The sequence below is a fragment of the Antedon bifida genome, chromosome 3 (genome assembly GCF_963402885.1).
Source record: "Antedon bifida chromosome 3, ecAntBifi1.1, whole genome shotgun sequence".
Lineage (NCBI taxonomy): Eukaryota > Metazoa > Echinodermata > Crinoidea > Comatulida > Antedonidae > Antedon > Antedon bifida.
This window is the reverse complement of record NC_136228.1, coordinates 22,606,414-22,894,771: the sequence shown is the minus strand read 5'-3', so window position 1 is coordinate 22,894,771 and position 288,358 is coordinate 22,606,414. Positions and strand designations below refer to the sequence as shown.

The window sequence follows — 288,358 nt, the reverse complement described above, 5'->3', positions numbered from 1 at the left end:
TGATAAAAATGATCACATATAATTCGTCAAAGTGACAAATTAAATTCTAGTTATTACTTAGGTTTGTGGTGGTTTTTTTTTCAGAATGACTTCAGATCAATTTGAAGTTCTTTTCGGTCTCGTTAAAGATTACATCACAAAACAAAACACAATTCTCTCAAAGACTTCTCTCTTCTCTTTCTGTTTTCTTCACGCAGTTAAAGCAACATTTTATTGATTCTTAATACGTATCCAGTGTGCAATTATTTTATTTTACCAGTTTTAAAGATGTATTGTCCCCCAAAAGAAATTTTTGGTGGACAATACATCTTTAAAATGTATATAAATATGTAATTCTATGAATTGCTGTGTGCATGTATTTTGCTTAATTTTATTCGCAAGACCAGTGTAATCAACATTCAGACAGATCCTGTCGGCGATTCACATCCCTTACAAAAAAGTTCTATAGAATTCTATAGAGTTCTATAGAACATTTTATAGAGCTCTATGGTATTCTATAGAAGTACAAAATTTCTATAGAAACATATTTCAATTTCTATAGAATTTATTTTGTGTCTATAGAATGTTTCTTTTTTTCTATAGAACCTATAATTTTATAGAATTTCTATAGAATTTATTTATGAATTTATATATGTGATTAATACATTGTCTCACCATTATTGAAAGATCATGGAATGAAGTGGATTGATAATTACATTTTTATTTTGCCAATAACAATTTTTTTTTCATCGCTTTACAAAAAATTATATGATAAGCAATTTTGCATGTAAAAGAATAGGATTTTTCTTTACCAGTTTATAGATTGTTGAAAATAAAATTAAAACCTGGACAAAATACAGAAAAACAATATAACACTTTTCTGTAGAAACTCTATGAAATCTCTATAGAATTTTGATAGAGATTTTATTCAATCATTCTATAGAAAATCTATAAACGAATTCTATAGAATATTTGATATAAATTCTATAAAATTATATTTATTTGATTTGACAAAATTTGAACAAATTTGTAAGGGATATTAACATGAACCAATTATCATTGTGTACTTGAATTATATAAACTTTTGCTTACTGTATATCATCAATTATTATAATTTTTATTGTTTAATGGGGGTTACATTTTGATTTTGCCAATAGCAATACAATAATACCTTTTACAATTTTGCATGTAAAGGAATATGATTTTTCTTTATAGACTGTTGAAAATCTAATTAACTTGGACAAAATATAGAAAAACAATACAATGCTTTTCTATATAAACTCTATGAAATCTCTATAGAATTTTAATAGAGATTTGATAGAATCATTCTATAGAAATTCTATAGAATAGTTGATATAAATTCTATAAAAACATTTTTATTTAATTCTATAGAACACATTTTTAATATTAACATGAACTAATTATTAATACTGTGTATTTGAATTATATCAACTTTTGCTTACTGTATATCATCAATTATTATCATTTTTCATTGTTTAATTAATGGGAGTCGTTAATTAACACCTCCCTGGTTTTAACAAACACTACTCCAAGCCATAATGGATTGGTCCATGCATGCAGTGCCTCATGGGATAGCTTGGTGCAACTGCAAGAAGAAAATCGGCGGGAGGATTTTAATTGTGTAGCAGCCAAGCAAGCTAGCCTCTAATTTTATTTAAAGAAAGATGAATACTTTGAATCATGTACACTCAGTCTTAGCCAAAGGTTGGTTAATTAGTATTGTATTATTAACCTAGCTTACACATACCATATATGAGTTACATAATATAAGAATCTATGCTTTTTGGCCTAAATAGTAGTAGGCCTATGAGAATCAGGCCAACAAGCCCAAAGTAAGGCCTACTACTACTAGGCCTACATATGGTGACTTGGGATTGGTTAAAGAAGCTAGGCCTAGCTAATTAAGAATTTAATTCGTTTTGTGCCTTCAAAAGAAAAGCCTATATCATGATATAAACAATTCTGTCCTTATTCTATTGTTTTATAGATCTCACCATCTCGTTACCAGATTATACTGTACTGTAAAGCTGTTTTTTTGCTGCGACAGTCATTGGCCAACAAAGTAAAAGAGATGAACAAAACACAGAAGGTTAGCGCACAGGAGTCACAGCAGGACGAAGATACTGAATAGTTTTTATGTTTTGTATATTTTGTTGCACCTTGTTATTAATTCTTTTATTCATTACTCCAACTCATAACTGACCGGTAAAGTGTATGCTGATGTGTAATTATTAGTTTTATATTTTTAATTCTAAATTAGTTATTTAATTTATCCAAAACCTTGATCTTTTTACAGTGATATTATCCCTATTTTCCACAAGGTACAACCAAAACAATCCAGAATATATGTATAAAAGACACCGAACTAACTACTAGTTATTTAACTGCAAAAACAATATTTAATAGTGTATAATAGTATATTTTTATGTGTATGTATACATGTGTAATTTCGTTTTTATATTGTTATCCTAAATATTTTATTGATATTTCAATAAATTGCAGTACGCACTGAAACAGATGAAAAATTGACTTTAGATTTTATTACAGTACTCTTTTCGCCTAGGCCTAACAAACGATTTGCTGTCGCATGAAAGAAGGTCTAATAGCGGACTTGTATTTAAGCTGAAGATCTCAACCACCCATAGAAAATAAACATTGTTTGGCTACTCATTTTCTATAGAAAGTTGTTGGGTTTCTATAGAAAAGTGAAACTTTTTCATGGAAGTTCTATAGAAAATGTTATAGAATTTGTATACAGCTCTATATAATTTCTATAGAGTTTCTATGGAGCTTTATATAATTTCTATAAAGTTTCTATAGACCTATTATAGTTTTTACAGAGTTTCTATAGAATTTCTTTAGAGTCTCCATAGAATTTCTATAGAGCTTTATATAATTTCTATAGAGTTTCTATAGACCTATTATAATTTTTACAGAGTTTCTATAGAATCTCTATAGAGTTTCCAAAGAATTTCTATAGAATTTCCATAGAATTTCTATAGTTTCCATAGAATTTTTATAGAGTTTCCATAGAATTTTTATAGAGTTTCCGTAGAATTTTTATAGAGTTTCCATAGAAATTCTATAGAATTTTTATAGAGTTTCCATAGAATTTTTATAGAGTTTCCATAGAATTTTTATAGAGTTTCCATAGAAATTCTATAGAATTTTTATAGAGTTTCCATAGAATTTTTATAGAGTTTCCATAGAGTTTTCATAGAATTTTCATAGAGTTTCCATAGAAATATCTATAGAATTTCCATAGAGTTTTCATAGAGTTTCCATAGAATTTCTATAGATTGTTTCTATAAAAAACTTTATAGAAAATCTATAGAAAATTCTATAGATCTTCTATAGAATTTTTTTTTATAGAATTCTATAGAAAATTTTTGTAAGGGATGATAAGCCAAAACTAATTAATCTGGAACATACTGGACACCATAGTAGTGGAGAGGCCATTGGAGTTCGAAGCTGGAAAAGTTACATGGCAAGACAATGTTTGTTTTGGCCATGCAGATTAAACTGACAAAATGAACATTTCATATAACACTAATTATTTTAATCACTTTCTGAAATAATTTATTCTGAATAACATATTGATCATTTTCAAGAATGATATTCAAATACATTTCTTTTTAAAAGATTATTCTTGTTTGAAGGTTTGCATGGTAAAGAATACATATTAAACTAGAAAGCCACTCCGAGAGTGCATACCTCCGCCTACTGTAAAATTCTCCTACATAAGATTTCTCCGGGAAAAAATATATATATGTATTTGTGTGTGTCTTAATGCTGTTTGTGATTTAGGCTAATTTCACTACAAGCATGTGTATGAGAGTTTGGTGTAATGGTTATGTAACAAGCCTTTGGAACGTATCCGGATATTCACCCCCTGGACATTTACCCCCCGGAAAACTACCCCCCGGACAACCACCACCTGGACAACTACCCCCTTAGGACAACTACCCGTTTAGGACAACTACCCCCTGGACAAATACCCCCCGGACAACTACCCCCTTAGGACAACAACCCCCTTAGGACAACTACCCCTGGACAACTACCCCCCGGACAATTACCCCCTAGGAACAACCTGACTCTGCAACAGTGTATAATAGGTAGTTATCCTAAGGGGGTAGTTATCCTAAGGGGGTAGTTGTCCTAAGGGGGTAGTTGTCCGGGTGGTAAACATCCGGGGGGTAACTGACTAGGGGGTAGGTGTCCTAGAACCCTTTCAGCAATTAACAATAGCTTCAGTTGACTAACAATAGAACAGCAACGCGAAAATCAAACGAGTGAATTTAAAAAGAAATAGGTTTTTTTAAACTACTCGCATCAAAAAAGGTGCACATTAAATCAATTTATGTTTTAAAATTACAAATCACAAATTACAACTCTTGCCTCTTGCACAAAAATTAAGTTTTTTGGACAAGTAGTTCTCGAGAAAATGCAATTTCAGCTTACTTGTTACTTAAGACTGCTCGCCGGCTTTTGAAAAATTCTGTCCTATCTTTTAACACTAGCAGGTCTGAAAAGTATACTAAAAAGTGGTCCAGAATTGGGACCATGGTCCCAAATGGTCCCAAAATTTAATGTAATGGTCCTTGACCACATATCTATCTGCATATTCATTTTCGTAAAGATCTTGTAATTACTTTTTGAGTAATCCTGCAAACAAACAAACAGACAGACAAACAGACAAACAAACAGACAGACAAACAAACAAACACATGCGACCGATTACATATACCTGTTTGGCGGAGGCAAATAAATGCTTGCGGTAACACTACATAAAAGTTCAATAAAGAACTGAGAAAATCTCAGTTCTAATTGAACATTTATTTAGTACATCGAGAATACTTCAATAAGAAATTTTGTATGTACTGAGTATTCAGTACAACATACGTCAGAGTTAGGCAAAACATCTTCCTATTATTATTTTTACTATTATTTACCTCCGCCAAGGAGGTATATGTAATCATACACAAACGCATATGGACCTAAAGTGTCTCAAGATTATGATCACATACCGGACATACTTGGAGTTAGTAATGAAGAGATAGGCACAGATGAACCGAATGCCAATAGTTACCCCAATACTATCACACTTCGAAATGTGGCATCTGCAAGGGAAACCAGACAAAAAGTCGGAATTTTAAAAATTGAGATTTCCACAAATACTGAAACTATATAATCCAAGATTTAAAATGCTGAAAAAAATATCTTGATACCATGTCTACTTCCAGAGATATCTCAGTCTAAAGTTTTGGTTGTTACAATCAGTGTTTTAAGAAAAATGCTTTTAAAGTTAAGTAACAGGAAATTACAACAACAACAAAATAAACAGGGCATCTAAGTTTACGCCTTAGCAAAAGGGTATTCTAATTGTTTTATTTCAATGAAACTTCGCACCTTCCTTAATTAACTATTGTTCTATTATTATGCAAAATTTCATCAAAATCAACTCAATGGAACACTTTCATTTTAAGCATAAAACATGATAGGTTTTATGAAAATCATACATAATTTACACCATCTTTTTAACCAACATACTACAAAAAATGTTAAAATGTATCTATTTATTTGTCTCAAAATAGAAAAACCAAGGTAATGTAAATAAATATTGTTTCAGCTATCATTTTCTGTAAAAATAAAAAAATGTAATTTTTCAGCCTTTTAATGTTTTTGGCTGTTTCTACAAATCTACAAATGCGACTTATGTCCGATTTCGCTTGCATGTGCCACAAATGGTCATTGGAGTGATGAAAAAACGACGTAAACAATGTATCATCAGGTAAAAAAGCTATTTATAATTCAATTGCATCACATAGGTCAAAACAATAATACTTGTATTAAATAGAAAGTATAAATATATCAATCCAAATTCAACTAATAACCCCTCCCCACATCTCCTCTCTATTCATTTCAGGTTTCACAAGGAGAAAAACGAGGGTGAGGAAAAATATCGAAATCTTCTTATGCTTTATTTCCCATGGCGAGATGAGGACCTCGATCTTCAGGGACATTTTGAATCGTTTGAAGATCACTTTTTGCATGTTCATGCAGTTGTTAGAGCAAACGAAAGTAAATTCACACAAAACGCCGATGCTGTGGACCAAGCACTGGTTGATCTGCAACAAATTGGACCTCCTGAGCACGCCTGGGACAAAACCAGGCAGACCAGGTTGCTGAAGGCATAATTGAAGAACGAGCCCTGCATATAGAAGACAGCAACAGCAACTTTGACATGGATCACACCCCATCCACTGCCCGATCGGAGCTTCATGTAAAATTTTCAGCAGAACTAGGTAAACAGTTCATGACGCCACCACAGTATAGAGAAATGATGCGAGCTCTAAATACTAAGTAACAACAAGTGATCGCAATGCATCGTAAGTGGTGCAAAGACACTATTATCGCTCTCAAAGGTGACCTGCCTCCTCCAGAGTACATAATTTTTCTCCAGCGGTCCAGGAGGTGTAGGCAAAAGCCACATGATCAAAATGATACATTATGAGACTATGAAGCTCTTAAAGCCTCTGTCAGGACATTTTGAGCCAGATGATCTTCCAGTACTGTTGACTGCCTTCACTGGAACAGCTTTCAATGTGGCCCCAGGGCCAAGAAGGAGTACCTTCCAGCAAGCAGTGAGAGACTTAACACCCTCAGGTCAAGGTTAGAGAAGTTAAAGTTACTCATCATTGATGAGATATCCATGGTAGGTGCTGACCTTCTTTACCACATTCACCGACGGTTAGGAGACATTACAGAAAGATGTGACCCAGAAACCTGATTTGGTGGCGTCCTGGCTGTTGGCGACTTGTATCAACTCCAGCCTGTTGGCCAAAATCATGTGTTTGGTCTTCCAGGAGACAAGTAAGTACAGTACAATGTCACTACAATGTCACTACAATGCCAACATCTTAGTATAGTAAAGTTTATGTTCGAAATAATCACAAATATCCAAAATTGTGCCTCCCAAAAATAATCACTTCTTGTGGTCTAATGCTTATCTTTCTTGATTCATTGCAGCTATGCCAGGCTACATGGATCACTATGGCAAGAAAACTTCAAATGATGCAGCTTACTGAGAGCATGAGACAAAAGGAAGATCAAGATTTTGCACAGCTGCTGATGCGAGTCAGAACAAGTAACTGTACCGAAGATGACATTATCATTTTGAAATCACGACAAATCTCCAAGTTTAGCCCACTTTACGCAACGGATGCGCTTCACGTTTTCAAAACAAATAAAGAAGTGGATGTGTATAACCAAAGTCATTTACAGAAACTGGCATACCAGGTATTCAACAAGAGGAAGGATGTCCACACTGGCCAAATTAATGTTGACATTTCAGCGAAGGCTTCTAACACTGGTGGGCTTCGAGAAGTTGTGTCAGTTGCCGTAGGAGCTAGAGTCATGGTTACTGTAAATATTAATGTTGCAGACGGACTGGCAAATGGTGTATGTGGCACCATCACTGGGATAGACAGAAATGGTGATCAGGTACATGTTGTCTTCGTGACGTTTGACAGTGAGCGAGTGGGAAAAAAAGCAATTGCAACTAGCGAATACAAACAGATGCACCCTGGAGCTGTCCCAATCAAAAGGCAGGAAGTTCAGTTTTTTACTGGACGAGGAAGGCATTCAGTTGAAGCCAGACGTTCACAATTTCCCTTGACACTTACTTGGGGATGCACAATTCACAAAGTACCTGTACAAGGGAAAACACTTGAACAAATTGTAGTGTCAATGGAAGGGAAAGGAAAATTCATGCCAGGTCAAGCGTACGTTGCTCTAAGTAGAGTCAAGACCTTACAAGGTTTATACCTGCTTGGGTTTAACGCATGCGCAATCCGTGTCAATCCATCTGTACAACAGGAAATGGCCCGTCTCATTGATGTTGAAATAGCACATGACTTACAAACAGATGAAAGGAATTACAATCTGGTGATCAAGTTTTTGAACATCAGGTCATACCTAGAGCATGTAAAGGACATGCAGGTAGATGCAGCATTTAATGATGGAGATGTCCTGTCCTTTGTGGAAACATATTTACGTGATGGCCAGAAGCTTGGTGAAAGTACTCAGATACTTCCTAGCATGATCTCTTTCCGAAACGACAAATGCTCAACACCAGGACGGGAGGTATCATGATGATGGCTTCAAGTGCAGTTAGACCACAACAATTGCCAACGGCTGTGAGTGGAATAGAGTACACAGCCGTGTCCGTGGCCAAATGTGACAGGAAAATCAACATTGTGACCGTCTACAGGCCACCGTCGATGAACTCCATAATCTTCTTGGACCGACTGCAAGCTTTGGTCCAGTCATTGCCAAGAAATGTATTGACAGTTATCTTGGGCGACTTTAACTACAACCTTTTGGATAAGTCAGATCATAAAGTTGTAAAACGTATGGCACAATTTGGTTTCCATCAACAAATCAACGCGCCTACCACAGACTACGGATCAATTTTGGACCATGTCTATGTAAACAGATCATGACATGATTTCTGTGCGCTTAATACTAACAATGTAGAAACATAAATATGATGTCTAAGGCTATTTTAATGAACACTTACAATTACAAAAGTCACAGAGAAAATGTGAAGAGATCTATGGTGTGTGGTTTTCATGCATATATATAATGTTGACCGACAGGCAAATTCCAAACCACAAAACTTGATGAACATTGTATTTTTCTACAGAAAATATACTTCTTCAGAACCTTCAGCTTCATCAGAGCCTTGTTATTTATAACATTCCAATCCACATATATTTAAATTATTAAAACCGGTATTTCATAAAATTGTTTAGCACTTTTCACATTTTCCAGCAAACCTGTAACTACCTTGTTCCAAGTTGTAACCAGGTTATAAACAGGTTTGCTGTGAAAAGTGCTAAACAATAAAAGTTATATCCAATTTTATTTTCTTTCCTTTATTGCCTACCAAGAATGACAAGAACAAATAAAAAAAAAGGCTGAACACACGATTTCAATTTGAAAAAGATACTATATTTTTTTTATCATTATTTATCATTATAAGCCTACTCTTTTAGAATTAATGGTGAATCTAACACCAACAGCAAATCCTCATCACTCTCACTTGGCTTTAAAAAGGTTGCTTCGGAGAGACCCACACTAATATCACATTTAGGCTCTGCAGTTGCTTGACTGCTCGAAGCTTCTTGAGCAAATTTACGTTTTTTTGATTCGGCTGTTTGAAGTCGAAGCTGCCTCTTTAGGCCCTCAATTTCGACAGCTTGCGATTTAATTCTTGAAGCCGCAGTCTGCCAAAGTCTGCTCTATCACTCTCCCTGTCCTCTCTGCTGTATTCCTTAACTTCCTGTCGGAAATTTGGACTTGGAAACAGTCGAAATAGAGTGATGCCGTTACAGATGCAGCTTCTATTTGTTTTAGCAGATCCTCGTTCATTTTGATCAATCTATTGAAAGCGAATTGAACAGTGAACTAACACAAATATAAGACACACAGTCAAATACATTTCGTAGGCCTACCATAATTACTAAGATTAAACCTAACATCCAATTAAACACTAAATTTACCTTAAACTTGTGTACACAAACTCCGTAGAACTTCAAAGATGGAAGATTTTATACTAATCTCAAAATATTCGTAAACGCTTCTTTTATACTATTTCAGTGAAACCATTCACCAACGAAAAGTCGACATCTGCTAATTTTATTGTTCTAGACCATGAATTGATACAAAGCAACAGGTGACACTGCTTATTTTGACTACTTAATATGTTATTTATTCAGTATTTAGAATATACATGTGCATTAAAAAAAAAAAGCGTATTTGAACCCGGTTGTTAAAAATGATTATGCTGACAATATTTTAAAGAACAATCCTCAGCAGTATTTAAACAAGATGCAATCAATAACATCAAAAATGATATATTTGGATGAAAATCGTATTACGAGAATTTCTATATACAGTAATATAAAGGATTTATATTAATTATCAAAAAAAAAATGATCACCTGTAAAAAAAAAAATTATATATATTACTTTTTATTTATTAAAAAAATATACTCTGCAGGAACTGAACCAGTGATCTCAACTACAAGGCTGCATACATAACCGTTACACCAAACTTGCATTTACAAGGTTCTAGTGCAATTTGTATGATTTATCCCCAAATTGTACAGGATCAAATTATTTTGGACCTCCATAATAAGTTGTTCCATCATAGAGTCATCCATTTTTTCTAAAATAAACAAAATAAACCTTATTAAAACTACATTAGCCTTCCTACTAATTAATAATAGGATCTAGCTAGTAGATGAACCTTCAAAATACCATGGAAGTAAGAAATAGACCTTCATGATGCAACTGGGTCGCTGTCATTCATGAAGCATAACAGTACCTAAATGTGCCAGGACAGGTAGGCCCTCCCCTACCTCACATACCTTCTCCGACGTCGTCTTCAAAAAATCTCCTTTCCATTCCGACTTTTAACACTAAAATGTATGGCCTAAACACTCTTTTTCTTTCAAATTGAGCTCTCTCATACACCGCGCATTTGATCAGTTACTGCTGGAATTACAAATTCGTATTAATATTATTATTACCCAGTTAGGACCTAATAAATATAATAATATGAATAATAATTTAATAATAATAATGGGGCCTATAGGCTAGTCAATCTAGCATTTTGAGTGAAACAAATTGCAAACAGAGATTTTTTTTTTTTAAATGGTTACATATGATAAGGTGATTATTTTTTGAGCATCACACCTCTGACACTCATCCCGAAGGTATGCAAATTAGCTTAAATATGCAAATTAGGGTGAAATTACAGGGTTACCATATCTTCAAAACTACTAATCCTAGAGAGTTCGTTTTTGCACAGTCTGGTTCAGAATATATATATTTATATTTGCTCTAATGAGACATTTTACAAAAAAATGTCCGGAAGTACCAGATTTTGACCCTTGACCCCGTTTCTCAATATTTACATAAATATGTGATTAAAATGTCTGTAGAGACATTTTTTTAGACTCAATGACTTGGATATTGTTTTTCAATACCCACCATAGAACTGTATTATAATTCCTAAAATCACACCTTCGTCATGCACCTCGAAAGTATGCAAATTAGTAGTACAAGTAATATTAAATATGCAAATTAGGGAGTGAAATTACAGCGTTGCCATATCTCGAAAACCGCTAATGCTAGAGTGTTGATTTTTTCTCTAAAATATTTAAAATATGTATATTTATATTTGCTGTAATGAGACATTTTACAAAAAAATTCCCGGAAGTATGACATTTGACCCTCGACCCCATTTCTCAATATTGCATATATATAATTTATTTATAATGAAACTAAAATGTCTGTAGAGACTTTGTTTTGCCCTCGAATGACTCAGATACAGGTTTCTAATCACTCACCTTCAAAGTATGCAAATTATTAGTACAAGTTACATGAAATATGCAAATTAGGGGGTGAAATTACAGGTTCCTATATGTATCGAAAACCGCTAAGGTAGAGAGTTGATTTTTTCAAAAACTTGATCGGAAATACAACAATTGACCCTTGACCCTATTTATCAATGTTTGCATACATAATGCGACTAAAATGTCTGTAGATAATTTGTTTTTACTAAAATGACTCGGATACAGTTTTCCTATCGTCAGCATAGGACCGCTTTGTAATTCCCAAAATCACAATTTTGTCACACAAAAAGAAAGTATGCAAATTATTAGTACAAGTTACATGAAATATGCAAATTAGGGGTGAAATTACCGTCTTCCCATATCTCAAAACCATTAATGCTAGAGAGTTGATTTGAATTCAGAGTTGATTCAGAATGTACATATTTATATTCGCTCTAATGAAACATTTTACGCAAAAATTGTTGGAATTATGACATTTGACCCTCAAATCTATTTCTCAATATTTTCATATAATGCAACTAAAATGTCTGTACAGACTTTGTTTTGGCCTCAAATGACCCAGAGACAGGTTTTCTATAGCCAGCATAGAACTGTTTAGTAATTCTCAAAATCACACCTCTGATACTTCGCTTGAAAGTATGCAAATTAGTAGTACAAGAAAGTTTCCATATCTCTATCGGTCATTAGCGTTTTCGACATACATAAGGCAATTCACTGTAATTTGCGTATTTCATATAGCTTGTACTACTAATTTGCATACTTTCGGGGTGCTTGACTTATACTGGCTATATAAAACCTGTATCTGAGTCATTTGAGGCCAAAACAAAGTCTGTACATACATTTTAGTTGCATTATATGCAAATATTGAGAAATAATAATAATAATATTAATATCCTGGATTTATATAGCGCCTAATGTTGTGAAACCTCTAAGCGCTGTACAACTAAAACTAATATGAAAAAAGGGAATTCCAACCATGCCAAAAAAAACCCAAACCGAAGTAAAGAGATACTCCTTCGTCGCTAACCAGGGATCGGTTTAATTGAACCCCGGTCAGCACCAGTTGTGTCGAGGGTCAAATGTCATACTTCCGGTCAATTTTTTGTAAAATGTTTCATTGGAGCAAATAGAAATATGTACATGTACGTACGGCTGTGATCAACTCTCTAGCATTAATCGTTTTCGAGATATGGGAAGACTGTAATTTATTTATTTATTCACCCCCTTATTTGCATATTTCATGTAATTTGTTCTACTAATTAGCATAATTTTGAGGTGCATGACGAAGGCGTGATTTTGGGAATTACAAAGCGGTCCTATGCTGACTATAGGAAACATGTATCAGAGTTATTTGAGTCCAAAACAAAGTCTCTACAGACATTTTAGTCGCATTATGTATGCAAACATTGATAAATGGGGTCGAGGGTCAATTGTTGTATTTCCGGTCATTTTTTCGTAAAATGTTTTATTAGAGCGAATATAAATATGTACATTTTGAACAAGTTATTGAAAAAATCAACTCTCTAGTCTTAGTAGTTTTCGATATATAGGAACCTGTAATTTCACCCCCTAATTTGCATATTTTATGTAACTTGTACTAATAATTTGCATACTTTGGAGGTGAGTGATACAGGTGTGATTTTGAGATTTACTAAACAGTTCTATGTTGCCTATTATAAACCTGTATCTGAGTCATTTGAGGGCAAAACAAAGTCTCTACAGACATTTTAGTTTCATTATATATGCAATATTGAGAAATGGGGTCGAGGGTCAAATGTCATACTTCCGGTCAATTTTTTGTAAAATGTTTCATTGGAGCAAATAGAAATATGTACATTCTGAATACGGCTGTGAAAAAATCAACTCTCTAGCATTAGTGGTTTTCGAGATATAGGACAACTGTAATTTTTTCCCTTATTTGCATATTTTATTTAAATTGTACTACTAATTTGCATACTTTCGAGGTGTGTGACAAAGGTGTAATTTTGGGAATTACAAAGTGGTCCTATGCATGCTATTAGGAACCTATGTCTGGGTCATTTGAGGGCAAAATATAGTCTCTACAGACATTTTAGTCACATTGTATATGCAAACATTGAGAAATGGGGTCGAAGGTCAAATGTTGTACTTCCGGTCATTTTTTCGTAAAATGTTTCATTAGAGTAAATATAAATATATACATTTTGAATAAATCAGTGAAAAAATCAACTCTCTCGGACTAGTAGTTTTTGAGATATGGTTACCCTGTAATTTCATCCTAATTTGCATATTTAAGCTAATTTGCATACCTTCGGGATGAGTGACAGAGGTGTGATGCTCAATTTTTCATCTCCTCATCATATATGACCATTTAAAAAAAAAAAATCTCTGTTTGCAATTTGTTTCACTTTGGGCTGTTTTTTTTGCTAGATTGACTAGCCTACTAGGCCTTTTTAGAATATTTATTAATAATAATAATAATAAATTTACAATGCAGGCAGTCATAGTACTCAACGCTGATTGGTAAGAAGAAAAAATCTGTACGATTTTACAAATGAAATGACTTCCATATCCATCATTCCAAATCCGTCCACCGGAGGAAATTTGTACGAAATCCGGAGGAAATTTGTACGAAATCCGGAGGAAATTTCTACGAAATCCGGACGGATTTGATGTGAACGCTTCTATTCTTTAACACTATACCCATTTTCCAAAAGGTTTTCTCCGGCCACCGGACCGGATCCAGGCTTGGTGTGAATGTAGCTTTAGTCGTTCTCCATCTTTCAAACATTCAGGCCTTTATTCATTTTGCACAACACTATATATAGAGGGCACTAGACCCTATTACAATTAATAAGTACAGTATATGACATTTTTTTTTTCCCGTACAGGAGTTCCTCCATCAGTTTGATTTGGTCCTGCCCATCGATGCGTGACTACGTATACAGTACACAATTCCTACGCCGCGAGAGGAGAGGCGAGCTCTTATTTAACACAACAGCCAGCAGTCTACACCAAATACGAGCTTGTGCTAGATTAATTTTGAAAATTAATAAACTGTATTACAGTAAAAACATAATTCTAGCTAGGCTTAGCATTTTCAAGATGTTTTATCATCAGTCATGGGCGGACCCAGGGGTGTTGCCCTAGTGGCCCGGGCAACACCCTTAATTTCGTACTAAAAGTTCTTTCTGCCACTAAAATAAAATTTAAAGATGTATTGTCCCTTTGTCAAATTCCAAAAAAATAAAAAATAAAAGATTTCGAAAAAAAGTGGGTCATTTTGAAGTATCATAATAGTTATTAACTTTCACCAAAAATTAGTCGAAAAAAAAATCATTTAACTGAAGTACAGACGTTTTTTGGTTCAAAAAATAACTTTGACTTCCAGTCAAAGTTTTCAATCAAAACATATCTCATAATGCAACGCGCTTATTTGGCTACTCTGTATGCATAATCATAAAACTTCCTCGCGATCTGTGTGAAAACACCTTCTCAACCGTGATGAGTTGTAAACAATCCTAATTAGCATCATGCATAATGTATAATCATGGTTTGAAATCTTTGTTTACTTTCGCTCACGATGATTTTCCAGAAGAAATGTAATCAAGTTAATTTACCTGTTAATTACGTAAAATTGTTGTTTTTGGCTCGAATTTTCGACTTAAAGTGAATAACTTTAATATTACTTTGATATGGCCAATTTAAATTTAGAATATTCTGACCTTCATTTTTTTGTGTTTCAAGGGACAATACATCTTTAAGTCCCATTTCATCGTATACAATATCCATATAAAGTCCAGTCTGGAAGGGAATATTTGTAAATTGGCAGAATGCACAGCAGGTATACTATTATACCGCGCACAAATTATATCAGCGATCGACGTATTTTTTTGTAGATAAGTTTCTGAGCATGCGCAGAATGAATTTCTGACTGACTAGTTGATTGTGGTGCGTGCGTTATGAGAGCAGGGAGATGTATCTCTCCTCAGATGAGAGGTGCGAGAGGAGGCCAACACACACTGTGTTCGGGAAAAACCTGTCATATGGGTCGTCAATGTGTTCATAATTATTGCGTTTTGCCAGTTTTCCATAATTTAAGGCCAAATCATAATCTTGCGAATAGTTTTATTTTTCCGTGTAGTATCTTCATTTTCATATACGTCCGTAATATTTCCTTAGTAAAACAGAGAATTATACCGGTAGCAAAGCAAAGTTTGCTTCTTTCTGCAAATTTCCTATCTTTGATTTATTATTTATTGTACAGTTTATAGTGGATAAATGAAAATGAATTTTGGAAATTGTGGTTTTAATTAACTGCTGACTTATTTAGCATTTAATTCAAAATAATACAATTTAACGTTTTCCTCAATATTTATAGCAGCAGCTTCATATTTTTGTTGTCTATGCATTTGTTGCCTTCTTTTATTATAAGTTCAAAATATTGTCAATTTACGATACAAGTGGGATATTGCATCATTGACGCACTCGTTTATCATTGCAGCTGCAAGAACCTACAATTCAGATATTGCATTTAAAGCGGCTGCAGAAAATAATTCTACCAAACTTCCACGTTCATTATTTAGTTCAAGGCGGTACAACCATACCTGCAGATTATCCAAGCTTCCTGTAAGTTTTTTTAACATTTTTATTTTGAAAGGTTGAAGAGACAAGTGACTGCGAAGAATTTGCTAGCATCTTACTATTAATTACTTTTCATAGTATACATAAAAAGAATAATAAAAACTAGAATTTAATTCGTCACTTTGACGAATTATAGGTGATCATTTTTATCATTTTACTGAAATTAATTTTTTTTAAACATGCACGTACGTTAACATACGATCGGAAAATGTTGATGTATGCCATCCTATTATAAACTTATAGTGCTGAGTTGTGCCTATATGCCATATACAATATGTACAGTATATACTGTATATCTATATACAGTGTAGCATAGGTGAAGTTACGGGACACACATGTTCTAATTTTTTGGCATGATGACGTTATCAAACTAAACTTTAAGATGGCAATTTCGAAAGATAATTAATTGAGCAAAAAAATATAAGATTTGGAAACAAATTTGGCACGTAGAAGCGCAGTGCGCTCTTTGAAATGTGTATAACTTTGACGAAAAATATGAAAAAACTACTTTTTCACTTCAACTGGCCATATGTTAACGTCACAACATCCGATAGGCTTAATTTTTATATGAATTAATATCTACATTTCATCAGCTTTCATAATAAATTATAATCATCAAGGTAACCTTCAATTCTGAAGAGCTGTAAGATATTCAAATTTACTGCGAAGGTGAAATTACACGGCCTACGTTATTCAAGTATTTACGCATGATGACGTCATTAAAATGAAAATAGTGTCAACTCATGATAAAGATAATTAATTGAGCAAGCACATACTGAAATTTGTGCGAAATTCGAGAACGCATAACCAAGATGCGCTCTGTTGAATGTGATAATCTACACAAAAAGATAACAAATCCTAATTTTTAAAGTGGCCATTTGATGACGTCAAAACATTTTGTACGTAAAATGTGTACATGAATTCATATCTACAACTCAATGGCTTCCAGAATAAGTTAAAAAAATCGGGGGTCATCTTGCATTCTGAAGAATTATTTTCATTTTAAAAAAGACCTATTTTTCACCATTTTCAGAACTTTTGTAAAATTAATGTGCGCATTTTGTAATTTTTAACGTGCTCGTATAGCGTTATTTTAAGTCGGAACTGACTCAAATTTGGTGAATGTACTAAGGATGGTGAGTAGAATGAGATTTGTAAAAAAATTTCATATTTTTTACGCTTTTTAAGTATCGCGCGCGAAAAATTTGTTTTTGCGCAGTAATTTTTTGAAACACGCAAATGGCCTAATTCATGCTCTAAATTGATCAAAACTTAATTTTGAGTATTTTAAATTTTATTCTAATTGATCACCTAACTAGCATTCTTTTCTGTGGTTGATAGTGGACCAGGATGAGGAAGTATTGGATATCGCCTGCTTAGAGGTAAAATATAAGATTTGACATCCTTGAGGGAATGATATTTTGCTCGAGGGAAAGTATCATTTCCCGAGGGGATGTCAAATTGTGTATTTTATTGATTTAAAGGGCGATATCTGTTATATTACATAGCCAACAACAAGTAGAATATCTACTGGGTTGGATAGCTAGGCCTCCTTTGTAATAAGCCTACCTAGTTAGGCGTTGCATTCACTTTACCTTGCGAAGAATAATATACAGATAATTACTAATTAATGATTCCTTGGCAATAAAATATTCACTTAGGCCTAGGTCGTTTAAATTAACAGAAGAATATCAATAAGCCTACATTAATAATATTATTATCAGGTAGGCCGAATAAATAATAATTCGTCTTCTTCAAGCCGAATCACTGGATGTTCAGCGCGCCGCTGATGCAGTTTTAACCAATCACGTTCACGTATTTACATAGGCTATGTACTATAATGTAATAAAACCTCTTTATTTCCTGCCTCACTTTTCAGGTTTATAAACAAACCATAAAAGAGGATTTTATCAAATCTATTTAAGGCCTTAACATATTTGTAGACCTAGTATTTGATGGTGATAATTAGTAAATTATCAATGGGCAATTAAAGCGTACTGAAATACTTTCAGCAAAGAATAATTATGCGCGCGTGCACACAAATTAAAAAATTCGATTAATTGAATTATTTTAGAACAGTTTGTCACATTAGTACTGTTAATATATGAAACTTAAGCCCAAGAAGTGCAAAACCATGAATTTTGCCTTCTCTAAGATTATCCCAAATTTTCAACCATTAGCATTAATGATTCAGAGTTAGAAACAGTCTCTCAATTTAAGCTACTAGGTGTAACCCTGCAAAACATGGACTGCCCATGTTGAGGGAATGATTTCAAGAGCCTGTCGTACACTTTTTATGCTAAGTCTCTTAAAATAATTTGGATTCACCTTGCCCAAGCTTATTAACATTTATTGCTTATATATACACTCTATTGTTGAATATGCATGTCCTGTTGTTTTTTATAATGACATTTTAATGTTTTTAACATAAATTATTGTTGTACAGTTGTTACTTCTGTTTGTTCTAATTCTAATGTTTGTACATTTCTATGCAATTCAGTTCTTGACTGCAATATCAAGATGTTTTATATATACCAGAATAAAATAAAATAAAATGTGCTGCATATCAAGAATCATTAGTGTGCGGAATATGAGCATGTTCCATTTTGTGAGGAGATTTGTCAAATTACATGAGAAATTTACCAGCATTTATTTATAGATTATAGTATATAATAATATATATATATGTAACTATAAAAAAAGTAATTATGTAAACTAGTTTTTGCTTATTATAGGAAAATCATCATATATTCAAAAGAGATATTCTTCCACCATTTCATCAAATGTATTACCAAGTCTGTGATCTTAAAGATGATGAACTTCAGAAATTTGTACATGCCAATGATGGATATGAGCAAAGTTGCGATGAACGTGATGGATGGTTACTACCAGATACATTTCAAAAAATGAGAGACCTGATACACACACTGATCACATTGAAAATACAAGAAAGTGAGTTTAATAAAACATCATAACTACTTGAACCTAACCATAATTATATAATTATGTTGAAATAAATTCTGGTTCTAATGGAAATTTGAGAATTTCAATGGAACTGCACATGAGAATGACAGTAAGTTTCACCAAATTTGACCTTGTTTAACAAGAAAAATTCTCCAAAAAAATAAACCATAAATAGTTGCTATGACATGACATACTGTAAGCTGAAGACATTGTCCCTACAATTGTTGACGTTTGTAAAAATAATGCATTTATATTATTATTATTACTTTTGTCTTAAATGTTATGTTTTATGGTTAAATATTATAAAAAGAGAGAAACAATGCACTACCTAAGTAGCTTGTGTCAAATGTCCTGTCATGGATGGTTAAGGCCTACCCATGCTATTTGCCGACAAAATTAGTGTCATTACCTGTACATGGTGGTGATCAATATATGTTCTAGGATTGCATAATAGTCATGTTGTCTTATAGGGATAACGATGCAAAATTAAAACCAAATTAAACATTATCTGTTAGTATTTTGTATTAATATTACAATAAAGAAAGAAATTGCGGCCTCACAGTCGACAATTGTATACTACGCCATTTTTGGTTAAAATAATTATATATAATTACGTTTTTAGTAATTTATTTTATATATCACCATTGGAAATATCAATAAAACATGTTATTAAAGGCTCAACTACAAAAACAAGGTTGAATATTGTAAGGTCACCGTTCGAAGACTTTTGAGTAAACAATCTAGCGCGTACGGCCGTACGTGTGAGATCATAAGATATTTTAACCACATTTTTTACGTGTTTAGGTAGATGTAATGAAAATAAAAAATAGTTGATCTGAATGGAATGATATGTAAATAAACAAACACTCAAAAGAATTATGTTTACAGTTCAATTATTGTCAGAATAATAGTTTATTCTGACATTAATTGCCTAACTTTATTTTTTTCCCGGCATCTTTGTTTGCCGACGGACTGCGATGATGTGCCGACGGAGGTAAATTATAGTGTACTAGCAAACACAAGGATATAAGATAGTTCTTAAAGCTCAGGTACAGGCATGAATTTTAATTATAATATCTGGTTAATTGTAAATAAATCAAATATTTGTAATAGAAATCAAGACAAAAAAACATACATTTCCCTTAAAATACAAAATTAGGCAAAATTCTGCTATAAAAACCAGGAAAACTTTTTTCAGTAGTTAGGTAGGTTTACCTAGTGTAATAACAAGGTGGAAAAAAATTGTGGATATATGGTAGATAATTTTTGTTATAATAAAACTAGAAACGTAAAATTCAAGTTATATTACTTATATTTAGTCATCTGATAACATTTTTTACCACACCGTTTATTTTACACAGTTTTTTAAATATATGCCTCTCTATTTACAAGATTGTGTACGAAAGAATAGAGATTTTACTGTGTAATTTGAACTATCCCAACTATTATGAAACATAGTGGAAACTATAGATCGATAATTATTGGAATGTATGATCAATAGAAATGTTTTGCCTGCACCTGGCCTTTCAAACTCTCTCTTGTATATAGTGTATATAGTAGTGAATAAAGTTCCATATCTTTTACTTGAATCTGTTGTCTGTGTGTTATATTAGATTACATAAGGATAAAATAATTCAACCAAAAATTCAATTTGACTGTTTTTCATTAAATTACATTTTTTTTCAGGTAAATAATTGTTTAACCCAATTTTTGGTCAAAGTGAAATTAAAATGGTATATTAAAAAAAAACATTTAAAAAAAATCTCTTTCAGGAGGATAAATCTTTGAAGCTGTTGACCTTTCACTATTACACCTGCTGCCATTAAAAATAAACTGTTTTTTTTGCAGTATCAGATAAAGAAACTCAGGAAATTGAAAGAAATGAGGACGAGGATGGAGAAGGGGATGAAGATGAAGAAGGGGACGAAGAAATTGATGATGAAATGGTAAACGAAATTATGGAATACTTCCAGCCAACACTTCAAAATACATAAAAATAAATGTATCACTATCATGTATCAGGTATTAATTACATTGGTATGCCAAACTGTTAAATTCAGCCTATTTAGAATAGCAGGGCAGAGCTGTGTATGCAAATTAAGTATTTGTAACAATGTAAAAGAGGATGAAAGGAAAAAATGGACAATGCACATTTGCTAGAACCAGAGATATACATCCTGCAGTCAGATTCTTGAAGTGTGAATATTTCATAGTTACCAAACATTTGTGACAGACTCCGCCATTGGTTTGGACTAACTTATACAGGTTGTCTTTCCAAACAAATTTTAAATATTTAGTGTCCAACTCTGCTATGGGTACAGTAAAATATGCATCTTTGAGATCGACTGACGTCATATATACACCTGGTGATTTCCATTTTGAAATGTTTGTATGTCACATATTCATTTAATTTAGAGAGGTCTAATATCATTCTGAACCCTCCATCTTTCTTTGGCCTTGTAAAAATATTTGATACAAACTGGTCATGTTTAAACATGGCTGGTTTGACCACCCCTTTTGATATCAATTTTACTATTTGATCATCAGTAGCCTCCATATCCATGTTGCTGAGTTTGTATGGATGAGGCATTTTTCCTTTTAGGTGGTAGGGTATAGGTTTATCAAACTCTATTTTATATCCTGAAACCGCATTTAGGATGTATGCATCCGAAGTATATTTTTTCCACCTATGTATATATGACCTGAGTCGACCTCCTACTATGTCAAGGTTATTATGTTTGTTAACCTTATTGTTAGGAGAAATACTTATATATTATCAATCGACTTACCACTGCCAAGGAAATTAATGAAGATTTGCCACACATGGTGACAGATGCACTGAACATATTAGTAACTGATGACATTCACCATGCATCATGGTCCAAGTGTGGTTCAGGTGTGATCTCAATTGCAAAATCAATATTACGGAATCAATCTGAAATAAATATGAAGAAATTATGGATAGTCTGCTGCAGCCCACAGCTGCAGATATCCTAAAAGCTGTTTTCCAGCTGAGGATAAACAGAAAGTTTATTAATGATTTTTTGAATAAGATAATCACTAATATTAATAATACAGAAACTGAAAAAGAGGCTTTTGTTCAAAGATTTTTGACCTGCATAACTACATCATTTTTTAAACGACAAAATGAAAAAATTGAAGTAAGAAATAATATGGAAATAGAGTTAGTAACTACAGCAGACAAGCAAATCATCCATCATATTATAACATATGATATATACTTGACAAACAAAATCATACCCTCTGCGTATATCTTGTCCTTATCTGCATCCGCAAAAAAATGAATAAAGAAATAAACAAATAAATAAATAAAACTGTAGAGTAACCGGTAATCTAACATCTCTACCACATCTTGTGGTTTCAGGAACAGAGCGATGCATTTGTTTGGTATCCTGTTGAATATGAGGTAAATTCTCTTCTTGTGATGGTTGGATGTATGGTTTAAGCCGGTTAAAATGGACTCGTCTGGCATACTCTTTACCAGCTTGATCTTGCAATTTATATACCACACCATCGTTGTTGACCTGTATGACTGTATAGGGACCTTTCCATCGTGGGCTTAACTTATTTCGACTGTTGACTGGATCGTCTAACCAAACCTTGTCACCAGTAATGTATGGTTGAAACCTTTGTTTGTGATCATAATATTGTTTTTGTTTGTCCTTTTGTGTTGATATTTTGTCATTTGCTATTTTAGATGCTTTTCTAATACGTTGAACTAAATTTGCTACGTACGTATTCCTGAGTGGTCGGCGTAGTAGTAGATTCATTTGTCTCATATAAGACACTGCTCGCCAATCGAGGTTCTCGTCCATGAACAAGGTAAAATGGGCTATATCCAGTAGTTTCGTGAATAATAGCATTGTAGTGCAATTCAATTTGACTAAGTAAGTTGTCCCAATCACTGCCTTCATTATATAGTTGCTTGGCCAACTGGTCTTTCATGGTTCTATTGAATCTTTCTATCATCCCATCGGATTGTGGGTGGTACAGGGTGGTCTTAGTTTTGGTAATACCAAGGAATTTGCAGATTTCTTTTAACAGATTAGATTCAAACTGCGCACCCTGATCGGTGTGAAGTGATACAGGAACACCATGACGCTTTATAAAATCTTCACATATACACTTTGCAACAGTGGCTGCTGTCTGATTGGGAATAGCATAAAGTGATATATACTTTGTGAAATAATCACCGATGACTAGGACGTATCTATTACCTCTATTTGACATTGGTAGTTCTGTAATGTCAGCAGCAATTCTCTCAAATGGCCGACTTGCTGACACAGTACTCATTGGAGCACGTAAACCAGGGACTGGTTTACGCCTTGCCTGGCAAGCAAGACACTGTAAGCAAACTTCTTTACATCTCGTGCCATATAAGGCCAATAATAGTTTGTAGAGATAAGGTCTAAAGTTTTGTAAGAATTATAATGACCTGAATTCGGACCATGATGTAATGTTAACACTTCTTGTTGTAAGGAACTGGGAATAACAGATTGTACAATAGGTTAGGTCTGCGAGATAATGAGTCAGCGTTTTGATGTATTTTTCCTGGTTTATATACAATGTTCCAATCGAACATATCAAGTTCACCAATCCATCTTGTGCGACGACCTGTAATGTCATCTTCAATATGTAATCCATGCAAACCGACTAGAGGCTTATGGTCTGTGACAATAAGAAAATGGTTACCTTTCAGATAGTGCCTGAAGTGACGTACGCTCCAGACAATGGCGTATAACTCTCTATCAAAAGTTGACCATTTGCGTTCATTCTTGCTCAATGCATGGCTAGCACATGCTATGACTCGTTCTTTGCCCTCTTGAACCTGTGTTAAAACAGAACCAACTGAAAACTTGGATGCATCTGTGAAAAGTTGAAATTGTAGGTCAAAATTTGGATAACCAACTATAGGAGGGTTAATCAACATTTGTCGTAATGTGTGAAAAGCATTCTCACACTCGTCACACCAGAGGAATTTGACACCTTTATGAGTAAGTTTTTGTAATGGATGAACAATGATGGCAAAGTTTTTAATAAATCTTCTGTAGTATGAACAAAGACCAATGAATCCTCTAATTTGGGTAACATTTCTGGGAGTGGGCCAGTTCTTTACTTTTTCAAGGTTAGTAGGATCTGGCTCAACACCATCTTTCGAAACGACATGACCTAAAAAGGTAACACGATCTTGAAAAGAATTACACTTGTTAGGACGTAACTTTAATCCAGCTGTTCTAATTCTCTCGAAAACTTCCTTTATAAGTTAGCCAATTTCTGCTCAAAGGTGCGACCAAAAACAATTATGTCGTCTAAGTACACTAAAACTCTGCTCCATTGCAAACCATGGAGAACATATTCCATTAGGCGTTGGAATGCGGACGGTGCATTTGGCATTGGCATGACTTTAAATTGGTACAGCGAGTCGCCAGTTGTAAATGCTGTTTTCTGTTTATCATTCTGATCCATAGGTATTTGCCAATATCCTGAGGATAAATCCATAGTGCTAAAATATACATTTCCTGCTAAAGCATCAATAGTGTCATCAATTCGGGGCAAAGGATGAGAATCAGATATAGTTTTCATATTTAGCTTTCTATAGTCGACACAGAACCTGAAAGTGTTATCTTTCTTCCAAACCATAACAATACGAGAACTCCATGGACTTTGGCTTCTCTCAATAATATCTTGTTCCAGTAACTCGTCGCAGTGTCGTCTGATCTCTTCTCTCATCTTAGGAGATGTTCTATATGCACGTTGTCTACTAGGTCTCTCGTTTTCAGTATTTATAGTATGTTGTATTAGATCAGTGCGACCATAGTCTTGCTTAGTTGTACTAAAGATATCATGGTAGTTATCAAGTAGTTGATGGACTTCATCAGCTTCTTTCTTGCTTAAATTTTTGGAAAGAATTTCAAAAGAGAATGTTTTAGATGATGAAGGTAGATTACTTGATTGATTAGAATGAAATGTCTGGATATCACTAATATAAAACTCATCCTGCTTTCTATCACAAACTGAATAAAACTGACCAAGTGGCGTATTTCTGGTCAATTTAATATCATCATGAGTAGGGTCCATTACCAAAATCGGTATTGTTCCATTATCAACAACTGCAACAGTTCTACCACAAATTATGGGAATATGTATATCGGGTTCCATCACACCCTCATACCCATGTGGTGTAGAAGAATATTCTGGAGATGTGACTTTCGCATTAACTGTCATTTCAACACCTGCTGGAACAATTAAATCTCTTGGTAAAAGAACATTACAAGTATGCAAAGCGATTTGACTATGAGTGTTAAATGGTACAGTACAATTAGAAATCTCAATTATTCCATGTTGTAGATCAATTCTTGCGCCATTAGCAATAAGAAAATCCCATCCTAAGATTAGCGGTCTGTCCATGCTATTTGTGACATGAAAATCATGGTATAATGGGGTTTCTCCAATGCAAAAATTAATACGAACACGGCCTAAAATATCTAATGGACTTCCATCAACTGTTTTTGCTTGTTTAAGTACCTTTTCTATACTTCTTGATTTCAGAAACTTGTTAGAAATTAATGAAATATGAGCGCCGGTATCAATGAATGCACTGACTTTGTGACCTTCTATATGTACCATAATTTGAGAATTAAAACCTTTTGGAAGACTAGTAGAAACATTATCAGGAAAACTACCATTAATATCGTCTACTGCAGACATCTGTGAGGTCTTCATAAAATCAAAAGCGATATTAGCACCTTCAGAAGCTGAAAAGCGACCTTCATTTCCAGCTAGTTCTATAGTTTTCCGGATTATGTTGAGGTGTATTATTAAAGGTTACATGTTTAGGCTCTGGCTGCGTCCTCGTATGCTACTACGGTATGGACTCTGGTGTCGTGGATTAGAAGTATTGGTATAATTTGAAGATTCATACCTGTTTTGTCTCCGTTCAGTTCTCTCTGTACTCTGGTTATAAAGCTGACCACCAGGTGAAGATCATCTGGCGTAATCATGCTGCCTTACAGGAGTATTATCTCTATAATATCTGTCACGTCCCTTTTCACGGTCACCACTACCCCGTGAGTGATCTCTGTATCTACTGTATCCACCAGATCGAAAGTTTGGAGATTTGCTGTGGTATCTCGAGTACTGATAATTATGTTCTCTGTCACGACGTCTGCCTTCACGTTCACTACTAATACTATCCATTTTGTTTTGCATGGCAGAAACCATATCTTTTAACTCTACGACAACAGCTCGCAAATCTGTTACTTCTTTAACTGTCACCGCGTCTACTTTTGGTTCGATGGATAAATCATATATTTTACTAGAGAGTGAACTTACATCTACTTGCTGAGGATACCACATATTATTATGATTAGTGTTCTGAGTTAATAAGTTGAGTTGAGCCTCATTCGCACTCTCGATTTGTTGTGCAATTTTCAATGCACTGTCCAAGGTTTGTGCACCATGTTCATAACATTTCAGTTGCAATGCTGGTTGCAATCCAGCAAGAAATCGACGACAAGCTTCACCCCCTTGCGCAACAAATCCGTAATCAGGAAATGCCTCGCGAACCAAACGTCTTAAATCTGCAGCGTACACTTGTAAGGATTCATTTGGTTGACGTGGTCTAGCATTCATTATACGTTTGAATGCATCAATTTTATTTGTGTCAGCTCTAAATACCTTTGTCAACTGCTCTTTAAAGATGTATTGTCCCCCAAAATCATGAAAAATAAAGATTTTTAAAATCGGACTTTGAATAGGCCATTTTGCAGTTTTAATGAAGTTCTTCACTTCCATAAGAAAAAAAACGGGGGAAAAAATTATTTCACCTATAAAAAGACAAAAGAAACAGTTAAATTACCCAAAAACTCATTGTCTTCCAGACAATTTGACCATTTTTTGCTTTAAATTACATTTTTCTCAGGTAAATAAATTTTTTTCAGACCCAATTTTTTGTGAGAGTGAATAACTATTATGTGACATTAAAATAACATATTCAACAAAAAAATTTAAAAAAATATTTTTTTAGGGGGACAATATATCTTTAACCTCTTGGTAATTATTTTTAACAAGTGCAGGCAAATTATCCCAGTAATTAAAAGCTGGTCCAGAAAGCCTAGATGGTAATAATTTAGTCATATCAATCGGAGTGTGGACAGGAAAAGCATCCAATGCTACCTCTAATCTTCGCGCCCACACACTAAAATCTTCCTTTCCATTCCCCGTAAAAAAGGTGGCAATTCAACCTTCATAGGACTGGAAATGATAGCCTGGGCCTGTGGTGGATCATGTCGTGAACTATCATTATCATCATTGACCTTAGTATTACTACTAGGCGAAGTTGCCTTTGACCTAGTACCTGTTGCCATTGTGAAACAATCGGAAATAAATAAAATGAAATTCTGACAAGAGACCCGTATCGGAACGGCTCCACAGACGGCGAACGTACGGCATAGTCCGTGCTGTGTTGTGTGGCGTGAATGTTTGGAGTCGGGCTACAGCGATTCGATGTAGTCTTGCCGATGTAATTTACAAGAAGACTGGCACGGCACCAATATAACATATGATATATACTTTTTTATATTATGTTATGTTCCGGACTCCAATAATAATGAAAATACACACTTCAAATATAGTGGTTTTGGATGTTTTTATTCTCACTGATTTATCTCTACACATCACATGTGCTCGGTCTTATTCTTCCTTTCTTTCTCTGCGCTCTATCGAACGTTATGTCTTTTATATTTGGAGGGTTACAATATTACAGGTTCTATTATAAGAAAATTGAAAAAAAGGTACATGAACAAGCCAGATGAAATAGAGATGCTTAGCAATCTGACAACTGATATAATGGTGTAGACAGTAGATGTTCATGGACACAAAGTTTGGACAGAGGCGGTTTGATTTACCCCTCAACAAAATTTCCTAATTTAATTATTTTAATTGAGCGTTGGATTAGGGAGTTAATAAACAGTGATAGTTTACAACATGATTCTTTAATTAACATAAAATCTACAATACTAAAGTATAAACTGGTAACACATATATGGAGTAACCTTATAACCTCACCAAATACACAGAAATGGATAGTGTTGGACAATGTTGTTGAGTTATTTTTTTAAATTAGAGGGTTTGCTTTAACTGAACAACTTAAAAGCAAAATGCAAAAGAAACGAAAGCAACAAAAACTTGCTGCTGGAACTAAAAAAGCATTAAGAAAAGAACTAAAAGAATTAAACAAGTAAAATAAAAAATAAGCTATATGCTGTAATTTATTAACTGGAGTACTGTAAATGTTTTGTGCAAAATAAAAAAAAAGTCAAATTTACTATTATAAAATGCTATTAAGACTTTTTTACTCTGCGTTTAAGTGGAATGTTTAAATTTTCTTTGTCCAATTCAGACATAATTCGTGTAATAATAGTGTTGCCTCTTATGGGTGCAACTGCTGCTGACCCAACAACCCTAAGTGTATTTAATGTATGTCGAACATTATCAATTGTTGGATTGTCACCTGCTCCCTGTTTGTGTCTATAATGTCCAAAGTGCTGTTCGAGTACATCTTGATTAAACACACACGTATTTACAAATTTGGCTCCTTTTCCCAACAGATAACGAACACATGCTACAATAGAATTAATGGTGATATGAAAGCCATGTATGGTTTGCTGACTTGGTAACATACGCTTTCTTTTCCTACTCGTTCTTTTACATCATTTTCCCATTGCTCAAGGTATCCTAAAAACTCTGTCGCTAAATATGAAAGTCTTGGATAATGGATGTCTTTGTAGCGATTCATGTGAGTTATGAAGGTGATTGTTTCTCTTCTTGCACTGTCACCATATACTTCTTTCATGTGCTGTGCAACTCTGTTACTGAAAACTTGAGCAGCTAAATTGACTTTCATCACACTGAAAGGGGTGAGGTCAATATGTGCTCTTGTTAGTTTTGTTTTTCTGTTTTTTTGTAGAGTACACAACCTATGTACTTACTTCAAGGAGTGGTTCATTGTGTACACTATGAACAACACAATCACAATTTGCAAAATTTCCAGTGAAGTCACAATGCTTAACTTGCTCAATTGGCTGACGAGTGAGTGGTTTTCGTTGAGATGGAAGACCATTAACACAATACTTGTATCGTCTACCAATTAATGCTTTTCTTTTTTTTCTTGTCATGATCTGTTATAAATAAAAGAAAACATTGATCATTGGTTTGCACTGGTTTCTGTACATGCATTTCAGGCACTTACTTCTAGGCAAGAAACACTAAAGCCCCACTAAGCAATATAATCCCTCTCACGTCCCTCACACCCTCCCCCCTCCCCAACCAACTTTGTTTGACCCCACCCAACTACCATTCCATACTACTGCACACCAAATAGAGCAGTAAAAACAAGTTTGGAAATAGGATCAATTTGATTTGACAAGGTAAAAGCTAGCCTAGCCTAGACTTAATTTAGGCAAAATTACGCTAATGAATGCATATGAATCCCTGTGACTAGCCCTGGCTAAATAAGGCCATGCGATGACATTGGGCCTACTCTAAGGAAAATATATTGAATAAATACATAGTGTATTTCTTTTTCAAATGATTAAAAAATACACGCATACCAACATTTATATATTTAACTATCGTTAAAAGGTAAGTAAGTGATACAATATCATAAATAAGATAAAGATTTTTTTGTTCCAAATGTGACACAATTACGATTGTGTATTTAGCGTATTTAGCGAAAACTTTAAAAAACCAGTAAAATCATCATACTTAATTAAATATTAAACATTACTTTTTCCTAATAAATTGTACATCATACCACAGAAAAATAGTTATTCTATCATAATAAAACTCATTAATTACACAAGAGTGTCTTTTAGTAAAATTGCAATGCTCTCAAAAACTGGTGTTTTTAGTAGCCGTTACGACAACGACACACTAACCCAGTCTAGATGGGGTTGTCCATCTACGGTTGTCTACGAGTCTAGAACTACCCTACTTTGCAGATCAAGTTCTACTAAAACAAGATTAATTTTTCTTTAAAAAAACAGTTAAATACCAAACATTATTTAAAACTCTTACCTTTTAATATCCTAAGTTCAAATTAAGTGTAATTTGCTGAAGGAAATCTGGTAAACTGTTATTGTCTCGTATATTGCGAAGCGATCGCGACGCGTTCTCCGTCGAGTGGATTTTTCTCGAGCGCACACTTAATTTGCATAACAATGAAAATACTAAGACGAAATAAGTAGATCAAAGGGAACCGACAAGCGTTTCCAATCTCTTTGATTGTTGTCTCAGGTATAGGATAGCTTTTGACAGCTCGGTCATTACACCCTCACTCATATGCGAGTGCAATAAGTATGTTAGCGTGTCGGCTGTCGTGTTCTGTATGCTGACGTTAATACAAGAACCATTAATAAACACTAAACAACATTAGTTAAAGATGTATTGTCCCTTGAAGCACAAAAAATGAAAAAAAAAGTATTCTAAATTTAAATTGGCCACATCAAAGTAATATTAAAGTTATTCACTTTAAGTCGAAAATTCGAGCCAAAATCAACAAGTAAACATGTAATTAACAGGTAAATTAATTTGATTACATTTCGTCTGGAAAATTGTCACAAGCGAAAGTAAACAAAGATTTCAAACCACGAGTATGCATTATGCATGATGCTAATTGGGATTGTTTACAACTCGTCACGGTTGAGAAGGTGTTTTCACACAGATCGCGAGGAAGTTTTATGATTATGCATACAGAGTAGCCAAACAAACTCGTTGCATTATGAGACATTTTTTGATCGAAAACTTTGACTGGAAGTCAAAGTTATTTTTTGAACAAAACAACGTCTGTATTTCGGTTAAATTATTTTTTTTTTGACTAATTTTTGGTGAAAGTTAATAACTATTATGATACTTCAAAATGACCTACTTTTTTTCGAAATATTAAAACAAATTTTTTTTTGGAATTCGTCAAAGGGACAATACATCTTTAATACTCTGTGTCTTTATTCTTATTCTGTCTCAATGTCCATTGTAATATTGTATGTATCCCGTTCTCTACATCTACTGCCCTCTAGCGTTTACTATAATTATGGTTTGTCACAATACTACATCTCTTTCCACTTTAGTTAGAATTATTATACAGTATTTCATATTGTAAATAATTGTTTTCCATACATACAGTATTTCTTTGTTTAACTAAATTAACTCAAAACTCTTGTTAACACTATATAACTCAAAACATATTTTATAACACATAACAATATCTGTTCATTTACTGATTACAGATCAAATCTATTGGGTGCTTTCACCACTCTTCTTGGTCTATTATTGACAGTTGTAAGAATCCCTATAATGATTCGTATGTATTTACGTAACTGTAACTGTATTCCGAACGATCTCCTAATTTAAATAACTATTGCACGCACAGGTGGACAACGGTATATAGCCTGTTGTTTGCCGTGAAGGCGGTTTTTAGTTACGTTATGTTCTTTAGCTAACATGTTTAATTGTAGAAGGACTACTTTGAATTACCAGGCAGATTGCTGGATAAATGTGGTTCAGTATACTATTGTGAGAAATAAATGGAAAGACAACTTGCAACTTATGTTTTCTGCGTAATTCTTAATCCTTGTTTTTAACTCGAAGGAGTGTGGTCTCCTGTCCTATTAACGTAGCGTTGGCTCCGTTACAGTAATTCAAACGTATTGCTTCTATAGCAAAAGCAATTGAGGTGAAGTGTATTCTACGTACTGTATATATATATATAAATATTGTGTATGCTGTGGTATGGTTGAGCGAAGAAGAAGAAATAATTCAACAGTGTGTTGAAATTTGCCTATTACAAAGAGGAGTTCATTATCCATGTTTAAAGTCTAGTTTGGTGGATGTTCGTTTTTTGCAAATAATTTGTTGTTATTGATTATAATCGTTGTGTGTACGAGTCTACGTTCTAGTTTATTAAATCATTACGGAGGAAAGGTACAATTTGCGGGAAGCCCGGAAACCAACAGAAAAGGGTATGGCTTATCAGGTGGAATGTAAACGAACTGTTTTTGAATCGGAACGTCTGCAATTTGAAGGCAAGTTAAAAGCGGTTAGCATTGCATTGCCTTATAAAAGAGGTCACTGTATAAAGGATCTGATAAAGCAAGAAAAGCGGTTTTTAGATGCGCATGAAAATTACTGCGATTTGTTGCAAGAAGATGAGAAAGGAAGAGTAAATCTAATTGTTGAATCGTTAATTATGGAAAGTAAAAATATTATATCTGCATTTGACAATCTTAGTCGTTCTTCAAAAAAATCGTCCTAAGTCATCTCGAGTAAGTTGGCAGAGTGTTAGAGTTTGATGATAAAGAAGTTAAATTGCAACAACTGAAACGGGAACATGAACTGGAGTTGCAACGTTTTACACATGAAAAGGAATTGGCAAAAACAGAAGCGGTTATGGAAGCATTGAAGCGATTAGATAGCGACGATAGCTCGTCTATAGAAGATGATAGTTTGGATAATGTGTTGAATGATATTCCAATGGAAGAACCGGAAGCCGGAGTTCAACGTTTTCTAATGGACGCTGGTCCCTCATATGAAGGACCTCGTCTCGGAACAGTGTGTACGACTACATGGTCTGCAAGGCCACCCGAAATGTTCGTTCCTGCCGCTGTCGGTTCAGCCGTTGCTTATACTTGCGATATTCGAATACGGCTCCAGATTTTGTAGAACGCCGTCTACCTTCTTCTGTTCCAGGATTAATTACTTCGCATGCAGGCCTGCTGTGAGTATGCCACTTTATATATTACTCAAACTGGTGGTTACCCAAAATATCCGCCTCATAGTGATTCACATACTATACCGAGTGCCAGTAATCCTTGTGCCATGGGAAGCCGTGCATATCAACCGACTAATGTTGATGCTCATATGATGTAAGACTTCCCGCTCTAAAGGTTGAACAGTTTGATGGTGACCCATTAAGGTTTCCTATGTGGGATGCAGCATTCACTGCTTTGATAGAGGCCAAAGCCGTATCATTTCAAGAAAAGCTAAACCTTTTAAGTCAACATTTAAAGAGTGAACCACGCTCACTGATAAGTAGTTATTTATTATTGCAAACAGAGAATTCGTATAATCTTGCACGCAAGGACCTTAAAGACCGATATGGGAATAATTCAGTTATCTCAAAGGCATTTCTTAAATGACTTGAGAATTGGCCGAAAATTAGCCCTAGTGATGCTATTTGGTCTGAGATCCTACTCTGATTTTCTCAGTGAAGTTTCCACTGCGAAAGAAAGAATTCCTGATTTAGGTTTATTGGACTACCCTCAAGAAAATGCCAAATTAATTTCTAAAGTACCAAAATATGTTGAAGGCAAATGGAGAACTATTGTACAAACTTGTATTAATCAAAACCGTTCTTTTCCTAGTTTCTCAATTTTTGCAGGGTTTATGAGAACAAGAGCCCAAGAAGCGAATATTCCTGTGTTCGATCAAGCGGTCAATGTTGCCCAGACAGAGAAACAAAAGAAACCTCCGACACGCAATAACCCAGCGCACGTACTTACTAGGAAAGCTGATTTAATTTGCCCATTCTGTCAAAATGATCACCACATTGATGACTGTAAAGAATTCAAGAAACTCGTCCGACGAGACAAGCGACTGTTCTTCATGGATAAGAAAATATGTTATGGTTGTGGTATGTCGACTGATCATAAAAAATATAACTGTAAGGGTGTTGTTAAATGTAAGCACTGTGGTTATACGAGCATCTTTCCTGCTTACATATTTATAAACAGAATAAATCTACATCGCTTTGCGCAAATATACACAAAAATCAAGTGACTGATAATTCTATGATTCTGCCAGTGTGGTTGAGAAATAAGCAGAATCCGCAAAAAGAAATTTTAGTTTATTGTATTTTAGACTCTCAATCTAATAGTTGTTTCGTTGCAGATGAGATAGTACAGGGACTCGGAATTTGCGGAGAAGAGATTAAACTCAAGTTATCTACAATGCATACATCAGCCGTGGTTACCTGTAAGAAATTTAAAGGTCTGGAGGTTACCAGTTTCGACAGAAAAACAGTTATACAATTGCCTAGTGTGTTCTCAAGAGAATCAATTCCTGCAGAGACTACTCAAATACCGACTCCAACTACTGCGTCAAAATGGAAACATCTTGAACGAATTGTAAATAGTATAACTCCGTATATGCCAAATGGCACATTATTACCGATAAGTAAGCCTACTTGTGCTATTCGTCCTCGAGATATCATTGCAGGTAAAGACGACGAACCATACGGTCAACTCTCTATTTTAGGATGGGGAATCATCGAAACAATTTGCGAGCAAGATCCTGTGGTAAAGGTGTCGAACAGAACTGTAGTTTCTAACGAACCGTCAAGAGTAGCCTCGAAGGACAGATTGGTGAGTTTTAAATCTGCCAAAGAAATGATAATATCTATGTATGAACATGACTTTAACGATCTACAAACAACTCAGCTTCGTCACATGTCCGCTGATGATTTTAAATTCTTGCATATAATGGATAACAATATTATCAAACGTCCAGATAACCATTATGAAATGCCACTACCAGTGCGTGACAATGTTAAGATGCCTAATAATAGAACCCTTGCCGCTAAAAGACTTGGTCAGCTAAAGTGCAAGTTCCTAACTAATTCTAAATATAAGGAAAATTATATATCATTCATGAAAGATGTTCTAGCTAATTGCGCCGAAACTGTTTTGGATGAAATCAACTTGAATGATGGTTCTGTTAATTACGTACCTCATCATGGTATTTATCATCCAAAGAAAAGGGACCGTATACGTGTGGTTTTTGATTGCTCGGCTGAATATGCTGAAACATCCCTTAATAAATGCTTACTTAAAGGCCCAGACTTGATGAATGGTTTAGTAGGTGTGCTTTCTCGTTTCAGGAAAGAACCAGTAGCAATTCAAGCTGATATAAAAGGAATGTTTCACCAATACAGAATGAAGATCCATCTATTTGGTGCGATTAGCTCGCCTGCGTGTGCGAATTATGGGTTACGTAAGGCTGCAGAGGATGGTAAAGAAGAATTTGGTCTTCAAACATATCGTTTCATCAAGGAAGATTTTTACGTTGATGATGGGTTGACGTCTTTACCTACATCCGCCGAAGCTATTCAGCTGGTGAATAATAGCACACAATTGTGTGCAAAGGCTGGTCTTAAATTACATAAATGGGTAACTAATGACAAAAGAGTTCTTAATTCTATTCCAGAAGAATCCAGAGCATCAAATCTTAAGAAGATCGACGTTGGGAATCGACAGCCTATAGAACGGGCTCTTGGTGTTGTATGGTGCGTCGAAAGTGATACTTCAGGATGGATTTTAAAGACAAGCCGCTAACACGTCGTGGAATACTGTCAACCGTAAGTTCAGTTTACGATCCCTTCGGAATTTTAGCGCCAGTTGTAGTTAAAATGATATTGCAGGAGCTGTGCATGGCTAACATTGATTGGGACGACCCAATACCTGACTCACTCTACCACAGATGGGGAAAATTGCAGAATGAGTTGATCGCAAACATAGATAAGGTCAGTATTTAACGGTGTTTTAAACCAGAGAACTTTGGTATTACTAAACACACTGAACTGCACTTCTTCTCTGATGCATGCGAAAACGCTTATGGCCAATGCACATATTTGCGATTAATTAACTCCAAAGGAGAATCCTGTTTATCTTTTGTCTTAGGAAAGGCCAGAGTGACACCAAAGAGCACAGTGTTGACAATACCGAGACTGGAGATAACCGCCGCTACATTGTCGGCGCGAATGGATGAGTTTTTGAATAAAGAATTGCCCTACGAAAACGTCACAAAGTTCTATTGGTACAATAGCCGAGTGGTTCTAGGTTACATTCGAAATGAATCTAGAAAATTTCAGACGTTTGTAGCCAATCGTGTCCAACAAATTCATGATCGTACTAACATCAATCAATGGCATCACGTACAATCCCTTAATAACCCCAGTGACGAGGCAAGTAGGGGTGTGAGTATTAAGCGTCTCATTAAGAAAGACTCTATGTGGTTATGCGGACCACCTTTCCTGCATGGAAAAGTTCTTAAGTGTTTAGCAGAATTTCATCCTGGGAAAAACTACGCCGGATTATAGCCAGATGCCTTCTACTAGTAAAAAGATGGATGAAAGCAGCACATATACCTATTTTAAAGGGAGGAGTTGTAGACATGATATCGGATTCTCTCAATATTTATGTTCAAGACCTTGAAATAAGCCATATGGGTAAATCTTTGACGCTGAACAGTATTCGACAACATGGGTTTTGGATAACGCATGGACTATCGGCTGTGGGAGAAATTATCTATCGTTGCATTTACTGTAGGAGATTCAGAGGTAAGCTTTGTACACAAAAGATGGCAGAATTACTGGTTGAAAGATACTCAGATCAACCACCGTTTACTTACAGCGGAATTGACTTGTTCGGACCATTTTATATTAAAGACCGACGGAGCACTGTCAAACGATATCGGGTGTTATTTACATGCCTCGCATCAAGAGCAATTCATTTAGAATCTGCAAATACATTAGAAACTAACTCTTTTATTAACGCTTTAAGAAGGTTTTTGAGCATGCGCGGCCCAGTAAGGCAGATCTATTCCGATAGAGGTACAAACTTTGTGGGGGCTTATAACGAATGGAAATCCGTCAGTGAAGACAACGTCAGAAGCTTTCTGCTAGACAATAATTGTGATATTTTCTTTAAATTTAACGTTCCTACTGCAAGTCACATGGGGGGGCGTGTGGGAGCGGCAAATAAGAAATGCTCTCCAACCGTTATTAGATAAGCATGGAAAACAATTACAGGATGAAGGATTTCGTACGCTACTCGCTGAAGTTATGAACATTGTCAACTCAAGACCACTAACTGTCAATAATTTAAGCGATCCAAGTTCATTGGAATCGTTAACCCCAACCACATTTTGACTCTTAAATGTAATGTTTTAGTTCCTCCACCAGGTTTATTTCAGGAAACTGATATGTACTGCCGAAGGAGATGGAGACGTGTGCAGCATCTTGCAAATGAGTTTTGGCACCGATGGAAACGTGAATATCTAACAATACTACAGATTAGACAGAAATGGTCTTCACCAAAAAGAAATTGTGAAATTGGAGACATTGTGGTGTTAAAGGATGAAAACTGTCTGAGAAACCTATGGGAACTTGCCAGAATCACAGATGTGACAAGTAGCGCAGATGGGCTGGTTAGAAAGGTTAATGTGTTCATCGGCCGACGCAGTGCTACACTTGAGAGACCAGTTCACAAATTAGTTGTATTGGTACCTGCTTCTAAATGTTAAAATAATAATTTGGACTTGTTTGGACAATTTGTACTACTACTTTCTGTGCATGATAAATTAAATGTATGGGCTTAACCTATTATGTATCCGAGCACTTTGTGCTAGCCTTACGACCATATTGTGGTATAATATCTATTAGAATAAATTATAAGTTATAATGTTCAATTCCCAGTCAAGGAGCCTTGTTTATGTGAAGTATAGCTAGGCCTATGATTATATACTTCAAGGGAGCCATGTAAGAATCCCTATAATGATTCGTATGTATTTACGTAACTGTAACTGTATTCCGAACGATCTCCTAATTTAAATAACTATTGCACGCACAGGTGGACAACGGTATAAAGCCTGTTAATATTCTTCATCAAAACATAGTCTCCTATTCTAACATTAGAGTTTTGGATATTCCTTCGCTTTTCAGCATTTTCTTTCATTTTTGCTTTAGAAGCACTGTCTTTCTCCTTTAACTCTATGTGGGTTTTAGTTTTAGACATACTTGTTTGCATTTGTGGTAGCTTAACCCTTAATGCTTCACCATTTGCAATAGTTGCTGGAGGGACCCCGGTTGACGTATGGGGGGTTGCCCTATAATTTTGTAAGAATATGTAAAGCTCTTGCTTCCAAATTTTCCCTTCGGTATTTGCGCATTTACATACTTTACCTAAGGTTTTCATGAACCTTTCCACTAAACCATTGCCTTCTGGCCAGTATGGTATTACTTTTTGGTGTTCAAAACCCATATAATCCGTGAAATTTCTAAACTCTTCACTGTTCCACGGGGAACCATTATCTGTTTAAAATTTAACCGGAATTCCTCGAGACGAAAATATCTTGTCAAATAACTGGAATTACAGTTTTAGCCGATAATGATTTGATTATCTCTACTTCCGGAAATCGCGAATACTCATCTATTATCACCAACAGGTGCTCGCCCGATGGTAGTGTACCATAAAAATCTGCAGCTAGATGAATGTTTTTACCATTTGGTAGCTCAGACATTTTCAGTGGTTCTCTTGGTTTTATGTCTGTCGTAGCAGTACATGCCACACACTTATCTATGAGTTCCGAGACTCTTGATTCAATGTTTGGAAACCAAACCTTCTCTTTTAGAAGTGCTATTGTTTTTACCTTGCCTTGATGGCCTTCATGCGCCAAACACAAGGCTCTATTTCTTAGCTTTTCCGGCATAACAACTTGAGTGTTTCTGAAAATTAGTCCATTATTTGTAATGGTGAGCTCGTTTGAAACTCTACTAAATATCATTAAGTCGTTGATGTTTACATTTTTTGAATTTCAAAACTTTGTTTTGATTAATTTCCACTGGCCTGTCGGGATTAGTGACTTTAAAGCACTTAAAGTTGGAATCATCATTTGTAGCTTCTGCAATTTCTACTAAATTCATAGCTTTTGGACTGCTCGCTTGTTCCATTAAATTAACGTACTTTTCGGCAACTTTTTCTTCCCGAGAGCTACTTCCCGAGTCTACCGGATGCCTTGACAAATAGTCAGACGGATTATCTATTCCCGGCCTGTACATGACCTTTGGGTCGTACAGCAACAATCTCAAACGCCATCGCTCTAATCTCAACGGTAACTTCGCGTTCGGATTCCCTAGAAGCTTTACTAGTGTAATATTCTTTAATACATGAGACGTTTCTAGTAACACAATGCTTTTATTCTCTAGTTATTCGACATCATTGTTAACACAATCATTCGTGAGGTCTTCTATACTGAAGCCATGTTTTAGAGGTCTGTTGCCTTATGGGTATCCTACATACTATAGAGGGCGACATCATAATATATGGTGCCATCATATAACATCCCTCTTCTTTAATTACTCATAATGGTGTACAAATATAATTAAACTGTGGGTCTCATTTATCAATCATATTACAATCATAATAAAACAATTATAAGTTTTATTTACAAATCTAATCTATTTGGTTTCTTAATTTTTCTGCCACTGCTAGAGCATGATGATGGTTTGTGTTCTATAGTCTTGTAATGAGTAAGTGGTGTTTCTAGTATTATGTGTGTAAAGTGTTCGTTTGTTTTGCGGATGTGTGTTCGGTTTCTTCTTAGTGTTTTCTGGTTTTCTGTCAGTACTCTGTACGAATGTGGACTTGTTTTGTTTAGTATCTTCGCTGGGATCCACTGTGGGTTTTTGTCAGAGTGTCTGATTCTCACGCTTTCTCCTCTCTTTATTGGTTGAAGTGGTTTTGTATTTTCATCATGATATTGCTTCTGTTTGTCTTGTCGGTTTTTTAGTCGATTTCTTATTTCTTTTCTGGTTGGCATTTTTTCATTGTTTGTTGGAAGTTCTGTTTTTAGTCCTCTGTGAAATATCATCATTCCGGGTGAGGCAAGTTTTGAGTCAACTGGAGTTGCTCGCATGTATAGTAAAGCTTTATCAACATCTGTGTTGTTGTGCTGAGCTTTGATGATGGTTGACTTCACTGTTTGAACCATTCGTTCGATTAATCCATTTCCTTCATGGTGGTGAGGACTTGTGGTTGTGTGTATGAGTTTCCAATCTTTGCTAAACTGTTTGAATTGTTCACTGTTGAAGTGTGGTCCGTTGCCGGTAATCAATTCTTGAACCATCCCAAACTCTGAGAAGACATTTTTTATTATCGATATAACTGTCTCACTGTTTGATTGGTCTGCCGGTATTTTTCTTATGATTGGATATTTGGTGTAATAATCTGCTATTAGGAGGTATTCTACTCTATTTATGTAGAATAGGTCAGCTGCGAGTATTTCCCATTCTTTGGTAGGGATTTTTCTCTTCAACATTGGTTCATGTTGTTGTTTGTGTTTGTGTTATTGGCATGATGGGCATGCTTTTATCATGTTTTCTATTTCCTCATTAATACTGGGCCAATGGATTGATGTTTTAGCCATCAGTTGACACTTGGTTATGCCTAAGTGGGATGTGTGTAGTTGTTTTAGGATGTCCTGTCTCATGACTTCTGGGATCACTACTCTGTTACCCTTTAGTATTATTCCGTTCTCTGTTGTGAGTTCATCCCTATATGGGAAGTATGGTCTTATTGTCTTATGTACAGATTTTAGTTTGTCTGGCCAGCCTTGCTGTATTATACTTCCCAATTTTATGAGAGTTGGGTCTTCCTTGGTCTTCTGCCTTATTTCTTCTTCTTTGGACTCTGAGAAATATGACAGTTGTATCTTTACTTCTTCTTCAATTTGGCTGGTTTATACTTGATTGTCAGATCATATCCTTGTAGTCTCATTAGTAGTCTTTGTAGTCTTGGTGGTGCACACATTAGATTTTTTAGTTGGATCATCTCTAACGGTTTGTGGTCTGATTCCACAATGAATGAGTTTCCATACACATATGTGTGGAACTTCTCTACTGCGTATACTACCGCCAGTAGTTCTCTTTCAATGTTCGCATATCTTTGTTCCGCTTCTGTTAATGCCTTTGATGTAAACGCAACAACTTTTTCGTCTTGTATGAGTGCTGCTCCCACTCCAATCAGGGATGCATCCACTTGTAGTTTCAACTTTTTGTTAGGTTGGAAATAGGTCAGTGTTGTCTGGTTACATATTGTTGACTTTATCTCTTCGAATGCTTTTTGTTGTGAGCCATTCCATTCAAATACATTATCTTTTTTCAGAAGTTCTCGGAGGGGTGCTGTTTTGTCTGACAGCTTGGGACAGAAGGGACTCATATACGTGGCGATGCCTAGGAAACTTTGTAACTCTTTAACATTCGTTGGTGGTTTTATTTTGCTGATGGCTTCAATGCGCTTTGGGTCAGCATGTACTCCATCTTTATCATATATCATACCAAAAAAATTTATTTGCGGTTGCTTTATTTCACATTTCTCTGCATTGAATACAAGCCCATATTCTCTAGCGGTTTCCATCAGGTCCATTAAGTTTCGATCATGTTCTTCTTCTGTTTTCCCAAATACAGCAACGTCATCTGCGATGCCTGTGGCTCCGATGCATTTCTCCAATATTTGATCCATCTTATGTTGAAAAACGTCTTGGCTGACATTCAGTCCAAATGGTAATCTTAGGAATCTGAATCTTCCAAACCCTGGAGTGTTAAATGTGGTAAGATAACTGGATTCTTTGTCAAGTCTTATGGACCAATATCCATGTCGTGCATCTAGTTTAGAGAAAAACTTTGCCCCACTAAATTTATGTGTTATCTCATCTAGGGTTGGTGTGTGATGGTATGTGCGTTTTATAGCTTTGTTTAAGTCCTTAGGATCTAAACATATCCGCCATCTCCCATTTGGTTTCTGTGAGTAGGCCAAACTTGAAACCCAATCCACTGGTTTCTCTACTTTCTGTATGACATTTAATCTCATCATTTCATCCAACTCAGCCTTTATGTCATTTTTTATCGCTAATGGACATGACCTTGGTGCGTGTATGACAGGTGGTACCGTTTCGTCTATAACTATTTTGTACGTACCCTCAAACTTGCCAATGCCTTCAAATCTGTCTGGATAGAGTCTTTTTATGTCCTCTACATCCTTGATTTTGTCATTTACTTCGACTGCACAGTTTATCTGTATTATCTTCAGAGTCTTTAGCGTCGGTAGTCCCATTATAGCTGGTCCCTGTACCTCTGCAATATAAAACTTTGCATTTGTGTGTAAGTTATTGAAGTAACATGGGATGTGTATGTAACCATGTTTGATTTGTGCTCCGTTATACGCTGTGACTTTTACATTAGATTTGTTAACATATCTATCATTAGGTACATTATTGCTCATGTTTTTAGGAAACATAGCTCTATACATTCTCAGTGGTAATATATTACCCTCTGCACCTGTATCTACTTTTACTTTCAGAAAAGTTGGTTTGTTACGGTTTATTTCAATTTTGACATTTGTGAACACTTCTGTGTCACCATCTTTAGCGTTTATCTGGCTTATTTTAATTGCTTCAAATGTAATATTAGATTCATCTTCACTGTCGCAATCGCTATCATTGCTTTTGTTTATACCATGCACGTTTCTCTTACTTCTGTTAGGTGCATTTATATATTTGCCCTTTTGTTTCTCGACGCTTCTGATGCCTTACATATTTTCATGCACTTATCTAAATTTAAATCATCTTCTCTAAGCAATCGTTCACGCAATTGATTGTCCAATAGTCCACAAACAATTCTATCCCTGATGAGGGATTCCTCAATTTCACCAAACTCACATGTCTTGCTCTTGTTCTTTAGGTCGGTCACATATTGGTCTATCTTCTCACCTGGTATCTGGTTTCGTGAAAAGAAAGTGTGTCGTTCAAATGTAATGTTTTTCTTGGGGTTGCAATATTCCTCAAATTTGTGCATAACTGTGTTTAATCTCATCTTCTCAGCTTCATTTTCAAATTTAAATGCGTTATATACATCTAAGCCTTGTTGCCCAATAGTATGGAGTAGTAATGACGTTTGCGTTTCACTTGGTTTTCGTGACATTCCACTGGCAATGTTATATAGTTCAAATCTCTGTTTGAATCTCTTCCAATTCTCTGATATGTTGCCTGTCGATATATTTAATGGTTCTGGCTGATTTAGGTTCGCCATGATCAATATTAATTTTTTAATATTGTCAGTTGTTGCATACAGTGGTAACAAAATGTGTATGGGCTATTTTTTGCCTTCTGCAATCCGAATACAAAATCCAATTCGGTTCTCTCCACACGTGTGTACTCTCAACAACACGTTTTACTAATCTATTCGTGCGGCGGCGTGTACGCTAGCCTATTTATTCTTCTAGCCTAGTATAGCTTATCGATTGACTTTATTATATATTTCAATCCTACCGTTGCCACCATGTAATATTCTTTAATACATGAGAGACGTTTCTAGTAACACAGTGCTTTTATTCTCTAGTTATTCGACATCATTGTTAACACAATCATTCGTGAGGTCTTCTATACTGAAGCCATGTTTTAGAGGTCTGTTGCCTTATGGGTATCCTACATACTATAGAGGGTGACATCATAATATATGGTGCCATCATATAACACTAGTGGCTTATGATCCGTTATAACAGTTATAGGTGCTCCAAAAATATAAATATGAAAGTGTTCGCATGCCCATATTACCGCCAACGTTTCACGTTCAATTTGGCTTTTATAGCGTTGTTCAGTGGGTGTTAGTGATCGAGCTCCGTACGCGACAACACGCGGATTTTGTTTGCATCATATTGCACCAATATTCCTCCTAACCCAACAGGAGGTGCATCTACTATTAACTCGGTATGTAAATTTATATCATAGTAGACCATTGTTGGTGCTTCTCGAAGAGCTGTTTTAATATTTTGGAATGCATAGATCTGTTTACTTCCCCACTGGAAGTCTACGTCTTTACGCGTTAAACGACGAAGAGGTTCAGTCTTTAATGAATCGGCAATAGTTTGTCATTCCCAAAAAACTTTGGACTTCACTAACATTTGAGGGGGCTTTCATCTTGGTAATTACCTCAACTTTTTTAGGATCAACTTTCATTCCCTCTTTCAAAAAAATTAGACCGAAAAACTCCATTTCTTCTTTCTTAAACTCACATTTTTGTGGGTTGGCTGTAAGCCCATTATCATTTAATCGTTTGATCACTTTATCTAAAGTTTCATCGTGATCTGCTGCATTACGACTGAACACGAAAATGTCATCCGATATGTTTAAAACGAATATTAGACGCTTATATCGCCAAAGACCATCATGTGTTGAAAACGTAGTAATGGACTTGGATTTATCCGACAACGGAAGTTGGTGATATGCTGATCTCAGATCAATTTTGCTAAATATTACAGCACCATTTACTTTTGCGATTATGTCTTCTATGGTCGGGGAGGGGTGTCTATCCCTTTTTATCGCTTCGTTTGCTCTGCGCATATCAACGCAAATACGCACTTCTTTTGGGTTCTTCGGTTTAGGGACCGGAACTATAGGGCCATCTATCACTCTTTCGATTATGTCCTCGCTTTCAAGCCTCTTTAGTTCTTTATCTACCGCTTTACGTAGGTGGAAAGGTATACGTCTATGTGGTTGGGCCACGGGCACTACAGATTCATCAATATGTAAATCAACCTTTACATTTTTCATTTTTCCTATTTTGCCTGTAAATACATTAGGGTACTTTAAGACCACATCACTATTGTTACATGTGCTTAACTTATTAACATCCTGATTAATTGTCACTAAGCCTAGATTGGATGACGTATCCAAATTCAACAGGTTTCCAGACTGACCTGCTGTCACATAAACTGTTACATTGACTGCCTTATCATGATATGCTAAATTATCTTTAAAACAACCAAGGATCTTTATTTTGGCTCCACCGTACGCAACAATTTCGGCGTTACCTTTGTCTAGTATCTTAGAACTAAAATATCTATCATAGGTACACTTATCTACGAGGTTGCAACTGGCACCTGTGTCAGCCATCATTCTAATACATGTATTGGCAGATTTAAAAAACACATTGAAAAATGGTCTAGGTTTATCATTCTTGTCAGCAGCATTAACAATAGTAAACGTATAATCGGATTCAGAATCTGAATCCACATCTTCATACGCATCATTATACTCCTCCTGCACATCGTTATACTTCACATGTTTCTTTTTACAAAATTTAACAAAATGTCCCATTTTCCCACAGCCGTGGCATTCCTTGCTATAGGCTGGACAAGATTGCTTACCGTTCTCATGTGGGTATGACTTTCCACAGTTGAAACATTTTGTTTTACTTCCATATTGTTGTCGCTTCGCCTGATACTTCTGCGATGTCTTACTTTGTTGCTGGCGCGTACTGAACTTCGGTTGACCTTTACGACGACCAAGCTGTTGTTGTTGTACATACTATACTGTCGATGATGCGCCGCCATTTTCTATTTCTTCGGTTTGCCTTGTTGTAAGTTTATTCGTTCTCCCTGCAACAAGCAACTGCTCTAGTGTCATTTCGACACGTAGTCCTTGTTTTCTTATCTTACTATCCACCGTCGTTTGAATTAAATGGCGTTTAATTTCACCATCAATATCGTTAAAATCACACTTATTTGCGGATTGCCCCAGTCTCACGTGGTACTGATCTATGCTCTCACCTTGTTTCTGTGTGTATTTACGGAACATAGCCCTTTCGTATTCCCTATTAACTGTAGGTAAAAAATAGTTTTGCAAAGCCTGTTTTGCTTCCCGATATGTTGCTCCAGTATTGGGCAATGATTCAAATGTTTGTAGTTATTAGTGCCTATAAGGTGGAGCAATAGTGCTCGTTTTCTCAAATCTTGTGTGATGTTCGTAGCGATCAGGTAATTTTCGAACCGACTCACCCAGCGTGTCCATGCTGTAGGGTTTGTTGCGTCAAAAAAATCCACTCCCGGCGTATCCAATTTGGCTGTCATTTTCAGGAACAAATTCCGCTTTTGAACAATGACCACATTTACCTCGTTGCCAATGTTCTGTATACTGATGTTAATACAAGAACCATTAATAAACACTAAACAACATTAGTAAATACTCTTTGTCTTTATTCTTATTCTGTCTCAATGTCCATTGTAATATTGTATGTATCCCGTCCTCTACATCTACTGCCCTCTAGCGTTTACTATAATTATGGTTTGTCACAATACTACATCGGCCAACTCTTGGCTGACTGCTGGTGCCAATTCGTTAGATACAGCAAATCTTGCTGCAAAACCCGGAGGAAGGGGGCCTTTGACCTTACTATTACTATTAGTGGCTGGCCACTCAGAATTTTCATCCTTCTTGGATAGTTGTGTACCTGATACTTCCCCTTCCTCCAGGTCAGACACATCATGTTCGTACTGATGATGCCTATCGTAAATGTTACTCGTGAGGCTAACCACCGAGCTACTGTCATCATATTCATTGTGATGACATTTGTGTCATCAACTGAGATAAAAGGTCGTGCGTTGACTCATTTATTTGTTGAGCAGCCTTCGTCTCTTTAACCTGCTGCTCAACCAACCACTCAAGGTTTTCAACCCTAGCCTCATAGTTTATGCCTACTCCGACCTGTTGATTAGGCTGCAGCACGTAGTGCATGATGACCCGGCGATAGCAACGGCATCTCTATAGTAATAGTACAGCTAGACCCCGTCTCCCTGGCCTTTTTGATGGGCTTAGCCACCATATAATAATAATAATAATAACTGGTACTTGATATAGCGCTATGCTGAAAGCCTCAATGCGCTTTACAAAGACAGAAAATTTAGAAAAATTACAAATTAAAAAGGTGGGTTTTGAGGAGAGATTTGAAGACACTGGTGGAAGTAGCCTGACGGATTTCAATAGGCAACGCATTCCATAGAGAAACGAATGCCGAAGAAAATGAACGATTTCCATAAAACTTAGTGGAAGGATGAAATATATGGGCAAGAAGAGACTCAGATCTAGATCTCAGAAACCGCTTAGGAACATAAGGTTGAATAAGTTGAGAAATGAACTTAGATGAAGAATTATGAAGAGCTTTGAAAACAAATAGCAGGATCTTGAAGGCTGTACAAGTGGAGTTGTAGCTGCAAATGTTACATTTCCAGCAGAAATCTCCAGCACATCTTCTTGTATTGCAAGTGATTTTCGTTTCATGATCGTTCAGGTGCACGGCGTCTCCAAACGATGGCGCCGATATGAGGGTGCGCGTGCGCGTCGGGATCTCTCAGTTTACAGCGAACGTATATGAAATAAAATTAAAAATTTATTCTACAACTTGACTCCATCTCTAATCTTTCAACTCAAAATATTGTGTCAAACATTATTTCTATACTGGAATACATAGGAAATACAGGAATGTGACTGGAAATATTATTGTTGACCTTTTTAACCCTGATTTTTTTTTTGTCTCGCATGGGTTCATCACACTTTTATTCTATAACATATATATTTTCAACATTGTTATTTTTTTTTAAATTATACATATTTTTCTCATTTTACATACATATTTTCTAATTGTATTTATCTCTTCACATGATTCTCTTTCTAAAGGGTGAAAAATATGTTTAAAATGTGTTAATAAAAAAAATGAAATTTGGTATGGTAACTCGTATAAAAAATTCGTAACTTTTAAGATTTGAGGCCATTTCAAATTTGACCTTTGACCTCAGATAATGCCCGATTCCTCAGAACTTGTAAACCGTACATCCTAGGCACACGAAAATAATGGCAAATGATGCAGGAGTACTACTTTCTATTCATATTTAATAGAAACATATTAATCCATTAATCTATCGGGCGAACATTCAAAATGGTAAAAACTAATTTTATAGCTCCATGATTTGGCCGTGTTGACAGCGTATTGGTGATCATATAACTACAGCAATTATGTCAGAGAAATATTAAAACCATTCTTGTTAATGTGACATTTGACCGTGTTGACACCATATTGGTTCTTTTTCATTAATATGTTGTTTGTATGTTTAACGCTCCGGCACAAAAGGAATAAAAATGAAAATAAATACTGTATAAAACATTTGGTACATAAATCAAATATGTGTAACGAAAATCATGCTTCCATACCTGTTTGATCCGAAAAAATGACTGGGGTAATAATGTGAAGCGGTTAAACACGTGCAATAAGCGCTATATAAGAATTAATATTATTATTTATGATTAACTTTAAATTATGTTTAATTACAGCTACATGTTAATTACTGGTAGCTGGTCATAATCTATACCATGCATGGGCAACTGCATAGGTAACTTTGACCTAAAACACTTGCACCGAGCATGACACTCAATATTACAACCACATTTTTGTTAACTCTTTGCACATTGAAGCTAGGAGTGAATGATCAGACCAATGTATGACACATTTATTGTCTACTTCTTTCCATCCCCATCCAGATGGACTTGGAATTGTTGGGCATTTGATTAGAGTGTTGGCCCAAACACAACCAGCTTGATAGGTAGACCGTTTAACATGTTGTTCCAGGGCTGCTTTAGTTTACTAACTTAACATAGGTCGCTTTGTCATATACACAGCATATGAAATGTTCAATCTGGTTTAAGTCATGTTGCAGTACCGTGTTACCCTTGCTCAGTCTTGAAAATGTATCAGAAATCTGATGGCTCACAGGTGGAAGAACATCCTACATGGCATAGTCTCCAAAGGTTTTCCATTACATGGGGGAAGAGTGTTTATGAGAGCTGAACCATCTATGACTATATGGTGACCTCCTGGTTCTTCGGTTGAGAAGTCATTTTTTATAGTATTCTCCAAACAGAACACACCTCTGACTGGTATTCTTGAACAGAGTGCCCGTGCTTGATGCAAGAGAAACTTGTGCAATCATGTTCTCATGTTTGAAGAACTCTCTCATATTCAGCTTTCTGGTTTTGCATGAAATAAACAGTTCGGAGAAAAGGTGGTAGTCACTCTTCAGTTTGGTGGTTGATGTTTTCTTTTTGTCATTATTTTGACTGAAGAATGTCTTGCAGCTTTTTTTGTATTTTGTTATACAATGCATTCCATCTTCTTGAACAGCTTTGAAGAAGTTATAATGGGTTGAGATCAGAGACGAGAACTTGGTGTTAGGTATATCTCCTGTGTGCATTGGTATAAGCTCAGCTGAATTGTCATCAAAATGGTTGCCCTTTTCTTCAAACACCTCAGTAAACATTAGACATTTTTAATGAAAGTGGAGTTACAACTGTCGCCGTACTCAAGGTGGTGATTTACTTCTTTGTCTGGTATCATGTTCAGTTGTGCTTCAAATTCACCAACTAGTCATCACACCTCTGGTCCGGCAATCATCCATCGCTTGAGTGCCGAAGGACTTTTTGTGATTCCTACGACACCGACATCCCTCTTGACTTCTGCATTTTACTGTTCATATGAACAGTAAAATGCAGAACGAGCATGTCAATAGTGACAGGCTACGCACGTGTAAGTTAACAAAATGGTGAAAATATGCTAAATTTTAAAATTAATATAGATTGTCAAAATGCTCGGGAACACCTATTTTTTTATGTATCTTATGTATGATTTATTATTAAATTAACGAATACGAATACGAATACGAATAGAACTTTATTGCAATCAAACGAAAGATTGAAGTTTAACAAAAGCGTTTCACTCAGAAAAATAAAATGCAATATACAAATATAAAAGACATTCAGAAATGTAGAACATACAATCAAAAAATTAAAACAAAATTACAATTAAAAATCACTTATTATAAAAACAATAAATATAAAATACAAATTGTTAAAGACATAGGCCTGCAGGATAAAAATTTAAAAGTATTAAAAATGTTTACAAATTTAAAAAATGTTTAAAACTTAAAAAATGTTCAATAATATTTACACACAAAGGTACGGAAAGTCGCGGAAACATAACACAAAATGTTTACCATTTTTGGAATAATCTGTGATTAATAATAAACGCTTTTGAACGGTTAGTTTTAACTCTAGGGATACAGAACTCACGCAGTCTTCTAAGATTATAAGCAGCAGAAGGAGCCTCCGGTAACAAATGATTCAATCTGTGACTGGGGTCTTTGATTTTAACAAAAAAATCCTTGCACAGTCGAACACGGCGGTCTTCTAAGGTAGAAAAACCAAGGAAGCTGCGGGCATCGGAATAAGTAGCATGCGGAAAAATACATTTAAAGGCCCTTCTCTGAATTTGTTCAAGTTGTTGATTCTGTTGCTTCGTAATATTTGATCCCCAAACTGGGGCCGCATATTCTAATATAGGTCTAATGATACTAGTATAAAATTGGACAAGTGCGGGGTCATCCAGGCCTGCCCTCCGCACCTGTTTGAGAAAGTACATTCTAGAATTACATTTACTAATCATTTGATCAATATGAGGTTGCCATGACAAATTATGAGAAATAATTACACCAAGAAGTTTAAATTCGTCAACACGTTCCAGATTACAATCTCCAACATGGAGTGGCTCAAAAGCAGTCTTTGACCTTTTACAACTAATTCTCATCTCTTTCGTTTTCTTAATATTAAGGTACATATTGTTATCCTTAGCCCACTGGACAGTTTCGTCAAGAGTGGTTTGAAGTACAGTTGCCCCATCGTTGCCGACGCGTTCATGGATGGAGGTGTCGTCCATGTATTTCATGCACGGCACCCCATCCAGCAGATCGTCGACAAAGATGATAAACAACATGGGCCCCAACAAGGATCCTTGGGGGATACCACCCTTAACGACTGTCCAAGGGGACAATTCATCGCCTAGTTTAACACGTTGTTTTCTATCGCATAGAAAAGCATAGATCCAAGAGATTAGATGGTCTTCGACCCCTAAATTATACAACTTATCAATTAATATATTATGGTCAATTAAATCATAAGCCTTTTTGAAATCAAACAATAATAATCTCATTTCATCTCCTTGGTCAGTAGCATTAAAGCATTCGGTTAACAAATGTATAAGAGCGTCAGTGGTAGACACACCCTTAGAGCAACCAAATTGATTCAACTTGATTTTATCTTTAATTTGGACCCAAATCATTTCCCCTACGATCCCTTCAATAACTTTCATGGTGGTGGAAGTCAGCGAAATAGGACGCAAGTCATTCTCAAGAACCTTAGGTGGGTTAACCTTTGGAATGGGGATTATATCGGCTGACTTCCAAAGCATGGGGAGAACCCCTTCCCTTAAACTGGAGTTAACTATTGCACTTATTGGCTTGGAAAGGACATTGGCAAAATCACGTAGTACCCACGGAGGGATTCCGTCCGGGCCTGGGGCTTTATTACATTTCACAAGTTTAAGCTTAGACTCAATTGTCTCTGGCGTGATAATTAAATGGGGTGGTACTACAGTGTTACAATCATTGGTTTTTGGTTCAAGAGGTTTGAACTCAGAAGTCAGGGACTGGAAAAAACCACTAATTTTCGTGGTAAGATCGGGAGGGAGCAAAAGTTGATTAAGTCATAATTAATTGCATATTAAATTTAAAAAAATTAATTTCGACAATCAAACAAATTATGACATTTTCCTAGGCCAAAATAACAAACTTAACATTAACTTTCTTCCTTCAAAAGTTCATATATTAAAGTTAAAAGTATATAGTTTGACAGTGCATAATTTTTTTACATTTTTAGAGATGTCATCATAGTAGAAAATTATAATTCATTGCGGTATGTAATAATCTATCTGCACCAAAGTGGTTACTGCATAGTAAATACACAGAATTTTTCTACAACTTTTAGTCAGTTGTGTATGGCTCGGTGGTCTGTGCTCGTGTCTATGGCATTCAAGGTACTGAGATCGAGTCTCCCCTTGGAAATTTTTTTTTATTATCCGTATTGTTTGTTCAAATTTATTTCTTAGTGTATAGATTATACACATGATTTATAATGAAATCTAGATAAAAAGTAACTTATGTCTTTATTATTATGTAATATAATATATTATAACAAATGTGGTTTATGACATTATACGCAGAGGGATCTTTGATCGGATTGTGGTATCGGCTATTGTATTCGCGTTAGAAAGGTCCTATCATATATTATAAATAATTAAAGATTCTGAGAAAATCAATCAATCAAAATATCTTTTAAAAATCAATTATCTTTATTTAAATCAATGCATATAGCCTATAATTCGTCATATGAAATCTAGTTGCAATTTACTTTCTCCAAATGCATTGATTATCAGATTGTAGAGACAGCAGGCAATCACTTCATGGATCGAATGGTTTCCCTTTTTAATATTTCTCTGACATAATTGCTGTAGTTATATGATCACCAACACACTGTCAACACAGTCAAATGTCACATTAGTGCATCTTTTTACCATTTTGAAGGTTCGCCCGATAGGCCAAGATCTATTATTTCTCAATAACTCCCAAAGTATTGTTTTAAATGCCTATGTTTCTATTAAACATGAATAGAAAGTAGTACCTCTGCATCATTTGACATTATTTTCATGTTTCTAGGATGTACGGTTTACGAGATCTGAGGTCAAATTTGAAGTGGCCTCAAATCTTAAAAGTTGCGAATTTTCGATACGAGTTGCCATACCAAATTTCATGCTTTTACCTAAATATGAAGTATCGGCCCTTTTTTTGGAGCCAAGGTACCTCACTATTCCGCTATAATTGTTCTTAATACTGATCGTATTTTTTCTGATATCAAGAATTAAAAATTTGATCAAGAAAAACTATTAGTTATGGCTATAATTGTTATTACAATGTGTGTTTATTTTGTGTCATATAGTTTACAAATAGTTAATGTTTATGAGTGAAATAGTGAATGATGAAAGGTTATATTTCAACAAGCTGAAGCCGAGTTGAAATTTAACCATTCATCATTCATATGTTGATGTCACAACACCCAATAGGGGAAAAAATGTTAAATATTTATGTTAATGTTTTTTCCTCTTGGTTGAATATTACGAAACAAAAAAACAAAATGTTTACATTAATTCATAATTCATGATCACCTATAATAAGTTAAAACATGATGGTGATATTTCATTTGAGAACAGATTCATATACAGTATAGGGACAAATAAAAATACTGAATCCATCCAAATCCAAAATCCAAATCCATCTTCAACATGAAAATAAATAATTAATATTGCACATTTCTTATTAGGTATTAACCAGGTACAGTGAATGAAACCAAATAAACAACAAATTCATAGGAAAAAATATTAAGCCAGACCTAGATTGGGTTTTTACCTGCAGTATGTTCACTGAGAGTTGATTTCATTGTTATTGCCACAATTCAACTCTGCGCACTATGTTTATTGCCATCATTCATCAGATTAAATATTTTTTATTTCCATTGGGCCTACATTCAACATCCATTTTAGGACAGTTCAGATAGACCTGCAACATAAGGTATGACAACAAAACCTTTTTTATCTGTGATGTTAACTTTCTTCTTGGATGTTTCTTTTTGTTTTACTTATTTGTTGTTTTGCTTGTTTGAACGACCAACTAGGATATCCGCATCTGGCAAGTGCTGATGTAATGTTACATTCTTCTGTTTTTCTATCCTCGTCTGGTTTGATAAGAAGATTGTTTACACTTTATTAATTAATTACAAACCAGATGAACATTGACAATCAGGTATGTTTTTGTTTAATCTCCTTATTTTATTTTAATGGTGATCGTTCGAGATCACATAAGAGTTTAAAGAAACTCTGACCTCAATGACCAGTTTGTTTGGGTTATGTAATTAAATAACCGTAATAAAGATTTATTAATTAAACTATGGCTTATCTCAATTTAACACTTTGATTCTCTGAGTATAACTTCCCCAGAATGGGATTTCAAATGCAATCCCTAAACACAACTTGTATAACTGTAATAAACAAATTTCACAATCTACATTTCAATTTGCAATAAAATACCCTTACTTGCATTTAGAGTTACATATTACCCATTTTAATTATAATGTTTTTTTTCTGAGTACTGTAGAACCTTACCGGTGAAGCGAATTTAGGTAAATGACACCCCTAGATTGTCGAAAATTCCACCGTTAAATAAAATTGTTTGTGTATGTTAAGCTCAGCTGTCTACACTATCAAACTTTATGTAAAAAAAAAAAAATGTGATGTGATAATATCAAAAACTGAAAGCATAGACCGTTTTGCTTTTGAAACTGCTGCCAACCTGGTTGAGTAAGGTAACATGAATGCCCGCATCTCGCATTTAATCCATTGTGCTGTAGTATAAAAATATTTACTGGGCTGAGGGGTTCAGCAAATTTAGTGTTAGTTGACGTTGTGCAGTGATTATCGCTACAAGCATGCAAATTTTTAGGGTCAAATCTCGAAGGTTGAGAGATGCAACTGGAGACTGTTTCTTTATAAGGTTAAGCACTGGTTTTATGTCCAATGCAGTATCAAAGGTGTAATTATATTTAAATTAGGATTATTAATAATAAAAATAAATTTACAAATGCAACTTTACGACAAAAAAGATATAGCAATGCTTTGTATTATAGATCAAATGTCAAAAATAGTATTTCATTTTTTTCCCAATTTTTTTATTGGACCAAATAGGATTGTTACTATTCTGTGTTTGTAACATAGACAAGAAAGCAGAAGGCTACTTTATCAACTCCAATGCATTCGAAATGCATCCATCTGTGGGAGGGCTTCTCTCTAGTCTAAAATATGGCTGCCTCAAATCAAATAATCAGGCACACCAATATCACTACCCTGTGCCGAGAAAGCATAATCACCACAGGGATGTATTCTAAAACGATCCTTGTATACAAATTTTTTTTTAAATTGTTGATTAAGCCTGGTGGCCATCTTTTAGAGAACTTCTTCATAATATCCACCTTCACTACCACCTTGTCCGCCCTCTCTTACATAATTATTGTAAAAATGGCGGCCATTTTGAATTATGCAAATTAGCCGTTCCCATGGGGTCAAATGGCATCCAGCAGAAATTGAAATAAAGTATCAGGAACCAACACAACATTTGGTGATATTGCAAGAATTTGAATCAATCACTCTCATTTGAGCCCAGCAGCCCCCACTGCAGATTGAAGAACAAACTTGTATTTTTAATTGTAATTTAGTGTTGAAAATACCAAAAATGTAGGGATTTGTGGTGGTTATGGTGTACAGCCCATGAACTATTACTTCAGAATGTAATTCATTGATTTTTGTAAATAAATACAGCAATAACAACTTTTTGATTTATTTTGTTCAGGAGATTTTTTTAAATTCTAAATAATACACATTTATTATTAATTATATTTGTTCATCTGTTACTAACTTAACCTAGTATAGCAGAATAAAATACTGCATAATTTATTAATACAGAAACATATATTTATTGTTTAATAAAAACTAGTGGCCAAAAATATATTTTATTATGTTTTTAGTATTTAACATTAAGGTGTAGGCCTACTATGGTTCGGAGTAGATGTGCGCATATTAGTGCTTTTAAATGAGAAGTCTGGTGCTTGAAGGCCACCATGCTGTGAATTTTCAAACAGGTAGAGAGGGCTCTCATTAAGATTCATTGCATACGCTCGTACTTGAGCACGAGTGAGAGCCTGGCAGATGTCACTTGATATAGCGCTAGTCCTGAAAGATTTTAAATATAATATTAAAATTATATTTATTTCCACCAAAATACACAAAATATTTAAATATATAAAAACATCAAACAGGAGCAGGGCAGATAACTGAGGGGAAAGTTCCTATTTCCTAAAAGGTTTTGACTGCCCTTTAATATAAACTATACAGTAAATTATAACTTCAAAATTAAATTAAACTTTTCAATTCAATTTATTTAGTGTAGTTGCCTAATATAAAGAAATTTATAGATTGCTAATTTAAATTGAAATAACGATGGAGATTTATGAATATGAATTGGGAGATTGTTCCAAATGGCATTAAAAAAAGAATATTTAAGTGCAAACATGATATAGAAAGTAGGAAAATCTCTTCTTCGATTGATTACAGTTCAATTCCAGTAAGATTGTAAAAAAATGGAAAAGCAAAGGCAAGAGATATAGTTTAGAGAGATGTTGGTATTAATGCAATCGTGATCAGTAATTTTTAAATTAAACTAAAATCATGTAATATGTTAATTATGTAAATTGTAACTCAAATATGTATTAGCCGAATATTTATTCTAGTTGTGGGCGCATTACATGGCATACTTGGTCCTAATTTGCATCAGAAGCTTTATTCTGACAAATAGAATTGTTTTGGTTCCATATGGCATGTAAAATAATGGTTCAACTGTACCTGTCATTCTTTGAACTAATGACGCCATCTCGTCTGTCTGAGAATTTGCTGATAACATCTTTAAGATTATCCTGTAGATGGCCGATTGTTTCTTGATCTGCCAATCGTTGCATGTGAAGAACATGAAGTTTCCATTCAAGTTCTCTGATCTATTGATAAAGATTTTATGGAGTATATTTAACACCTAACTCTAGATGCCAGGACTTCTTTGTAGTCAGGATTCATAAAAACAATAATGTAAATACTGTTTTTACCAAGTTAATTACCTTCTTTTTATCATCACAATCATTCTCCTGTGGCACAGATTTTATTGATTTAACTTCTGATCTTAATTTCTTTATCATAATCTCTAGGTCTACAATACTAATAAAACATTACCAATTAGACAACACCTGAATTCTGTCAATGTGGCAAGAACAAATTTATTGGGAAATCAGTGGTAGTGTGAAGATGAAGAACAAGTAAGCCTTTATTATTGTTATACTTTATGCAGCTTACCTTTGATCACTTGAGTTTCTATCATTTTTAAAATGTTTTGACTTTACTTCCTTCTGCTTTTCTTCCCATGCTAAAATCTGCTTTTTTACACTACAAAGTTCCTGATCCTTGTCATTACAACTTAAAAAATAAATTTTGAATGTGATGATTCCCCCCACTTTGAAGTATCATGGTGTTTATTTATTTTTATTTATTTCAACAATATTTTACGATGGTGGTCCATCCAGCCGAAGCTGATCATTAGGGACCTAACCCAAAAATACATCATGACGAGACATAAACATGTAACAATAATAATTAAATTAAAATAATTTTAAGATAAAATAAAGCACAAACAATTTAGAATAAAAAATTATGAATGAAGCAAGTCAGATAGGCAAGTATTATACTTTGGTATACGAAAATACCGTTGACAGCAACTTTATCTGTAAGTTGTCCCAGATAGTAGGCCAACAATTTCCGATTCCGACCCTACAAGATTTAATAACTCGAAGAGCCACACATCATATTGTTATAACTTTCCATTGCAGGGGATATACGAAAATACCATTGATAGCAACTTTATTCTGTACGTTGCCCAAGACAGTAGCCACAAATTCCCCAGCCACTACAAGATTTAACCACACAGCTAATTGTTTTTGCACTGTAATTATTACCCTTGGGATATACGAAAATACCATTGAGATTGAAAAAAAAATCTTGTGTGAATAAGTGTTTTGTGGTTTTGTTTAGCATGGTTCAAATTGGAACGATGTCAGAAGGCGATTTTGACAGGAAATGGTTAGAAGATAAGCGGTCGCGACGGCTAAAATCGAAGCATCTAATATGAAAGAATTTCATGATTGAATAAACATTATTTTGTTTCAACTGAGTCCAGGACAAACCAAAGGAAACAAAACACCGAACTGGATGGAAAATGTCATTTATTATTAATGACGAAAGGGCAGTCACCTTATATAAGTAGATTATGGTATTGACAGTACATATAATACCGTACATTCCATGAAGGCTGCCCCTGTTATCTATACGGGTACGATGGGATGTCACTAAGTGCCTCGATGGGCCATCGCTACCACTAAACATTGATAGGAGAATAAGAGCCGGGAAACGTTATATTTGATGTCATGCTGATAACTTACTGTATGAAGCAAATGCAAATAATGTGGCCTGTAGTCAGATTTTTGTTCTGATACAGATAGTTATGTACTATAACATAGATACAGTATGTAATCAATCCATGGAATGATGATGTGACAAAAAGATGATAATTAAGAAATTAGTCATTATTCGACACATTAGATCATTTAGGTTTATGTTTTTAAATGATTTATTATGGAGGAGGACGGCCATTTTTAGGGTAATTCTGTGACATAATGTATCCCGAAGGGTCAGATCTAATGCCGTATGTTTTCACATAATTACCATATATCTATATATACTTTAATTATTATAATTTCGTATAGCTCAATGTGTAATAGTTAAGAAAAAGAATTAGCCGTTGTCTTTAATTTATTAAATCTTGTAGGGGACCGGAATCGGCAATTTGAGGCATTGCTGTCAATGGTATTTTCGTATATATCCCAAAGTCATGGGTAATTGATACTGTAGGATTTATAGCAAATCAGAGTTGTGTCTGTTGCTATCCCGGATGTTGAACGCGCAGTGAATAATTTCGTAGATTGAAAAGGACTGTAAAGAAACTAAAGTTATTAAATGCTAACCAGTGAATACTAAAGTTATTAAACGCTAACCAGTGAATACTAAAGTTTATGAATGCTAACCAGTGAATACTAAAGTTTATGAATGCTAAGTACCAGTTTAATATATGTTTAGGTACGTAGAACCATATTTAAGGTGGAATCTAATGTAAATATAGTTCAAATGAGGGACAATCTCAAAGTTGTTGTTCACACGTTGGTTGGCGATTTTCCCCCGAACTGTTGTTGAGCCTAATGTTAGCGTTAGCGTTATCAATTATTTATGGAATCAAGCGCTTTAACAAGTATCTCATAGGTCGAAAATTTACGATTAGTATGGACCACAAACCATTAACTAAGATACTAGGTCCAACCACCGAGGTGCCGGTAGTGGCAGCTAGTAGAAACGGTGGGCGTTACTACTTAACAAATACAACTACGAAATAGAATACATACGTTCAGAGGATTAACGCAGTGGCAGACGCATTATCGCGTTTACCACATAAAGAAGAAACCCAAAAACTTGAACATGCGATCTACAGTATCGATGAAGACTTTCCAATAAAACAGATGAAATTGAATGAAAGACTATTAAAGATGAAACTTTAAGTAAAGTACTTAATTATGTAAAGCAAGGATGGCCTAATGAGTCTGCATGTAAACTTCTAAGTGAAAATAATAGTTTGAAACCATTTGTACAGAGAAAGCTTGAGCTAACATGTGTTGGAAATTGCCTATTATGGGGTCCTAGAGTTATTATTCCTACTGAATTACGAGATAAAACAGAATTACATTGGGAACACCCTGGAATTTGCCAGATGTGGTGGCCCAAGCTTGATCTAGATATTAAGAATATGGTTAAGTTGTAATCCATGCCAAAGTGTTAGGAGTTGTTTACCTACCACACCACTTATTCATTGGAAATGGCCAACTAGACCACTGAGGAACTAAAACTAATATTTGCACATTTCGGTTTACCCGAGGAAATTGTTTGTGATAACGGTCCTCAGTTTGCAAGTACAGACTTATTTTGCCAAAATAATGCTATTGCATTAACGTTTTCACCTGTCTATCATGCACCCACTAATGGGGCTGCCAAAAGATCGGTTAGAGTCATTAAAGAGCGTTAACAAAACAAGTGATTGAAGGCAAAAAGGATAATATCAAAGTTAGACTAGGTAACTTTTTATTCAGATACAGAATGACGCCTCATACAACTACCAAGTGTACACCATCTGAATTATTTCTGAAAAGAAATTTAAGAACAAGACTGTCATTAGTAAATCCTAGTTTAGCGGAACGAATAGAATGTAAACAATATAGCCAAAAACTACATAAAGATCCTAAAACACAATCAGAAAGAATCTTTTCAGTGTCAGACAAAGTAAACGTGAAAAACATGAGAACACAAGGTAAAGGACAAGACAAATGGCTAAATGGCATAGTAGTAATAAAGGTATTAGGTCCAAGAAAGTATGAAGTTAAGATAGGACGATTGGTTAAAATAATACATCCTAATCACATGATGTTGGATACCACATCTGATGTAAAGAGAGAGAAAGGAAAAGGGAAAAAAGATGTAATCATTATAATATAGTTAATTTAAATCTAGAAGATCTTGTTTTTTTTATATGCATTTAAAAAAGGAAACGCTATATGTTTATTGTTACTTAGTTTTAGAATGTTATGTTGGATAGCCATACTATAATTAATACTGTATTTTACAAAACCAATATCTGTATCACTTGATTCAAATTTTAAAAGGAAGTAATGTAATATATTCATATTAGCAATTTAACGACTGGATTAGAGACAAATAAAGGAGTTCTACAAGATGGCTGAACATCAGCACATGGTCTGATTTCTTAGTAAAATACTTAGTGTTATCATTCATTCCCAGAGCACAATATATAAAACTATGCATATTAAAAAATACCTTTTCTCTAATTTTTGTTGAATTTGCTTTTCTATCAAGAGCTCTTTTGTTAGTTGTTCTACTTTCCATTGTCTTTCTCTTTGTTTTACATCATTATCATATGCAGATGATTGAATTTTAGAAAACTCTATTTTCTGTTCTTCCATACATTTCCTGATGGGGGGAGAGAGAGAGAGAGATAAAGGTTAGTTGGTTCTGTCCCTACTGAAAAAAGTTAGATCTAAAAAAATACAGTTTATTTCACTTTTTGGGTGAATTTATCTTTATGAATTACGTCAATCAATTTCACTTATGTAGGCTGTATGGACAGTGAAGCATGGTCGCCTGGTGTGAAGATTTAACATTTAAAAAACTTAATTATTACAGGATTTACGATACAATACGATAGGATAAACTTTTTTTTCCTGAATAAACTCCCTGCCACATGCATTATTGTACCAAAACACATTTCTATTTGTAGTAGAATTCATTGACTGCCAAGTATTTTTTACTGTTTTTTCCACTTCTTGATGTTAATTAATTGTATTATTGTTATTAGTATTTGTTCATATCTAGGGGCATTTATTTGATTATACATGTTACCATATTACACCCTCGAATAATCACCCAACCTATATATTCCAACTAGAAGCTATGAAAATAATTTGTTGCATCTGATAAAGAGGGGGCCAATATAGAGACACAAATGCTCGGACATTGCATCTGTGATGTTTAGATCGATTTTTGTCATATACAATAGAACTTCAAAATCTAGGCTTCTCGAAAGAATCCCAGATTAAAATAAATAGATCCTGTTTAAAATATTATATTCAATATTATTAATGACCTTACAACCATAAACATTGGAGCCCCATATATTTGTTTCAATTTTAATTGCATTTTGTAAACTTACATGACTGTTGTTAAATCTTGTTTTAATCTAGCATTCTCTTTCACCAGAATCTTGTTTTCATTATTTAGATCATCACTATAATAAAGAAAAGTTCACAAATATAAGTTTGTTTGGTAATATGTGTCATTCAAAACTTTAAAAAGAATTCAAATTGACTTACATTACATTTTGCTTCTCATACATTGTTTCATTGTTGTTTTGTAAAATATCTTCTCTGGCTCGATGCAATCTTAGTTCCTCTTTCTTTAATCGGTTCTTATAAAGAGATAGATTGATTGACACATGATAAAGTAAATTTAAATTTGAATTCAAGTCTTAACTATTTTATTTATATCATAAGCTAAAAAACTTGATTAAGTAATAGTTTTATTCACTCAATACAAATTTTTTTGTATGACTAGCATAGCTATAGCCACACTAAAAAAAACACTGTTTTAATCTAAGTGCAATCTAATATTAATTAATATGTGTTTATACACTCTACATGCTTGTAACGCAAATGTAATGCATGACTGCTTCCTCCATATTGTGTGATTCCTCCCTCCATGAAGAATCACTTTTTGAACTGCGTTGAAATATTTTATTTATACTGGGCGACCTCTTCAGTCAAAGACTAGTCTCCCAGAGGGCCCAGTTATGATCAATGGCTGTGGATCAATGGAGTGAGTGAACTCCAGCCGATTATAGCTACGTAATTTCTATGTCAACATGTGCATAGATTATCACATATACTGTATTCTTTTTATGCAAATTAGTGCTGCCATTATATATCTTGACCAATACTAGATACCTAACCAATTTGGTGTCTAGACCTATGTCCAGACTCCATGAAGAATCACTTTTTGAACTGTGTTGAAATATTGAAATATTTTATTTATACTGGGCGACCTCTTCAGTCAAAGACTAGTCTCCCAGAGGGCCCAGTTATGATCAATGGCTGTGGATCAATGGAGTGAGTGAACTCCAGCCGATTATAGCTACGTAATTACGGTTCCACTGTCCTAACCACTCTCTAACATTGGAATTGGAAAAACATTTTCTATGTCAACATGTGCATAGATTATCACATATACTGTATTCTTTTTATGCAAATTAGTGCTGCCATTATATATCTTGACCAATACTAGGGCCTGTTTCTGCTGCATACAAAATAACCGGTTAAAATCGGTGTGAATAAATTAAAATCGGTGTGAATAAATTAACTCCATTTTCTTGGCAGCAGAAACAGGACAAATTTGTGGTAACCGGTTAAATAATGTTAGTGGTGAATACAACATATGTAATCATTGGGCCAAACATTATGAGATTTTGTTTAACTGTGTGGATAACACGACTCATAAAGCATTTGTAGAGGAGACTCTAGAATACTGTCCGCCTGAGATTGGTATTAATGTCACTCCTGATCTTGTATCTAATTGCATTGATAAACTTTCTGTAGGAAAATCACCCGGACTTGATGGTTTGAGTGGTGAACATCTTAAATATGGTAGTAAACGACTTAATATCCTATTGAGTTTATGCTTTAATGCTATGCTGTGTCATGGTCATGTAACTAAAGATCTTGTTAAAGTTATTCTAGTGCCGATTGTTAAGAGTAAATCAGGTGATATTACTAATAAGAATAATTATAGACCTATTGCTTTAGCGTCTGTATTATCTAAGGTGTTTGAATCTATTTTGATCAGTCATTGTGGTAACTCATTGGAATCCAATGACTACCAATTTGCATTTAAAGCGAAACACTCGACTGATACGTGTATCTTTGTTTTAAAACATGTAATTGACTACTACAATAGAAATGGTAGTCCAGTTTTTGCCTGCTTTCTGGATGCCAGTAAGGCTTTTGATCGAGTCAATCACTGGACTCTTTATAATAAGCTCATTAACAATGGTATTAATCTTTGTATTGTTAAATTGCTCAAATGTTGGTATGAGAAACAGAGTTTTGTGATACGTTGGGGAAACTCTGTTTCAAATCCATTTACAGTATCCAATGGAGTTAGACAGGGTGGGGTTATGTCCCCTCTCCTTTATAACATATATATTAGTACTCTAAATTGTAGACTAAGTGGTTTGTGTCAGGGTTGCCAATGTAGAAACATTATCTTGAATCATCTTAGTTATGCGGATGATCTTGTTCTACTTGCTCCTTCTGTTGCTGGTCTCCAGCTATTGATACATGTTTGTGAAGAGTTTTCGCAAGAGAATGATGTTTTATTTAATGATAAGAAATCTTTTTGTATGCGTTTCTGTCCTCGTACTTGCAAACTTGAAGGTAATTCTATTACTAAACTTTTTGGTAAAAAACTTGCTTATGTTGAGAAAGGTACCTATCTTGGTCATATTCTTATGTGTGATTGCAGTGATGAGGCCGACATTCAAAGTCAGTACAGGTCTTTGTGTATTAGAAGCAACTCACTCAATTGTAAATTTATGAAATGCTCTACCAATGTTAAATGTTGTCTCTTTAGATCTTACTGTATTAATATGTATTGTGCAGCCCTTTGGTGTAACTATCGTATGAAGAATATTAGATCTCTTAATGTATCCTACAATAATGCTCTGCGCCGTATACTTAATGTCTCTAGAAGTAGTAGTGCCAGTGCAATGTTTATTGAACATGGTGTTCCTTCCTTTAACGAGTACATGCGAAAATCTACCTATAGTTTCATGCAACGTATGTTGAATAGTGGTAACATCCTTGTTGCTTGTGTTTGCAAACATATGCTCCATAACTCCAAAATGTATTGTAGATGGAGAAGCATTCTATATACTTAAGTTTAGTTTTATGGTTTATAAGTTTATTTATATGGATGATATTTCCGAAATAAAATGAAATTGAATTGAATTGAAAAGGCAGCGCAAAATAACCGGTTAAAAACACCCATTTAAATCGGTGTTAGAACGCCGTTTAACCGGTTATCGCTGAGCAATTCTTAGCTGCAACACGAAATAACGGTTATTTGATTGACAGTTGTGACCCCGGGTCAGATACCGTCGCGAACCATGTGTGTTTTCCATGTGGTTTTGACAGTCGAACGAAGAAGTGAACATGCATGTGGATGAATGAAATCACAAGATATGTTATTCAGTTGTGGGGGGGGGGGGGGGGGAGAGAGAGAAAGTACGGGGAAGGATGGCAGGCAATAGAAAAGATTCACAGATATATAAGAGCATTTTTGCGAAAGTAAAAGAGGAATTCGGGGTGGAGTTCCGAACTACCCAAGCTAAACAATTTGAGGCGTTATTATAGACGCCCTTAGTGCCTTTAATAGGAGAACAATGAACAATCTTACTTTGATCGTTTTACATAATATCATTTTTTAGAAAAACATCACATCGACCGAAAACAAAGGTTATCAGAGCCTTTGATAATGTATTAAATATGATTTTATTAAGCATAGAAATGTGTTATTATTTATGTTAGTACATAAATTTACGAAATAATGTTCAATACTCATTATTCTATTAAAGGCACACTATGTGCGTGCGATATTCTATGACTTGGATACTCTCGTTTGATTTAAGTTTTTGTGGCTAAACTCATCGTTTTGAACATAAATTCGGACGATTTTTGCTATATAAGTTGGGTTTTCATAATTAATTAACAATTATCTACTCTCGTTTGGTAGGTATTGCAACATTCTGAGTCTCGTTTTTGTTTCTGTTTGGTGTTTAGTAGGACCGCGCTCGCGAAAGACAACAGTCGTTCACGTGGGAAGGGCCGTGTGACATCGCCTTTTTGAGGAATTAGGCTAGATAATAATTATCCTAGGCGATCGGGCGCTGCACGACCCTCCCCATGTTATTGAAGGCGCCATGAGAATTAATTTTATTAGCGATGTTAAGTAGGCAAAAAAACAATTGGAGACAACATTTTATAATGTTAACATGTTTGAGATGTTCGGCGATATCACACACGTGTGTACTGACGTCGATTAAACAAACAGCCAACTTACTACTTCCGTCTGAGTGTATTGCGTTTTGGGTAATGATGACGTTTTGCTCGACGACCACCCATAGATTTAACCGGTTATTTTGAAGCACAAATTGAGCAGAAACGCGGTCTTGTTATTGTTATCTATTTTTAATCTATTTTAAAATAACCGGTTAAATTGCGTTATGCAGCAGAAACAGACCCCTAGATACCTAACCAATTTGGTGTCTAGACCTATGTTTTCATGGTCAAGGATCAAGGATCTTTTTAAGACCATTTGTGGATTGATCACATAATAAAGTTATGCTAATTTTATGAAAATTAAATCAATTTTTGCCTTCTCAATCAATACTAATGATAATCAAACTATTTTAGTGTCCATACTTATGTTTTTATGGCCAATTTTAATACCATTCGTGGGGTGATCTAATGTGTCAATAACCAGTTATGTTAATTTTATGCAAATTAATGCTGCCATTATTAAAAAATCAACTTAAGCTCTATCTACACTAGTAAATTTTATGTGACAAAAAAATGTGATATGCCCATATATAATGACTTAATATCACTACATCACACGTTTTTTGTCAAACTAGTTTGATAGTGTAGACAAAGCTTAATGGTAACCTAACCAATTTGGTTTTCATGGTCAAGGATATTTTTAAGATGTGTCAATAACCACTGTGTGTTAATTTTTCAAACAATGATTCTGAGTCTTATATCATCTAATGCAAAAAATACATGTTTTAGTGGAACACAAATACTGTCACTGTGCATGAATTAAGGAATAGAAGGATATGCATCGATGGTGACACCAAACGATTTTCTCGCTTCCCTATACTAAAGCACTGCTGTCAATCAAACAAACACGCTCTTTGAACTCCGTAGAAAAACGTAGCCATGTAGAAATCGTATGCGCAGTCTGATTGTTCTATTGACATATCTGTGTCGATGACTAATTGACAATATATTGCTGAACAATTCTGTTTTAATTTCATCACAATTGGACTACGAAAAGTTCACTTTCTTACGACCGGTAATTTTAATATATATAATAATAGAAGGTTATATTAATAAAATATGCAATTTTTATATTTGAATTATCATATTGACTGCGATCCCTGATCCGGGATTGGCTGGCTATGTATGGTTGTGATACGTCACCACTGACTCTACTACTCTCTAGCGCTCGTTTTGAAAAGTAGACGCAAAGGCAAACTTAACCATCAACAAACGAAGCATGGATTAATGAATAAAAGTACCTTGTCCATTATTATTATTCCCACAAGAAGTAGACAAAGGTGAGTATATACAGTAGATCATGATTACACGTTGTAGCTACTACACTTAAGATAGCCTACCAATAGCCTATATCAATGTCGGCAAATCATAGGGTTTACTAGTAGCAGGCAGAAGGCCTGTGCCTAGTATTCTTGCTGATTTTGTAATTTTACATGTAGGCTACTACTACTCTAAAAACATTAGCGTAGATCAATCGTGCCAAATGTAGAACATTTTGGCAAAATTAATGTTTTTTTAAACCCAAAGGTCAATATTAAATTTTCTTAGTCTCATCATATAAAGTCTTTGTTGACCCTTTTTATAAAGTCTGAGTGTATTTTGATTCCATTTTAACCGATCATCAATAGTGGTACCTAAGGCTGGTATTCATGAAAGGGGACTAACTTTAGTCCTGGACTATCTCTGGATTTAGTCCTGGACTATTTTGAAATGGTATTCATGAAAGGGGACTATCTTTAGTCCTGGACTAAACCTGGACTAAACCTGGACTAAAACCGGCAAAAGATAGTCCACCCAAGGGGTAGGTTTAAGAAAGTTAGTCCTGGACTATCTCAAGAATAGCTCGAAAAAAATGGCGGCCTGAGGTAAGGTAGGTTACAAGTGTGACAACTTTAAAACCATATTTAAGAAACAAAATATTATTAGGTGATCATTTAGAATAAAATGATCACCTATTGTTATTGTATGAAATCTTTATTCTTCTCTTTCTTATTATTTATTTCTCTCTGTACAAATTTGTGTAACAATTATCTCAAAAAGTTAAATGTCAATGATCACAAATTTTTGACAATGTCTTTTAAATACTTTAACTTAGCCATAATAAGCTTTTCAGTGTGATCACTCAACCGTGACGTCATTAATACGCGATTTTGTGAAATCACTCTATCAATCATATCTCCATAACTCTTTATTACATATCAATAAAATTCACTACATGTAAACTTCAGGTCAAGGGTAAAAATATTAGCAAATAAAAACTTGCGCGTTTCAAGGTCATGCGCGTGAAATTACGCGTTAAAAAATTAAAATGCTCCAAATTAAGTTTTGATCAATTTAGAGCATGAATTAGGTCATTTGCGTGTTTTAAAAAATTACTGCGCAAAACACGTTTTTGCGCGTGCGTACTTAGAAAGCGTAAAAAAATACAATTTTTTGAACAAATTGCATTCTACTCATCTTCCTTAGTACATTCACCAAATTTGAGTCCATTCCGACTTAAAATAACGCTATACGAGCACGTTAAAAATGACAAAATGCGCACATTAATTGTACAAAAGTGCTAAAAATGGTAAAAAGTAGGGCCTTTTTAAAATGAATATAACTCTTCAGAATGGAAGATGACCCCCAATTTTTTTAACTGAATATGGAAGCCAATAAGTTGTAGATATAAATGTATATACACATTAGACGTACAAAATGGTATGACGTCATCAAATGGCCACTTGAATTAAAAAATTAGTAATTTTTATCTTTTTGTGTGGGTTATCACATTCAATAGAGCGCATCTCCGTTATTTGAACCCGATTTTCGCACAAATTTTAGTATGTGCTTGCTTAATTAATTATCTTTATCATGAGTTGACACTATCTTCATTTTAATGACGTCATCACGCGTAAAAACTTGAATAACGTAGGCCGTGTAATTTCACCTTCGCAGTAAATTTGAATATCTTACAGTTCTTCAGAATTGAAGGTTACCTTGATGATTATAATTTATTATGAAAGCTGATGAAATGTAGATATTAATTCATATAAAAATTAAGCCTATCGGATGTTGTGACGTTAACATATGGCCAGTTGAAGTGAAAAAGTATTTTTTTCATATTTTTCGTCAAAGTTATACACAATTCAAAGAGCGCGCACAGCGCTTCTACGTGCCAAATTTTTTTCCAAATCTTATATTTTTTTGCTCAATTAATTATCTTTCGAAATTGTCATCTTAAAGTTTAGTTTGATAACGTCATCATGCCAAAAAATTAGAACATGTGTGTCCCGCAATTTCACCTATGCTACACTGTATATAGATATACAGTATATACTGTACATATTGTATATGGCATATAGGCACAACTCAGCACTATAAGCATATAATAGGATGGCATACATCAACATTTTCCGATCGTATGTTAACGTACGTGCATGTTTAAAAAAAATTAATTTCAGTAAAATGATAAAAATGATCACCTATAATTCGTCAAAGTGACGAATTAAATTCTAGTGAGAAATTGTTTTTGTAAAACAAAAAATGTTTCTTCGCAATTTCTTTCTGTACAGATTTTGTGTAACAAATATCTCAAAAAGTTTAATGTCAATGATTACCAAAATTTCTGAATGTCTTTCAAATACTTTAACTTAGTCCTAATAAGCTTTTCAGCGTGATCACTCATCCGTGACGTCATTTAGACGCCATTTTGTGAAATCACATTATCAATCATATCTCCATAATTCATTATCACATATTAATGAAATTCACTACACGTAAACTTTAGGTCAAGGGTAAAAATATTAACAAATAAAAACGCGCGCACACGTAGGGTCATGCGCGTGAAATCGCGCGTTAAAAATTTAAAAAGCTCAAAATTAAGTTTTGATCAATTTAGAGCATGAATTAGGCCATTTGCGTGTTTCAAAAAATTACTGCGCAAAAAAATATTTTGCGTGCGCGATACTTACAAAGCGTAAAAAATGCAATTTTTTTATACAAATCGCATTCTACTCACCAGCCTTAGTACATTCACCAAATTTGAGTCAGTTCCAACTTAAAATAACGCTATACGAGCAGGTTAAAAATGACAAAATGCGCAAATTAATTGCATCAAAGTGCTGAAAATGGTGAAAAATAAGGCCTTTTTAAAAATAATATAACTCTTCAGAATGGCAGGTGACCCCCAATTTTTTTAACTTATTATGGAAGCCAATAAGTTGTAGATACAAATGTATATACACATTAGACGTACAAAATTGTATGACGTCATCAAATGGCCACTTGAATTTAAAAATTAGGAATTTTTATCTTTTTGTGTAGGTTATCGCATTCAATAGTGCGTATCTCCGTCATTTTAGCCCGATTTTCGCTAAAATTTTAGTATGTACTTGTTAAATTAATTATCTTTATCATGAGTTGCCACCTTTTCATTATGATGACGTTATCATGCGTAAAAATTTGAATAACATGGTGCGATTAATTTCAACTTCAGCGTATATTTGAATATCTTGCAACTCTTCAGAATTGAAGGTTACCTTGATGATTATAAATTATTATGAAAGCTGTTGAAATGTAGATATGAATTCATATAAAAACCAAGTCTATCGGATGTTGTGACGTTATCATATGGCCAGTTGAAGTTAAAAAGTAGTTTTTTCATCTTTTGCGTCAAAATTATACAAATTTCAAAAAGCATGCATTGCGCTTCTACGTGTCAAATTCTCTTCCAATCCTTATATTTATTTGCTCGATTCATTATCTTTCGAAATTGTCATCTTAGAGTTTATTTTGATAATTCCATCATACCAAAAAATTAGAACATGATATGGGTCCCGTAATTTCACCTATGCTACAATGTATATAGATATACAGTATATACTGTACATATTGTATATGACACATAATAGGTACAACTCAGCACTATAAGCGTATATGCATCATGTCATAGGATGGCGTACATCAACTTTTTACGATCGTATGTTAACGTACGTGCATGTTTAAAAAAATGTTAATTTCATTAAAATGATAAAACGTACGTGCATGTTTAAAAAAATGTTAATTTCATTAAAATGATAAAAATGATCACCTATAATTCGTCAAAGTGACGAATTAAATTCTAGTGAGAAATTGTTTTTGTAAAACAAAAAATGTTTCTTCGCAATTTCTTTCTGTACAGATTTTGTGTAACAAATATCTCAAAAAGTTTAATGTCAATGATTACCAAAATTTCTGAATGTCTTTCAAATACTTTAACTTAGTCCTAATAAGCTTTTCAGCGTGATCACTCATCCGTGACGTTATTTAGACGCCATTTTGTGAAATCACATTATCAATCATATCTCCATAATTCATTATCACATATTAATGAAATTCACTACACGTAAACTTTAGGTCAAGGGTAAAAATATTAACAAATAAAAACGCGCGCACACGTAGGGTCATGCGCGTGAAATCGCGCGTTAAAAATTTAAAAAGCTCAAAATTAAGTTTTGATCAATTTAGAGCATGAATTAGGCCATTTGCGTGTCTCAAAAAATTACTGCGCAAAAAAATTATTTTGCGCGCGCGATACTTACAAAGCGTAAAAAATGCAATTTTTTTATACAAATCGCATTCTACTCACCAGCCTTAGTACATTCACCAAATTTGAGTCAGTTCCAACTTAAAATAACGCTATACGAGCAGGTTAAAAATGACAAAATGCGCAAATTAATTGCATCAAAGTGCTGAAAATGGTGAAAAATAAGGCCTTTTTAAAATGAATATAAATCTTCAGAATGGCAGGTGACCCCTAATTTTTTTAACTTATTCGGGAAGCCATTGGGTTGTAGATACATATTCATGTACACATTAGACGTACAAAATGGAATGACGTCATCAAATGGCCACTTGAATTTAAAAATTAGTAATTTTTATCTTTTTGTGTGGGTTATCACATTCAATAGAGCACATCTCCGTTATTTGAGCCCGATTTTCGCAAAAATTTTAGAATGTGCTTGCTCAATTGATTATCTTTCTCATGGGTTGTAAACATTTTTATTTTGATGACGTCATCACGCGTAAAAACTTGAATAACCTAGGTCGTGTAATTTTAGCTACACCATACATTTGAATTTCTAATAGCTCTTCAGAATTAAAGGTGACCTTGAAGATTATAACTTATTATGAAAGCTGTTGAAATGTAGATATGAATTCATATAAAAATTAAGTCTATCGGATGTTGTGATGTTATCATATGGCCAGTTGAAGTTAAAACGTAGTTTTTAGATTTCTTTAGTCGAAGTTATACAAATTTCAATGAGCGCGCATTGCGCTTCTACGTATCAAATTCTCTTCCAATCCTTATATTTATTTGCTCAATTCATTATCTTTCGAAATTGTCATCTTCGAGTTTATTTTGATAATTCCATCATACCAACAAATTTGAACATGATGTGGGTCCCGTAATTTTACCTATGCTACACTGTATATAGATATACAGTATATACTGTATATATTGTATATGACACATAATAGGTACAACTCAGCACTATAAGTGTATATGCATCATGTCATAGGATGGCGTACATCAGCTTTTTACGATCATATGTTAACGTACGTGCATGTTTAAAAAATGTTAATTTCATTAAAATGATAAAAATGATCACCTATAATTCGTCAAAGTGACGAATTAAATTCTAGTTAGGTGATCATTTAGAATAAAATGATCACCTATTGTTATTGTATAAAATCTTTATTCTTCTTCTTCTTCTTCTTTCTGTACACTTTTTGTGTAACAAATATCTCAAAAAGTTAAATGTCAATGATTACCAAAATTTCACAATGTCTTTCAAATACTGTAACTTAGTCCTAATAAGCTTTTCAGCGTGATCACTCATCCGTGACGTCACGTATACGCTATTTTGTGAAATCACATTATCAATCATATCTCCATAATTCATTATCACGTATTATTGAAATTGACTACACGTAAACTTCAGGTCAAGGTAAAAAATATTAGTAAATAAAAACTTGCGCGTTTCAAGGTCATGCGCGTAAAATCGAGCGTTAACATTTTAAAAAGCTCAAAATTAAGTTTTGATCAATTTAGAGCATGAATTAGACCATTTGCGTGTTTCAAAAAATTACTGCGCAAAAACACGTTTTTGCGCACGCAATTCTTAAAAAGCGTAAAAAATAAAATTTGATGTATACATCACATTCTACTCACAATCCTTAGTACATTCTCCGACTTTGAGTCCATTCCGACTTAAAATAACGCTATACGAGCATGTTAAAAATGACAAAATGCGCACATTAATTGTACAAAAGTGCTAAAAATGGTAAAAAATAAGGCCTTTTTAAAAGGAATATAACTCTTCAGAATGGAAGGTGACCCCCAATTTTTTTAACTTAATATGGAAGCCAATAAGTTGTAGATATAAATGTATACACACATTAGACGTACAAAATGGTATGACGTCATCAAATGGCCACTTGAATTTAAAAATTAGGAATTTTTTTCTTTTTGTGTAGGTTATCACATTCAATAGAGCACATCTCCGTTATTTGAGCCCGATTTTTGCACAAATTTCAGTATGTGCTTGCTTAATTATTTAACTTTCTCATGAGTTGTCAGCGTTTTCATTTTGATGACGTCATCACGTGTAAAAACTTGAATAACCTGAGTCGTGTAATTTCACCTACACCATACAGTTGAATATCTTACAGCTTTTCAGAATTAAAGGTGACCTTGAAAATTTTAACTTATTTAGAAAGCTGATGAAATGTAGATATGAATTCATATAAAAATTAAGCCAATCAAATGTTGTGATGTTTTCATATAGCCAGTTGAAGTTAAAAAGTAGTTTTTAAATTTCTTTTGTCAAAGTTATACAAATTTCAAAGAGCGCGCATTGCGCTTCTACGTATCAAATTCTCTTCCAATTCTTATATTTATTTGCTCAATTCATTATCTTTCGAAATTGTCATCTTCGAGTTTATTTTGATAATTCCATCATACCAAAAAATTAGAACATGATATGTGTCCCGTAATTTCACCTATGCTACACTGTATATAGATATACAGTATATACTGTACATATTGTATATGGCATATAATAGGCACAACTCAACACTATAAGCATATAATAGGATGGAATACATCATCGTTTTCTGATCGTATGTTAACGTACGTGCATGTTTAAAAAAAATAATTTCAGTAATTAATTAATCAATTAATGTCAATAAAATGATAAAAATGATCACCTATAATTCGTCAAAGTGACGAATTAAATTCTAGTTAGGTGATCATTTAGAATAAAATGATCACCTATTGTTATTGTATCAAATCTTTATTCTTCTTCTTATTCTTATTATTTATTTCTCTCTGTACAAATTTGTGTAACAATTATCTCAAAAAGTTAAATGTCAATGATCACAAATTGTTCACAATGTCTTTTAAATACTTTAACTTAACCATAATAAGCTTTTCAGTGTGATCACTCAACCGTGACGTCATAAATACGCGATTTTGTGAAATCACACTATCAATCATATCTCCATAACTCTTTATCACATATCAATCAAATTCACTACACGTAAACTTCAGGTCAAGGGTAAAAATATAAGCAAATAAAAACTTGCATGTTTCAAGGTCATGCATGTGAAATTGCGCGTTAAAAATTTAAAAAGCTTGAAATTAAGTTTTGATCAATTTAGAGCATGAATTAGGCCATTTGCGTGTTTAAAAAAATTACTGCGCAAAAACACGTTTTTGCGCGCGCTATACTTAAAAAGCGTAAACAATACAATTTTTTTGTACAAATCGCATTCTACCCACCATCCGTAGTACATTCACCAAATTTGAGTCCGTTCCGACTTAAAATAACGCTATACGAGCAGGTGAAAAATAGGCCTTTTTTAAAAATGAAAATAACTCTTCAGAATGCAAGATGACCCCCAGTTTTTTTAACTTATTCTGGAAGCCATTGAGTTGTAGATATGAATTCATGTACATTTCACGTACAAAATGTTGTGGCGTCATCAAATGGCCACTTGAATTTAAAAATTAGGTTTTTTTCTCTTTCGTCATAGATTATCACATTCAAAAGTGCGCATCTCGGTTATTTTGTGCCCGATTTTCGCTCAAATTTTAGTATATGATTGCTCAATTAATTATCTTTCTCTTAAGTTGTCAACATTTTAATTTTAATCACGTCATCACGCGTAAAAACTCGAATAACGTAGGTCGTGTAATTTCACCTTCAGCGTATATTTGAACATCTCACAGCTCTTCAGAGTTAAAGGTGAACATGATGATTATAATTTGTTATGAAAGCTGATGAAATGTAGATATGAATTCATATAAAAAATAAGCCAATCAGATATTTTGATGTTATCATATGGCCAGTTGAAGTTAAAAAGTAGTTTTTAAATTTCTTTAGTCAAAGTTATACACATTTCAAAGAGCGCGCATTGCGCTTCTACGTCCCACATTCTCTTCCAATTCTTATATTTATTTGCTCAATTCATTATCTTTCGAAATTGTCAACTTCAAGTTTATTTTGATAATTCCATCATACCAAAAAATTAGAACATGATATGTGTCCCGTAATTTCACCTATGCTACACTGTATATTAGATATACAGTATATACTGTACATATTGTATATGGCATATAATAGGCACAACTCAGCACTATAATAGGATGACATTTTCCGATCGTATGTTAACGTACGTGCATGTTTAAAAAAAATTAATTTCAATAAAATTATAAAAATGATCACCTATAATTCGTCAAAGTGACGAATTAAATTCTAGTTAGGTGATCATTTAGAATAAAATGATCACCTATTGTTATTGTATGAAATCTTTATTCTTCTCTTTCTTATTATTTATTTCTCTCTGTACAAATTTGTGTAACAATTATCTCAAAAAGTTAAATGTCAATGATCACAAATTTTTGACAATGTCTTTTAAATACTTTAACTTAGCCATAATAAGCTTTTCAGTGTGATCACTCAACCGTGACGTCATTAATACGCGATTTTGTGAAATCACTCTATCAATCATACCTCCATAACTCTTTATTACATATCAATAAAATTCACTACATGTAAACTTCAGGTCAAGGGTAAAAATATTAGCAAATAAAAACTTGCGCGTTTCAAAGTCATGCGCGTGAAATTACGCGTTAAAAAATTAAAATGCTCCAAATTAAGTTTTGATCAGTTTAGAGCATGAATTAGGTCATTTGCGTGTTTTAAAAAATTACTGCGCAAAACACGTTTTTGCGCGTGCGTACATAGAAAGCGTAAAAAAATACCATTTTTTTGAACAAATTGCATTCTACTCATCTTCCTTAGTACATTCACCAAATTTGAGTCCATTCCGACTTAAAATAACGCTATACGAGCACGTTAAAAATGACAAAATGCGCACATTAATTGTACAAAAGTGCTAAAAATGGTAAAAAGTAGGGCCTTTTTAAAATGAATATAACTCTTCAGAATGGAAGATGACCCCCAATTTTTTTAACTGAATATGGAAGCCAATAAGTTGTAGATATAAATGTATATACACATTAGACGTACAAAATGGTATGACGTCATCAAATGGCCACTTGAATTAAAAAATTAGTAATTTTTATCTTTTTGTGTGGGTTATCACATTCAATAGAGCGCATCTCCGTTATTTGAACCCGATTTTTGCACAAATTTTAGTATGTGCTTGCTTAATTAATTATCTTTATCATGAGTTGACACTATCTTCATTTTAATGACGTCATCACGCGTAAAAACTTGAATAACGTAGGCCGTGTAATTTCACCTTCGCAGTAAATTTGAATATCTTACAGCTCTTCAGAATTGAAGGTTACCTTGATGATTATAATTTATTATGAAAGCTGATGAAATGTAGATATTAATTCATATAAAAATTAAGCCTATCGGATGTTGTGACGTTAACATATGGCCAGTTGAAGTGAAAAAGTAGTTTTTTCATGTTTTTCGTCAAAGTTATACACAATTCAAAGAGCGCGCACAGCGCTTCTACGTGCCAAATTTTTTTCCAAATCTTATATTTTTTTGCTCAATTAATTATCTTTCGAAATTGTCATCTTAAAGTTTAGTTTGATAACGTCATCATGCCAAAAAATTAGAACATGTGTGTCCCGTAATTTCACCTATGCTACACTGTATATAGATATACAGTATATACTGTACATATTGTATATGGCATATAGGCACAACTCAGCACTATAAGCATATAATAGGATGGCATACATCAACATTTTCCGATCGTATGTTAACGTACGTGCATGTTTAAAAAAAAATTAATTTCAGTAAAATGATAAAAATGATCACCTATAATTCGTCAAAGTGACGAATTAAATTCTAGTTAGGTGATCATTTAGAATAAAATGATCACCTATTGTTATTGTATAAAATCTTTATTATTATTTTTTTTTTTCTTTTTATTGTTTCTGTACACTATTTTGTGTAACAATTATCTCAAAAAGTTTAATGTCAATGATTACAAAAATTTCAGAATATCTTTCAAATAATATAACTTAATCCTAATAAGCTTTCCAGCGTGATCACTCATCCGTGACGACATTTATACGCCATTTTGCGAAATCACATTATCAATCATATCTCCATAATTCATTATAACATATTAATGAAATTCACTACACGTAAACTTCAGATCAAGGGTAAAAATATTAGCAAATAAAAATGCACGCGCACGTAGGTTCATGCGCGTGATATCGCGCGTTAAAAATTTAAAACGCTCAAAATTAAGTTTTGATCAATTTAGAGCATGAATTAGGCCATTTGCGTGTTTCAAAAAATTACTGCGCAAAAATGCGTTTTTGCGCGCGCGATACTTAAAAAGCGTAAAAAACATGAATTTTTTTTACAAATCTCATTCTACTCACCATCCTTAGTACATTCACCAAATTTGAGTCAGTTCCGACTTAAAATAACGCTATACGAGCACGTTAAAAATGACAAAATGCGCACATTAATTTTACAAAAGTTCTGAAAATGGTGAAAAATAGGTCTTTTTTAAAATGAAAATAATTCTTCAGAATGCAAGATGACCCCCGATTTTTTTAACTTATTCTGGAAGCCATTGAGTTGTAGATATGAATTCATGTACACATTTTACGTACAAAATGTTTTGACGTCATCAAATGGCCACTTGAATTTAAAAATTAGGATTTGTTATCTTTTTGTGTAGATTATCACATTCAACAGAGCGCATCTTGGTTATGTGTGCTCGAATTTCGCACAACTTTCAGTATGTGCTTGCTTAATTAATTATCTTTATCATGAGTTGACACTATCTTCATTTTAATGACGTCATCACGCGTAAAAACTTGAATAATGTAGGCCGTGTAATTTCACCTTCGCAGTAAATTTGAATATCTTACAGCTCTTCAGAATTGAAGGTTACCTTGATGATTATAATTTATTATGAAAGCTGATGAAATGTAGATATTAATTCATATAAAAATTAAGCCTATCGGATGTTGTGACGTTAACATATGGCCAGTTGAAGTGAAAAAGTAGTTTTTTCATATTTTTCGTCAAAGTTATACACAATTCAAAGAGCGCGCACAGCGCTTCTACGTGCCAAATTTTTTTCCAAATCTTATATTTTTTTGCTCAATTAATTATCTTTCGAAATTGTCATCTTAAAGTTTAGTTTGATAACGTCATCATGCCAAAAAATTAGAACATGTGTGTCCCGTAATTTCACCTATGCTACACTGTATATAGATATACAGTATATACTGTACATATTGTATATGGCGTATAGGCACAACTCAGCACTATAAGCATATAATAGGATGGCATACATCAACATTTTCCGATCGTATGTTAACGTACGTGCATGTTTAAAAAAAATTAATTTCAGTAAAATGATAAAAATGATCACCTATAATTCGTCAAAGTGACGAATTAAATTCTAGTTAGGTGATCATTTAGAATAAAATGATCACCTATTGTTATTGTATCAAATCTTTATTCTTCTTCTTATTCTTATTATTTATTTCTCTCTGTACAAATTTGTGTAACAATTATCTCAAAAAGTTAAATGTCAATGATCACAAATTTTTCACAATGTCTTTTAAATACTTTAACTTAACCATAATAAGCTTTTCAGTGTGATCACTCAACCGTGACGTCATTAATACGCGATTTTGTGAAATCACACTATCAATCATATCTCCATAACTCTTTATCACATATCAATCAAATTCACTACACGTAAACTTCAGGTCAAGGGTAAAAATATAAGCAAATAAAAACTTGCGTGTTTCAAGGTCATGCATGTGAAATTGCGCGTTTAAAAATTTAAAAAGCTTGAAATTAAGTTTTGATCAATTTAGAGCATGAATTAGGCCATTTGCGTGTTTAAAAAAATTACTGCGCAAAAACACGTTTTTGCGCGCGCGATACTTAAAAAGCGTAAACAATACAATTTTTTTGTACAAATCGCATTCTACCCACCATCCGTAGTACATTCACCAAATTTGAGTCCGTTCCGACTTAAAATAACGTTATACGAGCAGGTTAAAAATGACAAAATGCGCACATTAATTTCATCAAAGTGCTGAAAATGGTGAAAAATAGGCCTTTTTTAAAAATGAAAATAACTCTTCAGAATGCAAGATGACCCCCAGTTTTTTTAACTTATTCTGGAAGCCATTGAGTTGTAGATATGAATTCATGTACACATTTCACGTACAAAATGTTGTGGCGTCATCAAATGGCCACTTGAATTTAAAAATTAGGTTTTTTTCTCTTTCGTCATAGATTATCACATTCAAAAGTGCGCATCTCGGTTATTTTGTGCCCGATTTTCGCTCAAATTTTAATATATGATTGCTCAATTAATTATCTTTCTCATGAGTTGTCAAAATTTTAATTTTAATCACGTCATCACGCGTAAAAACTTGAATAACGTAGGTCGTGTAATTTCACCTTCAGCGTATATTTGAACATCTCACAGCTCTTCAGAGTTAAAGGTGAACATGATGATTATAATTTGTTATAAAAGCTGATGAAATGTAGATATGAATTCATATAAAAAATAAGCCAATCAGATATTTTGATGTTATCATATGGCCAGTTGAAGTTAAAAAGTAGTTTTTAAATTTCTTTAGTCAAAGTTATACACATTTCAAAGAGCGCGCATTGCGCTTCTACGTGCCACATTCTCTTCCAATTCTTATATTTATTTGCTCAATTCATTATCTTTCGAAATTGTCAACTTCAAGTTTATTTTGATAATTCCATCATACCAAAAAATTAGAACATGATATGTGTCCCGTAATTTCACCTATGCTACACTGTATATTAGATATACAGTATATACTGTACATATTGTATATGGCATATAATAGGCACAACTCAACACTATAATAGGATGGCATACATCAACATTTTCCGATCGTATGTTAACAAACGTGCATGTTTAAAAAAAATTAATTTCAATAAAATTATAAAAATGATCACCTATAATTCGTCAAAGTGACGAATTAAATTCTAGTGAGAAATTGTTTTTGTAAAACAAAAAATGTTTCTTCGCAATTTCTTTCTGTACAGATTTTGTGTAACAAATATCTCAAAAAGTTTAATGTCAATGATTACCAAAATTTCTGAATGTCTTTCAAATACTTTAACTTAGTCCTAATAAGCTTTTCAGCGTGATCACTCATCCGTGACGTAATTTAGACGGCATTTTGTGAAATCACATTATCAATCATATCTCCATAATTCATTATCACATATTAATAAAATTCACTACACGTAAACTTTAGGTCAAGGGTAAAAATATTAACAAATAAAAACACGCGCACACGTAGGGTCATGCGCGTGAAATCGCGCGTTAAAAATTTAAAAAGCTCAAAATTAAGTTTTGATTAATTTAGAGCATGAATTAGGCCATTTGCGTGTTTCAAAAAATTACTGCGCAAAAAAATATTTTGCGCGCGCGATACTTACAAAGCGTAAAAAATGCAATTTTTTTATACAAATCGCATTCTACTCACCAGCCTTAGTACATTCACCAAATTTGATTCAGTTCCAACTTAAAATAACGCTATACGAGCAGGTTAAAAATGACAAAATGCGCAAATTAATTGCATCAAAGTGCTGAAAATGATGAAAAATAAGGCCTTTTTAAAATGAATATAAATCTTCAGAATGGCAGGTGACCCCTAATTTTTTTAACTTATTCGGGAAGCCATTGGGTTGTAGATACATATTCATGTACACATTAGACGTACAAAATGGTATGACGTCATCAAATGGCCACTTGAATTTAAAAATTAGTAATTTTTATCTTTTTGTGTGGGTTATCACATTCAATAGAGCGCATCTCCATTATTTGAGCCCGATTTTCGCAAACATTTTAGAATGTGCTTGCTGAATTGATTATCTTTCTCATGGGTTGTAAACATTTTTATTTTGATGACGTCATCACGCGTAAAAACTTGAATAACCTAGGTCGTGTAATTTTAGCTACACCATACATTTGAATATCTAATAGCTCTTCAGAATTAAAGGTGACCTTGAAGATTATAACTTATTATGAAAGCTGTTGAAATGTAGATATGAATTCATATAAAAATTAAGCCTATCGGATGTTGTGATGTTATCATATGGCCAGTTGAAGTTAAAACGTAGTTTTCAGATTTCTTTAGTCGAAGTTATACAAATTTCAATGAGCGCGCATTGCGCTTCTACGTATCAAATTCTCTTCCAATCCTTATATTTATTTGCTCAATTCATTATCTTTCGAAATTGTCATCTTCGAGTTTATTTTGATAATTCCATCATACCAACAAATTTGAACATGATGTGGGTCCCATAATTTTACCTATGCTACACTGTATATAGATATACAGTATATACTGTATATATTGTATATGACACATAATAGGTACAACTCAGCACTATAAGTGTATATGCATCATGTCATAGGATGGCGTACATCAGCTTTTTACGATCGTATGTTAACGTACGTGCATGTTTAAAAAATGTTAATTTCATTAAAATGATAAAAATGATCACCTATAATTCGTCAAAGTGACGAATTAAATTCTAGTTAGGTGATCATTTAGAATAAAATGATCACCTATTGTTATTGTATAAAATCTTTATTATTATTTTTTTTTTTATTATTTTTTTTCTTTTTATTGTTTCTGTACACTATTTTGTGTAACAATTATCTCAAAAAGTTTAATGTCAATGATTACAAAAATTTCAGAATATCTTTCAAATAATACAACTTAATCCTAATAAGCTTTCCAGCGTGATCACTCATCCGTGACGACATTTATACGCCATTTTGCGAAATCACATTATCAATCATATCTCCATAATTCATTATCACATATTAATGAAATTCACTACACGTAAACTTCAGATCAAGGGTAAAAATATTAGCAAATAAAAACGCACGCGCACGTAGGTTCATGCACGTGATATCGCGCGTTAAAAATTTAAAACGCTCAAAATTAAGTTTTGATCAATTTAGAGCATGAATTAGGCCATTTGCGTGTTTCAAAAAATTACTGCGCAAAAATGCGTTTTTGCGCGCGCGATACTTAAAAAGCGTAAAAAATATGAATTTTTTTACAAATCTCATTCTACTCACCATCCTTAGTACATTCACCAAATTTGAGTCAGTTCCGACTTAAAATAACGCTATACGAGCACGTTAAAAATGACAAAATGCGCACATTTATTTTACAAAAGTTCTGAAAATGGTGAAAAATAGGTCTTTTTTAAAATGAAAATAATTCTTCAGAATGCAAGATGACCCCCGATTTTTTTAACTTATTCTGGAAGCCATTGAGTTGTAGATATGAATTCATGTACACATTTTACGTACAAAATGTTTTGACGTCATCAAATGGCCACTTGAATTTAAAAATTAGGATTTGTTATCTTTTTGTGTAGATTATCACATTCAACAGAGCGCATCTTGGTTATGTGTGCTCGAATTTCGCACAACTTTCAGTATGTGCTTGCTTAATTAATTATCTTTATCATGAGTTGACACTATCTTCATTTTAATGACGTCATCACGCGTAAAAACTTGAATAACGTAGGCCGTGTAATTTCACCTTCGCAGTAAATTTGAATATCTTACAGCTCTTCAGAATTGAAGGTTACCTTGATGATTATAATTTATTATGAAAGCTGATGAAATGTAGATATTAATTCATATAAAAATTAAGCCTATCGGATGTTGTGACGTTAACATATGGCCAGTTGAAGTGAAAAAGTAGTTTTTTTCATATTTTTCGTCAAAGTTATACACAATTCAAAGAGCGCGCACAGCGCTTCTACGTGCCAAATTTTTTTCCAAATCTTATATTTTTTTGCACAATTAATTATCTTTCGAAATTGTCATCTTAAAGTTTAGTTTGATAACGTCATCATGCCAAAAAATTAGAACATGTGTGTCCCGTAATTTCACCTATGCTACACTGTATATAGATATACAGTATATACTGTACATATTGTATATGGCATATAGGCACAACTTAGCACTATAAGCATATAATAGGATGGCATACATCAACATTTTCCGATTGTATGTTAACGTACGTGCATGTTTAAAAAAAATTAATTTCAGTAAAATGATGAAAATGATCACCTATAATTCGTCAAAGTGACGAATTAAATTCTAGTGAGAAATTGTTTTTATAAAAAAAAAATGTTTCTTCGCAATTTCTTTCTGTACAGATTTTGTGTAACAAATATCTCAAAAAGTTTAATGTCAATGATTACCAAAATTTTAGAATGTCTTTCAAATACTTTAACTTAGTCCTAATAAGCTTTTCAGCGTGATCACTCATCCGTGACATCATTTATACGCCATTTTGTGAAATCATATTATTAATCATATCTTCATAATTAAGTATCACATATTAATAAAATTCACTACACGTAAACTTCAGGTCAAGGGTAAAAATATTAGCAAATAAAAACGCACGCGCACGTAGGGTCATGTGCGTGAAATCGCGCGTTAAAAATTAAAAAAGCTCAAAATTACGTTTGGATCAATTTAGAGCATGAATTAGGCCATTTGCGTGTTTTAAAAAATTACTGCGCAAAAACACGTTTTTGCGCGTGCGTACATAGAAAGCGTAAAAAATAACAATTTTTTGTACAAATTGCATTCTACTCATCTTCCATAGTACATTCACCAAATTCGAGTCCATTTCGACTTAAAATAGTGCTATACGAGCACATTAAAAATGACAAAATGCGCACATTAATTGTACAAAAGTGTTAAAAATGGTAAAAAAATAAGGCCTTTTTAAAATGAATATAACTCTTCAGAATGGAAGGTGACCCCCATTTTTTTTAACTTACTATGGTAGCCAATGAGTTGTAGAAATAATTGTACATACACATTAGACGTACAAAATGGTATGACGGCATCGTTTGGCCACATGAATTTTTAAAATAGGGTTTTTTCCTCATTTGTCATAGACCATCATATTCAACAGAGCGCAACTCGCTTATCTGTGATCGATTTTCTTTTAATTTGTATTATATTCTACCTTAACCAAGTATGTTACTCATGAATTGCCAATATTTTCATTTCGATGACGTCATCGCGTCTTAAAATTTGAATAACGGTGGTTACGTAATTTCACCTACAATGTATATTTGAATACCTTACAGCTCTTCTGAATTAAAGTTGACCTTGATGTTTATAACTTATTATGAGAGTTGGTGAAATGTAGATATGAATTCATATACAAATTAAGCCAATCTGATGTTGTAACGTTATCATATGGCCAGTTGAAGCAAAAAAGTAGTTTTTAAAATTCTTTAGTCAAAGTTATACAAATTTCAAAGAGCGCTCACCGCGCTTCTACGTGCCAAATTTTCTTCCAATTGTTATATTTTATTGCTCAATTCATTATCTTTCGATATTGTTATCCACAAGTTTATTTTGATAATGTCATCATACCAAAAAGTTAGATCATGATTTGTGTCCGTAATTTCACCAATGCTACACTGTATATAGATATACAGTATATACTGTACATGTATATGGTATATAATAGGCACAACTCAGCACTATAAGCGTATAATAGGATGGCATAAATCAACATTTTCCGATCATATGTTAACGTACGTGCATGTTTAAAAAATATTAATGTCAATAAAATGATAAAAATGATCACCTATAATTCGTCAAAGTGACGAATTAAATTCTAGTGAGAAATTGTTTTTGTAAAAAAAAATGTTTCTTCGCAATTTCTTTCTGTACAGATTTTGTGTAACAAATATCTCAAAAAGTTTAATGTCAATGATTACCAAAATTTCTGAATGTCTTTTAAATACTTTAACTTAGTCCTAATAAGCTTTTCAGCGTGATCACTCATCCGTGACGTCACGTATACGCCATTTTGTGAAATCACATTATCAATCATATATCCATAATTCATTATCACATATTTATGTAATTCACTACACGTAAACTTCAGGTCAAGGGTAAAAATATGAGCAAATAAAAACACCCGTGCACGTAGGGTCAAGCGCGTGGAATCGCGCATTAAAAATTTAAAAAGCTCAAAATCACGTTTTAATCAATTTAGAGCATGAATTAGGCCATTTGCGTGTTTCAAAAAATTACTGCGCAAAAAAAATATTTCGCGTGCGCGATACTTACAAGGCGTAAAAATTGCAATTTTTTATACAAATCGCATTCTACTCACCATCCTTAGTACATTCACCAAATTTGAGTCAGTTCCGACTTAAAATAACGCTATACGAGCAGGTTAAAAATGACAAAATGCGCAAATTAATTGCATCAAAGTGCTGAAAATTGTGAAAAATAAGGCCTTTTTAAAATGAATATAACTCTTCAGAATGGCAGGTGACCCCCAATTTTTTTAACTTATTCTGGAAGCCATTGGGTTGTAGATACACATTCATGTACACATTAGACGTACAAAATGGTATGACGTCATCAAATGGCCACTTCAATTAAAAAATTAGTAATTTTTATCTTTTTGTGTGGGTTATCACATTCAATAGAGCGCATCTCCGTTATTTGAGCCCGATTTTCGCAGAAATGTTAGTATGTGCTTGCTCAATTAATTATCTTTCTCATGAGTTGTCAACATTTTATTTTGATGACGTCATCACGCGTAAAAACTTGAATAAACTAGGTCGTGTAATTTCAGCTACACCATACATTTGAATATCTTATAGCTCTTCAGAATTAAAGGTAACCTTGAAGATTATAACTTATTATGAAAGCTGATGAAATGTAGATATGAATTCATATAAAAATTAAGCCTATCGGATGTTGTGATGTTATCATATGGCCAGTTGAAGTTAAAAAGTAGTTTTTAAATTTCGTTAGTCGTAGTTAATCAAATTTCAAAGAGCGCGCATTGCGCTTCTACGGGTCAATTTCTCTTCCAATCCTTATATTTATTTGCTCAATTCATTATCTTTCGAAATTGTCATCTTCGAGTTTATTTTGATAATTCCATTATACCAAAAAATTAGAACATGATGTGGGTCCCATAATTTCACCTATGCTACACTGTATATAGATATTATACAGTATATACTGTACATATTGTATATGACACATAGGTACAACTCAGCGCTATAAGTGTATATGCATCATGTCATAGGATGGCGTACATCAACTTTTTACGATGGTATGTTAACGTACGTCCATGTTTAAAAAATTGTTAATTTCATTAAAATGATAAAAATGATCACCTATAATTCGTCAAAGTGACGAATTAAATTCTAGTTATAAAATTTAGAATAAAATGATCACCTATTGTTATTGTATAAAATCTTTATTATTATTTTTCTTTTTTTTTTTTGGTTTTCCGCAACGAAGTTGCAGGAAAACCTCTTGTGATTGTACGAAATCATCATCATCATCTTTTTTTTCATCTTCTTTCTTTCTGTATGATTTTTGTGTAACGCTTTTCTCTAAAACTTGCAAACATAACATTTTTTTAACTATGTTGACATTTTGACATTTATGTAACGTCGTCAAGCGAAGCTTTTCATGATGCTTACAATTGCGCAACGTGACGTACGCGCGATTTAACGATTTTCTCGTATTTAACATAGCTCGACAACCAAATAACATTTCAACTTGAAACTTTGCAAAAGTTTAATTTATATTATGCGCTAACTTTCTGTGGAAAAAAAATTGCGTGTTTTACACAAAGTTACGCGCGCACGCGCATTTAAAATTTCAAAATGCGCAAAATTAATTTATAATCAACTTTCTACGCGTTTCATGTCGTTTTAAGCATGTCAAAAATTCCCACGCGTGCGCACATTTTTACGTGTGCGTTGCGCACGTAGCATTGAAAACGTATTTTTTTCGCGTGATTTATGTTTTTCCAGCCTTTTCTAGTAATTTTACCAAATTTTAAACAATTTCGACTTAAAGATACGTCATACGAGCACGTCGAATTGGACAATTTGCGCGCGTTTTTTATGAAAAGGTTAAAAAATTCGTTTAAAATATGCCTTTTTTTAAACAGTCGTAATTTCTAAACTAGACGGTCAACTTTTTGTGGATGGCATATTCTGGAAGTAGATGAGTTGTAGATATCGTATCAGGTATTAATATGGCTAACCGGACATTGTGACGTCATCGTATGGCCACGCGAATATAAAATTTAGGATTTTTGTATCTTTCGTCATAGCTTACCACATTGAATAGAGCGCATCTCCACTTATCCGTTTTCCATTTTCACCCCGATTTTGATATTGTCTAGGTCAATCAACTATCTTTCGCAGGAGTTAAAAATATTTTAATTTTTTTGACGTCATCATGCCTAAAAATTTAAATCACGTGTGGCATTAATTTCATCTTTACAGTAAATTTTAATCTGTTATAGCTCGTAAGAATAAAATGTGATAATCACGATTAAAACTTTTTCTGGAAGCTATTGGATTGTAGATACGAAACTATGTAAAAATGTTGCCAATCGGATGTTGTGACGTCATCATATGCCCAGTTAAATAAAAAAGGTCGTATTTTCATCTTTTGCGTCATAATTCATTACATTTAAAAGAGCGCGCATCAATATTTCACGTATTCAAATTTCTTCTACACGCTAATACGTTGTTGCTGAGATAATTTCCTTTCGGAAATGCTACCTTCGCGTTTCATTTTAAAACCGTCAACATGTTAAAAATTGCAATAAATATCGGGTCCCGTAATTTCACCTATTCTACACTGTATGTGATATGGATACAGATTATACTGTGTATACTATATATGAATTTAAATAATAAAATTCAGCAATAACAACATATCATATTCTTCAGTTCAGGTCATAATGCCAACGTGAACACTTCCTTTTGTCCTCAACCTATCCCCTTAATGTTAATGTTGCACCACTTGCGCGGCGGAAAACCAAACTCGTCAAAGTGACGAGTTACATGTCTAGTCTTTTTATTGTTTCTGTACACTATTTTGTGTAACAATTATCTCAAAAAGTTTAATGTCAATGATTACAAAAATTTCAGAATATCTTTCAAATAATATAACTTAATCCTAATAAGCTTTCCAGCGTGATCACTCATCCGTGACGACATTTATACGCCATTTTGCGAAATCACATTATCAATCATATCTCCATAATTCATTATCACATATTAATGAAATTCACTACACGTAAACTTCAGATCAAGGGTAAAAATATTAGCAAATAAAAACGCACGCGCACGTAGGTTCATGCGCGTGATATCGCGCGTTAAAAATTTAAAACGCTCAAAATTAAGTTTTGATCAATTTAGAGCATGAATTAGGCCATTTGCGTGTTTCAAAAAATTACTGCGCAAAAATGCGTTTTTGCGCGCGCGATACTTAAAAAGCGTAAAAAATATGAATTTTTTTTACAAATCTCATTCTACTCACCATCCTTAGTACATTCACCAAATTTGAGTCAGTTCCGACTTAAAATAACGCTATACGAGCACGTTAAAAATGACAAAATGCGCATATTAATTTTACAAAAGTTCTGAAAATGGTGAAAAATAGGTCTTTTTTAAAATGAAAATAATTCTTCAGAATGCAAGATGACCCCCGATTTTTTTAACTTATTCTGGAAGCCATTGAGTTGTAGATATGAATTCATGTACACACTTTACGTACAAAATGTTTTGACGTCATCAAATGGCCACTTGAATTTAAAAATTAGGATTTGTTATCTTTTTGTGTAGATTATCACATTCAACAGAGCGCATCTTGGTTATGTGTGCTCGAATTTCGCACAACTTTCAGTATGTGCTTGCTTAATTAATTATCTTTATCATGAGTTGACACTATCTTCATTTTAATGACGTCATCACGCGTAAAAACTTGAATAACGTAGGCCGTGTAATTTCACCTTCGCAGTAAATTTGAATATCTTACAGCTCTTCAGAATTGAAGGTTACCTTGATGATTATAATTTATTATGAAAGCTGATGAAATGTAGATATTAATTCATATAAAAATTAAGCCTATCGGATGTTGTGACGTTAACATATGGCCAGTTGAAGTGAAAAAGTAGTTTTTTCATATTTTTCGTCAAAGTTATACACAATTCAAAGAGTGCGCACAGCGCTTCTACGTGCCAAATTTTTTTCCAAATCTTATATTTTTTTGCTCAATTAATTATCTTTCGAAATTGTCATCTTAAAGTTTAGTTTGATAACGTCATCATGCCAAAAAATTAGAACATGTGTGTCCCGTAATTTCACCTATGCTACACTGTATATAGATATACAGTATATACTGTACATATTGTATATGGCATATAGGCACAACTCAGCACTATAAGCATATAATAGGATGGCATACATCAACATTTTCCGATCGTATGTTAACGTACGTGCATGTTTAAAAAAAATTAATTTCAGTAAAATGATAAAAATGATCACCTATAATTCGTCAAAGTGACGAATTAAATTCTAGTTAGGTGATCATTTAGAATAAAATGATCACCTATTGTTATTGTATAAAATCTTTATTTATTTTTTTTCTTTTTATTCTTTCTGTACACTTTTTGTGTAACAAATATCTCAAAAAGTTTAATGTCAATGATTACCAAAATTTCACAATGTCTTTTAAATACTTTAACTTAGCCATAATAAGCTTTTCAGCGTGATCACTCATCCGTGACGTCATTTATACGCCATTTTGCGAAATCACATTATCAATTATATCTCCATAATTCATCATCACATATTAATGAAAATCACTAAACGTAAACTTCAGGTCAAGGGTAAAAATATTAGCAAATAAATACACACGCGCACGTAGGGTCATGCGCGTGAAATCGCGCGTTAAAAATTTAAAACGCTCAAAATTAAGTTTTGATCAATTTAGAGCATGAATTAGGCCATTTGCGTGTTTCAAAAAATTACTGCGCAAAAACACGTTTTTGCGCGTGCGTACATAGGAAGCGTAAAAAACAAAATTGTTTTGTACAAATTGCATTCTACTCATCTTCCTTAGTACATTCACTAAATTTGAGTCCATTCCGACTTAAAATAACGCTAAACGAGCACGTTAAAAATGACAAAATACGCAAATTAATTGTACAAAAGTGCTAAAAATGGTAAAAAATAAGGCGTTTTTAAAATGAATATAACTCTTCAGAATGGAAGATGACCCCCATTTTTTTTAACTTATTATAGAAGTTAATGAGTTGTAGATATAAATGTATATACCCATTAGACGTACAAAATGGTATGACGTCATCATTTGGCCACATGAATTTTTAAAATAGGGTTTTTTCCCATTTTGTCATAGACCACCATATTCAACAGAGCGTAACTCGCTTATCTGTGCTCGATTTTTTTAAAATTTTTAATATATTCTACCTCAACCAATTATGTTACTCATGAGTTGCCAATATTTTCATTTCGATGACATCATCACGTCTTAAAATTTGAATAACGGTGGTTACGTAATTTCACCTACAACGTATAGTTGAATACCTTACAGCTCTTCTGAATTAAAGTTGACCTTGATGTTTATAACTTATTATGAGAGCTGGTGAAATGTAGATATAAATGCATATAAAAATTAAGCCTATCGAATGTTATGAAGTTACCACATGGCCAGTTGAAGTTAAAAAGTAGTTTTATCATCTCTTTCGTCAAAGTTATACACATTTTGAAGAGGGCGCACCGCGCTTCTACGTGCCAAATTTTCTTCTAAGTGTTATATTTTATTGCTCAATTCATTATCTTTCGATATTGGTATCCACAAGTTTATTTTGATAATGTCATCAGTGCAAAAAACTTAGAACATGATGTGTGTCCGTAATCTCACCAATGCTACACTGTATATAGATATACAGTATACTGTACATATTTGTGATATGACATATAATAGGCACAACTAAGCACTATAAGCGTATACTGTAATAGGATGGCATACATCAACATTTTCCGATCGTATGTTAACATACGTGCATGTTTAAAAAATATTAATGTCAATAAATTTATAAAAATGATCACCTATAATTCGTCAAAGTGACGAATTAAATTCTAGTTAGGTGATCATTTAGAATAAAATGATCACCTATTGTTATTGTACTTGCATTAAAATATTTTTCTTCTTTCTGTACACTTTTTGTGTAACAAATATCTCAAAAAGTTAAATGTCAATGATTACCAAAATTTCACAATGTCTTTCAAATACTGTAACTTAGTCCTAATAAGCTTTTGAGCGTGATCACTCACCCGTGACGTCATTTATACGCCATTTTGTGAAATCACATTATCAATCATATCTCCATAATTCATTATCACATATTAATAAAATTCACTACACGTAAGGTTCAGGCCAAGGGTAAAAATATTAGCAAATAAAAACGCACGTGCACGTTGGGTCATGCGCGTGAAATCGCGCGTTAAATATTAAAAAAGCTCAAAATTACGTTTTGATCAATTTAGAGCATGAATTAGGCCATTTGCGTGTTAAAAAAAATTACTGCGCAAAAACACGTTTTTGCGCGTGCGTACATAGAAAGCGTAAAAAATACCAATTTTTTGTACAAATTGCATTCTACTCATCTTCCTTAGTACATTCACCAAATTTGAGTCCATTTCGACTTAAAATAGTGCTATACAAGCAGGTTAAAAATGACAAAATGCGCACATTAATTGTACAAAAGTGCTAAAAATGGTAAAAAATAAGGCCATTTTAAAATGAATATAACTCTTCAGAATGGAAGGTGACCCCCAATTTTTTTAACTTATTATGGAAGCCAATGAGTTGTAGATATAAGTGTATATACACATTAGACGTACAAAATGGTACAACGTCATCATTTGGCCACATGAATTTTAAAAATAGGGTTTTTACGTCTTTTGTCATAGACCACCATATTCAACAGAGCGCAACTTGCTTATCTGTGATCGATTTTCTTTAAATTTTTAATATGTTCTACCTCAACCAATTATGTTACTCATGAATTGCCAATATTTTCATTTTTAAACGTAATCACGTATTAAAATTTGAATAACGGTGGTTACGTAATTTCACCTACAACGTATATTTGAATAACTTACAGCTCTTCTGAATTAAAGTTGACCTTGATGTTTGTAACTTATTATGAGAGCTGGTAAAATGTAGATATGAATTTATGTAAAAATTAGGCCTATCGGATGTTATAACGTTATCATATGGCCAGTTGAAGTTAAAAAGTAGTTTTTTCATCTTTTTCGTCAAAGTTATACACATTTTAAAGAGAGCGCACCGCGCTTCTACGTGCCAAATTTTCTTCCAATTGTTATATTTTATTGCTCAATTCATTATCTTTCGATATTGTTATCCACAAGTTTATTTTGATGATGTCATCAGTGCCAAAATATTAGAACATGATGTGTGTCCATAATTTCACCAATGCTACACTGTATATAGATATACAGTATATACTGTACATAATGTATATGGCATTATAATAGGCACAACTCAGCACTATAAGCGTATAATAGGATGGCATACATCAACATTTTTCGATTGTATGTTAACATACGTTCATGTTTAAAAAATATTAATGTCAATAAAATTATAAAAATGATCACCTAAAATTCGTCAAAGTGACGAATTAAATTCTAGTGAGAAATTGTTTTTGTAAAACAAAAAATGTTTCTTCGCAATTTCTTTCTGTACAGATTTTGTGTAACAAATATCTCAAAAAGTTTAATGTCAATGATTACCAAAATTTCTGAATGTCTTTCAAATACTTTAACTTAGTCCTAATAAGCTTTTCAGCGTGATCACTCATCCGTGACGTCATTTAGACGCCATTTTGTGAAATCACATTATCAATCATATCTCCGTAATTCATTATCACATATTAATGAAATTCACTACACGTAAACTTTAGGTCAAGGGTAAAAATATTAACAAATAAAAACGCGCGCACACGTAGGGTCATGCGCGTGAAATCGCGCGTTAAAAATTTAAAAAGCTCAAAATTAAGTTTTGATCAATTTAGAGCATGAATTAGGCCATTTGCGTGTTTCAAAAAATTACTGCGTAAAAAAAATATTTTGCGCGCGCGATACTTACAAAGCGTAAAAAATGCAATTTTTTTATACAAATCGCATTCTACTCACCAGCCTTAGTACATTCACCAAATTTGAGTCAGTTCCAACTTAAAATAACGCTATACGAGCAGGTTAAAAATGACAAAATGCGCAAATTAATTGCATCAAAGTGCTGAAAATGGTGAAAAATAAGGCCTTTTTAAAATGAATATAAATCTTCAGAATGGCAGGTGACCCCTAATTTTTTTAACTTATTCGGGAAGCCATTGGGTTGTAGATACATATTCATGTACACATTAGACGTACAAAATGGAATGACGTCATCAAATGGCCACTTGAATTTAAAAATTAGTAATTTTTATCTTTTTGTGTGGGTTATCACATTCAATAGAGCGCATCTCCGTTATTTGAGCCCGATTTTCGCTCAAATTTCAGTATGTGCTTGCTAAATTAATTATCTTTATCCTGAGTTTCCACTATTTTCATTATGATGATGTCATCACGCGTAAAAACTTAAATAACGTAGGTTGTCTAATTTCACCTACAGCATACATTTGAATATCTTACAGCTCTTCAGAATTAAAGGTGACCTTGAAGATTTTAATTTATTATAAAAGCTGATGAAATGTAGATATGAATTCATACAAAAAATAAGCCTATCGGATGTTGCGACGTTATCATATTGCCAGTTGAAGTTAAAAAGTAGTTTTTAAATTTCTTTAGTCAAAGTTATACAAATTTCAAAGAGCGCGCATTGCGCTTCTACATGCCAAATTTTCTTCTAATTCTTATATTTATTTGCTCAATTCATTATCTTTCGAAATTGTCAACTTCGAGTTTATTTTGATAATTCCATCATACCAAAAAATTAGAACATAATTGTGTCCTGTAATTTCACCTATGCTACACTGTATATAGATATACAGTATATACTGTACATATTGTATATGGCATACAATAGGCACAACTCAGCACTATAAGCGTATAATAGGATGGCATACATCAACATTTTCCGATCGTATGTTAACGTACGTGCATGTTTAAAAAATTTTAATGTCAATAAAATTATAAAAATGATCACCTATAATTCGTCAAAGTGACGAATTAAATTCTAGTTAATCATTTTTATTTGTATCAAATTAGTAAATATAACGTATATTTGATATAATAAAGTACTTTAGAAAGTAAAAAAATTATATTTAGTAAGTTAATTTAGTGTGTTTAATCTAGGCCCAAAAGCTAGGCCCACAGTTTCAATTCTGACAGCGCTTGCCTAGGGCGATATTGCCTAGCAACCACCCTATACTGCTAGTGTTAACATGATTTGTTCTTCATTAAGCGCACATTTAACTTATTTTAAAGATGTAAATCACTCTATATATCTTAATTTGTAATATATTTTACATATTATACTTTTTGTTAAAAATGATGATAGATGGATATAGCCTAGCTAGCTAGGCCGAAGTCTAGTACCTAGTTAGTAGCCTACTACTATATTAACTAGGCCTCTCTAGACTCTGCCATTGGCCAAGTCGATGGGCATTGCAAGGCCCTACATCAGGTAGTCCGTAAACAGTAGTCTTAGCCTATTGTAGGCATACCTTGTATTACTTAGTATGCCTTGTCTAGGCCTAGACTGGAATGCAGTGTTAGGTATTTTCAAAATATTGGATCAATTTACATAGGACGTCCTGTTGAAGTAATTTTAATTTGGCATAATAAATGCAATAGGCCTAGGCTAATAGTTAGTAGTAAATATTAGATACTGTATATATTTTAATATCATTTATTTATTTTTCTATTAGTATTGGTTTAGACAGCTGGACAAATGTTTGGTGAATATTATATGCCTCCACTACCGTCCTAGTTACATGGAATGCTGCTGTTGGTCAGGTAAGGTATTATTAAGATAAAAATAAAACAATTTATATACAACCTGTTGAATTAATTTTAATTTGGCATAATAAATGTAAATAGGCCTAGGCTAGTATTAGTTTCAATATTTTTTTAGATAATATAGTTTAATTTCATTTATTTTTCTATTGGTTTAGACTGCTGAACACATATATCTGGTCAATGTTATATGCCTCCTCCACTGCCGTCCTAGTTAGGCTACATGGAATGATGCTGTTGGTCAAGTAAGGTAATAAGATAAAGACAAATATTTAAAATGTATTAATAAATTGTCTAAACAAATTGCATCCTGCAAACTACACAAGATGGGTGGGGGATCGAATTAAAAAATCCTGGATCCACCCAATTTATAGTTATATAGGGGGAAGGCTTAATTTTCTGGATATTTTCATCATAATTATTCGAGTAAAAGTTAAAGAGGTATTATTGAAAACAAAAATGAAGTGGAGTATTGTGACAAATTATCTAGGCTTGTAAGCCGACAGTCTTTATTGGCCAGGGCTAGCGATTGTCTATCGTCTACCGCTATTATCTGTACTGTCTTTCAGTTGTAAAGCTGTTTGGATGTAATTTAACATTATTTAACTATTTTTTTTTTAGATACAATTGCTAACAAACCTGGATGGAGCACAATAATCATGCAGAGAGAAACAGGACTATCAAAACAATTGTATACGTTTTAGCAAGTTGTACTTGTGTAGTAATAAATGAAAATAAGAAAATCCATATAAAAACCACATATGAAACTTTTTAAATTACTCTATTGTTTTATTCAAAAACAGTAAATAAATAAATTCAAATACCATATTACTGTAGTACATTCATGTTCAGATCACAGCATTCTGTCCAACTTTTATTTAGATAAATAATTCCTGACTGAAATATATATTATATACAATTGTCATCAAAATAAATAGTTTTGTTACTTAAAGATGGTCATCATGTGACTTGTCTTGAATTATTTATGTCCAATTCTCAATTCTGCAGTTTATACTCTGATAATTTTGCAACCACAGCTCCAACAATGAAAATAGTAGTATAGTCCTAACAACAGTATTTAATTTAATCAGTCTTTAAACAATGTTGATGCCTTGCTGACTTGAAAATCTGTGTAGATAAAAAAAAGGTAATTTACAATAAATATTGTGTTATCTCATTTTAAATATTATGGAACACAGATCTTCAATTAAATAATGCATATGTTATTGTTATGCCTACTACCAGGAGAGACTACCCTGGTCAGTAGCTAGTAGAAGGCAGGCTATTGCTCTACTCTAGTCTAGTAGTAGGAACTAGATGGACAAGGTTGCAGCTAGCTAGGTTAGGCCTAGTTTTTTTTAATTTAATCATCATATAATATTATTATTATGAATCAACCTACTGTAACAGATCAATTAATAACAAATGATGCATCCATTTTTTTAAACAAAATATAAAAAAGTACTACTAGGCCTAGTACTAGCCCTTTGGATAGTAGCACTACACTACTACTAGTAGTAGCAGTAGTAGAAGGAGTCTGCCTATAATCCTCCTATATATAATATAGGCCTAGTAGTTAGCTAGGGCCTAGGCTAGTCTAGATCTAAAGAAAAGAGTAGACAGTAGTTACTACTGGAACTAGCCTAGGCCTAGGTAATAGGCCATATTTTTAGTGAAATTAGTGTAAGCCTAGGACTATAGGTAGAATAGTGGGTAGGAATACTAGGCCTAGATAGTAGTTGCGCCTAGGCTAGTCTAGGTAGGCCTAGAGAGAGGTAGGCTATGCCAACAAGGTAGGCCCACTAACTACTACTAGGCTAGCTAGCTAGATGCTAGGCCTGAAGTTCGCCTTAAAATTCAATTTCTTTACATGAAATTCAAATAAAATTACACAAGAGTCTTCTTTAAATATCAAGACTTACTTTGTTTTCCAATAATTTCATTTATGCTTCTGGTTTAATGGCAAAATTGGTTGTTTTATGTTACTATTTATTCATCAGGCATCTGTCACACGTGTACAAGTACAGTACTGTGTGCAGAACCTATAATCTGACCTCTAGTTGAACTTGTGCAGGGTAAATTATACCCTGGACGCGTAGTACGCGAATGCAATGCTAGCGTGTTTAGAACAAGTTTAGAAGGAAACATCATGGACCACCTAGCTGCTGTAATTTTCCATGGCTTAATCCAGGACTAGTTAGTCCAGGTTTCATGAATACGATATCAAGGATAGTCCAGGATTATCCTTAGTCCTGGACTAGATAGTCCAGGACTAAGGATAGTCCAGGACTAAAGATAGTCCCCTTTCATGAATACCAGCCCAAGTATTTAAATTCAGACATAACCCTAATGTTATCGTTTACAATTTTCAGATTTTCATGTAATTTCCAGAAGTCAATTATCATTTCACATGTCTTTTTGGTATTTAATTTAAAATAATTATCATTACACCAGTAAGTAAACCTTGACACCTCATTATAATATTCATTTATTGTACACGTAATGCGTTTTTGATAAATTCCATTACTGCAATTCCATCACCACCACCACCTTGCCCCATCCAATTCCCGTAGCTAAATTTTCAATTCTTCTCAATTATTTTCGGAGTCCAGATATTCTTCATTTTTGTATATACCGGTAGTATTCGTTTTTTTGTTTTTTCCGCATGAATTCCTATTAAGGGGATAATTTTATTTTTTTGGTTAGTGTCCCAAAAGTGTACCCTTAATATGGGGTTCTACTGTGGTTAAAGGCATGACCTATATGGTATACAAGCGAAGCAAACATACCATCTAGTATTAGTAATTAGATTGCTTTGTATTGACCAACATACCTTATAATAAGCCACCTGTTCATTGAGTATATTTACCCTCATGTCATAACTTGTAATTTTTGTTTCCAATTCTGACTCATGTTCTAGTAGTATCTTAACCTTGGCCAATTCAGCACTGTATTTGCTGTCTAAGTCTAGCAGGGATGAGTTAAGGCTATTGTTACTTTCCTGCACTTCATTCTAAAATATTAACATCAAACAGATAACAATGTTCTTAATCAATTATTGGATGTTAACTGGTCAGTACTATCATACCTGAAGAAAATAATATGTTGTTAGTGCTATTTTGTGTCATACTGTATTATTATATACATACTAACTAATTGTTAACACGATGTTTTCAAAATGAAACAAGGAAATAACAGCTTCCAATTAATTATCTGAACTTCAGATACTCAGGATCGAGATGCCCGCTCTTTTAAATTTGATGAATTATGACGCAAAAGATGAAAATTTTTTAAATTCAACTGGCCATATGATGATGTCACAATATATGATAGGCAAAATTGTTACAGGAATTCATATCTACAATTCAACAGCTTCCATAATTAATATGTTTTAATCATAACTATCACTATCACAATTCGGAGGAGCTATATAAGAGATGGAAAAAATACTGTAATGATGAAATTAAGTGACCCAGGTTATTCAAATGTTTAGACATGACAGACGTCATCAATATTAAAATTATGAAAAAATTTAAATATGAATATGGTTAAGCGAGATGCTTGGAATTAAATTTAATTAACTAGCATAAAAAAGAAAAAAAATGACATCAAGACACTCACTCGTCAAGCAAAATTGTTACATGAATTTATATCTACTCATTAGTTTTCATAAGTCGAAAAAATGGTTGAGGATCACGAAGAGCGATAATAGATTCAAAATAGGCATTTTTTTCTACAATTTGCATTAAATTAGTCACATGGGATGAATTCCCAATTTGATAGCCTTTTGATCCAGGGGTATTTTTTTTATTATTTAAGAAGTCATAATTCAGTAAATATTTTGTTTACAAACTTTTTATATAGCCTATGACCATTTCCGTAGCAAGATGGATGTTGGGTGTGAATTTCAGACGGATCAGATGTTGAACGGCGTAGTGCATAGCGGACAAACATTTTGTGTTTGCATTTTATATATATGGATTTTTACACATTGTCATTAGTGTATCTTCCATGTCTAAAGGTGTGAACCATCAAAAAAAGAAAAAAGAAATTAGATTGCCAAAATAAAGCGGATTGGATCATTGTTTAGCTAACACATGTGCATGCAGCATTACATAGACAGAGGAGATCTTACTTTCTTGGTATCAATCGTTTTACACCGTTCTGCACCAAAATTGTTTTGATAGACTTGAAGTAGAACAGTCGTTTAAACAAAAAACATAATAGCAACCAAAGATCGTATAGCGCCACGTAGTGGCGCTATACGATCCGTGGCGCTATAGTATCTTTGATAGCAACCATGTGTGTTATTGTACATACCAACATCTCTACTGTTTTTTCATGTTTTGATTCTGTGTTAGTAAAGCTCTCCTGAATTAATGCAAGTTTGGTTTTGTCATCTTCCCAAGCTTCTCTGAGAGATTCCAATTTGGCCTGGAGATCAGATCGTTCTTTCAATAAGCTGGCATTGTAATCCTTGGAATTCTTAAGTCCTTCATGGACAGTTGCCAATGAATTCTGTGTCTATTGGAATGAGTTACAGGTTTGGCAATTTTATGTTTTAGAGAAGGATGTAAACTGTTTTAATAAATATCATAAATAAAAAATGATATAAAATATTTAAAGCCACCTAGTGTACAACAAATATTATAAACTATATTATTAGAGAAATGACTATACACTGGAAATATTGTATAACAATAATAATAATAATATAATAATAATAACAATAACTTTATTTGAAAACGGAAAACTTGATCACCGTTTCAGTATACAAAACTATTTACAAAAAAAAACAAGAATGTTAACTAAAACTAGATTTGAACTCGTCACTATGGACGAGTTATGTTATCTGCCGCACAAACTCCATGTGCACGTCATACGTTAGAATATTGCGCACAGAAAAATGATCATTGTGACGTGAAGAAAATAAAATGTTAGTATGCCCTCTATTTGTGTCTATGTATAATACAGTATACACTATACTATACTATACGACTTACATACTACATACAGTGCAGAATAGGTGAAAATAACGGGACCTGTCTTTTATTCCAATTTTTAACATGACGTCATCGAAATGAAACATGTAGATAGCAATTTTGGAAGAGAATTATCTGAGCAACAACATATTAACGTGTTAAAGAAAATTACGTACCTAGAACATAGATGCGCGCTCTTTTAAATGCTATGACGCAAAATATGAAAATACGACTTTTATAACTCAACTTGGCCATATATATATAAATATATATATGTGTCACAACATCCGATGCGCAAAATTTGTACATGAATTCTACAATTCAATAGCTTCCAGAAAACGTTTTAATCATGAGTATCACTTTTCATTCTGAAGAGCTGTAACATATTGAAATTTACTGTAATGATGAAAATAAGTGATCCAAGTTATTCACGCTTTTGAACATGATGACGTCATTAAAATTTTAAAAATGGTGAATCATTGGAAAGACAATTGATTGACCTAGACAATACCAAAATCTTGAGGAAATTGAGGTACGCATAAGTGGAGATGTGCTCTATTACATGTGATGAGTTATGACGAAAGAGAAAAAATCCTATATTTTATATTTGGGTGGCCATACGATGACGTCACAATGTCCTGTTAGCCATATTGATGCATGATTCGATATCTACTGATCACCTTCCAGAATTTATAATAAAAATAAATTTCACCGTTTATTTTAGAAACTATTACTGTTTAAAAAAAGACATAATTTTTACGAATTTTTTACTTTACTTTTCATAAAAAACGTGCGTGAATTGTCTAATTTGACGTGCGCATCCGAGAGGTAAAAATTCTGCATGAATTCATATCTACAACAAATCTGCTTACATATTAAGTTGGGGGTCACCATTGATCCTGAGGAGCTATAATAGATTCAAAATAGTCAAAATTTTGACAATATTGTGTAACTTTTTCAACTAAAATGCGTGCAAATGGTCTAAATCAATATGTTCGTATGACATCATTTTAATTTGAAATTATGTCAATCTTTTTGAAAATGACTAGGAAAGGCTGGAAAATTACAATTCAAGAGAAAAAACATGATATTCATGCTCTGTGCGGACTGTACGCATAAAATTGTCCACGCGCGGGGGAATTTTTTACTTGCGCAATGTCATGAATCGCGTAGTAAGTTGATTAGAAATTAATTTTGCACATTTAGAAATTTTAAATGCGCGTGCACAGGTAACCTCTTCTAAAACATGCCATTTTTAGTGCACAAAAAGTTGACCCTTGATAAGAATTAACCTTTCATCCAAGTGTCAATAAAAAATCACTTTTAGTTTTTATCCTATGATCAATCATTGAAATTCATAAAATCGCGCGTAAGTCATGTTGCGCAACTAAAAAAATAGGAGGTGCACAACTTCACGTAAATGTCCATATGCTGAATTGACAAAGTTATGAAATGTTATGTTTACAAGTTTTTGTGATACGCGAAACACAAAAATGGAGGAGAAAGAAAGAAGAACTAGACATGAGTTAGTTATCCGCACGACAAACGCCCTACGCCAAGTGCACGTCATACGTTAGAATATTGCGCACAGAAAAAAGTTTATGCCATTATAAGCTGCAGAAAACAAAATGCTGTCAGTGTGCTCTCTATTTTGTGTCCAAGTATATAGGCCTACAGTATACACTATATACTGTGTACTGTACTGTGTACATTGAAGAAATTTGGATACGTAGAATATAGATGCGCGCTCTTTTAAATGTGATGAACTATGACGCAAAATAAGAAAGTACGACTTTTATAATTTGTACATGAATTCGTATCTACAATTCAACAGCTTCCAGAAACGTTTTAATCATGAGTATGTGGGAAACGCATAGTGCGATGCGCTCTATTAATTGAGATTAACTAGTGCAAAAGAGAAATAATCAATTTGTAAAATTCGAGTGGGCCATATGGTGATGTCAGAACATCCGGTGGGTACAAATTGTACATGAATTGATATCTACAACTCATTAGCTTCCATAATACATAAAAAAAAATGGTGGTCACCTGCCATCCTGAAGAGCTATAACACAGGATTAAAAATAGGTATATTTTTGCACAAATTTACATTAAACTAGAATTTAATTCGTCACTTTGACGAATTATAGGTGATCATTTTTATCATTTTACTGAAATTAATTTTTTTTAAACATGCATGTACGTTAACATACGATCGGAAAATGTTGATGTATGCCATCCTATTATATGCTTATAGTGCTGAGTTGTGCCTATATGCCATATACAATATGTACAGTATATACTGTATATCTATATACAGTGTAGCATAGGTGAAATTACGGGACACACATGTTCTAATTTTTTGGCATGATGACGTTATCAAACTAAACTTTAAGATGACGATTTCGAAAGATAATTAATCGAGCAAAAAAATATAAGATTTGGAAAAAAAATTGGCACGTAGAAGCGCTGTGCGCGCTCTTTGAATTGTGTATAACTTTGACGAAAAATATGAAAAAACTACTTTTTCACTTCAACTGGCCATATGTTAACGTCACAACATCCGATAGGCTTAATTTTTATATGAATTAATATCTACATTTCATCAGCTTTCATAATAAATTATAATCATCAAGGTAACCTTCAATTCTGAAGAGCTGTAAGATATTCAAATTTACTGCGAAGGTGAAATTACACGGCCTACGTTATTCAAGTTTTTACGCGTGATGACGTCATTAAAATGAAGATAGTGTCAACTCATGATAAAGATAATTAATTAAGCAAGCACATACTGAAAGTTGTGCGAAATTCGAGCACACATAACCAAGATGCGCTCTGTTGAATGTGATAATCTACACAAAAAGATAACAAATCCTAATTTTTAAATTCAAGTGGCCATTTGATGACGTCAAAACATTTTGTACGTAAAATGTGTACATGAATTCATATCTACAACTCAATGGCTTCCAGAATAAGTTAAAAAAATCAGGGGTCATCTTGCATTCTGAAGAATTATTTTCATTTTAAAAAAGACCTATTTTTCACCATTTTCAGAACTTTTGTAAAATAAATGTGCGCATTTTGTCATTTTTAACGTGCTCGTATAGCGTTATTTTAAGTCGGAACTGACTCAAATTTGGTGAATGTACTAAGGATGGTGAGTAGAATGAGATTTGTAAAAAAAATTCATATTTTTTACGCTTTTTAAGTATCGCGCGCGCAAAAACGCAATTTTGCGCAGTAATTTTTTGAAACACGCAAATGGCCTAATTCATGCTCTAAATTGATCAAAACTTAATTTTGAGCGTTTTAAATTTTTAACGCGCGATATCACGCGCATGAACCTACGTGCGCGTGCGTTTTTATTTGCTAATATTTTTACCCTTGATCTGAAGTTTACGTGTAGTGAATTTCATTAATATGTGATAATGAATTATGGAGATATGATTGATAATGTGATTTCGCAAAATGGCGTATAAATGTCGTCACGGATGAGTGATCACGCTGGAAAGCTTATTAGGATTAAGTTGTATTATTTGAAAGATATTCTGAAATTTTTGTAATCATTGACATTAAACTTTTTGAGATAATTGTTACACAAAATAGTGTACAGAAACAATAAAAAGAAAACTAGATTTGAACTCGTCACTACGGACGAGTTAGGTTATCCGCAGCCCAAAAGCCACGTGCACGTCATACGTTAGAATATTGCACACAGAAAAAGATTATTATGACTACTATACTATACTATGGGTCCCTGGACCTATTTGTTTATCACAAATAGCCAATCAGTACTTAGTCTTATTTGGCCTGCTACATTATAGCAGTAGGTAGGAAATAAATGATTTGGGCTATACCAAATGCCGTTACAGTATATACAGTATAATCTTTATACGTACTATATACAGTTCAGAATAGGTGAAAATAAGTGACCAAAGTTATTGACGCTTTTGAACATGATGACGTCATCACAAATTTAAAAATGGTAAATCATGCGAAAGATAATTGATTGACCTAGACATTATATAAAAATAGGAGGAAATAGAATACGGATAAGTAGAGATGAGCTCTACTAAATGTGATGCGCTATGACAAAAGAGACAAAAATCCTATATTTTATATTCGAGTGGCCATACGATGACGTCACAATGTCCGGTTAGCCATATTCATGCATGATTCGATATCTACAACTCATCTACTTCCAGAATATGTAATTTAAAAAAAGTTCACCACGTAGTTTAGAATTTATGACTGTTTAAAAAAGGGCATAATTTTCACAAATTTTTTAACTTTTTCAACAAAAACGCGCGCAAATTGTGCAATTCTACGTTCTCGTATGACGTGATTTTAAGTCTAAATTGTTTAAAAGTTGGTAAAATTACTAGAAATGGCTTGAAAAACCAAATTCTCGCAAAAAAGGAGGTTTTTTGCGCTACGTGCGCACCGCGCGCGTAAAAAAATTCGCATGCGTGGGAATTTTTGACATGCTTAAAATGACATGAAACGCGTAAAAAGTTGATTAGAAATCGATTTTTCGCATTTTTAAATTTTAAACGCGCGTGCGCGCGTAACTTTGTGTGAAACATGCCATTTTTTTCCACAGTCAGTTAGCGCAAGACATAAATTTAACTTTTGCTAAGTTTCAATTAAAAATGTTATTTGGTTTTTGACCTATGTTAAATACGCGAAATTCATAAAATCGCGCGAAAATCACATTGCGCAATTGCAAACGTCGTGAAAACCTTCGCTGCACAACTTCACGTGAATGGCGATATGTTGAGAAAGTTACGAAACGTTACGTGTGCAAGTTTTTGAGATACGTGTGACACAAAAAATGGAGTAGAAGGGTGGAAGGTAAGAAATAAATACTAGACATGAAACTCGTCACTTTGACGAGTTAGTTATCCGCACGACAAACGCCACGTGCACGTCATACGTTAGAATTTTGCACACAGAAAAAAATTATGGCATTATGACCTGATCTGAAGAATATTATATGTTGTTAGTGCTGAATTCTGTCAATTTTGTGTCATATAGTATATACAGTATAAACAGTATAATCTGTACATACATATTACATACAGTGTAGAATAGGTGAAATTACGGGACCCGCCATTTATTCCATTTTTTAACAGGGCGACGGTATCAAAATGAAACACTAAAATAACAATTTCGGAAGGATATTATCTCAGCAACAACATATTAGCTTGTAGAAGAAATTTTAATACGTGAAATATTAATGCGCGCTCTTTTAAATGTAATGAACTATGACGCAAAATATGAAAATACGACTTTTTTTATTTAACTGGCTATATGATGACGTCACAACATCCGATTGGCAAAATTTTTACATGATTTTGTATCTACAATCCAATAGCTTCCAGAAAACGTTTTAATCGTGATTATTACATTTTATTCTTACGAGCTATAACAGATTAAAATTTACTGTAAAGATAAAATTAATGACCCACGTAATTTAAATTTTTAGGCATGATGACGTTATAAAAATTAAAATATTTTTAACTCATGCGAAAGATAGTTGATTGACCTAAAAAATATCAAAATCTGGGTTAAAATGAAAAACGGATAAGCGAAGATGCGCTCTATTAAATGTGATGCTCTATGACAAAAGATACAAAAATCCTATATTTTATATTCGCATGGCCATACGATGACGTCACAATGTCCTGTTAGCAATATTGATGCATGATACGATATCTACAACTCATCATCTTCCAGAATACGTAATAAAAATAACTTTTACCGTTTAGTTTAGAAACTACGACTGTTTTAAAAAAGGTATAATTTTGACAAATTTTAAGGAATTTTTGAACTTTTTCATCAAAAACGTACGTAAATTATCCAATTCGACGTGCTGGTATGACGTTAATTTTAAGTCGAAATTGTTTAAAAGTTGGTAAAATTACTTGAAAAGGCTGGAAAAACATAAATCACGCGGAAAAAATTGTTTTTAACGCTACGTGCGCACCGCGCGCATAAAAATATGCGCGCGCGTGGGAATTTTTGACATGCTCAAAATGACATAAAACGCGTAGAAAGTTGATTAGAAATTGATTTTTCGCATTTTGAAATTTTAAACGCGCGTGCGCGCGTAACTTCGTGTAAAACATGCCATTTTTTTCTCACAGTCAGTTAGCGCAAGATATAACTTAAACTTTTTCTAAGTTTCAAATTAAAATGTTATATGGTTTTCGATCTATGTTAAATACGCGAAATTCATAAAAACGCGCGTAAGTCACGTTGCGCAACTATGACGTCATTCACAATAGCGGGTGCACAACTTCACGTGAACGCCCACATGTTGACAAAGTTATAAAATGTTATGTTTACACGTTTTTGAGTTACGCGTGACACAAAAATGACAGAAAGAAAGAAGAATACAGAAAAAAAAAAAAAAGATGATGAAACAGGACAGTTACAAGGAGTTATCCGCCATAGTGCGGATAACTAAAAAAAAGAAAAAAAATAATAATAAAGATTTTATACAATAACAATAGGTGATCATTTTATTCTAAATGATCACCTAATTACCTATTCTTTAGCACACTATTATTAAAGTTCTAAATGGTTTTTAAACAAGGTTTATAAAAAATGTAACAGTTATTGAATTTTTATATTGGCGAGATATTGAAGAATGAAATGTCTATTTTTATATAGCTTAATTAGATATATACGTATACATACACGTACATATACATACGTTATATGTTATAATAATGCAAATAATTTTAGTTTATTTACAACCGTATACAAATTACATTATTTTCTTCGCGCAAAGTCCGACTTGAACTACGTCACGTCATAGCGCATTAATATGCGTAAAAAATGGAAAGTAATATTAATGCGCAGAATTTTGTCTGCTCCTCAAATCTCTCTTATCATTGGCCAATTTATAGCCTTTACCCAAACGTGTGAACCTCAACTAATACAAAATAATAAACAGGGCGTTTAAGTTTACGCCTTCATGACATGTACAAGTCCCTTAGATTTTTTAACGCATGAATTGTTTAGGGTGAAATAAAAGTAAAAATGGCCAAAAGCATAGTGTTTTTTGGAAAAGAATTGATTTAGAAATCAAGTGCTGACTATATTTCAAGAAATGGTTTAAAAAAACCCAAAAGATTATCATCAAGACAGTGTAAAATCTAAAAAGGAACCCAGGGTTTAACTTTTAAAAGGTAAACGATACGGACTTCTTTGTTTAACGCCAATCAGTAATATAACGAATGTCGTACGTGTGAACCATGAGCATTTTAATCTGTGAATTACCTTACCGCTTGCATAAGCCACGCCATTCTTACGCCATAAGTGTGAACGTACCCTAAGAGCTTTTATTACACCCGAGTGAGGCTCTCCTCATCAAGGTATGACTGGAAATTTATCTAAGGGACTTGTACACGTAATGTTAGCAAAAGGGTATTCTAATTGTTTTATTTCATCTTCGTTAATTAACTATTGTTCTATCATTAATTATGTAATATTAAATTATGTAATATTTTCAATAAAAACAACTCACTGGAACACTTTCAACTTAAGCATTAAACACGAAGTGCGTCTTTTACAACATTTCGCGTAGTGATTTAACAGTATACTACGTGTAGTTCATGGTCTTTAGGTTTATTGTGTTATAAAAATAAATAATATATAGCCCTATTTGAACCGCCACAAACACCACAACAAAGGAAAGTAGTTAAAAATTCAGTGCACTCCATAATATTTTTCTCTTCGAATTATTTTTTATTTCATTTATTATCATTATTTTATTGAATTTTACAATGTTGATACATAAAATATTTTACTAAAAATCATTTTATGTAATTATTTTACCGAAAAATGGTGTAATTCATACAACTGCTGACTGGGGGGGCAACATGTTTACGTCGTTTTTCATAATTATTTCTTTAATAATTGTAATATTTAATAATATACTAAAAACCGTGATATTAACTTTTGAATATATACATTGTTATCCCTAATATGAATAAAACTTCTATTAAAAAGAAACGAGCGCCGGTGGAAGTTAGCATTTGGCGTTTCATAGAAAATAACATTTTTCTGGTGGCGGTTCAACTTGTCGGCGGCTCAACTTGGCCTAATCCTAATTTACACCATCTTTTTAACCAACATACCACACAAAATGTTAAAATTTATTTATTTACTTGTCTCAAAATAGAAAAACACCAAGGTAATGTAAATAAATACTGTTTCAGCTATCATTTTCTGTAAAAATAAAAAAAATGTAATTTTTCAGCCCTTTATTGTTTTGACTGTCTCAAGGGCAAAATTTGGTAAATCGCACGTTACTTCCATCCTCTTCCCCATCTCTCAACCCTAATGTTACATACAAACAAAAATTTGTTTAAAGTTGACATTTGGACTCATTTTGTGACAAGTTTCTTGTTCGGAAGTAATTCTGAGGGTGCTAATTTTAGTTGACTGCGGTAAGTACATTTGAAATCGCCAGTTTTTTTAACACTGAAATTACTGTGTATTCGAGAACCATCCGTTGGCACGACCTAGATATTACAATTATATGCTTACCTTTTGCAATTGACTATTTAGGCACGAGTATCTTACAGTTTGGCCATACAGAGTTTTTTCTTTCTCACTGATATGTGATTCCAGAATTGCTTCGTTATCCTCTGCATTATGTAAAGTTTTCTTAAGCTCTGCTGTTTCCTTTACATACCCATCTCTTTCAATGCTCAATTTCTCCATTTTTGTATCCATGTCCCTCAGGCTGGTCTTGGTAGATGCCAATTTGGTTCTCAGATCTATATTCTGCCTTTAAAATAATTTAAAGTAAAATATATTTAAATAACGCCTACAGTACGCTCCGACTCATAAGAAGGGTGCAGGTCAAGTCGGCCCCACGTCAAGTCGGCCCCAAGTCAACTCGGCCTCAAGTCAACTCGGCCTCAAGTCAACTCGGCCAAAAACTAATCGGTCAACTCGGCCACAATAAAGTATGGAACGCAAAAATTACTATCCAAGCTTTAAAAAAAATGAAGAAATAAGAAAAATGCTCATATAAAAAATGATCTCATTGCCGATATGTTACAAAAACACGTGCAAGTACCACATTTTAGTAAATCGAAGACGTAGGTCTACGTTCCACCATTTGGCCATAGAAAAAAATGATCGTACATATTGTTTTTGTCCATGATTTGCGTTTAAAAAAAAGGGGAATTCCTCGGTCAGCGGAAACACGTAGCAGTTGTAGATATCGAAATAGCTGCCAAAGGCGCAGCTACGAATTGGTCTAAGATATTGTCGCCTAATCAAATGCATACACTGAAGAAATCTACGCGTGATTCAACCATGGAGTCAACATTATTTTATACCTCAAATGATTCAACCAAACAATCTTATTACACCTAATGAATGTCCTCGCATATCGGACAGGTTTATTGAATTTTGACGCACGAACGAACATACGCGCCCACGTACGTGCATCATCATTATTAAGCCTACAATTTGTTCCTATTTATTATCCAAATGTTCATTGTAATCATTAATAATACTGTAGTATGAATGCTTATTAATCAATTGTTTGTTATGCGCAATTTGAACAATTTTCGCAATTTGAAATTTTATTAAACGTAAATAAAGGAAAGTTGGTGAAATCATTCTTATTTTTTTTTTGCTAAACGTATTGTCTAAATATTAATATTCATTAAAAGTCAGAATTATTCATGGGTAAAAAAATGTGAAGAAATATTATTTTATTAATCCCCTTCCTTTACACTTTTTGCGTTCCATACTTTAACGGGGCCGAGTTGACCGATTATTTTTTGGCCGAGTTGACATGAGGCCGAGTTGACGTGAGGCCGAGTTGACTTGAGGCCGACTTGACTTGGGGCCGACTTGACTTGGGGCCGACTTGACTTTGGCCGAGACGGTTTAGGGCCGACTTGGATCGAAATCCATAAGAAATATGAGTTAATGCTTTGAAAAATTTAAAACCATTAAAATGGTTTTTAATTTTTTATAGTGCAAAATACAAATATAGTCTCTAATAGTCTCTCTAAATAGAGTCTCACATCACCACACTGTTTCACTAACTTGACAAGCTAGCTATTTATTCACAAGTGTCATAATGATGTGAGCAACAGACTATCCTGCATAACAAAAAAACGAAACAAGTCAAAGTCTTCAAGTGAGCTTTGAAGATCGAAATGGACGGAGACGCACGAATGACCAAATGCAAAGATTTTGGAGCAGCGATCACAAAAGATCGCTGCTCACATGACTTTGAGTACAGGTTGCTGAATGAAATTTGATTAGCTTTGAAATATACGGTACATCTAAGTAAATATTCATTATTTGTACAATATCAGATTTATCATCAGACATATCAAGTAGTGTTATGACCAGCTGAATGAAAAACATGTTCATCTATTCTATCGTACTATAGTAACACCTTGACGAGAGAGGTCTAGTTGATCAGGACCTCATTGGCATTGATGCGATAGTCGAGTTACACACATGTGGTGTACAATCGATCAATCAACAATCACAAAAGATCACCTATAATTTGTCAAATTCTGGTTAAAACAAATATTTTATTTCGCTACGGTGATCGTTCAAGATCACATGAGATCCTGTTGCGTCAGTCAGTTACGTCAGTTCGTTGCATACGCACAAAATCAGAAGTCTTCGACATCGGATATCTAAAGAAAAATTGATTATTTTGTAAGAAATACATGTTATATTATCTATCAAGCATTGTTTCGTGATGGACAACTTATCACTTGTTAAGAGGAATAACGAACAATCACGAAAAATAGTAGAAGTAGGGCTTGAGAGCTCAGAAACTTTGACAGGTTTCGCCGACCCTGCGGGGCCAGGCGTGCTAATTAATAGCGGAAATAATACCGTGCCCGCAGGGCTGGTAAGTATGAAGCATGGTGGAAAGCGTGGGAAGGTCCCCCGTCCGGGCCGGCTGCTCCCACTGATGTATCAGTAGCTTCCCTGCAGGGGGAGCTGATACATGATTCTAAACATAAATCCACTAAATCAAAACAAAAACCTGTCTCAGAAACACCTACGGTTGATAACCGTCTTGACAAAATTGAGCATTTTATGAGAGAGTCTCGTCAGGAAAACAGTGAACTACGGGAGATGTTAGAAACAGTATTGCTAGAACATACTAGTGATGAATATGATGATGATCAAGGTCAGTACATAGAATCAGAATATAAAACCCACCAACAGAATGATGTTGCAAGTGGGTATATCACTCACAATATATCTGACTCTGAAGAAGCGGTTGACCAGAGTTTGGCCCAGTGCCAAGAAAAGGATAAACAAACCAAAAAGTTAGGGTTTGCTAAACGTTTTTCCACATTGAGGAGGGAAAACCTCTGCAAGAATTTCAAACAGATAGTGTAAACTATATGATCACAACTCCGCTCGAGGAGAATATGACAGAAATTTGTCAAAAGTATCCCAAACCAATAAACTGTCAGAATGTTCTTGTACCAAAGGTATACCCATTGGTATGGGAAAACTTAACACCAAATGTACGAAATCTGGATTTGAAGATTCAGAATGCCAGAAACCCCTTGTCAAAGGACTTGTGGCCTTTTTGAGATCAGCTGATGAATTGCCAACTCTCACTAAGACGCAGGAAGATAGCGTGGCTTTATTAGTGAGCGCACACTTTGAACTAAATCAGTTGCGAAAGGAGCTGATCAAACCTGATCTTAATGCTCGATACACTCATCTCTGTAATACATGAGTAAAGACAACTGAATGGTTGTTTGGCAATGACCTTCACAAGGCAGTAAAGAATTAGAGAAAGAACAGAAAACTGTGGGCATTATGAAAAACTGCCAGGGGCAATATAGGTCACATTGGTTCACAGCATATCAGAATTCGGGATCTATTACTAAATAGGAGGTCTTATCAATACCAGAACAACCGTTCGATAAACACAGGCTGGTCAGCAAGCCGTAGTAGATCTCACCTGTCTTTTTTATGGCAAAGTTACAAAAATAAGTTTCCCCAACACCAAATATATATATATATATATCAAGGCCTTACAAACTCAATCATGAGGAAACAAAGGCAGTAACCAATGAAATTAATCTTTTGCAAATTGGTGTGATTGAACACTCAAATCATGAGAATTGTGAATTTTTATCAAATATTTTTACCAGACGAAAAAATATGGCGGATATCGTATGATCCTCGACCTATCTCAATTAAACAAATTCATAAAATATTACCATTTCAAGATGGACTGTTTTGATACAGCCATGAAATTCATAACAAAAGACTGCTTTATGGCATCATTTGATCTCCGAGATGCATATTATTCAATTTCTATTGCAAAACACCATAGAAAAAAAGTATTTAAAATTTAGATGGAATGATAATCTATGGCAATTCTGTTGTTTGCCCAACAGACTCTCTTCAGGTCCACGCATATTCACTAAACTCCTAAAACCACCATTAGCAACTATGAGAAGTTGTGGACATACTGTTATTGCCTACATTGATGATACAATTATAATTGCTAAGAATAAAAAAGCTGCCCACAAAGCAGTTAAACAAACAGCAGAACTATTTTCTAACTTGGGGTTTGCCATACATCCATCTAAATCTGTAATTGAGCCAGTGAAGGAAATAAATTTTTTTGGATTTGTAATAAACTCTCGCACCATGAAAATAAGCCTCACAAAAGAAAAGGCCCAAGAAATATATAATCAATGTATATCGCTGATTACAAAAATTAGGCCCACTATTCGTTCTGTCTTATTTATAGGTTTTATTATTATTATATATATATATATTATATTTATTTATCTTGGTTATAGGTAAGCTTGTTGCAGCTTTTCCGGGTGTTCATATCGAATGTTGTAACATCATTTTATGACCAGCTGAATGACAAAAGTAGCATTTTTGTGATGTAAAATTGATCAATTGAATGATGTTGTATCTACAGTGCAATTAATCATTTTGTGATCCTTTCAAATCAACAATCACAAAAGATCACGATCAAAAGATATGCAGTTACTGCCACATTTCGATTCGGAAACAATCAAACATTAATTTCCAATCAGATGGAACAAAATCTGCAGGCCTAGATGGACTGCACTCAAGGGTTCTTAAAAAGTTTGCTTCTCCAATTACGATATTATTACGAACGATATTTCAGAGATTGTTAAATGAGAGATTGGTACCCAATATGGAAAAAAGCCATAGTTTTCACATTATTTTAGAAAGGCTACCAACTACCATCCAGTAAGCCTATATCAGTGTATGTAACTTGTAAGATTTTTTAAATATTTGTTAAAAGATAGTATCATGACACATTTGGAAACATAATCTACTATGCGAAGCTCAACATGCCTTCAGAGTAAAAGATCCAAAATGGATAAAACACATATGTATTTGGACTATCGCAAAGTGTTTAATACTGTTCCTCATTTAATAGGCTTGTGTCTAAACTAAGTAAAATTCTTGGATGGATTATTTGTCAGAGCGGTTTCATAGAGTATCCCGCAATGCCATGTTCACGATTTACCAGAGCTAACATCTTCAAACATGTTACTGTTTGCAAATAAAAATGACACAAAGACATACTGTATATGACCTGACCTAAAATATTGATGGATGTATAAGCTGTTATTAGCTTACGTTTCTATAATCAAGTAATCGAGAAGTGTGTTTACTGTCCTCTGTGGTTATTTTGTGTAATAGTATTTAGAGAATATACCTGTATATTATACAATGTAGTATAGAGTACAGTGTCACAGTCAAAAGTGTCGGGTTGTAAAAGCTAAACGAAAAGGGAAATTTGCATAGAACTATTCAGGTGTATTACCGTATATAAGAATTGCTGAGGAATGTATTAAGTACACCTCACATCAACCTTGTAGAGAAGGGAGGTGTCACACCTCAGCAATAATACAGATTGACCATTTGCTGCCCGGTTGGTTGGGCTGAAGTTGGTACCAATACGTAACTGTCTGACCACCATTTGTAGTAAACCAAGCCGAATACACACATGAATGTTTATATGTATGATTGGATTGTAAGTGGTAGTGAACAAGTCCACAAGAAGTGACCGGCGGACAAAGAAATAAAGACATTCAGTTGCTAATATTATATATCTGTATACTTTTAATTGCGTTCTTCAGTAGCCATATAATTAACTTCAATCTAGGCGTGACAATTATGGGGGCTCGTCCGGGAAGATAAAAAGAGAAAGGGAATTTGAACACTGATTGTTGTAAATTTAGATAAAACATTTGGAAAAAAAACAAATTATTTAAAATTTCGTAAAGTAAAATTGTAGTTCATTGTTTGGTCAACGGTTAAATTTGCAGAGCATGGCGTCCCATGTAGAATTAATCGGTATCGGGGAAAAGAAACAGCAGGAGAAATGTTCCCCGTGTCTTATGCTAGTAAGAAATTGAATGATACCCAGTAACGATATTCAGTAATTGAACGGGAATTGTTTGGGGAGTTCAAAGATTTGAACTTTATCTTTATGGGCGTGAATTCGTGATTGAGACGAATCACCAACCCCTCACATGCTAAAAAATGATTCCGGGTTTAAATCCTTTTCAAATATAGTTCAAATGTTAATAACCATACAATAGACCATTATTGGACATAAAGTGTCATGTTCTGAACAATTTGACACTAAAAATAATTTCATATGTACAATATTTTCAAAGTTATGCGATTTTATGTAGTGCAAAGTTCAAAGGTCAATAATGTTAGAATCGGCCATTTTTTGCAAAAACATGCCATTAGACTAAATATAAATATGTAGTTTCTGAACAGTTTGAGCCATATTGTGTGTCTCTCAGGTTAGTGGTTGCTAAGATATGATAAATCAAGGTCAAAGGTCAATAATGTTAGAATCCGCCATTTTTTGCAAAAACATGCCATTAGACTGGATATAAATGTGTAGTTTCTGAACAATTTAAGCCCTAATTTGTATATCTCCGATTAGTGGTTGGTGAGATATGATAAATCAAGGTCAAAGGTCAATGATGTTAGAAATAGCACTTTCATTCATTTTTGGACAAACTTTTTCATTAAAGATGTATTGTCCCTTGAAACACAAAAAAATGAAGGTCAAAATATTCTAAATTTAAATTGGCCATATCAAAGTAATATAAAAGTTATTCACTTTAAGTCGAAAATTCGAGCCAAAAGCAACAAGTTTAAGTAATTAACAGGTAAATTAGTTGGATTACATTTCGTCTGGAAAATCGTCGCGAGCGAAAGTAAACAAAGATTTCAAACCACGAGTACGCATTATGCATATGCTAATTAGGATTGTTTACAACTCGTCACGGTTGAGAAGGTATTTTCACACAGATCGTGAGGAAGTTTTATGATTATGCATACAGAGAGTAGCCAAACAAGCGCGTTTCATTATGGGATATGTTTTGATCGAAAACTTTGACTGGAAGTCAAAGTTATTTTTTTAACAATATTATATTTTTAACAGTATTTTTTTTTCTTGCAATTTGTGTGAGTTAAAAGTCTAAATCCCATGGACTATAAAGAAGAATCGGGTAGCCAATGGTCGAATTCTGCGCTGGGCCCTTTGTTTACAACCATTCAAATACCGAATAAGGGTCATAAAAGGTATTAATAACGTTGGTGCAGACTATTTGAGTCGCATGAACTAAAATAATAAGGTTGAAAGAAAAGTATTATTTTGTTATGTATAGTAAACGTACAGGTAGTTATTGATTTAATTAAGTACTAGAAAGAAATGCTTAATAGTGTATTGGCGTCTCCATAAGTGAGATTTATTGTAAACTACAAACGGTGGCTTTTGAGCATAAATATAAAGTTGTGATTTGTAGTAAAAAAAAGAGAAAAGTCCTAGTTTTAAAATTTGAGTGGCCGCATGACGATGTCACAACAATAAATTCATATCTAAGCTTTCACTATGAAGTGAAACAAATTGGGGTTAAAAAAGATCACCTAATTAAATCTAGTTCAGCTGCAATGCAAGTTTTTTCATTACCATTATATTTACGTTGAAATTTGGACAAAACTTCTTTCCGTTCTATTAAAGCTGAACTGAATCTTAATTTATAATAAATAATTATACAAACTCTTCAAAATAATTCTTTTAAAAAAAATGTTTTTGAGTATGCCATTTTAATGTCACATAATATTTATCCACTTTGACCAAATTTTGATCCAAAAAAAAATTGTATCTACCTGAAAAAAACTGTAATTTAAAGCAAAAAAATTATCTAATGGGCTGCCAGCAAATTAGTTTTTGGTTGATTTTTTTTTTCCATTTTTTGGTCATTTTATAAGTGAAAACATCTTTTTTGTTTTTTCCCCTACGTAAGTATTAAAACTAGAAAATAACCTATTCAAAGTCTTAATTAATCTTAAGTTCATTTTTCATGTTTTGGGGGGAAAATACATCTTTAACAGAATAAAATAATAGGATGAAGTAGGCATTAGGTTTACCTTTTATCTTTTTTCATTCGTTTAACAGAATCTTCCAAGGTATAAATTCTTCCTTCCTTTTCCATTACCATTTTCTTCATTTGCTGTGCCTCTTCTTTCAGTAAATCTCTTTGCTTTTCTAAATCTGTCTTTTCCTCTCCCCATTGTTTCTTTATATCATTCAACTGGCCTTCATATTTCTCAGATATCTCTGACCGTTGCCTTGTAGCCTCAATGAATAAATCTTTTTGGTGGTCAGCATCTTGTTTTCCTATGAGAATTTCTACATTTAAAACAATTGAAAGACTGAAAAAATTAATATCAAACAGATCTCAAAGTGTTTGCATGATAGAAATAATAGTTCATATTATATTACTTTTATACTGCATTTTATTTTTTTTAGTTTTTAGATTATCAATAACATTAAAAACAAGATGGATTTTGCAATTATTATAATTATTCAATTATATATACTTAGCCTTTTCAACAAAATTATTAAATTGGAAGACATTCCGAAGGACTGAAATAGTTCCATTATTATTCCTCAGATTCATAAGAAAGGTAGCCGTAGAATTGAAAAAAAAAGAATAAAATAAACACACCTATATGGCCTTCCTGAACTTAAAACATTCGACAGTTTCGGGCGAAATGGCTTAATTAAAGCCGTTAGGTCATCAGGTATTAAGGGTAAAATTTGGCGATTGATTGATAAACTTTATGAAGATAATGGTTCTGTAAGATTTGGAGATATGGACACAGAATTCTTCAATATTCAACAGGGTGTACTTTCTCCAATCCTATTTAACATTTTCATAAATGAATTTAAGAAAATGCTAGTATCAAAAAATGTTGGTATCAAAATATATAACACTTTGATAAGTGGGTTATTCTGGGCAGATGATGTTGTATGTTGCCAATAGCGAACATGAATTGTCAAAAATGCTTGATCTTGCAACATTATTTGCAAAAAAATAGAAGTTAAATTTTAACTTTAATAAATCCATTATTCTGGTTTTTGGAAAAGAATTGCCAGCCATAAACAATGGAAGCTAGGGGATAGATTTATTGTTGAAGTAGAGACTTACAAATACCTTGGTGTCCATATTTCTAGGAAACTAAATGACAATGTACAGTTCCAAAATGTAATTACAAAATGCAATAGGCTTATAGCTTATATCAAATCTATTTTGATCAGTCATTGTGGTAACTCATTGGAATCCAATGACTACCAATTTGCATTTAAAGCGAAACACTCGACTGATACGTGTATCTTTGTTTTAAAACATGTAATTGACTACTACAATAGAAATGGTAGTCCAGTTTTTGCCTGCTTTCTGGATGCCAGTAAGGCTTTTGATCGAGTCAATCACTGGACTCTTTATAATAAGCTCATTAACAATGGTATTAATCTTTGTATTGTTAAATTGCTCAAATGTTGGTATGAGAAACAGAGTTTTGTGATACGTTGGGGAAACTCTGTTTCAAATCCATTTACAGTATCCAATGGAGTTAGACAGGGTGGGGTTATGTCCCCTCTCCTTTATAACATATATATTAGTACTCTAAATTGTAGACTAAGTGGTTTGTGTCAGGGTTGCCAATGTAGAAACATTATCTTGAATCATCTTAGTTATGCGGATGATCTTGTTCTACTTGCTCCTTCTGTTGCTGGTCTCCAGCTATTGATACATGTTTGTGAAGAGTTTTCGCAAGAGAATGATGTTTTATTTAATGATAAGAAATCTTATTGTATGCGTTTCTGTCCTCGTACTTGCAAACTTGAAGGTAATTCTATTACTAAACTTTTTGGTAAAAAACTTGCTTATGTTGAGAAAGGTACCTATCTTGGTCATATTCTTATGTGTGATTGCAGTGATGAGGCCGACATTCAAAGTCAGTACAGGTCTTTGTGTATTAGAAGCAACTCACTCAATCGTAAATTTATGAAATGCTCTACCAATGTTAAATGTTGTCTCTTTAGATCTTACTGTATTAATATGTATTGTGCAGCCCTTTGGTGTAACTATCGTATGAAGAATATTAGATCTCTTAATGTATGCTACAATAATGCTCTGCGCCGTATACTTAATGTCTCTAGAAGTAGTAGTGCCAGTGCAATGTTTATTGAACATGGTGTTCCTTCCTTTAACGAGTACATGCGAAAATCTACCTATAGTTTCATGCAACGTATGTTGAATAGTGGTAACATCCTTGTTGCTTGTGTTTGCAAACATATGCTCCATAACTCCAAAATGTATTGTAGATGGAGAAGCATTCTATATACTTAAGTTTAGTTTTATGGTTTATAAGTTTATTAATATGGATGATATTTCCGAAATAAAATGAAATTGAAATTGAATTGAATTGAAAAATCGTTAATTGGCAATTGCAATAATTTTAACAGGGTATTTTTTGGAGATATATCATGGAGGACAATCGGTCTACCTGCAATCAATTACGGATCAGCTGTTTGGTGTTTGTTAAATAAAGTTGATATTGATAAAATAGAAAAATTACAATTGCAAATGGCTCGATATATTCTTAAGACGTCTAGAAACACGCCGCGTGCAACCTTATATGGTGAACTGGGATGGTTCCTAATAAATGTACACATGGAATCACATCATTGGCCAAAGGTTTTGCTTAATGCTCTGCTTCAACTTAATTGTAATCAGAATGATTTTCTTGTTTACATACTACTTTTTCTAAATGGGGATTAGATAATTTGTTTGAAGAGATATGTAACATGATGGATAATCCCACCATAGATCTGACCAGCTTTAAGTTGTCTAAGATTAAAGAACATGCTTGTATTAATTGGAGGAGTGATCTTGCATTAAAATCTTCTCTTTTAGACTGTCAAATTATTAAAGAAACCACCTGCCTAGAAAAATATTTACTTGAGCCATAAGACTTCAAAAGCACAAGCATAAAATTTAAATTGCAATCTAGTACATTACCATTAAACATACGTAGCTCAAGCTGGTCAGATAAAAACAATAATGAGAGTCTATGTACCCTATATAACTCTAAATCCATTGAAGATCTTAGGCATTTCCTTTTTTCATGTCCTGCGCTCCAGAATATTAGACTGGAGGAATTGGCAATACTTGAGCAAAATCTATCGAATGCAATTGACGTTTGGAACCAATTTAATAATGGAACAATAGACCAAAAATTAATGTATGTTCTTGGTTCACCTGTACTTGATCTTCCTACAAATATTGAATGCATTCTATAGATTTTGTAAAGGTTTCACCAAACGGGCATGGAAAAGGTGAAGGAAAATCAACAATGAAAATGATTATTAAATGATATGTTATTTTTTATATCTTGTACATAATTTATTTCAAGTTTCCTTGTACTGTAAATAGGCCTATCATTTTTTTTTCTCTAACTTTTATTTTACTTACTGTACTATGGACACACCTTCATTCAAGAAGTGTGCGAATGTTTCAAAAAGTATTACTTTTTGTGACGTTTTGTAAAAATAATACATATATATTACTTTAAAAACATTAAACAAGGTCATTCCTTGTCTTAAATGTATGTTTTATGGTAAATTATGATAAAAAGAGAGAAACAATGCACTACCTAAGTAGCTCGCGGCGATTGACCTTTCGTGGACGGTCTTTAGGCCTAGCCAAGCTAGGCTTAGTTTTGTAGGCCTAGCTGGTAAACATCGGTAAAGTATGATACTATATACCTAGCCTGACGTATAGTTTTTTCTATTTTTGCCAGACTCCATTGATACAAATTGGGGAAAACCCGGTATTTTCGCTGAAAAGTTAGGAGTCTTCTATTTGTTTTGGCCTCACGATCGATCGAAAAGTTGGTGAATTACTGAAGAAAAACAAAAATATCAATCCGCACGCAATGCATTTTGGGATTTATAGTGGGCCGCTATAATTATTAGAATCAACTTATTTTTCACCGTTTAAAGACGAAAAAAGTTATCGCAATAGGACCATATAGTATTATTTTTACATTAAATATAGTTTGTGATCTTAAATTAGATCTAAAAAATGTAGGGAAGAGGTCTTTAATGTTATTTTTTTATATCTTATACATAATTTAGTTTAAGTTTCCTTGTACTCTAAATAGGCTTATTGTTAAATCACTTTTTTTCTCTAACTTTTATTTTACTTACTCTGGACGCACCTTCATTCAAGAAGTGTGCCACTGTTTCAAAAGTGTAGCTTCCAAATAAATTATTATAATTATTATTATTATATAATAATATTTAAAATATAACTAGCAGGTACCCGTCCAATGGACGGGCATCGTCTTATAATATAATTAAAAAGATAATAGACTAATATACACAAATCTATAAATGGATATATATTGCCGAGAGACATTATACAGCATTTATATTAGAAGGAAGAAAAAGTTAATAGGCATACTCATGTATTCTTCTTTATATTTCAGTGTCTATTTGAAGTTGCAAAGAAATTGGACTAAAAACACATTTTTCGTACAAATTTGCCATCCCAGCTCAAACGCTGCTAGTATCAGATTTGCGGTTTGGGAGGAGATAGAGTAACAAATTTTGGCTTAGTGCTATTATATTATAGATTATTGGTGAAAGATGACTTATGAAAAAACATATTCAACATTAAGGTATTGCACATACTATGTAAAAATAAAATGTTTTGTTTCATGTTTAATACCTTGCATATATCTTTCTTGTTCATTGCATAGCTTATCAATTTGTTTGTTCAGTTCATTCTCTGTGTTGTTCCATATCCCCTTTTCAACTTCTAATGCTCTCTCCAAGCTGCACCTCTCTTCATTTGACTTCGCTTGCTGCTCCTAAATTTATTTTTCTCAAATTTATTAAATATTACATTTAAAAAAATCTTCATTTTGAGCATTAAGCAGTTTTGGACCTTCAAACAACATTATGAGCACTAACTAACAAGACGTTTGAAACAGAAAATAATTGCTAAAGCATTTTCCATTTGTAACAAATGTATGATTATGCCAACAGTATATGACTAAAAATAGAGTATTATTATTTTCATTCTTAAGGATAATAGGGGGACTTTGATTTACATGTCCACTACAGTATGTTGTCATAACACTGAAAAAATTTACCAAAATTATGGCAGAGAATGATCTCGCAATGATTTTCTGGGAATGTAGTAAAAGGCATTTCAGTTAAAATTATATTACAAACTGTGAATTATCAAGTTTTTACTAGTGATTATTTTAAATGAAGATTTTTAGGTTAATCCCTTAGTACACCAAGCAAGCCTTTTTACAAGGAATTTAGGATCTAGGCTAAGATCTTGCCTAGTGTATAACCAGCCCATCGAATGGCACCACGCACACACGATCACAAAGTTCATTACATTATGCATTTCACTGGCGTATCAACATGAATGTCACTTCATTTGAAACATTTATATAACTGTGGATGAGTATCGGTTGACTATTCACCGTTTATTACTCAAATCAAAAAGTCCCTACTGATACCATGATTCTATTACCTTCAAAGATTTGTTCATTGTTTGTTCAACTAAAAAGTTTTTCTCAGCTGTTTGTAGCTTATGTTTAATTTCTACAATTTCAATTCTGGCCTCAGTAAGGTTTATCATCAGTTCTTCTTTAGTAGTGTAATCTGTTCTTAGCTTCTGAAATGACAGAATAAGTACTCTTTAATGTAATCTTTTTTCTATTACATCATCACACAAAGGAAGAATATGCTATAGTACCTTTGTTCAACACACAAATGTGAAAATGCCCAAATGTAAAACAACCACAAATGTGGAAACCCATATTAACCCAAATGTGAAAACGGTTATTGCCCACAAATGTGATAATGGCCACCAATGTAACAACAAAAAATACATGTTTGCGCACAAATGTAACAAAATATTTTACAATATAATAATTATGCTTAAGATCATAAAACACCAAACATCAACTTGGAACTACATGTAAATTATAGTCAGCCAAAGTGTAAACTATAAGTAAACAATAATATCAAACACTGAACATTGACTTGGAACTAGTATAAAACTGACTCCATGTTTATTTTTTAAAATATTATTATTGCTATTATCATCTGCTATTTAGGTTTAAAAACTCCTTTGCTGGTGACGAATACAAAGGAGCCTTTAACATTCACTTGGCAGATAATTGGTTATCAGTTACCAAATTTGAACGCCAAGAGGTTGGAGGTGAGAGCTTCACATACACACACAACAAGAAGGAATTAACGCAAAGGGAGCATCAAGTGAGTAAATCAGAAGAAAGGACATGGCAAAAGCTCTCCTGCAAAGCTCAGAAAGACTGCATGCCCAGCCTATGGCTATACATGTGGTCACTGCAGTCGCAAAAACCACTATCAGTTTTTCGTAGCAGAAGCAACCCACCCATCAAACCCAACAGACGACATAACCATGACAACGATTTGAGGCCCTCTGTGCTGTAACGATGACAAAACAACATCGTAAACTCATCGCTCTTGATCACCACTTCGTCAACCACCTGACTCAAACATGGGTTAAACGAACATCACAGCCACAGCCGTTCATTCGTCTTACTGTTGACATTAACAAGAAAGACTACACCCTCCTTGGATTCTCACTCAACACCAGACCAAGATCAGTCAACATCTTGGCCATGGCCGACACAGGTTGTCCGAATACAAAACCAGATTGAACAAAACCCTAGGAAATGGAACAAAAATGGTTCAGTGATTGAGGTCCGCCAGTTCGATCAATACGCTGTAAAGGTGGATGGCCCAGGTAGAGTGACATTGGGCAACAGAAAATTTCTTCGCAAATATTCTTCGATCTCTGCACCAGAGCGGCAGCTAAGTCTTCACAGTGTCATACGCTATTGGTTATCTGCCTCACCACAGACACAACCACTGCATGAACCAACTGCCAACACTCCTATTCCAGATGTGAGTGAGTGGCCAAGCAAGACAGTGGAACTGTAATTACATAGCCATAACATCGGCAGGGGTTCGAGGCTCACTCACTCCAGTACATCTTTTGAGACGAGTAGGGGTTACCCCGGTGTATTAGTACATCACAGCCACTGATCATAACTGGGTCTTTGACTGAAGAGGTCGCCCAGTATAAATAAAATATTTCATATCAAGCTCCTGCAGAGACGTGTCCCCGGTGCCAGAGTCACCACCAACACCAGTTGCTACCCCTCCACCGGCTGCCGTTAGATGCTCTAACCGCACATCTAAGCCACCCATTGGCATATGGACTATAAACTATCGTATTTGTCCTTGTCAAAGACTGGGGGAGTTAGATAATATTTACAATAGTACAACTCATGAATATAAAATATAAATCACTTTATTGAACAGACGCTTTTAGAATAGCGGCACACGTTTTATGACGGTGCGTTCATAAGTTTAAAGAAAAAAAAAAGGAAAGGAAATGAATATGCAATGAAACAAAACGACACCTATTCAATATAAATAATCACAAACTACTTATGGTAAATCACAGCATGTACACCAAGAAAGAACTTGTTGTTGAACATTATGATTAAAGTTTTTTAAAGTGACAAATAGTTAGCACGTAACGTATTAGGGATGTACATATGATTTCAGAACCATCGCGAGATTAAGGATATCACCGCACGCGCTCGCCGTACAGCCGTCGCCGTAAATTGCTGTGACGTCATATGTGCATTGCAAAATTTACGTCATGAGTTTTTACTGTTGTTAACATACAAGAGATAGGTACCGTCACTTCAATTGCTTATTTGACCTGTATTAGGCTTAAATTTGCCAAAATGTTTAGCCTGGTATTTTGAAAAAACACTACATTGTCCAGATAAACAAAAGAAACAATAAAAAAAATTTATACAACATTTATATTTTTTACGATTTATTTACAAAGTGTGTATACTAGAAATGTTTGCGATTTCCCAGACTTGTCTATTGACCCGAAGAATAGCTACGTTTTTAAGCTGCCCCTACAAATAACATTGTACTATTTTGTCCTTTCCACATGTATTGTTTTGATACAAGTGTTCATGGTATATATTCATTTTTAGCTGTACAGATGAAATACTCCATACCAATACATAACATACACCATTTATATTGCGTCTTATCAAACAATTTCAAGGCACTTACAGATAACTAAAACTAAATGTTAATGGAAAGGAATGTAGTTTTAGGAGCTTTTTGATGCCTCATGAACTAATGATATTTGATGGTTCATGAACTAATGATAGTTGGTGTCTCATGAGATGCTGTGGAAGCATGTTCCACAACAACCAGCAACATGGAAGGACTTATATCAGTCCGTGGCAACCATTTGTCAGAGGATCGGAGAACGTGGTATCCAGCATTAATAGACAAATAGTATACAAATAATGAATGTTTATGAGTGTAATGGTACAAATAATGGCATGAGGTGAATGATGAAAGGTTATATTTCAACGAGGCGCGATTTTATATAACATCTAAATAGATTCCTAGTCATTTGAATCAAATAAACGGTAGGCCTACATTTGATTCACATTGATTAAAACAGTAACATTTGGTTTTTAATAGTTATATTTAATATTATTATTTATATGGATTTTATAAATGCACCTACTGTAGTGTTAATCATGTCAACAAACGATCAAACAATCCTAGCTAGCAAGGCTAAAACACCTAGGCCTAGCCTAATACGAACAGCTAGGCTGCAGCAATATGAAACTTCGACAGGCAACTGGAACTCATATATAGGCTAATTATGTTTTTTCCAACGATTCCACGTCTTGTAGGAATGTCCCCATTAATTAATGAAAATCCTAAAAACGATCTAAAGCTAATTTAAATGCCTTTTTGAATGAAATTAGTACATATATATCTCCAAATCGTACACAAAAATCTGCTGCTGCATATCTCAGTGGTGTTTACAAACAAAACAGAGGCAAGACAACATGTGACGCTGTTGTATTTCACAGTAATTTGTACACTAGATTTTTTTTCATCCGTGAAAAGTTTTTTTTTCCGTACACAAAAATGTTTAAAAAGTATTATTAAACGTTCATTTAATAGTGCGTACTATTGCACGCCATGTGACTCACAATCGTCCAATCAAATGACAGGAATTTATTTAGGTGTTATATAAAGTTGAATAACAAACTGCAAATAAGTAGTAGAATAGTACAGTAGTGAATATTAATTCATTAAGTCTTGCTGAATTCAAACAAATTAATAACAGTTTCTATTTGTTACTATTTAATTTAGTACAGTTAATAGATTAAAAACATTAGCCTACCTTAGGCATGATTGTACATAATTCATTCGGGTGGTCCTGACCTACCACTTCTTTGTCTTTGCTAACTAAGAATAGCATGTGCTCTAACTCAAACCTAGTTTTCTTGTTTCTAGCTTTTGCCTCCTGTAGTTGTGTTGTTAATGCTCCAACCTCTACAAACTGTCACATACATCAATACACTATCAGTTTTAATTTCAATTAATAAATTCAATAAGTCAATCTATTTTAATAGTGGATTACAATATTTTATTATTATTTAATATTACTAATATACTGAAAGATGGGAGTATCAATTTGATCTCTGGTTCGCATGCATACAATTAAGAATTAGTACTTATTACACCGTACCACGTCAATCCAGGCTAATTTGAACGATACCACGAAAACCCTAGAAAATAATGTAATTTTTATACAGTTGTAAACAAACATGATTTGCATTATTATAACAATACCAATGGATATCGAATTAAAGCTAACATAGATATTTCATTATTGAATATCTGGCCAATATCATAACTAATAATAATAATAATATTATACATAAGAATTATACAGCGCACACTAATCTGTTACATTTTTTAAAAACCTTGTTAAAAAATCATTAGTCGGCAATTTAGCCTTTAGTCCTCTTGGAGGACTAAAAAATCAATCAAAATACATCTTGGTTTAGTCGAGGTTGGCCTGACACCAATCACTCCATTAAACACATGTCTGAAAAATCTGAGAGGCCAGTGAGGCCCAAGAAGCTTCACCAAAGGGTGCTGAGTATGAAAAAGAATTTACGTTTAAGAAGCATGGAGAAGTGTCAAATTTGTTTCTGTTAAAATTAAAGAACTGATTTTTTTAAATCCAGATATTGATTCTGTTAGAAAGTCAATCAATAGTCCAGGAGTATTAGACTTTGAGGTAGAAATAAATATGCTAAAGCTGAATTTTTCAGGATAGGTCCCTAATGTTGTCTGAAACAACATACTAAAAGTCCCCGGGTTTCCCCGTTGTGCCTCTACCCGATTGGGCCATTTTTCAAAATGGCGGCCATCTTAAAATTATTTACCATATGTTGACAACCAGTAGGTGTAAGTAAACAATCTTAGTGTCAAAATACTCAGAAGACCCATATTTATATTCACTGTAATGGAAAAGTTTAACAAAAAATGGTCAGAAATGCCTGTTTTGACCTTTGACCCTAAATTTGGATTATCTCAATATCTCATCAACGACTGGCCGTAGAGACGTCAAAGTTGTCCCAAATTATTCAGAATGCCCAACTTTCTATTCACTTTAATGAAAGAAAAATACCAAATTCCTTTAGAAACCTTCTATTTTGACCTTTGAACTATTGACCTAGACATATTTTAATTTTATAGACATCTTGGTGATCGATAGGAGTACACAAGCGAAATTGGTGTCAAAATACTCAGAAGACCCACATTTATATTCACTGTAATGGAAAAGTTTAACAAAAAATGGTCGGAAATGCCTGTTTTGACCTTTGACCATAAATTTGGATTATCTCAATATCTCAACGACTGGCCGTAGGGACTTCAAAGTTGTCCCAAATTATTCAGAATGCCCAACTTTCTATTCACTTTAATGAAAGAAAAATACCAAATTCCTTTAGAAACCTTCTATTTTGACCTTTGAACCATTGATCTGGTCATATTTTATACCAAAATTGTATAGAAATCTTGGTGATCGATAGGAATACATAAGGGAATTTGGTGTCAAAATACTCCAAAACACCCATGTTTCTGTTTACTCTTATAGAAATAATGTACTGAATGCGATTGAAAGTGTTTTGACATTTGACCCTAATAATTACATTTTAATGAGAATTAGTCTATTTCATGCCTAGCTTACCTGTATAAACCGACAATAGCCCGTGCTCTCCAGAGGGAGGGCTTAGATGCAAAAAGTTAAATTTAAGTTGACATAAAGATAGACAGAATCTAACAATTCATCAGTATGGCCATTGCCATGAGAGGTAAAATTCATTCCAAATTGCTCAGATGCTAAACAGACAAACCAAGCCCCAATTTTAAACTATATATATATGATACATTTTACTGTCTGTTTGGGCTTTAGCCTGTTTTCACTTCTTTTATTCATTAGTAACCAAACAAATTTTATTATTTATTTATTATTTAAGGTTAGAAATTAGTCCTCCAAAAAATGCCACGCCTTCTCTATATGGCTAATGTCCATGTTTAAACTTTGGAGCTACACCAATTCTGAAATGTTTCCTCTTCGGCAGTGTCATTTAATATATAGCAGAGACCACTACTGGTTGATTTGACACACACTTATTGGTAAAATTGTTTTTTTTTTTCAATTGAGCTGCACTATTACATTTCTTTGTGTATAGGTCTGGAGTACATAATTCATCTTATAACATTTTTTAAATTGTCTAAAACTGCACACTGTACATAGTCACCCACCCAACCATTTATCAAGGTCTCAGTCTAAGTCTCATTTTAGGCTCTAGTCATACCTCCGATTCTTATCTGATATGATGCAATTTAATTTTAAAAGAATTATTGCATTTATCTTTAAGATGTGAACATTTTTCTCTGTTTTTTTCCAATCAAAATTCTCTAAAAATCGAAAATACTTCAGGACTATAATTATGATGGTTAATAAAATAAGGGCATGAAAATCTGTTGAAGACCATAACAACTTTACAGTGACAATTTCTTTATAATTCATCTTGATAGATTTGTAAGAGTTTCATATTATATTTTATTATTTAGGTGATTTGTCAAATGACACATTGTGACCCTTTGATACCTGAAATTATGGCCTCATATCTATATTGATGAATAGTATTATTCGTCCATCGGACATTTTTTTCTGGGCTGTTTCGGATAAATTTGACATCTCATGGCATGATGAATGGTGTGATATGTCCATCATGCTATTTGGGACTTAAATTATTAAAATTAAATTATAATGTAGTGATTAAAGTCAAAGGTAAAAAAACATGGGTGTTTAGGAATATTTTGACAACAAATTCGCTTATGTATTCCTATCGATCACCAAGATTTCTATATATTTATGATATAAAATACTGTATTGGCCAGATCAATAGTTCAAATGGCAAAATAGGTGGTTTCTAAAGGCTTTTAGTATTTTTCTTTAACTACAGTGAATAGAGAGTTGGGCACTCTTCTTAATTTAGGACAATTTTGAAGTCTCTACGGCCAGCAGTTGATGCGGTATTGAGATAACCCAAATTTAGGGTCAAAGTTATAAATTTTTAAACCAATTTCGTATCCTATCGATCACCAAGATGTCTATAAAAATAAATATGCCTACGTCAATAGTTCAAAGGTCAAAATAGAAGGTTTCTAAAGGTTTTTAGTATTTTTCTTTCATTAAAGTAAATAGAAAGTTGGGCATTCTGAATAATTTGGGACAACTTTGAAGTCTCTACGGCCAGTCGTTGATGAGATATTGAGATAATCCAAATTTAGGGTCAAAGTTCAAAACATGCATTTCCGGTCATTTTTTTAAAAACTTTTCCATTATAGTGAATATAAATATGGGTCTTCTGAGTATTTTGACACCAATTTCGCTTATGCACTCCTATCGATCACCAAGATGTCTATAAAATTAAAATATGCTTAGGTCAATAGTTCAAAGGTCAGAATAGAAGGTTTCTAAAGGAATTTAGTGTTTTTCTTTCATTAGAGTGAATAGAAAGTTGGGCATTCTGAATAATTTGGGACAATTTTGAACTCTCTACGGCCAGTCGTTGATAAGATATTGAGATAATCCAAATTGATGGTCAAAGGTCAAAACAGGCATTTCCGGTCATTTTTTTAAAAACTTCTCCATTACAGTGAATATAAATATTGGTCTTCTGAGTATTTTGACACTAAAATTGTTTACTTACACCTACTGGTTGTCAAAATATGGTAAATAATTGTTAAGATGGCCGCCATTTTGAAAAATGGCCCAATCAGGTTGAAGCACAACGGGGAAACCCGGGGACTTTTAGTATGTTGTTCCAGACAACATTGGGGACCTATCCTGAAAAATTCAGCTTTAGCATATTTATTTCTACCTTTGGCCCTTTTTTTGTCTAATACTCCTGGACTACAAGATTGGATGAAAGTGTATGAAATATTTTTAAATGTTCATGATCAATATTGCGCAATTTTAACTAAAGATGAGATGAATGCATACTTAGAAGAATGGTACGAAGAAAGGATGTGTGGGTTACCAATGTTAAAGCAAAGGTTGAGAATTGATTCAGCACAAATAGTCAGCGCCAGTGGCAGCTTTGGATCCCAGATTTCCAAGGCATCGTCGAAATCGAAGTCATCTAAATCCAAGTTATCTAAACCAAATTCATCTCATAAATCCAACGTCATCCTCCATGTTGGAAATGAGAGAGAAGCAAAGAAAGGCGGAGCTTATAATAGTTAAATAAAAAATACTTGAAGAAAGACAAAAAATAGAATTAGCTATGCAATTAAGTTGAAACAAGAAGAAATTAATTAAAAAGATTCATTCGGTTGGTATTCCAAATAAAATATAATAGTAATAATAATTTACTATTACTATTGAGATATAATTAACTATTATATTTTATTTTAAGAAGAAATTAAGTTGAAACAAGAAAAGGAAAAAAGTAATCTTAAAGAAGAGATTTTAATTTCAGAACCCAGATCAAAGGTTTTAGAAGAGTTTGAGTTTGAAAGAAAAAGTAAGAAAAGTGTTTATTCTAAGGACGATGATAGTTAGCGTATGCTATGTGAAGGTGGAACTAACTTTGGAGTACCACCCTTGAACGAGAGGTCTGTTTTGGAGAAAATTCTGGATGAAGCTTTTGATGCTCTTGACATTAATAACCCAATTAAAAAGGATCAAGCAGAAAAGAGGATATGTGACGTGAACCGAGAATATGAAAATAATGGAAATCAAGATAATGACAGTGGAATTCGGAAAGAAATGGTAAGGAAACCGGATACGCAAGTGCTAGAATTTAGAAGGTTTACACGGCAATTCAAAGCACGAATTGAGAAGGTATGCGACAATGATGAAAGGTTACCTTACTTAGAACAATTTACTGGTGGTGAGGCGAATAGTATAGTAGTTGGATACTCATACCTGGATGCTGATATTGGATATTCAGCTGCCATGAAGGAATTGACTGAAAGATATGGTGACCCTGAGGTCATTGCTAACACATATATTAAGAAGGTTCTTTCTTGGCCATCCATCCGAGCCGATGATCCAAAAACTTTAGACAACTACTCGATTTTCCTAATTGAATGTGAAGCAGCAAACGAAATGCGTTGGTAGCCTAGGAGTGCTAGAGTTTTCAGAAAACTTAAAAAACACAGTATACAAATTACCGTACAATCTCAAAGAAAGGTGGCGAAGTTTGGTATATGTGTTAAAGAGCGAAGCATATTCTCTCTTTTAACTATAAATTACTACTTACTAGCTATTTAAACTAACAAAATATTTTCATTTAACCTTGTTTTTTATTTTAAATAAATCCACTTTTCAACAGAGTTTCTTTTGCCTTATTTTTACATAAAATTTACAAAAAACATAGCGAATGTTGCATGAATTATAAGTGAGCCCAAGAGAAAAAAAACCCCATATGATAAAAAGCATAAAATATTTAACGACATAAAATGTCGTATATTATGTTACCAATCTTAGTACAAATATTGCACATTCCTTGTTATTAGTTCATTATGAAAGACATTAATAAGATTGTTTTTATGATTACTGTGTTTAAATTTACATATTGAGAATTTTGCAATAAAAATAATGTTACTTATATATTTACAATTCATTCTTTGTGCGTAAAATCCAAACATAACATGTTCTAACTCTATATTTATCATTATATTTCGTCTCAGTTCATCCCATAAACTGGAGACTCTGGGACACAGATATAAATAATGTTCTATATTGTCTATCAATTGTGCATTACAGAAGTTACAAAAATGATCTTCAATTATTCCCATTTTTGTCAGTAAAATGTTTGTTGGGTAACAATTATTCAGTATTTTCCAGTTTGTAGAGAATACCCTAGTAGAAGTAATAGCTTTTCTATTCGCTTCGTCCACTTTTCCTCGATATTTTCAGCCAGTATGGTGTTAGAAAATATAATGCCTAGTGCTTTTGCTTTCCCGTTATTTTTCCAATTAATGTCTTCGACATTTTCCTTTTTATTAACGTTACTACCAAGCCAAAGACCTTCTGTTTTATTTTTATTTAGATACAAGCTTGACAAATTGGAGAATTCTTTAATGATTTAAAAAACATTTGAGATGGAAGCATCATCACCAAGGAATAATGTGTTGTCATCTACATAGCTAGTAATTTTGATTTCGTTAATTTGATAATTTGTATTAGGCAATTTGATACCGTTTACATCTTTACTCATTTTAATTTTGAGAGCGAAGATTTCTGTCGCTATGTTAAAAAGATAAGGACTCAATGGGCAACCTTGGTCTAACCCCAGATTTAAGTTCGAAGAATTCAGATAACCACCCGTTGTGTAGTGCTTTTAAGATAAAATTTCTATCAATGGTGTCGAAAGCTTTACTGAAATCTAAGAAAATGGCTGCACCAGGAATATTTCGTTTTTGTGCCTGCCGTAGTACATCTTCTATAGTATAAATGTTTTCCCCATTTATACCGTCCTTTCATAATCCTTTTTGATCTGAGCTAATTACGTCACTTATCCCGTATTGTAGTCTATTAGCTAATGCTTTGGCTGCAATTTTGTAGTCTATGTTGAGGAGTGTCAGGGGACGCCAATTTTTACAGTCTCTACTGTCTCCCTTTCCTTTGAGGCTGTTAATTAATAGAAGGTAACTTATTTCGTTCCAAAAAACCATGTAAAATTCAACAGACAGTCCGTCTATTCCGGACTCTTATTTAAGACTATGTCGTCTAGTGCCTTTTTACATTCTATAGATGTGAATTTCCCTTCGCAGTGCTCTGCAAAGGTTACTAACTGTAGGCATTTAAATATCATAAGAAAAATTATCAAATTGTTCCGATATTTCTTCATAACTAGTAGACGAGCTATACATGGACTTATTGGACATGGATATTTAACTTGTTCTCTTATAATATCATTTTCATCATGTAATACTATTCCATTCTTATCAATAATATTAATACTATTCATTGATTTTTTTTCACCGTTGTATTTTTCCATCTCTAGGAAATATTTTGTAGTTTTCTCTCCCTTTTCTACCCACTTGCACCTAGATCGAATTTGAGCTCCCTTTGCTTTATTTTCTAGTGCAATTTCATGTTCTTTGATTTTGTATTTCAAATTTTCGTTGATTTTAGGACATGTGTTATTTGTTGTTTGTTGGTTATAAAGATCATCTATTTGTTTTTCAAGACGAGAGATCTGGTCTCTATTTTGTCTAGCTCTTTGTTTCGAAAATTCCTTAGCATAACTTCTAATTCTATTCTTACAAATATCCCACTTAATTCTGTGCGAGTGAGTAACATCGAGATTTTCACACTCCTTAATTATCCTTAATTATTTTCTTAATATTGATTTGGAATAAGTTATCAGATAGATGAGAGTTATTCATTTTCCAGTAACCTGGACCTCTTGTGGAGGATTCTGTTTTAATTACAATTTCAATATAGTCATGGTCAGACTTTGGTAGATGCTTAATTTTAGAATTAGATACACTACCTGTTCAGTGGCGGATCTAGGAGGGTGAATTGGGTGGCTAGCCACCCCCCTTAGTTCTCAAAAAAAAAAAAAAAGATGCAACCAACCCGCGACCGCGTCGCTAGATATGGATTCGACGCACCGCATCTTTTAATTAAGAAGAGTAGGCTAGGCCTAGAGCTAGGGTTAGCATTATAGTTGTGTAAATAGTTATAGGCCTACATAGTGAAAGAGCTAAGAGTTTAATTACTATTTATGAATTCAAGAGTTTAAAAAGAAAACGCGATTTAAAATCTTCGGAAAATACCCACAACTGAGTTATTTTAAAAACACACGCACTCCTACTACCAGCGTCACGTTGTCTAGCGCGCTCCTTGTGTGAATGCTGACGTCATCATCTCTCCAAAAATACACCATTTTCCATTTCAGTTATACTTACCGCCCTGGTACGTCTGTCCGTGTGTGCAAGCGAGTAACATGGTGTTCTTTTTTATTTCATAGGCATAAAATAAACATGAAATGTCTTGTATGTACACGGCCGAAAAAAAGGGTGTGGCATGTTTGGCGTTTTATTGATTTGTGTTATAGACACGGCGATTACTGCAATCAGTGTATACTAAATTAAATTGAGTTATTCACCCGGCTGTAGAGTATATATCTGAGGTTAACAGACCACCAAAACACAACAGTATAACACAACTTACAAGTACTATCGAGGCATTTTCGGAGTACCGCATTACCAAATGTTCATTTCGTTTGAAGTGTTTTTCGAAGTTTATTATTAGTTCGTCAAAAAAGATCCGTACAGTATTTAGGAAGGATTTTCTTTAAATTTACATTATGTAAACATTTGTTATTAAATGTGATGGAAACAGTTGCTTTAGCCTATTAAACAGCGTGTAAGCATCTATTTTTTCAAAAATTTTCTGAGGCTCGGGAGGGGGACACCCCCTCTTAAACCCACACCCGCTCGGTGTGACGCACCTCGTCAGATCCTAGATCCGCCACTGCTGTTGGCAATCTTAACATACCTACTCAACAAGATATATCTAATTGGGAACATTTACAAGATGTTTTCTAGTTGTTGCCACAACTAGAAAAAGGAACGGTGGAACTTCTCATTGGAAATAATGTTCCAGAAGCATACACACCATTAGATGTTAGAGCCGGGTCTCCTCATGCTCCTCAATTAAAAATAAATAAAATATGGGTCTTTCATGAATAACAAAAGAAAATCCTGACAAAGGGTCATTTGCATCAAATGCAAATAAGGCATGCCTGCTAATAATCTACAAATTTGAATTTTTATAAGAAAGCCTATGAAAATTCTAGACAATATCTACATATCATTGATCAACAATTAGCGAAATATATTTTAAAGTGTTACTATTTATCTTGTGAATTTGATATGATTACTATATATATAAATGGTTTGGTAAGCTATTTCTTCTTGTAAAATACATTATTGTAATAACATTAGTTTTATGGCACAACAACAAAATTGTTACCAACATTTTTAAAAAGAAATGTTTGTAAGCTACGATTTGGTAACTTTTTGGCTACTCTTTTGGGTTACAAGAGATATTCCAAGTGGCACACTTTAGAGCTTGACCTTGGCCTTGAAGGCTAGTTGTAGTTGCAATTGAAAAGCCATGCTAAGGTGGATGTGTCCTCACAAGAAGTAATAGTATTACAATGAAGTAATAGCTATGTTCAACTATAGATGGCAATATAGGCCTATATGTTCTGGTACAAAGTAGTAGCACAATATTTGGTGAGTGTTAAGTTTATTACCTTTATTGATGGATTTATTCTGATGTTTGTTATGGTGGTTTAGCCATTTGGGCCACACCTTAATTTGCTATATAGGCTATAAGTATACTCATCTCTTTATATTTAAAGTGTATTTGGTTATGATCTAGCCTGAACTACTTGCTGTTTATTTATGAGGCATTATCATTATTTAATTTGTATAACTTTACTATTATTATTTGCTTTTGTCTTATTACTGAACTCATAGGAGATATTTTGTTGTTTCAGTTAATCGGTTTATGAATAGAAGACAATAAGGATTCGCATTAACAGTGAGAATAAAATTAGTGATTTGGCCAAAACAATGTTTAAATTAGGTAAAATAAAAGGCAGTTTTGCAAACAACAATGTGACATGTAAATGTTTACCTTATTGTTGTTGTCACCTGTAATTGTCTCTAGAGTTTGTTTTATTTGCACATTTTCGCTCAACAAGATTGCTAGTTCTTGATTTAAGCTGCTCACCTCCTTTTCCTTTGATCTAAACATAATTTTATTGAATTAATAATACTATTTGTTCCAATTTCTACTAAAAAGTTAGGTATTTCAGACGTTTTGATAATTAGGCTTTTGAGAAAGAAAACTAAATTTAAATGAAATATAGAGATGATGAATCCCAAGAATCTTTTTGTAGCCTTTAGTCGGGTAAAAATATAAAAATATATCAAAAAATATTTTCTTGCAATTTTTTTGGGGTCATAAGCAGTTTGACTCGACTACTTTGTTTTTGAAAAAATGTGTTTAACATCAATGATCAATATGTTGTTTGGAACACAAGGATTCAATATAATAAATATTTAAAAAATGGCCTACCTGATATTATTTTGCAACTGATTTATCATTATTTCACTCTCATGGATAATTCTCTTTTGTTCATCAAGCTCCTTCTTCAGTTCCTTTTCTTTTATGGATGATGATCTCAACTTACCATCCACATCAACTCGTAGCATCATTTTCTCCTCTTCTAATTGAAGTTTCTTCTTCAAGCCATCCATTTCAGACTTTTGGACAGCAAATCCCAGTTTGCTTTGAACATCTTCATGTTCCTGTTGTAGCTCAGATAATTTTTTGGATTCCTCAAATCTTTTTTCTTTCATATCTATCAGCTCTGTTTCAAGTTTCAGTTTTTCTGAAAGCATGTTATTCCATGCTTTATGATCAATCCACTTTGGAACATGCTATATCAGAAGATATCAATTAGTAAATTACATTTTTTAGTATATATCATTGTTTCAGACAATACTGAGAGGTTAGACGAATTTAAAAAACAAATTCAATGTGAGGAAAAAACACAACATGTTTTCAACAGTTTAAAAAACAAAGAAACTGGATAGAAAAAATGGTAGTCAAACAACTGTTTTGATTTCTACCTCTATGCCAAGTAAAATTTTGCTTGAATGAGGTGGTACATTTCTAAAAGTCCAATTTTCTAAACTTTAGTCACAAATTCCTTGAGGATGTGTACTTCGCCATGTGTATATATAAATACCTTTAACTCTTCAATTTGTTCTTTTGCTTCTTTTAGCTCAATCTCTAACTCTGTAATATATTCTTCAATCTTTAACTGCTCTGTTGTTTTATCATTCATATTAGGATTTTGTTCCTTAGATTAAAAATTACAATTATTAGAAGCTATAATTACATTTCATATATATATATATATATACATACACAAAGCAGGCAATCCTGGTAGACCCATTATTTCGGGCAATGGCACTGCTACAGAGAAAATTTCTGAATATGTGGATGATTTACTTAGACCATACGCGACTGATCTCCCTTCATACATTCAGGACTCCACTGACTTTATCCGCAAAATTAACCAAATTCAAAATTTACCTAATAATTCTGTTCTGGGTACATTAGATGTTTCATCGATGTATACTAATATCCCTCACGAAGAAGGAGTCGACACATGCATTTCAAATTACAAACAAATTCCAGGAAAAACACCTACTAAAGCTCATTTACATTGATTTTAACCAACAACAATTTTATTTTTGGAAATGAGCATTAGCTTCAAATTCATGGCATAGCGAAAAAAAATGGCACCATCTTTTGCAAATTTATTTATGGGACAATTTGAGGCTAATTTTCTGTCCCTCCAACCTAATAAACCACTTGTTTGGTCTAGATACATTGACGACATCTTCATGATCTGGACCCATGGTGAAGATAATTTGGAATCTCTTCTTCTCAATATTAATTCAGCCCACCCAACTATCAAATTTACAGCTACCAAATCCACTAGTAGCGTTGATTTTTTGGACACTATAGTGACCATAGAAAATGGTACACTCAAAACTGACCTATTCCATAAACCCACGGATAAAAATATGTACCTCTCCCTAGCAGTTGTCATTCCTGACACTGGACGCAATTTGTTTACTTCGTGGCTTATGAATTATTTTTGGCGAAAACTACAAGTCAAATTTTTATTATAATATTGATACAAAATATTAACAGGCAATGTATAATTTGTTTGAACAAGTACGAATGTGCGATACTCGGGGTACAGCAAAAAAAGCTGTAATGACGTCATAAGACGGATGTGACGTCACATACACGTCAATAACCTCGGTACCAAATACGGCTATACGGTACCATCTTCGAGACGTCATATGGCTGCATCCGTTTTGAAATTAAAAAATCCGGCTCTATAGCTTTGAGGACATATATTCATGCCAAATCCCAGCTCAATACTACAACGAATAAGGGAGGAGTAGTACTTTATAAATCGCACTTTTTACTCAATAGTGTCGGATGGAGGAGAAGATGAGAAAGTCCTAGAATCGGGTACCCCAAGTAAAAATATTAACCTCAAATGTTGTCATCATTATCCTTAGTATGTTGGACGGGTCACTACGACCTAAGAAAATAATGCCCCTACCCTGGAATATGTACAGTACTATAGTTTAGTTTATGATTATATTTTTGTTCTGTAGAGTAGGACAGACTATATTTACGTTACACAAAAATAATTGATAATAAATCATTTTGAAGAATGAACAATAATTAATACTGTTACGTCAACAAGTCAAGCGTCGTTTTTTTGTAAGAAATTTCAGACTAGTTTTGTGAAATATTTGTTACAGTTACACCAGCTTTCTTCACCTAGAAAGAGTAGAATGTACGCATGACCCATGATCTGCAACCGAACTGTAGATAAGGATGTCATCTATGTGGAATATTACAAAATGCAACAAGGATTGAGACATAGGATTGGGATCAGAGTATTTTAATTTTGGTTGTTGGTGCAGATGCTGCCTATGACTTGGCCATTGGTTTTTTTTTACATCAAGACTCTTTATTATAGTTTTTGTGATGACATCTTCAACAATTGGTTGCTGTGCATTTTCCAGATGTAACTGTTGATCAGATTTCTGCAACAGTATTTTTTCTAGTTTTTTTATACGTGCATCAGCTCCTTGATTTTTCTCTCAATAAGAATCATTAAAGAAGAGTGGCCCTTATCAAAGTTCATCGTTTAACATTTTGTAAAAATAATGCATATATAAACATTTAACCAGGTCATTTCTTGTCTTAAATGTGCGTTCTAAGGTTAATTGTGATAAAAAGAGAAAAACAATGCACTACCACATTCACTCGTAGACGTTTAGGCCTAGCTTAATAGCCCGACGTTTTTTTTGATTAATTTTCTTTCCTTTTTGGCAGAATCTGTTAAATACAATATTTGGGAAAACCTGGTATTTTAGCTGAAAAGTTACGGTTCTTTTATTTGTTTACACTTTCACGCGATTGATCGAAGTGAGTGCATCACATCATGATATGAAAATATCAATCTGCGATGCATATTGGGATTTATAGCGGGCTGCTAAAATTATTAGAATCGACTTATTTTTCACATTTTTAACTGTTTAAAGACGATTATCGCAGAAGGTCCATATAGTATTTATTTTTACATAAAATGTAGTGTGTGACCTTAAATTAGGTCCACCAAATGTAGGTCTAGTGTCTTTAACATTTTTGCATTCCATTTAGTTCTTGTTAATATATTTCTATGAAAAATTGCTATTCCATTGAGTTTGGCATTAGTTACAAATAATAATGTAAGATCATTTTTTGTGTGAAATAGTTACCTGTTTCTCTAGAGTTTTGAATTTAATCTGAAGGTGATCAAGCTGAAATTGTTTAGTTTTAAGCTGTTCTAAGTATTGCTGTCCTTCCTCCTCCATCTGAGTAAGCCTAGCCATTAGATTCTCATTGCGTATCTTGCTGCTGCTCAACTCTTCTTTTAATAGACTACAGTGCTGATGGATACATTCAACCTCTGCCTTTAGAGTACATACTTGTGAATCTGATAAAATAAATTGTGAAACAAATTTAAAACTAGACATGAACTCGTCACTTTGAACGCCAGATGCACGTCATATGTTAGAATATTGCGCACAGAAAAAAGATTATGCTATTATAAGCTGAAGAAAACAAAATGCTGTCAGTGTGCTCTCTATTTTGTGTCCAAGTATAATATAGGCCTACAGTATACACTATATACTGTGTACATACTACATACAGTGTAGCATTGGTGAAAATAAGGGACCCGCCTTTAATTCTAATTTTTAACATGATGATGTCATCAAAATGAAAGACGAAGATACCAATTTCAGATGAAAATTGTCTGAGCAACAACATATTAACATGTTGAAGAAATTTGGATACATAGAATATAGATGCACGCTCTTTTACAATTCAACTGGCCATATGATAACGTCACAACATCCGATGCGCAACATTTGTACATGAATTCATATCTACAATTCAACAGCTTACAGGTGCCGGACCAGTGGGAGGTCACCTCCTACAGTTTGTTCGAGAGTGGGAGAAGCTGATGGTAGACAGCTGGATTCTCTCCACATTAAGCTACGGCTACCGCATAGAATTCACAAGCGTCATATAAATACATACATGATATGCGGTTTCCTGGGTATAAAATTCAAGATAATAAATACAGCAACAAAACAAACATGACATAAAAAGTGAAAAATACAAACAGAACAATTAGTGTAACTGACAATTAAATAATTGGTTATGGAGGAGGTCCTCGTCCAACCACAATCCCCAAAGATCCAATAAAGCAACGAGGGCTTATAAACGGAATTGCCACGCTGCTCCACAAAGGAGCCGTAGTAAGGGTCGAAGAACATCATGCGGACTCGGGCCACGAATCAACCGTATTCTTAATCGAGAAGTCCTCGGAGGACTGGCGACTAATTCTAAATCTAAAACGTCTGAATAAACGATTTATCCGGCCCCGCAGGTTACGGATGGAGACAGTCTCATCGATCCTGTTAGGGCTAAGACGAGGAGACTGGGCCGCATCGATAGATTTAAAAGATGCATACTTTCACGTACCAATCGCAAAAGAAGACCAACGTTGGTTGCGGTTTCGAATCAACAGTTGTCTCTACCAGTTCTTTGCAATGCCATTTGGCCTATCAACGGCCCCGCGCATGTTCACGCGCATCGTTCAAGTGCTCGGTGCGTTCTTTCACAAGAACGGCATTCACATATTTATGTATTATTAATAACGGAACACGTAGGGTTCTTAGTGAACCGGGAGAAGTCGTGCCTGGTGCCGACTCAACATCCCATTTATCTCGGAGCGCAGATAGACCTCGTGTCAGGCAGAGTGTGCCCCTCACAGAAACGGGTAACCAAAGCCCTTGCTGCTATACAAGGCATGATTACCACTTCCGCTCCGACAGCATACGACTGGCTGAGAATGCTAGGTTTCCTAGCCATCTTTGTAGATCTAGTTTTGTCGGCTACGGATGCGGCCGCTGCAACTTCATCTGTTAACCTTCTACCGGCCAGGTTCAGACTCATTAATAAAGTTCATTATAACGCAATTCCAATGGTGGCTAACGGACGGCCAATTGTTAGTGGGCAAATCAATTCAGAGATCAATTCCGGACACCCGAATAGAAACGGACACGTCCGAAGCAGGTTGGGGTGGTTGCTCCAACCAAAGTAATGACTCCAGCGTTTGGAATGCCGAGGAGGCGTTAGCCCACATCAATCTCTTAGAACTTTGGGCAGTAGACCGAACGCTGAAGGCGCTACTTCCAAACATAACAAATTCACACGTCCATATTTGCTCGGACAACACAACCGTGGTCGCATACATCAACCGACAAGGAGGAACGAAGTCTCCGACTCTCTGCTACACTGGTGCATCGCCACAACATAACATTCTGCAGTCGATACCGAGATGCACATGCGTGGGCGGTGGATGACCTGTCCATGTCATGGGACGGCCTATGGGCATACGCGTTCCCGCCAATATCAATCATACCAATAGTACCGACTCACATTCAGCGCTTCCGATGCCGAGTTCTGTTGATCACACCGTTCTGGCCCCGTCAAGCGTGGTATCCACTTCTTGTTAGTCTTCTAACGTCTGCACGGATCTACTGGTGCAAAATCGTGCAAGGTTCTCAGCGATCAACCTACAATCCCTGAACCTGACTGTTTGGCCATTGTCAGGGATCAGCTTAGAGACTCGGGCATTCCGGACGGCCCAGCCACCCTGGCGGCCAAATGTAGAAGAGAGTCGACTCTCACCGTCTATGACACTTCTTTCGCTGTACGAATCAGGCTTGCAAGTACGCACTGTGTCAGGCTACCGGTCCGCGGTTGTGGCCATTACTCCGCCATTCAAGGATGGCTCGACGGTATCAACTTCCGCAGTTGTTACGCGGTATGTTCAGAGAGCGACCTCCGTCTAAGGTCGTAATCGTTGTTCTATCCGCACTCACACGCCCGCCGTTCGAGCAAGGCTTCGCTATACAATCTATCGCTTAAGACAGCGCCGGCACATATGCATGAGGTGTTGCTACATCCTGGGCATTGTACGCTGGTGTTTCTATATCACACATTATGACAGCGGCATGGTGGCGGACACAGTCTAAGTTTACTGCGCATTATTTAAGGGACATTTCTGCAACCATGGCGCCAGTAGCAGCAGCAGTGCTAAAGCCTAGGTTAAAGGTATGTACACTTTACTTGCTCTGCTCTTTGTTAACTTACTCCCACCGCCGACTAGTTCTAGTCCGGTGCTAATCTGGCTATTGTCGGTTTATACAGGTAAGCTAGGCACGATATAGACTACACAAACCAATAGTGGTGTTAGTAGTCTATGAGTTCTAGCTTACCTGTATAAACTCCCTCCCGCCGTCCCCGCAGTCAATTAAGCGGAAAATGATGACGGTGGTACATTGGAACGTTCCCACATGAGGGCGTGGTTGCGGACTGGTCCATTATAATACAGGGGTGTTTTAGAATCTTTTCACTTTCGTATCTAAAGCCCTCCCCCTGGAGAGCACGGGCTATTGTTGGTTTATACAGGTAAGCTAGCACTCATAGACTACTAACACCACTACTGTAATCATGAGTATCACTTTTCATTATGAGGAGCTATAACATATTGAAATTTACTGTAATGATGAAAATAAGTGACCCAAGTAATTCACGCTTTTGAACATGATGACGTCATCAAAATTTAAAAATTGTAAATCACGTGAAAGATAATTGATTGACCTAGACAATATCAGAATCTGAAGGAAAATGGAATATTGATAATTAGAGATGCGGTCTATTAAATGTGATAAGTTATGAAGAAATAGACAAATATTCTATATGATATGATACGATGACGTCACAATGTCCGTTTAGCCTTATTGATGCATGATCGATATCTACAACTCATCAACTCCTAGAATATGTAATAAAAATAAATTTCACTGTTTACTTTAGAAAATATGACTCTTTAAAAAAACACGCGCGAATTGTCTAATTCAAAGTGTTCGTTGCTGAAAATGGTCTACGCTTGTGGACGCATCCCTCTCCAAATAAAGGCAAACCGACCACTTTTTAGTCGCGTGTAACGCAACTCTACAGCTCACTATGTTGGTCGGTCGGTTAGTCAGTTGGGGCTCATAATGAATGGAAATCTGTCAGCAAAGACAATGTTAAAAGATTTTTTTTAATTGCTATAATTCCTTTAACGTTACTACTGCAAGGCAAATGTTCGAAATGCTCTCCAATCGTTATTAGATAAACATGGAGAACAATTACAGGATAAAGTATTTTGTATGTTACTCGCTGAAGTTATGAACATTGTCAATTCAAGTTCATTAGAATAAATAACACCTAACCACGTTTTAACTCTTAATTTCATGTTTCAGTTACTTCAAACCAGGTTTATTTCAGGAACTGGGAGATAGTGCAGCATCTAGCAAATGAGTTTTGGCACCGATATAAACATGAATACCTACAATTATTACAGACTACAAGACATAAATGGTAAACAGTCCAGGGAACCTATGGGAACTTGCCAGAGTCACTGACGTGACAAGTAGTGCAGATGGGCTTTTTAAGAAGGTCAAGACCCATTGCCTACAATTTGTGACGTTTTGTAGAAATAATGCATATATATTACTTTAAAAACATTAAACCAGGTCATTCCTTGTCTTAAATATACGTTTTATGGTAAATTATGATAAAAAGAGAGAAACAATGCACTACCTAAGTAGTTCGCGGTGAATGTCCTCTCGTGGGCATTCTTTAGGCCTAGCCTAACTAGGCTTAGTTTTGTAGGCCTAGCTGGTAAACATCGGTAACGTACGAACATGGGTGAATTACAGAACAAAAACAGAAATATCAATCCGCGCTCAATGCATGTTGGGATTTATAGCGGGCCGCTAAAATGATTAGAATCAACTTATTTTCACATTTTTAACCGTTTAAAGACTAGCAAAGTTATCTCAATAGGACCATATAGTATTTATTTTTACATTAAATGTAGTTTGTGACCTTAAATTAGATCTAAGATATGTAGGGAATGGGTCTTTAATATGTTCATCAGCAGGCACAATGCTACACTTTAGAGACCAGTTTACATTATTAGTTGTTGTTGGTAAATGCTTCTAAATATTGTTAAAAAATAGGATTTGGACTTGTGTGTGGACAATAAACTTAAGGCTGTTGTGAATGATATTGCAAAGATATGGATAACTTTTTACGTATCCAAGAACGCTGATCGATATCTCGCCCACAAGTGAACAAGAGTATATAGCCTGTTGTTTGTGGTGAAAGAATTTATTAGTTTACATGTTTGCATTATTATTTAGAGAGATTGCTTTGAATTACCAGGCAGCTTGCTGGATTACTATGTTTTATTTTATTATAAGAAATACATTACAAAGAAATACAACTTGCAACATGTTTACTAGTCCTGGTTCCCTATTATACTATTCGGCCAAGTGTACTATTGAGGAAGCTGATAACAATTAATGTAAATCCTTATTTATGTTCATGGATATTGATAAGCAATTTTGTTACTGGTAGATGTCAACGAGTTAAGGTCAACAATTAATTTGAATTATATTGACCCAAATACGGGAACACCGCAAGGATGTGTGTCATCCCCACTTTTATTTTCAATATATGTTAGTGATTTAAGATGTAATGTTAATTCATGTAACCTTATCAAGTTTGCGGATGATATGTGTTTTACTGGTCTTATTACAGGAGGAGATGAATTTGTATAGAGAAGAAGTATCAAGGGTTTTAGATTGGTGTAATACTAATTATTTGTGTATTAATTCTAAAAAAAACCAAAGGGCTTATATTCAGAAAAAATGTTAATCACATTCCACGGAAGTCATGTTGAAAATCTAAAGGTGTTCAACGTCTGTATTCCTTAAGGAAGTTGAAACAATATTATATATAGGCCGTGATTTTAAATGTCATGAACTATGACGAAAATTATGAAATTACGACTTTTATAATTGAACTGGTCATATGATGACGTCACAATATCCAATGCACATAATTTGTACATGAATTCGTATCTACAATTCAACAGCTTCCAGAAAACGTTTTAATCATGAGTATCACTTTTCATTCTGAGTAGCTATAACATATTGAAATTGATTGGAATGATGAAAATAAGAATCCAAAGTTATTCACGCTTTTGCACATGATGACGTCATAAAAATTTTAAAAACGGTAAATCATGCGAAAGATAATTGATTGACCTAGAAAATATAAAAATATGGGGGAAATGGAATACGGATATTAAGTGAAGATGCGCTCTATTAAATGTGATAAGCTATGACGAAAGAGACAAAAATCCTATATTTTATATTTGAGTGGCCATACGATGACATCACAATGTCCGGTTAGCCATATTGATACATGATTCGATATCTACAACTCATCATCTTCCAGAATATGTAATTTAAAAAAAGTTCACCATGTAGTTTAGAATCTATGACTGTTTAAAAAAAGGCATAATTTTGACAAATTTTTGAACTTTTTCATAAAAAACGCGTGCAAATTGTCCAATTCGACGTGCTCGTATGACGTGATTTTAAGTCGAAAGCGTTTGAAAGTTGGTAAAATTACTAGAAAAGGCTCGAAAAAAATAAATCACGCAAAAAAAGATGGTTTTAGCTCTACGGGCGCACTGAATTTTTGACATGCTTAAAATTACATGAAACGCGTAGAAAGTTGATTAGAAATTGATTTTTCGCATTTTAAACACGCGTGCGCGTATAACTTTCTGTGAAACATGCCATTTTTTTTCCACAGAAAGTTAGCGCATGATATAAATTACACTTTTGCTAAATTTCAATTTGAATTGGTATATGGGTTTCGATCTATGTTAAATACGCGAAATTCATAAAATTGCTGTGTGACTCTAAATCTTTCTTCTTTCTAAAAGTTTCTTGCACATCTACAGCTACAGGTCAATCTTATGACAAAGTTATACAATCTTATGTTGTCCAGAATTAGAGATACGCTGCGGACAAAATTTGTGGAAAGAAAGAAGAATAAGATAGAAGAAAAAAAAGATCGTGACAATAACAAGGGGTTATCCGCCAAGTGTGGATAACCAATAACAATATCACATCTTCAACCTAAACACATAGTAGGCCTACTTCTTGTAGTAAGGCCTAGTGTTTATAAATCAACAAAGTGTACGTCAGCTTCTCATCTGGCGAACAATTGTGACCAGCTAAGTGTAAATAACAAAAATAACATAGCGTTTTCAGGGGATTTCAGGACACGTCCATATTAATTTTTTAAATCCGGAGGGTCGTATGAGAAATCATTACAGAAGTTGCATTTAAACAGCAATTAAAATAATCACATGCTGAAGATGGCTGTGTTATACATTTATATATAGGCCTATGCATTTGTATCTAAATTTTATAGACATCAGTGAGTTGTTGCAGTCAGTAAAATCTTGGTTCTTCAACAGATGGTAGTCCATTAATAACTTGCTAGAGGATTCAACATCTGCACATTCTCATGGAAGACCAAAGAAAACAAACTGCAAATTTCAAAACTAAGAGGTCTAGTTACATTAAAATGGCCTAGCTTCAAAATCAGGGAAATCAATCTCACTATCATTGATATATATTAGTATTTGCCATAGAGTAGCCCTTGAATGTGATGATTCAAATGATGCATTTAAACACATTGACAATATGCAACTAATTATCACTCAGTTATGGAAGCTGTTTGAACATTCGCCTAAAAAGTGGCAGCTTACCAGAAGTGCCAACAAGAAGTATAAAAGTCTCTTCAGTTGGGTGAAAATGCAAAGAAAATAGTAACCAGAAAGCTAAAAAAAAGCATGTAAAACAATTAGATGGCTATCTTGTGATGCTTCTATCAAATCAGTTTTTAAGGACATTATCATTCGTATTCTTCAAGCATTAAGTGAAACTAACAACTTTGGCTTACCGAAGAAAATAGACAGTGCTAAATGTATTGGTCCTGTAAACATTTTGCATTTTGTTTTACCAAATTTGTCGGAGATTTTCCATCAACTTCTCACAGTTGATGCCAAATGTGCTGCCTGCTGAGGTTTTATTTTGAAGGGTTAGAAGGTGATATTGTGGTTACTGTATCAAATAACAATTAGCTTATGCCTAAGGTGATATTGTGGTTACTGTATCAAATAACAATTAGCTTATGCCTAAGGTTTTATTGAAGAGAAGAAAGTGATTTTTAGGTGATCATTTAGAATAAAATGATCACCTATTGTTATTGTACAAAATCTTTATTATTGTTTTCCGTGTTGTTATTATTCTTTCTGTACACTTTTTGTGTAACAATTATCTCAAAAAGTTAAATGTCAATGATCACAATTTTTTTACAATGTCTTTTAAATACTTTAACTTAACCATAGTAAGCTTTTCAGCGTGATCACTCAACCGTGACATCATTAATACGCGATTTTGTGAAATCACACTATCAATCATATCTCCATAACTCTTTATCACATATCAATAAAATTCACTATACGTAAACTTCAGGTGAAGGATAAAAATATTAACAAATAAAAACTTCCGTTTTTCAAGGTCATGCACGTGAAATTGCGCGTTAAAGATTTAAAAAGCTCCAAATAAAGTTTTGATCAATTTAGAGCATGAATTAGGCCATTTGCGTGTTTAAAAAAATTACTGCGCAAAAATGCGTTTTTGCGCGCGCAATTTTTAAAATGCGTAAAAAATATAATTTTTTTTACAAATCACATTCTACTCACCATCCTTAGTACATTCACCAAATTTGAGTCTGTTCCGACTTAAAATAACGCTATACGAGCACGTTAAAAATGACAAAATGCGCACATTAATTTCACAAAAGTTCTGAAAATGGTGAAAAATAGGTCTTTTTTAAAATGAAAATAACTCTTCAGAATGCAAGATGACCCCCAATTTTTTTAACTTATTCGGGAAGCAATTGAGTTGTAGATATGAATTCATGTACACATTTGACGTACAAAATGTTGTGACGTCATCAAATGGCCACTTGAATTTAAAATTAAGTTTTTTTCTCTTTCGTCATATAATTATCACATTCAATAGAACGCATCTCTGTTATTTTGTGCCCGATTTTCGCTAAAATTTTAGTATGTGATTGCTCAATTAATTGGCTTTCTCATGACTTGCCCCTATTTTCATTTTGATGACGTCATCACGCGTAAAACCTTGAATAACGTAGGTCGTGTAATTTCAACTTCGCCGTAAATTTAAATATCTTACAGCTCTTCAGAATTGAACGTTACCTTGATTATTATAATTTATTATGAAAGCTGATGAAATGTAGATATGAATTCATATAAAAATCAAGCCTATCGGATGTTGTGACGTTAACATATGGCCAGATGACGTTAAAAAGTAGTTTTTTCATCTTTTTCGTCAAAGTTATACAAATTTCAAAGAGCGCGCATTGCGCTTCTACGTGCCAAATTCTCTTCCATTTCTTATATTTATTTGCTCAATTCATTATCTTTCAAAATTGTCAATTTCGAGTTTATTTTGATAACTCCATCATACCAAAAAATTAGAACATGATGTGTGGCCTGTAATTTCACCTATGCTACACTGTATATAGATATACAGTATATACTGTACATATTGTATATGGCATATAATAGGCACAACCTAGCACTATAAACGTATAATAGGATGGCATACATCAACATTTTCCAATCGTATGTTAACGTGCGTGCATGTTAAACAAAAATTAATTTCGGTAAAATGATAAAAATGATCACCTATAATTCGTCAAAGTGACGAATTAAATTCTAGTTTAAAATGTTATTGTTTTTAACACATTTCATAAAGCAACTGGTGTACAGAGAGAAATTGCCATTACGCTTGGTGAGACAATCTAAGAGAAGATAACTGCTATGCAATTTTATGTGACGACTCATCGCATACTGCTCAAATGGAGCAAATGATATCTTTTATTATTTATTGTTTGGTAAAATCACATGAATCATTCAAATTAAGCTTTGGCTATTATATATATGTGAATTCGGAATTACTGTCCCAACTGAACAAGGCACAACTTAAAGTTTAGGATGTTTAAAAACATTTAAATCTGGAAAATGTCATTTGTCAAATTTATGTTTGTTTTTTAAATTATTTTGGCAAAAATATTTTTGTGTAAAGACTTCAGGCAATAATAAATTATATATATACCCTTTCATTAAATGGAATGGTCTGATCTTAGCTGAAAGGAGACGTTTCATGTCCCACTGTTGTCAATTTTGTCATTTACGTTGTGAAACAACCAATTCTCTAACGGAAAAACTCCATCTCGTACTACATTAATTTATTACGAATTTATAATTGCTTGTATATTCAATGTACGTTTGAAAGTGCCAATCGTGGTCTATAATTCAAGAAAAACACACATTTTGAATGTATCGATAAAAGCGTAAAAGTCTAGGACTAGCCTACACTCCATACAGGTTCATAGGGTGTTAGATTTTTCCCTGAAATGTTCTGATTATCAACATAATTATTATCTACGAAAATACTATACAATTCACTGACAATCTACATTATTTTTAAGTATTTAATTACAAACGTATAACAACAGCGTAAATTTTACAAAAACGTAAACAACGGGACTGGAAGAAGTAATTGCCTTATATTGTTAATGGCATAACTAAATACGGCGGGGATTTTCCTCGGATTTCTTAATAGACTTTGCGTAATAATAGTCTACTGCATTGTTTTCTTAGTCATAGAGGGTCAGGGCAATTATGGCATGTAGCCTAAAAATTCACAACGTAAAACATTGACGAGACTTGAATTCAAAACCTTCTTTTTTAAGGTTAAGATTTACACGATATATGCTAACAGATGATCAGATAGGTTGGTGCTCTGTAGATAAAAATTTTCTTGAAAGTTTCGGTTCTAGTAGTCCATGGGATTTAGCTAAAAAATGACCCTTTTCTCACACAAATTGCAAGAAAAGGTTTTTTTGATGAAATGTGTTCTTTAGACCCTACTGAACACATTTATCAACGTTAGGACATTTTTCGACAACAGGAAGTAGCCTAATTTGCATAATTAAAAATGGCCGCCATTTTTAATAACGTACTCTGTATCTTGGAAACCGCTAGTCACAGATACTTAATTATGGTGTCAAAATCGTTAGAATATATGTTTTTATATTCACTTTATTGAAAAAGTTTGTCCAAAAATGAATGAAAGTGCTATTTCTAACATTATTGACCTTCGACCTTGAATTCTCATATCTCAGCAACCACTAATCGGAGATATACAAATTAGGGCTTAAATTGTTCAGAAACTACACATTTATATCCAGTCTAATGGCATGTTTTTGCAAAAAATGGCCGATTCTAACATTATTGACCTTTGACCTTGATTTATCATATCTTAGCAACCACTAATCTGAGAGACACACAATATGGCTCAAACTGTTCAGAAACTACATATTTATATTTAGTCTAATGGCATGTTTTTGCAAAAAATGGCCGATTCTAACATTATTGACCTTTGAACTTTGCACTACTTAAAATCGCATAACTTTGAAAATATTGTACATATGAAATTATTTTTATTGTCAAATTGTTCAGAACATACATGTTTCTATAGAGTCCAATGACACCTTATGTCCAATAATGGCCTATTGTATGGTCATTAACATTTGAACTATATTTGAAAAGGATTTTTAAACCTGGAATCTTCTTCATGTAGGCATTCATTAAAACATGTGATTTGGCACTACTTGTTTAGAATATGGTGGTAATTTAAAGTGCATGTACAGTAAGGATAGCATCACTCTTGAGGGCATTCTTTTAGGTTGAAACATTATTAATAAGGCCTTTTCTACTACTAGACGCATTGTTGACAACTGGAATTTTAAAAGGTCGATATTAATGCAACATATTTAGTTTAGTTTAATTAATTATTAAAATCGAGACTCATAATTAGGCTGACCACCACTTGCAATATTTTCGCCGTATACAGTTAAAACCTCAGTTTCTTATGGAATTTATTTATTTATTTCAATAACCATATACAGTATGACTACTAGTGGTGTATAGTTTTTTACCTTTTATAATTTGTTTTTGTACCTTTTTTACGTGAATGTATTGTGTATGTACCATGTTTCTATGTGGTTTAATTTTTACCATTTTTTAACCATCATTTTAATGCTTTTAATATAAATATCTTGTAATTCAGCTTCGCTGCGAAGACGATAAGAAATAAAATAAACAAACATGTAAACTTGTAGGCAGTTTATGAATGAATGCAATAGTTTATGCTTATACATTTAATGTACCATGGCCTACTTTAAACTAAACATAATAAGTCAACGTTGCAACTCTTACATTTTAGAGTGCCAAATTACATGTTCTAATGGTCAAGGTCAATAATGTTAGAATCTGAACAAAAACATGCCATTAGATTAAATATAAATATGTAGTTTCTGAACAGTTTGAGCCATATTGTGTGTCTCTCAGATTAGTGGTTGCTAAGATATGATAAATCAAGGTCAAAGGTCAATAATGTTAGAATCGGCCATTTTTACAAAAACATGCCATTAGACTGGATATAAATGTGTAGTTTCTGAACAATTTAAGCCCTAATTTGTATATCTCCGATTAGTGGTTGCTGAGATATGATAAATCAAGGTCAAAGGTCAATAATGTTAGAAATAGCACTTCCACTCATTTTTGGACAAACTTTTTCATTAAAGTGAATATAAAAACATATATTCTAACGATTTTAACACCATAATTAAGTATCTGTGACTAGCGGTTTCCAAGATACATAGTACGTTATTAAAAATGGCGGCCATTTTTAATTATGCAAATTAGGCTACTTCCCGTTGTCGAAAAATGTCCTAACGTTGATAAATGTGTTCAGTAGGGTCTAAAGAACACAATTCATCAAAAAAACCTTTTCTTGCAATTTGTTTGAGTTAAAAGTCTAAATCCCATGGACTATAGGGACAAACTGACACTTCGAGTCCATCGATTTGGAATTCTGGTAAGATGCAGGGCAAGGTATTCCAGACAGACAGAGAGTTTTCACCCAATTTTTAGTCGCGTGCAACAGCAGCTCATTATGGCGGTTGGTTGGTCGGTCAGTTGGTCGGTAAACACTAACTTGAGCACGAGACTGCAGCCATGTATATGGCCTTGTTGAACAAAAGGCTTACCAGAGTTTTAAAATGTTAAATAAATGTTAAATGTAATGCATTCTGGTCCTCAAGTTTAACTGGAAACTGAGGAAATTCGGATTAGGCCTTCCTCGGAACCACGGCAGCCAGCAGTGAAGCGCCTACCAGATCAGCACACTGGGAGACAATCCCCTACTCTTTTTGAATAGTGTACCAAGTTCTTTAACGTGCACTGTTAAGTACACGGGACCAACGGCTTTACATCCTATCCGAAGGATGAGGCAATGAGAGTAAAGCATCTTGCCTAAGGATGCAATTAGTATGGTACAGATAACCTCGAACCCATGCCTATCACATGCTAGTCCGATATTACTATTACACCATCACTCTCCGATATATACAGCACCCGCCGCTATTTCTAGACGGTCTCCCAGCGGGCCCAACGTTGCTTAACTTCGGTGATCTGACGAGAACCAGTGTTTCAACGCAGTATAGGGGATGAAAAGTCTCAGTCAAAAGGTAATTCACTTCTAGTTCACCTGTCTTTTTATCAACATTTGATGAATGATGATCCATGATTTTGCCCACTTCCAACCTACATAGGTTGTTGTCATGTAGTGCAGATATTGTTTTCTCTAAGTGTTTTATTGTGAGATGCAGTTCTTTGTTCTCACTCGCAAGCTGATCAATAGTTCTATAAATTAAAGCAATGACAATAATAATGATTTTGTACATAGATTGCATTCATGTGTAGTCATCAATTTTAATTTAAATATTAATGTTATACCTATATCTATACAAGATAAGACGATTTAAAGACACTAGATCTGCAATTTTTAACATTTTGTAAAAATAATTTAATTTAAAAATTTAAAAACATTAAACCAGGTCATTTCTTGTCTTAAATGTGCGTTCTAAGGTTAATTGTGATAAAAAGAGAAAAACAATGCACTTTAACCCAAGTAGCTCGTGTCAAGAGTTCTCTTAGCTAATACCCCTTTCACACCAAAAGCAAAACTCCGGAGACACTTTGGAGTTGATGTCCCTGTGTTGTGAAAGGTAAAATCCAACAACTCCAGAGTTCAAAACAGCGGGGTTGAACAGCTGAACGTTTTCCGAACTGCAGGGACACACCAGTGTTTTGGTATGAAATGTACCAACATCAAACTCTGGAGTTTTTAGGTCAAAAGATCATCAATCATTGCTTAGTTTTATTTCGAAATACTTTAAATATTTGTACAAAATATATAGCGGGTCTAAAAAATAATAATAGTCCTTACGTCGAACGTGAAAAGTAGCCTAGAAACAACATCTCGTTGCTCATCAAAAATAGTTTTTGACGCCATAGGCTGTTATATATAAATACTATAATGCTAAAATGAAAGAGTTCCATGAAAAATAACCTGTCATTTGGTGAAAAATTAGCCTCTAAATCGGTAAACTTTTGTTTGTTTGCCTGGGTCAATTATTGAATAAGTTAGGACTGATTTACCCGCACAGAATGTTATCGTCCAAGGTGATGAATATTAAGTAAGTAATACAACAATAATAGGTACACAGCAAGTACATGGTGTGCAGTAGTTTCAATGTCAAAGAGTTTTTTGTTGTTTTTTTTTTCAAGCATCACAAATGGTAAGAAAAGAAAAATTTACTAATCTGTATGATTTTCCTTTAAAACTTTATTATAATACAGTATACTTGTTTATAACTTCATATAATATATCCCATCTAATTTCTATTTTTTCTGAAATATTCAGTTCATATTATTAATTAATATTAATTGCATTCTAAAGTGTTTTTGCTATTTTGTTTTTTTTCTTTATTACATTTATATGGCGCTTTTTACAAAGTTACAGTTCATTTATTTGTTTACCCTTTCACGCGATCGATCGAATCACAATATGAAAATATCAACCCGCACACGATGTATGTTGGGATTTATAGCGAGCCACTTAAAATTATTAGAATCAACTTATTTTTCACACTTTTAACCGTTTAAAGACGAAAAAAATATTGCAATAGTATAGTATTTCTTTTTACATAAAATGTAGTGTGTGAAATTAAATTAGGTTAAAAAAACAGAGGTCTAGTGTCTTTAAGTTTAATACAGTAATGTGTTTTAATTTAATTAGTAGTTGTGTTGATTGTTATACTTACTCATTGAATGTTGTCTCCATCATAGAGTTTTCTGATACAGTATTGGTTAGTTGTTTTTGTAACGTATCTTCAAGTCTATCTGGAGTCTTTGAATACAATTAGTACAGCTAATATTATTTTACGTCTTTTATAATTAACAAATCAAAACTACAACTACTGCATGGTATGTTTCATCGTGGAGATACCTTCTCTGTGGTTTTATAAATTTAACAGAAAGTAATTCAACTTTTGCATGTGCACAAAATAGTAAACAGTAGAGGTCAAACTAAGTTTCAAGATTGGTAGATGGACCAATAAATTCAATATACAATTATTAATTGAATATTTTATTTACATTTTTTCAATAGTCCAGATCCCTATGTATTTTCGTGTGCAGATCATGGGGAAAATGTAAACACTATTGTTTTTTATGAATATTTGAATCATGCATGCTGGTTATAAAAACCCATGTTGTCAAATTTCTAAAATTCATCTTTGACCTCTGATCTCAATTTGAATGTTTTGACCCATTAAAAACAAAATGGTCATATCTTAATAACTCATTACACTTAGATTAAATGAAATAATTTTAGTCAAATTCAAATTATGTGGGAGATGCATATTAATATTCATTAATGGAAAAGTTTGTCCAAAAATGGCTGGAAGTATGATTTTTGGCATTTTTAACCTTTGACCTACATATCATATAACTCCGTAACTAACAGTTGGACAAACTTTAAATAGGGCTCAAATTAATCTGAAGGTATGTTTCTATTCAGTCTATAAGAACTTTTCAAGAAAATGACCTGAAATCTTCTTATTGATCTTTGACCTGTACTGGTAGTACACATTCCTATAATCTCAAAACTATTGGTCGTAAAATGTTTTTTTGTGAAATTGTTGTATAAATAACATTTTATAAAAATGTAAAAGAATTCTATTTATGATCACTAACTTTGTAATTTATTAACATCACTAGCATTTGTTTTAGTATTAAAATGTGTTACTGTTATATTAGCTGATTTTAAGCACTTAACATGAATTTATCAGAATTATGTGTATTTAATATAAAGTTTTGCCTTAAATAATGCTAAGAAAAGGATAAAGATTCTGAAAATCAATAAGGTTATAATTGCAAGATAATGCATATAACCTAATAAATGAAAACAAACCAAACAGTTTTAAATGTTATTTGTTTTAATACTACCTGCTTTTCATCTAAATCTTCCTTTTTCTGTTGTAACTCAGCAATTTTGTCTTTGAGCTCATTTCTTTGGTTCCAAATGAACAGAATAACCTTCTGGAAAAACACATGGTCTTTAACACAGCCATCCGGTCCTCCGTCCATAGTTTCCAATTCATGAAATATATGCAGGAGAATGTTTTCCTGCTGTAAAAATGAATAATACCAGTGTTTAAGGAGTAGGATTCTTGTATTCTTGATCTGAATTTAGCTAATTAGCATTCTGCAAACTTCTTATTGGTGATTGCATGGTGGCGTCACACAGCAAATATCCAATTTTTTTCTCTACACCAAACTGACTCTAAAAGGGAATAATTTCCGGCTTTTTGGATATATTTGACATGAAACAGCTTATAAATTAACAAAAAATCGTTATTGATTGAAGAATACAACAAAAATCTATAATTTGTAAGTCAAAACTATTCTTCTCAAAATCTTGATCAGCTAGGCCTTCGCTCCACAAGTACATTTGTTGCCACCCATCGTAACTACGGACGCCAACCAAGACGAGCCAAGTAGGCCTATTGTACGGTGGACTACATATTGCATAGGCTTAAACTTTGTGATTTCTTATATCTTCTACAAAGCAAACTTCAACCCAACTAGTGCTGATTGTTATACGACCGTCTAAAATACTATTTTATGTACAAAAACCTGCTGTAACTGAGTTTTTTAAAGCTTTACTTAATTTGAACAACATAATCTTGATCATCAAGGTTCAAATCCAAACGCGGTCGTCACACCTAAGCAAGCACAAACAATGGCATTGTCACCAAATGATAGCGCTGACTTGATTGAATTATTTCAATCAATAAAATCGCCCCCCGTATTATCACCAGTTTCTCCAGAACATGAACTATCCCAAAATCCTGTTTACAACAACCAAACGAAATCGCCTCCAATACTGTCACCGGTCTCTACCACACAAAATCCAGTTAAAAATAAACTTGAACAATACCTTGTGGAAGAAAGAGGCACAATAGAATGTATAGCAGGATGTGATTCAACAGGAAAAACGAAAACATAATAGCATGTACTCTTTGTTCAAAGCAGTACCACAGGACATGTGTAGACGCTAAAGGAAAAAAAGGCCCATGGATATGCTTAGTGTGTAAACGTATTCCTAGCATCCTATCAACTCTAACAGAGACTATCTTAGTATTTGACCAACGTCTAAGATACATTGAGGAAAGGTTGACCAAAAAGAAACCTGATTCAACCAATGAAGTGACCAAGACCCAGGAAAACAAACAACTTCTCATAAACAATGAGTCAATGAAAAAAGAAAGAGAATGTCTGCGACATGAACTAAAAGAAAGTAACAACATCCTCATTGAAAACACCAAACTAAAGGCTGAAATAAAGCTCCTATGACAGGAGCTACACCGAAATCAACAGACAACCCAACGGCCAACCAGCCTACAAGAAATTAGGGCAGAAATGGACAAAATGAAAGAAAAAATCAATAAAACAGAAAGAGAAAACAAACAGCTAATGCTTTCATAGATGTCAAGCGAAACAACGATATGATACTGCAGAATGATAAACAAATAACACATCTCCAGGACAAACTACAGACAGCAATACACAAAACAGAAAAAGCAATTGGGAGATAGCGTACGAAGCAAAACGAACCCATGTAGCCATCGACGCATCAGACTTCCAAACTGTTAACTCAAAAAAAGACAGTCAGAAATTGTCGTATGCAGAAAGTCTTATGAAAAATAATGACAGACATCGAGCCTACGAAAGCAAGAAACTATCTGTACTCTACTATTAGGAAATTCGCACCTTAAAAAAGTCGAAGCAAGTTGTATTTTACCAAAAGCAGATGTAAGCGTACACGCATACACTAATGACCAAATTGGAAATGCACTTGATTGATCCACGAAACACTTGACTGTATAGTAATCCATGAAATAACAAACTCTGTAAAGGAATCAGCTCCAGAAAACTGCGCAGAAACGCTAGACAACACAGTCAGTGAGTATGCCACAAAACATCCAGATACTAAATGTTTGATATCACTTGGCTTCTCACTAGCAGGCCCACTACATTTCAGAGTTGAAATAGCAAACTCATAAACGTATAAAGCACAAGATACGCACAGACAAAATACCAAACCTAACATTCTGCGACAATAGCAACTTCTTACGAAACGGCAAACTGGTCGACACACTTCTAGCACCTGATGGATACCATCTATCAGATGGAGGCACGAGCCTATTGGCCAGTAACGTCAGATACAAAGTTGAAAATGTTCTAGGTCTAGGCAGAAAAGCTAACACAGGGAGAGGTAGACCACGTTACCACAAATTTCAACAATTGTAAGGTAACAAAAATTCAGAAAGTTATTGTAACTGAAATTAAGCAGTAGACATAAGCATAGTATTATAAATTATATTAATTAAAATAGACAAATACAATCAATAAACATACAAAATCAAAGCAAAATATCAAATCCAATGGATATACTATTTAATCCAATATCTATTGATAATGGTAATAATGACCATGATGAATTCATTGAATATAGTCTCAGAAACAAGCTAAATGCTATTGAGACATATGTTCTTATATGAGTCCATATGACTTGAATGAATCTGTGAAGAAATTAAAAAATATTGGCTACTCATTTCTTCACTATAATATTCGAAGTATCAATAAACACATTGATGAACTAACTACATACCTAAACTTAATCAACCACCCCTTTACAGTTATAGGTATATCGGAAACATGGTTAAACAATACATCGTTCAGACCATATTTACCGAGCTATCACTTCCTCGCATTAGATAGGAAGAACCGTAAAGGAGGGGGAGTTGGTATGTTTGCTTAACTGCTAAAATCGATATAAAAGAGGGAAAAGATCTGTGTATTGAATCTTGTGAATGTATTTTAATTGAAATAATTGAAAAAAAATGTAACAATACGATTGTTGGTATCATATATAGACCTTCCAATTTGAATATAGAACTTTTTAATAGATCACTAGACGATATTCCTAATAGTATTGATATCGAGGGAAAATCATGCCACATTATGGGTGATCATTTTATTGGCTCAACGTGTAGATCAATCAGTTTTAAGCTTGCCATAGTCATACTTAATGTTTTGGAGGACGACAACGCCCTCAAAACGCCCCTGGGAAACCTGTGAACAACTTTTTGTGACGTCACTAAAAGTTATTTTTGTATTACAGAGATAGGAATTTAGCAGTAAATCATTGATTGATGCAAAAGCATGGTAGTAATTACTTATCGCTTTTATACTTTTATTCTTGGATAAGTATGTTAGCTTAATCGAATAAAATTAATTCATGTTATCAACCATGTTTTTTTTTAAACGGATTTTAATTTCGTTTTTCAAGGCCACCTTTCACGAAATTCATAGCCAAATGCCTATCTTGCTGGGTACACGGAGTTATTTTGCGCATGCGTGAGAATCACAGAGTCGATCACCTTGGCCTCTCTCTCGACCCTCCTCTCGCGAGCGATGTTTATTTCGCTATTTAGTATACACGCATTATTGAAACATTCATTTTATTATTTCGTTGTAATTAACTGAAATTTGATGGAAATTCGTCCACATCGTCTTGTTAACACGGGTGTTAACATCGTTTTGAAGAAACTGTTGGACGAGTAATTGGTGTTTGACAATGCCATGGCCTGGAGCTAGCTAGTAGGCCTTTTTAGTAGTGATGACTGCTGGATACGGTGTTTAGTCGCCCGGCCAGAGGTGAGCTGAGAGCGTATGCTCCTTGATGTATCGTTGAGGGTGTTAATGGTAGGCACAATTGTGTTACTGTATTATGTATACACATTATTTATAAGTACGTTTATTAATATTGTTGTGTGCTGTAGTGTCCGTTTCTGACTAACGCATTAATATTAAAATATTTTTTTGTTATTACATGCCGCCCTAGCTAGGCTAGGCAACACTGAATACTAAATATTAGGATTCCCAATAAAATGAATAGAGGTGGATTTTCTCTAATGTAGTAATAAAGGGTATAACAGGCCAGGCCAGGTCTAGTAAGGGGTATTTGAGCTTGTATCATATATTATTAATACAGTATAAATAAACAATTCATTTGTATTTTTACCTACCTACAGGTCTATAATTGGAGTGCAACTATGATAATTGATGGACGGGATAAGCAAATGTATTTATTGAGTGGAATGGAAACGCAAATGTTAGAGTCAAATTATAATATTAAGGTAACAGGATACTGAGCATTGCTATTTTAAACTGTTGATCAAACCTACTACTATACATAATACATTATACTAAATTATTATTTTGTTTTGAGGGCAGATAAACATGTGCTTATTCATTTTCCTTTTTTCAGGTGAATAGAAAGATGCCCAGCGTACTTTATAATAGATGCTACTTGGATCATGCTTGCACGATACATATGCAGTATACTAAGACACCAAGTATAGAATGAGCGCAGACAATTAAAATTACAGAACTAAATATTTATGAAGAATAGTAAAATATGCATAATAGAATGCTTTAGACATGAATGCTATGGTTACAGTCATACTGTAACTATGGTAATGTACTACCAGACAGTACACTAGTAGTAGCAGTGCATCATATAGTGTTTGTTTTTAACCATCTAAATGGGTCTGGGTATATAAACAAATAAACCACTACTGTACTTCTTTTTTTATTTATTTAGCCAAATACTATGTACAATGGACATTTATGAAAGAATCCATCTCTTGAATATGATGGAGCTGGCTGGTGTTGATAGAATTAAAATGTATCACTCAGGTCTCAAAAGTAATTTATGTCCCGTTTGAAAAATCCTGCTTGTTCCAAACTCATTATGATACATTTGTTCAATAAAATTCATTCCACACACTATTTCTGCCATATAATTTGTTGATGTTTACAATTTTATTACTAAGTACTATTACAGTTCTTCAAAGTCATCTCATGTACTGTTGATTCCATAAATCTGCAAAGATAAGACCAATAAATGGATGGAAATGTACTATTATTTTTATTCAATCCTACCTAGGCCCTATATAGTATTATATTTTATGACTTGGTAACAAACAGAAAGAGGTTATTATTTAATTACAGTACTAACTAAACTATAATAATCCTCTCTGCCTCACCTCTGCTCTACTTTAATTATTAGTATTATTATATTACTATATTAGTCAATAACAAAAGTCAGAGCCAAAAACAAGTTCAACACAAGCTTACCTTTTTTATTTACGTCGCCTTTTACATACGTCTACGCCCGCGCCTTGCCCACTTCCTGGAGGTTCGTCGGTGGACCGGCGACTTCTACTCTCTTGTACTGTAGGCCATGGAGTAACTCTATGTGTAGGCCTAGCCTAGTATAGTACTAGCGAATTTAGAAGAAACTATAGTCTACTAGACCTAGCCTACTTTGTAGTCTGCGTGAGTGGTTTAGTGTGAGATGTACAAATACACCCTTTCTTTTTTTCACGTACAATCTTTGCAGACATAACTTTTTATTGATTTGTGAAATATCGATATTTTCTACGACTGCAGCAACAGGGAGCTTGCAACACGTGAGTTTCGTGTAGGATGGGTTTGTTTATTTTGTTTACACCACACAGTCCGCGAACGAGACAAGGCGGTGATTGGACTGTATTAAAATTCATTAACCAATCACAAAACGACTACTGCCGTGGCTACAACCCCGGGTGTTTCAAACTGTAAATTTGACGATCTCGTACGTGCGCGGTATAGAACGTTCATAAAAATTAAGATGGCGTGCCAGTTGGTCGGCCATTTTGCGGACGTTTTATACCAAAATTTAATTTGTTTATTTCTCAAGTTCTACTAGGTATTTGAATCTAATTTTTTGTGTGCTGTTTATTAACATTAAAAGGATTCATACAAAGTCATTTTTGTGAAATTTTAAAGTCCTTTCATATCCATTTTAAGCATGCATCGACTGATTTTGTAAATGATTTTCTAGAAGTAATGATGTTGCATTCCTTTTACCCATCGATTTCAAGACCCACTAGAATACAAAACAACACATCTTCATTAATTGATAACATTTTCTCCAATACACTTTCTGAACAAATGTTATCTGGTATACTAATCTCAGACATATCTGATCATTTACCAAATTATCCACTCCGTGCCTGACAAGCATATTAAAGTAAAAAACGGTAATATAGAACCTTATAAATTTTTTATTAATTTTTTATTAATGTTGGTCTCACGGTACGAGACAGTATTGAGCCATCAACGGCAAAATACTCTAATTACCTGCTAAACAGGCAAAGTAATTCTATGTTTTTCTACCATGTAAATGAGGAGGAAGTGTTAAAAGTGATTCAATCACTTGATGCAAACAAAACACCTGGTTTTGATGATATTTCACCAAATGTAGTCAAGGCAGTTGGTGATGCTATTGTAAAGCCCTTGACTTACATATTTAACGTATCTCTTCTCTTTGCAAAAGTAATTCCCATATACAAAAAAGGGGACCGTCATTTAGCCTCGAATTATCGCCCGATACTACCAATTTTCTCTAAAATCTTTGAAAAGATAGTCCATTCCAGATCGCATAATTACTTCAAAACTTACAATATACTAAATGATTGGCAATACGGCTTCCGAAACAATCATTCAACCTCCCATGCTATAATTGATTTGGTCCACAAAATACTAAAGGCATTTGAAAATAAAGAGTTCGTAATTGCCACATTTATGGATTTGTCAAAGGCATTTGACATTATTGACCACAGTATATTACTAAACAAGCTATTCCACTATGGTATAAGAGGTGTTACACTAAAATGGTTCAGTAACTATTTAAAATCACAAAAGCAATATGTTTTTATAAATGGTACTTCGTCTAATATTAAGGAGACTAGTATTGGTGTTCCACAAGCCGGGTCCGTATTGGGACCTTTGTTGTTTCTTGTATCATCATCATCAACAGTCAGACTACAAGCTTTCTCCAGCCACAATGGTCCTTGGCTAATTCTGACATCTTATCAGAGGTAATCATGCCATCTTCATCCCCCAAAAGCTGTTGGATGTATCTCAGAGTTGGTTCTCTGCCTTCCTGGTTTTCTTTTCCCATGTTGAGGAACATACAGAGCGTACTCTTTGCATGGTTCGTCATCAGGCATTCAAGCGCGTGGCCCAGGAACTTCAACTGGCGGGATCTAATATTTTCCACTAGCGATCTGGTCTTGGTTAGGTCATAGATAGAAGCATTTGACACCCTATCTGTTCTCTTGATATTTAGCATGATTCTATAACACGAAGTGCCAAAGACGTTGATTTCACATTTCTTAGAGACGACCCAACACTTGCAGCCATACACAAGGACAGTAACACAGGTTGTTTTGTAGAGCTTTACTTTGGTGGAGATTGGGATGTTAGAACATCTCCACAAACGTTCTAGCTTCCAAAATGCTGTCCAGGCAAGACCCTTTCTTCTTTTAAAATCCCCGCTGCTAGATGCCATCATGGAGCCGAGGTATTTGAAGTTGGTTGCATGGTTGATTGCATTTCCATAAACTTCAAGTGGGGGCTGTGAACAGCAGTTGAATACCATATACTCCGTTTTAGGGGCACTAATGATAAGCCCTAGGTTAGCGGCAGCATTGGCAGTTCTGGTTAGCTGTGACTGGGCACGAGGTATTGAAGACTCAAGCAGGGCGATGTCATCTGCAAAGTCTAAATCATTTAGGACTGGATACCTTCTTGATTTTCGTGGGCCTGAGTCGCATTCTGATGACCGAAGCAGCAGATAATCCACCAAGATAATAAAAATAAATGGAGCCAGTACATCACCTTGAAGTACTCCAGTTGTTACACTAAAGGAGTTTGAGATGCTACCATCAACCATAACTGTACTGCTAGAATTGGTATACAGTACCTGAATAGCATTTACCAAGGGTTCTGGGATGCCATAGTGACGTAGGACTGTAAACATCACTGACCTATTGATCGAGTCGAAGGCTTTCTTAAAATCAACAAAGGTGATTATTAACGGAAGTTGGTAGTCTCTGAAGCCTTCCATAATTCTTCTCAAGATGTGTATTTGCTGAGCACAGCTGCGGCCTGGGCGAAAGCCTGCCTGGTTCTTCCAGAGCAGCGGATCAATGTGAGGCCGAATGCAGTTTAGAAGGATTCTGTTGTAAACCTTCGCAGCTATTGACATGAGAGAGATGCCCCTTTTCATAAGTGACAGATCACCTTTCTTTGGCAGTGGGATGATGACATTTGTCACCCACTGTTTAGGAGGCGACATTTTTTAGTACACCTCCGAGAAAAAGGCATGGATGGTATCAATCATCTGGTCACCACCTCCTTGGAGGGCTTCTGCCGTAATAGCACAATCGAGGCCAGCTGCTTTGTTGGTTTTCATAGCTGTAATAGCTTCTGCAGTTTCTTCACGTGTGGGAGGGTCAGTGCAGATTGGAAGATCGTCACTGGCAGGAGCAGGTAGATCTGATGGGGCCAAGCCACTGTCATTATTCAGAATGGAGGTAAAGTAGTTCTTCCACTCTTCAAGAAGGTGTTCTTCGTTCTCTGGTGGCTCGCCATTCCTCAGTTTCACCTTGACATTTTTCTTGGTGTTTTTCCTGGACAACGTGTGTATTATGTTCCAGGTGGTTGAGTACTGCCCTCTCTCATCAGCAATTTGCTGGTGAAGACTTGCAGCCTCATCGTCTTTGTATGGAAACATTATTTGGGGCAGTACATATGATAGTACACTAGAATCCCTTCTTAAACTCCAGAAAAAGGCTGCTAGAATTATTCTATTTAAAAAGCCATGGCAACATTCTGAGCCACTGTTTAAGCAATTGAATATACTTAAAATAAAAGATATCAACAGAGTTACCATCTTAGGTTTCATGGCCCAGATTAAAAGTAATGTTTTACCCAGATGAATCCAAATGATATTCAAAAGAAACGAAAATACTACCCATAATCTTCAAAATATTTGTAACGTAAAACAACCATAGTCTAGGTTAACGTCTGGTCAACATTTTATCATACACGGACCGAAACTATGGAACGAGCTCTGTAGAAATCACTTAGATATTGTTAAAAAAAATTATAAAATACTAAAAAAATATGTAAAAAGAGACGTTTTATCGAATTACAGAACTTAAAATGCTTCACTCATAAAATATATATGCATATATTATGCGTTGTGTTGGTGTGTGTGAGTATACACACATAGCCTGTTTTATATTATATGTATTCATACTTTTGCTATAATATATAAAGAAAGAATTCACATGTACTGGAAGTAATAAACTGAATATTTTCTTTTTAAGAAAAATAAATGTATAAATAATCATGTTAGAAAAACACTCGCTTTATGATGATGAACAACTCTAAAATGTATAGGAAATGTTTTTTTTTTTATTTTATATCTATTATGTTGTGTTTATTGTTTTATGTTTTTTATGTAAAAGGGTCCTGCGAAAACAGAAGTGTGAACTTCTCTATGCAGGATCCTTGCCATCATTTATGCTATGAAACTATATTTATAAACGATGAGTAAATAAAGTGAATTGAAATGAAATATTGAAATATTATTGCGCGGCCTAAATAAATGTTAGACATATTTCAGCACTAACATCATATTAAGTTCTTGTTCTCTTTTCATAATAGCATAATCTTTTTCTATGGTCAGTTTCAAATGTATGCGTGCATGGCGTTTGTTGTGTCAAAGTGACGAGTTCAAACCTAGTTCTACTTTCTTTCTCCCTCATTTTTTGTGTCTCGCGTATCTCTAAAATGTGTAAACATACATTTCATAAACTAAGACCCCATTTACACTTCAGCTTTTAGCGAGCCCGAGGCCGGCTCGAGGCCGGCTCCGAGCCAAAAGTGCACAAGTGTAAACACTCTGGGAACAACCGAGCCGGCCTCGAGCCGGCTCAATTTTGAGCCTAGTCTAGAGTAGGCTTCGGGCCGGCAATTGCGGGCTTCGGGCCGGCACTTCGTATAGTGTAAACACTCGCGGTCATAAAATGAACGTTCTGGGTCAACTATAGTTTAAAGTTTACGAAACTTACCGCTGTACCGGAAATGCATGTATGTAAAATATAAACAAACCAAAACGCGCGAAGTTTCCACAAAAATGGCCAAAAGACGAGAAGTAACGTGGGGGGAGGAAGAGGTCTTGGCATTGCTGGCAATATGGGGGGAACAGAAGATACAAAGCCGGATGGATGGTAGTGTGAGGAATGCTACTATCTACCGCGACATCAGCGGTCGGTTAATTGCACGAGGCATTAATCGATCCGCTGAAACCATAAAAAGAAAGTTGAAGGCCCTGCGTGCATCGTACAAAAAGTGTGCCATATTAAATACCGTAATATTTTTTTATATATCTTTTTTACTATCGACAACGCTACTAAACAATAATATTAACTTTTGAGACGGTTGGTGGCGCACATGAGCGGATATGACGTGAATGTAGCGAAATCGTACCATATCGAGCACTCTTCCGCGAGAGCAAGTGTAAACACAATAGTAGGGGCCCCGAGGCCGGCTTTTTGGATAAGTGTAAACACATTGCGGGCTAAAAAGTAAGCCGGCGTCGGGCCGACTTCGGGCCGGCTAAGAAATCGTCGATGAAGTGTAAATGGGGTCTTTGTTAACATATGGACATTCAACGATGTCAGAGTTGTGCAACATAACTTACGCGCGATTTTATGAATTTCAATGATTGATCATAGGTTAAAAACGAAGTCATTTTTAGTTGACACTTAATAAAAGTTAACTATCAGCCCATTATTGCTAAATTTGTCAAAATGGCTGACCAGTACTGACATGCCCCAGAGAAAAACTTATTACTATTAATAACAAGAAGATTGGAATCGCCTCTCATCTACCCATCGTGATGCAAGAATAAAGGAAACGCCTGACCAAAATTAACTGTTTGCTTAAACGGAAAGCAAGCAAAAATTAAAATTACTGGAACAAAAATAAAGCTGACAGTCCAGGCAATCTATGAAAAAAAAGGGGGTAACCCAAAACAAATTGCAATAGTTTTCAAACCTTTTTTATCTGATTCAGTACCTAATAGGACACTTTCTTTTCAAAATCTACCAAAATCGGATTAGTGGAACATATAATTTAGGGGTCATTTGAGGTCAAATAGGTCAAATAGGTCAAATTTGGTATTAATCAGTTTTTTCGATATAACATGACTGGTATAACATATTTTATCAAATGAAGTATCATATAATAGCTATTTCAATTATCTATCTAATGATAGCAAACTTGATATGTTTACATACAAACATGGTATAGTTTTTTGGTGAAAATTGTATTTTTTAACAATTTTTATCAAAAATTAAAATTTTTCAAGAATTATATTTTAGTAAAAATGTAACTTAATGACATATTTTTTAATCAAAGTTTTACAAATATTTTGCCTATAATATAGTTATGTAAAATTTACAATATCAAAACTGAAACGTAATTTTGTACGGAATTACAGGCATTTAAATAGAAACACTCAAAAGGTCAAATAGGTCAAATTTGCTAATAATCACTTTTTTAGATATAACTTATGACTGATTTAACATATTTTATCAAATAAAGTATCATATAATAGCTATTCTAATTATCTATCTAATGATACCAAACATGATATCTTTACATGCAAAAATTGTAAAGTTTTTGGGTGAAAATTGTAATTTTTTTATTTTTTATCCAAAATGACAATTTTTCAAGAACTATATTTTAGGGAAAAATGGAACTTAATGACATTTTTTAATACACATTTTTACCAATATTTTACCTATAATATAGTCATGTTAAATTTACAATATCAAAACTGAAACGCAATTTGGTACGAAATTACAGGAATTTAAATAGAAACACTAAACAAATTTGAGGTCATATGTTACAATGGTCCAAACCAGGACAAAACTGCGATTTTTTCTGTCAAAGTTTTCTCAATGGAATTTTCCACTCAGAATTTTCATCCAAATACCATATATAATCTTTGCCGGAGCCATGCTTACTTTTTCCCCAAATCCAAGATGGCGTCCAAAATTCAAAATGGCTGCCAAAATTATATAAACTGTATTCATAATGACTATGAAATGTTCTTTCCCCACTTTTTAAAGTGGATACGCCATCCTCAGCATGTATCTTTTAATTTAAAATGTTCAATCCAACAATGTCCTCCAAAATTCAAGATGGCCACCAACATTTTAAATGGCTGCTAAATTGACTTTTAATTGACATTTAATTTTTCCTATTAAATTGCCTTTCTAAACTGTTTAGATGGTTATGTCATCCTCAGCATGTCATATTAAAATTAGCATGAGACTCAAAATCTAAAATGGCTGCCAAATTCTAAAATGGCCACCATATTCATGAATTATGTTGGGTAAGAAGGGACTAACATTTCCTTATTTTTAGGTTTATCGAAAACCGAAACCATCCTATTGAACATAGATATCGAGAAATGTTGAAAATAATGAGAATTTGTAGTAGGGTAAGTCTAAACCTAAGTAAAACCTTGATAACATGATAAATATGACCACCCTATTAGTATTTTATAACTAATTATTGATAAGTTTTAGTGAGGCAACTCGTTTTTAAAAAATCTCGAAACCACAAGGTTCCACCTAGCTAACACAATGTTGAGAATTGTTAGTTGGAGGTCTCCATTTCAATTCAAGATTTATAAGAAAGTACAGAGACCACTATCTAGAACACAATATTGTGTAACCGGGCATTTACAATTCATCGCAGGCAAAGACGAGACCTCTCCCTCTAGAAAACACATTAGAAAAATGTTAATGGTCTTTGCCCTAAAGAAATCTTGAGAGAATATCCTTCAGTAGGTTCTATGCTGGTTTCCCCCTGAACATTTGACCCCAGAGGAAATGTCTGGGGAGAAAAACCAGTAGTAGATGTCCAGGTGAAAAATTTACCTGTGGAAAATGTCCATGGGAAATTGTGCATGGAAAAATGTCCCTGTTCCCAGCCTGTTCCCCCTACTGTACTGTAGTAAATAAATGACATAATATTGACAGTTTAGTGGGGTTTATGTTTTTAAGCATGTTTTAAGTAATATTGAAAACAAAAGGCTCTATCCAAAACAAAATATTGAGAATTTTTAGTAGGAGTCTCTGTTTTCATAATTTCACAGTAACACCACCCTCTTGAACATAATATTGTGAACTTTTTGTAGGGAGAGGTCTCTATTTCCAAAAACCCGAAAACAGAGACCCGATATAGAATACAATATTAAGATTTTTTAGTAGAAATCTCTGTTTTGGAGATTTCTTGAAAAGAGAGACCACAGTGAGCTTTTCAATATTGTGTTAGGCTGTTCCCTGTTTTTAAGGTATCTCAAAACCCCTACTGTGTTTTACTGACAAAAACAAAAAACATCATAAAATATAATATTGAAAACTTTTAGTGGCAGTCTCTGTTTTTGAAAACCGGAAAACAGAGACCCAGTATGAATACAATTTTTAGTGAGGATCTTCGTTTTCCAGAAGTCCTGACAATATCAACCGCCCTATTAAGCTCTGTCTACACTATCAAACTTTATGTGACAAATAAATGTGATGTGCCCAAATATGGACATGATGATGTCATATCACTACCATTATTTGGGCACATCAAATTTTTTGTCACATAAAGTTTGATAATGTAGACAGAGCTTAACACAATATTGAGAATTTCTAGTCGTACCTCTGTATTTTTAAAGATTTCTTGAAAATAGAGACCACAATATTGAGAAGTTAATGGTAATATGTGTTTTTGAGATTTCTTAAAAACAGAAACCATGTTACTATACCCATATTAAACATTTCAATGTTTTATTTTAAAAGGTGGTCTTGTTTTTCAAGATTTCTTAAAATCAGAAACATTTGCAAGAACACAATATCGAAATGTTTATTGATGATCTCTTATTTTACAAAAATTTCTCGGACGGACCCTAGAACATAAGATTGAGAAGTCTTGGTGAGGTCTCTGTTTTTATGGGGAGTCTGTGTTTCGAGATATCTTATGGTCTCCGTTTTTAAAATTTATATATAAAACAAGCATGAATGTGCGATACTCGGTACAGCAAAAGAAGCTGTAATGACGTCATAAGACGGGATGTAACGTCACATACACATCAATAACCTCGCTACCAAATACGGCTATATTCCCAAAAGTTACGTCACATAACCGGAAATGGCATAATTACGGTAAATTATGAAATCTCAAAGTGATTTTTTGCTATTATTTCAAGGAGAAGAAGTGACGTCACAATATCATAAATAGGTTTTACTGTATATATTCTTATTCTCTAAGTCTAGACCTTTGAAATGGCACCAAACACAGCTATACTGTATTACGACGAAAATCATTTGGCACCAAGGTACCATCTTCGAGACGATGGCTGCATCCGGGTTTGAAATTTAAAAATCTGGCTCTATAGCTTTGAGGACATGTCCCTGTAGTATACCCATGCCAAATCCCAGCTCAATACTACAACGAATAAGGGAGAAGTAGTTTATAGGCCTTCATTAACACAATATTTAGAAGCATATTTCATGAGCTTTCATTTGTTACCCAACAGTTCTTCCAAACACTTATGTGTAAAATATGTGTAATTAAATTATGCACATTTAAAAAAAAAATAGATTTATTATTAAACATTTTCAATTTTGTGGTCTTTATTTTCTAGCCTCAATGTTGTGTTATAGGGTGGTCGCTATTGCCAGGACTTCTTGAAAACGAAGATCCCACTAAAAATATTTTTAATTTTGTATTCATACTGGGTCTTTGTTTTCCGATTTTCTAAAACAGAGACTGCCACTAAAAGTTTTCAATGTTATGTTCTATGATTACTTTTTTTTGTTTTTTTTTTGCAGTAGATTAGCATTTTTTATGCACTTTAATTTGATACGATACAGTTGGTTTGTTCATTTACATTTCAAAGAATAATTTAACCCGAAAATGTATTTTAAAACATTGTTGGGGTCAAAGGTCAGTAAAAGCATTTCCGGTCATTTTATGGGTAAAAGTTGTGTTAGATCAAATATAAATATGTATATTCTGAACAATTTAACACCAAAAACAAATCTCTATGACAAGTGGTTGTCAAGATATAAGACAACCACTTTTCATAGAGATTGTTTTTGGGGTCAAATTAACCTGTAACAGTTGAGATATTCTCTCCTAAATTAGTTGCATACATATCTTACTTAGGTCCTTGACTATAGGCTAGACTAGGAAGAAAATAATATTTTTTTTACCAAAAAAGTGTTAAAAATATAGTTGCAAAAATATACTTTAATCACATGTAAATGTGATATATTTGATATCATCGGAGTAACTACCATCTGGTACAAAACATCATAGTAGATAGTATATTAATCTTAGTTTATATCGGTAAATATTGATTATTACCAATTTTAGACATATTTGACCTCAAATGACCTCTAAAATATATGTTCCACTAAAACGATTTTAGTAGATTTTGAAAATAAAACACTCCAATAACTGCAGAATCAGAAAAAACAAGTTTTGAAACTATTGCAATTTGTTTTGGGTCAATCCACAGATTGCCTGGACGATGATGGTTGATGAAGTCGATTGGAACAATTAAATAGACAATTATGCTGTAACAATGTTATGAAAACCGCCTTTCCTTTTTATTTTAATTGAAGATGGTTGAATCTAACATTATATTTATAATTGACTAAATTACACACATACTTTTGATGGCGATCCTTGAAATCATAATAGATGTATTTATCCGAACCTTGATATAAAAGAAAACTGGTTTTGCTTCAATTGTACTGGAGAGATATTTACCTTATAACCATTATCTAGATGACAATGAATTTAAATTTGCTTTGTATTGTTTGATAACACAATTAACTACAATAGACGCTATCAACTCTGCTATCCACCACGACAACCTAAATATGTCAAATACCGACTACAATAGGTTTTTTTCATGTAAAATAGTGTATTTTTCTATTTTGCACTTAAAAACTCACATATGTTTAACCAGAATTATGAAGGTATTTAATTCATTTTATTTCAATCTTTCAAATTTCACCATTATTCCCCTCTCTGAAACGTGGTTTATTGTTGATCAAAGTAATTTAATACATTTAAAGATTACACGCCATGACAGAAGAAGTGGCAGAGTGGTTTTGTATATTCATAATTCTATTTCCTTTAAAACCCGAACATATCTGAATTTAATTAAAAATAACTTAAATATTAACGATCATTCTGAATCGATATTTCTGGAAATCATTAATCCTGACTCTAAAAATATAATTGTTGGAAATGTGTACTGCGCACATAGGACGGACACAGATGTATTTATCTCAGATCTTAATGATACCTCATCATTCACATAAAATATTGTTGATAAAGAAGATGTTAGTTATGTTATTATACTGTAATTTTTTATCCTCAATTATATAATTATATACTCTAGGTTTATTTTTATTTTTTTAGTAATGTGTTTTGTTGTGGGTCCCTTCGAGACAAGTTGTAACTTTTAGAAGGGATCCATGATAATAATGACTATACCAATTACTGCTTTATCTATGTTCACTTTAATATTTTTTATGTTCATTCATTATTATCTGAATAAATGTTATCTGAATCTGAATCTGAAGATAAAACTAACCCGGAACTGCTGACACCGACTAAATCAGCTACTTCGGAGGAGTCCCAGCCTACAATGCCATCGTCGCCGGAAGGGCTAGGCCAACTCCAAAACCTACTAGCCGACGACCCTCAGCTTATTTCGATAGTGGCTTCATCGATAAGCAACCATATTTTATCATCACCAGTACTTTTCAACAAGATTGTAAATGCAGTATGTGAAATTAAAGCACTAATTTCGTCTATTAGCAAATCTATCTGCGAAAAAGTAAGTGACACTGTTTATAATAGCGTTGCCCTGGCGACATTGCAGTCTTAAAAGAACATAATAACACACTGACTGCTGTAAACAACTTACTTAGTAATAAAATAGACGATCTTGAGCAATACAGTAGAAGGAACTGCCTCTTACTACACGGTGTCCAAGAATCATCACTCAAAGAAACCGACAACCTGGCGCTTGACATAATAAAGTAAAAAATAATGAATAACATCGAATTATGCGATCGATCACATCACTTGGGAGGAAAAGGATACATCACGGCCAATCTGCAGCCAAATTCAAACCCAGGCCAATAATCATCAAATTTACATCCTATCGCACGCGCTCTGAGGTCTTCCGCAATATCATTAAAACACTCTGGATACTTAGTAACTGAAAACCTTACATCCAAGCGCCTAGATCTTCTCCGTAAGGCTAACCTCCATGAAAACATTGAATCTGCTTGGTCCATAGACGGTAACATTTACTGTCTATTGAAGAAAAACAAACAAATCTGAATCTGATATCCTCCACCTTCTTTGAAATGTATCAACTAAGAGATAAGTACTGTACTTTCCTCTGTTCTTGATCAAATTATTTAATCAAATTAACTACTGCATCCAGTCTAATTGTTGCTGAACATTGAGACGATTTGTCAGCATTTAATTGAGCATTATTTTCAATCATTCTTAACTATTTAACTTATCATCGTTTTTGCTTGAACACATTTTAACTACAGTATACGCTGTTGCCATTCCTTACAATTAACTATACCGCTATTGCCATATTGCTGCATAATTACTTTATGACATTTTCATATTTCACATCACATATCATTTACTGTTGAACTTTTTTACCTTCAATTTATTTTTACCTGACAATTAACTTAATTTATCATTGCTTATCATCTGTTCTGAATTTATTTTCTCTTTATCATCTATTTTTGAATACCTAACTTTTAACTCATATTTTTCTGCAATTATTGATTCTTGATTGAATTGTTTCAATCATAAATGTGTTGTATATTATCTACATACTTTAATTGCTTTTTATATTGATTTATATTGACTTTTATATTGATTTTTATTTTTTTTTTTTATTTTATATATTTTTTATGTCTTTTGACCCAAACTCTGACCGACTATCTAACACATTTTTACTACAAATTTAATGACCAAAACCTCTCTAAATATTACAATCCCAGTCAGTTCCTGACCAATATTAAATCTCACGAATGCTTTTCCACTATCCATTTTAACTCAAGAAGCATTTAAAAAAATCTTGACCAAATCAAACAACTTCTAGAAATAGTTAATCACCAATTTGATATTATCGGTGTTAGCGAAACTTGGCTCAAACATGACAACCCTTAATAGTCCAACTTCCCAATTATCATTTTGTTTCCAACCACAGAACTCATAAGGACGGTGGTGGGGTTGCCTTATATATCCGTGATGGCCTTGAATATTTCCTTAGAAATGATCTAACTCTGCAACCCTCTACCTCTGAATCTATCTTTATTGAAATTGTAACACATAACCTAAAAAATATTCATGTTGGAACCATTTATAGACCGCCCTCCCTAGACCGAAAACAATTTACTAATGAACTTGACTCTGTACTTTCCTCTTTATCAACAGAAAACAAGATTGTCTATTCTTGGAGATTTCAACATCGATATCCTTAAATACAATACTGATAACAATGCTCGTGATTTTATTAACTAACTTTTTAGTAATAATTACCTTCCCTGTATCCATAGACCTTCCCGTATCAGTAAACTTCTGCCACTTTATTAGAAAACATTTTTACTAATCAGATTGAATACCAAAACATAAGTGGTCTACTTTATTGTGACATTTCCGATCATCTTCCTGTCTTCAATATTTCTCTTCTCAACACTTCCTTCCCTAATCTTAATCCAAATAAAAACTATACTTTTAGAAAATGTAACTTTACTTCACAGGCAAACTTTCGTCTTGAAATGTCCACCCAACAGTGGATTGATGTTATTAACACTGATGACCCAAATAAGGCTTATTCACACTTTGAACTTAAATTAAAATCACTATATGATAAACACATTCCTCTCCTTAAAAACGAAAAAAAAAAATTTATTAAAGTCATGGATGTCTAATGGCCTACTTAATTCAATTAAACACAAACATAAACTGTACTCTAAATTTATCCATTGTCCCACCCAAAAAATGAAACAGCCTTTAAACAATTCCGTAATAAATTAAATACTACAATTAAAGCTGCCAAAAAAAATCATTTTCATAATACGTTTCTCCAACACAAAAATGATATTAAGGCAACTTGGAAATCAATTAATTCCCTGCTCAATAAATCAAATAATACACATACAAATACTTCTTTCAATTTTTCAAGGTGAGTTGAGCAATGTTTCCAATATAATTTCAAATGCCTTTAACAAATATTTTGCTGAAATCGTCCCTTCACTTGCTAATAAAATTCCCAATAGTAACAGATCATTTTTATAGACTTCTTAACCAACCTTACCTTAACTCAATATTCTTTACTCCAGTCAATGAGGCCGAAGTTTTTTTTTGCTCCATGTTTACTCCTAAATCTTTAATTCATTATCATCATACCCGTATTAGTTCAAAATTACATATTCCAACCCATAAAACCAACCACTTTCAACACAAAATTAGGTATTCCGGACCCAGTTTTTAGAACGATCTGACACTCCCCATCTTAAACTCTGTTTCTAGTAAATCATTTATATCTAAACTTAAAAGTCACCTTATTTACAAATACAGTATTAACTATTCTTCGGTCATCTTTCTTATCTTTTTTTATTTATTTATTTTTTTTTTTAATTGTCTGTGTCAATGATAGGTACCCCCTCCACAAGATGTGTTTTTCATCTTTCTGGGCTTGTACCTTCTTCTTTCTAAATTTTTTTTTATATATATTGTACATTTATTTATTTATTCTTTCTTTATTCTGCAAACACTTTCAGTACTAGTGCACTGATTTTCCAAAGTGGTACAGTAATTGAAAATATAACAAACATAATAAAATAAAGACAAAGAGTAATTGAAATATACATTAAAAATAGCAATCAGTTTTTTATGACATTGAAATCAATTTTGTAATATGAAATGAGTAAATAAATGTTGCTTTGAATTGAATTGAATTATCAAAAGTAACAGAAGAGAACAAGAAATGCTATGTATCTGGGGACAACTTCGATTTACTTTGTGTTAATATGGATAAACATATTAATGACTTTTTGAATATGTTCTATATGAACAATATGTTTCTCCTAATTGGAGCATACAGCATATAATACATTTTCAGATAAGTATACATACAATATTCAAGTCAAACCATTTCATTACTCCAAAAACAATTGCAAAAAAATGTTTTTTGATGTATTACAATAAAATATGGTCTCAAAAAGGTGTCAAATGGGTCAAAATAAATATGTTTATATTTACACTTTCTAAACATATTGTTGACCTTTGACAATTCAAATTTAGGGGGAAATAGGGCATGGATGAGCAAGAGATGCTCAGTAACTATATAGATTCAATTAAGGCATATTTATACACAAATTTTCATTAAATTTGATGTGCATGTGCGTTATGTTGCATATAAAGTTTATGAAAATGAACATAAAGGGTCTTTGTACATTACGGTACGCGAAAAATGTGCATGTAATTGTAATGCAAATAAATTGTGAATTTTTTAAATGCTCAAAAATGACCTGAAACGTGCAATAAAGACTTATTTTTTGCACTGCAAACTTTTAAACACATTTTTTGTGCAACATGCCATTTTTACCTTATAAAGTTGACCGTTGATATGAATAATTTTATATAAAAAAGTTATATTTATTATTTGGTTTTTAAATTATAATCAATCATAGAACTTCATAAAATCGTGTATAGTTACGCTATGCAATCATTATAAAATCAGTTTTCTGCACACCTACACTTAAATCGTGGAAAGTAAAAGTAAAAAAAGATCCTTGTAATCAAGTGTTATCCCCAATATCAATTAGATAAATATTTTCAATGAAAATTAGCTTACATCTGGTGTGAGTGATAGAGATGATTGGTCTGTAAGTTGCCTGGAACACCTGCTATGTTCCTTATTTTCTGATTCAGCTTGATTGTGAACATCTGGCAACTTCGCTTTCATCTCTTCTAAGGATTCTGTAGCATTTTCTAATTCTTCCTTTACAAAAATGTAATAGTAGTATATGGTACAAATAATTCATTTGGTGAAATATGAAATTCTATTTTCATGAGGCGAATCCCTCGTGAAAATAAAATTTCATTTTTCAAGGATACAAGCAATGCGGCGAGAGTTTGATTCGAACCTCGATCTCACTATCAGTATTCAAGCGTCCAACACACTGCGCCACACGCCCTTACAATGAACTAACTCCAGCCTATCTATGAAATAAATTTAAACATAGAAACTCCTCATATGATACAAGATCTAAACATGACCTGTGTTTAGTAAAGTAATAAATTATCATTTATAATCATAATAAATAAAATATCAATACTATACTTTATTATTATTACTTTTAATGTAATTAAAAATTTATTGAAAGTAATTTACTGAAAATGCCAGATCAATTTTGATAAATAGCAGGGGCCGGATTTATCAAACTTGCTTAGCAAAAAAATCGTCTTAACTTTGCCTTAAATCCTTGATTTTGCCTAAGTCAGATTTATCAATATATCTAAGCAAAAAAATTTGCTTAATTTTGTCTTAAATCTAAGACGAACAACACCTTAAGATGAAAAATTTCGTCTTATCTCATTTCTGCAACAGAAACATTCTTTTTTGACAACGCGAGCGCGCTAGGCCGGAACATTGAACATTCGGAAAGGCTACGCTAGTGCGTTTTCCGCTGTACTACGGACGCTAAAATAATGATATCGATCTTCATAACGATGGCCTAGAAATTGGACGAGCAAAACTAATATTTTCGGGATAGGTACGACCCATTTGACTAACTTTTAGAAAACTGTATCGGCTGCCAAGGGTCGCTGTCATTGATAAAAATAAATAAATGTTGATTTGATTTAAGTTTAGAGCGAATGATTTTCGTATGTATTTCCGACTGTTGTGCTCTTTCTCTATTTCAAGTAATAAAAACAATAGTAGCCAGAATGCGCCCTCTCTTGTTGGGAGTGAAAATACGGAGATAAAATGTTATAGCGCCGCCATCGCTAAGAGAAAAAAGCTAATACGCATGCGTAAGCAAGAATTTTTCGTCTTAAGACATAATTTGCTGCCCTCTAGAGTTTAATTTTGCGCATGTGCAAAGTAAAATTTACCTAAGACAATTTTTCTGCTAAGACATTGCTAAGACGGTTTGATAAATAAGATTAAGTTATTTGCTTAAGCACTTCTTAAATATTTCAGCTTAAGCAAAGATTTAAGCAAATATTGATAAATGCCAACCCTGGGTCGCTGTCATTGATAAAAATAAATAAATGTTGATTTGATTTAAGTTTAGAGCGAAAGATTTTCGTATGTATTTCCGACTGCTCTTTCTCTATTTCAAGTAATAAAAACAATAGTAGCCAGAATGCGCCCTCTCTTGTTGGGAGTGAAAATACGGAGATAAAATGTTATAGCGCGGCCATCGCTAAGAGAAAAAAGCTAATACGCATGCGTAAGCAAGAATTTTTTGTCTTAAGACATAATTTGCTGCCCTCTAGAGTTTAATTTTGTGCATGTGCAAATTAAAATTTACCTAAGACAATTTTTCTGCTAAGACATTGCTAAAGACGGTTTGATAAATAAGATTAAGTTATTTGCTTAAGCACTTCTTAAATATTTCAGCTTAAGCAAAGATTTAAGCAAATATTGATAAATGCCAACCCTGGGTTGGCATTTATCAATATTTGCTTATATTTTTGCTTAAGCAAATAACTTAAGCAGAAAAATTGTCCTAAATTTTACTTTGCACATGCGCAAAATTAAACTCTAGAGGGCAGCAAATTATGTCTTAAGACGAAAAATCCTTGCTTACGCATGCGCATTAGCTTTTTTCTCTTAGCGATGGCGGCGCTATAACATTTTATCTCCGTATTTTCACTCCCAACAAGCATTCTGGCTACTATTGTTTTTATTACTTGAAACAGAGAAAGAGCACAACAGTCGGAAATACATACGAAAATCATTCGCTCTAAACTTAAATCAAATCAACATTTATTTATTTTTATCAATGACAGCGACCCTTGGCAGCCGATACAGTTTTCTAAAAGTTAGTCAAATGGGTCGTACCTATAACGAAAATATTAGTTTTGCTCGTCCAATTTGTAGGCCATCTTTATGAAGATCGATATCATTATTTTAGCGTCTGTAGTACAGCGGAAAACGCACTAGCGTAGCCTTTCCGAATGTTCAATGTTCCGGCCTAGCGCGCTCGCGTTGTCAAAAAAGAATGTTTCTGTTGCAGAAATGAGCTAAGACGAAATTTTTCATCTCAAGGCAGGGTGTTGTTCGTCTTAGATTTAAGACAAAATTAAGCAAATTTTTTTGCTTAGATATATTGATAAATCTGACTTAGGCAAAATCAAGGATTTAAGGCAAAGTTAAGACGATTTTTTTGCTAAGCAAATTTGTTAAATCCGGCCCCAGTTTTTAAAGTCCTCACCCACTCGCTTTGATGTTACGCTAGGCATAGGCAGCCAAGCAACACATACCTGCGCTTCGTTTAAATTTACCACAGTCATATTTTGGATGGCGCACTCAATATTTCTTAACCATGCAAAACAGATTTGTATGTACTAGCTTACAATTTCGTTATCGTATTCGTAGCATGGGAAACCCCCTAATATAAAACCAAATTCAAGAATTCTCCTACCAATAGTATACACATAGATATATGCTCTCATATAGAAGATACACATAGTAGGTGCTATGCATATTTGTACATTACAGATTTTACACAGAATTTTTCCGTAAAAAAGGACAAAAGTTTTTATTTACATTAATAAACATTGTTTTTTTTATCAATTTATAAAGTAGTATTGGTAAATATAGTTATGTAAAAAAAAAATTTAAAAAATGTTAATAACATAACAAAAAATCATTTTTCATTTCCATAGCAACAAAGTAAAATTACAAATTGTACAGCTAGTTTCATTCTCTATAAATAAAAATCATCCGAAATAATGAGCAAAAGCATAATAATCGCAATATTTTCAATTAAGTATGATTTTTTTTATGATTTTCATATTTCTACAAAGTTACCATCCCCAAATTATACTATGCGCCCTCTACATAGTTTTAAGATGAAGGCTTATGATTGGTTGAAAGTTGGAAAGCATAACCAGGAAGTAATTGGCAAGTTTCAAACGCAGCAATGCAGGCCTAGAACAATTGGCCTACATTAATCTTGTTTTTTACTATTTATACTAAAGTAAGTCGTGTTTAAAGGCAAGTAAATTAATTGTTACCTTTCTATTATTTATTATGATTATTAAAAGTTTAAATTAGTTATCTGTTATTAAAGTATTCCTCTAGGCCTAGTCTAGGCAATTTAAGCTAGGCCTAGACTGACTTATATTGTGTTTGGTAGCCTTCGCATTGGCTAAGTAGTATTTATTCTCTCAAATAAAAAGTTTATTAACTTGACGATAATCTTATAATGCTAGGCTTCAGGGGTGCTTAGTGATATAGTATGTTATTGTTAGCCTAGACCATGCTTCAGTGTCAAACATAGCAGTTTTTTTTAAATGATCGATTTAGATGTACATGAATTGATTTGAAAAAGTAAGATCCAAATATAAAAATAATATAAACTAGACATGAAACTCATCACTTTGACGAGTTAGTTATCCGCACGAGAAACGCCACGTGCACGTCATACGTTGGAATTTTGCACACAGAAAAAGATTATGGCATTATGACCTGAACTGAGAAGAATATGATATGCTGTTAGTGCTGAAATCAATTTTGTGTCATATGGTATATACAGTATAAACAGTATAATCTGTATACATATTAAATACAGTGTAGAATAGGTGAAATTACGGGATCCGCCATTTATTCCTATTTTTAACATGGCGACGATATCAAAATGAAACTCTAAGATAGCAATTCGGAAGGAAATTATCTCAGCAACAACATATTAACGTGTAGAAGAAATTTGAATACGTAGAATATAGATGCCCGCTCTTTTAAATGTGATGAACTATGACGCAAAAGGTGAAAATAGGACTTTTTTTATTCAACTGGCCATATGGCGACGTCACAACATCTGATTGGCAAAATGTTCATATGAATTCGTATCTACAATCCAATAGCTTCCAGAAAACGATAATCACTTCATATTCTGACAAGCTATAACATATAGAAATTAATTGTAAAGATGAAAATAAGTGACCCACATTATTTACATTTTTAGACATGATGACGTCATAAAAATTAAAATATTTTTTAACTCATGCGAAAGATAGTTGATTGACCTAGACAATATTAAATTCGGGGTGAAAATGGAAAACGGATAAGTGGAGTAACTTTGTGTAAAACATGCCATTTTTAGTGCACAAAAAGTTAGCTCAAGATATAAATTAAACTTTTGCTAAGTTTCAATTTAAAGCCCCCTTCCCTACGTTTTTTAGATCTAATTTAAGATCACAAACTATATTTAATGTAAAAATAATACTATATGGTCCTATTGCGATAACTTTTTTCGTCTTTAAACGGTTAAAAATGTGAAAAATAAGTCGATTCTAATAATTATATCGGCCCGCTATAAATCCCAAAATGCATTGCGCGCGGATTGATATTTTTGTTTTTCACTTGTAATTCGCCCACTTTTCGATCGATCGTGCCGGCCAAAACAAATGGAAGACTCCTAACTTTTCAGCGAAAATACCGGGTTTTCCCCAATTTGTATCAACGGAGTCTGGCAAAAATAGAAAGACAATTAATGCAGCAACTATACAACGTCAGGCTAGGTATATAGCTAGCGTATGATGTTCGTACGTTACCGATGTTTACCAGCTAGGCCTACAAAACTAAGCCTAGCTAGGCTAGGCCTAAGACCGTCCACGAGAGGTCGATCGCCGCGAGCTACTTAGGTAGTGCATTGTTTCTCACTTTTTATCATAATTTACCATAAAACGTACATTTAAGACAAGGAATGACATGGTTTAATGTTTTTAAAGTGATATATATGTATTATTTTCCAAAAAACGTCCAAAATTGCAGGGAAGGGGTCTTTAAATTGTTATGTGGTTTTCAATCTAATACACGAAATTCATAAAATCGCGCGCAAGTCATGTTGCGCATTTCTGACGTCATTCACAATAGGAGGTGCACAACTTCACGAGAAGAAATGTTTTGTTTACACGTTTTTGAGATACGCGAGACACAAAAATGGAGAAGAAATGCGCGTGCGCGCGTAACTTCTTGTAAAACATGCCATTTTTAGTACACAAAAAGTTGACCCTTGATAAGAATTAACCTTACACCAAGTGTCAATTAATAATCACTTTTTAGTTTTTATTGTATGATAAATCATTGTAATTCATAAAATCGCGCGTAAGTCATGTTGCGCAACTCTGACGTCATTCAAAAATAGGAGGTGCACAACTTCACGTAAATGTCCATATGATGACAAAGTTATGAAATGTTATGTTTACAAGTTTTTGAGATCCGCAAGATATAAAAATGGAGGAGAAAGAAAGAAGAAGAATATATAGAAAAAAAAGATCCAGGACGGTTACAAGGAGTTATCCGCTCAATAAGGATAACTAAAAAAAGTAACAGGACAGTTACAAGGAGTTATCCGCTCAATGCGGATAAATAAAAAGTGAAAACTTTTTTTTCTTTGAACAAACAATTAATAACCCACTGAAACTTAATAGTATAGTTAATTTAGCAAGTAATGTGTTATTATATTTTTCTCCAACAGAAATTATATTTAAACACCATGGTACAGAACATTCTTTTAAAAAATACTTAGTAAAGTATAACAATTGAGGTTAGTGTGATTTAGGCTATTATTTAAACAGACAAGCCTTCTGTATAACAAATGAAAACAATTTTCAAGTAGTTTTTATACTGTAAGTTGTAACCCAATTTATTCTGTAACATTCTAATAGAACATGGAAGTAACTTCAGGCTTGCAAGTATGTCTCATCTGCAATGGTTTGAAGGGATCGCTATCAGACAGAGAATTGACTTTCAATAAAAAACAAAGGATTAAGTACTTTCCTTAACTCTTGCGATGAGCTTCAGGATGACGTGGCCGAAAGGGTCAAACATATTCGGAATACCAACCAACCAATATCAAATATAAAATTTCACTTTCAGTGTAGGTCATTATATACAGATACACAGAAGCGTGCACTTCCAGAGAAACGGAAGCAAGAGAACAACGATAATCTCAAAATAAAGCGCATATCTCGAGAAGAGTCTTCATTATTTTTATGGGATGAACAGTGTTTCATATGTGGTAAGCAATAAATAAAAAGAAGTGTGTATTTTTAACAAAAGTAAATGTGAAGCCAAAAGAGTTACGTCACAAAATATTCAAAATTGCCAGTGAAATTAATGACACTGCTGTCATACAGCTTCTTTCTTTTCATGAGGATATTTTTGCTTTAAATGCAAAATATCACAAGCGATGTTACCAAACATACACATGTAAACGTAACATACAAACAAAAACACACACACTAAACATTAAGGCGGAAAACAATGTAGATAGCTTAGTTAAATCAACTTTTCAACATTTTAAACCTGTTTTAGATAATGGTAATATTGTTCTTTTATGTGACATGCGAAATTTCTACAATGAATGTAAAGACACCGATAAGATCATTTTTTATAAAACAAAAGTTGATGAAATTGTATGGTGATGAATTAACATTTTATTATCAAAAAGGGTCAGCAGATGTTGTATGTAAAAGTTTGATGATGTCTATAGGAAATGTACTGAAAGAAATAAAAAATACTGAAACTGGAACTGATGCCAACATTAGTGCAGATTGGGATGAGAATGAGGATCACATTCTTTACAAAGCTGCTAGCATTCTTCGTAGAGATATAGAGAACATCGATCCAACAACACACTATCCAACTGCAGATGAAGTTCATCTTTTAACCTCTGCTGCTTTCCTTGCACACACACTGCGAAGATTCATGTCATTTGAAAAGCCATGGTGATTATTTCAACTCAGATTACATTGACAAGTTTCCAACGTTTTATTCCACCAAGGACATTGTGTGGAGTTTGCTTCGCCAAGTATCAAGAGGCATATATAATATACCACAGCATATACACTATTCTCATTCACAAGTGATTCCCTTCTGGACAGGTTTCAATTCAACTAAGTCAAAGAGAAATATGAAAAGTGTCACGGTCATTGCATATCCACCCATTATAGAAGCACCACCATCTGATATGAGCACTGTATACACATCACTCATACGAGGCAAGGAGTTAGTAGAGAAGTGTGACAACCTTTTCATATACATACATTTGACCAGCAGCTATACGCTATTGCACAAATGGTACAATTAAGTCACCAACAGGAATTTCCTAACCTTGTAATTCGCCTAGTAGTAGAGCAGTTAATGACATGAGCTGTGCATTTTATTACCAAAGCATGAAACTTGGCACAAAGTTTCTTTAATGTATATAGATTCAAAATATCGGGGGGTGCCAAGTGTCCAACGTCCGGTATGGCGGCCATCTTGATTTCAAAATGGCCACCATAAAAACAAAAAATGTTCATATCTTGGCAACTATACACATTAGAGACTTAATTCTGGTCTCAAATTGTTCACAAACTATATATTTCTATTTGCTCTAATGAAAATTTTCGTCCAAAAATGACCGGAAATGACGTTTCTTTCAGTTTGACCTTTGACCTCGTATTTGTATATCTCTGTAACTACTGGTCATTTTCAATCGATTTTGGTGTCATTTTGTTCAGAATAAATACATTTATATTTGTAGTAATGAAACATTTTCAAATAAAATGACCGGAAATACAATTTATGACCTTTGACATTTAATTATTGAATTTTAATTATGTGAATATACTGTATGTGGTTTTTGTTGGTCTTAAATGCCCCTAATTTTGAACTTTGACCTGATAGGCGTAATAATATTAAATGATTAATGGACTTAAATTGTATATAGTACATAAAATTGGTAAACAGTGTGCTTGGTACCATTAGTTCAATGATGTTGGCACCTTCTGATTCGCTAAAAGTTTTAATAGTTTGACAGAGGAAATAACATGTTATGGAATACCGTAAAACCTCGAAAAGGTGATAGTATGAGCTTCTTTTCGAGATAGACTGTATTTGAATGTCAAATGAATAGTATGATGATCGTGTTTATATCAATATATTATTAATGACCTTACAAAGAACCCTTTATATTTCAACAATCAATCCTCAGTTATTCTACAATTTTTTGTTTTCCAAGTGGTAGGCCTATTTTGATTGCATCTTCTTTTTGTAGGCCTATGCTTCCTCGGTTATATGGTCCTACCCCTCCTTCTTTGTCTTTAGATGGTCTTATACCCCATTCTTTGTCTGTGGATGGTCTTATACCCCCCTTCTTTGTCTGTGGATGGTCTTATACCCGCTTCTTTGTCTGTGGATGGTCTTATACCCCCTTCTGTGTCTGTTGATGGTATTACACCCCTTTCTTTGTGTGTGGATGGTCTTACACCCCTTTCTTTGTCTGTAGATGGGTCTTACACCCCTTCTTTGTCTGTGGATGGTCCTACACTCCCTTCTTTGTATGTGGATGGTCCTACACCCCCTTCGTTGTCTGTGGATGGTCCTACACCCCCTTCTTTGTCTGTGGATGGTCTTATACCCCCTTCTTTGTTTGTGGATGGTCTTGAACCCCTTTCTTTGTCTGTGGACGGTCTTATATCCCCTTTTTTGTCTGTTGATGGGATTTCACCCCTTTCTTTGTCTGTTGATGGTATTAAACCCCTTTCTTTGTGTGTGGATGGTCTTACACCCCCTTCTTTGTTTGTGGATGGTCTTGAACCCCTTTCTTTGTCTGTGGACGGTCTTATATCCCCTTTTTTGTCTGTTGATGGGATTTCACCCCTTTCTTTGTCTGTTGATGGTATTAAACCCCTTTCTTTGTCTGTGGATGGTCTTAAACCCCTTCTTTCTCTGTGGATGGTCTTATACCCCCTTCTTTGTCTGTGGATGGTCTTATACCCCCTTCTTTCCCTTCTTTGTCTGTAGATGGTCTTAATATAATCCCTTCTTTGTGTGTGGATGGTCTTACACCCACTTCTTTGTCTGTGGGTGGTCTTACATCCCCTTCTTTGTCTGTGGATTGTCCGACACCCCCTTCTTTGTCTGTGGATGGTCCTACATCCCCTTCTTTATCTGTGGATGGTCTTATACCCCCTTCTTTGTCTGTAAGTGGTCCTATACTCTTTCTTTGTCAGTGGATGGTCTTACACCCCCTTCTTTGTCTGTGGACGGTCCTACACCCCCTTCTTTGTCTGTGGACGGTCTTGCACCCCTTTCTTTGTCTGTGGACGGTCTTAGACCCCTTTCTTTGTCTGTGGACGGTCTTATACCCCTTCTGTGCCTGTGGACGGTCTTATATCCCCTTCCTTGTCTGTTGATGGTATTACACCCCTTTCTTTGTCTGTTGATGGTATTACACCCCTTTTTTTGTGTGTGGATGGTCTTACACCCCTTTCTTTGGGTGTGGATGGCCTTAAACCCCTTTCTTTGTCTGTGGACGGTCCTACACCCCTTTCTTTGTCTGTGGACGGTCCTACACCCTTCTGTGTGGATGGTCTTATACCCCCTTCTTTGTGTGTGGATGGTCTTATACCTCCTTCTTTGTCTGTGGATGGTCTTACACCCCCTTCTTTGTCTGGAACCACTACTTTGATTGATTAAATCAAGACCTTCAAAGTGAAAGTCCACAGGTGGATGCCTAAAAAGGTCTTGTACAGAACAGTATATTGTAGGTCCATGTCACAAATTTACTTGAATATATTGAGATGTCTTTTACGAATTGATTTGGTTCGGATTTTGCTAAAAAATCAATGACTAGAGAAAATCGAGGAAAAGGATTCAGATGGTTTACAGCAAAGGCCCATTACCATAAAAATGGAGTACATTTTTTTAGATGCAACGAAAATGAACAAGAATTATCTGAGTTTCTGACTAATGAAAGTAGGTCTACTGCACAAATGCAGGATAAGTTTGTAGTATGTACTTTGAAAGACGGTGTTCTCTTAACTCATGAAAATGAGAACTTTCCGAACTTGTCTCATATGCAACATCAAAGAGGCCAACGAAAGAATGCTACTTTACATCAAAAATATTTCCAAATGGCATCTAACAATTCAATTCAACTTTTATTTCAGACAATTGTCCATATGGTATAATACATTGCAAAAAAAAAAAAAAAAAGATGAAGGAGAGAGGACCAAAACTTTTATCTAACGATTGACACATCACAGTTTAGCAAACAAGTCGGCATAGATGAGCTCAGTGATTGCTGTTTCTCAGTGATCTGTCATACTTTACGCCTATCACATAAAAAATTCAGAATAATAATTCCTGGTCATTTTTGCATTAAGTGTCATTTATTTCGTTAAAAAAAATTAGGTGCATTTATACCAATGTAAACCACATACAGTATGTTCACATACTTATATATGTCAAAGGTTATAAATTGTATTCCAGTCATTTTATGTGAAAATGTTTCATTACTACAAATATAAATGTCTCTATTTTGAACAAAATGACACCAAAATCGATTGAAAATGATCAGTAGTTACCGAGATATACAGATAAGAGGTCAAAGGTCAAACTGGAAGAAACGTCATTTCTGGTCATTTTTTTACGAAACTTTTCATTAGAGCAAATAGAAATATGTGGTTTGTGAACAATTTAACACCAGAATCAAGTCTCTACTGTTTATAGTTGCCAAGTTATGAACACTTTTTGTTTTTATGGTGGCCATTTTGAAACCGGACATGGACACTTGGCACCCCCCGATATTTATCTATATACATCAAAGAAACTTTGTGGCAAGTTTCATGCTTTGGTAATAAAGTGCACAACTTGGCTATTTTTATGGCGCTAACTGCTCTACTATAGGCGGATTTCACACAATGGCAACTTTATTGCATGTATTGGAAAAATGGGGAGATGCAGGCCTAAATGATATGTTGGCGGATTCTAATGTGTTCGCTCCAGCAAGTGTGGAGATGATGTTGTCAGGAAAGCAGTTCCATCAGGGGACTGACCTTGGTTTATGAAGCACTTATCCATCAGCTCATTCACAATTTTTGTATATATGGTTAGACGAAAGAAAGCAAATTGAAGATCTAGACGAGTGTGTGAACTGTAACAGAGTTATGCTTTGCAGAGACATATCGAATGAAAACACAACTGATCTCACTGCAATGAAAGAGAAGTTAATACCTCTTTTGGAATTTATTGAATGTGGACGGCAAGCTTCTTCGACGTTTGCTTTCTGGGAGCATTTTCTTAACGTCATACAAATAATGCTTTCCAACATAAGAGCAGAAAGAGAAGGTGACTGGAAGTTACATATTTGCAGCCAAATGAACATGCTGCCATATTTTTTTGATGCAGACCGACCATATTATGCTCGATGGGGAACACTGTATGGTTTAGAAATGGTTAATTCCCTCTCTGAATCGGTTTCTAAGGCATTTGATGGAAAGTTTTCAGTCAGACAGACACCAGGGAAGTTTAAGGGAATTTGGACAGACATGGGAGTGGAGACGACAATTATAAAAGATAGCAAGATCAACAGCGGCATAATAGGATTGACACGTAGAGGTTCAGCTGTACTGAGGTGGACATGCATACTAGGTCTAGGTCAGTATGCCAAAATGATGCATCAGAGAAGTGGAAAGAAAACTGCTGATACAGATTGTCATGAGCAAACTAAACCAGCCCTGATGAAAAGAGATGAATCCGATGCACAACAAATAATAAATCACATACACAATAACATGACCGATCCATTTGCTACATCATCACACCCACTAATGCTTGTAAACTTAGGCACAGGACTTGTTTCTACAAAACATTGCTGCTAAAGGCCAGAAGATGTTAGATGACTTTGTCAATTCTCGCTTGGTTGTAAATCCAGGGAAGAACAAATCTTTCTACCATCCAATTACAAGGTCTGGGGTGAAAACTTACAGACATCTGATGGAAACTACAAATGTAAAAATCAAAGGAAAGTTGAAAATAGCTCTATCACCAGAATTGATATATCAAAGAGCATTTTTTGTCAAAAGTTAGACCAGAGGAGAACTTGATTACAGTTCTAAGTTATCCTGTAACTGCTATTCCACCATCATTATTCAAAGAAGACGAAGAACAAACAAATCAGACCTGCTTCATGCCCTTGAGGACAATGTGAAACATTTAACAACAGCAGACCTCCCACCATCAGAACTAACATCTGCTGTTCTAATAGATGCAATGACGGATATATAATATGACATCATTCGCTGATATCGGAGATTTTTGTTTCGAGAAAATCAAGAAGCTGCTCTGTTCGAATGAAGAGGTGCATTTGAAGTGTATAAATGAAAATGTGTTATTGTTAAATAATTTGCGTAATTTTACTTCGATGCTATGTAATACCACTTTCACACCAAAAGCAAAACTACGGAGACACTCCGGAGTTGACGCCCCGCTGTTTGGTGTGAAAGGTAAAATCAAGCAACTCCGGAGTTTAAAACTGCGGGGTTGAACAGCTGAACATTCTCCGGAGAGCGAACTGCGGGGACACCACCCCTTTGTTTTTTCAAAATACTATAAATATTTGTAAAAAATATATAGCGGGTCTACAAAATAATAAGTAGTATCAATAAAACATTATATTACTTCTGAGACTTTTGAAAGTAATTATTAAATTTAAAATATTATTAATTAAAATGATTCTAATGATCGTCGCTATGTAAACAAACAAAATAGAGGGCGACATTTACAATTTTATTTTATAAACCCTGGTGTTGCTAGGTTGGTGTGAAAGGGATATCTCCGGAGTTTCTCAACGTTTTGAATAGTCATAAACCCTGGGGTCTTGGTGTGAAAGGGGTAGAAGTGAAATCCGTTTTTGTTATTTTAGTTAAATAATGTTTCTTTTTTTCACATAACTATATTTACGAATACTAGAAGTTTTTTTTCCAAAAAGTAATTTATAAAAAAAACAAAACCAGTGTATAATAAACTGTAATGCAAAAAAACTGTTCAAACATTCTGTTTAAAAGCTGTGTAATGTAACAATGTGCATAGCAACAACTTTTTAAAATTATTTTAGTCATTTTCCAATACCCAAATAGTCTTTTAATTGATTTATTAAGTTATAAATAACTTTCTTATATCAGATGATTTGTATTTATATAGAATGAAACTAGCTGTGCAATTTGTAATTTTACTCTGTTGCTATGGAAATGAAAAATGAATTTTTGTTATGTTATTAAAAAAGTTTTTATTTTTTTACATAACTATATATACAATACTAGTAGATAGTTTTCATTTATAAATTGATAAAAAAAACAATGTTTATTAATGTAAATGAAAACTTTTGTCAAAAACAAATTCTGTGTAAAATCTGTAATGTACAAATATGCATAGCAATGGTTGCTATGGCGATGGATATTTTATTTTTTTTATTGTTTTATTCGTTTTCTAATACCAGAGTATGTTTTTAGCAAGTTTCAATGATTATTGGCGAGTAGTTTTGGAGAAAAGCAATTTTAACTTAAATTATCCTAAAACCATAATTCTTATGTAAAAAATGGCGGCCATTTTGAATATGCGATTTGGACATGTTCCCCCAAAGGGATTGTGGGTAATTTTGAGTTGTGACCTTCCCAAGACCTATATTTTCTAAAAGTATAAAAATTAGCCGGTAGTATTTCCATTGCCACCTCATCCTTTTCTAGAGGACTTTTTGGCCATCTGCCCAGCTCTTCTGATCAATTTAATACCAAAATTATCTCGCTGTGACCAGTGGTTGTCGACATTTTAAGGCCTTGTTTATAACTTTCATCACATTTTTTAAATGTGTAACCAAGCCAAAAATGATTGATTGACCACCCTAAACCAATCTATGAAGTCAAATTCTCTGGTCCTCAAAGTCCATACGAAAGTGTATCTAATATAGTCTACTAGAGTAAATATTAATGTAAGAAATGACTATAAAAATATAATTTTACAATATGGCTGAACCATTTTCTAAAATTTACCTGACTAGTTTGTATGCTAATATTCTCACTTAATACTGTAGTTTCCAGATCTTGTAGAATACAAGCCTCTGGTGCACTCATACTCTCGTCAAGATGCCTAGCAATTAGACTTGCTGCTGGAACACTGAAGGACAATCCTGGTTGTTCACTAACACTGTTCTTCTCAGTATTTGTAGATCTTGTAGGATTTTTTTCTTCCATGGGAGGAAATTTTATTAAAGGACTGTAACATTCCTCAATAATGACCCACTCATCTTCATCAGAACTGTTGGTAGGAAGTTTTTTATTATATGGTTTTTTCAAAACTGGATCAGGATCTATCAGTTTGTCTGCATAATCTGATATAGGTGTTAAAAAATCTGAAAGAGAAGCTTTGAATACCATTTCCATAGATGAAATTTCAGTTTTGGCATCACTATTTTCCTCTGGATTAGTTTCAATCAATACTGAAGGTGATGTGAAACTTTGAAAGGATCCAACTCCTGCAATACTTTCATTCTTCTCCCTATCAGTTCTCTTTCTCAATAGCACTGATGGTGTTTTACTGATAATACTGTCTTCAGCATCAAGTAATAGTTTTGCCATCATCTTTGAAGGAGTAGTGTAGCTTGAAAAAGAACCAACACCACAGACAAGGTCACCAACTTCCCTATCCTGTGCTTTCTGTATTAATTTTGATGGTGTGCTATAATTGTCAAAGGAGCCAACATCTAAAACTTCATGTGTTGGCTCTACTATAGCAGATGTGCCATCGAAATCAACTATAGTATGATCCCGACTTTTAAGGTTGTTTTTCTGGTAACTACTGTTCTCAGGACTACTTGAGTTGGTTGTAGAACTTTTACAATTTAATGACAGGCAGCTTCTCTTTTTCTTATCTTTTTTTGCAGACTTGTTATCTACAGACTGTGTTGAAATGCTTGAGGTTGACATGGTTTCAGCATTGTTTCTGGAGTAATCATTTGATATGCTTTCATGCAAATTTGACTGTAATTGTGAATCATTACCATTATTTTGAATATCCTTCTTAATTACCATGCTGCCACCTTCTTTTCCTAAATTCCTTACATCACTTTTCCTAGTTTCAACACTAGCTAACTCTGAACTGATAGCTTGCTGATCATCTTCTTTAGTTTTCCTATTCTTGTCGTTCTCTGAAGGACATAACTTGGTTTGTGGTAATACATTGGCTGCATGATCTACAGATGTTATCTGGTGACCATCTTGATTTTCCACACAACCAGATGATATGACATCGAATGCATCATGTGAGGACACTGGATGGATACTTGGCTCCAAAGAAGAATCTGAAGAAAAAAATCACATTATTTTATATTTTAATTTATTAATCATACACTGTCAACAAAATGCAGAGTTTATCCGGAATTGTGTAACCAGAAATGTGAAATGGGGAATTTTAGGTCAGTATAAACAACGTAAAATTAACCAGGGTAGCTCTAGTACACTCGGTAAGTAAAAGGGATGTGATAAAGAGGGGCTAAAACTTTTTATCAATTATACACTGATCTAAGATGTGAAATGTTCTCAGTTTTATAGAATCTACAAAACTGATTACATTTTAAATCTATAGTTTTTTTACCAGATATATAGTTTGCAAAAGAGTATGTAGCTTGATTGTAAAACTGCTATCGTTTTGCCAATTGCGAGTGTGCTATTCTTAGAAGAGTCATTTCCGGCCAATAATATCCCTTTCACACCGGAGACACCCCGGGGTTTATGACAATTCAAAACGTTGAGAAACTCCGGAGATACCCCTTTCGCACCAACCTAGCAACACCGGGGTTTATAAAATAAAATCTAATTTGTTTGTTTACATACCGACGATCATTAGAATCATTTTAATTAATAATATTTTTAATTTAATAATTACTTTCAAAAGTCTCAGAAGTAATATAATGTTTTATTGATACTACTTATCATTTTTTAAACCCGCTATATATTTTGTACAAATATTTAAAATATAATAATAATATTTAAAACTCCGGAGTTTGATGTTGGTACCTTTCACACCAAAACACCGGGGTTTACCGGCAGTTCACTCTCCGAAGAATGATGACATCATCATGGCTAAAAGTTTTTAATAATGTGAGTGATGTAATTTCAACAATACAATATATTTGAATATGTAAATGTATATTTGAAATTATAAAACCTGATTGTATTCTTGCAATTTGATTGGTCAATACGCATCATTGTCATTTGGAATTAGCCCTATCTAATGAAAAAGTGATATCTAATGGTGATAATAAATGGCTCTAATGCATGTTCAGCTTTCTGTAAACATTTTGAGAATTGTTGCGATGCGACGTTGTTGACAGCACGTTCATATATCAGCTTGCTGTGTGCGTCGTCTATAACTGTTCTCTCCGCGTCTAAAGTTGAAACACTGCCCGTTTTAATGGCCTAGCTTCCTGGCCTAGCATTCGTCAATGATTTACGATGGATAACTTGAATAAAAGTAGGTGTCTTATTCTGTGTGTACAAACGACTGTAGAAATGCCACCGACTCCTGCCGTTTGATAAAATATGCCGATGACACTTGCATAGCTGGTAACATTAAAGATGCTCAATCGCTTTCACCGAAATAAAGTTATTTACAGAGTGGTGTAAAGAAAACTATCTTATTTTAAATTCTAAGAAAACCAAAGAAATGATTATCGATTTTAGAAAGAAACAAAGTAATCATGATGATGTAGTAATTGATGGTGAATGTATAAAAGTTGTCAAGAATACAAGTACTTAGGAACAATCATAGATGATAAATTAAAATGGAGCAAAAATACAAACATGCTATATAAAAAGGGTCAGCAACAACTGCACCTAATGCGTCAACTTAAGAAATTTAAAGTAGATAACAAAATTCTAACCATGTTTTACAAATCGATGGTACTTAGCGTGATATCTTTCTGTTATGCTGTGCTGGGAAATAGTCTCAATGTAAAAGATAAGGGAAAACTACATAGAATCGTACGAAGAGCTAGTAAAATGCTAAATATCCCTGAAATAGATCTTAATATAAGATTTGATGAGTCAGTGTTATCACTTGTAAAACAAATAATGGCAAATACAAACCATCCATTATATGCCGAGTATAACTTTTTAAGGTCAGGGTGCCGTTTACGGAGTATTCTCTCACGAACTACGAGATATAGTAAATCGTTTGTACCAAGTTCATTTAAAACTTTTAATAAGCAGTGCAATAGATAAATATACAATTATGAATGGACTGATTTTGTGATATTTTACATTTTTAAATAGAGTATTTTTTTATGATATTTTATTAGTACATACTTACTTCAATAATTTGCAATAATCTGCAATACGCCTAGTCTTTCCTCAACACAATGCATTAAGTTTTAGTTTAAGTTACATGTGCTTTTCTATATTTAAATTTTTTATTTCTTTTGTTGTAACAAGTTTTGTGAATGATGTACAGTATAACTCTATATAATTTTTAATTGTTATGTATGTAGTGTATCAAACGACACATTTCCAATGGCATGTATGTATTTTGTATGTAATTGGACAATAAAAGATTTTTGAATTTTTTTTTTTGAAAACAAGGATATGGGTGCAAAGAAGAACAATTTTTAAATATATTCATTATCTACTCAGTTACAAAATATGTTTTTCATGTTGTATAGGCCTATCAATACTTCACTTGATACAGTAACACATTTGCGATTTTAATACTTTGTTAAAACTGTCACTGTCATAGTCGATTGAAATAGCATAGTACATGTAACAATACACCACTACAACGTTTATATTTTGTGTAATTATTAATTAATACAAACGTTGAGAAGCAACTGTAATAAAGTTTATTTGTATATTGCGCATTTATAACAGTAGGGCCTACTCACACTCACATACTCACTCACTCAATACGTTTATTTGTACATGTGTTTATAATTATATCTAACAGTACCCACACTCACAGTAAATTCAAATGGCGACCAAAATGGTTAATACGTATTTACAGTAATGTCCAAGTACATTGCAATACTATATCTATATAGGTTAATTTCCCAAGTGCCAATAAATTTACCTACAGCTGGTGGTACTTGTGTTAAACTAAAGAGTTATATTGGAATGTTCCATTCATCGGAAATCAATACATTTGTATAAACGTATATTAAATCTATCAAAATAGTATTTTTTAAAAAAATCGGTCTGTCTTCAACATTATGATGCTGTACTCGAGCTGTTCAACCGGTTTTCAGCTATTAAAAACAATTGGTTGGTAAATTTACTTCATTTCTATTAGTATTAATACTTTCTTTCGAGATAAATAATTACTGTTTATGAGTTGAATGGTGTATATTTCATGAGTTGAAAAATTAAATAGAGCAGTCAATTTTTCAACGAATGAAATATTCTATCCATTCAACGAATACAAAACATTAACTAGAATTTAATTCGTCACTTTGACGAATTATAGGTGATCATCTAAAATATAAATTTAAGTAAGTGCAAAATTCGGTAAATCGCGTGTTATTTATAGAATGTTTAATCGATGGTATATAAAGTTGGTTAGAATCTCGGTACTGATTTTAACCACCTGATGTAACCCCGTTTACTAATTAAATTGAGTTAGATAATTAGTTATTGACAATTAAAACGAATTTAAGTTCAACGATTTGCCCCAAATAGGGGTGCTTTCCGGTCGTGGTATACACTGTCTATGGATGTCCTTTTGAATAATACCCGCACACAATAATACGAGGATGCTTCGCATTTTCCTATCTCCTCCTACGATAATTGTGTTTAATAGCTGAAAACCGGTTGAACAGCTCGAGCAGTTTCATAATGTTGAAGACAGGCTGATTTTCTTTATAAAATACTATATTCATAGATTTAATATATGTTTATACAAATGTATTGATTTGCGATTAATGGAACATTCCAATCTCTCAGACTCCCAGTTTGTAGGTAAATTTATGATCCCTTTGTTTAACACAAGTCGGTAAATGTATGGGCCCTTGGAGAATAAATTTAAAACTGAGATATACATAGTATTGCAATACTTTGACAATATTGTAAATATGTATTAACCATTTTTGGTCGCCATTTGAATCGAAATTTTCTTACTGTGAATGTGGTTACTGTTAGATATATAAACACATATACAATTTACAAAGAACATTTATTACTGTGACTGTGGGTAGGCTCTACTGCTGGATATATAATCAAATAATATACAAATACAAACTTTATTACTAACAGTTGCTTGTCAACGTTTGTATTAATTAATAATTATAAAAAATATAAACGTCGTAGTGGTGTACTTTACTATTTCAATTGACTATAACAGGGACAGTTTTAAAAAAGTATTAAATCATAAATGTTTTACTGTGTTTAGTGGTATATTATTGATGGGCCTATAAAACATTTAAAACAATATTTCGTTACCGAGTGGATAAAGAATATTTAAAAATTGTTCTTCCCATCCTCTTCCCCATCCCTCAACTCTAATGTTATATACAAAACACAAAATGGGTTTGTTTAAATGAGTTCAAATAAAAAATTTGGACTCATTTTTAAGACAAATTTCTCATTCGGAAGTAGGCCTAATTCCCTGGGTGCTAATTTTAGTTGACTACATAAATCATCGTGTCTATTTATTCGTTTCTGTATTAACGACAATGTACTATAGTCCTGCGGTACATACATTTGAAATCGCCAGTTGTTTTTTACGCTGAAATTACTGTGTATCCATCTGTGGACACGACCTAGATGGTCAAAGTGACAAATTAAATTCTAGTTTGTAAATATCTTGTGTTGCAAACAAATTTAATGGTTTTTAAATGCAATAAAAAAATGGACAAAATTTCCAAATGAAAAACTGAATGAATTTTAAAATGAACATTTTATGTCATCTTTTAAATTTTACAGCATTTTTATGTATTTTATCCATTTCTTTCTTTACAAAGGCTTTTTCGCACCACGGCTTTAGCCAGCTATATCCCCAGAGGACTACTCATTCAGAAGCTATATTAAGCGGAAAGCTTATTATCTATGGCTGAAATTTTTTATATTTTGTAAACTCGATTAAGTGATAGGTCCAAGCTGCTTGACCCAAAAAACGTCTGGGAAAAGAGAGTCAGTGAGTGCTCACGGTTGAATGATTTTGGATTCTCGTCCTTTGATTGGTTGACTTGTGGCGAATCAACACAAAGTGAAGTGAAATAATTTATTGAAATTCTTTCTTACCATTTGCTGATCCCTCTAATTCATCCATAATCATGTCATCAAATCTATTAAAAAGAATAATAAATGTAAAGAACTGAGGTATATTAGTAAAAAAAAAATGTAATCCATTTAAATTACTTTTTTACAAGGATGATAAACTACTACAATGTAAATTAATGCCTAATGAATGTATGTCAAAAATAGTGCAATTTAGTTGTCACTAGCCGTTGCCCATTCAATATGGATGGGCACCATCTTATAATGATTTGAAGTTCGGCAATCAAAAAGATAATACAGTAATATAATACAATGCAGTTGGATAAGCATGAACATACATTAATTAACTATAATTATATCTGGAATGAATTTTCAAACTCAACTATCGATAATAAACTGTATTATGTTTTAGGATCAACAGCTATTCCTCTACCTAATGAAGTAGAGCAGATTTTTTATAGATTTTGTAAACTTTATGCCAAGAGAGCTTGGGAAAAAAGATCAGAAATTAAACATGTTCAATCTTTATATTAGATTAAGATCTGTATTACTGAACATCAGTTAATTTAAGTTTTAAATTGTTATTTTGTTGGAGACTTTAGTTAATGTTTATGTATTTTTTGTTTAGTTAAGTTTGTGAATTTGTAATTTTCAATAATTCTAAAAGCAAGCAATTTAAACACAATTGCAGAGTCATCGCAATAGTGCTCACTGTAAAATGAATGTTTGAACATGCAGTCAAAAAAAAACCAGAATCTTGTTAATATATTAGTTTTTAATATACTGTATCTTTCTTCTTGTTTTGTTTGTGTAAATATATAAAAATAATAGATGTTTATTATTGATTAATACTATTTTTTTTATGTTAGTTATTTTCCATCCTCATATTTTGGTATAGGACATACTGAATTTCATAGTCGGATGGTAAATTATATTTTGTAAAAGCTCTAATAAAGTATGTTGTTAATATAAGTTCTCACTGGAAAACAGCGAATTATACCCTTTTCACATCTGCGTAAATTGTTACAACTTGTAACCAGGTTTAAACTCCCGAAATATTACACGCTTTCATATAGCATATGCGAACCCTGAGAATCTCAAGGAATCAAGCATTGTCATTGCATAGTTGGACGTGCTATTTAATTATTAGTGTACTGTGATTAGTAAGTTAAATTCCAGGGCAACACACATACTAGTACAAACTTGGGACATCTCAGAAAAAAAGAACAAGCCTCTCGTCGGTGTGAAATCTCGGGAAATTTTCTAGAAAATTGTCTTCACACTACGCAAACCTGGTTAGAAGTTGTTACATTTGCAGACTTTATCATTGCATTACATTGTCTTCCCACCCATGACAGTCATGAGCAGCTGTGTCTCGCACAATTACTCTGAAACCATTTTGGAAGTTGTTGATCAAGATGTTTCATTACATGACTATAAATGATATTCCAGTGGTGGCGCCACCTAAAACCCACCATCGGGAAGGATTGACCATGTTTGTCGGGGAGAAAAATATGATATTCCCTAAATAAAACAATACCCTACTGAGTGTGTGAAATCAAGCATTTTCAACTTTAAAAGCGACTAAAACTACCCTCAAACTAATGTTTAATATCATCTGGGGCAGATTGTACTTTACGCGTGGAATACCAAATAAGGTAATGTTCATCATGCTTGTTCAATTCACAAGAATCTTTTAGTTTACCAACTGAAACTAGAACAAAAGTATGCTTTTATCTTTCTGTATTTTTATATGTTATAATTTTTCTTTACTTTTAAACTTGTAACTGGACCATTTTGGAAAGCAGTACTGCATTACTGAAAATGCAATCCAGTCAAAAGAAAGAATAATAAATAAATTAAATAAATCAACAGTACGTACATTTATACGTGAGAAAGTCTATTCTAGGCCTATATAAGAATAAAATCACCGTTATTATTTGATTTAACACTTAAAATGGACCTGAAATGGACTTTCGATTTTTAAGAAATTCACACATGTTATTTAAATGTATCAAATTAACACAAACCCATACAAATAAAAACAAAATGTATAGTATTTTGAGAAAAAACGAAATTTTAAGATACCTTGGTAAATTAGCGAAAATTACTCACGCCATTGCAATATTCTATTTCAACGGCCGTCGGGAGCATCTATATTCACGACGTCACATATACACACGACGATCGAGAGCGTGTATGCCGCCCGATAGTCCGTGAATGATCGACGGCCAGGAAAGATACGCGAAGCGCTGACACTAATACTAATTTATTCAATATATAATGTTGTTGAAATTTAGTGCCCTAAAATGTAATTTGTTCTAAAACCCGAATTTAGAAGGCCTAGGCCTACCTCCCAAACCTTTACTAGGCCTAGGCCCCAGCGCCCGGAGTCGATCCTCCACCCACCCATGCGAGGCTCCGTTTCATGTGCATCCAAAGCGATATCAACAACTTGCTGCTCATTGTCAAGCCAAAGTAAAATATGAATCAAATTCGTTTTCGAACTGCCTTATTCGTGACAAATAAATTACCATCTCATATTACTAATTTAATTCTGCTAAACTAAAAACTAAAGAAACTAACACATTTATTTTAGCAGTATAAATTACGAACGATATAAAAAATTCTATTTTTGAAAATACACGAACCGAAAAATATGGATACGCATCATTGCACACGGCGCTGTATCCTGGACAACGTTGCCAGGCTAACGTTGGTATTGCCAGAAAAAACCTGTCGATTTGGAGATTTTAAATCGTCATTTACTCGATAAATAACCGTTTATACGGTAATAATTTTATATAAAAAAATTCTAAATATGTTTCTGCAAAAGCACAAGCATTTTTTAGAAAATACTCCAAAGATTTCAAGAGTTATAGCCAAAAAACTGCAAATTGTCCATTGGAGGGATAGGAATATATTCGCAAAGTGACGTCACCCGCGAATTTTTTTGATTTTCAAATGGGGCTTTCCCCAAAAGGGCGAATTTATATTTTGTAACAATATACGTTCTAGCAACACATAATAGCCCCCAAAACGTCATTCTAAAATGAAAAAAATCGAAAATCCATTTCAGGTCCATTTTAAATTGGTTGTCTTTCATGATCAATTACGTAGAAGCAACAAAAAGAGAGTTTTAAGAACTTCAACTAAATCGGCTACTAAATCAGGCCAACATAAACTAAATCGAGACAGATTTTGATCGATTTTTTTAGTCCTTGAGGGGGAGGCTAAATCGCCGACTCTGTTGCTGGGTGTAGTTGTGGCTAGTAATAGTAGAGTATCTAAAACCTACGATACATTTTTTTCTCTCTTTCATATCTTTTAATTATCTTCTTTCTCTTCCCCGCCCCCTATCTATTTCCCCCCCCCCCCCTTTTTTTTAGAAGGGGTGGGGGCATTTCCCCCGTAGCACCCCACCCCTGGATCCACCCCTGGAAAAATGTTAATTTGATTTAAGTTTAGAGCGAATAATTTTCGCATGTATTTCCTACTTTTGTGCTGTTTCTCTATTTCAAGTAATAAAAGCATATAGTAACCAGATTGCGCCTCTCTTGTTGGAGTGAAAATGAGGAAGTTTACATGTTATAGCACCACCATCGCTAAGAGAAAAAAGCTAATGTGCACACGTAAGCAAGGATTTTTCATCTTGAGACATAATTTGCTGCCCTCTAGAGTTTAATTTTTCTGCTAAGACGGTTTGATAAATAACCTTAAGTTGTTTGCTTAAGCACTTCTTAAATATTTCAACCCTGGGGCGGATTGCAATATAAAGACCTAGGCTTACTTTAATCTAAGACCTAACACCACGAGAAAGTCTCAGTTAAGCCTAGCATTAAGATTATGTAAAATGTTAGGAGATTTTAACAAATACGGTAATTAAAAAAATTGGCAAAAATGTAATTTGATTAATGTAAATATTGGTTAGTATAGTAGGCATAAAATCACCAACATCACAATCACAACTAGGGCCTAGGCCTATGCCTATGCCTAGCCCTAGCGGTCTAGCTAGCTAGTAGTAGTAGGCCTTAGTAGTAGGCCTGGCCTAGCTTAGGCATAGGCTAGGCGGGTGCTGGTCAACCCGTACCCAAACCAACCCGTACCCATGCCAACTCGTACCCAACTTGGCTAACCCGTATCCAAATAATTGGTCAACTCGTACCCACTTTGGCTAACCTGTACCCAAACCGACCCGTACCCATGCCAACTCGTACCTAAATATTTGGCTTACTCGTACCTAAGTGTTTGGCTTACTCGTACCCATTATTTGGCTTACCCGTACCCATTTTTGGCTTACTCGTACCCATTATTTGGCCTACTCGTACCCAATTTGAATAATTAATTGTAATGATTTCATCGGCGCAAAACTAGTGGTATGCTTTTGCCGTATGAATATTTTTATATTTAAATTGTTTTTTTATTTTACAGGTCTCGGTGAAATGTGTGCTAATAAAAATGACCATTGATTTGATTGTAAACTTCGTTTAATTAGGCATATAATTGTTAACATTTATTTAATAGTATTATACAGTAGTTTTATAAACGTATATTTGATGTGTCTTTTTTATTTTCGTAAGAGAACATTAATTAATAAAAAATATTTTAACTGTTGTATAGTATTACAATTCTCAATTAAGCCCAGGTAAAGTAGGCCTACCAACAACGTATAATTGTTATACTTTTACAATTTTTCACCTAATTATCTTCCCTGATTAGATTCGATCAAGTAATTATTATTTCTATTGTATTGGTAATTTAAAATTGGTTGAATTAAGCAAATTGAATTTCTCGTAGATTTCGTGTTACGTGTTTTTGTTGACCGGGATTAACCTTTTATTATTTATTACGCATTTATAGGGCGTCAAAGAGACGACTCAGTCGTATGATCGTTTTCCATATATTGTATTTATTAATAATTCAGTGAAATGATCATATCGGGGATCATAATTATACACGTACTGTAAGGCCTGCAGGGCTATAGGGTAGAATTACTCGTAGATTTCGTGTTACGTGATTTTGCTGACCGGGATTAACCTTTTTATTATAAAAAAACGCGCATTTATAGGGCGTCAAAGAGACGACTCAGTAATGACGTATGATCGTTTTCCATATATTGTATTTATTAATAATTCAGTGAAATGATCATATACACTTACTGTAAGGCAATTAAACATTTTGGCAGATTTTCTTCTATAACATGCAGCTACGTGTTTTTGCTGACTAGGGATTCCTCTTTTATATTAAAAAAACGTATTTGTAGTGTGTCAAAAAATAGACAACGCAATGTGGCGTATGATCGTTTTCTATTTATTTTTTTTTCTTAAATAATTCAGTAAAATTATCTGTTTGTTTACAGCAATTAAACATTTTTGGTAGATGTTTCCTCAATAACAGCTAGGCCTAGCTACGTGTTTTTGCTGACGAGGGATTCCCTTTTAAGTAAGTAAGCCAAAATTTGGGTACGGGTTGGTGGGTACGAGTTGGCATGGGTACGGGTTGACCTGTATTCGGCTACCTAGGTCTCCTAGGCCTAGCTAGGCAGTCCTTGCTGGGTACTACTAGGCCTAGCCTAGGCTATACTAACGGTACTACTAGGCCTAGCCTAGCCTAAACTAGCCTAGGCTAGCTAGGCCTAGGCTAGCCTCTAGGCCCTAGACCTAGCGTAGGCTAGGCCTAGACCAATCAATGCTGTCTCCTCAATAACAATACTGTACCTGTACCTGTCTCCAGTATGTTACTTACCTTACCTAAAGCTCGGCCTACAATACAATGCCTGGGCTATTTATTAATTATTGTATTTAAAAATATCTCTAGCTGACACGCGACATATGACACTGGTCGTCCGCGTGTGAATGATATGCCCTGCTGCTGCTGCTGCCACCGCCTCTCCTCCTACAACGGCGCGCGCACGATCGTAAAATTAAATGTAAATAAACAAAGGAGGAACGCGTGTGTAGTACGCCTCTTTCTCACTACTGCGCCACCAGCGTAACTTCTGACCAATGAACAAAAGTTGTTTAGTAGATCAAACAAAGATTGTATAGCGCGCCGCTACAACAAGTACCCAAACTAAAGGCCCATTTACACTAGAGCGATAACGATCGATGATAAAAAGATAAATATGCATTTTTCATACCTTAAACAAAAGAAGTTTTCATCATAGAACTATCTAGGCCTATGTCATCTATGCTGCCTTTGATGAAAATAATATTTCCACCACGTCCAATCAAATGACGTCATTAGTAAGAGCAACAATATCGTTACAATTATTATGATCTTATGATTTTATTGTTTTTATTGATCATGTTGGATTTTCAAAAATATTATTTATAATATACATAATAATAATATAATAATAATACATGATTATCCTATAGTTCTAGAACGAAAACGGTTCTAATTTCTTTCGTTTTATCCAAGATGTAGGATGTTTATCTATTTATCGTCGATCGTTATTGCCCTAGTGTAAATTGGCCTTTAATCGTTACAAACTTATGTTTGCCTTTTCACAAACACATGTAGTTTACACATTATTTCTAGTATATAATGGGTCAGTTTGTTTGCATATCTGAAAAACAAAATAATGATGGCTTCTTGCCTTAATTAACATAATAAATATTAGTCAGCATACATTGCGTTACAAATGTCTGTATTGCGTCGAGTGTCAGTTATCTAAAAAATGTAGAAACTACAGGAAAACAATTATCTAACATTTTCTTGTTGAATGATATCCAAAATTTACCAAAATCGGACATTAAGAAGGGGGTTAATTAGCATAATTTCAAAACGGCTGCTTTTTACTATACCATTTTGAAGCACCTTAATGGTTAGGGTTAAGACTAAGTGCATTACGAGTAGATTAAATGTGATGTTAAACTTTTCAATTAGCATATTTAAATTACCATATGACGTACCTATGACATGAAATGTCACAATACTGCTCATAAGACATATCCTATAGGAAAAATGTAACAAACCGCAGGAAAACCACTTTCTTGACATTTTTTCTGTCGAAATTTGTCAATAAGTTTCCATATTTACAAAATCTCATTTATTCTTCAGAAAACTTATGAAGATGAACTTTTATCGGCAACAGATTTATACTCACAACATGGTACATTAGCACATGTTGTGTTTCCTACAACTTCATCTTATTAACATTGGTAAAGGATAATTTTTAAAATATTATATTGAGGCCATTTAATTATGTGGTTCAGGTTATTCAAACCCATCCTACAACTCATCTCAATTTCCCAACTGGAACTCTTTATGGCACCATAGGCCTTAATGTTTATCTTTCAAATACATTTTCCAAGATTCAATGAGCATAACAACAAGGACATTCAATAATGTGTCAGTTAAAGATATACTTTTTAACACATCAACGGAATTCAAAAGGAGTAATTTTCAAACTTGCCACTACTAATTACAGTATTTAAACTTCCTTGACAGAAAATGTCAAGAAAATGGAATAGAAACTTTGAATGCATATGGAGATTAAATTAATTTACACAGATGCAAGCAAATATAAATGAGATTGCAGTTATAAAAGGATGCAGTTGCAGAAAATTAACTGGAATGTTCTAGTGCATGTTGTGTGAAGGGTGGCCGAAACATAACTTCTGATACCCAGTTGATGATCTTAACCTGGATGTGTTAAAATGTTCTACTATTTTCATTACATTTAAAACATATTTTTCTGTGGTTTATATATTTTCCCCTTATAATACAGGTAATGCCAATTGAGCATTATTGTGACATAATATGAGGTCATAGGTACGCTATATAGTAATTTAAATAAGAAAGTTTAATATCACATTTATATCTACTCGTAATGCACAGTTAAGTAGATACGTCGAATTTTGAGTCGACATAGCGTTTATCAACATGTGTCTCACTAGAAGCGAGTTTTATAGAATTGGACAACTGAACTTAGCAGTTCCCACCAAAGATGTTTTTATGAGAATCAATGAGCTTGGAATAGCATCAACCAAGCCCCGCGGATGTCGTGCCGGAAAAAGAAAACAGAGAGAAATAAAGGTTAGAATTACACCACGTAGAACTAGAAACGGGGAACACCGATCGTCGAAAAGTCAATGTAGAACGATTAAGCAAGATAATCTAGTTGAACTCTCTAATGGGAAATGGACTCTTCCCTCTTTATTTATGACAAATGCTCGATCTCTAAATAATAAAATGGATGAACTGGCTACACGCGTTAGGAAATCTAAACCTGTCGTGATTGCAATTACTGAGACTCACTTAAATCCCGCGTTTCCTGACAAGTTGATAGAGTTAGAGGGATACTCGATGGTGCGACGTGATAGGCAAAATCGCAGCGGTGGAGGTATCATCATGTATGTTCGTGAAGACCTATCTTATCGAGTTTGGTCTGAACTTAATAACGAATCACTGGAAAGTGTGTGGATAACAACCCGGCCAAAACGTTTGCCGCGACAATATTCGAACATCTCCTACGGCCTTATCTATCACCCGGAGAGTTCTGTAAATAATGATTGGGAAATGGCGTCTCACATTACACAGAGTTTAGATTATATTTGTAGTAAACATCCGGAATCAGGAATAATCGTCACAGGAGACTTCAACCGAATGAGAGACAACCTTATTGTTAAGTATCCCTTAAAACAGATCGTTAAAGTATCAACTAGAGATCGCGCATCACTTGATTTAATATAATACTAATATGAGCGATGTTTTTAATGCACCTACTACTAAAGAATCACCTTTAGGACTGTCTGATCACAACGTCATCGTATGCACCCCAATCGTAGGAACATTTAAATCGCCTAACGTCTTCGCTTACCATACAAAACGTAGCTGTAAACCGGGTGCCAAGGAAAACTTCGAACGCGACATTAATAACATTAGATGGCAAGATCTATATCGAATGGATGGATGCTGTAACCAGTTTGAACTGTATCATAAGAACATTTCTGAACTCTTAAATTTACACTTCCCCCAAGTAACGATTAAAAGACTTCTTAAAGATAAGCCATGGGTAAATAATGCGTTTAAAGGTATCGTTTCTAGACGGCAAGCAGCTTTTGCAATTGACCCCATGTCTGCCGAATATAAGAAACTTAGAAACTTATCTAACCGAATGGCTAAATCTTTGAGAGGTGATTTTTATCGTAATAGTATTGCCCAGTTATTCTCGTCCGATTCTAAATCTTGGTGGAGGGGTATTAAACAATTTCTTAATCTCGGAAAGGGTACTAAGTACTTTAAAACTATGGCTAATGAATTATGTAACGGGAACGTATACGATCTTACCACGAAAATTCGTGGTTTTTTCCAGTCCCTGACTTCTGAGTTCAAACCTCTTGAACCAAAAACCAATGATTGTAACACTGTAGTACCACCCCATTTAATTATCAAGCCCGAGACAATTGAGTCTAAGCTTAAACTTGTGAAATGTAATAAAGTCCCAGGCCCGGACGGAATCCCTCCGTGGGTACTACGTGATTTTGCCAATGTCCTTTCCAAGCCAATAAGTGCAATAGTTAACTCCAGTTTAAGGGAAGGGGTTCTCCCCATGCTTTGGAAGTCAGCCGATATAATCCCCATTCCAAAGGTTAACCCACACCTAAGGTTCTTGAGAATGACTTGCGTCCTATTTCGCTGACTTCCACCACCATGAAAGTTATTGAAGGGATCGTAGGGGAAATGATTTGGGTCCAAATTAAAGATAAAATCAAGTTGAATCAATTTGGTTGCTCTAAGGGTGTGTCTACCACTGACGCTCTTATACATTTGTTAACCGAATGCTTTAATGCTACTGACCAAGGAGATGAAATGAGATTATTATTGCTTGATTTCAAAAAGGCTTATGATTTAATTGACCATAATATATTAATTGATAAGTTGTATAATTTAGGGGTCGAAGACCATCTAATCTCTTGGATCTATGCTTTTCTATGTGATAGAAAACAACGTGTTAAACTAGGCGATGAATTGTCCCCTTGGACAGTCGTTAAGGGTGGTATCCCCCAAGGATCCTGGTTGGGGCCCATGTTGTTTATCATCTTTGTCGACGATCTTCTGGATGGGGTGCCGTGCATGAAATACATGGACGACACCTCCATCCATGAACGCGTCGGCAATGATGGGGCAACTGTACTTCAAACCACTCTTGACGAAACTGTCCAGTGGGCTAAGGATAACAATATGTACCTTAATATTAAGAAAACGAAAGAGATGAGAATTAGTTGTAAAAGGTCAAAGACTGCTTTTGAGCCACTCCATGTTGGAGATTGTAATCTGGAACGTGTTGACGAATTTAAACTTCTTGGTGTAATTATTTCTCATAATTTGTCATGGCAACCTCATATTGATCAAATGATTAGTAAATGTAATTCTAGAATGTACTTTCTCAAACAGGTGCGGAGGGCAGGCCTGGATGCCCCCGCACTTGTCCAATTTTATACTAGTATCATTAGACCAATATTAGAATATGCGGCCCCAGTTTGGGGATCAAATATTACGAAGCAACAGAATCAACAACTTGAACAAATTCAGAGAAGGGCCTTTAAATGTATTTTTCCGCATGCTACTTATTCCGATGCCCGCAGCTTCCTTGGTTTTTCTACCTTAGAAGACCGCCGTGTTCGACTGTGCAAGGATTTTTTTGTTAAAATCAAAAACCCCAGTCACAGATTGAATCATTTGTTACCGGAGGCTCCTTCTGCTGCTTATAATCTATCTAATCTAGAGTTAAAACTAACCGTTCAAAAACGTTTATTATTAATCACGGATTATTCAAAAAATGGTAAACATTTTGTGTTATGTTTCCGCGACCTTCCGTACCTTTGTGTGTAAATATTATTGAAAATTTTTGAAGTTTTAAACATTTTTTAAATTTGTAAACATTTTTAATACTTTTAAATTTTTATCCTGCAGGCCTATGTCTTTAACAATTTGTATTTTATATTTATTGTTTTTATAATAAGTGATTTTTAATTGTAATTTTGTTTTTTGATTGTATGTTCTACATTTCTGAATGTCTTTTATATTTGTATATTGCATTTTATTTTTCTGAGTGAAACGCTTTTGTTAAACTTCAATCTTTCGTTTGATTGCAATAAAGTTCTATTCGTATTCGTATTCGTATTCGTACGTAGCTTCAAAATGGTATAGAAAATAGTGGCCATTTTGAATTTATGCTAATTAACCCACTTCCTGCTGTCCGATTGAACTTTGGAAATGATGTTCATTTCAACAAAACAAATGTTAGGAAACTTGTTTTCTAGATGTTTCTAAATTTTTCGCATAAGATAATGTCATTTAAGCAGTTAAAATATAATATATATGACGTCACAACAACCATATGACGTCATAAGTACGTCATATGGTAATTTAAATATGCCAATTAGAATTTTCAATATCACATTTATTCATTCATCTTTTTATTTCGGAATACCATGATGACATAATATATCCATAGTACAAAAAATCTTAATCTAAGAACTCATATAGTACAAAAACAAATATACTATTATAATATATATATATTATCTATCTATCTTGCACTGAAAAAGAACATTAATTCGAAACCGTCCGGTGATATACTGAAATTTAATTAATTAATTTGAAACGATAAGATGAGGAAATCTGTGAGAATCGATCAAGATTCGAACCCGGACCTTCTGCTTGATATGCAGATGTCTCAACCACTAGGGCTTTTATGGTATTGTTCAAACTCAATTGGATAGCGACTCTTTAACATTCTCGGCGTGGTACGGCGGAACAGCTGCATTAGTCCCTAAATTGTACGCACGCGCACCAGAGATCTCTGGTGCGCGTTAACATGTTGATGCAACAACTCAATTAGACAGTTATTACGTATTAAAATCTGTTTTTTAAAATATTTGTGACTGGGACAGTCACAAATAATTTGAATTGAAATTGCATAAGGAACTAGTAATCAACTTCACCGACATGATAATTTTCTTTCTTTTAATTCTCGTTTTTTATATAATTTTTTTTATTTGGTCACTATGCTTGACACTTTTCCAAAGAAGAAGGTATTGTGACTGAAAAGGAGGACAGTTTGCATCAGTGTACTGCTGTTTACGTTCATTAATTTTGGACTTTGACAGCTAGTCCCTGTCAATTCCGATCAATTATTTTTATTGACAGGCTTGCCCAAGTGTTTCACAGGTGTGCTACCCGCTATGACGTCATCCAGCTGCGGCGTTCAAAGTCCTATCTTGGGTAGCCAGATGGAATTAACTAATGACATAGACGTGCCATCAACTAGTACCAACGACCTACTGTCTTCCGTAAGTGCCACCAGGTGATGTTTTGGTTAATGAATTGTTGTGCTTTCTCGTTAATAACATGGGTTTCATGCCATTTTTTGCAATTTTTAAAATTGTTCCAAGAGCGCCAATTACGATTGGAACCACTTTCTAACTTTTGCTCTGTAGATTCTCTTGATTTAAAAAGCCAGTTCTTAGTATTTTTCTACCTTTTCTATCTCTCTGTTTATGATGTTTTGGTCCGCTGGCACAACTATGTCAACCAATGTCCATTCATATGTGGGCCTACATTTCTTTACAATAGTAATATCAGGTCGATTGTGTTTTAATTTCTTATCTATGTAAACTGAAATGTCCCAAGTAATTCGAATGTTTTTATTCTCTGTGACTGCTAATGGCTGATGGTCATACCATTTGTCAGTACATTCGATTCCGTATTTTCTGCAAATCTCCCAGTGTACCCGCAATGCCACCTTGTCATGACGCTTTCTATACTCTCTCTGGGGGAGCATCTTGCATCCACTGATAATATGTCTTACAGTTTCAGTAAAGTCTACATACAATCTACATAACGGTGTTTCTGAAGTCTTATCTATACTGTATTTTATCGCATTCGTTCTTAAGGCTTGTTCTTGAGCAGCTAGTATCAAACCTTCTGTCTCCTTCTTCAAAAAACATTCCTAAGCCATCTCCAAGAATCTTCTCCTGATACAGCTGCTATTTGTCGCACAAACTCTCCATGTAGGGCTTTCTCTTTCCAGCCCTTGGATTTCTCATCTTTCCACCTCTTCTGATAATCTATGAGATTCTCTTTTTCATCTTCTCCTTTAAAGCAAATTGCAGCATCCACTCTGTAGTATTTTTTAGGTAGCCATGCAATAACTTACTCTCTTTCCTTACACAGTCCTCAATGCTGATCATCCATCTTCCTCCTTCCTTCCTCGGTAAATATAGTCTCATGACATTACTTCTGATATGCATACTTCCGTTCATTGCCATAACTTTTCTAGTTTGTCTGTCGATCTTGCCCAGCTCTTCCAAAGACCAATCAATTATCCCCGCACTGCAGCGTAACACACTAACAGCACATGCGTTGATGCCACTTATCATATTTCCCCCATTTAGTTTAGATTTTCGTAGTTTTGTAACTCTCTTTATATACTCAGCTGTGATCTTGCCTTTCATCTTAGCATTCAGAATCTTATCCAGCTGCAATATACCAAGGTATTTGTAGCCGTTTCCAACCTCTCTGATATGTTCATCATCTAACAAATCTAACCCATTACAGCCAACCTGTCTACCTCTCTCTTCATTTCTAGAACCGCACACTTGTCAAGACCAAACGGCATTCTAATATCTTGTGAAAATACCCTTATTATCATTATCATTATTCAAGAAAATGAAATGCTGTCAGTAGGGAATGAAATACCAGCCAAGTTGTGAACCCATCGTATGCTGTAAATGGCAGTATTTATGGCGAAACTGATGATGCAGACGACTTTAGGTGTTCAATATATAAAGCTAATTTAGTAGATTTAACGGAAACAAGAACAAGGCCATATACATGGCTGCAGTCGCGTGCTGAAGCTAGTTTTTACCGACCAACCGACCGAGACCAGACCTGAAACACTCATTGGTGCAGATGTTAATATCAGCAAACTCACTCCAAACCCCACTGCTGAAAACGTCTGAAACGAAAAGGGAAACCGAACCAGTAAATTAGGTTAAAGAGCAGATACAAAACTAGTCTTAATTTTTCCTTCAGAAACGGTGAGAGGATTGACCACGAAGGGTGGGGAATCATGTTCATTAATGCTACTGACGCTTAACAACTACAAACTCGGGATGATGATTCAAACTAGAACGATTATTTTTAAGAAAAGCTGTGGGTGGAAGACATGTAAACGGAATAACGTAACCTTTATTTAGAATATCAATCACAAACAAATGTGGATTACGGTGTTCTAACCAAAAATCTCTACCTGTGACTCCGGAAAATTCCGAGTCTAAACTAGTTTTTATAGTCGTTAGGCCTAATTATTGTTAAAACTATCATGCATACTTATCTCGTGCTTAGTGCTTGTTTCCTCCCAGTTTTATTTGCTGCGAACTGCCTGTCCGTTAAGGGCATTGGAACTGGATATGGCCAATTTGGCCGAATCCCCAGCAAACCTGGTAGCTGCAGATAGCACGGGTTGCTGTTGGTGCCTGAAACTGCAATCATGGGAAAGCTGCCGTTGAACTTGAAGTGACGGATTGAAAACGAAAATTACCACGTTCTCTGCTACCGGTAGGGCACATTATTATGTTTGCGCTCCCGCTTTCGCCGTTTAAATTCCGCTTGTCCGCCAACGCTTGTCATGATCGGAATCGCTAGCAAGCTCGTCAGACACGTAGGCCTGTATGCTATTCCAACCATGCTTTTCGGCAATTGTAACGATCTTTTGGCGCTTATCAATAATTGTGAGCATCTCCCTCTCTTTTTCAATCTGGTCGTTGTCGATGTTAGACACGGCCTCCTCTATCTTCTCCTTTAATTCTTCGTTGTGCAAGAATTGGTGTTAATTAATATAATGAATAGGTAAATGCGAGCTTGGTGTAAAGAACTAGTCTTAACAGTGTGGCGTGGTGACCGCGAATTACTAACAATATAGTCTGGGCTCCAGACGGAGTTTTGTAAAAATATAAATATTTTTGCACATATGGCGTTTCATACGTGTATTACTTGTGTATTTTCAGACAAAAATCGTGGTCGAAATAAAAACAAATAAATAAAAAAAAAAGACAATAAATACAGACTTGGGGCAAGTCTACTAACAATACTGCCTTCCCCATACACCTGCGCAAACTCATTTGCATATAACAACACACGGTATACCAAACCGTGTTGTACAACTACAATATGGGATATAAATTCTCTTCTAAACAACGAAGGCGGAAGAGAATTACTAATTTTCTTTCGATAAGATATTGAGGTAATCCAAATGTATGTTCAAAGGTCAAAATAGGCATTTCCGGTAATTTTTTGTTGAACTTTTTCATTAGAGTGAATATAGAGTCTGCTGAGTATTTTGACACAAAAAATGTTTACTTAGGGCCTACACCTACTGGTTGTCAACATACGATAATTGTTAAGATGGCAGCCATTTTGAAAAATGACCCTATCGGGTTGTGCAAGACGGGGGAAAGTAGACAACATCAGGGACCTATCCTGAAAAAATTCAGCTTTAGCAAATTTATTTCTACCTCAAAGTTTAAAACTCCTGGACTATAAACAGAGATGCCATTTGGATCCGACGACGAGGAACCCGAACCATCAAACTAATATACATGTATTAAGTAACATCAAAACAGTTCAAGACATGTACCAGATTGAAATCCCTTCACCATGCCCTCAACAAACACTGCATGTAGGCAAAGTAATTGTACCTGGTCATTTTGCTAACACCTTCATCTTTTAATTATTGTGCAGCGGCACAACATCTATAAATGTACAGGTAGCCTCTTTCAGACGCAACACATGGCATCTATCTCTAGTTCCGAAAACCTCTGGGTGTATATTATTATGGAAGTGATCAAAACTTGATAGTTACTTTAACGGCGAAAAATAATATTTTACCAAGTATGAAAACAAAATCAAACTAGAATTTAATTCGTCACTTTGACGAATTATAGGTGATCATTTTTATAATTTTATTGACATTAATATTTTTTAAACATGCACGTACGTTAACATATTAACCTATTATACGCTTATAGTGCTGAGTTGTGCCTATTATATGCCATATACATTATGTACAGTATATACTGTATATCTATATACAGTGTAGCATAGGTGAAATTACGGGACACACATCATGTTCTAATTTTTTGGTATGATGGAATTATCAACCTTCAATTCTGAAGAGCTGTAAGATATTCAAATTTACGGCGAAGGTGAAATTACAATTATACGACCTATGTTATTCAAGTTTTTACGCGTGATGACGTCATCATAATGAAAATGGTGGCATCTCATGATAAAGATAATTAATATAGCAAGCACATACTGAAAATTGAGTAAAAATCGGGCTCAAATAACGGAGATACGCACTATTGGATGTGTTAACATAAAAAAAAGATAAAAAATTCTAATTTTTAAATTGAAGTGGCCATTTGATGACGTCACAACATTGTGTACGTCAAATGTGTGAATGAATTCATATCTACAACTCAATGGCTTCCAGAATAAATAAAAAAAATTAGGGGTCATCGTGCATTCTGAAAAATTAGGCCTATTTTCATTTTAAAAATGCCTTATTTTTTACCATTTTCAGCACTTTTGTGCAATAAATTTGCGCATTTTGTAATTTTTAACATGCACGTATAGCGTTATTTTAAGTCGGAATTAACTCAAAATCGGTGAATGTACTAAGGATTTTGAGTAGAATGCGATTTGCACAAAAAGTTCGCATTTTTACGCTTTTTAAATATTGCGTTTTTGCGCAGTAATTTTTTGAAACACGCAAATGACCCAATTCATGCTCTAAATTGATCAAAACTTAATTTTGAGCTTTTTAAATTTTTAACGCGCAACTCTACGTGCGCGTGCGTTTTATTGGCTAATATTTTTACCCTTTACCTGAAGTTTACGTATAGTGAATTTCATTAATGTGACAATGAATTATGGAGATATGATTGATAATGTGATTTTACAAAATGGCGTATAAATGACGTCACGGATGAGTGATCACGCTGATTAGGATTAAGTTATATTATTTGAAAGATATTGTGAAATTTTGGTAATCATTGACATTAAACTTTTTGAGATAATTGTTACACAAAATAGTGCCCAGAAACAATAACAATAAAGATTTGATACAATAACAATAGGTGATCATTTTATTCTAAATGATCACCTAATAAAAAACAATGGAACATACCTAAAGATTGGGATGATTTTAGTAATTCAGTTAAAAATGAATTTATCCACTAGGACCCTAATCTATTAAATGCTAATGATGCTTGGTTGGAGTGGAAATAGAAAGTAACTTTAACTAAAAGTAAAAACAGCCAATCAAAAAGGTATGGTTTGATAAGGAATCAAAACAAGCAATAAATCAGCGAAGAAGATTTTGACATTAAAGACCCCTTCCCTGCAAATTTGGACGTTTTTTGGAAAATAATACATATACACCCTGTATATCACTTTAAAAACATTAAACCATGTCATTCCTTGTCTTAAATGTACGTTTTATGGTAAATTATGATAAAAAGTGAGAAACAATGCACTACCTAAGTAGTGTAATATAATGTTGTTATGAGGTACTTTGTAAGGAAGACTCTTTACTCGCTTTGCTGTCGTAACATATATTATTTATTCAGAATATACTTGATACAATAATTGAATAACTAACTGACTAAGGAACAGAGGATTAGTGATGCTGGCTGTAAGGTGTGTGTTCCGTGAGGTGGCTGTGAGGTGTCTGTAAGGTGTGTCTGGGCTCTTCTGAAACTTGGGAGTATATTGGCTTCGGTTCATTTACATATGTCACTACGTAATCTGTGAGGGTAACGATTGGTTCTAAGTTGGTCCAGGGGTGTTTAAGTGGGAGTGATTAACGGTATAATAAGGTATTTCAATGATGAATAACACTGTCAAATCTGTACTTAAATAGTGTCAATCTCTCCTGGTTTAACGATGGGATAGGTCAAATGTTAAACTAAGTGTTTTCTTTAGGGATTCTTATTATAAACTAAATGGTCTTTTAAAACATCTGGACAAACTCTCCTCTGGACTTTCTGGGTCAAGTTTGTGAACTTATTGAATTCTGATACAAAGGTTGATTTCTCAATTATAAGTGAATATCGTTACATTACATCCCTCTGTTTCCCTGTTTTTTTTTTCTAATCTATTTAAAATATAAAAATGGTTATAATAGTGGCATGCAAAATTAAAGTTATATAAAAGAAAAAAAACATGATTATACATATAAGCAAAAATTGAGTTAGCCAAAACCATTGACTCTGAAGTGTAACCTTATCACTTTCACTCTCTCTCTTCTCTCTCTTAAAAAAAAATGAAATTAAAAATGATTTTGGTATAAAATTTCCGGAATTTATAAAAAAAATTGGAAAAAAAAATGTATAAAAAACAAAAGTGTTCTTCAAGATCGACGTAATTGTGGGTCCGTTGCTTTGGAGGCATGCTACACTCAGATTACCGAAATAAAGACATCACAACGGTTGGGTTTCCCTAAAGAACATCGGTCAAGAAGGCAACTCTTGTTAATTATGCACTCTAATCTATAATAACGGTATTCGCGTAAATCAAACAAAATCGGTCAAAATAAAAATACAAAACTTAAAAATGGTATGTTACATTGAACATACATCAAATCGTGCGACAACTTATCGCATTCTAATGGCCTTCGAACATAAATCAATCAAATTAAAACATAAAACTGAAGAAAACTGTGGCTGATCAGCCTAAAATCAATAATTGACTCAAAATATCGAACTTAATCACTTAAAACTTTAAAAGAAACAAATGTGTGTCCCGTTGACACAAACTTATCCACAATATATCGTTATCATCACAACTTTATCACAAATTTATCGATTTAAGCATTTATATTTACAGGTAATTACGATTTCAATCGGTCGACAAATTCGACTTTTGTACTCAATGTAAAAAATACAATTAAAAGTACTAAGAAAATCTCCTGTTCTTGTATATAAATTAATTAATTAATGCTTGAGATTAACGACTCAAAGGTTAAACAAAATATTTGTTACAAAATGATTGTCGTTCTTTTCAATATCTCAATATATCGATCATCAAAATTCAAAATTAATCATTATCAAACTCGTTACAAATCAATACTTAATCATAAATTCAATTCTCCTTTTAACTGAAATCACATCATTACTAAACAAATCAAATCAAATACGTAGACTATGCTATCATTAATTTAGCAAATGTCGTAATAAAAAAATTCTCGCAAAAAATTAAATCAGTAACTTGTTGCATTATACAAACGTTTTATGAATCGTTTTGGTGATCCACTAATCGGTATCTGTTTATCATTAATAATCTCTTTAATCAATTTATCTGTATCGTTATATCTGTCGATATTCCACCAAAATTTTCGAACATTAGATTCGTGTTTTGTTTTATCGGTGTTACATTTGGCTGAAGTCGGTTTAGAATACGAAACTAAAACTTGGAAATGTCCTGCTTTAAATCTACCTCGGTTTAATGTCATATTTGAATCATTAGGTGCTGTCATAATTAAATTAGTTTGTTCCTTAATTTGTTCTTCTTTCATTTGGAATGGGGCTGCTAATCCCATGTTGTTCTCTACACAGTCAATGTAAGGTTGCAAGTTAAGGGGTTCTACTTTAGTTGGATGTGTAAGGGTATCTGATTGCAATTGGGTGGGTGTCCTATCATGTTCGTCGACAAATTCAACATTGGTTTCGTCATTTACTACATTAATGGTATTCTGAATTTTCTCGTTATTATCAGTGGGTTCATTCAACAATTGCTTAAGTTTTTGGAGATGTGTAAAATTTTTGCGTTCTTTAGGCGTTCTCATAAAACAAGGTTTCAGTCTGTTATAATTGAATACGTCGCGAAGTATTTCTCCTTTAATCGTTGCTAGGATGTAGTGTGTTCTGTCTAGTACTTCATGAATTACTAATGGTCCAACCCATTCTGCGGCGATTTTCTTTGAATTTGCCGTTAGTGAGGATGATGTTGGCTTGTATAGATATACGAGTTGTCCTACCGAGTAAATTGGACTTTTCTCTAAGCGTTGGGAAATTTTCGAGTTTTGGACGTTTTGTTGTGTTCGCTGTAATTGTAGCATTGTCTGTGAAATGTTTTGAAATTTCTTCTTGAGGTGTTCAAAGTATTCTTCATAGGAATGAGACAATCCTGAAACGGGGTTAAATGCTAATGAGGTCAAACTTGGAGGTTGGCGGCCAAAAACTAATTCGTAAGGGGAGTGGTTTCCTAGATGTGGGGATGAAAACGAGTTATAAGCATAACATGTTGTTGATACAAATCTAACCCAATCTGTTCCGAATTGGTTAAGGTTGACCTTTAACAGGTCCGATACGGTGCGGATATGACGTTCAACTTGTAAACTACCGTGATTATGGACGCTGATGATTTTCCTATCAATGTTAAGGGTGTTACATAAGAGTGTTAATAATTTTCCTGTAAGGGAGGTTGCTGCATCTGAAATAAGACGAGATGGGGGTCCAAAAATACTGATTACCTTTTGAATTAGTGCTTCACAAATTGTTTCGGCATCAATGGATTTCAAAGGTACACAAATCAAAAATCTAGTAATTTCATCACATACTACCATAATATGTTTAAAACCTGAAGGTGATGTTGGCATACTCTTGAAATCTAGACTAAGTGTATGAAAAGGACGGTAAGTTGCTGGTATTCGATCGTGTAAAGGACGTAATTTATCGGTTTTGGGACGAAATTGTTGACATCTAAGACACGCTTGAGTATAATTGTTGACTTTCTCGAACATAAGGGGCATGTAAAATAATTTCCTAATAGTGAGGTAAGTACGCATCGTACCTTGGTGGCTACTTAACAAATTGTCGTGATACTGAGAAATAATAGTCTCGGCTAAGTTTTCAGGAACAGCTAATTGCAATACAAATTCTCCACCTTTATCTTGGAAAAATAAACGGAATAGTAAACCGTTGCACAATATGTACTGTTCTGACTTATTCTGAACTGCACGAGCTGCTTTCTTATCAGCTGGAAGGATATCATGAGCTAAATAATCGTAAACTGGCTTAAAAAATGGTGAAGTTTCTTGTTCAACACGTAATTGTTTAACATCTACTGGGAGGTTATAATCTCTAATTATCTTTCTTTGAATAACATCCATTAATCTATCTAAGTCTTGTTGTTTTGGGATGTGTGCTGATTTAAATTCAGTTATGTTGGGTACTAGTGGTTTGGGCGATGTATACAATTCAACTGGTACATTTCGATGTGTAGTATCTTTGCTTTGCTTATTATTATTTTTGTCTACTAGTCTTTCCTCTGGAGGTTGTCGAATGTTTACATTACGTATTGGGGGTGGCGTTACGATAGGTGGTGATCGATTTGCGTTTGTTTGTTGTCTCGTGATTATCTGTGGTGTAGCGGTAGGTTGTGGTGTAGGTCGCGTGTTTGTTGTCACTGGATTTTGATTAATGACAGGCGTTTGTACTGGTTTGCATTTATGTAGGTCAGGTATATTTATTCCCATTTTCTTAGCGTAAGACCTTGTTACTGGTCTGCTACTAGTAGATGTGTTTGTAGTCGGGTTAAGAGATTCAGTCTCTGTAATATTAAATGCAATGGGTACAACTTGATCAATTTCGGAATCGTCGTCACGAGGGGCTCGGGAGAGAAAATCTGCTAAAACTAATTCAGTTCCTTTCTTATAACCAATTTGGAAAATGTATCCGGATAATCGTAGTATTAGTTTCTGTAAACGGGGTGTACATGGCTGATCTTTTGAATTCCAAATTTGTACAATTGCTGAGTGGTCTACGAATGCATCAAATTCGCAACCCTTTAGTAAGTGTCGAAATGCTGAAACATTAATGTAAAGTCCGAATAACTCTAATTCTGTGACGCTATATCGTTGACAGGCTTGTGGTAAGATTTTGGAATAATAACCTATTATGTGTTCTTTGCCGTTTACTGTTTGTGTTAAATATGAACCTGTTGCGGTTCTTGAAGTGTCGCTATATAGCGTAAATCTACCTTCTTTTCTAGGCATTTGAAGAGTAGGTGGTTTAACCATTAATTGTTTAATTTCGTCAAATGCTTTCTGGTGTTCAGTAGACCAAACAAATTTTCGGCGTTTACTTGCGAGTGTATGTAACGGACGTAAAATTGATTGTATTTGAGGGAAAAAATGGGATACATAATTTACTGCACCAATAAATCGTTTAGTTTCTTTATGGGTTCGTGGGACTGGCAAATTTCGGATAGCTGCACACCTGTTGCCTAATGGTGTGATACATGCGTGTCCTGAAGAATTAATCAGGATGGTGTGTCCCATATATTGCACTTTATTCTTAAATAACTTACATTTCTTTGGACAAATTCTAAAACCATTTGATTGTAGGGCTTGTAAAACGGAAACTCGCACTCCTCAATCAAGGTTACAAATCAAAAAATCAAAATGGCTTTGACTTACCCCAATGCTTCGGATCCAATTAAAACGAATGCAAAAAAGTGTTCAACAATGTTCAAATGTTCAAACAACGAATTAAAGAAATGTTAAAAGTGCTCATCAATGTTCAAATTTTCAAACAACGAACTCAAAAAAAATGTGAAAGGTGTTCATCAATGTTCAAATGCTCGAAGTTCAAAATTAAAAAAAGTAAATGTTAAAAAAACGTTCTAAAAAAACTTGAAAGTGTCCAAACGAAACGTTCTTGTCCGCTTGCTTCTGTTTTCCGTCTTGAGTCTTCTTGTGTCTTCCTTGATTATCTTCTTTATCTTCATCAAACGGTTATACGAAATTAAAAAATTCTGCTTCTCTTGATCCAGTTAAAATGCTGTCTTGAAAAAAAATTCTGCTTCTCTTGATCCAGTTAACTGCTTAATTGAAAAAAAACTCTGCTTGTCTGATTAAAATATAAATTTTAGCTTGTCTTCGTGTAATTTTCGGTTTTCTCCTATCAAACAATTATCTGACTGGTGGCTGGTTTTCTTCGTCTTCGTCTCTTGTTCTGTTTCAAGAAATTATCTCTTGCTTTTATTTTCTGCTTCTTGTCTTTATGTTAATTTTCTTGTAAATTTTGGTTTCCTCGCTCTGTTCCTTAAAAAAATTCGGGTCTTCCACCATGTAATATAATGTTATTATGTTGAGGTACTTTGTAAGGAAGACTCTTTACTCGCTTTGCTGTCGTAACATATATTATTTATTCAGAATATACTTGATACAATAATTGAATAACTAACTGACTAAGGAACAGAGGATTAGTGATGCTGGCTGTAAGGTGTGTGTTCCGTGAGGTGGCTGTGAGGTGTCTGTAAGGTGTGTCTGGGCTCTTCTGAAACTTGGGAGTATATTGGCTTCGGTTCATTTACATATGTCACTACGTAATCTGTGAGGGTAACGATTGGTTCTAAGTTGGTCCAGGGGTGTTTAAGTGGGAGTGATTAACGGTATAATAAGGTATTTCAATGATGAATAACACTGTCAAATCTGTACTTAAATAGTGTCAATCTCTCCTGGTTTAACGATGGGATAGGTCAAATGTTAAACTAAGTGTTTTCTTTAGGGATTCTTATTATAAACTAAATGGTCTTTTAAAACATCTGGACAAACTCTCCTCTGGACTTTCTGGGTCAAGTTTGTGAACTTATTGAATTCTGATACAAAGGTTGATTTCTCAATTATAAGTGAATATCGTTACATTACAGTAGCTCGCGGCGATCGACCTCTCGTGGACGGTCTTAGGCCTAGCCTAGCTAGGCTTAGTTTTGTAGGCCTAGCTGGTAAACATCGGTAACGTACGAACATCGTACGCTAGCTATATACCTAGCCTGACGTTGTATAGTTGCTGCATTAATTGTCTTTCTATTTTTGCCAGACTCCGTTGATACAAATTGGGGAAAACCCGGTATTTTCGCTGAAAAGTCAGGAGTCTTCCATTTGTTTTGGCCTCACGATCGATCGAAAAGTGGGCGAATTACAGGTGAAAAACAAAAATATCAATCCGCGCGCAATGCATTTTGGGATTTATAGCGGGCCGCTATAATTATTAGAATCGACTTATTTTTCACATTTTTAACCGTTTAAAGACAAAAAAAGTTATCGCAATAGGACCATATAGTATTATTTTTACATTAAATATAGTTTGTGATCTTAAATTAGATCTAAAAAACGTAGGGAAGTCTATTGTAATTCACTTTGGGTAATAGGGAGGTTTCGCAACCTTACGAATACGATAACGAAAACGTCATACATTTGTGAAACTTTCGAGGTGATCCCCATTTCATATTCGTAAAGCGTATTCGTGTTGACGAATATCACCAGTCATATTCGTAACTACAAAACGAGTATAGTTTTTGATCTATTTTGCACATTTTGCATTTGAATTAGGAATGATTCATGATTATAATATAATTATAGATTTATTGAAAGTAATTTACTAAAGTAATTTACTAAAATGCCAGGTCAATTTAGATAAATAGCAGTTTTTAAAGTCCTCACTCGCTTTGATGTTACGCTAGGCCTAGGCAGCCAAGCACCAAGCAACACGTACCACCTGCGCTTCGCTCAAATTTACCGCAGTCATATTTTGGACGCGCCTCAATATTTCGTTGCCATGCGAAACAGATTTTTTTTATGGCTTACGAAAACGAATACGTGTGCGTGACGTATCCGTTTTCGTTATTGTATTCGTAAGATTGCGAAACCTCCCTAATAGCTTTGATGTTACGCTAGGAGGCCTAGGCAGCCAAGCACCAAGCAACACGTACCTGCGCTTCGCTTAAATTTACCGCAGTCATATTTTGGACGGCGCCCACAATATTTCGTTGCCATGCGAAACAGATTTTTACTGGCTTACGAAAACGAATACGTGTGCGTGACGTATCCGTTTTCGTTATCGTATTCGTAAGATTGCGAAACCTCTCTAATCTACCAAGATAAACGAAAATTCTGTAGATCTCTTTTTAAGCGTAAAATAATGCAGAAGAAAATATTTAACTGCTCAAATATTATGGAAAAGGGAGGGCCTCAATCCAAAGAATTCTGAAATGAACTTAAAGACAGTAAACGTAAACAAAATGTTGATTCACTCTTAATACCTGGAACGTTATCATATACATCAAACAAAGATGATATGAAAAAAATCATTGAAACTGCACTTTGGTAATATTGCAAATAACAGTAACGATAAAATGCACTCTCCAGATATAAGTAACAGTCATCAGCAAGTTTGTGATCATGTTTTAGATGATATAACTATTTCTTTGATGATGTTGCTTAAGCTCTATCAAAGGCTAAAAATAATAAAAGTCCAGGCACCGATTCCATAACAAATGAAATGTTGAAACATGGAGGTGATCTCATGACCTTATCTCTCCAAAAATTATTTACCAGGATCATCCAAACTGAAAAAATCCCAACTTATTGGAATGAGGGGATAATTATCCCAATATGTAAAAAAGGTGATAGACGTGATCTCAATAACTATCGTGGTATCACACTTAACTCATGTGTAGCCACAGTCTTTAATAGTATTCTTGAACACAATATCTCTCAATTTTTAGAAGATAGTGATATTAATCTTGGAGAAGTCCAGGGTGGTATTAGACCAGACAGGAGATTTGAAAATCATATTTTTACTCTTAAAAGTATCATAGCCACAAGACGTGCTGAAGGTAAAAAAACATTTCTGGCCTTTTTGGACTTTAAAAAAGCCTTTGATTCGGTTTGGCGACTAGGTTTAATTAATGCTGCCAAAAAAATTGGTATTAGTGGAAAAATACTTTGTTATAACAAATATGTATTCTGATGTTAAATGTAAAGTTTTAATGACCTAGAATCAGATATGTTTAATATTAATGAGGGGTGAAACAAGGCTGTTCATTATCACCAGTTCTTTTTTTCAATTTACATTAATTAATTAAATAAATTAAAAAAAATAATAAACAAGGTGTTTATATTTTTAACACACAAATTGGCACTTTACTTTTTGCCAACGACGTTGTTTTAATTGGTTAAAGTAGCTACTGAGTATTCACAAAAGTGGAGGCTAGAATTTAACTTAAAAATCAAAAGTATTAATTACAGGACAAAGAGTTAATCCACATAGAACATGGAATCTTGGTAAACATTATATTACGGAAAAATATCTTGGTGTTATAATCTCTAGGTCATATGCTGATTCACATAATGTTAATGAAGTAATTAAAAAGAGAAATAGGATAATTGCTTATATTACCTCTATTATTAACAACCAGGAAGATTTCAATAGGGTTTACTATGGAGAATTATATTATTATGGAGAATAATAGGGCTACCCACCATTAACTTGCCTCTTCAATATGGTTATGTAACTCTGTAAGATCTTTAGACAAATTAGAAAACATTCAATGGCAAGAAATATTTTTAAGGCACCAAGAAATGTTGCCAAAGAGGCATTACTTATGGATCTGGATTGGGAACCAATTTAATATATACAAAATAAGTTTAGATTGTCTTACTTTAATAGACTTAAAAATATGGATGATAAGAGATGGCAAACACATCTATGTAGGTCATTAATTGAGGTTCAAGGTAACATTAAATGGAAGTGGATTAACCATATCAAAGAATTACAATTTTGACTTAGATTCTAAATTTAATTTAAACCCGGAGAGTCAGACATGGCTCAAACATTTTAAATATGTTAGCTCTCTAGAAAATGCAAAGCAATGGTTTGAACGAGTAAAAAGCAAGTCAACTTTGTCCGACTACTTAAAATATAAGCACAAACCTATGATATGGTTAATTTTGATTCTGTAAGTTTTGAAATTTAAAGCAAGAAGTAACACTCTAGATCTAGAAGGCAAAAAGAATACATGGTCGAAAAATACAGAGTCTGTTTTCTGCAAACTATGTAATAATACAGTAGAAAATACAGACCACTTTTTATTTGAATGTGGAAAACTTACTACAGTACTATAAGAGACTTACATTTCAATTTACTCAAACATGATCTTATATATTTTGGGTATGATTCTTTTTGGGAAAAAGAAAGTTATTCTTCCTTCTCTTAGCTTTGGAAACAGTCTCAAATCACAACACCACAAATAAATTTACATTATTAAAACTTTATTATATTATTATAACTACAGCAGTATTTGACAAAGCATATGCGTGTTTCTATATTAAAAAACAGACATCAAATCAAATGGAAAAATATGCTTCATGAAAAAGAAATGACGAAAACATAACACTATATATTTACACTTCGTACATTATGAGTATTGTATATTATAAAATAATATAATATAATAATAACATTATATAATTACAGAATAACCTATTCAAATTGCTACAAAAATGTTTCAGAAATTAAAAGACATGTATTTCTTGTATTATTATTTTTGCCAGTCTAAAATAAGTAAGAATATTTCTGTGAAAATAAGTGACATATTCTTCTAACTGTGATGCAAACTAACGCAAAATGAAAATTTGGACATTGAAATTCAGTAATTTTACAACTTGAAAGAAATGGGCATTAATCCATTATTCTACTTTCATACAACTAAAGCAACTTAGTGTTAGTGTTATGAATGTTAAGCTTAATTTACAATATGAATAGGCTACTTGCACAGTAACAGTAACTTGTGCATTGAATCAATCCCAATACTAATTCATAACATTTTGGATTTAAACTTTAGAAAAAGGAGATGAAGAGGAGAAGATAAAGCACCTAATGCAGGATTCAGCCTACGTATCAATACAATGATAAAAATAAACTAGAATTTAATTTGTCACTTTGACGAATTATAGGTGATCATTTTTATAATTTTAATGAAATTAAATTTTTTTAAACATGCATGTACTTTAACATACAATCAGAAAAAGTTGATGTAAGCCATCCTATGACATGATGCATATACGCTTATAGTGCTGAATTGTACCTATTATGTGTCATATATAATAGTACAGTATACTGTTTATCCATACACAGTGTAGCATAGGTGAAATTATGGGACTCACATCATGTTCTAATTTTTTGGTATGATGACGTTATCAAAATAAACTTGAAGATGACAATTTCGAAAGATAATGAATTGAGCAAAACAAATTTGGCATGTAGATGCGCAATACGCGCTCATCAAAATTGTTGTGACGAAAGAGATGAAAAAACTACTTTTTATATTCAACTGGCCATATCATATTGTCACAACATCCGATAGGCTTAATTTTTATTCATATCTAAATTTCATCAGCTGTCACAATGAATTAAAATCATCAAGGTCACCTTTAATTCTGAAGAGCTGTGAGATATTCAAATATACGCTGAAGGTAAAATTACTCGACCCATGTTATTCAAGTTTTTACGCATGATGACATCATCATAATAAAAATGGTGGCAACTCATGATAAAGATAATTAATTTAGTAAGCACATACTGAAATTTGAGCGAAAATCGGGCTCAAATAACAGAGATGCGCTCTATTGAATGTGATAACATACACAAAAAGATAGAAATTCCTAATTTTTAAATTCAAGTGACCATTTGACAACATTTTGTACGTCAAATATGTACATGAATTCATATCTACAACTCAATGGCTTCCCGAATAAGTTGGGGGTTGACGAAACTTCTGAAGAGTTATTTTGATTTTAAAAATGCCTTATTTTTTACCATTTTTAGCACTTTTGTGCAATTAATTTACGCATTTTGCCATATTTAACATGCTCGTATAGCGCTATGTGATAATGAATTATGGAGATACAATTGATAATGTGATTTCACAAAATCGCGTATAAATGATGTCACGGATGAGTGATCACACTGAAAAGCTAACTAGGACTAAACTAAATTATTTTAAGATATTGTGAAATTTTTGTGATTATTGACATCTAACTTTTTTTAGATAATTGACACACAAAATCTGTACAGAAATAAATAAATAATAATAATAAAGATTTCATACAATAACAATAGGTGATCATTTTATTCTAAATGATCACCTAATAATTAGATGATGACTATTCATTTTATGACAATGTTTTTTCAGTTTTCAAAAGATTTTTGTTTAATCGATCATGGATGTTCTAATTCCTGCGCTTTTAATAATAATAATAATAATAATATTTATTCGGCAAAAGTTCCTAAAAGTACGTTTTACAATTCATCTTGCCAGGAGCAGGTAATAGGCATGAGCCTCTTACTCCATCATTATTATAAAATACAAAAATAACAAAACTAAGTAGTACAAATTAATTAAAAACAAAACAAAGTTATAATGCTGCTTCCTGTACTGCCTCTCCTGTATTTTCGTCTACTTTCTTTTGAGAAGGTGAATCTTCCTCCATCTTTTCAGATGTAGATTCTTCTTCCTTTTTTTCAGATGTAGATCCCCTTTTCTCTTCAGATGCAGCTTCTTTTTCTTTCCCTTCAGATGTGACTTCTTCCTTCTCTTCAGATGTGACTTCTTCCTTCTCTTCAGATGTGACTTCTTCCTTCTCTTCAGATATGACTTCTTCCTTCTTTTCATGTTCTGATTCTTCTTCTTTCTTTTCAAATGTAAATGTATTCTTGTTCGATAAAAACTCTTCTTCCTTCTCTCCATATGCAGATTCTTCTTCCTTCTTGTCACAAGTAGGTACTTCTACTTTTTTTTCAGAAGTAGATTCTCTTTCCTTCTTTTCAGATACAGGTTCTTCTTCCTTATTTCCAGGTTCAAATTCTTCTTCCTTCTTTTCAGATGAAGATTCGTCATTATTTCCAGATACATCAGGTTCTTCTGAAGTAGATTCCTCTGCTTTCTCCACAGCTGTTGGTGAATTTTCTGCTGACTCAACTTTTTTTCCTGGTACTGCGGAGTTATTTTTATTCTTTATTTCAATCTCTTCTGTTTTCTTAATAATCCTTACTTCCTGACTTTTCTCATTCTTAGTTTCTGTTTGGTTCTGTTCCTCACATTGTTTATTTTCTGCTCGTTGTTCTACACTTGAGGGTAAAAAGCCGTGATCTTCTATAATTTTGACAACATCAGTGAAAATGTCATCTACTGTTCCTCCACAAGCAGAAACCTAATGCATGATGGTAAAAAATATCAAACATTACACATCATTTTTGATGCCCTATATGGGGCAACAACTTGATAACACACAATGGTTTCTCACACCTTTATAGGAATTGGATTAGATCTAGTATAACAAAGATGAAACATAATTGATAACAGATTTATTAATACAAATGAATTACTATTATAGAATATCAAATCGACTTGGATTGCTGAATTGTCATGCTTACTAGAAGCAGTACCACGAGAATGGAAAGATATAATTTGTTCAAAAATTGATAATGTAAAAGTTAACCAGGTCATATTAATACAGTATAGTAAAATGAGTTGTAAAAGCATTCGTCTCTATTTCATAAAAAAAAATGTAAAGAACCAACCAAGAGTAAAAGAAAAATGTGGGAAACACACATATAGAGAACGATTGATCACTGACATGGAAAAGTTAAGTAATTTTTTTACTGATTTACTCCATAAGTTTACCTCAGATTTTTTTATAAATTGTCTTTTTTGATAGATAATTCATTTTATATGGAATATGCAAAATTCAAATAAATTCATGTTATGTACAGTGTCTGAAACCTATTTGCTCAAAATTTTAAAAACCATTCCCTACAATTTTTTAAAAACATTAAACCAGGTCATAATATGTACGTTGATAAGAGAAACAATTCACTACCTGAATAGCTCGCGTTGAATGTCCTCTCGTGGACGGTCTTTAGGCCTAGCTAGGCTTAATTTTGTAGGCCTAGGACTGGTAAACTCTGTAATGTACGAACGTTGTACGCTAGCTATAGGGAAAACCAGGTATTTTCGTCGAAAAGTTATGGTTCTTCCATTTATTTTGCTTTCGCGATCGATCGAAAAAGTGGGTGAATCACAGAAGAAAAACGAGAATATCAATCATGTTGGGATTTATAGAGGGCTAACTTAAATTATTAGAATCAACTTATTTTTAAACGGTTAAAACCATTTAAATTTTTAAATGGTTAAAACAATTTAAAGATGAAAAAAGTTATCGCAATAGGACCATATAGTATTTATTTATCTCCGCCAAGGAGGTATATGTAATCGGTAGCGTGTGTTTGTTACTTGGCCAAATTGAATAAAGCTGATTAATTACTTGTTCCTGGTCCTAATTAAAAATTAGGCCTAGCCTAGACCTAAGCTATTTTAATAGTCATTCATATTGGGAGGGGAGTACAGAGTAGTCCAGGCTACAGGCCTATACTATATATAGGCTAGGCTACATCATCAGCAGGTTAAATGCCTAGCAGCCTACCTAGCATGTCTTAGTCAAAGATCTGTAATATATTAATAGAAAGAAGCTATAGAGTACTGTGACATTAGATATTTAATTATAAATGCATATTTCTTTCATATTTGTATTGTATATTATTTATTATTTTGATATGCAATCACAATCTAAATCAGTAAATAACATCAATTTCCGTTATCAATCAATAATATATAAACCAAATTAAAATAAAATAACTTCCAAAAAATTCAATTCAATTACAATTCATATACCATTTATTTACAAAATCATTGTTCTAGCAATAACAACAAAAAATACTACTATTCATACAGTATACTGTACATAATCTATGCAATACTGTAACAATTAACTGAGAAATAGCAAACAATTCCTATTTCCTCAAACTTTTCTGCACTTAGTTACCGGCCTAGTTACTTCATGCTGGATCTCAGGTGAAATAAACGTCAAATGTGACTTCATGATTTCCCGCAAAATTCTCTTCCGTGGTACTGCTGTCGAGGAATTTATTTTTTCTAAATACCTCGTCCATTTTTGTACATAGAGTTTCAAATCTCTTGGTTCATAGTAGTTCGCTATATAAAATATATAAAAGAAATATGGCATTAATTTTTATAGTATTGCATGTTTTAGACATAATTTTAAAGGTGTATAATGTAGGACTGACCTCTTGTTCTTTTAGATTTATTCTGTGGCCAGTTTCTGCAATCTTACTATGCTGTTTTGTCACAAGTGACACTGAGAGTTAATTTCTTAAATGCTCAAGATTCTCTTCTAAAGACTGGATTTTAATCATTGTAGCATGTCGATGTGCCGCAGCTTCTGATTTTCTCAAAGTCTGCTAGATGATCACCTGAGATTAAACAATATTGGTCAACCAAATAAATTTCAATCTGCATCAAAAATGAGCATCAAAATTATTATATTTAAAAAATGTTCACTATTTCTTGTAGCAGATAATGATAATATATGGATAATTCATAGGAAATGTGTATTTAAAGAGCAACTTGACCAATTGAGTTAATATGTAATGTCAATGTAAAGTTGAAACAACATTTGAATTTACCAGTCAAGATGTCGGCATCCTGTCGCGTGTTGAATATTATAACATATTGACACCTGGAAAAATAGTTGATTGAGGAAATATTTAATAAAGAAAAAGAGGTATATTTATAAATTACTGTAACAATTGTTTGTTTTGACAGTTATTTTATACTAACATTGTTCTTTAAATATGGAAGTACAAACACACATTTCATTGTTTGGAGTGTGTATTAAACTTTCTAAAGAGGTGGTTATGATTATTTACCTACCCTGTTTTATTCAATGTCTACCAGGTATGGCCTAACAACGCTGTGCGATATTGTTTTGCTTCTTTTTTTTTCACTGCCATGGTCTAAAAAACAATAGATGCAACTGTACTTTCCTTTAAAAATAAATCAATTTTTAAAAAGTACTTCAGTTTTGTGTCCAAACAAATCCAAACAAGAGAGCTAATAGCCAAAATATTAAACCATTATTATACAAATGTATTAATATTAAGGCCTAGCCTAGGCTGTAGGACTGTCACTCAGTCACACCAGCTAGCCTAAAAATACACCAGGAAAGCAATAATTATTATTATAAACACATGCCATTAATTATTTGGTAACAGTTATAATGATTAAATTTAGGATTAGGGTAATAAAAGGTTTAACTATTACGAATTTTCTATGTTTGGGCCTAGCTTCATTCTAGGCCCACATTACTGTCACGGTCATCGCGGGCGTCAACGCACGTTCTAAGCCTATCGCCAATCCGTTTTCTCGCCGATAACAATAACAATGTATAAAGGGGTTGCAAAATATGCGAGTTTTACTAAAAACTGAACCAGGCTATATTAACAAAACTTGTATTATTTTGTTTATATAATAATGATGGACTATATTCTAGTTCGTTCTTTTTCTAAAAAAATGAATTATATCCAAAAAATAAGTAAAGAATACAATGATATTTTCTACTTACGATTGTTTACTATTTCATTACACAGTTTATCTCGACTTCCTGGTTTATGTGCGGGAGAATATTTCAGTAAAATGGACAATATCGTCGTTTATTTATTAATTTATAGTAAAGAAACAATAAAATATTTATTTTTTAATTGAACATACACTTTTTTTAATCGTTTGGTTTTGTAAAAAATGTTTTACTACATAAAAACTCACGATAGCGAAATTTAATTTGGCGTTCGCGAAATAATGGTTTGTAAACAAAAATTATATGTTCGCGCGACTCGGGGAGCCTCGTCTGCTAACACTGAGGGCGCTTGACTTTTTCTAATATCTTAACACTAGTTGAAACAGCTGTGAATAGTACATCTGCTAAGTATGCAAATTGTAAAAAAAAACCAATGAATCAGAATAAAGGCGTAAAGGTGTTATTGAACCAAACAAAGGCTTTTACAACACCTTGGTACAGGCCCATGTTTCGCAGCCAATCAGCAACTCATTAGTACACAGTAGAGAAAACACATTTTATTCCCATTTGAGTATTGTATTTAAGGCAGTAGTTAAGATTAGCACTGCTTATACATTTGACTCCAAGCATGGCAGTATCTAGTTTCTTACTTTTACTCGTGGTTGGTATTGTTTTGACCGGTGGACGTGCTTATGGAAAATCAGAGCAACAAGATCCAAAAGGGAGACAATGTTTGACATCTCATGGCCGTACAAAGCGGGATGACCATGCTCAGTTCCCCAGACACATACAGTATTCTGACCCTGTTGACCCCACGGATTACGCTGCTTATTTTGCGGAGACGTCTGGTGTTCTTCGTTTGACAAATATTGAAATTATTCCAAGAAGAAAATTTTCTGTTGCATTTTGGATGAAGCTTGAAGGAGGGCAAGCTGGAAAAACTGGTGTTATAGGTAAGGTATTTATTTGTTATGTAAAGTGTATGTGTAATTGACGTCTAACCGTCGGTAATAAACTGCATTAATTGTTTATAAACAACACATGTAATGAAATTACATCATATTTTGGTAGATTATTTCATAGTTTTTGGGCATTTATTCATATAACTTATAATCATGTAAAATATTAGGTTGCTTAAACAAATGTGCGGAAATCGGAAAATGTAACACATGGAATAGACATTTAGTAGTATTATATTTATATAATTTAAATAACTGTTTCCCCAAACTCGTATACCTTAGATTAATAGCAATAAAACAAGAGTAAATACTTTAAAAGAAACACAATTCAACATGTTCTCTGTTATTGTACTATTTGTAATACCAATACTACGCCAACAAACTCCTTAATAAAGTTTAGTAATTCCGTCGAAAACAATCTTTGTTTTAGCAAAGTTTAATAATGATGATCAAAAAATTGTGAATTGTTTTTGAAATTGTAGGTCTTAGAGACAAATGCGAAGGATTATTAAAATCGAGTGACTGGGGGATTGGCGTCACAACCGGCAGGAAAAAACAAGATGCTCATCTGTATTTCCAGCTTAAGGATGACCGCTTCGCATCGGCTCCCTTTCGCTACCACGTCCACCGATGGTACCACATCGCCGCTACCTACAATGAATCAACTATAAAGCTGTACATTAATGGTGCTATGGTGTCTTCAAAAACTGGACAAAAACGCCCTATCTTCAAAGAATTTAAACGACAGTGTAAGGAGCTTGAATTTGGTGGCTTGTTTGAACTTGGTGTCCAGTTTAGAGGTGCTGTGGATGACATGCGTTTATGGTCCAGAGCGTTGTCACATCGTGAGGTTGCGCAGTTGTATAATAACCAATCACATGTATTTGAAGACATCTTCAGAAACCTTGTTTTCTGGGATCCGTTTGATAACTTCACAAGATGGTCAAGCAAAGAAGGTGAATTTCCAGAACTTATTCCATCAGATCTCTCCAGTAAGAAGCATGACTTAAGTTTGGTAACTCCAAAATGTGGTATAACTGTATGCGATAATCCAGTTGTAATGAGGTCGTATATAGACAGGAGTTCGCTGCGTCGTTCAAAAATAGTACGCTATCGATTGATCAATATAGCAAACGACGATGGTTCAAACCCACTGTTGTCACAAGAACAAATTGAGAGGCAGCATAATGAACTCAACAAAGCAATTAATAGTTATAACATCACCTTTCTCAGACACGATCATATGATAAGAAACACTACCTTAAGGAGCAAAAAAATTATTCCTAATTGCGGGTCTAAAGATGTTGGAAATGGCAAGTGTGATTCGAACTGTAGTCCAGAGTATACTGGCAATGATGGTGGTGATTGCGATGTTCGTAATTCTAAATGTCCATCATCTCTTATTGGTAATAAGAAGTGTGACGCAGACTGTAACAAAGCGTACCATGATTGGGATAGAGGAGATTGTTGTGATCCTGACGTCACAGACACTGCTGAAACTTGCTTTGATCCATCTTCACGATACTGGTAAGTGTATCTACAATATTTTGTTTTTATAATCTACATTGTGTGGAAATGTGTTAAAGAAAGATTCTGTCCATGTATAACTTGCCCTGAGCTCAATTTATTTTTTTTAAAACTACTACTGCTTATTGTTTATTGTTATTAAGGCCTAATATTGAATTTTATTTTCAGTATGTTTATTGGAGAAATGGAATTCAAGACCGTCATTGGATTGGAATCTGTTCAATACCTAAACATCTACGTTGGTGCCTACTTTGAAAAATCATTCTTGGGCGTAGCCACAATGCCATGGGATGTTAACGTTTATGGTACGCAAGGTAAGATTGTTCCGGAAACCAAATTTGTTTCAATTGCGTTACTTCGTATAATTTGAAAGAAGGCTTGTTGAGTAGGTCCTCACCGTATAGCATGAACAATCATTCTTCACTATTTATATTATTAGGTTTATCTAAACAACAATTCAGGAACAAAGTAACTTAAATTTAACCAACATAAGAGAAAGAAATATTAGTTTATATGTCTTTTTTAAATTTTTTTAATAAAACCGTTAGAAACCTTTAATTAAAGCATGGAGAAATAAGTTAGGATTAAACAAATATAATCATACTTTCATAAACAAGTTTCCTGTCTTTTGTTTTATCTAAATTGTGTCATTTCATCTATAGGTGGTATTATAGTACATGCCGATGCATATGGTGCACAAGAATTAATGGACACGCTTATCCACGAGGTTGGTCACAGCCTAGGTTTATGGCATGTCTTCCATGGTGTCACAGAGATGACTTGCGATGATGAATGTTTTGAAACTGAACCCAGCCTAGAAATTGGTGATCTAATAGCCGATACCAACCCAACACCTTCGAATAGATATTGTCGGGATCCGTTACCGAAAGAGTCTGATGGGCATTGTGGTTTAGGTCACTTTTATGACACACCGTTTACGAATTACATGAGCTACGCAAGTAAGTAAAGTAACAAACAATTGTTTATAATTAATATAATGTTTTAATAACCAAACTAATTTATTTGATTTACAACCCGAAACACTACCTTACGGGAAATGTGTTTCAAGAAAAAAGAAGATAGCAAGAAAAAAGACATCAACATTGTACATTTTTTTTCTTTTAGATGATTCATGCACCAGCACCTTCACTCCTCAGCAGGCGGCTCGCATGCATTGTTACCTGGATCTTTTCTTTCAGTCATGGCAACAAGAAAGAAGACCTTCAGTTATGCCTTTACCGCCAAATGTGATCTCCAAGTTAGGTAATTCGCTTACATTGGCGTGGCAGCCTCCACTTAGCGGCCACAACGTTGCGTTAAACTCTGAGCTGTGCCAGGAGTGCATGACAGGAGATGTTCTTATACAGTATGGTGACACAGCTTCCTCGCCACATTCTAAAATTACATATGGTGATTATTCACCGCAACAAGCAACGGGTTAGTGTTCTTACGCATTATTATATACATTGAGATTTAATATTGTGGCATTGTATCCGCATGTCTTACGCGTGTATTGGCTTTCATATGTAAAAATCCTGTTCAATTAATTATTAAATTTCTTTATTGTTGTATATAGGTCCTCCAGACAGTGCCAGATGTGCTATAAACCCCGTAGCTTGGCTGATAGATCAAAACGAATGCGAATTCTGCAAACTAAAGGTTAATTTTAAATATCCAGTAATCCCATCAAGACTGACTGTCTGGGTGACGACAGTACGCACTGATCGAGCAATCCACGATATTGAATTAGTGACTGTCAACCGAACTCGAATCAGTCTAGGTGCCCCTGACGTTTATTGTGACATCCCCTACAGCACAAGAATCAACAACGTTATGGAACCAGTGAAATCTGTGATAATCTATACAAATGGCCTCTATGTTGCAATTGATTCTGTCCAGTTGATATCAAAACCTGAGCATCGTGGTTGTAAGTCTTGTAAGCCGATCAAGTACCTCCTGACAAGAAATCCACCATTTGAGGGAGAAGTCGAGAAACTGGTAGATTCTACAACATTTGTGGACGAGTAAGTTTCAATGACCATTTCCAAAATAGTTCTATTAAACGAATAAAAACACTTTTATTCTTGTTTGTTTACCAATATCACCATAATAGAAAATATGTTTATTAATTTCTAGCTCTGTCAACAAATTTACAAAATATACCTACCGTGTCGGTGTAAGCTCAGAAAACACAATAACTGACTTATCACCACCACTTGTCATCGGAACGGGATTTAGCTTTTGTGGAAACGGTATTATTGAGAGGTTAGTGTTTATATCGAAATCTTCTTAAATAAAAGAACAATTAAGTAAGTCTATACTACTAGTGCGACAAATGCTTACTATTATTAGAAATTAGATAAAATGTGTTCTTTTTTGGGGGTTTTAGTGATGAGTCATGTGACGATGGAAATGTCTTCAACCACGACGGCTGTAACGTCAACTGTAACGAGGAAACAGATTTCAGTTGTAAGGGTAAGTTCTTGTTATGCTAATTGTAATTTAATAATATTTTATGAGTTTTTGTGTATGTATTAGTATTTAAATTGCGCAGAACTTTTAATTCATCGATTTATCACCATAAATGTAGCTGTTTACCTTAAAAAAATACTGTGTATTTTTTGTGAATGTAGTTTTGTTTTTATTTCAGGTGAGCCTAGCCTCTGTTACCGTTATGATAGTGACGGTCACTGCGAGGATTTTGAGAAGGAGACGAACGTTGCAGATTGTGGTTTTTATACTCCGCCAAGATTCTATGATCAGTGGGCTTCGTACGCCCGAGGCAACCCACGATATCAAGGAACAGAGTGTTCAGAGAGTAACATCTATGGAGAACCCCCGAGGGATCAGGTAATCAAATAACTTATGTTATTTATAGTGCTGTGTTTTGTTCCTAATCTCGGCTCCATCATCCCTTGTCGGGTGTATCCTTTCTCAAGCATCTGCAATTTCCTTCTGGTCTTCTCTGTTCTCGCCCAAGTTGTTCATGTATAAGATGAGATGTCGCTCCTCTATTTGCGTTTTTGTCTTAACTTTCTGTCAATATGTTCATCTGTTGTCACTCCCTTCTTGCTACTGCAGATGCACTGCCCATCCCCAACTTGCATCTACTTGTATAATGTTTAATTTATCATTAACTTAAACCAAATATTAATAGAAAAAGAGTACCATGGTAAACCCCGAAAAATGTTAAAAGTAGTGGTCTTTTGGAATAAACTACGATTCATTATATTTTTTTTTTATCAAAGGTTTGTAGCAACGAGTTAAAAGAGGAATTTGTATGGTATCCATGCAGGGCCGGTTTTCATGACCAAAATATATGGTTGAAGGTAATATTACTAATAATAATATACAGTTTATTTTCTGAATTTTTTGAAGACTATTGATATTTTTGAAAAAGTTGTGCAAGGTCAGGTAACATTTTTCCCAGTGGTGCTAACATTAGAACTTATTCTTTTTTGTAAATTCAAAAAGTTATTTATTTTTTGTCTGATGTTAGGTTGGGTTTCCTATAGAAGTAGTTGCGACTAGAGTTCTGATTTATATCGCTGGCGATGGTGTGACATCACGGACAACACCTCCTACAAGAGCATCTGTTACGTTAGTCGACACCAGAGGTATGCTAAAAATGAACATATTTAAATAAATTGGTTATAAAGATTTATTTACACTTTATTTCATATTAATAAAACAAAATAATAACTCTTTTAATTTTATTTTAGAAAGACCATTGTTTAAAAATGTATTTTAATTTGTTTGTATTTACATAGGAGTTAATCATGTTTTGAACAAAGATGTACCACTCCTGTGTGCTTCCAACCCAGCCACTTTTAATGTAGAACACGACCTCAGCAAAAGATTTTACTACTCACGCGAAGTCCTCATCGAGTTCGATTACAAATATGTCAGAATTTCAGGTGTTCGCCTAAGATCTTTGAAAGATTTTGACCTATACAATTTACAATCGTGCGGTGATGATGATCTGTACAATCCAGTTACCAAACAGTGTAACCGGTACTCGTGTGATATGCCCACATGTATAGTTCCAGAGGTGCAGCACGCAACTCTTAACCGACAAGTAGGTGATATTGTGAAAGAAGGAGACATTTATACTATACAATGCAACAAAGGTTACAGACCAGTATACAAATATAAGGTAAGATTGGTTCAATCTTGAACATAAATACAATATTAATACTCCATATGTATGCAAGAATCAAAGAAATGTAACAAATAGTGACAGATTAAAATGATTTCTTTCAAAGTTTGCACATGACTATAATAATATATATATCTGTTGAGAGAAATCAAAAGAGAGTATTTTTTATTCCACACCTATGTTTCCATGGCAACGGGCAAATTTCATTTTTCCTGGTTTTTTTTTAATGGATATTGGTAATGTTTTGATAAACGATATTTTTGTTTTATTTATTTGATTTGATGAAAAATAAATAGTTTATGTATAAGAATAATGCATTATGTATGTAAACTCATTAATTAGAGCTCGGACCTCTTTCATGTTTTTGTTTTCTTTTCAATTTGGCTTACATCAGCAGCAGATTCCACATGACCATCCTAACCACAAACAAACAAACCTAATACACAAACATTTTGCCACCAACTCTTTTATTCTTAAGCTTGGTTCCCAAGCGACTGTTTGGAATAATTTAATTTATCGCTTGTGATTGGTCAAATCACTTTGCTTTGCGTTACGTCCTTTACGTTGCGTCCTAGTGGGAACCAAGCTTAAAGCTTGGTTCCCACTAGAACGTAACGCAAGGACGTAAACGCAACGCAAGCGTTTTAACTAAAGAAGTTATAGACAGTTAGCAATCACAAGCGAATAAGCCATCGCTTGTGATTGGTCAATTCACTTGCGTTGCGTTACGTCCTTGTGTTGCGTCGCTAGTGGGAACCACGCTTTACGAGAGAACGGCTCTTAACAGTGTTATTGTCTTGCCAGATAATGTGTGTAAACGGCCAGTGGGAAGACCACCAAGTGATATGTACACCTGTTGATTGTGGGTTTCCTAACGTCCCTTACGCAGTGACTTCATGTCCAGAAGGAACGCTCTATGGAAGTACTTGTAATTTTGAATGCAATGCAGCAGCAAAAATGCAAGGTAATTACGTTTCCTTTCCTTTTAGTCAATGATTCCATTCGTCGAAAATTATCAAATATTGTTTGAGTTGATAGGTACTAATTTAAAAAATAAACGTGGCCCTTGGTTATTCAATGCAAACACGTTGCCTGTTAGCCTATCTTACAACAAAGTGCTATTAAACACAAAGACATTGTGTATTTTAGGAACAGATAACCGTGTAACCTGTTTAGATGATGGTGGATATTCTTTACCAAATGCATTTTGTCAACAAGAATGTGCATCACCAACAGAACCAGAAAACTCGTTTCAAGTTCCTAATCAGAAAATCACGTTTACCATTGGAAGCTACGTTATTTTTAAATGTAAAGCTGGATACCACATTAAAGATAATCCAAAGAGGTAAGTTGAATATTTTATAGAAAAGTTCAATGACGTTACCATTAACACTCATAATTCATCATTTCAAATCTTTTTAAAGAAATTTATTGGTATATCTGTAATATGTTTATTATTATTTACAACACATTTTAAACGCTAAATTTAACTTATCTGAATTATGTTTGTTTATTAGCCGACGAATTCGTCTAAAATGTGGAGATAATTTCGAATGGTTAGGTCCGTCGTGTGTCCGTAGAGAATGTACTCCTCCTCCTTCCTTCTATAACGGAGTGTATAGTTGCAGTAATGGCAATTATCTTCATAGTGAATGTAGAATTCATTGTCCAGGTACCATCGATAGCGTGGTGAGTATTTTTGAAAATTTTCTGTTTATGCCCATTTATACTAGGACGATAACGATCGACGATAAATAGACAAATATGCATTTTTCGTACATAAAACAAAACAAATATAAACACTTTTCTAGAACTATAACCATCTATGCTTCCTTTGATGAAAATGATATTTTCACACGTCCAATCAAATGACGTCATGATTAGTAAGAGCAAAAATATGTATTGTCACGATATTTTTGCTCTTACAACAATGTTATGGTTTGTGTTTATCATGACGTCATTTGATTGGAATTTAAAAAGTATTATTTTATCAAAGACAGCATAAATGATTGTCCTATAGTTCTAGAACGAAAACCTTCTAATTTCTTTTGTTTTATGTAAACAAAATGTATGCTTATATATTTATCGTCGATCGTTATCGTCCTAGTGTAAATGGGCCTTTTAAGCCATTTCATCTTTGTACCATTCTAGCAAGGCATGGGAATTTGTAAAATCTAATCTCGCAATCCTAGTCACTCGGAAACGGTCATACTCTTTAAATATTATTACAACTCTTTCCAAATCATATCCGTGGTAAAGCAGTTATTATGACTATGGAGTTGACGGACTTAAAAACTTGGTAGGATGTTTGTATTTGACACCAGGTGCAATAGATTTATGCTCGTTTAAAAGAGTGTATTATCGTCGTGTATAGCGCTTTTCTTTTGTTCTCTATATGTCACATATAGATTTAAGTCGAGTATAATTTTGTGTAGGCCTACAGTTGTTTTACAATTATTTACATTTGATAGTTAAACATAACTAAATTCCAATCACCAACATCAGTATGTAATAATAACAATGTTATTTTAATCGTTGATGTTCTCTTTAGGCTACTGTAAAGTGTTTGAAAAAAGGCTGGGATAAGACTTGGGATGAAACGTTTGAAGGTTGTCGTCAAAATATGGACTCTCACCACTGTCCAGAACCTGAAAATAGCAACGAAGTGAAGTTTACCTGTAATTTAAATACTTACACCATTGGTATGTTTGTAATATGTTTTTTTTTTGTGGGTTCATCCCACTTTTATTTCCATGCATATGTTCCTATCTATTTACATATATTTTTCTCTAAACATTTTCATTTCAATACACTATACATATTATTATATTGACAATGTTTGTTTTTATCATCTGTTTACGAACAATTTTTTACAAATAACATTTTCCAGCGGCACATTGTTTTTATATTTTCTCTACATCATTTCTACTAGTACTGCATTCCTCTTTTTATACATTATTATCTCTAACACAATTCCATTAACTTTTACTTACTTTTCCTGCAATTGTTTACATTTTGTAAATCAATTCATATAATAACTTTCAAAATACTAAACCAGGTCATTCCTTGCCTTAAAAGTTTACATTTTGTAAAAACATCTTTAAAAATATTAAAACCATGGCATTTTGTGTCTTAAAATGTACGTTCTGAGGTTAATTATGATAAAAAGAGAAAAACAATACCCGTAGCTCGCGTCGAATGTTCTCTCGTAGAGGTTCTTAGTCTACCTTATCCAGGCTTAGTTTTGTAGTCCTAGCTGGAAAAGAGCAGCAGTGTAACGTACGAGCATCGTATGCTAGCTATACGATGTCTCGTTGATTTCCTTCGGTAGAATCTGTTAATACAAATTGGGGAAGACCCGGTATTTCACTGAAAAATCTAATAATATTTGTTTTCCTTCACGATAAATCACCACTGAAACAAAACAATATTATTCCATGCTCGATGAATTCTAGAATTTATAACGAACAGTGTGTGTCTTTAAATTTAAATTATCTCTAAAGCAATATTTGAAATTTAGAGGCGATACTGTTTACTGTAATTGTAAGCCTACTTTTGGCGAGACAAGCCCCATGGGTTTTAATTGCTCTGTCTCTCCTCATCATTATCCTTTTATCAGTGTCTAGGCCATATTTGTTTTTATATTTCTGGTTTGTCAAAAAAAATAAGTAAAATTTGGAGTTAAAAAATTAGTGAGGTGGTTGTGTCTAAATACAAAATAAGAACTCTTTAAATCAAAATAAAATTTGGCTTGATTTATAAATAGGTACAAACTGCACCGCAGCCTGTGCAGATGGTCATGAAGCGATATTCGACAATGGTGAGCCTATAACTTACACGTGGAAATCGCGCTCAAAACACATCATCTGTACAGATCAGCGCCAATGGTACCCAGATCCCTCGGCTGTCTCCTGTGTCAAAGTCTGTCAAGAGGTAAGTTGCACTGATGCTAATTCATTTTACACCACTTTAAATATTTGTTTCAGCATTCTCCATTTCTCCAACTGGTTATAGGTTCAACAGTAATTAGAATGTTTGTCGAACATCTTGTTTTGGAGTACGTGTCTTATTGAAACATGATCAGTAGTAGGCTAGATGTTTCTTAAATCTTTTAATTGTTCTTATGGTCGATTGTATTGGAATTAGTTTATCTTAGGCCTATAGTGTTCAGAAAAGGTCAAATAACATATTTCATAGGTTTTCTGTTGCCAGCATATTAAATTTTATTAAGAATTACCGAAGATAACAAAACAATACAAAGAAAAGAAAATGCGAAAAATTGCTATAATACTGTAACATATACTTATTCTGTGTCATACAAGAGTATTCCGATGGTTCCATTGATGACTTTAAAAAGAACTTTTTAAGAAATAGTGTTGGTCATTTTAAACTTTAAATTTCCATTTTTTATTTCATCTTTCAGAACTTTGTCAGTGACGGATTTTGCGATAGAATTAACAACCGAGCTTATTGTCACTGGGACGGTGGAGATTGCTGCGTGTCAACTGTTACTGATAATGAGGTTATACCTTTCCCGCCAAATTGTGAAGCAGACTGTACGTGTCGTGACCCCAATGCTGTTGAGAACCAATAGAAATTAACCATTCCTGACAATTGTAATTTTCCGTTGGAAACACAATACAATAATTTGTTACTATATATAGGCCATCATATTTAATAATTTAAACGAAAAAGTTATTATATTCAAAAGTATCAGTTAAGTATGTTTGTATTATAAGATTTTTAAAGTAGAATCCTTTTTGTTATAACATAAATGCTATGAAGTCTTCAACGCATTGCCAACATCAGAGTGAACACAAAATAGTATTTTAATTATATCTATACATTCTTTTAGTGTAATACTGTGTAGGCTATCTGTGTAAATATTGTGTATATTTTAAATATTGATTCCGTAGAAATAAACTATTTTACTATAAACTGTTTGTGCTGTTATTTTATGGTAATTTATCCAAAGGTATAGACTGCGCAGCAGTTGGGTAACGAAAATACGCGCTCACTCTAAACCCAGGAGCCCTGCACTGCAGTGCCCAGAGGAAAAAGGCATTAAAATATGTCGAAAAAGGCTAAAAAAGGGCCTCAGATCTCTACGTACGTTACGTCACTGCTGCGCAGGTCGAGAATGGGAGGTACACATACTTGGTACTTGTAATCCATCATAGTCGTATGAATAGAGGGAAATTGAGGCGAAGCATATTGCTTATAAGCCCCGCTCGCGGTTATTATGTCATATTGTACAAACGGTGTGAACTTTAATGGATGGTTTACCCAAGCCTCAAGACCATTCCACAAAAGTAGGCCTACAACTCTAAACGAAAAAGAATTCCTTCTCAAGTTTAACTTTGCTTGATGGAACTTTAATTTATACCTATAACTTAAAGAGGAAGTGTAACAGAAGTTTAGAAATCGAAACAGTAACTAACTGAGAATATTTACATTTAAAACGCATTTTGAGAAGTTTTATCGGTGGTATTTCTAATTTTGAGAATATTTTCCATCGATTTTTTTACTGATTTTTTTGTAAGATAAACCAAAGAACTTATAACACAAGAATCGTCCAAAGCTTGTAACAATTGCGAAGAAAGGCATTGTAGGATAGAATAGAGCTAATGGGTGGCGCCATTGTGAGTAGCGCGCCCGCATCAAATTAGAAAGTCAAAATCATAGAGGGGATCTGCTAATACCATAGAGGCAAAGAATAGATAGAGGGGATAGAGTAATTGACTGAGCCCTCTTTAATAGTTTTGACTTCCTAGTTTGAAGGGGTTGCTGCTCCATGCTGTGAAATGGCGTCGCCCAGTTTGACCCTTTAACCCTGTACTTCCGATACTGTGTTTTGAATGCGAATTGAAGGAGATTCTTGTGTTATAGGTTCTTTGCATGGAGTAAAGAATTATTCTTTACTCTATGGTTCTTTGTAAACTAACCTTTATTTCCGTTTCAGTGAGAATAAATATCATTGTAAACACACTGTATTTCAAAAGATTCTTTGCAACCAAACTGCCTGTTTTTGTTTCTTTTCTTCTTGTCCTATTTGATTTTGATTTAATACATTTAGTTTCATTCTTACAATTGTAATAAACTAGATATGTAGCCTACATCATCAATAATGATGAAAATTAACAATATAATCAATATCGATCTATGTCTTTAAGTACCGCATGTAAGCTTCTTTATTTTTATGAATTTAAATTTATTTAATTCTAGAACGACGTTTGAACATTTTTTTTAAAGGACCGTATGCCCGTGTATATCTTTCACGTGTGTAAATTTGATGAAAACAATAGTGCTAATTATCAGCATTAGCAACACCTCAATTGTGATCGTATTGTGTGTATTTGTGGATTAACTTTAGTTCTGTGCGATGACGAACACCTTAAAATGCTGGACGTAATCTTCATACAAAGAAAGGCTTTATTTTGTATGTACACAGATGTAATAATACTGCTCTCTAACCATATAGGCTAACATTCTACAGTCGGCCTAATTTAAAATGTTTTATGTAATTGTAATAGTATGCACAAAATATATAAGCGCTTCATAGTTTTACTCCGGTAATGTTCAAATCAAACACGACTGTATATTTGTTTTTCCGTTAATGTTTTAACTTTGTATGAGACAAGCACCATTATTTCCACTTGTTTTGTGGACGAAATAAAGTTATCTTAAAAAATATTACCATAATGTTTTTGCAATCAGTAATCAACGCAGTTGTGTTTTGACGTAATACCCATTTGTATACTGTACCTGGGTGGAGAGAGGCAAGCGTCCTGCATAACTTGGATACAAGCAATGAGACGAGCGGTGGATTCAAACTCACGATCAGTTCCCAACGTCCAGCACTCTGTTCCACACGCCTTGTGTTAGTTGAGTCATATGTATACACATTTAAATTTGGACATAATATAATACTTAATAGGCCTACCTCTAACGACACTCAACTTAGGGAAGAGACTTTAAACAACAGAAGGCTCTAGTAACATGACAAGACATAATATATTTATTAAAACTTATTTACAATACACATGAAATTCAGTCTAAATGTTTCAATGTATTTTAAAACGTTATCGATAGTACTGCCATGAATCGCAATGAAAATAGTAACAATTAAGTTTTTGTTTATAACTATGTACAATTATGAATTGGTAAAACACCAGGTTATACCCGGCACCCTAATACACATTGAATGCAACTTAAAGTCCAAAATCTTTCATTGATTTTGTATTAATGGTCTAAACAGACAGGGTGAAAGTTTTTAGATTCTATATTAAATTAGCCTAAAATAAATTCGTATTTACATATTATTTGTTAACAGACCCGAAAAAAGTGCCTTCTTATAACACATTGAGAAAATAGCAACTCAAATTCATATTATTTTACAAAATGCGTGGTCTGTGTTGGTTAAAAGACGGTTTTTCTTTTTCTTTATTAAGGCCATGAAAGAATGTGTATAATCAGTCAATTTCAATGAATTACTGTATTGTTCAAGCATCAACATTTTCCAGAAATAATAGTCTAAATCTACTTCTTTCGTCTTCTTCTTTCGCGTGATTTTACGTCTTGCCTGCACCGTCGTCTGTCATCTATAGTTTCCATTTGTTTACAGGATTCCATCTGATCTATAATACTTTGATGCCACAGACAACATTTTTTATAGAGGTTCCGAGAGGCGTTTGGTGGGTAACATTTCTGTACCTGATTTACTATGGCTTCTTGGGCGCTATCATAGTTTCTGCGTTGCATTCTCTTTCTTAGCCATACCATTGACGACACCTCTTCAATGTCACAAGAGACAAATTCACGCGCGACCTTTTTACCGAGTTTACAACACTTCTTTGCATCGTATTTGGAAATTGCGGCATCAACGACCACTGGTTTCAGATCAGCTGTGTCTTCTTCAATCTCCTTTATCACCACTGTAAACAGTAAATAAGTACACAGTTAAGGTATTTTTTCTATATCATTTTCTAATTCATTTTTGAGCGACAACAAACTAGGCCTAATCAATTTCTGCTGGTTATTTTTTCTTTCTTTTCTAAAATGTATAAATATAGGAGTGAAAAGTATTAGACATAATTGTGTTCTATTGGATTCCAGCCGATTCGTCCCGGGCCGATTCGTATCAGTGCCGCTTCCGTACGTATCAGTACTATACTGTTAATTGCATCGGAAAGCATTAATCTATTTTCAACTTTGACTAGGAGGCCTACCTTTTTAATTAAAATTTAGATCCCCAGATGGATATCAAAACATGGTACCAGCACATTATTACATAATAAAATAATAGAACAACGCATTATTTTGTGAGATTATGCAAAATGCTGTTCATCAATTCGCTAGAAAGTTATAAGTGTTATTCTCATCAATAATAGAGATATATTACTCTTATAATTTAAATATCAGAACTGATTAGCTTTTTATGCATTCGACAAATAGTGATACATATTACATTCTAACTGTGCTCTCTTCCAATATGAACAATTTTAAAAAATTCACTGTGGCACTAAGATGATAGATTTATATGAACAATTAACATTTCGATCTAGACTATTGAAAAGTCAATATCTGTTTGGGCCGATATCATAAAAATAATGCTCACAGATAGGCCTAGATCGAAATATGGAAAATAGTAAACTAGCGCGTTATCACATCATGGAGTAATACATTAATTACATTTCTTAGTTACACAGTAAAAGAAGCGGAATCCGAAGAAGCTACAGAAGAAGGGTGCCCAGAGCGGAAGAAGAAGCTACTAATATATTAATTATGTAAAATAAGTATGTAACTTACCACTTAAAATAGATGAGACGCAACATGTTAGAAAAAACACCGTCAAAATAATAATATCACTCTTCATCTTCGATCACTGAAATTGAAAAATAGGTTTTTTGAGTAATGACGTTAACTATTCTTTCCCTGTGGTGTACCTTCTGTATGATCAACTGGTCGTACAAGTCTTTTATAATGTGGCAAGCGACGCGTTCTGTCACGCGCTAAATATTGAAATGTCAAAGTGAAACTGACCAATCGCAATGATTCAGCTAAAAGGAAGTGGGTTGGACTTGCAACAAGCCATTGAAGTGATTTATGGTTGTGATTATTTCAGTTTCAAAACACACACACATCATGAGATTAGTAGATTACAAACACCTCAATCATTCCATGCCTCAATTAAAAGCACACTACAAGAAGATCTCTATAGAAAGGTGTGTTTGGAAAATGGCACTTTAATTAACACATCTTGCAATATTAGAAATGTGTCGTTATTGAAGAACTTTGTGGTGGTTGTTTGTACATTAGTGTTTTTGTTTCAAGGAGTATTCACAGGTGTTCATTTTGTGGTAGTCATCTCAAATTGTTCACAGAAGCAATTAGATTTAAAAACGCCATCATTTTAATTAAGAACATAAAATATTGTCATGGTATTTTAAGAAGTTTTTGGATCGTCAGGCAACACAGATGTTAATAATGTTATAGTGGATGGTGTCTATTTAAAAATAACACATTATTATTTTGTATAAGTACGGTATTAATTGACATCTTCAAATCAAGAAAATTAAGTACAAAAATAACGAATCTGTTCTCCGTTCTCTTTATAGGAAATCCATATCGTTTATGAGTTCTTATCAAGCATCTCTCATTCACGTATTAATTGTACCAAATGGGCCTAATCAATTATGAAAATAACAATCATCATTAAGAAGCTAGCCGGTAAAAAAAACCCTGAAAGGCATCGAAAGAATTAACAACCATAACCAATCAACACAACAGTCATAGCATAAAAACAAGTCACATAAAAGGAGAATCCTAATAATTCCATAAAGGAAAGTTTTATGGTTGTTCTGTACCGTAGGCTATACACTAAAATGTCAAAACAAGCACATTTATTTTAATTTTTGTAAGGACAATGAAACTTCCAATCAATATTTGAAATTTAAAAATAAAACATAAATGTATTTACTGACATTAGTCATAACATAATTTGTTTCCTCAATTTCATAGATTCCTAAAATGTTCTTATATCTCACAGTACCCGTACTTCCATGATTTTTAGTAGGCGTGGTCTATAGTCGGGCGTATACCAAATATGCCGCCCACTGTTACCGTATTTTACTGGGTTCAAAGTTTCAATATCTTATCTAAAAATGGAATTTGAAAAACAACCGACGTTAATAATACATGGCATCGAAATTAGTGTCGAACTGATTGAATATAGACCACTCAAACAACATTTTTTAGTTTATGTAAAAATTGTCCGAACTTGTCTTTTTATTTGTCCGAACTTACTTATTTTTTTTTTTTATTCTTTTTGTTCGAACTTGTCCTATTAATTTTTATTTGTCCAAACTTGTGTTTTCATTATTTTTGTCCGAACTTGTCTTCTCATTTTATTTGTCCGAACTTGTCTTTTCATTTCATTTGTCTGAACTTGTCTTTTCATTATTTTTGTCCGAACTTGTCTTTTCATTTGTTTGAACTTGTCTTTTCATTATTTTTGTCCGAACTTGTCTTTTCATTTTATTTGTCCGAACTTGTCTTTTCATTATTTGTGTCCGAACTTGTCTTTTCATTTTATTTGTCCGAACTTGTCTTTTCATTTTTATTTGTTCGAAGTTGTCTGTTCATTCTTTTTGTCCAAACTTGTCTTTTCATTTCATTTGTCCGAACTTGTCTAAGAAGTTTTAGCAAGATTAATAGGATATTTATGACGTAATGATGAATTACGTAATACACGTATAAGACTATTATCAGCTGTTCAGTCATGTTTCAGTTTGTGGTGCAACGGGTAATGCTCAGTTTTGAGTGCTATCAGCTTGGGTTCGAACCTCGACGGATATTTTTTTTATGAATATTGTTTTTTTTTTTTTTATTATTTTGTATGGCATTCACTTTTCCATTAAATAGACACCATAAAACCCTAAAAAGAGCCCATGTGTTCCTCATTTTTTAGTACTCTTGGTTACGGTGGGCTTCTTTTCAACGGGTAAGCTTCTTTTCCGCATGGGGTTCTTTTCAAGAATAACAATACTATCTTCCCCATTACACCTGCACAAACTCATTTGCATAACAACGCACGGCATACCAAACTGTTTAAAATAACTACAAGGTCCCCAGAAATAACGCCTATAGTATTTTGAAACATGATATATAAGAGTCTTTACTACCCCATCGTGATTGGGGCTGAGCAAAGACAATTTTGAAAAAATATTTATTGAAATATGAAATTAAATATTAAGTCTCCAGTTAAGCTCACCATGGTTGGGGCAGAGCTAAGAATGAAAGCTTATTCCCCGGAAATTATGAAACGAAATAGTCTTCAGGACCAGCCATACAATGGTGATTGTTTCCCAAGTGTGAGACATGCAATGCACGCGGCCGTGACGGTAATTTAACAAAACAAAATTATGAAATACAAACAGAGCTAGCACACAAAAGCCTACTTACTAATTTTAATATTTCTATAATTTAGAAAACAATTACAATTATCACCTTTGATAATTATAATGTTCAATTTCAACTATCCAGATTCGAATTTTAGGTTGGGTTTTAAAAAACTTCATATGCTTCAATTTCGAAGATCTGCTTAAAACATATTTATTTATTTATTTTACCATAAACTTTTATTCACAACATAATATTAGTAGGCCTACAATACAATATCTTGCATAAAACGGATATTTAAAAATACACTATAATGTGTAACGGTAGAATTATAATGTAAAAGATTAACAAAACAAAAATTGTGTTGTGTGTTGATCGCGAATGACTAACAATACCATCTTTCCCACAGCACATGTGCACACTCATTTGCATAACAAACGCACGGCATACCAAACTACGATGAGATAAAATTAATTCTCTTCTAAACACGTAACGAAGAGAATTAATCCCCTTTTTTTTACATTAAAATAAATTGAGGGCGCTAAACATAAAATTTAAACCATCAAAGCAGTTGGCGAGACCCAAAAAAAAAAAAGATGGTAAATGTGCTCTCCCTGCCTCAGCACTAAGACTTATTTCTATTTTATATCACTGTGCTCCACTGGTGTTAAATTTTGTGCACTGAACCAGTTACCGTAGTACTATTTCTATTTCGGAAGTAAATAAAGGCATAAATGGCGCTCCGTAGAAGTAGAGAATGCCGACGAAATGACGCTCTGAATATACCTCAAGATAGTGTACAGAGTGTTGTGTGTGTCCCTCTCGCTCAAAACATGATTGAGCCCTCAATCGTTCATTAGTCTAAAAAATAATGAATGTTTGTATGTGTTGAATAGTGAGACTATTTCATTCGTTGACAGATTTACTGCTCTATTTAACTTGGCTCTGCCTCGAACTCAAGAAATATTCAACTCAAATATTTGTTTAGTGTGAACATAAAAAGATAGGAGTACTTATGTTGTGAATCGTATACGCCCATCTTATGTTGCCTTTGTCACTTTCACAATGGTGTCAAAGAAACTGTGCATACGTCCGCCTACTGTAAAATTCTCCGGGAAAAAAATATATATCTTTTATTTTTGTCTCTTAATGCTTTGTGTGATTAGGCTAATTTCACTACAACCATGTGTATGCGAATTTGGTGTAATAGTTTGTAACCAAATCAACTAGTTTCAGTTGACTAACAATAGAACAGCAAACACCCAAAAACAAGCGGGTGAAAAGAAATAACTGTTTTAACTACTCATATAAAAAAACTTGTACATTAAATCAAATTATGTTTTTATATACAAATAACTCTTGCCTCTTATGCAAAAATGAAGTTTTTTGGACAAGTAGTTGTTACTTTAAGACTGCTCGCCGGCTTTTGTCTCCTATCTTTTAACACTAGCAGGTCTGAAAATAATAGTAAAAAGTGGTCCATGACCACATATCTATCTGTGGTTTCAATTTGGTAAATATCTTGCAGTAACTTTTTGAGTAATCTTGCTAACAAACACACGCGATCGACAACAAATACTTCCTTGGCGGAGGTGAAAATAGTACATCTGCTAAGTATGCAAATTGTAAAAAAAAAACAATGAATCAGAATAAAGGCGTAAAGGTGTTATTGAACCAAACAAAGGCTTTTACAACACCTTGGTACAGGCCCATGTTTCGCAGCCAATCAGCAACTCATTAGTACACAGTAGAGAAAACACATTTTATTCCCATTTGAGTATTGTATTTAAGGCAGTAGTTAAGATTAGCACTGCTTATACATTTGACTCCAAGCATGGCAGTATCTAGTTTCTTACTTTTACTCGTGGTTGGTATTGTTTTGACCGGTGGACGTGCTTATGGAAAATCAGAGCAACAAGATCCAAAAGGGAGACAATGTTTGACATCTCATGGCCGTACAAAGCGGGATGACCATGCTCAGTTCCCCAGACACATACAGTATTCTGACCCTGTTGACCCCACGGATTACGCTGCTTATTTTGCGGAGACGTCTGGTGTTCTTCGTTTGACAAATATTGAAATTATTCCAAGAAGAAAATTTTCTGTTGCATTTTGGATGAAGCTTGAAGGAGGGCAAGCTGGAAAAACTGGTGTTATAGGTAAGGTATTTATTTGTTATGTAAAGTGTATGTGTAATTGACGTCTAACCGTCGGTAATAAACTGCATTAATTGTTTATAAACAACACATGTAATGAAATTACATCATATTTTGGTAGATTATTTCATAGTTTTTGGGCATTTATTCATATAACTTATAATCATGTGAAATATTAAGTTGCTTAAACAAATGTGCGGAAATCGGAAAATGTAACACATGGAATAGACATTTAGTAGTATTATATTTATATAATTTAAATAAGTGTTTCCCCAAACTCGTATACCTTAGATTAATAGCAATAAAACAAGAGTAAATACTTTAAAAGAAACACAATTCAACATGTTCTCTGTTATTGTACTATTTGTAATACCAATACTACGCCAACAAACTCCTTAATAAAGTTTAGTAATTCCGTCGAAAACAATCTTTGTTTTAGCAAAGTTTAATAATGATGATCAAAAAATTGTGAATTGTTTTTGAAATTGTAGGTCTTAGAGACAAATGCGAAGGATTATTAAAATCGAGTGACTGGGGGATTGGCGTCACAACCGGCAGGAAAAAACAAGATGCTCATCTGTATTTCCAGCTTAAGGATGACCGCTTCGCATCGGCTCCCTTTCGCTACCACGTCCACCGATGGTACCACATCGCCGCTACCTACAATGAATCAACTATAAAGCTGTACATTAATGGTGCTATGGTGTCTTCAAAAACTGGACAAAAACGCCCTATCTTCAAAGAATTTAAACGACAGTGTAAGGAGCTTGAATTTGGTGGCTTGTTTGAACTTGGTGTCCAGTTTAGAGGTGCTGTGGATGACATGCGTTTATGGTCCAGAGCGTTGTCACATCGTGAGGTTGCGCAGTTGTATAATAACCAATCACATGTATTTGAAGACATCTTCAGAAACCTTGTTTTCTGGGATCCGTTTGATAACTTCACAAGATGGTCAAGCAAAGAAGGTGAATTTCCAGAACTTATTCCATCAGATCTCTCCAGTAAGAAGCATGACTTAAGTTTGGTAACTCCAAAATGTGGTATAACTGTATGCGATAATCCAGTTGTAATGAGGTCGTATATAGACAGGAGTTCGCTGCGTCGTTCAAAAATAGTACGCTATCGATTGATCAATATAGCAAACGACGATGGTTCAAACCCACTGTTGTCACAAGAACAAATTGAGAGGCAGCATAATGAACTCAACAAAGCAATTAATAGTTATAACATCACCTTTCTCAGACACGATCATATGATAAGAAACACTACCTTAAGGAGCAAAAAAATTATTCCTAATTGCGGGTCTAAAGATGTTGGAAATGGCAAGTGTGATCCGAACTGTAGTCCAGAGTATACTGGCAATGATGGTGGTGATTGCGATGTTCGTAATTCTAAATGTCCATCATCTCTTATTGGTAATAAGAAGTGTGACGCAGACTGTAACAAAGCGTACCATGATTGGGATAGAGGAGATTGTTGTGATCCTGACGTCACAGACACTGCTGAAACTTGCTTTGATCCATCTTCACGATACTGGTAAGTGTATCTACAATATTTTGTTTTTATAATCTACATTGTGTGGAAATGTGTTAAAGAAAGATTCTGTCCATGTATAACTTGCCCTGAGCTCAATTTTTTTTTTTTTTAACTACTACTGCTTATTGTTTATTGTTATTAAGGCCTAATATTGAATTTTATTTTCAGTATGTTTATTGGAGAAATGGAATTCAAGACCGTCATTGGATTGGAATCTGTTCAATACCTAAACATCTACGTTGGTGCCTACTTTGAAAAATCATTCTTGGGCGTAGCCACAATGCCATGGGATGTTAACGTTTATGGTACGCAAGGTAAGATTGTTCCGGAAACCAAATTTGTTTCAATTGCGTTACTTCGTATAATTTGAAAGAAGGCTTGTTGAGTAGGTCCTCACCGTATAGCATGAACAATCATTCTTCACTATTTATATTATTAGGTTTATCTAAACAACAATTCAGGAACAAAGTAACTTAAATTTAACCAACATAAGAGAAAGAAATATTAGTTTATATGTCTTTTTTAAATTTTTTTAATAAAACCGTTAGAAACCTTTAATTAAAGCATGGAGAAATAAGTTAGGATTAAACAAATATAATCATACTTTCATAAACAAGTTTCCTGTCTTTTGTTTTATCTAAATTGTGTCATTTCATCTATAGGTGGTATTATAGTACATGCCGATGCATATGGTGCACAAGAATTAATGGACACGCTTATCCACGAGGTTGGTCACAGCCTAGGTTTATGGCATGTCTTCCATGGTGTCACAGAGATGACTTGCGATGATGAATGTTTTGAAACTGAACCCAGCCTAGAAATTGGTGATCTAATAGCCGATACCAACCCAACACCTTCGAATAGATATTGTCGGGATCCGTTACCGAAAGAGTCTGATGGGCATTGTGGTTTAGGTCACTTTTATGACACACCGTTTACGAATTACATGAGCTACGCAAGTAAGTAAAGTAACAAACAATTGTTTATAATTAATATAATGTTTTAATAACCAAACTAATTTATTTGATTTACAACCCGAAACACTACCTTACGGGAAATGTGTTTCAAGAAAAAAGAAGATAGCAAGAAAAAAGACATCAACATTGTACATTTTTTTTTCTTTTAGATGATTCATGCACCAGCACCTTCACTCCTCAGCAGGCGGCTCGCATGCATTGTTACCTGGATCTTTTCTTTCAGTCATGGCAACAAGAAAGAAGACCTTCAGTTATGCCTTTACCGCCAAATGTGATCTCCAAGTTAGGTAATTCGCTTACATTGGCGTGGCAGCCTCCACTTAGCGGCCACAACGTTGCGTTAAACTCTGAGCTGTGCCAGGAGTGCATGACAGGAGATGTTCTTATACAGTATGGTGACACAGCTTCCTCGCCACATTCTAAAATTACATATGGTGATTATTCACCGCAACAAGCAACGGGTTAGTGTTCTTACGCATTATTATATACATTGAGATTTAATATTGTGGCATTGTATCCGCATGTCTTACGCGTGTATTGGCTTTCATATGTAAAAATCCTGTTCAATTAATTATTAAATTTCTTTATTGTTGTATATAGGTCCTCCAAACAGTGCCAGATGTGCTATAAACCCCGTAGCTTGGCTGATAGATCAAAACGAATGCGAATTCTGCAAACTAAAGGTTAATTTTAAATATCCAGTAATCCCATCAAGACTGACTGTCTGGGTGACGACAGTACGCACTGATCGAGCAATCCACGATATTGAATTAGTGACTGTCAACCGAACTCGAATCAGTCTAGGTGCCCCTGACGTTTATTGTGACATCCCCTACAGCACAAGAATCAACAACGTTATGGAACCAGTGAAATCTGTGATAATCTATACAAATGGCCTCTATGTTGCAATTGATTCTGTCCAGTTGATATCAAAACCTGAGCATCGTGGTTGTAAGTCTTGTAAGCCGATCAAGTACCTCCTGACAAGAAATCCACCATTTGAGGGAGAAGTCGAGAAACTGGTAGATTCTACAACATTTGTGGACGAGTAAGTTTCAATGACCATTTCCAAAATAGTTCTATTAAACGAATAAAAACACTTTTATTCTTGTTTGTTTACCAATATCACCATAATAGAAAATATGTTTATTAATTTCTAGCTCTGTCAACAAATTTACAAAATATACCTACCGTGTCGGTGTAAGCTCAGAAAACACAATAACTGACTTATCACCACCACTTGTCATCGGAACGGGATTTAGCTTTTGTGGAAACGGTATTATTGAGAGGTTAGTGTTTATATCGAAATCTTCTTAAATAAAAGAACAATTAAGTAAGTCTATACTACTAGTGCGACAAATGCTTACTATTATTAGAAATTAGATAAAATGTGTTCTTTTTTGGGGGTTTTAGTGATGAGTCATGTGACGATGGAAATGTCTTCAACCACGACGGCTGTAACGTCAACTGTAACGAGGAAACAGATTTCAGTTGTAAGGGTAAGTTCTTGTTATGCTAATTGTAATTTAATAATATTTTATGAGTTTTTGTGTATGTATTAGTATTTAAATTGCGCAGAACTTTTAATTCATCGATTTATCACCATAAATGTAGCTGTTTACCTTCAAAAAATACTGTGTATTTTTTGTGAATGTAGTTTTGTTTTTATTTCAGGTGAGCCTAGCCTCTGTTACCGTTATGATAGTGACGGTCACTGCGAGGATTTTGAGAAGGAGACGAACGTTGCAGATTGTGGTTTTTATACTCCGCCAAGATTCTATGATCAGTGGGCTTCGTACGCCCGAGGCAACCCACGATATCAAGGAACAGAGTGTTCAGAGAGTAACATCTATGGAGAACCCCCGAGGGATCAGGTAATCAAATAACTTATGTTATTTATAGTGCTGTGTTTTGTTCCTAATCTCGGCTCCATCATCCCTTGTCGGGTGTATCCTTTCTCAAGCATCTGCAATTTCCTTCTGGTCTTCTCTGTTCTCGCCCAAGTTGTTCATGTATAAGATGAGATGTCGCTCCTCTATTTGCGTTTTTGTCTTAACTTTCTGTCAATATGTTCATCTGTTGTCACTCCCTTCTTGCTACTGCAGATGCACTGCCCATCCCCAACTTGCATCTACTTGTATAATGTTTAATTTATCATTAACTTAAACCAAATATTAATAGAAAAAGAGTACCATGGTAAACCCCGAAAAATGTTAAAAGTAGTGGTCTTTTGGAATAAACTACGATTCATTATATTTTTTTTTATCAAAGGTTTGTAGCAACGAGTTAAAAGAGGAATTTGTATGGTATCCATGCAGGGCCGGTTTTCATGACCAAAATATATGGTTGAAGGTAATATTACTAATAATAATATATAGTTTATTTTCTGAATTTTTTGAAGACTATTGATATTTTTGAAAAAGTTGTGCAAGGTCAGGTAACATTTTTCCCAGTGGTGCTAACATTAGAACTTATTCTTTTTTGTAAATTCAAAAAGTTATTTATTTTTTGTCTGATGTTAGGTTGGGTTTCCTATAGAAGTAGTTGCGACTAGAGTTCTGATTTATATCGCTGGCGATGGTGTGACATCACGGACAACACCTCCTACAAGAGCATCTGTTACGTTAGTCGACACCAGAGGTATGCTAAGAATGAACATATTTAAATAAATTGGTTATAAAGATTTATTTACACTTTATTTCATATTAATAAAACAAAATAATAACTCTTTTAATTTTATTTTAGAAAGACCATTGTTTAAAAATGTATTTTAATTTGTTTGTATTTACATAGGAGTTAATCATGTTTTGAACAAAGATGTACCACTCCTGTGTGCTTCCAACCCAGCCACTTTTAATGTAGAACACGACCTCAGCAAAAGATTTTACTACTCACGCGAAGTCCTCATCGAGTTCGATTACAAATATGTCAGAATTTCAGGTGTTCGCCTAAGATCTTTGAAAGATTTTGACCTATACAATTTACAATCGTGCGGTGATGATGATCTGTACAATCCAGTTACCAAACAGTGTAACCGGTACTCGTGTGATATGCCCACATGTATAGTTCCAGAGGTGCAGCACGCAACTCTTAACCGACAAGTAGGTGATATTGTGAAAGAAGGAGACATTTATACTATACAATGCAACAAAGGTTACAGACCAGTATACAAATATAAGGTAAGATTGGTTCAATCTTGAACATAAATACAATATTAATACTCCATATGTATGTAAGAATCAAAGAAATGTAACAAATAGTGACAGATTAAAATGATTTCTTTCAAAGTTTGCACATGACTATAATAATATATATATCTGTTGAGAGAAATCAAAAGAGAGTATTTTTTATTCCACACCTATGTTTCCATGGCAACGGGCAAATTTCATTTTTCCTGGGTTTTTTTTAATGGATATTGGTAATGTTTTGATAAACGATATTTTTGTTTTATTTATTTGATTTGAAGAAAAATAAATAGTTTATGTATAAGAATAATGCATTATGTATGTAAACTCATTAATTAGAGCTCGGACCTCTTTCATGTTTTTGTTTTCTTTTCAATTTGGCTTACATCAGCAGCAGATCCCACATGACCATCCTAACCACAAACAAACAAACCTAATACACAAACATTTTGCCACCAACTCTTTTATTCTTAAGCTTGGTTCCCAAGCGACTGTTTGGAATAATTTAATTTATCGCTTGTGATTGGTCAAATCACTTTGCTTTGCGTTACGTCCTTTACGTTGCGTCCTAGTGGGAACCAAGCTTAAAGCTTGGTTCCCACTAGAACGTAACGCAAGGACGTAAACGCAACGCAAGCGTTTTAACTAATGAAGTTATAGACAGTTAGCAATCACAAGCGAATAAGCCATCAATTCACTTGCGTTGCGTTACGTCCTTGTGTTGCGTCGCTAGTGGGAACCACGCTTTACGAGAGAACGGCTCTTAACAGTGTTATTGTCTTGCCAGATAATGTGTGTAAACGACCAGTGGGAAGACCACCAAGTGATATGTACACCTGTTGATTGTGGGTTTCCTAACGTCCCTTACGCAGTGACTTCATGTCCAGAAGGAACGCTCTATGGAAGTACTTGTAATTTTGAATGCAATGCAGCAGCAAAAATGCAAGGTAATTACGTTTCCTTTCCTTTTAGTCAATGATTCCATTCGTCGAAAATTATCAAATATTGTTTGAGTTGATAGGTACTAATTTAAAAAATAAACGTGGCCCTTGGTTATTCAATGCAAACACGTTGCCTGTTAGCCTATCTTACAACAAAGTGCTATTAAACACAAAAACATTGTGTATTTTAGGAACAGATAACCGTGTAACCTGTTTAGATGATGGTGGATATTCTTTACCAAATGCATTTTGTCAACAAGAATGTGCATCACCAACAGAACCAGAAAACTCGTTTCAAGTTCCTAATCAGAAAATCACGTTTACCATTGGAAGCTACGTTATTTTTAAATGTAAAGCTGGATACCACATTAAAGATAATCCAAAGAGGTAAGTTGAATATTTTATAGAAAAGTTCAATGACGTTACCATTAACACTCATAATTCATCATTTCAAATCTTTTTAAAGAAATTTATTGTCTGAATCCCGATCATAAAATGTTTGAAAAAAGGCACAAAAAATATATTGGTATATCTGTAATATGTTTATTATTATTTACAAGACATTTTAAACGCTAAATTTAACTTATCTGAATTATGTTTGTTTATTAGCCGACGAATTCGTCTAAAATGTGGAGATAATTTCGAATGGTTAGGTCCGTCGTGTGTCCGTAGAGAATGTACTCCTCCTCCTTCCTTCTATAACGGAGTGTATAGTTGCAGTAATGGCAATTATCTTCATAGTGAATGTAGAATTCATTGTCCAGGTACCATCGATAGCGTGGTGAGTATTTTTGAAAATTTTCTGTTTATGCCCATTTATACTAGGACGATAACGATCGACGATAAATAGACAAATATGCATTTTTCGTACATAAAACAAAACAAATATAAACACTTTTCTAGAACTATAACCATCTATGCTTCCTTTGATGAAAATGATATTTTCACACGTCCAATCAAATGACGTCATGATTAGTAAGAGCAAAAATATGTATTGTCACGATATGTTTGCTCTTACAACAATGTTATGGTTTGTGTTTATCATGACGTCATTTGATTGGAATTTAAAAAGTATTATTTTATCAAAGACAGCATAAATGATTGTCCTATAGTTCTAGAACGAAAACCTTCTAATTTCTTTTGTTTTATGTAAACAAAATGTATGCTTATATATTTATCGTCGATCGTTATCGTCCTAGTGTAAATGGGCCTTTTAAGCCATTTCATCTTTGTACCATTCTAGCAAGGCATGGGAATTTGTAAAATCTAATCTCGCAATCCTAGTCACTCGGAAACGGTCATACTCTTTAAATATTATTACAACTCTTTCCAAATCATATCCGTGGTAAAGCAGTTATTATGACTATGGAGTTGACGGACTTAAAAACTTGGTAGGATGTTTGTATTTGACACCAGGTGCAATAGATTTATGCTCGTTTAAAAGAGTGTATTATCGTCGTGTATAGCGCTTTTCTTTTGTTCTCTATATGTCACATATAGATTTAAGTCGAGTATAATTTTGTGTAGGCCTACAGTTGTTTTACAATTATTTACATTTGATAGTTAAACATAACTAAATTCCAATCACCAACATCAGTATGTAATAATAACAATGTTATTTTAATCGTTGATGTTCTCTTTAGGCTACTGTAAAGTGTTTGAAAAAAGGCTGGGATAAGACTTGGGATGAAGCGTTTGAAGGTTGTCGTCAAAATATGGACTCTCACCACTGTCCAGAACCTGAAAATAGCAACGAAGTGAAGTTTACCTGTAATTTAAATACTTACACCATTGGTATGTTTGTAATATGTTTTTTTTTGTGGGTTCATCCCACTTTTATTTCCATGCATATGTTCCTATCTATTTACATATATTTTTCTCTAAACATTTTCATTTCAATACACTATACATATTATTATATTGACAATGTTTGTTTTTATCATCTGTTTACGAACAATTTTTTACAAATAACATTTTCCAGCGGCACATTGTTTTTATATTTTCTCTACATCATTTCTACTAGTACTGCATTCCTCTTTTTATACATTATTATCTCTAACACAATTCCATTAACTTTTACTTACTTTTCCTGCAATTGTTTACATTTTGTAAATCAATTCATATAATAACTTTCAAAATACTAAACCAGGTCATTCCTTGCCTTAAAAGTTTACATTTTGTAAAAACATCTTTAAAAATATTAAAACCATGGCATTTTGTGTCTTAAAATGTACGTTCTGAGGTTAATTATGATAAAAAGAGAAAAACAATACCCGTAGCTCGCGTCGAATGTTCTCTCGTAGAGGTTCTTAGTCTACCTTATCCAGGCTTAGTTTTGTAGTCCTAGCTGGAAAAGAGCAGCAGTGTAACGTACGAGCATCGTATGCTAGCTATACGATGTCTCGTTGATTTCCTTCGGTAGAATCTGTTAATACAAATTGGGGAAGACCCGGTATTTCACTGAAAAATCTAATAATATTTGTTTTCCTTCACGATAAATCACCACAGAAACAAAACAATATTATTCCATGCTCGATGAATTCTAGAATTTATAACGAACAGTGTGTGTCTTTAAATTTAAATTATCTCTAAAGCAATATTTGAAATTTAGAGGCGATACTGTTTACTGTAATTGTAAGCCTACTTTTGGCGAGACAAGCCCCATGGGTTTTAATTGCTCTGTCTCTCCTCATCATTATCCTTTTATCAGTGTCTAGGCCATATTTGTTTTTATATTTCTGGTTTGTCAAAAAAAATAAGTAAAATTTGGAGTTAAAAAATTAGTGAGGTGGTTGTGTCTAAATACAAAATAAGAACTCTTTAAATCAAAATAAAATTTGGCTTGATTTATAAATAGGTACAAACTGCACCGCAGCCTGTGCAGATGGTCATGAAGCGATATTCGACAATGGTGAGCCTATAACTTACACGTGGAAATCGCGCTCAAAACACATCATCTGTACAGATCAGCGCCAATGGTACCCAGATCCCTCGGCTGTCTCCTGTGTCAAAGTCTGTCAAGAGGTAAGTTGCACTGATGCTAATTCATTTTACACCACTTTAAATATTTGTTTCAGCATTCTCCATTTCTCCAACTGGTTATAGGTTCAACAGTAATTAGAATGTTTGTCGAACATCTTGTTTTGGAGTACGTGTCTTATTGAAACATGATCAGTAGTAGGCTAGATGTTTCTTAAATCTTTTAATTGTTCTTATGGTCGATTGTATTGGAATTAGTTTATCTTAGGCCTATAGTGTTCAGAAAAGGTCAAATAACATATTTCATAGGTTTTCTGTTGCCAGCATATTAAATTTTATTAAGAATTACCGAAGATAACAAAACAATACAAAGAAAAGAAAATGCGAAAAATTGCTATAATACTGTAACATATACTTATTCTGTGTCATACAAGAGTATTCCGATGGTTCCATTGATGACTTTAAAAAGAACTTTTTAAGAAATAGTGTTGGTCATTTTAAACTTTAAATTTCCATTTTTTATTTCATCTTTCAGAACTTTGTCAGTGACGGATTTTGCGATAGAATTAACAACCGAGCTTATTGTCACTGGGACGGTGGAGATTGCTGCGTGTCAACTGTTACTGATAATGAGGTTATACCTTTCCCGCCAAATTGTGAAGCAGACTGTACGTGTCGTGACCCCAATGCTGTTGAGAACCAATAGAAATTAACCATTCCTGACAATTGTAATTTTCCGTTGGAAACACAATACAATAATTTGTTACTATATATAGGCCATCATATTTAATAATTTAAACGAAAAAGTTATTATATTCAAAAGTATCAGTTAAGTATGTTTGTATTATAAGATTTTTAAAGTAGAATCCTTTTTGTTATAACATAAATGCTATGAAGTCTTCAACGCATTGCCAACATCAGAGTGAACACAAAATAGTATTTTAATTATATCTATACATTCTTTTAGTGTAATACTGTGTAGGCTATCTGTGTAAATATTGTGTATATTTTAAATATTGATTCCGTAGAAATAAACTATTTTACTATAAACTGTTTGTGCTGTTATTTTATGGTAATTTATCCAAAGGTATAGACTGCGCAGCAGTTGGGTAACGAAAATACGCGCTCACTCTAAACCCAGGAGCCCTGCACTGCAGTGCCCAGAGGAAAAAGGCATTAAAATATGTCGAAAAAGGCTAAAAAAAGGGCCTCAGATCTCTACGTACGTTACGTCACTGCTGCGCAGGTCGAGAATGGGAGGTACACATACTTGGTACTTGTAATCCATCATAGTCGTATGAATAGAGGGAAATTGAGGCGAAGCATATTGCTTATAAGCCCCGCTCGCGGTTATTATGTCATATTGTACAAACGGTGTGAACTTTAATGGATGGTTTACCCAAGCCTCAAGACCATTCCACAAAAGTAGGCCTACAACTCTAAACGAAAAAGAATTCCTTCTCAAGTTTAACTTTGCTTGATGGAACTTTAATTTATACCTATAACTTAAAGAGGAAGTGTAACAGAAGTTTAGAAATCGAAACAGTAACTAACTGAGAATATTTACATTTAAAACGCATTTTGAGAAGTTTTATCGGTGGTATTTCTAATTTTGAGAATATTTTCCATCGATTTTTTTACTGATTTTTTTGTAAGATAAACCAAAGAACTTATAACACAAGAATCGTCCAAAGCTTGTAACAATTGCGAAGAAAGGCATTGTAGGATAGAATAGAGCTAATGGGTGGCGCCATTGTGAGTAGCGCGCCCGCATCAAATTAGAAAGTCAAAATCATAGAGGGGATCTGCTAATACCATAGAGGCAAAGAATAGATAGAGGGGATAGAGTAATTGACTGAGCCCTCTTTAATAGTTTTGACTTCCTAGTTTGAAGGGGTTGCTGCTCCATGCTGTGAAATGGCGTCGCCCAGTTTGACCCTTTAACCCTGTACTTCCGATACTGTGTTTTGAATGCGAATTGAAGGAGATTCTTGTGTTATAGGTTCTTTGCATGGAGTAAAGAATTATTCTTTACTCTATGGTTCTTTGTAAACTAACCTTTATTTCCGTTTCAGTGAGAATAAATATCATTGTAAACACACTGTATTTCAAAAGATTCTTTGCAACCAAACTGCCTGTTTTTGTTTCTTTTCTTCTTGTCCTATTTGATTTTGATTTAATACATTTAGTTTCATTCTTACAATTGTAATAAACTAGATATGTAGCCTACATCATCAATAATGATGAAAATTAACAATATAATCAATATCGATCTATGTCTTTAAGTACCGCATGTAAGCTTCTTTATTTTTATGAATTTAAATTTATTTAATTCTAGAACGACGTTTGAACATTTTTTTTAAAGGACCGTATGCCCGTGTATATCTTTCACGTGTGTAAATTTGATGAAAACAATAGTGCTAATTATCAGCATTAGCAACACCTCAATTGTGATCGTATTGTGTGTATTTGTGGATTAACTTTAGTTCTGTGCGATGACGAACACCTTAAAATGCTGGACGTAATCTTCATACAAAGAAAGGCTTTATTTTGTATGTACACAGATGTAATAATACTGCTCTCTAACCATATAGGCTAACATTCTACAGTCGGCCTAATTTAAAATGTTTTATGTAATTGTAATAGTATGCACAAAATATATAAGCGCTTCATAGTTTTACTCCGGTAATGTTCAAATCAAACACGACTGTATATTTGTTTTTCCGTTAATGTTTTAACTTTGTATGAGACAAGCACCATTATTTCCACTTGTTTTGTGGACGAAATAAAGTTATCTTAAAAAATATTACCATAATGTTTTTGCAATCAGTAATCAACGCAGTTGTGTTTTGACGTAATACCCATTTGTATACTGTACCTGGGTGGAGAGAGGCAAGCGTCCTGCATAACTTGGATACAAGCAATGAGACGAGCGGTGGATTCAAACTCACGATCAGTTCCCAACGTCCAGCACTCTGTTCCACACGCCTTGTGTTAGTTGAGTCATATGTATACACATTTAAATTTGGACATAATATAATACTTAATAGGCCTACCTCTAACGACACTCAACTTAGGGAAGAGACTTTAAACAACAGAAGGCTCTAGTAACATGACAAGACATAATATATTTATTAAAACTTATTTACAATACACATGAAATTCAGTCTAAATGTTTCAATGTATTTTAAAACGTTATCGATAGTACTGCCATGAATCGCAATGAAAATAGTAACAATTAAGTTTTTGTTTATAACTATGTACAATTATGAATTGGTAAAACACCAGGTTATACCCGGCACCCTAATACACATTGAATGCAACTTAAAGTCCAAAATCTTTCATTGATTTTGTATTAATGGTCTAAACAGACAGGGTGAAAGTTTTTAGATTCTATATTAAATTAGCCTAAAATAAATTCGTATTTACATATTATTTGTTAACAGACCCGAAAAAAGTGCCTTCTTATAACACATTGAGAAAATAGCAACTCAAATTCATATTATTTTACAAAATGCGTGGTCTGTGTTGGTTAAAAGACGGTTTTTCTTTTTCTTTATTAAGGCCATGAAAGAATGTGTATAATCAGTCAATTTCAATGAATTACTGTATTGTTCAAGCATCAACATTTTCCAGAAATAATAGTCTAAATCTACTTCTTTCGTCTTCTTCTTTCGCGTGATTTTACGTCTTGCCTGCACCGTCGTCTGTCATCTATAGTTTCCATTTGTTTACAGGATTCCATCTGATCTATAATACTTTGATGCCACAGACAACATTTTTTATAGAGGTTCCGAGAGGCGTTTGGTGGGTAACATTTCTGTACCTGATTTACTATGGCTTCTTGGGCGCTATCATAGTTTCTGCGTTGCATTCTCTTTCTTAGCCATACCATTGACGACACCTCTTCAATGTCACAAGAGACAAATTCACGCGCGACCTTTTTACCGAGTTTACAACACTTCTTTGCATCGTATTTGGAAATTGCGGCATCAACGACCACTGGTTTCAGATCAGCTGTGTCTTCTTCAATCTCCTTTATCACCACTGTAAACAGTAAATAAGTACACAGTTAAGGTATTTTTTCTATATCATTTTCTAATTCATTTTTGAGCGACAACAAACTAGGCCTAATCAATTTCTGCTGGTTATTTTTTCTTTCTTTTCTAAAATGTATAAATATAGGAGTGAAAAGTATTAGAAATAATTGTGTTCTATTGGATTCCAGCCGATTCGTCCCGGGCCGATTCGTATCAGTGCCGCTTCCGTACGTATCAGTACTATACTGTTAATTGCATCGGAAAGCATTAATCTATTTTCAACTTTGACTAGGAGGCCTACCTTTTTAATTAAAATTTAGATCCCCAGATGGATATCAAAACATGGTACCAGCACATTATTACATAATAAAATAATAGAACAACGCATTATTTTGTGAGATTATGCAAAATGCTGTTCATCAATTCGCTAGAAAGTTATAAGTGTTATTCTCATCAATAATAGAGATATATTACTCTTATAATTTAAATATCAGAACTGATTAGCTTTTTATGCATTCGACAAATAGTGATACATATTACATTCTAACTGTGCTCTCTTCCAATATGAACAATTTTAAAAAATTCACTGTGGCACTAAGATGATAGATTTATATGAACAATTAACATTTCGATCTAGACTATTGAAAAGTCAATATCTGTTTGGGCCGATATCATAAAAATAATGCTCACAGATAGGCCTAGATCGAAATATGGAAAATAGTAAACTAGCGCGTTATCACATCATGGAGTAATACATTAATTACATTTCTTAGTTACACAGTAAAAGAAGCGGAATCCGAAGAAGCTACAGAAGAAGGGTGCCCAGAGCGGAAGAAGAAGCTACTAATATATTAATTATGTAAAATAAGTATGTAACTTACCACTTAAAATAGATGAGACGCAACATGTTAGAAAAAACACCGTCAAAATAATAATATCACTCTTCATCTTCGATCACTGAAATTGAAAAATAGGTTTTTTGAGTAATGACGTTAACTATTCTTTCCCTGTGGTGTACCTTCTGTATGATCAACTGGTCGTACAAGTCTTTTATAATGTGGCAAGCGACGCGTTCTGTCACGCGCTAAATATTGAAATGTCAAAGTGAAACTGACCAATCGCAATGATTCAGCTAAAAGGAAGTGGGTTGGACTTGCAACAAGCCATTGAAGTGATTTATGGTTGTGATTATTTCAGTTTCAAAACACACACACATCATGAGATTAGTAGATTACAAACACCTCAATCATTCCATGCCTCAATTAAAAGCACACTACAAGAAGATCTCTATAGAAAGGTGTGTTTGGAAAATGGCACTTTAATTAACACATCTTGCAATATTAGAAATGTGTCGTTATTGAAGAACTTTGTGGTGGTTGTTTGTACATTAGTGTTTTTGTTTCAAGGAGTATTCACAGGTGTTCATTTTGTGGTAGTCATCTCAAATTGTTCACAGAAGCAATTAGATTTAAAAACGCCATCATTTTAATTAAGAACATAAAATATTGTCATGGTATTTTAAGAAGTTTTTGGATCGTCAGGCAACACAGATGTTAATAATGTTATAGTGGATGGTGTCTATTTAAAAATAACACATTATTATTTTGTATAAGTACGGTATTAATTGACATCTTCAAATCAAGAAAATTAAGTACAAAAATAACGAATCTGTTCTCCGTTCTCTTTATAGGAAATCCATATCGTTTATGAGTTCTTATCAAGCATCTCTCATTCACGTATTAATTGTACCAAATGGGCCTAATCAATTATGAAAATAACAATCATCATTAAGAAGCTAGCCAGTAAAAAAAACCCTGAAAGGCATCGAAAGAATTAACAACCATAACCAATCAACACAACAGTCATAGCATAAAAACAAGTCACATAAAAGGAGAATCCTAATAATTCCATAAAGGAAAGTTTTATGGTTGTTCTGTACCGTAGGCTATACACTAAAATGTCAAAACAAGCACATTTATTTTAATTTTTGTAAGGACAATGAAACTTCCAATCAATATTTGAAATTTAAAAATAAAACATAAATGTATTTACTGACATTAGTCATAACATAATTTGTTTCCTCAATTTCATAGATTCCTAAAATGTTCTTATATCTCACAGTACCCGTACTTCCATGATTTTTAGTAGGCGTGGTCTATAGTCGGGCGTATACCAAATATGCCGCCCACTGTTACCGTATTTTACTGGGTTCAAAGTTTCAATATCTTATCTAAAAATGGAATTTGAAAAACAACCGACGTTAATAATACATGGCATCGAAATTAGTGTCGAACTGATTGAATATAGACCACTCAAACAACATTTTTTAGTTTATGTAAAAATTGTCCGAACTTGTCTTTTTATTTGTCCGAACTTACTTATTTTTTTTTTTTATTCTTTTTGTTCGAACTTGTCCTATTAATTTTTATTTGTCCAAACTTGTGTTTTCATTATTTTTGTCCGAACTTGTCTTCTCATTTTATTTGTCCGAACTTGTCTTTTCATTTCATTTGTCTGAACTTGTCTTTTCATTATTTTTGTCCGAACTTGTCTTTTCATTTGTTTGAACTTGTCTTTTCATTATTTTTGTCCGAACTTGTCTTTTCATTTTATTTGTCCGAACTTGTCTTTTCATTATTTGTGTCCGAACTTGTCTTTTCATTTTATTTGTCCGAACTTGTCTTTTCATTTTTATTTGTTCGAAGTTGTCTGTTCATTCTTTTTGTCCAAACTTGTCTTTTCATTTCATTTGTCCGAACTTGTCTAAGAAGTTTTAGCAAGATTAATAGGATATTTATGACGTAATGATGAATTACGTAATACACGTATAAGACTATTATCAGCTGTTCAGTCATGTTTCAGTTTGTGGTGCAACGGGTAATGCTCAGTTTTGAGTGCTATCAGCTTGGGTTCGAACCTCGACGGATATTTTTTTTATGAATATTGTTTTTTTTTTTTTATTATTTTGTATGGCATTCACTTTTCCATTAAATAGACACCATAAAACCCTAAAAAGAGCCCATGTGTTCCTCATTTTTTAGTACTCTTGGTTACGGTGGGCTTCTTTTCAACGGGTAAGCTTCTTTTCCGCATGGGGTTCTTTTCAAGAATAACAATACTATCTTCCCCATTACACCTGCACAAACTCATTTGCATAACAACGCACGGCATACCAAACTGTTTAAAATAACTACAAGGTCCCCAGAAATAACGCCTATAGTATTTTGAAACATGATATATAAGAGTCTTTACTACCCCATCGTGATTGGGGCTGAGCAAAGACAATTTTGAAAAAATATTTATTGAAATATGAAATTAAATATTAAGTCTCCAGTTAAGCTCACCATGGTTGGGGCAGAGCTAAGAATGAAAGCTTATTCCCCGGAAATTATGAAACGAAATAGTCTTCAGGACCAGCCATACAATGGTGATTGTTTCCCAAGTGTGAGACATGCAATGCACGCGGCCGTGACGGTAATTTAACAAAACAAAATTATGAAATACAAACAGAGCTAGCACACAAAAGCCTACTTACTAATTTTAATATTTCTATAATTTAGAAAACAATTACAATTATCACCTTTGATAATTATAATGTTCAATTTCAACTATCCAGATTCGAATTTTAGGTTGGGTTTTAAAAAACTTCATATGCTTCAATTTCGAAGATCTGCTTAAAACATATTTATTTATTTATTTTACCATAAACTTTTATTCACAACATAATATTAGTAGGCCTACAATACAATATCTTGCATAAAACGGATATTTAAAAATACACTATAATGTGTAACGGTAGAATTATAATGTAAAAGATTAACAAAACAAAAATTGTGTTGTGTGTTGATCGCGAATGACTAACAATACCATCTTTCCCACAGCACATGTGCACACTCATTTGCATAACAAACGCACGGCATACCAAACTACGATGAGATAAAATTAATTCTCTTCTAAACACGTAACGAAGAGAATTAATCCCCTTTTTTTTACATTAAAATAAATTGAGGGCGCTAAACATAAAATTTAAACCATCAAAGCAGTTGGCGAGACCCAAAAAAAAAAAAGATGGTAAATGTGCTCTCCCTGCCTCAGCACTAAGACTTATTTCTATTTTATATCACTGTGCTCCACTGGTGTTAAATTTTGTGCACTGAACCAGTTACCGTAGTACTATTTCTATTTCGGAAGTAAATAAAGGCATAAATGGCGCTCCGTAGAAGTAGAGAATGCCGACGAAATGACGCTCTGAATATACCTCAAGATAGTGTACAGAGTGTTGTGTGTGTCCCTCTCGCTCAAAACATGATTGAGCCCTCAATCGTTCATTAGTCTAAAAAATAATGAATGTTTGTATGTGTTGAATAGTGAGACTATTTCATTCGTTGACAGATTTACTGCTCTATTTAACTTGGCTCTGCCTCGAACTCAAGAAATATTCAACTCAAATATTTGTTTAGTGTGAACATAAAAAGATAGGAGTACTTATGTTGTGAATCGTATACGCCCATCTTATGTTGCCTTTGTCACTTTCACAATGGTGTCAAAGAAACTGTGCATACGTCCGCCTACTGTAAAATTCTCCGGGAAAAAAATATATATCTTTTATTTTTGTCTCTTAATGCTTTGTGTGATTAGGCTAATATCACTACAACCATGTGTATGCGAATTTGGTGTAATAGTTTGTAACCAAATCAACTAGTTTCAGTTGACTAACAATAGAACAGCAAACACCCAAAAACAAGCGGGTGAAAAGAAATAACTGTTTTAACTACTCATATAAAAAAACTTGTACATTAAATCAAATTATGTTTTTATATACAAATAACTCTTGCCTCTTATGCAAAAATGAAGTTTTTTGGACAAGTAGTTGTTACTTTAAGACTGCTCGCCGGCTTTTGTCTCCTATCTTTTAACACTAGCAGGTCTGAAAATAATAGTAAAAAGTGGTCCATGACCACATATCTATCTGTGGTTTCAATTTGGTAAATATCTTGCAGTAACTTTTTGAGTAATCTTGCTAACAAACACACGCGATCGACAACAAATACTTCCTTGGCGGAGGTGAAAATAGTACATCTGCTAAGTATGCAAATTGTAAAAAAAAAACAATGAATCAGAATAAAGGCGTAAAGGTGTTATTGAACCAAACAAAGGCTTTTACAACACCTTGGTACAGGCCCATGTTTCGCAGCCAATCAGCAACTCATTAGTACACAGTAGAGAAAACACATTTTATTCCCATTTGAGTATTGTATTTAAGGCAGTAGTTAAGATTAGCACTGCTTATACATTTGACTCCAAGCATGGCAGTATCTAGTTTCTTACTTTTACTCGTGGTTGGTATTGTTTTGACCGGTGGACGTGCTTATGGAAAATCAGAGCAACAAGATCCAAAAGGGAGACAATGTTTGACATCTCATGGCCGTACAAAGCGGGATGACCATGCTCAGTTCCCCAGACACATACAGTATTCTGACCCTGTTGACCCCACGGATTACGCTGCTTATTTTGCGGAGACGTCTGGTGTTCTTCGTTTGACAAATATTGAAATTATTCCAAGAAGAAAATTTTCTGTTGCATTTTGGATGAAGCTTGAAGGAGGGCAATCTGGAAAAACTGGTGTTATAGGTAAGGTATTTATTTGTTATGTAAAGTGTATGTGTAATTGACGTCTAACCGTCGGTAATAAACTGCATTAATTGTTTATAAACAACACATGTAATGAAATTACATCATATTTTGGTAGATTATTTCATAGTTTTTGGGCATTTATTCATATAACTTATAATCATGTGAAATATTAAGTTGCTTAAACAAATGTGCGGAAATCGGAAAATGTAACACATGGAATAGACATTTAGTAGTATTATATTTATATAATTTAAATAAGTGTTTCCCCAAACTCGTATACCTTAGATTAATAGCAATAAAACAAGAGTAAATACTTTAAAAGAAACACAATTCAACATGTTCTCTGTTATTGTACTATTTGTAATACCAATACTACGCCAACAAACTCCTTAATAAAGTTTAGTAATTCCGTCGAAAACAATCTTTGTTTTAGCAAAGTTTAATAATGATGATCAAAAAATTGTGAATTGTTTTTGAAATTGTAGGTCTTAGAGACAAATGCGAAGGATTATTAAAATCGAGTGACTGGGGGATTGGCGTCACAACCGGCAGGAAAAAACAAGATGCTCATCTGTATTTCCAGCTTAAGGATGACCGCTTCGCATCGGCTCCCTTTCGCTACCACGTCCACCGATGGTACCACATCGCCGCTACCTACAATGAATCAACTATAAAGCTGTACATTAATGGTGCTATGGTGTCTTCAAAAACTGGACAAAAACGCCCTATCTTCAAAGAATTTAAACGACAGTGTAAGGAGCTTGAATTTGGTGGCTTGTTTGAACTTGGTGTCCAGTTTAGAGGTGCTGTGGATGACATGCGTTTATGGTCCAGAGCGTTGTCACATCGTGAGGTTGCGCAGTTGTATAATAACCAATCACATGTATTTGAAGACATCTTCAGAAACCTTGTTTTCTGGGATCCGTTTGATAACTTCACAAGATGGTCAAGCAAAGAAGGTGAATTTCCAGAACTTATTCCATCAGATCTCTCCAGTAAGAAGCATGACTTAAGTTTGGTAACTCCAAAATGTGGTATAACTGTATGCGATAATCCAGTTGTAATGAGGTCGTATATAGACAGGAGTTCGCTGCGTCGTTCAAAAATAGTACGCTATCGATTGATCAATATAGCAAACGACGATGGTTCAAACCCACTGTTGTCACAAGAACAAATTGAGAGGCAGCATAATGAACTCAACAAAGCAATTAATAGTTATAACATCACCTTTCTCAGACACGATCATATGATAAGAAACACTACCTTAAGGAGCAAAAAAATTATTCCTAATTGCGGGTCTAAAGATGTTGGAAATGGCAAGTGTGATCCGAACTGTAGTCCAGAGTATACTGGCAATGATGGTGGTGATTGCGATGTTCGTAATTCTAAATGTCCATCATCTCTTATTGGTAATAAGAAGTGTGACGCAGACTGTAACAAAGCGTACCATGATTGGGATAGAGGAGATTGTTGTGATCCTGACGTCACAGACACTGCTGAAACTTGCTTTGATCCATCTTCACGATACTGGTAAGTGTATCTACAATATTTTGTTTTTATAATCTACATTGTGTGGAAATGTGTTAAAGAAAGATTCTGTCCATGTATAACTTGCCCTGAGCTCAATTTATTTTTTTTTTAACTACTACTGCTTATTGTTTATTGTTATTAAGGCCTAATATTGAATTTTATTTTCAGTATGTTTATTGGAGAAATGGAATTCAAGACCGTCATTGGATTGGAATCTGTTCAATACCTAAACATCTACGTTGGTGCCTACTTTGAAAAATCATTCTTGGGCGTAGCCACAATGCCATGGGATGTTAACGTTTATGGTACGCAAGGTAAGATTGTTCCGGAAACCAAATTTGTTTCAATTGCGTTACTTCGTATAATTTGAAAGAAGGCTTGTTGAGTAGGTCCTCACCGTATAGCATGAACAATCATTCTTCACTATTTATATTATTAGGTTTATCTAAACAACAATTCAGGAACAAAGTAACTTAAATTTAACCAACATAAGAGAAAGAAATATTAGTTTATATGTCTTTTTTAAATTTTTTTAATAAAACCGTTAGAAACCTTTAATTAAAGCATGGAGAAATAAGTTAGGATTAAACAAATATAATCATACTTTCATAAACAAGTTTCCTGTCTTTTGTTTTATCTAAATTGTGTCATTTCATCTATAGGTGGTATTATAGTACATGCCGATGCATATGGTGCACAAGAATTAATGGACACGCTTATCCACGAGGTTGGTCACAGCCTAGGTTTATGGCATGTCTTCCATGGTGTCACAGAGATGACTTGCGATGATGAATGTTTTGAAACTGAACCCAGCCTAGAAATTGGTGATCTAATAGCCGATACCAACCCAACACCTTCGAATAGATATTGTCGGGATCCGTTACCGAAAGAGTCTGATGGGCATTGTGGTTTAGGTCACTTTTATGACACACCGTTTACGAATTACATGAGCTACGCAAGTAAGTAAAGTAACAAACAATTGTTTATAATTAATATAATGTTTTAATAACCAAACTAATTTATTTGATTTACAACCCGAAACACTACCTTACGGGAAATGTGTTTCAAGAAAAAAGAAGATAGCAAGAAAAAAGACATCAACATTGTACATTTTTTTTTCTTTTAGATGATTCATGCACCAGCACCTTCACTCCTCAGCAGGCGGCTCGCATGCATTGTTACCTGGATCTTTTCTTTCAGTCATGGCAACAAGAAAGAAGACCTTCAGTTATGCCTTTACCGCCAAATGTGATCTCCAAGTTAGGTAATTCGCTTACATTGGCGTGGCAGCCTCCACTTAGCGGCCACAACGTTGCGTTAAACTCTGAGCTGTGCCAGGAGTGCATGACAGGAGATGTTCTTATACAGTATGGTGACACAGCTTCCTCGCCACATTCTAAAATTACATATGGTGATTATTCACCGCAACAAGCAACGGGTTAGTGTTCTTACGCATTATTATATACATTGAGATTTAATATTGTGGCATTGTATCCGCATGTCTTACGCGTGTATTGGCTTTCATATGTAAAAATCCTGTTCAATTAATTATTAAATTTCTTTATTGTTGTATATAGGTCCTCCAAACAGTGCCAGATGTGCTATAAACCCCGTAGCTTGGCTGATAGATCAAAACGAATGCGAATTCTGCAAACTAAAGGTTAATTTTAAATATCCAGTAATCCCATCAAGACTGACTGTCTGGGTGACGACAGTACGCACTGATCGAGCAATCCACGATATTGAATTAGTGACTGTCAACCGAACTCGAATCAGTCTAGGTGCCCCTGACGTTTATTGTGACATCCCCTACAGCACAAGAATCAACAACGTTATGGAACCAGTGAAATCTGTGATAATCTATACAAATGGCCTCTATGTTGCAATTGATTCTGTCCAGTTGATATCAAAACCTGAGCATCGTGGTTGTAAGTCTTGTAAGCCGATCAAGTACCTCCTGACAAGAAATCCACCATTTGAGGGAGAAGTCGAGAAACTGGTAGATTCTACAACATTTGTGGACGAGTAAGTTTCAATGACCATTTCCAAAATAGTTCTATTAAACGAATAAAAACACTTTTATTCTTGTTTGTTTACCAATATCACCATAATAGAAAATATGTTTATTAATTTCTAGCTCTGTCAACAAATTTACAAAATATACCTACCGTGTCGGTGTAAGCTCAGAAAACACAATAACTGACTTATCACCACCACTTGTCATCGGAACGGGATTTAGCTTTTGTGGAAACGGTATTATTGAGAGGTTAGTGTTTATATCGAAATCTTCTTAAATAAAAGAACAATTAAGTAAGTCTATACTACTAGTGCGACAAATGCTTACTATTATTAGAAATTAGATAAAATGTGTTCTTTTTTGGGGGTTTTAGTGATGAGTCATGTGACGATGGAAATGTCTTCAACCACGACGGCTGTAACGTCAACTGTAACGAGGAAACAGATTTCAGTTGTAAGGGTAAGTTCTTGTTATGCTAATTGTAATTTAATAATATTTTATGAGTTTTTGTGTATGTATTAGTATTTAAATTGCGCAGAACTTTTAATTCATCGATTTATCACCATAAATGTAGCTGTTTACCTTCAAAAAATACTGTGTATTTTTTGTGAATGTAGTTTTGTTTTTATTTCAGGTGAGCCTAGCCTCTGTTACCGTTATGATAGTGACGGTCACTGCGAGGATTTTGAGAAGGAGACGAACGTTGCAGATTGTGGTTTTTATACTCCGCCAAGATTCTATGATCAGTGGGCTTCGTACGCCCGAGGCAACCCACGATATCAAGGAACAGAGTGTTCAGAGAGTAACATCTATGGAGAACCACCGAGGGATCAGGTAATCAAATAACTTATGTTATTTATAGTGCTGTGTTTTGTTCCTAATCTCGGCTCCATCATCCCTTGTCGGGTGTATCCTTTCTCAAGCATCTGCAATTTCCTTCTGGTCTTCTCTGTTCTCGCCCAAGTTGTTCATGTATAAGATGAGATGTCGCTCCTCTATTTGCGTTTTTGTCTTAACTTTCTGTCAATATGTTCATCTGTTGTCACTCCCTTCTTGCTACTGCAGATGCACTGCCCATCCCCAACTTGCATCTACTTGTATAATGTTTAATTTATCATTAACTTAAACCAAATATTAATAGAAAAAGAGTACCATGGTAAACCCCGAAAAATGTTAAAAGTAGTGGTCTTTTGGAATAAACTACGATTCATTATATTTTTTTTTTATCAAAGGTTTGTAGCAACGAGTTAAAAGAGGAATTTGTATGGTATCCATGCAGGGCCGGTTTTCATGACCAAAATATATGGTTGAAGGTAATATTACTAATAATAATATATAGTTTATTTTCTGAATTTTTTGAAGACTATTGATATTTTTGAAAAAGTTGTGCAAGGTCAGGTAACATTTTTCCCAGTGGTGCTAACATTAGAACTTATTCTTTTTTGTAAATTCAAAAAGTTATTTATTTTTTGTCTGATGTTAGGTTGGGTTTCCTATAGAAGTAGTTGCGACTAGAGTTCTGATTTATATCGCTGGCGATGGTGTGACATCACGGACAACACCTCCTACAAGAGCATCTGTTACGTTAGTCGACACCAGAGGTATGCTAAAAATGAACATATTTAAATAAATTGGTTATAAAGATTTATTTACACTTTATTTCATATTAATAAAACAAAATAATAACTCTTTTAATTTTATTTTAGAAAGACCATTGTTTAAAAATGTATTTTAATTTGTTTGTATTTACATAGGAGTTAATCATGTTTTGAACAAAGATGTACCACTCCTGTGTGCTTCCAACCCAGCCACTTTTAATGTAGAACACGACCTCAGCAAAAGATTTTACTACTCACGCGAAGTCCTCATCGAGTTCGATTACAAATATGTCAGAATTTCAGGTGTTCGCCTAAGATCTTTGAAAGATTTTGACCTATACAATTTACAATCGTGCGGTGATGATGATCTGTACAATCCAGTTACCAAACAGTGTAACCGGTACTCGTGTGATATGCCCACATGTATAGTTCCAGAGGTGCAGCACGCAACTCTTAACCGACAAGTAGGTGATATTGTGAAAGAAGGAGACATTTATACTATACAATGCAACAAAGGTTACAGACCAGTATACAAATATAAGGTAAGATTGGTTCAATCTTGAACATAAATACAATATTAATACTCCATATGTATGTAAGAATCAAAGAAATGTAACAAATAGTGACAGATTAAAATGATTTCTTTCAAAGTTTGCACATGACTATAATAATATATATATCTGTTGAGAGAAATCAAAAGAGAGTATTTTTTATTCCACACCTATGTTTCCATGGCAACGGGCAAATTTCATTTTTCCTGGTTTTTTTTTAATGGATATTGGTAATGTTTTGATAAACGATATTTTTGTTTTATTTATTTGATTTGATGAAAAATAAATAGTTTATGTATAAGAATAATGCATTATGTATGTAAACTCATTAATTAGAGCTCGGACCTCTTTCATGTTTTTGTTTTCTTTTCAATTTGGCTTACATCAGCAGCAGATCCCACATGACCATCCTAACCACAAACAAACAAACCTAATACACAAACATTTTGCCACCAACTCTTTTATTCTTAAGCTTGGTTCCCAAGCGACTGTTTGGAATAATTTAATTTAGCGCTTGTGATTGGTCAAATCACTTTGCTTTGCGTTACGTCCTTTACGTTGCGTCCTAGTGGGAACCAAGCTTAAAGCTTGGTTCCCACTAGAACGTAACGCAAGGACGTAAACGCAACGCAAGCGTTTTAACTAATGAAGTTATAGACAGTTAGCAATCACAAGCGAATAAGCCATCAATTCACTTGCGTTGCGTTACGTCCTTGTGTTGCGTCGCTAGTGGGAACCACGCTTTACGAGAGAACGGCTCTTAACAGTGTTATTGTCTTGCCAGATAATGTGTGTAAACGACCAGTGGGAAGACCACCAAGTGATATGTACACCTGTTGATTGTGGGTTTCCTAACGTCCCTTACGCAGTGACTTCATGTCCAGAAGGAACGCTCTATGGAAGTACTTGTAATTTTGAATGCAATGCAGCAGCAAAAATGCAAGGTAATTACGTTTCCTTTCCTTTTAGTCAATGATTCCATTCGTCGAAAATTATCAAATATTGTTTGAGTTGATAGGTACTAATTAAAAAAATAAACGTGGCCCTTGGTTATTCAATGCAAACACGTTGCCTGTTAGCCTATCTTACAACAAAGTGCTATTAAACACAAAAACATTGTGTATTTTAGGAACAGATAACCGTGTAACCTGTTTAGATGATGGTGGATATTCTTTACCAAATGCATTTTGTCAACAAGAATGTGCATCACCAACAGAACCAGAAAACTCGTTTCAAGTTCCTAATCAGAAAATCACGTTTACCATTGGAAGCTACGTTATTTTTAAATGTAAAGCTGGATACCACATTAAAGATAATCCAAAGAGGTAAGTTGAATATTTTATAGAAAAGTTCAATGACGTTACCATTAACACTCATAATTCATCATTTCAAATCTTTTTAAAGAAATTTATTGTCTGAATCCCGATCATAAAATGTTTGAAAAAAGGCACAAAAAATATATTGGTATATCTGTAATATGTTTATTATTATTTACAAGACATTTTAAACGCTAAATTTAACTTATCTGAATTATGTTTGTTTATTAGCCGACGAATTCGTCTAAAATGTGGAGATAATTTCGAATGGTTAGGTCCGTCGTGTGTCCGTAGAGAATGTACTCCTCCTCCTTCCTTCTATAACGGAGTGTATAGTTGCAGTAATGGCAATTATCTTCATAGTGAATGTAGAATTCATTGTCCAGGTACCATCGATAGCGTGGTGAGTATTTTTGAAAATTTTCTGTTTATGCCCATTTATACTAGGACGATAACGATCGACGATAAATAGACAAATATGCATTTTTCGTACATAAAACAAAACAAATATAAACACTTTTCTAGAACTATAACCATCTATGCTTCCTTTGATGAAAATGATATTTTCACACGTCCAATCAAATGACGTCATGATTAGTAAGAGCAAAAATATGTATTGTCACGATATGTTTGCTCTTACAACAATGTTATGGTTTGTGTTTATCATGACGTCATTTGATTGGAATTTAAAAAGTATTATTTTATCAAAGACAGCATAAATGATTGTCCTATAGTTCTAGAACGAAAACCTTCTAATTTCTTTTGTTTTATGTAAACAAAATGTATGCTTATATATTTATCGTCGATCGTTATCGTCCTAGTGTAAATGGGCCTTTTAAGCCATTTCATCTTTGTACCATTCTAGCAAGGCATGGGAATTTGTAAAATCTAATCTCGCAATCCTAGTCACTCGGAAACGGTCATACTCTTTAAATATTATTACAACTCTTTCCAAATCATATCCGTGGTAAAGCAGTTATTATGACTATGGAGTTGACGGACTTAAAAACTTGGTAGGATGTTTGTATTTGACACCAGGTGCAATAGATTTATGCTCGTTTAAAAGAGTGTATTATCGTCGTGTATAGCGCTTTTCTTTTGTTCTCTATATGTCACATATAGATTTAAGTCGAGTATAATTTTGTGTAGGCCTACAGTTGTTTTACAATTATTTACATTTGATAGTTAAACATAACTAAATTCCAATCACCAACATCAGTATGTAATAATAACAATGTTATTTTAATCGTTGATGTTCTCTTTAGGCTACTGTAAAGTGTTTGAAAAAAGGCTGGGATAAGACTTGGGATGAAGCGTTTGAAGGTTGTCGTCAAAATATGGACTCTCACCACTGTCCAGAACCTGAAAATAGCAACGAAGTGAAGTTTACCTGTAATTTAAATACTTACACCATTGGTATGTTTGTAATATGTTTTTTTTTGTGGGTTCATCCCACTTTTATTTCCATGCATATGTTCCTATCTATTTACATATATTTTTCTCTAAACATTTTCATTTCAATACACTATACATATTATTATATTGACAATGTTTGTTTTTATCATCTGTTTACGAACAATTTTTTACAAATAACATTTTCCAGCGGCACATTGTTTTTATATTTTCTCTACATCATTTCTACTAGTACTGCATTCCTCTTTTTATACATTATTATCTCTAACACAATTCCATTAACTTTTACTTACTTTTCCTGCAATTGTTTACATTTTGTAAATCAATTCATATAATAACTTTCAAAATACTAAACCAGGTCATTCCTTGCCTTAAAAGTTTACATTTTGTAAAAACATCTTTAAAAATATTAAAACCATGGCATTTTGTGTCTTAAAATGTACGTTCTGAGGTTAATTATGATAAAAAGAGAAAAACAATACCCGTAGCTCGCGTCGAATGTTCTCTCGTAGAGGTTCTTAGTCTACCTTATCCAGGCTTAGTTTTGTAGTCCTAGCTGGAAAAGAGCAGCAGTGTAACGTACGAGCATCGTATGCTAGCTATACGATGTCTCGTTGATTTCCTTCGGTAGAATCTGTTAATACAAATTGGGGAAGACCCGGTATTTCACTGAAAAATCTAATAATATTTGTTTTCCTTCACGATAAATCACCACAGAAACAAAACAATATTATTCCATGCTCGATGAATTCTAGAATTTATAATGAACAGTGTGTGTCTTTAAATTTAAATTATCTCTAAAGCAATATTTGAAATTTAGAGGCGATACTGTTTACTGTAATTGTAAGCCTACTTTTGGCGAGACAAGCCCCATGGGTTTTAATTGCTCTGTCTCTCCTCATCATTATCCTTTTATCAGTGTCTAGGCCATATTTGTTTTTATATTTCTGGTTTGTCAAAAAAAATAAGTAAAATTTGGAGTTAAAAAATTAGTGAGGTGGTTGTGTCTAAATACAAAATAAGAACTCTTTAAATCAAAATAAAATTTGGCTTGATTTATAAATAGGTACAAACTGCACCGCAGCCTGTGCAGATGGTCATGAAGCGATATTCGACAATGGTGAGCCTATAACTTACACGTGGAAATCGCGCTCAAAACACATCATCTGTACAGATCAGCGCCAATGGTACCCAGATCCCTCGGCTGTCTCCTGTGTCAAAGTCTGTCAAGAGGTAAGTTGCACTGATGCTAATTCATTTTACACCACTTTAAATATTTGTTTCAGCATTCTCCATTTCTCCAACTGGTTATAGGTTCAACAGTAATTAGAATGTTTGTCGAACATCTTGTTTTGGAGTACGTGTCTTATTGAAACATGATCAGTAGTAGGCTAGATGTTTCTTAAATCTTTTAATTGTTCTTATGGTCGATTGTATTGGAATTAGTTTATCTTAGGCCTATAGTGTTCAGAAAAGGTCAAATAACATATTTCATAGGTTTTCTGTTGCCAGCATATTAAATTTTATTAAGAATTACCGAAGATAACAAAACAATACAAAGAAAAGAAAATGCGAAAAATTGCTATAATACTGTAACATATACTTATTCTGTGTCATACAAGAGTATTCCGATGGTTCCATTGATGACTTTAAAAAGAACTTTTTAAGAAATAGTGTTGGTCATTTTAAACTTTAAATTTCCATTTTTTATTTCATCTTTCAGAACTTTGTCAGTGACGGATTTTGCGATAGAATTAACAACCGAGCTTATTGTCACTGGGACGGTGGAGATTGCTGCGTGTCAACTGTTACTGATAATGAGGTTATACCTTTCCCGCCAAATTGTGAAGCAGACTGTACGTGTCGTGACCCCAATGCTGTTGAGAACCAATAGAAATTAACCATTCCTGACAATTGTAATTTTCCGTTGGAAACACAATACAATAATTTGTTACTATATATAGGCCATCATATTTAATAATTTAAACGAAAAAGTTATTATATTCAAAAGTATCAGTTAAGTATGTTTGTATTATAAGATTTTTAAAGTAGAATCCTTTTTGTTATAACATAAATGCTATGAAGTCTTCAACGCATTGCCAACATCAGAGTGAACACAAAATAGTATTTTAATTATATCTATACATTCTTTTAGTGTAATACTGTGTAGGCTATCTGTGTAAATATTGTGTATATTTTAAATATTGATTCCGTAGAAATAAACTATTTTACTATAAACTGTTTGTGCTGTTATTTTATGGTAATTTATCCAAAGGTATAGACTGCGCAGCAGTTGGGTAACGAAAATACGCGCTCACTCTAAACCCAGGAGCCCTGCACTGCAGTGCCCAGAGGAAAAAGGCATTAAAATATGTCGAAAAAGGCTAAAAAAAGGGCCTCAGATCTCTACGTACGTTACGTCACTGCTGCGCAGGTCGAGAATGGGAGGTACACATACTTGGTACTTGTAATCCATCATAGTCGTATGAATAGAGGGAAATTGAGGCGAAGCATATTGCTTATAAGCCCCGCTCGCGGTTATTATGTCATATTGTACAAACGGTGTGAACTTTAATGGATGGTTTACCCAAGCCTCAAGACCATTCCACAAAAGTAGGCCTACAACTCTAAACGAAAAAGAATTCCTTCTCAAGTTTAACTTTGCTTGATGGAACTTTAATTTATACCTATAACTTAAAGAGGAAGTGTAACAGAAGTTTAGAAATCGAAACAGTAACTAACTGAGAATATTTACATTTAAAACGCATTTTGAGAAGTTTTATCGGTGGTATTTCTAATTTTGAGAATATTTTCCATCGATTTTTTTACTGATTTTTTTGTAAGATAAACCAAAGAACTTATAACACAAGAATCGTCCAAAGCTTGTAACAATTGCGAAGAAAGGCATTGTAGGATAGAATAGAGCTAATGGGTGGCGCCATTGTGAGTAGCGCGCCCGCATCAAATTAGAAAGTCAAAATCATAGAGGGGATCTGCTAATACCATAGAGGCAAAGAATAGATAGAGGGGATAGAGTAATTGACTGAGCCCTCTTTAATAGTTTTGACTTCCTAGTTTGAAGGGGTTGCTGCTCCATGCTGTGAAATGGCGTCGCCCAGTTTGACCCTTTAACCCTGTACTTCCGATACTGTGTTTTGAATGCGAATTGAAGGAGATTCTTGTGTTATAGGTTCTTTGCATGGAGTAAAGAATTATTCTTTACTCTATGGTTCTTTGTAAACTAACCTTTATTTCCGTTTCAGTGAGAATAAATATCATTGTAAACACACTGTATTTCAAAAGATTCTTTGCAACCAAACTGCCTGTTTTTGTTTCTTTTCTTCTTGTCCTATTTGATTTTGATTTAATACATTTAGTTTCATTCTTACAATTGTAATAAACTAGATATGTAGCCTACATCATCAATAATGATGAAAATTAACATTTTAATCAATATCGATCTATGTCTTTAAGTACCGCATGTAAGCTTCTTTATTTTTATGAATTTAAATTTATTTAATTCTAGAACGACGTTTGAACATTTTTTTTAAAGGACCGTATGCCCGTGTATATCTTTCACGTGTGTAAATTTGATGAAAACAATAGTGCTAATTATCAGCATTAGCAACACCTCAATTGTGATCGTATTGTGTGTATTTGTGGATTAACTTTAGTTCTGTGCGATGACGAACACCTTAAAATGCTGGACGTAATCTTCATACAAAGAAAGGCTTTATTTTGTATGTACACAGATGTAATAATACTGCTCTCTAACCATATAGGCTAACATTCTACAGTCGGCCTAATTTAAAATGTTTTATGTAATTGTAATAGTATGCACAAAATATATAAGCGCTTCATAGTTTTACTCCGGTAATGTTCAAATCAAACACGACTGTATATTTGTTTTTCCGTTAATGTTTTAACTTTGTATGAGACAAGCACCATTATTTCCACTTGTTTTGTGGACGAAATAAAGTTATCTTAAAAAATATTACCATAATGTTTTTGCAATCAGTAATCAACGCAGTTGTGTTTTGACGTAATACCCATTTGTATACTGTACCTGGGTGGAGAGAGGCAAGCGTCCTGCATAACTTGGATACAAGCAATGAGACGAGCGGTGGATTCAAACTCACGATCAGTTCCCAACGTCCAGCACTCTGTTCCACACGCCTTGTGTTAGTTGAGTCATATGTATACACATTTAAATTTGGACATAATATAATACTTAATAGGCCTACCTCTAACGACACTCAACTTAGGGAAGAGACTTTAAACAACAGAAGGCTCTAGTAACATGACAAGACATAATATATTTATTAAAACTTATTTACAATACACATGAAATTCAGTCTAAATGTTTCAATGTATTTTAAAACGTTATCGATAGTACTGCCATGAATCGCAATGAAAATAGTAACAATTAAGTTTTTGTTTATAACTATGTACAATTATGAATTGGTAAAACACCAGGTTATACCCGGCACCCTAATACACATTGAATGCAACTTAAAGTCCAAAATCTTTCATTGATTTTGTATTAATGGTCTAAACAGACAGGGTGAAAGTTTTTAGATTCTATATTAAATTAGCCTAAAATAAATTCGTATTTACATATTATTTGTTAACAGACCCGAAAAAAGTGCCTTCTTATAACACATTGAGAAAATAGCAACTCAAATTCATATTATTTTACAAAATGCGTGGTCTGTGTTGGTTAAAAGACGGTTTTTCTTTTTCTTTATTAAGGCCATGAAAGAATGTGTATAATCAGTCAATTTCAATGAATTACTGTATTGTTCAAGCATCAACATTTTCCAGAAATAATAGTCTAAATCTACTTCTTTCGTCTTCTTCTTTCGCGTGATTTTACGTCTTGCCTGCACCGTCGTCTGTCATCTATAGTTTCCATTTGTTTACAGGATTCCATCTGATCTATAATACTTTGATGCCACAGACAACATTTTTGATAGAGGTTCCGAGAGGCGTTTGGTGGGTAACATTTCTGTACCTGATTTACTATGGCTTCTTGGGCGCTATCATAGTTTCTGCGTTGCATTCTCTTTCTTAGCCATACCATTGACGACACCTCTTCAATGTCACAAGAGACAAATTCACGCGCGACCTTTTTACCGAGTTTACAACACTTCTTTGCATCGTATTTGGAAATTGCGGCATCAACGACCACTGGTTTCAGATCAGCTGTGTCTTCTTCAATCTCCTTTATCACCACTGTAAACAGTAAATAAGTACACAGTTAAGGTATTTTTTCTATATCATTTTCTAATTCATTTTTGAGCGACAACAAACTAGGCCTAATCAATTTCTGCTGGTTATTTTTTCTTTCTTTTCTAAAATGTATAAATATAGGAGTGAAAAGTATTAGAAATAATTGTGTTCTATTGGATTCCAGCCGATTCGTCCCGGGCCGATTCGTATCAGTGCCGCTTCCGTACGTATCAGTACTATACTGTTAATTGCATCGGAAAGCATTAATCTATTTTCAACTTTGACTAGGAGGCCTACCTTTTTAATTAAAATTTAGATCCCCAGATGGATATCAAAACATGGTACCAGCACATTATTACATAATAAAATAATAGAACAACGCATTATTTTGTGAGATTATGCAAAATGCTGTTCATCAATTCGCTAGAAAGTTATAAGTGTTATTCTCATCAATAATAGAGATATATTACTCTTATAATTTAAATATCAGAACTGATTAGCTTTTTATGCATTCGACAAATAGTGATACATATTACATTCTAACTGTGCTCTCTTCCAATATGAACAATTTTAAAAAATTCACTGTGGCACTAAGATGATAGATTTATATGAACAATTAACATTTCGATCTAGACTATTGAAAAGTCAATATCTGTTTGGGCCGATATCATAAAAATAATGCTCACAGATAGGCCTAGATCGAAATATGGAAAATAGTAAACTAGCGCGTTATCACATCATGGAGTAATACATTAATTACATTTCTTAGTTACACAGTAAAAGAAGCGGAATCCGAAGAAGCTACAGAAGAAGGGTGCCCAGAGCGGAAGAAGAAGCTACTAATATATTAATTATGTAAAATAAGTATGTAACTTACCACTTAAAATAGATGAGACGCAACATGTTAGAAAAAACACCGTCAAAATAATAATATCACTCTTCATCTTCGATCACTGAAATTGAAAAATAGGTTTTTTGAGTAATGACGTTAACTATTCTTTCCCTGTGGTGTACCTTCTGTATGATCAACTGGTCGTACAAGTCTTTTATAATGTGGCAAGCGACGCGTTCTGTCACGCGCTAAATATTGAAATGTCAAAGTGAAACTGACCAATCGCAATGATTCAGCTAAAAGGAAGTGGGTTGGACTTGCAACAAGCCATTGAAGTGATTTATGGTTGTGATTATTTCAGTTTCAAAACACACACACATCATGAGATTAGTAGATTACAAACACCTCAATCATTCCATGCCTCAATTAAAAGCACACTACAAGAAGATCTCTATAGAAAGGTGTGTTTGGAAAATGGCACTTTAATTAACACATCTTGCAATATTAGAAATGTGTCGTTATTGAAGAACTTTGTGGTGGTTGTTTGTACATTAGTGTTTTTGTTTCAAGGAGTATTCACAGGTGTTCATTTTGTGGTAGTCATCTCAAATTGTTCACAGAAGCAATTAGATTTAAAAACGCCATCATTTTAATTAAGAACATAAAATATTGTCATGGTATTTTAAGAAGTTTTTGGATCGTCAGGCAACACAGATGTTAATAATGTTATAGTGGATGGTGTCTATTTAAAAATAACACATTATTATTTTGTATAAGTACGGTATTAATTGACATCTTCAAATCAAGAAAATTAAGTACAAAAATAACGAATCTGTTCTCCGTTCTCTTTATAGGAAATCCATATCGTTTATGAGTTCTTATCAAGCATCTCTCATTCACGTATTAATTGTACCAAATGGGCCTAATCAATTATGAAAATAACAATCATCATTAAGAAGCTAGCCAGTAAAAAAAACCCTGAAAGGCATCGAAAGAATTAACAACCATAACCAATCAACACAACAGTCATAGCATAAAAACAAGTCACATAAAAGGAGAATCCTAATAATTCCATAAAGGAAAGTTTTATGGTTGTTCTGTACCGTAGGCTATACACTAAAATGTCAAAACAAGCACATTTATTTTAATTTTTGTAAGGACAATGAAACTTCCAATCAATATTTGAAATTTAAAAATAAAACATAAATGTATTTACTGACATTAGTCATAACATAATTTGTTTCCTCAATTTCATAGATTCCTAAAATGTTCTTATATCTCACAGTACCCGTACTTCCATGATTTTTAGTAGGCGTGGTCTATAGTCGGGCGTATACCAAATATGCCGCCCACTGTTACCGTATTTTACTGGGTTCAAAGTTTCAATATCTTATCTAAAAATGGAATTTGAAAAACAACCGACGTTAATAATACATGGCATCGAAATTAGTGTCGAACTGATTGAATATAGACCACTCAAACAACATTTTTTAGTTTATGTAAAAATTGTCCGAACTTGTCTTTTTATTTGTCCGAACTTACTTATTTTTTTTTTTAATTCTTTTTGTTCGAACTTGTCCTATTAATTTTTATTTGTCCAAACTTGTGTTTTCATTATTTTTGTCCGAACTTGTCTTCTCATTTTATTTGTCCGAACTTGTCTTTTCATTTCATTTGTCTGAACTTGTCTTTTCATTATTTTTGTCCGAACTTGTCTTTTCATTTGTTTGAACTTGTCTTTTCATTATTTTTGTCCGAACTTGTCTTTTCATTTTATTTGTCCGAACTTGTCTTTTCATTATTTGTGTCCGAACTTGTCTTTTCATTTTATTTGTCCGAACTTGTCTTTTCATTTTTATTTGTTCGAAGTTGTCTGTTCATTCTTTTTGTCCAAACTTGTCTTTTCATTTCATTTGTCCGAACTTGTCTAAGAAGTTTTAGCAAGATTAATAGGATATTTATGACGTAATGATGAATTACGTAATACACGTATAAGACTATTATCAGCTGTTCAGTCATGTTTCAGTTTGTGGTGCAACGGGTAATGCTCAGTTTTGAGTGCTATCAGCTTGGGTTCGAACCTCGACGGATATTTTTTTTATGAATATTGTTTTTTTTTTTTTATTATTTTGTATGGCATTCACTTTTCCATTAAATAGACACCATAAAACCCTAAAAAGAGCCCATGTGTTCCTCATTTTTTAGTACTCTTGGTTACGGTGGGCTTCTTTTCAACGGGTAAGCTTCTTTTCCGCATGGGGTTCTTTTCAAGAATAACAATACTATCTTCCCCATTACACCTGCACAAACTCATTTGCATAACAACGCACGGCATACCAAACTGTTTAAAATAACTACAAGGTCCCCAGAAATAACGCCTATAGTATTTTGAAACATGATATATAAGAGTCTTTACTACCCCATCGTGATTGGGGCTGAGCAAAGACAATTTTGAAAAAATATTTATTGAAATATGAAATTAAATATTAAGTCTCCAGTTAAGCTCACCATGGTTGGGGCAGAGCTAAGAATGAAAGCTTATTCCCCGGAAATTATGAAACGAAATAGTCTTCAGGACCAGCCATACAATGGTGATTGTTTCCCAAGTGTGAGACATGCAATGCACGCGGCCGTGACGGTAATTTAACAAAACAAAATTATGAAATACAAACAGAGCTAGCACACAAAAGCCTACTTACTAATTTTAATATTTCTATAATTTAGAAAACAATTACAATTATCACCTTTGATAATTATAATGTTCAATTTCAACTATCCAGATTCGAATTTTAGGTTGGGTTTTAAAAAACTTCATATGCTTCAATTTCGAAGATCTGCTTAAAACATATTTATTTATTTATTTTACCATAAACTTTTATTCACAACATAATATTAGTAGGCCTACAATACAATATCTTGCATAAAACGGATATTTAAAAATACACTATAATGTGTAACGGTAGAATTATAATGTAAAAGATTAACAAAACAAAAATTGTGTTGTGTGTTGATCGCGAATGACTAACAATACCATCTTTCCCACAGCACATGTGCACACTCATTTGCATAACAAACGCACGGCATACCAAACTACGATGAGATAAAATTAATTCTCTTCTAAACACGTAACGAAGAGAATTAATCCCCTTTTTTTTACATTAAAATAAATTGAGGGCGCTAAACATAAAATTTAAACCATCAAAGCAGTTGGCGAGACCCAAAAAAAAAAAAGATGGTAAATGTGCTCTCCCTGCCTCAGCACTAAGACTTATTTCTATTTTATATCACTGTGCTCCACTGGTGTTAAATTTTGTGCACTGAACCAGTTACCGTAGTACTATTTCTATTTCGGAAGTAAATAAAGGCATAAATGGCGCTCCGTAGAAGTAGAGAATGCCGACGAAATGACGCTCTGAATATACCTCAAGATAGTGTACAGAGTGTTGTGTGTGTCCCTCTCGCTCAAAACATGATTGAGCCCTCAATCGTTCATTAGTCTAAAAAATAATGAATGTTTGTATGTGTTGAATAGTGAGACTATTTCATTCGTTGACAGATTTACTGCTCTATTTAACTTGGCTCTGCCTCGAACTCAAGAAATATTCAACTCAAATATTTGTTTAGTGTGAACATAAAAAGATAGGAGTACTTATGTTGTGAATCGTATACGCCCATCTTATGTTGCCTTTGTCACTTTCACAATGGTGTCAAAGAAACTGTGCATACGTCCGCCTACTGTAAAATTCTCCGGGAAAAAAATATATATCTTTTATTTTTGTCTCTTAATGCTTTGTGTGATTAGGCTAATATCACTACAACCATGTGTATGCGAATTTGGTGTAATAGTTTGTAACCAAATCAACTAGTTTCAGTTGACTAACAATAGAACAGCAAACACCCAAAAACAAGCGGGTGAAAAGAAATAACTGTTTTAACTACTCATATAAAAAAACTTGTACATTAAATCAAATTATGTTTTTATATACAAATAACTCTTGCCTCTTATGCAAAAATGAATTTTTTTGGACAAGTAGTTGTTACTTTAAGACTGCTCGCCGGCTTTTGTCTTCTAAGGCATAAATGGCGCTCCGTAGAGATGTAGAGAATGCTCCAGTCGTCAGAATGATGCTCTGAATATACCTCTAATATCATTGGAAATCACTTTTCAGTCTGGAGTACGCCCTCTAGACTTGGCTTATTACACCCATGTTACACCTCTCTGGAGAGCTGCAAGCTCCCCGGAAATGACATCTATTATTTTTTCAAACAACATGTATAAGAATCTTCAGTACCCCACCATGCTTAGGGCTGAGCAAAGATAATTTTGAAAAATAGAGCTGCATAGGTTCCATTAACCCCATACAAAAACCATCGGAGACAAACTAGGCCTATCTGTTTAAAACATGTTTATTCTGGAACGGTGCGGCCATACACACCACCAACTACCATAAACGTTTATTCATAATATATTAAATACAAATATTGCATGAATCGGACATTTCGCTACCAACGTAGCAACAAAATTAAGGGTTATATTGATATAAGTTAAATACGTTTATCAGGTAAAAATTAATTAACGTCAATTTTCGGCGAGTTCCTATATATGCAGCCTTGAATTTTAAATAGG

At 33.9% G+C, this 288,358-nt stretch overlaps 10 protein-coding genes and 4 long non-coding RNA genes across 17 annotated transcripts; 8 read left to right on the top strand and 6 right to left on the bottom strand.

Moving 5' to 3' along the window:
- The first annotated feature begins 15,885 nt into the window (after positions 1-15,885).
- Positions 15,886-22,101, top strand: LOC144838054 (general transcription factor 3C polypeptide 5-like). The gene is made up of 3 exons (XM_078693412.1): positions 15,886-16,033; positions 18,784-19,000; positions 20,861-22,101. The coding sequence occupies exons 2-3, from the start codon at positions 18,832-18,834 to the stop codon at positions 21,004-21,006; spliced, it is 315 nt and encodes a 104-aa protein (XP_078549538.1). The 5' UTR covers positions 15,886-16,033; positions 18,784-18,831; the 3' UTR covers positions 21,007-22,101.
- Positions 22,102-36,442: 14,341 nt separating this feature from the next.
- Positions 36,443-37,387, top strand: LOC144838297 (uncharacterized). Its single transcript, XM_078693637.1, has 2 exons — positions 36,443-36,695; positions 37,035-37,387. Exons 1-2 carry the CDS (start codon positions 36,443-36,445, stop codon positions 37,385-37,387), a joined length of 606 nt encoding a protein of 201 aa, XP_078549763.1.
- A 17,618-nt stretch (positions 37,388-55,005) lies between these two features.
- LOC144838020 (uncharacterized) lies at positions 55,006-202,298 on the bottom strand. The gene is made up of 25 exons (XM_078693357.1): positions 202,202-202,298; positions 196,476-196,519; positions 190,242-191,548; positions 176,038-176,184; positions 155,034-155,216; positions 153,848-153,933; positions 152,230-152,384; positions 138,802-139,019; positions 136,191-136,304; positions 135,515-135,879; positions 135,071-135,182; positions 125,219-125,377; positions 121,454-121,597; positions 120,632-120,773; positions 115,980-116,241; positions 108,054-108,297; positions 98,830-99,033; positions 97,343-97,522; positions 61,259-61,353; positions 61,099-61,173; positions 60,207-60,359; positions 56,574-56,693; positions 56,342-56,438; positions 56,076-56,224; positions 55,006-55,406 (listed from the first exon to the last, which is right to left on the bottom strand). Exons 2-25 carry the CDS (start codon positions 196,507-196,509, stop codon positions 55,211-55,213), a joined length of 4,941 nt encoding a protein of 1,646 aa, XP_078549483.1. The 5' UTR covers positions 196,510-196,519; positions 202,202-202,298; the 3' UTR covers positions 55,006-55,210.
- Positions 94,064-159,947, top strand: LOC144838055 (uncharacterized). Of its 2 annotated transcripts, XR_013611610.1 has the most exons (4): positions 94,064-94,080; positions 158,758-158,858; positions 159,188-159,292; positions 159,424-159,947. It is a non-coding gene; the product is annotated as an uncharacterized LOC144838055 (long non-coding RNA). The 2 variants fall into 2 exon arrangements; XR_013611609.1 differs by lacking the exon at positions 94,064-94,080 and having other exon boundaries at positions 158,622-158,858.
- LOC144838849 (uncharacterized) lies at positions 94,420-95,464 on the top strand. The gene is made up of 3 exons (XR_013611717.1): positions 94,420-94,509; positions 94,668-94,759; positions 95,131-95,464. It is a non-coding gene; the product is annotated as an uncharacterized LOC144838849 (long non-coding RNA).
- On the bottom strand, positions 159,735-161,010 carry LOC144838063 (uncharacterized). Its single transcript, XR_013611618.1, has 2 exons — positions 160,296-161,010; positions 159,735-160,041 (listed from the first exon to the last, which is right to left on the bottom strand). It is a non-coding gene; the product is annotated as an uncharacterized LOC144838063 (long non-coding RNA).
- A 2,860-nt stretch (positions 202,299-205,158) lies between the features above and the next one.
- LOC144838295 (uncharacterized) lies at positions 205,159-207,388 on the top strand. The gene is made up of 3 exons (XM_078693636.1): positions 205,159-206,066; positions 206,402-207,009; positions 207,375-207,388. The coding sequence occupies exons 1-3, from the start codon at positions 205,159-205,161 to the stop codon at positions 207,386-207,388; spliced, it is 1,530 nt and encodes a 509-aa protein (XP_078549762.1).
- Positions 207,389-228,135: 20,747 nt separating this feature from the next.
- LOC144838503 (uncharacterized) lies at positions 228,136-230,103 on the bottom strand. The gene is made up of 5 exons (XR_013611645.1): positions 229,798-230,103; positions 229,107-229,189; positions 228,860-228,912; positions 228,461-228,646; positions 228,136-228,368 (listed from the first exon to the last, which is right to left on the bottom strand). It is a non-coding gene; the product is annotated as an uncharacterized LOC144838503 (long non-coding RNA).
- Positions 230,104-230,260: 157 nt separating this feature from the next.
- Positions 230,261-241,332, top strand: LOC144838021 (pappalysin-1-like). Its single transcript, XM_078693358.1, has 18 exons — positions 230,261-230,702; positions 231,191-232,235; positions 232,404-232,549; positions 232,898-233,194; positions 233,361-233,672; positions 233,812-234,259; positions 234,372-234,500; positions 234,625-234,710; positions 234,886-235,085; positions 235,484-235,564; positions 235,735-235,852; positions 236,006-236,391; positions 237,199-237,358; positions 237,544-237,739; positions 237,912-238,083; positions 238,946-239,096; positions 240,161-240,327; positions 240,818-241,332. Exons 1-18 carry the CDS (start codon positions 230,378-230,380, stop codon positions 240,986-240,988), a joined length of 4,590 nt encoding a protein of 1,529 aa, XP_078549484.1. The 5' UTR covers positions 230,261-230,377; the 3' UTR covers positions 240,989-241,332.
- A 2,072-nt stretch (positions 241,333-243,404) lies between these two features.
- LOC144837597 (uncharacterized) lies at positions 243,405-249,770 on the bottom strand. Of its 2 annotated transcripts, none has more exons than XM_078692784.1 (3): positions 249,651-249,770; positions 245,203-245,278; positions 243,405-244,328 (listed from the first exon to the last, which is right to left on the bottom strand). In XM_078692784.1, exons 2-3 carry the CDS (start codon positions 245,267-245,269, stop codon positions 243,934-243,936), a joined length of 462 nt encoding a protein of 153 aa, XP_078548910.1. In that variant the 5' UTR covers positions 245,270-245,278; positions 249,651-249,770; the 3' UTR covers positions 243,405-243,933. The 2 variants fall into 2 exon arrangements, with proteins under 2 accessions (XP_078548910.1, XP_078548912.1); XM_078692786.1 differs by lacking the exon at positions 249,651-249,770 and adding an exon at positions 247,667-247,732.
- On the top strand, positions 249,513-260,618 carry LOC144837596 (pappalysin-1-like). Its single transcript, XM_078692783.1, has 18 exons — positions 249,513-249,953; positions 250,442-251,486; positions 251,655-251,800; positions 252,149-252,445; positions 252,613-252,924; positions 253,064-253,511; positions 253,624-253,752; positions 253,877-253,962; positions 254,138-254,337; positions 254,735-254,815; positions 254,986-255,103; positions 255,257-255,642; positions 256,436-256,595; positions 256,781-256,976; positions 257,199-257,370; positions 258,233-258,383; positions 259,447-259,613; positions 260,104-260,618. The coding sequence occupies exons 1-18, from the start codon at positions 249,629-249,631 to the stop codon at positions 260,272-260,274; spliced, it is 4,590 nt and encodes a 1,529-aa protein (XP_078548909.1). The 5' UTR covers positions 249,513-249,628; the 3' UTR covers positions 260,275-260,618.
- Positions 260,619-262,691: 2,073 nt separating this feature from the next.
- Positions 262,692-269,056, bottom strand: LOC144837601 (uncharacterized). Of its 2 annotated transcripts, none has more exons than XM_078692789.1 (3): positions 268,937-269,056; positions 264,490-264,565; positions 262,692-263,615 (listed from the first exon to the last, which is right to left on the bottom strand). In XM_078692789.1, exons 2-3 carry the CDS (start codon positions 264,554-264,556, stop codon positions 263,221-263,223), a joined length of 462 nt encoding a protein of 153 aa, XP_078548915.1. In that variant the 5' UTR covers positions 264,557-264,565; positions 268,937-269,056; the 3' UTR covers positions 262,692-263,220. The 2 variants fall into 2 exon arrangements, with proteins under 2 accessions (XP_078548915.1, XP_078548916.1); XM_078692790.1 differs by lacking the exon at positions 268,937-269,056 and adding an exon at positions 266,953-267,018.
- On the top strand, positions 268,797-279,905 carry LOC144837600 (pappalysin-1-like). The gene is made up of 18 exons (XM_078692788.1): positions 268,797-269,239; positions 269,728-270,772; positions 270,941-271,086; positions 271,435-271,731; positions 271,899-272,210; positions 272,350-272,797; positions 272,910-273,038; positions 273,163-273,248; positions 273,424-273,623; positions 274,022-274,102; positions 274,273-274,390; positions 274,544-274,929; positions 275,723-275,882; positions 276,068-276,263; positions 276,486-276,657; positions 277,520-277,670; positions 278,734-278,900; positions 279,391-279,905. The coding sequence occupies exons 1-18, from the start codon at positions 268,915-268,917 to the stop codon at positions 279,559-279,561; spliced, it is 4,590 nt and encodes a 1,529-aa protein (XP_078548914.1). The 5' UTR covers positions 268,797-268,914; the 3' UTR covers positions 279,562-279,905.
- Positions 279,906-281,978: 2,073 nt separating this feature from the next.
- On the bottom strand, positions 281,979-286,305 carry LOC144838544 (uncharacterized). Its single transcript, XM_078693950.1, has 3 exons — positions 286,240-286,305; positions 283,777-283,852; positions 281,979-282,902 (listed from the first exon to the last, which is right to left on the bottom strand). The coding sequence occupies exons 2-3, from the start codon at positions 283,841-283,843 to the stop codon at positions 282,508-282,510; spliced, it is 462 nt and encodes a 153-aa protein (XP_078550076.1). The 5' UTR covers positions 283,844-283,852; positions 286,240-286,305; the 3' UTR covers positions 281,979-282,507.
- Positions 286,306-288,358: the final 2,053 nt, after the last annotated feature.

Excerpts from the sequence above, each read along its gene's own strand:
- LOC144838295 (XM_078693636.1), top strand. The coding sequence starts at position 205,159 with ATGAGCGATGTTTTTAATGCACCTACTACTAAAGAATCACCTTTAGGA. Across the intron at positions 206,067-206,401 it reads AAGGTTAACCCACACCTAAG|AAAACAACGTGTTAAACTAG; the intron begins GTTCTTGAGAAT and ends TCTATGTGATAG.
- LOC144838544 (XM_078693950.1), bottom strand. The coding sequence starts at position 283,843 with ATGAAGAGTGATATTATTATTTTGACGGTGTTTTTTCTAACATGTTGC. Across the intron at positions 282,903-283,776 it reads CGTCTCATCTATTTTAAGTG|TGGTGATAAAGGAGATTGAA; the intron begins GTAAGTTACATA and ends TACTGTTTACAG.
- LOC144838297 (XM_078693637.1), top strand. The coding sequence starts at position 36,443 with ATGGCAGAATTACTGGTTGAAAGATACTCAGATCAACCACCGTTTACT. Across the intron at positions 36,696-37,034 it reads GCAGATCTATTCCGATAGAG|TTCCTCCACCAGGTTTATTT; the intron begins GTACAAACTTTG and ends GTAATGTTTTAG.
- LOC144837600 (XM_078692788.1), top strand. The coding sequence starts at position 268,915 with ATGGCAGTATCTAGTTTCTTACTTTTACTCGTGGTTGGTATTGTTTTG. Across the intron at positions 274,391-274,543 it reads TACGTTAGTCGACACCAGAG|GAGTTAATCATGTTTTGAAC; the intron begins GTATGCTAAAAA and ends GTATTTACATAG. Across the intron at positions 277,671-278,733 it reads TTTAAATACTTACACCATTG|GTACAAACTGCACCGCAGCC; the intron begins GTATGTTTGTAA and ends ATTTATAAATAG.
- LOC144837596 (XM_078692783.1), top strand. The coding sequence starts at position 249,629 with ATGGCAGTATCTAGTTTCTTACTTTTACTCGTGGTTGGTATTGTTTTG. Across the intron at positions 251,487-251,654 it reads GATCCATCTTCACGATACTG|TATGTTTATTGGAGAAATGG; the intron begins GTAAGTGTATCT and ends TTTTATTTTCAG. Across the intron at positions 256,596-256,780 it reads TGCAGCAGCAAAAATGCAAG|GAACAGATAACCGTGTAACC; the intron begins GTAATTACGTTT and ends TGTGTATTTTAG.
- LOC144837601 (XM_078692789.1), bottom strand. The coding sequence starts at position 264,556 with ATGAAGAGTGATATTATTATTTTGACGGTGTTTTTTCTAACATGTTGC. Across the intron at positions 263,616-264,489 it reads CGTCTCATCTATTTTAAGTG|TGGTGATAAAGGAGATTGAA; the intron begins GTAAGTTACATA and ends TACTGTTTACAG.
- LOC144837597 (XM_078692784.1), bottom strand. The coding sequence starts at position 245,269 with ATGAAGAGTGATATTATTATTTTGACGGTGTTTTTTCTAACATGTTGC. Across the intron at positions 244,329-245,202 it reads CGTCTCATCTATTTTAAGTG|TGGTGATAAAGGAGATTGAA; the intron begins GTAAGTTACATA and ends TACTGTTTACAG.
- LOC144838021 (XM_078693358.1), top strand. The coding sequence starts at position 230,378 with ATGGCAGTATCTAGTTTCTTACTTTTACTCGTGGTTGGTATTGTTTTG. Across the intron at positions 230,703-231,190 it reads TGGAAAAACTGGTGTTATAG|GTCTTAGAGACAAATGCGAA; the intron begins GTAAGGTATTTA and ends TTGAAATTGTAG. Across the intron at positions 236,392-237,198 it reads GACCAGTATACAAATATAAG|ATAATGTGTGTAAACGGCCA; the intron begins GTAAGATTGGTT and ends TTGTCTTGCCAG.
- LOC144838020 (XM_078693357.1), bottom strand. The coding sequence starts at position 196,509 with ATGATTATGGATGAATTAGAGGGATCAGCAAATG. Across the intron at positions 60,360-61,098 it reads CAAGATTTAACAACAGTCAT|GAAATGTATGGAAGAACAGA; the intron begins GTAAGTTTACAA and ends TCCCCCCATCAG. Across the intron at positions 55,407-56,075 it reads ATTAGTTCAAAGAATGACAG|GACTAGCGCTATATCAAGTG; the intron begins GTACAGTTGAAC and ends AAAATCTTTCAG.
- LOC144838054 (XM_078693412.1), top strand. The coding sequence starts at position 18,832 with ATGTATTACCAAGTCTGTGATCTTAAAGATGATGAACTTCAGAAATTT. Across the intron at positions 19,001-20,860 it reads CACATTGAAAATACAAGAAA|TATCAGATAAAGAAACTCAG; the intron begins GTGAGTTTAATA and ends TTTTTTTTGCAG.